The following is a 288358-nucleotide window of genomic DNA, read 5'->3' on the forward strand; positions in this document are numbered from 1 at the left end:
AAGCAAGCTTCGTTTGCTGCTTGGAACTTCAGAGACAAGTCACTTTCTCTTTTTCTCTCTCTGGATTTTGAGACTGTGTTCTGCTAGGAAATGAGTCTCTATCTTTGAGATTCTAATGTTTTGGGTGGATCTTCATCTGGAGGTTGCTGTATGAGAGGCAGAAGCCAGGTGTCTCTCTGTATCTGTCCAGACAGGACAAAAGGCTGGAAATGTAGCACCCATGTGAGCATATCTTTTTTGTGCTGATTCTGAAGAGGGAATTATGTAAGAATACTGCTTACAATGGAACTGTAAAGATGGATAGCTATTAATAATTATACTTTGTCATGTTTAAGTATTTCCAATTGTTAAAAGGTATAATAATTCTTTTTAACTATTTTACTTCTATTTTAACTGTGTTGTTAAAAATAAGGTTTATATTAATAGAAGCATCTGTGGGGGGGTCAGTTGAATCATAACTGGAGTGAAACACCTTATGCTCACCTAATGCCAAATTTAAAAAAAAAATTGGTTAACTTCATATCTTCTGATTCGATCCCTAACAAGTGTAACATTGCCAGGCAATGAAAAAAGGCCAATAAGACACAGTCCCTTAATTTCACACTTGCAGTCATTACAATAGTCCCCCAATCTTTGTCATGTTATGGTAGTGACCACAATTTTCAATGTAATGCACTAGGAGCCTAGTCTTTTCTGTACTGCAGTAGATTTTTGATGTATTGTGGTAAAAGCACTCCCCCCGCAATCTTCCATCAGTCTCCAGTATGTTATGGGGGCTTCTGATGTATTATGGTAGATATTTCCAGTGTCTTATGGTAGAAATCCCCCTCCACAGACTCCAGTATATTATGGGAGAGTCATAGAGGTTTACACCATGGAAACAGGCCCTTCGGCCCAACTTGTCCATGCCACCTTTTTTAAAGCCCTAAGCTAATCCCAATTGCCCATATTTGGCCCATATCCCTCTATACCCATCTTGTTCATGTAGCTATCTGAATGTTTTTTTAAAAGACAAAATTGTATCCGCCTTCACTACTACCTCTGACAGCTTGTTCCAGACACTCACCACCCTTAAAAAAAAAATTGCCCTTCTGGACACTTTTGTATCTCTCCCCTCTCATTCAAACTATGCCCTCTAGTTTTAGACTTCCCTACCTTTGGGAAAAGATATTGACTATTTAACTGATCTGTGCCCCTCATTGTTTTATAGACCTCTAAGATCACCCCTCAGCCTCCTATGTTCCAGAGAACAAAGTCCCAGTCTATCCAGCTTCTTCTTATAACTCAAACCATCAATTCCCATAACATCCTAGTAAATCTTTTCTGCACTCTTTCTTTAATAGGGTATCCAGAACTGCACACAGTATTCCAAGTGTGGCCTTACCAATGTCTTGTACAACTTTAACAAGACGTCTCAACTCCTGTATTCAATGTTCTGACCATTGAAACCAAGCATGCTGAATGCCATCTTCACCACTTTGTCCACCTGTGACTCCACTTTCAAGGAGCTATGAACATGTACCCCTAGATCTTTGTTCTGTAACTCTTCCCTACGCCCTACCATGAACTGAGCAAGTCCTGCCCTGGTTCAATCTACTAAAATGCATCACCTCACGTTTGTCTTAATTGAACTCCAACTGTCATTCGTTCGACAACTGGCCCATTGATCAAGATCCTGTTGCAATCGGAGATAACGTTCTTCACTGTCCACTGTGCCAATTGTTGTGCTTGCTGCACAATCTGTTTTAATCCTCATACAGTGGACAAATAACTGCAAGTAGATGATGGTTAGTTCAATCAATATTTATTGAACTAATAAATATTAATAAGACGTACAGTAAATAATCATCCACCCAAAAAGTTATCTTTACAGAAAATACGAGAGTTCAAGTCCAGTACAAGGCTTGACTTAACTTTGGTGACTAGCAAGTATCCAAGCAGATATTGGCCTTTATCTGTGCTCTGGTCTCGGTTGTCCTCTGCATAGTCTGGTTCTTTGGTCTGGTCTGGCACTCTGGCTCTGGTCTTCCTTCCTTCTCAGATGTGGTGGCTCTCCTCGGGCTGGTTGTCACTGGTGCTGTAGCTCATTGATGGGGTCAGAGAGAAAACATCTGTTGTGCAGCAGCTTTTTATCCCTCCTTTGTTTTGTGTCCTTTTTGGGCAGTCTCCTGATTCTTGTCAATCAATCAATCAGGGCTTGATTACCCTGATTGATAAGAGCCAATCAGGAGCTACCACACCAATCTCTGGGTGTGTACCCACCGGCCATGCCTGTAGGCACACAGGTCACGCACCTCCCTCCCAAATAAGGGGTGAAGGTAAACAAGTGCGTTTAACCAGAAAGTGTCCATTGTCTTTGAGATGGCCTATTTCCTATGTATTCAGTTGTCTCAGTTGCAGCTTGTTAATCTGAGTTTTAAGCTGCAGTCTGCTGTTTCAGTGCTTGTCCAATTATCCCAGGATGATCTGTAAATCCCATTTTAGGTGGCCCATTTGGCCACAGTCCCCCCTTTGATTCTGAATGCGTGATGGATTGCAAGCTCGGGACCAGTATCTTTCAGGAATTCCCCAGTCAATCAACAGTCAAGCAAGGCCCAGGTATTGGCATGCGCAATAGTAATATATTCCTACAACGTATTGACATTCCAGAAGCTACAGACAACAGCACTCTACAAATACAAACACATATTCTAAACACCATTATTACAATAAGCTAATAACAAACCAACATTCAAACAACAAAGCATTACAATAAGTATTCATGAGTCCAAGGCACATTCTGATATTAAGATTTTCAACTGTCCATTATTGTCCATTAGTGTAAAATGCAACCTGGTGGGTTCTCTGTAAGCATTTTGCTAATGAATTAGAGAGGATTGTGATTCGAGGGTGGACACCACGTCTTGTCATTGTGTCAAACCACAAATAGCCGGGATATGAAAAGTTCGTTTTGCTTGGGGTGTCCTGCGTGCTTATCTGATGATGAGTCCGATGAAGTAGATCATAGGTTGCATCTTTGGCATTGTCTGTTGTGCTGAGGAGATCAATGTCATTTCTGCTGTTATCACGTCTAATATTTGATGTATGTACATGTATTTAAACTGTCCATGCCCTCCCCACTTTTTTTTCTGAAGTGCATTATACTCAAATAATCCATTGGCAAAGAGTTGACTCCTAAATGGCAACGTTCTGTTCAAAAGACCATGCCAGCTAGTGAAAGTACAACAAATGACTTTTGATTTTTAAAAATCAGTGCACAGTTTTTAAGAAATGAGTTTCAAAACAAAAGACCAACAGTTTGCCTCCAAAGAATCTTGCAACAAGTTACAGGAAGAGGCTGCTGTGTCACAAGATCTTTCATTACTTTTCAGTGGCAAGGAAAATGACTCAAAAATAACTGGTTACATTGCTGGCAATATTCAACTTGCAGTCTAAATCCATTGACAGACATTCCATGTCAATTTTCCAAAAGAAGACATTTAAATTCATTAAAAGTCACATAGCTTTTATTTAAAGAAATGTTCAATCCTCGTAAAGAGTTAACCAAGTCAACAACTGGATAACAAAATTAATCATGGTGAAAATGTTTTCTAGCGTTTTTCATCCGATAGTGCTTTCTGCAGTTCCAGGAGCCGTTTTAGGAACAAGGTGGTAGGTTGATCCTGAATCTGGCAAAAATGCTTTTGTTGCTTTGATCAGTTATGGTCCCTGTATGAGCGGCCTCCATAAACACCACTATCATCATAGTAGTTTCCACTTTGGCCGTTGTACCCACCCAAATAGTTATCCCAGTGTCCCATATTGTACTGCCTCTGCCGTCATAGCCGCCACTCCTGTCAATATCCCAATGGCCACCTTCTGCTCCTCTCCTGCAGCCACTGTTACTATAGCTGTCACTATAGCTGCCTTGACCATACCCACAGCTGCCTCCAGATCTTTTCTTGGCATGACCCACCTATATGTGGCGCCCATTGAGGGATTTTCCGTTCATCACCTGCAGCATGTCCCTGACGACCTCTGAGTTTTCGAAAGTGATGAAGCTGACACCGCGGACGCCACTGTGTCTTTCACCTCAGAGATCTGCTTATACTTGGAGAAAACCTCTTCCAGGGACTGCTCTTTGTGTTGAAGTTCAGGCTGCCGACAAATAACTTTCCTGCTTCAGTCATGGTGACGCAATTGCTGCACATTTTAAGTGTTTGAAGCTATAGGAGCTGGCCTAACTGGTGGAGTCAGTGTTCTGGGGACTGTGTATGTGGTGGGGGTCTCCTTCAATCTCAGGCAAAGTATCCTGGCTGCCCACAATTAAAACATGTCCCCCTATCTCTCCCCAGGGCTGCTGTGTAAGGTGGAGCTGTACCTCTCTGGTATTAGTGATCTCCTCTACCCTTGTTTCTCCATATTGGACCCTGGCTAGCCCTCATCAGAAGCATTCTAGCCTGCCTTTCTGACCGTGACATTGGGGCTCCCTGAATTTCCTGTTTCCAGGCCCAGAGAAGCATCGGAGAACCCATGCCTCTGTGTGTGGTCTCTGCAGGATCAAAATTAGCGCAGGCTTTCTTGCCTTCCTCTGTGGTGTGCGAGACTAATGTCCTAGCCCATTTGCATGAATCAGCCTCATTTAATCTAGCCCGATCTAATTCCCCTTATACTCCCGTGAAATGGATCCATTAACGACCAGTAAAGGCAGTGGGATGTTCCCCTTTCCTCTGTCTATATTTATTTAACCCATCTACAGGATCCCCTTTATTAAACCCTACCACAGTCAATATTGCTTTCTTGATCTCATTTAATGTCCTTCACCAACATTTTGAGGGGCTGGCAGGGCAGACCGTACAGACTTGCTTAAGCACATGACTATCAACTTCACTTCTTCCCTTTCATCTAGCCCATGCATTATCTTCTGCTGCCTAACATCCTCAAAGAAACTGTGTGGGTCAGCCAATTGCTCAAAGGTTGTGATTTTATCTGCGATTTTGGCCAATTGTGTCACCGTAAACGGGGCTGTATATGTAACAGCTGGGGCCTGAGACTCTCCTACCCAACCTTCAGTTGTCACTGGATGCATTGGTACCGGAGGTGAATCTGGGGTTGCAGTGGGTAGGACTTCCCCTGGGAAAGATGGTGGGGACCCAATCCACAGTTTGTGTAACGTACAGCTTAGCGTTCACCTTTAACTCTCCCCAATCCGTATCCTGTATCTCCTCTTCTTCTACTGTCCCAAAGGTACACATAAATCTGTTCTGAACCGATAATAGGGATTCCAGCCATGAAATTTCTCGCTGGCATTTGGAGTGGTCAGCAGTTGCCTGTCTGTTCTTTACTGGCTTGATGCAGGCGGCTTTTATTGCTGTCTGCAGATCAGTGCACTTAGATTCCAATTGTGCTACTGCCTGTTTGGCTTCACCATTGGCCAAGACAGTACGTTGGATGTCTTGGTACAGTCTCTCATACTGGGTTTGAAAATTGTCCAGATGTAATAAATTTGCCAGGTTGGTTCTCCTTAATTCATCCACCTCTATCCTTTCCCACTCTTATCTGCTCTATCCTCTCCTGCTGCTGTTCCCTTAGTTTCTTAATCTTCTCCTCCTTTTCCTCCTGTGCTCCCTTCAATTCCTCCCGTTCCTTATGAATTGTGTTTAACTCCTTTTCTATTCCCAGCAGCTGTCCTAAGCAGCTCACAATGGCAATTTCTTTCTCACTTTTGCCTGCCCATTTTTCCTGAATTTTCCTTAGGTCATCCCAATACTTCTGTCCTAGGGATCCCGGTCCCATCTCAGTATTGGCACAAGATTCTGCCCATAGGGGCTACTCTTTCTTCTTAATAAATTCCCTGATTTTTGTTTTCTCTGTCTCTGTGCTGTTTCCTGCCATTCTATATTCAATGACAAGGGGTAGGGAGTTGATCAGTCTGTGGGTATGGCTTCGGGCTATGTTCCGCTCCTAATCCCTCCAAATGCTACTGTAAATCAACAGAGTTTACCCTATACTCCTTGGTAGTAACAATGCATGTACAATAAACAATTTCCCGAAAGCAGTTATTTGTCCAATAAGGAGTTTACACCTGTTGGCTCTGAGTTTTAAATAATCATTTAATATAGATTCTGCAGGAGTCAATTTCAGAGCAACAAAGTTACTTCTTGTCGATGTCCCGGCAGAGTCACCAATTGTTGTGCCTGCCACACAGTCTGTTTTAATCCTTATACGGTGGACAAAATAACTGCGAGTAGATGTCTGGTTAGTTCAATCAATATTTATTGAAGACACACAATAAATAATCACCCACCCAACAACAAGTTATCTTTACAGAAAATACGAGAGTTCAAGTCCAGTACAAGACCTTGACTTAACTTTGCGTGACTGGCAAGTACCCAAGCAGATATTGGCCTTTATCTGTGCGCTGGTCTCAGTCGTCCTCTGTGTAGTCTGGTCCTTTGGTCTAGTCTGGCACTCTGGCTCTGGTCTTCCTTCCTTCTCGAGTGTGGTGGTTCTCCTTGTGCTGGTTGTCACTGGCGATGATCACCGATGTTGTAGCTCATTTGTGGGGTCAGAGAGAGAGAGAACCTCTGTTATGTAGCAGCTTTTTATCCCTCCTTGGTTTTGTCCTTTTGGGCGGTCTCCTGATTCTTGTCAATCAATCGATCAGGGCTTGATCACCTTGATCAATAAGACTCCAATCAGGTGCTGCCACACCAACCTCTGGGTGTGTACCCAATGGCCATGCCTGTAGGTGCTGGTGGCACATAGGTCACATACCTCCCTCCCAAATAAGGGGTTAAGCTAAACAAGTATGTTTGAACAGAAGGTGTCCATTGTCTGGAGAGTCTGCAGAAGGATCTAGATAGGCTGGGCGAATGGGCCAGGAAATGGCAAATGGAATTTAATGTTGGCAAGTGTGAGGTGGTCCACTTTGGTAGGAAGAATGGTAGGAAGGACTATTACTTACGGGGCGAAAAACTGCAGCAGGCGACGGTGCAGAGGGACCTCGGGGTCCTTGTGCATGAGTCGCAAAAACCCAGCCTGCAGGTGCAGCAGGTGGTCAGGAAGGCGAATGGGATGCTGGCCTTCATAGCGAGGGGGATTGAATATAAAAGTAGGGAGGTCTTGCTGCAGCTGTATAGGGCATTGGTGAGGCTGCAGCTGGAGTACTGTGTGCAGTTTTGGGCGCCGCACCTGCGCAAGGATATTTTGGCCTTGGAGGGAGTGCAGAGGAGGTTTACTAGGCTGATACCGGAGTTGAGGGGGTTGAGCTATGAGGAGAGGCTGAATAAACTAGGCTTGTACTCGTTAGAGTTTAGAAGAATGAGGGGAGATCTCATTGAGACGTATAAGATGATGAATGGGATGGATAGGATAGAGGTGGAAAGACTCTTCCCGCTCAAAAAAGACAGTAGGACTAGGGGGCACAGCCTCAAGATAAAGGGGGGGCGGTTCAGAACGGAGTTGAGGAGGAACTTCTTCACTCAAAGGGTGGTGAATCTCTGGAATTCTCTGCCCGTTGAAGTGGTGGAGGCTGCCTCGCTAAATATTTTTAAGAAGCGGGTTGATGGGTTTTTGATGAGAGCGGATTAAGGGTTATGGGGAGAGGGCGGGAAAGTGGAACTGAGCCACGACAGATCAGCCATGATCTTATTGAATGGCGGGGCAGGCTCGAAGGGCCAGATGGCCTACTCCTGCTCCTATTTCTTATGTTCTTATGTTCTTATGTCTTTGGGATGGCCTATTTCTTGTGCATTCAGTCATCTGAGCTGCAGCCTGTTTATCTCTGAGTTTTAAACTGCACTCTGCTGTTTCAGTGCTTGTCCAATTATCACAACATGCCCTGTAAATCACCATTTTAGGTAGCTCATTTGGCCACTCCACTGTGCCACCAATCTTGGTGTCATCTGCAAACTTACTAACCATGCCCCCTATGTTCTCATCCAAATCATTAATATAAATGACAAATAACAGTGGTTCCTGAGGCACACTGCTGGTCACAGGCCTCTAGTTTGAAAAACAACCCTCTACAACCAGCCTCTGGCTCCTGTCTCCTATATATGGTAAAGGCCCCAGCCTCCAGTGTATTATGATAGATTTCTTCTGTAGAAGCTCCAGTCTCTGCTATATTATGATAGAGGCCCGAGTCTCTGCTGTATTACAGGAGAGGCCTCAGTATCTCATATTACAGTAGAGGCTCCAGTATCTGGTGTACTACGATACAGGCCCCAGTATGTGTATTATGGTAGAGGCCCCAGTCTCCAGTATATTACGGTAGAGGCCCCAGTCTCCAACATATTACGGTAGAGGCTCCAGTCTCCGGTATATTACGGTGGTAGTCGCAGTCTCTGGTATATTACGGTAGAGGCTCCAGTCTCCGGTATATTACGGTGGTAGTCGCAGTCTCTGGTATATTACGGTAGAGGCTCCAGTCTCCGGTATATTACGGTGGTAGTCTCAGTCTCTGGTATATTACGGTAGAGGCTCCAGTCACTGGTATATTACGGTAGCGGCTCCAGTCTCTGGTATATTACGGCTGGGGGCTCTGATTTCTATCGCCGCCGCCCTGTTCACTCCTTTTTTTCCTCCCGGTGCAAATGGCCGAGCGCCGCGCCTTCGCACAGAAAATCAGCAGGTAAAAGATCTTCCTCCGGCCCGCTCGGCAGAGGTGTGGTTCTTTCATGCAGAGCCAGTGGTCGGTGGTGGAGGCCTGAGCGCCCCCCCGGCTGCCCAGCTCCATCCGAGCCCGCTTTGTGCTTCTATAGGAGCGAATAAAAACCCTGCAATGGGCATCGCAGTGCAGGCGGAATATGAATATACTGCAACTAATAAAAGTATACCTATAATGTAGAATATAGCAACAAATGACTGAACATAAAACCTCGCAGAAGGCAATAAATCAAGACAGCTTTAAATAGTATCTAATACAACAGTAACATTTACAATACAAATATGAGGAGATATCTTGTAATAAATATAGCGATGGAGAGCACAGCGCTGGATGCAATGACGGGATGTAATCCTGTGTATTTATTTAATGCCACAATGCCAAATGTAATCTGCTACCGCAGTGCAATATGGTATAATGGGAGAGAAAGTACCATGATGGATACAGTGTAACTGCCTGGGATACAATCATCTCTATTGTATGCTAAGTACGATCACATTCAATGTGACATCTTTAAATAAACGTGATGTTAAAAAAAACGATACCAAAGTATTCGGGACGGTTGAAGCACTAAGCTGCAGTCACTCCCGGTTCTGCTTTATACCATTTGTGCATTTAGTGCTATTTCAGGGAAACTCGTACAACTAACGTTTAAGGGTAAAAATGCAGTTAAACTATCAACATTTGTGATCTTATATTCTCACAGTGAGATAACTTAAGAGTCACTTTGAGCAGTTTTCAAACCACTTTAAGATGTTTGAAGTGCAGAACGGAATCTTTACACATTAAATCTCAAGCAGATTTAAAAAAAGGACTGTCCATCAGCCAGTATTTTTAACCCCACCGCAGTCTATAATATGTTCTTTGACTGCAATAAAACTTTTCTGTACTGATTATAATCCATGCTATTTTTGTGCATGGATATAAATATTTTTAAAAGATTTGCTATCTAGCTTTGAAAGGTGCTATGGGTACCTGCATTACAGATGGATTGTGCGGCTGGTGGATTTCCTTTGTGGTATCATCAGGAAACCCCCAAACCCAAAGAGGTGTTAGTCAAGACTTGAATAGTCCTGTTGGGTTGTAGTTTGTGCCTGATACATCCTGGTTCTCATCTTGCTGATTTAAACGTTCCCCTAATTCTGACAGGTGATGCAAGTCTGATATTGGATTACAATATATTTAACAGCTTAATACATTTATGCTACATTTAACAGCTTTTTTAACATCAAAGTTCTGAAATTGCCTTAAGAAAAGTTTTGTTTGATAATTCTAACAATGACTAAATGCCAGGAGAAGGATTTTGTCCATATCAAGCATTAGAAATGAGATGGGTATAGGGCAGCAAAATATCCCCTTAATGTTACACCTTTCCCATACGTCCATTGAAATAAAATTCAAACATCTTCTACTCAGCACACTTTTGATATCCAGCCTAAGATCAGTTAACTTGCGGCAGAGCAGAAACAAACCTACAGTGTGTTTGATTGGCATGACTCATCGCCACGTTGGGTAATGCATTTATCCCAAAGTTATCAAAGGGTTTTCACCATGGAAGTAAGGACATCACAACTGCTTTCCTGTACGTTAATTAAACTTTTTTTCTGTAAACATTTTTGCATTAGCTCACATGCTAATGATTTATTTGTTTGGAATTCCAAGTCATCTTGCTACTATGGTCAGTATTTTATTTACAAACCTTCACTGTATATGCTTGGGCATGAAGTTGATAAACATTGTAAATGGGCTTACATAGTGCCCTTGCTTTGTACACATGGGCCTGAGTACTCCACAGGTCAAATTTCATAGCACAAGTTCTAATGTTACCCTAGCATAGTATCGTAAAACTCCAGCAGGAGTGTTGATGTGTTCTTAATTAAACCTGGACACAGTGCAGCGTGCTTGAGATTCCTGATACAATAGTCTGAAGTAAAATACTTTTTTTTCTCTCTAGGACTGTGGCAGCTGAAGTAAGGAAGCAAATCTCTGGCCAATATGGCAGTTCGCCACAGCTGCTCAAAAACCTCAATGTTGGAGCAAATATTTCTCACCATTCAGTAAGCTCATTTTTAAATATAATGTCTTAGAATGTTCTTTACTTGTGCTTGATAAAGAAGTCTTTTTGTTAAACCTGATGTTTCCCGGATGGCCCAGTTATTAGCTATACTACTAAAAGTGGAGCTGAGCCACACAGATTAGAACAACCTTAAATTCGATCTTGATCGTGTACCAGGTTAATTGATCCTTCATCAAGTCACCAGCCAGATTTTGACAACCATCTTCAGCATTCCTCACCTCCTAATTTGCTTTATAGTCATCCTTGCTGTAAGGCACCGGTGTGTGGAGGTCAGAGGACGGGATTGAGCTGAGCTGTAATGATATATACCGTCAAATAGTCTGTTGATAATCACTGTCAAGATTTCAAAATAGAAGAGGGCACTTAAGTGAGGCACCAGTGGGTGCCAAATCCATGTCATCCCACCAAATATGAAATAAAGTTTGCAGAGAAGGAAGAGAAACTTGACTGCATTGAATACAGTGCGACCTTTTATGCTTTTGATCGTGTAGGTCTCTAGATGACCATTTCTCTTTGTGGGAGAAAACAAAAAGAATGATGAGTGGACATTGGCCTGTTCCTTATGAAAGCTGGTTTTCTTTTATTCAGTTTCTTAAAATCGTTGGTTGATATTTGATACTGGTTTGTGGAGAGGTGACAATGAAATTGAAAATAATGCGCTCAAAATTCCCACAACCAATTAGTAAAATGAAAAAATGTAAAACTTAAAATTAGAAATCACAACAAAGGTGGAAACAAAGGTAGGTCAGTCAGCAACTGAAAAGAGAAGGTAATGCTTTAAATTTAAAATGGTAACTCTCTGTTGGTATTAGAAGATAAATAATGTTATATGTTGCCTCTGCTGTTGAACCACACTAGGAGACCAAACGAAATTTGGATGCCTATCTTGCCAAATATTTATCTCTGTTTGATATAGAAACAAAAAAAATTGAATTTCTTTTCCTAAGATGGATATAAAATCCTGTCTTTTTTCCTCTACCCATGCTACACTCTGTTTCCATCCTTTTCTATATTTTTGTTAAATGATATAGCTCACTGCCATGTTGAAGCTATCTGTTTTGTTTGTTCTACATGTTTCAGTTATTCGTCTTAATGGCCCGGATTCTGTGGTCAGCGGCGAAGCGATGGCGCGCGCCAATGACTTTGAAGAAAGCTGCCCGCAAAGATCTAGCGATCTCTGTGGCGTGGATCTACCTTTCTTGATGTTAATTTGAATCTGGCACCAAGTCAAAGGGATCTCCAGGTGTGCAGCAACAGTGATGTCAACAAGCAGGGTAAGCAGCCAATCAAATTGAAGAATTCTCTCAGACAGCAAACCAGAAGGTTAAAAACTTCATTCATGCTTCACTTTTTAATATACTTTCACAGAGAACAAAAAGATTTTGTTATACGTATGAGATTAAGGTGGAAGCTGAAATACCACCATTTAATAAACATCATTTTAAAATATGTAAATTTCTTTATCATAAAGGAAAATTTGGCAATTCCATAAATTAGATTTTTAGGGCTAGAAGAGTTATTCTGCAGTAATTATGAACTTAATGCTGGTTAAATTATATCTCAAAATTATAGCTTATTCAGCCAGGTATAATGTTTTTACAACAAGACTAATAATATAAAAGTCAACATAATTGCTTGCAGTACACCAACAGCATACCCTATGGAGAAGCAAAGAATCACTGACAGCAACTTCGAGGTTTCTGTGTTTAATTGCTCATGTGTGGATTCCATAATTTACTGTCTTTTTTCAGAGAAGTGATGGTGATGAAAGCTGATAGCTTTGTTGTTGTTACTATTACAAAATCTGGGCCAGTGATGATTGCTTTGATGTTGGAAAGTGGGAATGGTCATTATATGTTGGGCTTGGAAAGATGAATATTGGAGGATGTATCAGTGCTCTTGTGGTTTTTTTTGTCAAGGGAATTTTGCCTTCGTATAACCAGTAAAACTTGGGAGTGCTCCACACTGAGAGTGTATGACCAGAGTAAACTGTTAAATTCCCTAGCTATGCTTTCCTCAATATTATCATCAAAGTTTTAAATCAAGGACTAGATCTTCAGGACTTGTTTTCCTATGAATTTAATTACTTCACCCTTTTAGAAATCTGCTTTTAAAAGGTGAAATAAACAGTAGAAGCAGATTCTAAATTAAACAATGAAAAAACACAGGTTGAAGATCATGAATGTAAAGAGAATTGTAGATATGGAGTCAGGAAGGAGGTGAGAAGTAACTTAATGTGGTACGTGATCAAAAGATGACCATTGATAGTACACCCCATGCTTCTGAATGTGGATTTTTGATTTGGCTTCCTTTAAATTACTTTTGGTTATAGGGTGCTAAAGCAAAAATCCACTTGCAGGTTGAGATTTGTAGTTAAGAAATTGTCAATGAACACTCCTTGTTGATAAGCAACACCACGGCAGTCACATCAATGTAAAAGTGATCGACATGTGAAAACTGTTGCATAGCATTTTTTTAAAAAAATGTTGTGCAAGAAAATTGCTACCTACATATGAGGCTAATTACTCATTTAAGGCTGTGAAATGTTTTGCTTTTATGTGCTAACCAAGAGGATAGTTTGGCCAGCTTCTCCCCTTTTGCTGTTGAGCAATTAACAGACATGTTGTTTTCTTGTTGAACCTTCTGCTCAATACCTTGTTACAGTCGTGATACTGAAATGGGAGCATTGAAAGGAACCAACACATCTTGCAAGTATTGGAACCCCAATACATTCAGTAACTGCACACATCTGCATTTGTTTCATGCTCAACAGCGGGCATAGTTGTAATTTCATGCATAAAGCAAAGGTGATTAAATTATATTTTGAGATTGAACTGAAAGTACTTCACCGTGCTGTCATGGCTGAATGGACACTGTGGTACATATTAGTTTGCTGCTTAATATGCTGTCATATTTGCTGTGCCGGAATCAGTTGACCTGCCTGCTCCCTAGACACATTAATCTGTGATGTTAGTTACTCCTAGAACTTGTTGCCCAAAGTCTGTTGGAGTTCTTTTCTTCTTATCCCAAAGATAACCGCTGACTTGTCTTGAAGTATGGTTCCACAGGCACTTATACTTTAGCCAATTGGCTATCTCAGAATATTTTGGGGTTTTTTTGGCCATTCTTCATGTTGAGCTGAGACAATGAGCTGGCATTTTCCCGCACTGTGTAGATAGAGGGATTGGTGGGAATTGGAAAAATAGCAGGGACCTGGCTAACAATGTCTTCCCACTCTGGGATATTTTTCTAGGAGTTGATTGGGAATGAAGGCTTAATCAAGGTGGTCTCTGGTCAACAGGTCAGTGAATAGCCTGCAGAAAAGTTTCTCCTCCATTCTAATGACTGCACTGGTTTTGAGAGACTTCACTACAGCATTCTTATTTGGCCATTATGCAATGGTACCTTCATGTATCCCATCTGATTCAACAGTGGGGCTGCTGAGGCTGCAGAACTGCTGGCTCTCTGATTGTTGAGCCTTTGACATCAGAACCCAGATAACAATGGTGAAGCAACCAATTTGGAGGCTGTCTTTCCAAAAGATTTCACGGCTGGCCTCAGGACCCAGTTTGGCTCCGACGTTGATGTTCTGAAACCCACAGGAAAATGCAGCCCAATAACTGCTCAGTATTAACCAAGGATAATCTTTCCCTAACTGGAGCGCAGGAAAAATCATTGGATAATGGGTCACAGGAGACCAGGAACCCTAGTGGATCTACTGACATGCGGGTTTGGTTGATTGGCCATGCTAAATTGACCCTAGTGTTAGGGGATTAGCAAGGTAAATATGTGGGGGTTATGCGAATGGGGCTTGTGTGGGATTGTGGTTGATGCAGACTCGATATGCCAAATGGCCTCTTTCTGCACTGTAGGGAGTCTATGATTCTACTTTCCTGTCTAACCCAAGAATGTGTGGTGAATTGTGGTGCCTCTATTAACATTCCAACTGAGATCAGTTAATTTAACATAGAACCAGGTTTGATTCTATGTCTTTCCTGGTCGGTTATGTCTCAGTATCACATTTGGCAATACTGATTCATCAAGGCAGTTTTTCCATATTGTAAGAACAGAAATTTGTCAGTTATGCAACTGCTCTTTGAATTTGAAATGTAAATAATCCTTCATTCTGGCTTGATACACTCTTCCAATAGTGCACCTCTAGTAGACTATTAATATGATAGTACTGTAAGGGTTTGAAAATGTGTAAGTACTATTGAAGTAGCTAATTATGTTGAAAGTAATTAACAACTCAAGTCTCAGGAGTACACATTTGTATCAACTGTAGACTGTAGTACAGTATAATTTAGAATCCAGCTGCAATCAACCACTAAAGAACTCCCATAAGAAACATTTTTAATGGAATGACTTCTGTTCTTTACAGGCATGATGGTATAAGCAGAACATTTATGGTTTTCATGTGCACTACACAATCAAAAGCTACGCTAAACCACAGATCCTTAGAGACTTATTAATAAACAGGAGACCTTAATTCACCTATGAAAGCAGCTCCTGCAGGCACAGACATGATAATGAACTAACTATTCATTGTACTTAAAAGAATGCATCATCTGTGATCTCATGGTACAAAAATATATAATTTAATCTTAACGTATTTTGATCCATTTTTAAAAAATCTCTTCCTCCAACTCACTATTCTCCTGAAGACACTGACTCCTTACAGTTTCAAAGGCACTGGCCACACTCCAGTGCTTTACTTAAATGACAGTTTTTTATATTGAACTGTTCAGTAAGTTTCAATTTATTGAGTCCACAAGTATGCACTTTTGAGCATACAAACATGAATTTGGAGCAGGAGTAGGCCATGTGGTCCCTCTAGTCTGTTCTGCCATTTGATAAGATCATGGCTGATCTGATTGTAGCCTCTGTTTCCTCTCCATTACCTTTCATTCCATTGTCAGTGACGAACCGATCTAACGCAGCCTAAAAAAAATTGAATGGCCTTGTCTTTACTGCTCCCTGTGGAAGAAAATTCGAAAGTCCAATGACTGAGAGAAATAAATTCTCCTAATTTTAGCCTTAAATGGGAAACCTCTTACTTTTTTAAACTGTGTCCTCCTTGTTCTAGTCTCTCCCATAAGGGGAAATATCCTTTCAGCATCCACCCTATCAAGTGCCCTCAGGATCTTTTTATTTGTTTTGATAAGATCATGCCATTCTTCTAAACGACAATAAACTGCAGCATGCAATGGTGCAGAGGGACCTCGGGGTCCTTGTGCATGAGTCGCAAAAACCCAGCCTGCAGGTGCAGCAGGTGGTCAGGAAGGTGAATGGGATGCTGGCCTTCATAGTGAGGGGGATTGAATATAAAAGTAGGGAGGTCTTGCTGCAACTGTACAGGGCGCTGGTGAGGCCGCAGCTAGAGTACTGTGTGCAGTTTTGGTCGCCGCACTTACGCAAGGATATTTTGGCCTTGGAGGGAGTGCAGAGGAGGTTTACTAGGCTGACACCGGAGTTGAGGGGGTTGAACTATGAGGAGAGGCTGAATAAACTAGGCTTGTACTCGTTAGAGTTTAGAAGAATGAGGGGAGATCTCATTGAGACATATAAGATGATGAATGGGATGGATAGGATAGAGGTGGAGAGGTTCTTCCTGCTCAGAAAGGACAGTAGGACTAGAGGGCACAGCCTCAAGATAAAGGGGGGGAGGGGCGCAGTTTAGAACGGAGTTGAGGAGGAACTTCTTCACTCAAAGGGTGGTGAATCTCTGGAATTCTCTGCCCGTTGAAGTGGTGGAGGCTGCCTCGCTAAATATTTTTAAGACGCGGGTTGATAGGTTTTTGATAAGCGAGGGGATTAAGGGTTATGGGGAGAGGGCTGGAAAGTGGAACTGAGCCATGATCTTATTGAATGGCGGGGCAGGCTCGAAGGGCTAGATGGCCTACTCCTGCTCCTATTTCTTATGTTCTTATGTAAATACAGCTCCAACTTGTAAAACCTTTCCTCGTATGATGACCCATACACGGGCAACACGACAGCTCAGTGACTATCACTGTTTGCTGTGCAGATACGTGGACCTGGGTTGGATCTCTAACTTGGGTCGGAGTCTGTGGGAGTTTGCACATTCTCCCCGTGCTTGTGTGGGTTTTCCCCGGGTGCTCCGGTTTCCTCCCACATCCCAAAAACATGCTTTTAGGCTGACTGGTGTTAACAAATTGTCTCTAAATTAGACCTCCCCAAATCTGGCGTAGAGAAAAGTCATAGATAGAAGAAGGTAGATGAGGCATTCACTGAATGTTAAAATGGCGGCGTGGGCTTGTTGGGCCAAAGGGCCTCTTTCCTGTGCTGTGTTGTTCTTTGTTCTATTCATCCAACAGACAAATGAGCCTTCTATGACTGCTTCCAATGCAAGTATATCCTTCCTTAAATAAAGGGACCAAATCAGTATACAGCATTCCAGATGTATTCCCATCAAACATCCTGAGTAACTGTGACAAAACATCCCTACTTTTACGTTCTGTTTCCTTCACAGTACTCTAGATATGGTCTCACCAATGCCCTGTACAACCAGCAAAACGTCCCTCCATTTATATTCCATTCCCTTTACAATAAATGACATTTCATTTGCTGTGAATACTAAGCTTTTGCAATTCATTTACCCAGACAGTCCAATCACTTTGTAAATCAGAGCTCTGCAATCTCTCTCCATTTAAATAATATGCTGCTTTTCTATTCTTACTGCAAAAGCCAACACTTGTACATGTTTTTCCACATTATACTCCATCTGCCATTTTTTGCCCACTCACTTAACGTACCTGTATCCCTTTGCAGACTTCTTGTGAGACTCCTCACAAATTAATCTCCTATTTATCTTTGTGTCATCAGCAAATTTAGCGACCATACATTTGATCTTTCATCCCAGTCATCCCAGATTGTAAATAGTAGAGTCTCCATCATAGGTCCATGTGGCACTTCACAGGTTACATCTTGAGAACCTATTTATCCCTATTGCTTTCTTCCAGTTAACTAACCAATCTTTTATGTTGCTAATATGATGCTCCCTACAAATGAACGCTTATTTTGTGTGGTAACTTTTGATATGACACCTTGTCAAATGATTTCTGGAAATCCAAGTATCCACGTTTATAGATCCCCCTTCTTCATTTCCATGTTACTTCCTCAAAGAGCTTTAATAAATTAGTCAAATATGATTTCCCTACCACAAAACTATATTGACTTTGTCTGATAACATTAAGATTTTCTACTTGTCCAGCTATGACCTTAGTAATAGTTTTCTAGCATTTCCCTTTGACAGATGTTAAGCTAACTGGCCTGTAGTTTTCTTCCTGTCTCCTTCTTTTCTTGAACAGAAGTGTTACATTTTGCTATTTTCCAATTTGATGGACCTTTTCTGCATCTAGAATTGTAGAAAATTAAAACGAATCCACCAAATACAGATTAAAATCACCCATGATTATCACTGTACCTTTCTCATAAGTCCCAATATTTCTTCTGTGTACCTGAACTGTAAACTACTCCCACAAGTGACGTCTTACCAGTGCTATTTCTATCTTATCTTTACCCAATTTATATGACACCTTGATCTTCAGAACTAAGGTCATCTCTCACCATCGTATTAACACCATCTGTAGCAGAACTATTCTGCTCCTTTTCCTAGTTTCCTGTCCTTCTGAAATGTTATGCACCCTTGAATATTTAGATACCAGCCTTGGCCTTAACAGAGATATGACTGTGTGTGTGATGACAATCAGAATTAGTTGTATATGAGCCAACAACTCATCCATTTTGTTATGGATGCTACATGCATTTCAGATACAGAGCCTTTAGATCTGTCTTTTTAATTTTTTTGTGAACTTTGGCCATTCATGCTGGCACACTCTTAGGTCTGTACTCTCTATCCTTTCCTGCCACTCTGTTGATTATTACCCTTCTTGATACTTGCTGACTTGTCTTTTCCCTTCTCTATAATTCAGCACATTTTCCCTCACTTGATCCTTTGCCCGCACTGTTTAATTTAAAGCCATCTGTCTCTACTGCCCTAGTTATGTAAAAATGTAAAGTTGCCATAGCCCCAGATGATCAGGGAGAACTGACTGGTATTGATTTAACCTGAGGATCACCACACCTCAAGCGAGGGGCAAGGTTGAGAAGGCTGGGTCTTCATGGATTATCTTGGGGTCGGTTAGCTCAGTTGGCCAGACAGTTGGTTTGTGATGCAGAGTGACGCCAATATAGAATCATCAAATCCCTACAGTCCAGAAGGAGGCCATTGGGCTCATTGAGCCTGCACCGACAACAATTCCATCCAGGCCCTATCCTCATAATCCCACATCTTTACCCTGCTATTCCCCTTGACACTATGGGGCAATTTACTACGATCAGTCCACTTAATCTGCACATCTAAGGTCTGTGGGAGGAAAATGGAGCACCCGGAGGAAATCCAAGCAGTCACGGGGAGAATGAGCAAATTCCATACAAACAGTCACTTGAGGCTGGAATTGAACCCGTGTCCATGGCGCTGTGAGGCAACAGTGCTAACCACCGTGCTGCTCTCATCGTGAGTTCAATTCGTGTACTGGCAACTGTTATCCATGCCTTACTTATATGACTTGCCAGAATACTGGTTGCACCACGATTTAGATGAAGACTGTCCCAACAATATAATTCCTACATTCCCCAGGAATCAAAGCCCATTTCTCCCACACCTATCTTTGAACCATGCATTCGGCTCTCTAATCGGGTGGCGCAGTGGTTAGCACTGCTGCCTCACAGCACCAGAGACCCAGGTTCAATCCCAGATTCAGACGACTGTGTGGAGTTTTCACATTCTGCCCAAGTTTGCGTGGATTTCCTCCGGGTGCTCAGATTTCCTCCCACAGTCCAAAGATGTGCAGGTTAGGTTGATTGGCCGTGCTGAATTCCCCCTTAGTGTCCCAAGTTGAGTAGGTTAGGTGGATTAGTAGGGTAAATATGTGGGATTACGAGTATAGGGACTGGGTGGGATTGTTGTTGGCGCAGGCTCGATAGACCAAATGGCCTCCTTCTGCACAGTAGGGATTCTATAATTTATCCATGAGTTGGAGAATTCTGGCTTTGGAATAGGAGGAATTGCTAATTTTTTATCTCATCCTTTAATCCTCATCATTATTCAAGGATACAGTCTGCTTACAGCACCTTTCCACTTAGCACTGCCTTGGCTGACAACTAATTCCTTGCAAATCAGAGGACACATCTTAAACATGGCTGACAGGTGTGACTCAATTTTGTCTGCTAAAACTGTTGATGTGGAGATGCCGGCGTTGGACTGGAATAAACACTGTAAGAAGTCTGACAACACCAGGTTTAAGTCCAACCGATTTACTTGATAGTAAACTCACAAGCTTTTGGGGTTTGCCCCTTCATCAGGTGAATGGAGAGTTCTGGCCTCAGACAGCACATATAACAGCACATATATGCTCTGTCTGAGGCCAGAACTCTCCATTCACCTGATGAAGGGGCAAACCCCGAAAGCTTGTGAATTTACTATCAAATAAATCGGTTGGACTTAAACCTGGTGTTGTCAGACTTCTTACTGTGTAAAACTGTTGAGCCATCAGCAGAGCTCAGTATCACGTCCTTAATTTCCTCAAGGGAGGATTTGCTTTGTAGAAGTATTATTTCCTGTTTGAACATAATGAACTCAGTCATTTCAGGATCTTACTCAAGCTGGACCAGTAAATCCCATTCATTTAACCTTGGAAGCCTTTGAACTTTGCTGTGCCTTGACCTACATGCCTGTAAATTTTCTGAGATGAGTCATTCCCTCAGTAACCTCCAAGCATTTGGTAAAAGTTTCACCAACCCCGAGATGGATTTTTTTTCTCCGCTCGCATCCTCAGGGCTTTTTGACAACTGTGAAGCTGTTTAGAGTTTGGTTAAGTAAATAAGCTTGACTCCATAAGACTATGAGACATAGAAGCAGAATTAGGCCCATCAAGTCTGCTCCGCCATTCGATCATTGCTGATATTTTTCTCATCCCCATTCTTCTGCCCTTTCTCCATAACTCCTAATCCCCTTATTAATCAAGAGCCTATCTACCTCTGTCGCACTCAGTGACCTGGCCTCCACAGCCTTCTGCGACAAAGAGTTCCCCAGTTTCACCATTCTCTGGCTGAAGAAATTCCTCCTTATCTCTGTTTTAAAGGATCGTCCCTTCAGCCTGAGGTTGTACCCTCTAGTTCTTGTTTTTCCTATTAGTGGAAACACCCACTCCATGTCCAATCTATCCAGCTTTGCAGTATCTTGTAAGTTTCAATAAGATGCCCCCTCATCCTTCTAAACTCCAATGAGTACAAACCCAGAGTCCACATATGACAAACTCTTCATTTCAGGGATTATTCTTGTGAACTTCCTCTGGACCTTTTCCAAGTCTAGCACGTCCTTAGATATGGGGCTCAAAACTGGTCACAGTACCCCAAATGGGGTCTGACCAGGGCCTCATACAGCCTCAGAAGTACGTCCCTGCTCTTGAATTTTAGCCCTCTCGACATGAATGCTAACTTTGCATTTACCTTCCTAACTGCCAACTGAACCTGCACAATAACCTTAAGAGTATCTTGAACAATGGCTCCCATTAGGAAGGCCAATGCAATGTTAGCATTCACGTTGAGAGGGCGAGAATACAAGAGCAGGGATGTACTTCTGAGGTTGTATAAGACTCTGGTCAGACCCTACTCGAAGTATTGCAAGCAGTTTTGACACAGTTCCTGAAACTGAGAACAGAATATGATGCAGAATTGTGAATTTGAATGAAAGTGTATTTACAGATCTCTACTGGTGATTTTCCCATAAAGTGCTGGATTTGACTCAATCCTTAGATCACTCCCTCACTGGATCAAGTTGCTGAGGTCACATACTGTGAGCTGAAGCAAATAGTAGTATTGTAATAATAAAGATAATTCCTGATAATGTTGACTTTGGATGTTCATTTCTTAATATTTTAACTTGTATTATAATTAAGCAATCCTTCATGTATATCAAAAATCCAGATGTGGCATTTGGATTAATATGTATCTGTAAGAGTGAAAAAATCATATATCACACGATTCCATTTGACTAAAGTAATAGCTGTTCTGTGAAACATGCTCATTTATTCAAATGTTTGACAGGTTTACGAAAATGCTACTAAGAGGGGGGTCACGAATGAGTATGCTCTTGGAACTAAACAAGTCAGTTCTTTTCCAAAGCGATCTTGAAATACCAGCTAATACCAAATGAACCAATTGTATCACTGAAATTATTAGTTTCACATGCTTTCTTTTGATTTTTGATCCAGTTGCTATGGTGTATGTTTGAAGAACGTAGAAGAATAAACACATTTAAAAATTATATAGTTTGCTTATTTAAAACATCTATAGAATTGGATGCATTGTGCCTGAAATTTCTACAATAAAGCTTGTTTTGAGAAACTTTTGTGTTCTTAACGTTGGATTTCTTCTTCTCCTTTGAAGGTTGGACTCTTTCTCCTTTGTAGCTTTTCTTCATCTTGGCTTTATTAACTCGCACCAAGTTCTGTTCATCATCACTCTTGAGCTCACTGATTACATTGGCTCCCAGTCCATCAGTGTCTTGATTTTAAAGGCTCATCCATGTTTTCAAATCTCATTTGTGGTCTCTCTCCTTCTGCAGTTCCATAACCTCGTGAGTTCTCTGTACTTCTCCCATTTTGATCTTCTGTGCATCCCCAATTTTAACCATTCCACTATTGGCAGCAGTACCTTCAGCTGTCTAGACTATTCTGCTTTACTATTTTCTTCTGTTTGAATACGCTTCTTAAAACCTTCTTTGACCAAGCTTTGGGTCACCTGAAAGTCTTCTGGTGTGGCTCAGCTCCAATTTTATTTGATAACTTTCCTGTGACGTACGTTGGGAGGATGTATTAAAGATGCCATCTCACTGGAAGTTATTTTTGTTGTCACAGATATTACCAAATCAGCTATTTTAAAAACCAGTTTCCCGCACTCCCCTGCTGAAGGTGTTAGCTCATGCAAGGGCATGATTCTGTGGCTGTTTTACAGAAGTGACTATTCTTCATGTGAGAATGGACAGTGAAATTGAGCAACTGAATGGACTATGAAAAGCATTGCATCTGATCATATCCTCATTTTTGTTAAGCGAGGGAATCAAGAAATATGGAGCAAAAGTTAGTAAATGGACATGACATACTGATCAGCCATAGTCTAATTGAATGATAGACACGGTTCAAAGGACTGAATGGTTAATTCCTATTATGACCAGTGCTTTTGCCATCCCAGTTCTGAGCATTATGAAAGTTTATCAAATGTTGTGCATTGAGTGATGGAGTGAAAGCTTTTGACCTCAGTGAAAGAAATGGTAAAACAAATTAATTCAATTTAAGGTGAGTAGATTTTGTGCAATAAATTCTGAAAATGTGTGATTTCTAGATCCCACTAACTGAGGCGGTGGATCCAGTGGACTTTGAGGATTATGTGTTAATGCACCCTCCTATAATTGATCCAGGCCCCTTAAGGGACTTGCTGGAATTCCCTCCAGATGACATTGAAGTTATTTACAGTCCCAGAGAATGCCGAACATTGGTGCAAGCTGTCCCTGAAGAAAGGTAAGAAGGTAATTCCTAACTATGCAAATCAAAGTAGTTTGATCAGGTGTAATCTTAAAAACAAAAGGGTCATATATACACTGCAGATTAGCAAACTAATGGAAGACTAAGGTTGGTTATATGAATGGTTCCAGTTGAAGCAATAAATAGTGTTAATGCTGATGGATTTGTTCCATTTTTATTTCAACATTTCTGTTTTATCCTTCTACCATTTAAAATCTCCAGCTGACTTTCTGTTGCTCCAGCACAAAAAGACATTCTAAAATCCAGGGAGAAGGTTCCTCCACCGTCACATCAATTCATTCAGTGGCGTCAATGGGTTCAGCTGAAGACTGAGATGTCACAGTCCAGCCAGCGCAATGCCTCCAGCGCTCAAGAATGAAGAAGGATGGATGGTTCCCATGATATGTGCCTCTGCTTGCAGGCAGCCTCTTAAGCGTCCTACCATTAGAGACCCTAATATGCAATGCTACTTTAAGAGATGGCCTCTCTGCATATCAGTTGTGTGCTGCCTCTTCAGATTTTGGACCCAGCACTCCAGGGTTCCGAATTGCCTGTCTGATGCTCTTGTGTACACATCAATTTTTAACAGAGAAAATATCTCCAACATCAGTTCAGTGCCCTGTGACTCAGTTTCTTGGAAGTCCAAAGGACTCTCAAAACCGAACCTAGGGAACCATATAAGTCACCACTTTTCACTGGGTGGGTTATTGAAGGCACGAGAGACATGTGTGAATTTAGTGCAAGTTTCATTAAGTTGGGGAGGCAGGAGTAAATCACATGGAATTGCATTTAAATTTTATACAAGTGGGAAATTAAGCATATTAATGAGCCTCCCACTACTGAAAGGTGAGTTCCCTGTTTTGTTACCCTTAACCTTTTGCTGATTTAATCTTTTGCTGTTTTTCTACTGCCAGGAGTCTGTCTTGCAACTTCCCATTCAATTCTCTACATCCACCCACCATCTTGCCCTTATCAGCGGACTTCACAAAATACAGCCCACAGACTTAATTTTCACGTGCATGATGATGACATCCAGCTCTACCAAACCACCATTGTTCCCAACTCATACACTGTTGTTAAATTATAAGACTGCTTGTGTGCATCCAGTACGAAATGAACAAACGTTTTATCCATTTAAAATGTTGAGAAAATAAAAGCCATTGCCTTTGTTCCTACCCCAAACTCTGTCCCCTAGTTACGAAGTTCATCCCTCTCTCTGGCAAGTGTATATGGCTGATCTAAACTGTTAGAAACCTCTGTGACATCCATAATCGCAAAAGGAGCTGTGACCATATTACCCCGCCATCACTAAAGCCACCTGGATCAGACAACGCCACCCACCTCAGCTCATTTGCTACCAACATCCTCATCCATACCTTTGTTATGACCAAGCTTAACTATTCCTCACACTCCTAGTTGTCATCTCACAATGCACTTGAACAAGCCTGATGACGTCCACAACCCTGTGCCCTGACCCACATCAAATCCTTCATTATCAACCTTGTACTTCGATCTTGTGCGATGGTGAAGGAGTCTTTGGACTTTGGAGCATCTGTTTGTGCAGGAGCATTAGAAATTCAGATGTTGGGGATTTAAACTATGGAGCTTTCTTACGAAGCCTGCAAGAGGATTTCCTGCTCTAACACAAGGTTGATTGTCTTTGAAATATGGTACCAGATCCTGTGTGGCAATTGGATTTCATGATGTTGGTGCCACTCCCCTAAACCACATGATCAAGTGGCAAACCCATATCACCCACCTTCATGCCTGCTGCTCAGCTGACTATTGCAGACCTACACCAGATCCCGACGACTTCAGGGCCCACTGGCGAATACCGTGACAACAGGCTTAAATCAAGCCTTGTGCTTTTGGATGATAACACTGAAGGGCAGCATGTTGGTGAAGAATAGAAGAAGGCTAAGAACTGGCACAGTGGTTAGCACTGCTGCCTCACAGCTCCAAGGCCCAGGTTCAATTCCAGCCTCAGGTGACAGCCTGCTTGGAGTTTGCATGTTTTCCCCTTGTCTGCTTGGGTTTCCTCCAGGTGGTCCGGTTTCCTCAAGTCTCCAGAGATGTGCAGGTTAGGTCAATTGGCCATGCTAAACTGCCCCTTAGTTTCCCAAGATGTGAACGTTAGATAGATTAACCATGAGATAGGACAGGGTGGTGGGCCTAGCTAAGATACGCCCGTCAGAGAGTCAGTGCAGAGCTGATGGGCTGAATGGCCTCCTTCTGCACTGTGAGTGCATCTTGGACAGGAATCTTTGGGTATTTGCATATTTTCATGCTTTTGCCTCAGCTTGAATTTACTGCACCAGTTATACATAAATAACTGAGTGCCATTAGCTTTACTAATATTTTCACAGCAAATTCTGACCCATTAATTTAGTGGATAAAACTACAAGCGAGTGACATTCAATGTGAAGAAATGTGAGAACATTTATTTTGGATCTGAAAAAGAGAATTAGAATAATGGTGCAAAAATAGGATCTGTGAAGAAGCAGTGTGGTTTAGTTGTCCATACACACACAATCGCTAAAAGCAAGTGGATAAAGACAAAACATAATCAAAAAGGCTGATGGAATATTGGCCTTCATCTCAGACATTGGAATTCAGAAGTGAAGAGGTGTTATTTCAGTTGTACAGAACCTTGGTCAGAGTCCATCAAATTTGATTTATTGCCTTGAAGGAGTAAAAGACCAAAGAACAGATGTTAAAAATTAGGAGTAAGGACAGGGAAGTCAGATGAAACTTTATTTACATGAAAAGTTGTTGGTTTCTCTTCTTAATTCAAAATTACATAATTTAAATTGTCTGATCAGGTAATTTTATTAGCATTAAATCTTTGCTTTGTTGTTTGTATTTTGCGTGGCTTAATTCAAATTCTTTGGTTCCAAAAATAACCTTGAATTATCAGTAGCAGGCCGTTAAGTTGTTGAATAGGTTATTATGCAAGGGCCATTGTTGCAGCCAAAATATGTGGATGCAAGAGGCAGTTGGAAGCATTTAGGGAGACAAAAAAATGATTGAGATGGCAAGAAGGATGGTTTATCTATTGAAATGGGATGGACTTGCTAGGCTAACTGGCAATTTTCTCCAAATATTACTGAAATAAGTGAGGGAACGTGATAAGTACAGAATTAGTTTTGCTTCATATTTAAATTCTTGAAATTTTATTGCATGCTTTTAGGGTTCAGGGTAAGCATTCTGAATATTAATTAGTGGGAAGGGACAAATTTTTATTTGGTTTAGAGTCTGTATTCATGGATTGTGTTACCTACAAGAAACGGCAAATATTTTCTAAAACAGCAACTCATACAATGCCTTGACATTTTTAACTTCTGAGGTACTTCACAATTGGGGGTCAGAGCAGGAGGAAATTTAGGGAATTAGCCCAAAACACTGTTAAAGAGAGATTTTTGAATGTGGAAGAAGATGTAGCAAAGTCCAAGAGGCTTAGACAGAGATTCATAATGTAGATGCAAGATGACTTATCGCCATGCCACAAAATACACATGAAATAGATTTGTAAGTTGCTAGAAATGTGAGGGTCTTTTGGTGTAGTAGGTTCACGCAGTAGGACTGGGGTTTGAGCAAAGCCAATGAGATGGAAGTCAATCCTGTGATTGCTGAATATACGGTAAGTCCCCATTTAATGTTGTCCCATTTTACATTGTTTTGGTTTAATGTTGGTGAGTTAATGGGGCCTGTGTTCTCAATTAATACTGTGAGATTTGTGTTAATGTTGTTTCCCACCAGCCTGATTCCACACACATACACACACCATCCACCACCACCACCACCACCACCACCACCACCACCACCACCCAACTTATGGCCTCTTCCATTCCCTTATTGTCTACATTGTGGCTTCTACTGACCCTGACTGTCACTCTCACTGACCCTTGCTTTCGCCGAACGCCCCACCGCCCAATTGTCCCACTCGCCTTTTCCCTCTCCTGAACCTGTGATCCTGTTCAAGTTCTGAAGCTCCAGGGTTGTGAGTGCAGGTTCTGATGGTGCAGACTGCCAGGCTGCAGCTGTTCTAATTATGTTTTCTTAAATGACCTGAAGCTGCTACTCCCTCCTTGTCACATTTCTCCAGAGCACCCCTCGTAGCAAAAGTTCAGGGCGGGGAAACAGCAAATGACAGCATTTTAAAAAGACATAAATTATAGCGGCCTAGCTCAGCATTTCAGCATCATCGGAACCTGTATTTTCATAAATCTAAAACTCCAGCGACAGAACCAAGCTGGAGCAAACAGGAATGTCAGGGAAGTGTGGCAAATGGGCAGTTCAGGAAACAGGATTGTGGTACTGCAAATAGGAAGTTACCATATCTCTTTAAAATTTTTAAAGTTAAATTTGTTTTAAGTTATTTTATTTACCAATGACAGATATTTAGCAATGTCCTACAGAACATACCACGTTTAACCATTGGTTTTAATATGATTCCCTTAAAGGCTCACTTAAGGTCACAATTATCAGGAATGCAGCTACAACTTTTAAGTGAGGACTTATTGTGCAATGATTTTGGTGTATTAGCCCAGTCCTTAATGTATGGGTTAACAGCATCAAAATACGCAACAGTTTGACGTGGAGATCATGGGATCATAGAATCCCTACAGTGCAGAAGGAGGCCATTCAGCCCATCGAGTCTGCATCAGCTCTCTGACAAGGGTATCTTACCTAGACCCACCATCCCACCCTATACCTGTAACCCCACGTGTTTATTGTAGCTAATCCATCCAACCTACGCACCTTGGGAAACTGGAGGATAATTTAGCATGGTCAATCCACCTAACCTGCACATTCTTTGAATTGTGGAAGGAAACTGGAGCACCTGTAGGAAACCCATGCAGGAAAACATAGCAGAGTCACCCAAGGAGGAAATTGAACCTGGTCACTGGTCTGAGGCAGCTGTGCTAACTGTTGCGCCAGTGTGCCTCCCTAGATTCCTGAGGGGGTGTCTTTGGTTGGAAAGGAACATTACATTGGGTTTATTAGGCAGTGCTGACATGAGATTGAATGTAAGGCAGATTTGTTGGGTCTATTGCGCTATTAATGTTACAAAAGGCAAAATACTGTGGAAACTGGAATGCACTCTCATTGTGTAGTAAGGAACTCACTGCAGTAAAGCACTCACTGTGCAGTAAGGAACAGCTGAGAAAAGCCAATTTGTATACATATAGCTGGCAACAAAAGCAAATTGTTGAAGTTTACTTCATAAAGGTCATTTGGCCATTGTATTTATGACATCGCTTTTCAAGCGTTATCCATTTAGCTGCATTGCCCTATCCTGTTGCCATAGCCTTTTACATTTTTCTTCAAGTATTTATCCAAATTTTCATTTTACATTAAAAAGTAATCTCCTAATTTTTCCCTTCACACTTTTTGTGGTTATCTTAAATTTGTGTTCTGGCTCATCAATCAGTGTAATTATTTCTTCTCAAAGAAACCTTTATATTCTGAACACCTCTACCACGTTCCCTTTGTTGTCATAAAAAGATTTCAGTTTCTCTGTTTTGTCCTTAACACTAGAGCCTCTAATCCCTGGCACAATTCAATTTTTCCCTCTTTCTTTCATGGGATGTGAGTCTTGATGGCAAAGCCAGTAATTATTATCCATACTTAATTATCCTTGAACTGAGGGGCGCCATGGTGGCACAGTGGTTAGCACTGCTGCCTCACTGCGCCAGAGACCCGGATTTGATTCCTGACTTGGGTCACTGTCTGCGTGGAGTTTGCACATTCTCCCCATGTCTGTGTGGCTTTCCTCTGGGTAGTCTGGTTTTCTCCCACAGTCCAAAGATATGCGGGTTAGGTTGATTGGCCAGGGTAAATTGCCCCTTAGTGTCTACAGTCCCATGTCAGCAAGACTGGTTAAGGATGGCAGATTTATAGTTGTCATGGTCACCATTACTGGGACTTGCTTTATATTCCAAATTTATTGATTGATTTCAAATTCTACCAGCTGCTTTGGTGCCATTTGGATCCATGTCCCCAGAGCATTAGTCAGGGCTTCTGGATTACGGATTGCTTGATAGAGCAGACGCAGCATGGTTTCGTTAAGGGGAAGTCGTGTCTGACAAATTTATTGGAGTTCTATGAGGATGTGTCTAGGGCAGTGGATAGAGGAGAGCCGGTGGATGTGGTCTTTCTTGATTTTCAGAATGCGTTTGACAAGGTACCTCACAAGAGGTTATTGCAGAAGGTAAGGGGGCATGGAGTTGGGGGTAGGGTGTTAGCGTGGATAGAGGATTGGTTGTCAAATAGGAGGCAGAGAGTGGGGGTTAATGGGTGCTATTCGGATTGGCGGTTGGTAACTAATGGAGTGCCCCAGGGGTCGGTGCTGGGGCCTCAGCTATTTACCATTTATATAGATGATCTGGAGGAGGGAACCGAGTGTATGGTGTCGAAATTTGCTGATGACACCAAGATTGGTGGAACGGCAAATTGCACGGAGGGTGTGGAGAGTCTACAGAAGGATCTAGATAGGCTGGGCGAATGGGCGAGGAACTGGCAAATGGAATTTAATGTTGGCAAGTGCGAGATGGTCCACTTTTGTAGGAATAATGGTAGGAAGGACTATTACTTACGTGGCGAAAAACTGCAGCAGGCGACGGTGCAGAGGGACCTCGCGGTCCTTGTGCATGAGTCGCAAAAACCCAGCCTGCAGGTGCAGCAGGTGGTCAGGAAGGCTAATGGGATGCTGGCCTTCATAGCGAGGGGGATTGAATGTAAAAGTAGGGAGGCCTTGCTGCAGCTGTATAGGGCATTGGTGAGGCCGCAGCTGGAGTACTGTGTGCAGTTTTGGTCGCCGCACTTACGCAAGGATATTTTGGCCTTGGAGGGAGTGCAGAGGAGGTTTACTAGGCTGATACCGGAGTTGAGGGGGTTGAGCTATGAGGAGAGGCTGAATAAACTAGGCTTGTACTCGTTAGAGTTTAGAAGAATGAGGGGAGATCTCATTGAGACGTATAAGATGATGAATGGGATGGACAGGATAGAGGTGGAGAGACTCTTCCCGCTCAGAAAGGACAGTAGGACTAGAGGGCACAGCCTCAAGATAAAGGGGAGGCGGTTTAGAACGGAGTTGAGGAGGAATTTCTTCACTCAAAGGGTGGTGAATCTCTGGAATTCTCTGCCCGTTGAAGTGGTGGAGGCTGCCTCGCTAAATATTTTTAAGACGCGGGTTGATGGGTTTTTGTTAAGCGAGGGGATTAAGGGTTATGGGGAGAGGGCGGGAATGTGGAACTGAGCCACAACAGATCAGCCATGATCTTATTGAATGGCGGGGCAGGCTCGAAGGGCTAGATGGCCTACTCCTGCTCCTATTTCTTATGTTCTTATGTTCTTATTATATCACTGTCTTCCCAGTGTGTGTTTCTTATCCCATTCTGTCCATGTCTTTAACATCCCCAAAACTGAGCGCAGTATCTTTAAAAATTATGGTGGGGTGTGAGGATATTCTTTCCACTTTAATACACAGTGGTAGCCCTTTTAGGGAACTAGTTGAATTGCAATTACATTATTTCATCAATGAAATGTTTTAAAATGGTATGTATTTTGTGAAAGCCACTTTGTCCCCCTATCATTATTTATAATGGCATTTTTATAATTAATGATATTTAAATTATTTTCAGTGATGTAGACCCTCATGTTAGGGACTGCGTAAAAACCTACACTGAAGACTGGGCTATCGTAAATCGAAAGTAAGTGTTAAGTTGTATGTTTCTTTTACTAAAGTTCAGTCTGTGTCCTGAGTGAATTTTACTTATATTGCACTTCTTGAAAAATTCTGTAACCAGATACCACAAACTCAGCACAGGATTTAATCCCAACACACTTGACAAACAGAAGGAAAGACAAAAGGGTTTACCAAAACAGATCTTTGAATCGGATGAAATCCCAGACACCAGCAGTTACCAGGATGATCAGGTGAAGTACTTCATTGATAACGTTTATGTAACAGAACTTAAATTTAATGCCTGAAATGAGCCACAGGCTGGTATCAGCATCACAAAAGACAGACTACCTGGTCATTATCATGTTGCATTTCGTGAGAGCTTGCTGTGTGCTAGCTGGCTGCAATCTGATGACACAAAGATTGGTGGAGCGGCAAATTGTGCGGAGGGTGTGGAAAGTCTGCAGAGGAATCTAGATAGGCTGAGCGAATGGGCAAGGAACTGGCAAATAGAATTTAATGTTGGCAAGTGTGAGGTTGTCCACTTTGGTAGGAATAATGGTAGGTAGGACTACTACTTACATGGCAAAAAGCTGCAGCATGCTACGGTGCAGAGGGACCTGGGGGTCCTTGTGCATGAGTCGCAAAAACCCAGCGTACAGGTGCAGCAGGTGGTCAGGAAGGTGAATGGGATGCTGGCCTTCATAGCGAGGGGGATTGAATGTAAAAGTAGGGAGGTCTTGCTGCAACTGTACAGGGCACTGGTGAGGCCGCAGCTGGAGTACTGTGTGCAGTTTTGGTCACCGCACTTGCGCAAGGATATTTTGGTCTTGGAGGGAGCGCAGAGGAGGTTCATTAGGCTGATACCAGAGTTGAGGGGGTTGAGCTATGAGGAGAGGCTGAATAAACTAGGCTTGTACTCGTTGGAGTTTAGAAGGATGAGGGGAGATCTCATTGAGACGTACAAGATGATGAATGGGATGGACAGAGTAGAGGTGGAGAGGTTCTTCCCACTCAGAAAGGACAGGAGGACTAGAGGGCACAGCCTCAAGATAAGCGGGGGGGGGCAGTTTAGAACGGAGTTGAGGAGGAACTTCTTCACTCAAAGGGTGGTGAATCTCTGGAATTCTCTGCCCGTTGAAGTGGTGGAGGCTGCCTCGCTAAATATATTTAAGACGTGGGTGGATAGGTTTTTGGTAGGCAAGGGGATTAAGGGTTATGGGGAGAAGGCGGGTAAGTGGAACTGAGCCACTTCAGATCAGCCATGATCTTATTGAATGGCAGGGCAGGCTCGAAGGGCTAGATGGCCTACTTCTGATCCTATTTCTTATGTTCTTATGTAATCTTTCATCACAACTGTACATTGCATTTCAAAAGTACTTAGTTGGTTGTAAATATTTTGGGACCTCTTGAGGCTGTGAAACGTACCAGATGAATGCAGGTCTTTCTATCTAATCAAGAGGCTGCTTTGTTTATTTGAATAGAATAATCAACACTCAGGATTATCTCAGGAGGCAGACTAACCTACTTAAATAAGATGACATCGCAAATTAAGAACTTTAAATAAAAAAGTTATGCAGTGCCTCATGTGTTTGAAATTTCTCAAAGTCATGGATAGTAAATTTACAGAAACAAAAGAGGTATCCACTCCATGGAGGCCCAGCAAACAACATTGATATGAATATCCAGTTGACTTATTTATTTTGTAACAAGTGGTGGATTGGTAATAATATTAAAATGTCCTGCAGAGAACCCTAATGAGAGAGCTAACTGAGCAAACTCTAGAAAATTCACTCTCTTGGATCTCAACTATTCAACTTTCACCTGTTTTGTTAAAAGAGAAATTGCCTTCTCATTATTTCCAACGGCAATGATTGTGGAATCTGGAAATTTAGACATTTTGCAAACAATGGTCTTCCCCAAATTTAGATTTAAAAACTTAAGGTTTGTATGCAGCTTCATTTTAGAAAAACAGTGCACGTTAGGAAAATCAGGTACTGTCCTTTCACCTCAAGGCCTCCATCCAAATGAGGCTCATATTATTCAGATGAAAGTTTGTTTTGACTGCTGTAGTGACCTTACAGTAAATGACTTTGAGTCAATCTCGGTTGTGGTCTTACTGGGCCGAAAGCACAACACAGTCCTTTAACTAGACAGTCATTGTTTATTTGGCAACCTTTGTTAAGAACTTGCAAGACATCTAGGAAACAGAAAAATTCACACTGCTCCATTAGGAGCTGTCTTTCTGAAATTATACTGAAAAGTATTGCTGGGATAGATCAGACTAAACATTGAAACACGTAGAGTACTGTTCATGCAGTCTTTGTGGCACAACAGTAACTGACTAGAAACAATCAATGCTAAGGCATTGCACTTTTGTTGCAGGGACATCACTCAGCCATTTTCACACCTCATTGGGGGTGATATTTAGAGTCATAGAGGTATATAGCACAGAAAAGGGCCCTTCGGCCCATCACATTTGCACCATTTAAAGACAAACCACCTAATCATTCTAATCCCATTTTCCAGCACTGGGTTCATAGCCTTGTATGCCATGGCATTGCAAGGACACATTTAAATACTTCTTAAATTTTTGAGAGTCTCTGCCTGCACCACCCTTTCAGACAGAGTTTGAGATTCCCACCATCCTCTGGGTAAGAAGGTTTTTCCTCATATCCCCTCTAAACTTCCTACCCGTTACCTTTAAACCTATGCTCCCTCGTCATTGATCCCTCCACCTGCTCTACCTGTGCCCCTCATAATCTCAACCTCTGCTCCAGGAAAAATGACCCCAATCTGTCCAATCTCTCTTCATAATTAAAACTCTTCAGCCCAGGCAATGCCTTGGTAAATCCAGTGCTGTCATATCCCTCCTATAATGTTAATTCTAGAACTGCACACAATACTCTAACCAACGTTTTATATAGTTCCAACAAAACCCCCCTGCTCTTAAGCTCCATGCTACGGCTAAATAAAGGTAAGTATATCATATGCCTTCATAACCACTTTGTCCTGCTAACTTAAGGAGCCGGTACACATGCACACTAAGGTCCCTTTGATCCTTGGTGTTTCTGAGGGTCCTGCCAGTATTCTCTTGCCTTGCCTGTCCAGCTCAATTGCATCACCTCACACTTATCCGGATTGAATTTCATTTGCCACTGTTCAGCCAATCTAACCAACCATCTATATCCCCCTGTAATCTAAGTTTATCCTCCTCACTGTTTATTACACCACCAATTTTCGTATCATCCACAAACTTACTGATTAACCTTCCTACATTCAAGTCTAAATGATATATATAAACCACAAACAACAAGGGCCTCAGAACTGATTCCTGTGGGACCCCACTGTACACAGTTTTCCCATTAGAAAAATATCCTTCAATCATCAATCCTGTGCTTCCTGTCACTCAGCCAATTCTGGATCCAGTTTGTCACATTCCCATGGGTCCTATGGGCTCTTATCTTCGCTATCAGTCTTCCATGTGGGACTTATCAAAAGCTTTGCCAAAGTCCAAGTAGACTATGTCAAATGCCCTCATCTCCATACCTGGTCACCTCTTTGAAAAATTCAATCAAGTTGGTCAGACACAACCTCTGCTTAACAAAACCACACTGACTGTTCTTGATTGATCCCTGTGTCTCCAAATGCAATGTAATTCTGCTTCCAATAGTTTTCTCACCACTGAGTCATTGGGCGGAATTTTACCAATACGTCTGCCCAAGTTTCGCACGATCCCGCCCAAGGTCAACAGAGAATGCCGTTCTCCGAGTCGAGCCCACCCCCAGAATCGGGGCTGGAATGCCGGTAAAATTCCAGCCATTAAGTCACTCCTATCTTAAGTTGTTGATTTTAAATGTGATTTTTCCTTTAATATAAAAATGAAGCATTCATTGCATAAATACTCAAAGGCACGGACTACAGATTTAAATTGCCTGACACAGTTCATTTGTGGATTTGTTGCCTGTGATTGTATATTTCCTGAGCAGAAAGAACATTTTTCTGTGCTATGCTACAGATCATATGTTTCTTATAGTTTGGTAGTATGTATTTGAGATTATAGAGTGTCTCTGAGATAATGGGCCAGATCTTCTGATCAGATGCATGCTGGAGGCATAAGTGTTGACTGCAAAGATCATTGCGCACTTACATAGGAACAGAAATAGGCCATTCAGCCAGGGTGCCATAATGGGTAACACTGCTGCCTCACAGCGCCAGGGACCCAGGTTAGATTCCAGGCTTGGCGCACTGTCTGTGCAGAGTCTGCATGTTCGCCCCATGTCTGCATGGATTTCTTCCAGGTGCTCCGGTTTCCTGTCATAGTCTGAAAGACATGCTGGTTGGGTGCATTGACCATGGTAAGTTCTCCCTCAGGGTACCCGAACAGGCGCCGGAGTGTGTTGACCGAGGGATTTTCAGAGTAACTTCATTGCAGTGTCAATGTAAGCTTACTTGTGACACTAAGAAATAAACTTAAACTTCAGCCTGTCAGGCCTGCTCCACTGTTTAATAAAATCATTACTGATTGGAGAATTCAATGCCTGTTGCCCCTGCTGTTTCCAAAACCATTACCTTCTAAAACAGTTTCAGCTGTTTTTCTGATCCCAGCTGCCGCAGCATTCCCAAGGCACAGCCATCTATGGAGAAGTCCAGGAAAGAGGAGCAGGTCAGGGAAATTGCCCCCTTTTTTCAATATTGACTGCTGTACAAGGTAGTTTTTAAAGGTCTTGAGCCTTTCAGTGAGGTTAATGAGTAGCTGGGTGAGTGAAAGTTGTGGGTGAGTTGGTAATTGATTCAGGGGCTCGTGTAGGCAGATTGTGGATAGACTGGTTGTGGGATCAGGTAGTCATGTCAGAGTGGGGTAGTCAGGTTGAGTTGGGTTAGTTGGATTGGGCTGGGAGGGTTGATAGATGGGTCGAAGACTAGTTAGGTTGAGAGATGTGGACAGGAGCATCAGGGAGCTGGGTGAGGGTGTATGTGTGGGAAGTGGTGGGTTGATTTTCATTGTTAATCTCTGAGTTAGACCAGAGATTAAACAATGTAACAGTTCTAGGGTATCCGGTTAAATTGTGTATATCTATCTAGTCCAAGTCGCTGACACGGAGATCAGTCTAAGGTACGTTCGTAGGGGGTCCCGGGCAGTGCAAACAACCTGTCAGAAGGTTAAATTTCCTGGGCAATCAGAGACAATATTTGCTCAAGGTTCTGACATGCATCGTCAAATTAAGTCCAGTTCATCGCTGCCTCGGATGCTAGAAGATCTGGTCCAATGCGTTCTGTAATGGTAGTTTACTAAATGAACTTAAATTATTTGGCACTCCTGATATTGCCTCAGCTGATTTGCATCATGTGCCTTCTAAGATTCCATTCATTGCAGTCTTTTGTTCTCCCTTCAATCTTTCCAGCAGAAAAAGTTAATGAAATGATATGAGAAGGGTTGTTCCAGCATTCAGAGTGTGAAATATTCCTATTTGAATAATATTAGCTTTTTATTCCCTCTTCCAGAGGGGAAATATTATGTTTCATTCAGTACCTGCCCTTTCGTAGTATAATTATAATTAGGAGTTCACTGTGGGACTGCAGGCCTGGATCTGTACGCTGCCATTACATTGCGCGTGAATGGGGAGGCGACGGCCTAGTGGTGTCATTGCTAGAACATTAATCCAAAACTCAGCTAATATTCTGGGGACCCGGGTTTGAATCCTGCCATGGCAGATGGTGGAATTTGATTTCAATAAAAAAAAATTTGAATTAAGAATCTACTAATGACCATGAAACAATTGTTGATTGTCGGAAAAACCCATCTGGTTCACTAAAGTCCTTTAGAGAATATAATCTGCCATCCTTACCTGGTCTGACCTACATGTGACTCCAGAGCCACAGCTATGTGGTTGACTCTCAATTGCCCTCGGGCAACTAGGAATGGGCAGTAAATGCTGGCCAGGCAGCGATGCCTATGTCCCATGAATGAATAAATTTTTAAAAATGTTAATATCCTTGAGGGTGTCCTTGAGTAAACATTGGTTTTCAAACATAAGTTAGACCAGGGAACTAAACAAATGACTCTGGTTGCAGGATGATTTGAAACGTCGCTCTGTATCAATAGATGATACTCCTAGAGGTAGCTGGGCCTGCAGTATTTTTGATCTTAAAAATTCGCTTCCTGATGCGGTTCTTCCAAATCTACTTGATCGATCTCCAATCGAAGAAATAGACCAACAGAACGAAGAACAAAGGAAGGGAAATCGACACAAGGAGCTGTTTGCACTTTATCCAGCACCAGATGAGGTTGGAAAATTTATCATATGTTTATTGGAGATCTCAACCATACAATTTCATATTGTGATCTTTGCCATGTGTGGTTTTATATAACTATAAACAGCATTATTTAGCACGAATTAATGTTAATTGACAACTTAATACAGAAACCATCAGATGGCAGGTGTGGAAAATAAGAAATATTATACTGATGCTGGAGGAAGTATTGTTCTGAGAGTAGAGGGAGCTTTGTTCTACATCTGTCCTGTTCTATGCCTGTCCTGGGAGTATTTGATGTAGACAGTGGATAACCTGAAATAGGAAATGTTTTAACGTATTGTAAGGAATGTTGGCACTCTAAAAATTACATTTTGAGGATGCATGACATATATTACGACATAAACACGAACAATAATCTACGTAGTCATATGCATTGATACGAGCTAATCTTTTTCCCACTTTCGATTAAACTATTTCTGTACAGTTGTTGCATTAGTACGTTGTCACACTTCTTCTTTTTATATGAGGGAATTTTCACCCCTGCTCCTCAGCTTATCACAATCATCCAAACGGCTCTTCTGGGCAGTTTGCTGTTCCACACCGAGCATGTGGATTGGGTGCTACTTTTCAGCTATTTGTGTAGCCAGTTTCTTTGAAACAAGCCCATTTGTGGAAGTTGGTTTGGGAGTGACTCTGCCTTGCTTCCTTCGGCAGCACCCCAGGCAACTTCTGTTCTTGTCAGTAGGTCTTTCGCTTTCATTTGGTATTTTTCATTTCCCAATTCCAAGACATATACTTTGGAACTTTGCAAGAAACAAACCCTGGGTGGCACAATGGTTAGCACTGCTGCCTCACAGTGCCAGAAACCTGGGTTCAGTTTCCGCCTAGGATCACTGTCTGTGTGAAGTTTGCATGTTCTCCCTGTGTCTGCGTGGGTTTCCTCCCACAGTCCGAAAGATGTGCTGGTTAGGTGCATTGGCCATGCTAAATCCTCCCTCGACGTATCTGAACAGGTGCAAGAGTATGGCGACTAGGGGATTTTCACAATAACTTCATTGCAGTGCTAATTTAAGCCTACTTGTGATACTAATAATAAACTTATAACTTTAAAACTGTCACAATCAACCGACCCGTTCACTTGCATTTGGCTGGAAATTCTTTTAAAATATATTGATGGTTCTCCCTCCCCCCACCCATGCAATTCTCTTTGCCACTCTTTGAAAAAGATCCAATCCTGGAATATAGAAGTGAATTTTATGGCCCCATGCCAGCATATTTGACGGTGGGGAGGAGCACATAAAATGATTGCCAACCCATCACGTTCCTGCCCATCTCTAATCTTTCCCGATAGAATGGAGGTGAATAAGGTGCTGGCAGCTTGCCTGCCCTTAAAGATATTGAGACTCTTCAGTGGACAATTAATTGCCACATAAAGCCTCATTATGGTTCTGACACAATTTTGTGATATGGCAAACAGCCTGGCAACTTGCACTGTATGCATTGCTGCTGGGCAGGAAGGAGCTGTGTCTCCTTTGGGAGTGGGTCGCACCCTCTATGGCCATGGGGACACACATCACTTCTCAACATGGTACCCCTTTATTCCTCTCCCATCCCCCAATTTCTCTAACTGGATCCCTATAGTCCCCTTTTCCCACCTTGCATGCTTGAATCTCCAGACACCACCACCACGGTGACACAGTGGTTAGCACTGCTGCCTCACAGCACCAGTGACCTGGGTTCAATTCTGGCCTTGGGTCACTGTCTGTGCTTTGCACATGAGTTTGCACATTCTTCTCATGTCTGTGTGGGTTTCTTCCAGGTTTCCTCCCACAGCCCAAAGATGTGCTGGTTAGGTTGATTGGCATACTAAAATTGACCCTAGTGTCAGGGGGAATAGCAGGGTAAAAATGTGAGAATAGGGCCTGGGTGGGATTGTTGTCAGTGCAGACTCAATGGGCTGAATAGTCTCTTCTGAACTGTAGGGATTCTATGAACCCCCCACCCCCCACCACCATCCGGCACATCCATCTCACCAGCCGTAACACCCAAAATCCCAGGCTTAACTGAAATTAGTTCCCACACTTACAGCTTCCTCAGGACTGCTTGTAGTCTTAGCAGTGGCTGCCACTCTCTTCTAGGGCTGCTGGGACTAATGAACCGTTTGCCAATCAGATTAGCTGCCAGCTCTCTCTAGGGTGGTACTTCCTATCTCCGAGGGCCAGAACTCCCACTCCCATTTAAGACCGCTCCTTGGGTATTATCACTGTAGGGCAGCCATATTTAACATCGGTGAAGGGAACGGGTGATCTGCCCCCCCCCCCCTCCGTAAAACCCACCTCATAGTTCATAGACTTCAATAACTCACTGTCCAAGTTGATCTTTGACAAAGCTTTTGGTCACTTGTTCTAATAGCTCCTTACATGCCTTGGTCACCAAGTTAATATGGCACAGAAGATGGCCACCAGCAAATTGAGTCCATGCCAATTCTCTACAGAGCAATCCTATCAGTCGGCATTACCCCATTCTATTCCTATAGCCGTGTAAGTTTATTTCTCCGCCATCATCACCCTCATAGGTGGTGAGTTCTGGTTCTATTTCAGGTTTGGGACCAAATTCTGTTGACTTACATTTCTGTGAAGCATGTTAGGATGTGTTATTGTGTTCAAGGCAATTCCTAAATGCAAGAGCTTATTGTGTAAGCCCAATCCTGTGCTGATGCACTTTGTAGTGAAGCTCACTGAGCTGATTTCCGTAGTTATTTTAGCAATGCCAAGACTAATTGCCATAACTCAATTGCTGCCCAAGCTAGAAATGAGCTAACATTGAGCGGACAAAGAATTAAATCTTGAACCCTCTGACCTGCAAGATTCAATGCCACACACATATTCTGTCAGAGCTATTGGAGGGGTCTCTAAAATGGACAGATGAAGAGGGAAATACTTAGCAGATATTTTGTGTCATCTTTCTCAGGAGATTATGCCAAACAGTAAATGTTTATTGATAGGCCCTATACGAACGATGAACTAACTTTTGTGTTTCAAATCAATTGTAGGATGAGCCAATAGAAAGGCACAGTATTCCTGAAGTTCCCAGAGAGCACTTTGGTCAAAGACTGCTTGTAAAATGCTTATCATTAAAGTACGTGCACTTTTTTCATGAAGAGTTGTAAATTTTCAAGTTGTGCATCATTTAAAAAGCATTCTCTTGCAACTTAAAAAACAAATTCTTGTCTTCATAGATTTGAAATTGAAATTGAGCCAATTTTTGCAAGCTTGGCTTTATATGATGTCAGAGAGAAGAAAAAGGTTAGTTTTGTAATTATTTTTTGCCATTCTAGTTCCTCTTTTCCCTCCTGTTCTGAAGACAGTGTGAATTCTGTTAGGATGTGATTCCATTAGCAATACCTCACCCAAGGAATCTTTCCAATGTGTGGTCAACATGGAATGTGACAACAAGTTGATGGATTATGTTGTTCAGTTACTCCTGATTCTGTCCCTACATTTACATTTATAATTGTGTAGGACTTGAGAGCAGAATCTGTTGCAGATTTTTTTTTTAACCAAGCCCACAGACATTGCAAATTCAGTAACTGGCTTCATTGAGATCAATCGGTTCAGCTGTGGGACCTTTCTGTTTTGGCTCAGCCCCAGATAAACAGCATCTTTACAAGAAGCTTAAAAGGGATTATTTGAGTAATGTTGTTGTGTTTAATACATGTTCTGTGAATATACTCAGAACAGTGTTCTCTCTCAGGGCAGTTAACATGTAGAGTCTGTCTTAATGCTATTTGTTTTTGTCCCACAGCAAACTGCAGAGACTTGCAACTCTGATTTATAGTCGCTGACCTAATGTCAATCAAAATTCTTGGAAATGACGTGTGAATAATACAGCATTCGGGCATTATGTTAGTTGTAGATTCATCACAGCCAGTGTTTGGATTTGAGCTTTCTTTGAGTTCTTCTCTTTGAGTTCTCCCTACTGATATAAGGCAGATTCTATTTTCACATTCACATTGCCTACGAACAGACATTTAAAATTTAAAGCCTGAGGTGAATATGCCTCAGGTTAATAAGCAATATCCCTGGAGTTGTAGTGCTGGGATTGGTACAGTTCATCATACAGACAGCTTACATTACACTTCAAAACCTTTGATAAGCATAAACCATATAGATTAAAGCTATAGAAATGGAAATAAGTTTACACAGCAGAATAAATAAGTTAGCAGATAAAAACAATACATTGATAAGGCCACAAGTTTCTAAAAGCAAAGTGTTTGAATTCTCAGGATTAAAACACACTCTGGGGACTGCTTGTGGGACTGATGATGATGGGTGAAGGAAATAGCTAGCATGGCAAAAATGGCTGAGCCATTTGGCTGAATTGGGTTGGTGGGGGTGGGGTTAAGGTATAGTTTTCATCTGAAATGTGAAATCTCTATTGTTCGCCTTCAAATAGTGATAGACGTGTTGTACAATTCCTGTACTTTCTGATGGAATGAAAATTCCGCCCCCCCCACCTTTTCCATTTCTGTCTCTTTTGAACTGAATCTTAACATTGATGTTATGTGGCAAGGGCTCATAGCACAAAATTATATCCAACTCATTAATTCCAACTCCAACTTATACACTTATTGGCAATTAGACTCAGCCGGCCAAATGGTGGCAATTTTAGGATTGAAAAAGGTTTTACTGTTGCGATAGGAATTTTCTGTGGGTTATGAACAATATGGCAGATGCACTATAATCTAATTTGTTGTACATCTAACCTGGGAATGTCTGATAGTTATGCAGCACCTTTTTTTGAGATTGCAAGAGTTCCCATTATTTTCAAATAAATTGTTTCCCATTTCCTAGCAGAATTGCTGTATAGGGTGTGGAGAGTCTGCAGAAGGATCTAGATAGGCTGGGCGAATGGGCGAGGAACTGGCAAATGGAATTTAATGTTGGCAAGTGCGAGATGGTCCACTTTGGTAGGAATAATGGTAGGAAGGACTATTACTTACATGGCGAAAAACTGCAGCAGGCGACGGTGCAGAGGGACCTCGGGGTCCTTGTGCATGAGTCGCAAAAACCCAGCCTGCAGGTGCAGCAGGTGGTCAGGAAGGCGAATGGGATGCTGGCCTTCATAGCGAGGGGGATTGAATGTAAAAGCAGGGAGGTCTTGCTGCAGCTGTATAGGGCATTGGTGAGGCCGCAGCTGGAGTACTGTGTGCAGTTTTGGTCGCCACACTTACGCAAGGATATTTTGGCCTTGGAGGGAGTGCAGAGGAGGTTTACTAGGCTGATACCGGAGTTGAGGGGGTTGAGCTACGAGGAGAGGCTGAATAAACTAGGCTTGTACTCGTTAGAGTTTAGAAGAATGAGGGGAGATCTCATTGAGACATATAAAATGATGAATGGGACGGATAGGATAGAGGTGGAGAGACTCTTCCTGCTCAGAAAGGACAGTAGGACTAGGGGGCACAGCCTCAAGATAAAGGCGGGGCGGTTTAGAACAGAGTTGAGGAGGAACTTCTTCACTCAAAGGGTGGTGAATCTCTGCTCGTTGAAGTGGTGGAGGCTGCCTCGCTAAATATTTTTAAGACGCGGGTTGATGGGTTTTTGACAAGCGAGGGGATTAAGGGTTATGGGGAGAGGGCGGGAGTGTGGAGCTGAGCCACGACAGATCAGCCATGATCTTGTTGAGTGGCGGGGCAGGCTCGAGGGCTAGATGGCCTGCTCCTGCTCCTATTTCTTATGTTCTTATTACTTACCTCTAAAAGTGTTTAAAAAAATGGTTTATCAGTCTTGTCTACTTTGTGCTATGAAATTCCAGGTGTACAAGTGCTGCTGCCTATTTCTGTCCCGTGATTGTAATTTTTTGCAACTATTTACAAAATTCGGAAATGTAAAACTATCACTTTCTAATTTCTAACATACTTCTTTAAAAAACAGATTTCAGAAAATTTTTTCTTCGATTTGAATTCTGAGCAAATCAAAGGCATGCTGCGACCTCATGTTCCTCCTGCAGCCATTTCAACACTGGCTCGATCAGCAATCTTCTCAATCACATATCCCTGTCAGGATGTCTTTTTAGTTATAAAGGTAAGAAATTATTTCATTTTGCATTACTTACTCTTTGCCCTGGAAGGTACAGACTGATGCTGATAAATAGTACCACAATTTTTTTGTGTGGGAGTCGAGATGGTGAATTCTTTTTGATTTTGTGGTGAGTGATGGGTTTTGTAACCTATGTTTTGTAGCAGAAGTTACTAGAACATAACAAGAAGAACAGCAGCAACTTACACTTCCCCTTTAACTTAGTAAAATGCCCTGCTCCGGCTGATTACTTGTGCTTCCCCCAACACTCCCATCCTCATATTCAGCCCCTCATAGCTCCCATTTTTCAAGGGCGTTCAAGCCAGTTGGAGATTTCTGGATTGAAATAATTTTTTTTACAGGAAGAGGACCTTTCTGCTCTGAGTAAATGTGTTCAAATTCCTCCTCTCCCTCTCTAAATGCTATCCCTTTGTAATATTACATTCACACAAGAAATGAGCACCCACACATGCTCAGTTTATCTCTATCTCTCTCCATTGCTGCTGTATTGGTGGACTGTTGTTTGAATCCGGTCTTGGATGAGTCTTATTGCCTGCCAGTTAATGTTGGAAAGATTTAGGCCATTCAGTCATTGCCATAAATTCCATACTATTACTATTGGCTATCCTTCTCCCTGGTCCATGGAATCAAACTGTTCAGAACATTGCTGTCCTTTTCCTTTATTCATGATGTGGACATATCTGACCAGGCTGGCCTTTATTACTCCAACCATCAGCTGCCCTAAAACAGTGGCAGTAATTGGTGGACTTCTTGAACAGCTGGGAGGTGTCTTTTTAACAACTGAGTGGCCTGCAGGGTAATATTGAAAGACAACCACATTGGTTTGCAACAGGAGTAATAAAAAGGCAACACTGGGTAAGGCATTTGGGTTTCTTCCCATAAAGGATATTCATCAACCAGATGAGTTTATACTGCAATTGGGCGGCTTTGTGTTTACTCTTACTGCTTTCTAGATTTGAACAAAAACAACCTCAATCCAGATTCTCAGACTGTCATGGTGGGATTTGAACTTGTGTTCTTTCAGTTATTAGTTCTAGTTCTGTAATATAACCACTAAACTACTAATCCCAAGTTGAACTTGTATATCCTTATCTTCTGTAATCACAATGCTACCTACGTCCAAACCTGTAACATTGCCAGCCTCTTTTCCTTTATCTGTGGCTTTTCCTTTATCCATGCCTTTTGTTACCTTCAGGCTTGATTGTTCCATTGCTCTCTTGTGCGGCCTCCAATTCTTCACTGTTTGTAAACTTCAACTTTTCCAAAACTCTTGTTTTCCTAGCCTGCATCATATCCAATCTGCCCATTGCTCTTTATAAAGTCCATCAAGCCTCAAATTTACAGTTTTACAGTTGGCATTTAAATCTCTTTATGGTATTGCCCCTCCTTCTGTAATCTCCTGCCCAGCACTGCTACTTCATATTTTGTTCCCATAACCCTGCAGTCTTCCTTTTCAGGGAATTGGATTATTATCTGTAAAGGAAGATTGCAGGGTACAGGGTGAAGGAGGGTGAATAATTGTTCATTCGGAGAGCTGGTACAGGCATGACTCAGTTCCACGTGGCTCAGTGGAACTGAGCCATGACAGATCAGCCATGATCTTATTGAATGGCGGGGCAGGCTCGAAGGGCTAGATGGCCTACTCCTGCTCCTATTTCTTATGTTCTTATGACGTGCCTCCTTCAGTGCTGTAATAATTCTGTGACTTCATCTCCTGGTTTGGGGTGCGTGCTGTCAGTCATCCACGTTCCACTCTGAAATTATTTTCTTCAACCCCTCCACCTACTGCTCCTGCCTCAACAACCAACTTTAACCTTACCTCTTGAGTCAGCCTTCTTTGATCATCACTCCTAATGAACCAAACACCACATTGAAGTTGTAACTTAGATGCAAGTTGTTGATGATGATATTGAATACTGAGCTGATTTCACTAAATCGTCAGTGATCTCTTAACAGTATAATGTAAATTATGAAACTTTTAAGCACAACGATAAGCTGCAACTGAGAAGGACATGTACCTGGTTGTTACAAAAGTTTCTTTCCTGTATTTTCTTTCAGCTGGAGAAAGTCCTGCAGCAAGGAGATATTGGTGAATGTGCAGAACCATACATGATCTTCAAAGAATCTGACACAACCAAAGTAAGAACCTTTCAGAGGTATTTTGGAAATGTTATGAATTAATGTTTAGCAGTGATTACAAAGGAAAATTTAATTTGTGTTGCTAAATGCAATTGATCAATGATAGCTTTGTTCCATTTTTAACAAATTCAAGTGTTTTTTTTTGTGTGCTGGATGGAAGAAGGTAGGCCATGTTAGATGGCTGACTTGCAAGATTGAATTTACCTTTTAAGAATAGTATAGGGCTACTGTAGGAGTAGGAGTTTTGTTTCAGTTTGGATTGTAGAGAATTTCCTCTTAATTATGTCAACTTTTTTTTGTTACAGAACAAGGAAAAGTTGGAGAAGCTAAAGAGCCAGGCAGAGCAGTTTTGCCACAGACTGGGGAAGTATCGCATGCCTTTTGCTTGGACTGCCATACATCTAATGAATATTGTTAACAGTGCAGGAAGCCTGGAGCGAGACAGTACAGACTCAGAGATAGGAGCAGGAGGTGAAGACCTTGTCCAGAATATTTTTTGTTACAAACTGTAACAACAATGCTTCTGTCCGTATTTGTATATTTATCATTTGGTAGTCTTTCCTTGCTCTTTAAATTGAGGGATGCCTTAGCTTTGAATGTAATAATTTTTGATACTCAATATCAACAACAAGGTCTGACATAGCACAACTTTGACACCAAGCTAGGCTCCCTCTAATAAGCCCCAAGATCAAAAGAGTACTTAAAATGCACCAGTGTATATTTTTCTATTTCCCACATTAACCATGTTGGCCTCCAAGTCAGAATTTCAAATGGGAAACAGTCCCATCAGCTTGGATTAAATTTGAACCCAGCACACCACACCACACCTATGCACATCTAAGCACACCACAGCTACGGATTCCCCTTTATCCACCTTCCATGCTGCTTCATCAAAAAAGCATGATTTCCTTTTCACAAATTGTGATTATCTATGTATCCTGCTATAACCCTGTTATTAAAGGATTCAAGCATTTACCCTGTGATAGATGTTAGGCTAACTGGCCTATAGTTTCCTGCCTCCCTCCTTTCTTAAATAAACGTATTAAATTAGCTATTTTCCAATCTGCTGGAACTTTTCCAGAATATAAGGAATTTTGGAAGATTATGATCAATGCATCTGTCTTTGCTGCCACTTATGTTATGACCCAAGGATGCAGGCCATCTGTTCGTGGGGATGAGTCAGCCTTTAAGTTTAATAGTTTTCCTGGCGATGGTGTTTGCTTTAAGTTCATCCCTCTCTATCACCTCTTGATTTTCAAGAATCTTTGGGAAATTTTTTAAGTCTTTAGTACCTTCATTTATTTAAATAATTTTCATAAAATTATTTAATAATTTAATAAGTTAATAATTATTACTAACACTCAGTCAGCACTTTAGTAAGGCAACTGATCAGGTTTTGACATGTATCATTATGGCTGCTTTTGCATGACAGATGCAATTTAGGCATGAATATCTATGACTTAGAGTATTGTGAAATGGCCACATCAGATTTCATACTGACTTGCACTGGCCCATATTCTGACAAAGCAGAGCTTCCTGCACAAGCATTTGAACATAGGGCTATGTTCCTACAAAGAGCTAACTGACTTGATAGCCCTTAATTAACTTTAATAATATAGAAGGAGCTTCATTCTTAATCAGGTTTGTAAAGATGGCTTTGGGGCAGTATCACGACAATCAGTGTAGAGCTTTATGCACAGATTGGCAGTCAATGTAAGATGGCAGTCAAGAAAATGGAATAAGTTACGAGTAATGTTACTAAATCATTTGAATTCAAAAGTTCCAGATGACATGATAAAGCTGTCGGTAGGCTTGAATGCAACTTTGGTTTCCAGGTTAAGGTTTATAAGTTGTGCAGAGAGGAATAAAGATGATTTCTGGTGTTGGAGGGATGAAATATTTATGAAAAAAGATCTGATAATGAACACTGAAGCGAAGTTGTAGACCAACTGAGATACTGTAGAGGGATAATATTTTCAGATATGCCAGAGCAGCAAGACAAAAGAATGAAGACTTAACTTTCATGAACGGTGGGTTTAGTTATTGGGAGTTATTTGGGAAGTGTGTCCTTTGGATAAGATGTTAAACCAGGGTCTTATCTGCTGATTCTGTTGGTTCAATTAGACGTTTAGTTCCTCAGACAGTGTTTTGGAGAAAACAGATGGGATTCTCAAAATTCTCCTGGCCAACAGTTTGCCTCAGAAAAACCCACTGAATGTCCATTACATTGTTTACAGGATATTGCTATATGTAGTTGGTTGCCTTGCTTTGTCTGCAGCAGCCACTGAACAGTTGAGGATATTTCTGAATGATTTGTTAGGAGCATAGGAAAATAGAAAGTAAGAATAGGATTATGCTATTTGGCCCTTCAAGGCACCTTCGCTATTCAATAAAAACATGGCTGGTTAGAAACATAGAAAATAGGAGTGGGAGTAGGCCATTCAGCCCTCCTTGCCTGCTCCACATTCATTAAGATCTTGGCTGATCATCCAACTCCCTATGCCGCCTTCCCCCCATTTCCTTTGATCTTCTTACCCCAAGAGCTGTATCTAACTCTTTCTTGAAAACTTACAATGTTTTGACGTCAACTGCTTTGTGTGATAGAGAATTCCACAGGTATGCCACTATTGGGGTGAAAAAAATTCCTCCTTATCTCAGTCCTAAAAGGTTTACCTCGTATCCTTAGACTGTGACCCCTGGTTCTGTCCATGTCAGCCATTGAGAACGACATCCTTCTTGCTTCCACCCTGTCCAGTCCTGTTAGAATTTTACAGGGTTCTATGATACTCCCTCATTTTTCGAAACCCCAGCTAAGAAAATGTTAACTGACTCAAACTCTCCTCATACATCAGTCCCACCATCCCAAGAATCAGTTTTGTAAACCTGCTCTGTACTCCCTCTATAGCAAAAACATCCTTCCTCAGATAAGGAGACAAAGACTGTGCAGAATATTCCAGGTGTGGTTTCATCAAGATTTTGTATAACTGCATGCAGTCATTCCTGCTCCTGTACTTGAATCCTTTCACTAGGAAGGTCAACATACCATTTGCCTTCTTTACTGCCTGCTGCCTCTTCCTTCAATCTAATACTATCTCCAATTACCCTTGTAAGCCATGGTTTGGCCTTTTTACTCATTTTAATTTTGCACCAGACAGGAGTAAACAGTTGTTGCAGTTCACCCACGTATTTTGAATGTTTGCCTATCCACCACCGTACCTTTAAGTAACATTTCTCAATTCATCATAGCCAATTTGTGCCTCATACCATAATCTCCTTTATTAAGATTCAGATCCCTCATCTCAGAATCAACTTTGTCACACTCCATTCTGATAAAAAATTCAACATATTATGATCATTCATACCAAGGAGCACAACTAGATTGCCAATTATTAATTACTTATTAGACAATACCAGTCTAGAATGGCTTTGTTGTGGGAAATTTACCACTTCAGAGTCAGATTTGGACGTTCAACAAAACAGTTTTATTTTGGACAAAGCTTTGGGAGAAAGCACTGGTACTCTGCAATCCTTGGCAGCTTCCTTCTCAACCACACAACCATAGTTGGGTATCTTTTATACTTTTTAGACAATAGGCAATACGGACATTAGCCATTAACACATCATTACAAGTTGAGTAGACAGATACAGACATTGACAGTTAACGCGTCATTACAAACAGACAGGTACGGACATGGACGGTTAACACATCATCATGTGTAGAATGGCAGTTATGTCCTCTATCAGTGACTGATTTTGATATATGTACATTTATGTATTTCTATCCCCATTAGTGGTTGATCTTGTCACATTTATGTTCCCATCAGTGGCTGACCTTGTTATCAAACCCATTGTTCTAGGTCTGCTCTTTATCTCAAGTCTTAAAGTGTCTCAGGCCTCACCAGTTTCTTGCAGCAATTCAGATACTGCAGGTTTTAACTCGTTGTGTAACTCTCTGTGCCCAAAGTCAGTGCCTCTTAATGTCCCTTCCCAGAGTCCATTTTGTGTGCCAGGTAACTATTTTGCGTCCATCACTTTAATTTCACCATAACAGCCCGTTCTCTAGTTGGTTTCTCAACGCATTGTTCCAGAAAACCATCCAGTATGCACTCCAGGAATTCTTCCTCTATGATATTGTGACTAATTTTATTTGCTCAGTCTTTGTGCAGATTAAAGTAATCCATAATTACAGATGCTCTTTTATCACATACATCTCTAATTTCCTATTTAATGCCATTCCCAGCATCAACAATAGTTTGGAAGTCTATATACAATCACTACTAATGTTTTTTGCCCTTGGTGTTTCTTAGTTCTACCTATATAGATTCCCCATCATCAGAGCTTATATCCTTTTTCATTATTGCGTTCATTTCTTCTTTAACGAACAATGCAATTCCACCGCCTTAATCTTTTTGTTTGTCCTTCCTAAATACTGAATACCCCTGGAAGTTCAATTCCATCCCTGGTCACCCTGCACTCATGTCTCTGTAACCCTAACTATTATCATACTCATTTATATCTATTTGCATGATTAATTCATCCCTTTTTTTGCAGATGCTCTGCTTGTTAAGGCACAAAGCCTTAAGGCTTGTCTTTATAACCTTACCTGTCCCTTTCTCACTATTTTTCACTGTGGCCTTGTTTGATTCTGGCCCTTGATTTCTCTGCTTATCACTCTTCTGTGGTCTCAACTTCACCTTCCTGTCTGCTGCTACCCACCCCCCCACCCAAACCTGGACTCCCTTCTACCAAAAATCTATCTAACTCAGCCATGCATAAATTAATAACCAAGCTTCCACTGCTTTCTGGGGTAGAGAATTCCACAGACTAGCAATGCTTTGAAAGAAAAGTAAATGTCTTCATCTTTGTATTAAAAAGGAGTTTTTTTTAACTGTGTCCCTTTGTTTTAGTCTCCTTCACGAAAGAAAACATCTTTCAGGTATTAACCCGACTAAATCCCCTCAGGATCTTAAATGTTTCAATAAGGTCACCTCTTATTCTTCTGAACTCCAATGGTATAGGCCCAACTAATGCACTATATGAATGGAAGTCTTTCTGAAATTCACATTAACTTATGTGACCTTCAAACCAGTTATAGTGGCTTTTGTGTGTTGTTTCAACATGAATGTGGAATGAATTGATATAGTAACAACTATATAATTGGTTTATAGGGTGCATTCTTAAATGTTAGCAATGTAAAAGCACATCTATTTAAAGCAAATAATTTTAGAAAGTAATGATTGGTGCCTGCACTGATAAGTTATGTTGCAGTAACCATTTACGTACCACTTTGACCTTCAAATGAAATATGAACAGGATGGGAATGGAAGTTTTAATTCAGGCAGGCATTATGATCAGTGTAGGCATGGAGGGCTGAAGGACCTGTTCCTGTGCTGTACTTTTCTTTGTTCTTCGTTATACTTGCTTTTGTGGTACAAAGTTACTTAACACTTGATTATTGCAGCACAAGAGGCAGGTTACCAAATCAAGTGTCATTCTCACATGAACCACCTTAATCTAATCTAATCTGATTTTTCAGATCACTTCCCATCCCCATTTTCATGTTTTTCAGAAGTTTGTCACACACACTGCAGTTTCAAAATAACCTGTGGATACAAGTCTATACTGTCCCATTAAAATTATTTATTATGTGTGCACTTGTCAAGCTTCATTAATCAATGGAAACAATCTAACATTATTTACATTAGCATTGCCCTTGCTAATCTTAGACCTCGAGCAGGTCACCATTATCCTTTTGATATGAGTTGCTGAAATGTTGTAAATTAGTTTTGAAAAGTTAATTACTGCTCACCTGATGAAGGAGCAGAGCTCTGAAAGCTTGTGATTCCAAATGGACCTGTTGGACTTAAATCTGGTGCTGTGAGACTTCTTACAGTGCCCACCACAGTCCAACGCCAGTATCTCCACATCATAATTACAACTAAATATAGAAACTCGTAGGCTGCAAGTTTATTAACACTATAAAACAATATTGCATTGTACGCAACTTAACAATTTACAATTTCTCAGGGTAACAGAAATTTTGGCAGAAACTGAGGGAAAATGGCATATCATTTCTCTGGCTGCTAGCAGTTATGGCAGGAAATCGGGAGAAACTCTGGAAATTTTGGACAATCTAGTATATATTGGTATACTAGTTATTGATTTATGACCTCAGCCTAACTCTAACATGAGGCTCGTGGGACTTTATCCTTCAGGGAATCTTACTCAATTTGCAGGAATGCCTACCTTGAGGAAGTTCTGCTCTTCTCTCCGACAGTATTCCTGATTTTCTCTTGTAGCCTGTCCACCTTCATTGCTTGCCGTTTCCCTCCTGGTGTTCGACAAGTTGTTTACCAAAACTCAACTTTCTTATTTTTATTTTTCCACTTATAAAATCTCGCTTCTCATCTTGTTTTCCAACTCCACCCCACCCCACCGGTCAACTGCCACATTCCTCAGGTTGTCCTTTGGCACTCTATACTTTTATTCAGATGCTGTGAATTCTTAATGGACGCAATTATCACTGTTCGCAACCTTTTTTTATCACCAGTTGCATTCCCTTTGTATTTTTGTCTGTGCCAGTCCTGTTGATTACAGGCCCCCCTCCATCCTTGTAGTATAAGCCTTGCCCAATTTTCCTTGTCTTCAGCTCTGACGAAGGGTCATTCAGTCTCAAAACGTTGGTTCTAATCTGTCTGCACAGATGCTATCAGTCCTGCTGAGATTTTCCATCATTTTCTGTTTTTGTTGCATTTTGTATAAGGTTGGTTTCAGGATTCTGGATACACTTGTATATGTAATGTTGTAACTGTTTTACATTGACATTAGAGTCACAATGTCAACAATGATCCACTGCCACACAACCACAAATATAAAAACATTAGAATGGCTTCTTGAAATTGAAATGTGGGGACTTCCAGTAAGATTTCTGATCCTTCCGGGGTGAAGCTCCCATAAATACAAGTATGCTTGCTCACGCACACACATACATTACAGTCTTTATGTCTCCGTGGTAAATGCACATCTGTTACGCAGTGAATAAAAAGAAATAAAACTTGCCTTTACATATTGTTTACAGATTTTTGAAATCTCTTTTAAAGTCCTTCATGCAGTATATTATCTTTGGATACAGTTTTGATAGCGCTTAGACAAATGCAGTTGCTGTTCTGCAACAACATTGTGTAGCAAACCATGAGATGTTTTTGGTCAAGTGAATAGAAGGAGGAATGTCGCTAGATTAGAAGGAGCGCTCCTGGCTTCACTTAATGCTGTGGGATTTCTAGCATTCATATGAGCTGAAAGAATTGGCTTATAGGATCTCAGTTACAAGATCCCATCGGACAGCCAAAAATCTTAGTACTGTACTGAAGTATCAACTCAGATTATGTTCTGAGTTTGAGACTTAGACTCTCATTTTCAGATCCAGAAAGAGGAGCACTATCACTTCAAGCAAAACAGTCTGGTTTGGGAGGAAATTTGGCCTTGCTGCTGGGAGAAACATATACGTTGATTTTGTGTGATAGGGTGGTCAGGTTTGGCTATGATGTTTTCACTGACAAATAACTTCTGGCACTCATTATTTTCACTCACCAAGAATGGCTGCTGCTTGTGCGGCACTGAGAAGAGAAAATTAGACTTTGCAAACTCATTATAGCGTTGTTCCAGTTTGCAGGAGCAGGGAGCACTGACATGTTTCTTTCACTGGTGTGACATTATTTTCTGATAGAGCGGAAGGGTTCTTGGTCAGAAAGGAGGAATTCTGGTCTTGTCGGAAGGCGGTCTCTTGAACGAACGACTAGCGGAGATGAATCGTGTAACCTTTCGAGCTTCAGACCAGCCACGCTGACCGTCACAAACTTCTTCAAACAGGTAACTGAAATAAATGCATATTGCATAGGATTCAAACCACCTGTAATATCAATGTATGACATATGAAATAGAACTTGCGTACCTTACATCCCTTCTTTGTCACCCCACCTCCACCTCACGGCAATGTCTAGGAGGGAGATCGCCTGAGTGATGAAGATTTGTATAAATTTCTTGCTGATATGAGAAGGCCTTCATCTGTTTTACGGAGACTGCGACCAATCACAGGCAAGTTATTTTTTTTAAAGTGTTCGCTTTCTTGTCTGGCATCTCCCTCAATGTTTTAAATGGGGGTGAAAGCACTGCTGGGTGTGGAGTTGAACTGTCCAGTTATTCTCAGCAAAGGAAGTGATTGTAGCAGTTTGATTGGCTTCATTTTGTCTTGATGAGGTTGAAGTAAATGAGCCTGGCTCCTTGCTCTTGATCAGAAACCATTGATCAGACAAAGCCCCCTTCCGGAAAATAGGCTGCTGACTTACTTTGGCCATTCAGGTGAAGTGCAAAATGAGAAAAACAGGATTCTGAATTTGCGGAAATGAGAAAAAGGTGGGGGAAGGAAAGGGACACTTGCCTGTGATAGTGGAAATATCGAAGGCTGAGTGATCTTGGCAAACTATTCCTGACTGAACCATAGAAGCCATACAGTATGGAAGGAGGCCATTCAGCCCATCTTGTCTCCACCAACTCTCTGAAAGAGCATCTTACCCAGGCCTACCCTTGTGCCCTATATCCATAACCCCATGCATTCACCATGGCCAGTTCATGTAACCTGTGCATCTTTGGATTGTGGGAGGAAACCGGAGCGCCTGAAGGAAACCCACGCTGACATGGTGAGAATATGTTAACTCCACACAGTCAACTGAGACTGGAATTGAATCTGGGCCCCTGGCACTGTGAGGCAGCAGTGCTAACCACAGTTGACAGAAATGTAGATAATATATGAGTGAATCTTAAGATTGAGAAGGATAATGTAGCTAACTAAAGGAGCTGGACCTAACTCTGAATAATGCAGAAGCAATTGAGATGACTCAGTCACAAAGCTTCCATTGACTGGTCCTTGTGTGGTTCAGGTAGAGGCCAATGAGCAAGTTGCTATTCTGTTTTCGCTCGTGGGAAATATTCAGCAACTAAAATTAAAACAAAAAATGCTGGAACGGCAAAGCCAAGGTCTATCCACATCTGGAAGGGAAAGATTACATTTTCGAATGGAACCCTTCATCATAAATATTATTCACAATGTTAATTGTTTAATTTCTGAGAACATCTTCCCCCTCTCCCACTGCATTTGAATCTCATTTGCACCATTCTCCTTATCACCAGTATTCACAAACATGGCTGACTATGCAAAACCACTGTTTCAGTTTGTTCCTACCCCAACAAACTAATCTTCTCTTGGACTGTCCTCTTTCTGCTCAGCGATGTTCAAGATTTCTGTGATGTTCTGTGTTTGGCTCTGATGAATGAAAAACTGAGAAAAGTACAGCACAGGAACAGGCCCTTCAGCCCTTCAAACCTTTGCCAATTCTGATGCCCTAACTAAATTTAAAAAAACTGCCCTTTCCTGGTCCATATCCCTCTGTTCTCTCCCTATTAATGTGCCCATCCAGATGCCTCTTAAATGTTGCTATTCTGCCTGCTTCCACCAATGCCACCTTTTTCAAGTGCTGATTGAAAAGTTCACCAGTTCAAGAATTTTTCTGCTTTTAGCTCAGAATTATGGCACTTAGTTTTATTTGTGCCTTATAGTACCAGACAGTTTTAAAAAGGAAAATGTCGGAAAAAATAAATTAAAATCTTATCACAGTTTATTTTTTCCTTTAGAACTTTTTATCATTTCGTTAACATTTGATTTTTTTTTTGTGTTGCTATCTAAATGCAGCTCAGCTGAAAATAGATATCTCTCCGGCTCCGGAAAATCCCCATTATTGCCTGACTCCCGAGTTACTGCAAGTTAAACCTTACCCCGATACTAGAGTCAGACCAACAAAGGATATCCTGGAATTTCCATCAAGGGATGTATATGTGCCATATACCACATACAGGTCAGAAAAATAGTGATATTGTTTAATTAGTATTATGTACAGTTAATTCTCATGGTTTAAAAAAAAGGAACAGTGAGGTGAGGGCAGCACTGTACAATTACATTCTCTCATTTTCCCAATGTTAATTGTACACAAAATGTTTGGTCATGTGCTGCTTGTGACAGTGAAGAATCTGAAACATTTGAGATGACATTTGTAGTTCAGGGCACTGGATCCTTCTTTGTTACAGTTAATCTTATTGAACAACAGGGGGCAGTAATCCTTTTTTTCTCTTTGCACCAGCAATGATTTAATGAATGAAGTCAGTGTAAAATTAGAAGTGTAATAAAATCAAATGTGCAATGAAATTGGTATCCAAGTTAACCTCGTCGGCTTTAATCCCAATTTATGTGAACCCACCTTTCAGTGCAGCGTGACCAATTCCATGGGCTGCATGGTCTGTGCAGTTTTGGTTAAAGCTGTTAAAGTAAGCTTGGATATTGCTTTTATACTCGGACTTTGAGATTGTATTTACATCATTATGAGAATTTGTCAGTAATGACATTTTTGTGAAATTGTGGTTCTTGCCAGGATGGCTATCCTTGATTTTGATTTGATTTGATTTATTATTGTCACATGTATCTGTATACAGTGAAAAGTATTTTTCTTGCACGCTATACTGACAAACCATACCGTTCATAGAGAAGAAAAGGAGAGCGTGCAGAAGGTAGTGTTAGAATTATAGCTAGAGTGTAGAGAAAGATCAACTTAATGTGAGGTAAGTCAAAATTGTTATTTGGGAAGAAATTCTAAATAGACAAGCGTAAATTGTAGAATGGCAAGATTGGAATCAGTGTGTCTTGATGATCTTGATGGTGATTATTATCAGGTTATAACCCATAGAGGTATGATTCCAGTCCTTATCTGACAATCCAATGGGATCACTGGATGGCTATCTGAAGTAGAAACCTTCATGTTTCAAACTCACCTTTTCCTTTTTACCCCTTTTCACCTCCCTATAAGTGTACAAGTATCTCTTTCCTCCATGAGGAATGCTATAACTTCTGAATTGTTATTTGGGAAGAAATTTGAAGTAGACAAGTGTGAATTGTAGGATGACGATTAGAATCAGTCTGTCTACGTGCTTGATGATCTGATGAAGAATTCTATTTGAAATGTTACACTTTTTCCGTTGCTGCGCACATCTACTTTTATTATTGGCATTCAAAGTTTTTCTTTTTTTTAATCTCATAAGGGTTGTTTATTGCCCAATGAGAGTTTAAACTAAGTCACAGTGCTATTTCTCTCTTAATGATCAATCTTTTTGTGAATTTTCATTTTTACAAAAAGGAGGAACTTATTACACTGTAATGTCACTGTATAAGGATGCCTTATAAAAGGGCTTAATCAGATCAGGAAAGTCAAGTTTTTACTTTTTTGTTTCTATTCCAATTCAATTAAATCAAGTCCAATTCAGAGTCTCAACAAGTTGAGACATTCCCAATCCAAGCTGACAAGACAGGGCTCTCATTTCCTGTCTTGGGCTTGATCTACATGTTCCAAACTAATTGTAGTAGGCATTGCTTCTCCTCTAAAGCTTAATCTCATTTGCGTTTTAGCCAAAAGGCCGAGATGCCACTTTTAAACATTGCTTCAAATGAAGCTAAAATGTAACCTAATGACTTCAACCAAGCACAGCACGTCAATACGACACTTGATCTTAGCCAAAACCTAAATACAGTTGACCACAATTAGATAACAGGATCGAAAAAATGTGAAATAAATTTAAACAAATGTTTGTGGCATTATTAATAAATTGAAATTAATAATTTTCTAATTAATTTCTCAAATGTGGGCTGTAATTAGTTAGAATTGATACTGAAGCAGAAGTAGAGATTTTTTTAAATGTTTAAAATGTTCACAGACCACAAAAATAATTTTCAAAGATTTTTTAATCACCGTACCTTTGATAAACTTTATAAAAGGTAAAGGTTCATTAATATGTTGCAATCATAATACTTAAACTGGTAAGTTGACTTGGTAAGTATTTCAGTAATCATTAAACAGATGTAATTTTAGAACATAAAACATTGGCAAGAACAGAAAAAGCCAAAGGCATTATGTCAGGCTCCACAAGAAGACTGGTGACACAGAACTCTACTCACTGCCATCCCTCTCAACCCCTTCACTGTCTTCATGTCGTGAGACTGCTTGTCTGACGTGCGGTCTCTCACAAACTCAATTTCCTTTGCTCGTCATTCCATTCCCTCCTTGGCCAATGTCTTCTGCTGAAGACTGTTCTCAATGTTGGCATCTAGTTTGACCCTGAACTGAACTACCTATGTTGTATGCCCTCCATGTCTAAGATTGCCAACTTTGCAATACCACCTGCCTCTGCCTCAACTATCATCCTGCCTTTATTACCTCCAGACATAACTGTTCGAATGCTCTCCTTTCTGCTACCCACCTTGAACTTGTGCACATCCAAAACTTGGCTGCTGTTATCCTAATCTGCATCAATTTCCAAATATCCATCTTCCCAACGCTTGCTGATTTCCATTGGCTCCCTGTCCATCAATGGCTCAATTTTAAAACTACCTTCCTTGTATTCAAATCCCTCCATCCCCCATGCTGTTCCCTGTCATTGTAACTTCCAGGACAAAACCTTCCAACAAATCTATGTTTAAACTGTTTCAGATGTAAGGAGGGTAATTTTTTTTAAACTCCATTTGCCTGGACTAGATTTTAACCCAGGGACAAAAGCCAGATGGTTACCGTCTAACCCTCTGCAGCTCCCAGTAACTAAGCTTTACTTTCTGAATGTCTGTTCACAGTCTAAATTTCTGGTTCCCAGAATCATCATCCTCCATTATTTGCTTCTGTGCTTTCTAAGGCAAGAATAAATGAATACAATATAAAGTTTAAACCTGTGAAACCATCCATTTGCTTAAATATATTGTTACACAAATCATGTGAAATAAAAATGTGTGTTTTAAATCAATCTGAAGCATTCCTGATGTTTTTGCTAATGTATCAAAATGTATGTTATGGTTTGTAGAGAAAATTGACTGGAAGTCAATGTGACTCAGTACTTATCGAATATAATGATAAGCTAGTAACTTGATGGTTAACAGTAAATTTCTTTGAGACTAAAACTTATTTTCTGTTATTTAACTTAGTAACTTGTCTCTGTCCACAATGGTTTGATTGCTGTGGTCAGAGGAAAAGGACAATTGGCCTTTGTGGCTGAAGTAATTTAGTTTATTATTTTTTCAGACCATGAGTCGGATTGTTTGTTTCATTTTAACTCAGGTACAAGGTTATGGGGTACTAGATATTGCACACTTTATAAGCATCATTTTGGAAAACTCAGAGTGAGGGATTTCTTTGCAAATATACTTATTGTCTTGCTCAGGACAATGGAAAATTTGTGTATGTTGCACACCATGGGAACTGTTGTGTATATTGATCTGTGCTGCACAGAATTGTCACATAATATTACTTAAAAATGTTACGCATGTACTAAACCTATGTGTCAGCATTGCATGATTGGAAGTGAGTAACAGCATCAGTACCCAAGTTTTGTTGAAATAGTTGAATATACACTTGTTGAATATACAAATAGTTGAAAATACACTTCATTTAAATCCTTCTGAATTGAGAGGACAGATCATCATTTTTGTTGATTTCAGGAAAAGTGATTTTCCCTTCCAAGTGTTCCAAAATATTCCTTTCCTTCGGTCCAGTTTTCCTTTTGATCTTATTTTGGTGTATTTTCCATTCAAGTTGGCTTCTCCACATGCATTAAACCACCATCCTCCTTTTTAGACAAAGAAATAAAGAATTTCAAGCTTGCTGTAAAATACAATGAACATGTGTTGACATATCCATGCCGATTTTGAATTTGCTGGGATGGGTTATTGGGGCCAGTAATGACCAGAAATCCAGAAGAAAGTACAGTATGTGTTGGCCAGTGGCTTTTTAACTCGCCTACTGCATTACTATATTGTTCCCAGGTTTCCCAACCAATCAGCTTGAGCAGCAGTTGTCACAGCACAACCAGAATGAGTCAATTCCAACTTTATAGGGACACTCCAAGCACGTGAACTTTGAAGTTGGAGGCAGAGCAGAATGAACTGATGGAATTGAATGCACCCAACCTTGTCTTAATGACCCATGTATGATGTGTTGCTGAGGCTTTAAGGGCGATACTGTTCCTCAATCTTGAGCGGAACATGCCAGTGTAGTAATGGTGATACTTTTGGAGGATGCCCATGAGGTCATATTTGGGGCACAATGCCATGCTTGTGGATTCAACACCAGGAATGATTTAACAACCCAAGCAGGGCGGACAGGGTAAATACAATGGCACAATCAACTACATCTTAATGTGAGTGTCATGCTGATCTCCTCATTCTGCCCATTCAAGCCAATTCCTGAACTTCAGTTCTCACACCAGCCTAACTTTGCTGGTGAACATACCCTCTCTAACTATGCACTTCCTCAAATCCTGCCTGACCATCTACCACTGGCACTCACATACATCTTTATTCATCTTCAATCCTCAGAGGAGGTCACTCATTTTGTGCACTGTTACAGAACGATGCAAGCCACCCACCAGCTCAGATTCTCATGCTTCAGAGGGACTGGTAAGGCAGATAGTTAGGTTTTCACCCAACTCTCACATCAAAAGTGGGCAAGAGTAGATGCTGGAGACAAAGTCAGCAGTGGAGAATCCACAGTAGGTTGCAGGATTCTTCAGGTTCTGCTCAGCCTATACAGTTGGCGTATCTTTCAAACTATCAACAAAGTGGATATTCTTGAGCAACAGCAAAGAATGTGAGATATGGCAGGTTTTCCACCTGCATGCACATTACTGAAGAGAGATTGCAGGAGTCTGTACCAAGCATGAGTGATGTATTGTCACAGGCCTTTATGAGGATGCCTTTGTCCATGGAAAGTGTGACCACCTATATGGAGCATCAAACAATTAAACAAGTGGATGCTATCCCCCACCAGTGGCTTGCACACTATCAAAGTCACCTTAAATGGGATTCATGATACCCTAGCTTAGACTGTTTCATCGCCTCATTGGTCTGCAGCAAAGTGCTTTCCAGCTCATAGCTCAGAGAGTTGTGGAAAGGCTATGATAGGGATGATGGCAAAAGGGGAAATGAAAGGGGCTTGAAGTGCTTGCATTTTGCAATGGTTGCCATCCTGCGTCCTCCTCAACTGTACACACATGTGATTTGTGACCCAAGGGCTGAGTCTGCCCTGGCACAGATACAGGTGGAGCAGTCTTTACTGGGACCCTCGGGTCCCATCAGCCAAAAGCATGTCAGCATCCAGGGCAGAGATCAGAGCATCCTGTCTCTGCCTCAGCTGAAATCACAGGGATTGCACCATGTAGAAATGGAAGAGGAAGAATAAAGATTTGTAATTGCACAAGGTCTGCACGTTGATGTATTATTACACAATGTTACATTAAGTTTCTGTTCTACTTTTGAACCACGTAAATATTAATACATTTCATTACATTCCTATCTTGTGTATATCTAGTTTCTGCCTGGAAAGTGGCCGCTTGTGGTAAATGGTAAGAGAGACTATAAAAAGAGTGGTTGGTTGTTTGCAGGACTGAACTGTGCAGGATAAAGGTGGTAAAAGTGAATGACTCTTAAATTTGCCTGTCAGAATGGTGGAACCTTACAATAATGAGAGTATCCCAGACAGCTACGTGTGTCACCAATGTTGTCTTGGTCACATCATATTCTGTCACCAGCATCTCCTCCACACATTGTTCCTTCTTTAGGCTCCAACCCTGCTGCTGTACAATGTTGTGCAGGCCCAGCAGACCATAATCATTTCCTGGCTGCTTTGCATGAAAGGGTCCAACTGTATCTGTCCAGGCATCTGAAGCCTCTCTTCAGCATGCCAGTGGCTCAGTAAATAACACATCTGTTTGTCACATAGCTTTCATTGTATCTCTCCAAGCCTCATTAGCTCAGTTCCTCATGGATTTTATCAGTGGGTAACCCTTGTTTCTGAACAGCTAACATAGTTACTATGTTTCGAGATACAGAGAGCTCAGAGAGGGTGGTCTTTCTTACTGCACGATGAAAATACAATGAAGCTGCCTGGGAATCTTGCTCACACCTGCATAAACTTCTTTTTCTGATTGTACAATGGCTACAGATTGATGGAGTCAAAGGCCTTGTGATTAATGAATCTTTCTGGTATCTTAATTGCCACATGCAATCAGTGAATTATGCTCAGCATCTTTGGGAAGCCAGCCAAAGCTGCAAACTTGAGTGCTTGCTCCTCTGACTAGCATCATTAGTGGCAATGTTGACATAATTGCCCTGGCAAGCAAGTCACTAGTTACCTGCCTAATGGATTTATAGGCTACTGACTGCAAAGTCCTGGATGTGGTTCTGACAGCTTGGGGAGGAGGCAGAGGCAAAAGAGGCTGAGGGTGATGATGACTTCACAAGCCACTGGTAATGTCTGGTCACCAGGTCCAGTTGGCAACAGATTTTGTTCCAGAAGGCTGGAAGTGTCTGACACCACCTCATGCAAGAGGTTGAGCCTCCTAAGCACTAGTATTCTGACAAATTGAGGAAGCTTTTCCTTTGCCTGTACACCTTTTGTGGTGGATTTGGCCTCCCGCAAGTTGCATCTCTTATCTTCTGCTGTGGAGTTGCCCATTGTAAACGTGTAGTCTGGTGCTGCTCATCTGAGATCCAAACTAAAACAGCATAATGGGCACCTGTTCTGATAAGCCAACTCAGAACATCGAAATGAAAATCAGATGTAGAAACCTCCAAGTTGCCGAGGTAACCTCAATTTGTTAAAATAACCTCAGCACAAGTACTGTGAACGAAGTCTTTCACACAAGAAAGCAGATGCGAGGTTTTAGTACTTATTGGTATATTTCCTTGTCTTCAACCTCCTCAATCACCTTGCTTTCACTTGTGAGTTCCAGGAAACCCGTGGATTCACAGTTAAATTGCAAAAATAATGTTAAGATCATTGTAATTGAGTGATTAACATGTTAAAAATGATACCTTGCCCTTTTCAGGGGATGCTTGCATTGCAGCCTAATGCCCTGCAGTTAAATAGTGGATTGGAGCCTGTTTCCTAATGTCATGTCAATTTGTTTGCTTTCCATCCCTTCCAAACTCTCACACATCTGCAAGTTATAATTCAGCCCATAAAGTGTCATTTCCGTTGTTAAGTAATTCTTTAATTTTTTTAAATCAAACATGTTAAGTTTAAGTTTATAGTGACGACTAGGCTTTTAGTCCCACTGCAGTGAAGTTACTGTGAAAATCCCCTAGTTGCCACACTCTGGTGCCTGTTCAGGCATACTGAGGGAGAACTTAGCGTGGCCAATGCACCTAACCAGTGCATCTTTCAGACTGTGGAGGAAACTGGAGCACCTGGAGAAAACCCATGCAGACACAGGGAGAACATGCAGCCTTTGCACAGACAGTGACCCAAGATTGGAATCGAACCCGGGTCTCTGGCAGAAGGAGATTGTGTGGAGTATTTCTTTCCCTTCCTTGAAAGCACTGACAGATTGTATTTCTATCAGCCGTGGGTGCGTCTGGTACTTGGACCAAGTGACCATTTTTTGCGTCAGCTGAGACAATGAGTGTTGACAGGTGATTTAATTAAGACAATATCACATTTCCATCCTTGCACAATATGCAGAAAAACTGCTTTTCAAGGAGGCATATTGATCAGATACAAGAACTTTCCTCACTGAGAAAAATCCAATGATTATAATACTGATTCCTTTCCCAGCTGAAATCATCAAACTCAATTCATATTTGGTATTTGAGTGTGGGACCTCCTTGGACTATATGATTTAATTCAAAAGTAGGTGGCTGTTTCCTAACACTGGCGCGATATTTCCGAGTTATAACTATAAGAGAAGGTCAGTAAGGCTAACATTACTTACAGAGAATGATCTTCACTGAATGAAAAAATGCTTCACTTGTTAAACTGTAGCATCACTGATACTGTCCACAGCAAGTCTTTTGGTGGAAAACATTGGTTGAGGGGGGAGGTGGTGGGGTGATTATATGCCGAGTATAAAAGTGAAACACTGGCATAGGTGTTGCTGGTAGTCACTATGTTGAAATGTTATTTGTTTTGAGTGATTGTGTCTTAAACATCTGCACACCTTTGCAGCACAGTCCCTATCACTGCGTGATCACTAACGCTCAGTTATAAGGTAGCAGTAGTCAAACGTGTTTGTGAAGAGAACAGTTGAGGCTGAGTGCTAATGTGGGCATAGTATGCGATGGCTGAAAAGCTGGACCAGGGCATGGGTCAACTTATATGTGAGCATATGCAAAAGCATGACTTCTCAGGCTGGAAAATTGGGGTGGTCTTATACATCGTGTTGACTTGTATAATTTTTGGTATAAGTGTGGTACTACTATTCTTCCTAATCCTACAATTCTTATTCCAGAATTCTAAATGCAAGCTTGTATTCTGAGGTCATCTTAGAGATCCTTCAATGCATCTGAGTAAACAAACGAGAGCCTGAGAATTTTTTGGAGCAGGATAAATACCCTTGGGACCAACTGCTCTGCCCCATTTTGTAATCTTATTTTTTCACCTTCTTTTATTGCACTCAACCTTTGGAAATGTGTCTAGGTTCTCCTTGAACTGAACATACTGTCTGCCTTTCCTGTTACCATTTTCCACAACTTGATTACCTTTTTGGTGGAAAGATCCACCTCACTTCCCTTCCAGCGTCTAGATTTTTATTTATTAACTGAATTCTTTTCATAGTGAACAATAGATATCAAATGTTTTTTATAATTGGAGTTACCTGAATAACTTTCAGCACAGTTAGTGTCGTTTCGCATGTCGTTGTCCCTGTCCTTGGTGGAGAATTTCATTCCTGCCTGTTCAGTCATTGCATTGTGGAGATTTCCCAGGAGGGTATCGGAGAGTTGTATAGTGTAATCCGTCTCTTTTTCTCCCAGGCTGAAGGTATATTTTATGAAACGCTTGTCACCTTTCCACTCATCCAATTCAATATGCAGCATGTAAGCTCTCTGTCGTGTAATATGGTGCACCTTTTCCAGTCCTAGCCAGAACTCACCTACGCAAAAGATAGATAAAAATGTTGTGAAGGATTGAGTTTAAAAGTCAGGAGCATAGCTACACCTTTGTAAATGTTGTGCTTGACTTTTGCGTGTTGGTAGGCCAGGGCTGAGGTTCTCTAACCAAAGTGATGGGAGAAAAGGTCTCACTGAGGTTATTGGGGCTCCAAGGAAGACAGGTCAGTTGATTTTTTTCCCCCTTTGCTTGGATACATTATTGCAGTCACCTTCTTTCATTCAAATGGAATTCATCGCCTGAGCCATCTGATTCTAGATTAAAATACTAACAATGGTATTTTGTTCAAGCTAAAAGCTGAATTGCAGCATGACTTAAATTGAAAAATGCATATATAGACTAATTAAGTTTAAAACATGCAAACATGTGACATTCATATAGTAACAAAAATAGATAAATACAATTAGTAGTTAAGTAGTTAACTAGGAAGTGATGGACAGGATATTAAAGGAAAGGTAATGTTCAATTCAAATTATATTAAAATCACAAACCATTACATCATTCCTACATTATGGGCACTGAAATGCAAATACATTCTATCATTTAGCTACTTCACTGGAACCTGAGCCAAGTAAGGAATAAGGCTGCAGTGTTAACTTTCTGTCCCATGCCTATGGAGTTGAATTTGGTCACACTTTTGAGATGCCTTGATTGCTTTGTGTGTGGTGAGGGTAACCGGTTTTGAATGTCCTAGATTGTGAGGGTTGGCAGTTTATTCATTCGGGTGCATCACAACCAAGTCCAGTATCTGGACTTGATTAAGTGCAGTGCCCAATGTGATATGAGTCATACATCCCAGGACGACTGTTGGCTTCATCCTTTGCCTTGCTGAATTAGTTGCTTTCATCCTGGCTGGAATTTGAAACAATATAATTGGCCTCTATGACCCTTCCAGGAGAGAAGGTATCAATGAATATTTCTGTTTCAGATTGGTAAGCAGTGACTGTATTCAGTAGTACGCATCAGAAGAGTTTGGTCTTGTCTGAGATGCTGTTTCTGTTAAATAGTCTTTTGGCAATTTATTCTTGGTTCACAGTTCAAACATGGTGTCAGGGAGAGGACAGAGAGGACAGAGTACCCCAAACAGAATTTTCCACTCTAACCTGAGTGGTATAGGGCCTCCCTGACACTACAGCAATGGCACAGTGTGCAAAAAAAATGCAGAATCAGAATATTTTGAAGTTTGTGCAAGAGGACTTAATATTTGCTTGACTGATCGGTACTGAACACTGTAGGATTAAATATTAACTGTAGGTGGATGTACAGGTCAGATAGAGCTAACGTGGTCAGATGCAGCTTTTTACGAAGTGCTTGACCTAAAGTTCAAGGATCTGGTTTGAATTTTGAATACTTTTATCTGTCTGATATTCATTCAGTGATACAGTATTGTTCATGGAAGCACAAATTATTAAGTTCAGAGATCTGTGGTGTGTTAGCTCATCTTGCTGGGGTGTCCTGAGAAGTATTGCTTTTGGTCAATTCACTGTGCAAAACTGTATCCCAATATGATTCACGGTCCTGTGAATCCATATCCCAACATGATTCTTCACTCTGTGAAACTGTACTCCAATATCATCCACCATCCTGTGAAACCATACCTATCCTAAAGTATATTACTGTTCTGTGAAACTGCATCCCAACATGATTCACCATCCTGTACCACCATACTCCTGATGGTGAAGTTACAAATTGTATAATGCAATTACGCTGCTCCTGATGGCTTGCAGCACTTTGTGGATGACAAGTTTTGAGTTGTAAGATCCATTTAGCATGATGGCAGTGCCACACAACACAATGGTGTGTCCTCACTGCAAAAACTGAATTTTGTCTCCACAGGAATCATGTGGTGGTCAGTCTCACTAATACTGTCATGGATGGATGCATTTGTGAAAAGTAAATTTGTCAAATAAGATTTTTCTTTTTTTTAAGATCTTTGACCACTTGTAGGGTTTGGCAGATATGTCCTTCAGGATTTTACCAGCTCGGTTAACGGTGGTGCCCTTGGTGGTGTGCATTGTAGTTCGCAAGCATAATACATTCTGTGCCACTGCCACCTTCAGTACATCTTCTGAATGATGTTCAACATGGAAAAATTCATCAGCTGTTGAAGGGCAGTAGGTAGCAGTCAGCAGGAAGTTTCCTTGCCCATATTTGACCTGATGTCATGAAACTTCATGGAGTCACATGTCAATGCTGGGGACTCCCAGGGCCATTCCCTCCCAACTGTATATCATTGTGCTGCAAACTTAGTGGATCTGTCCTGCTGCTGGAACAGCATATATCCTGGGACATTGAGGGAGGAGCCTAACATTTATTGTCAGTGAGTATGATTATGTCAGGCTGATGCTTGACTCGTTTTTGGGTCAGCTCTCCCAATTTTAGCACAAATCACCAGATGTTAGAAGAACTTTAGATGGTCAACTGTATAGGATGTGTCAGTTTTGTTTCTGATGCCGAGGTTGATGACAGATGATCTGTCATATAATGGTTCAGCCAATGCTGTAAAGGTTGCTCTGTGTCAACGTGAGGAAGAAAGAATGATTGGTGAGGCAGTGTTTTCTTAATGATCTCTTTCTTGTTGTGGCCATGTTGACAGTGTTAGTGGATTTCTTGGTCATGTCTTGTCTTTCTAATTTTTTTCACTTACTATATTCTTAAACCATATTTGTTTCTCTTGACTTCTTATTTTGAATATAATTATTTATTAAGGTCAAGAGTAGTTTTATTTCAAATTTGTCAACATTTTTCCTTCAAGCTTGCTTGTAGAATAAAACATTTCCTTCCCCTGCATCCACATTGACACCGATTCTTTGATATACCAACATGCCTACAAAAAAATTGCACCTCTTTTTGTCTTCAGTGGTGGATTTTGCTTGTGTAGTTCCATTAATGCGATCCCATGCCTTGGTTACATTATGCTGTCTGCTTTTCATTTTTGTCTAATGATTGAGGAGAATGAAATTCTGCATAAGAGAATGAATGCCTCATACTTTCATTTGACCTCAGCAGGAGAGAGTGTCACATAGCTCAAGTTGAGAATTCCTGGGTACTTTCCGTTTCTGAAAATATTATTAAGTTACATGGGGCAAAACTACTTCATCCAATCAACTTCCAAAGTCTGAAGGAATGTTTCAGGATTAAGGCTTAACTGTCCTGTATTCACCTAACACTAAGGTCCTTCCAATTTAATAAGATTTGCTTAAGTGTGATTTTTTTTTTGTCTCAATCAGCCATGTTGGAATTAGACTAATTCCTACTTGGCTGCATGAGACAAAAAAAGTTTTACTCTTTTGTTTTCCCTTAACTGGATGTTGGGAGCTAAAATGTTTTCTTTGATGAATGTGCTTAATGGGTGGTTTTTTTTGGATCCAAGACTAGGTGAACAACGTTTCATATTTAGGCACTGATGTGTCTCAGTGACATTGACAAATAACAAGTATATTGATCTTTTAAAAAAAAACATTTTTTCTCCTGATGATGATATTTTATTGTGGGCTGCAGTTCCATAAGTGCTGAAAGCTCTTTGATCCCTTGCCCATGTTCTCATTTTCAGGTGTGAGTCTAGACTGTGTTATTCGATTCTTCAGCAATGATTCTGCCTCATTCTGAAATGCCCCATTCATACCTGTGCGCATGTTTTCAAGTGGGAGTCACCAGATGTTGGAAGTGGAAACCCAAGCTATGTCTCCCACCTCCTCCACACTTCTTGTCATATTACTTAAAGCTATTTAAATTGCATGCAGTTTTATGATTTTTTAAGTGTTTTAAACTATCCTCTTACCTTCCAATGTACCAAAACCATTTTCATAGTGTTGCCAAGGCTGGTCAAAATCCACTGACCCATCAAATCTTCGCTGTATGACAGTCCAACTGCCCACTGAAAATAAGAGCCAAATGTAAAGTATGGTTTCACTAGAGAATTCCACGTATTTACCCAGTTAGTGACATGAATTAGGCTGTAAGCAATTGCATTCAGAACTCTGAACTAGTTAGCTTTCTTTCCTACCTTCATGGCAGTAAATCTTCTTCCTTCCCAAGATTTCATATTCCTTGATCACATATCTGATTTCAGCAAATTGTTCACTATGATGAAGAATTTTGATGACGAGTACGTAAATAAGTACTTGGGTTGAGCATAGGCAAAATGTTTTGTTTTTCTGGAAGTAATCTCGTAGGCAGATTGGAGTTGTGGACCTTGGAACTGATTGTGCATAACAGAGCCCCATGGTTTTGATGTTGGGGTGGGAAGAAGTCAATTGTTGACCTTAAGGATGTGAAGAGAGAGAATAGGGGAGAACCAGCAAGTGCAAAGCCAGCTGAGGATAGCAGGTAGTGAACAAAGGAGTAAGCAGGGAAGCTGCAACATTTTAATTTCAGGTCGAGGGGAGGGGCGATAATTGGTGAAGGGGAGCAATTGGTGTGGTGAGGTGTCGTGTAGGTTGAAAGTAATAGGTGTAAAACAGGAATTGCAAAGTGCTAACTTTGCAGAAAGCAAAATCAAAAAGGAGAAAATCTGCAGAATCTGCTGCTTCATGTAGACCCTGAATAGACAGAGGGGAGTGACACATTTGGGGGGGGGCGGGGGTAATGCCGTTCTCTCAACCCACTGTGCTGTTCAAGATATCCCATCAGAGGACACCTTGACAATTCTTCTTTCGTTCAGTGAGTATTCTTGGTAGGGAAATGGGTTAAATTCTCCAGCTGATGGCGGGGCTTGAGCAGCATTTCCAGTATGGCTGGAGATAAGCGAGGCTTATTTTGTGATGAGCCCAGCAAAAAAATCCAAGGACACCAGCTGGAATTCCTTTGGGCGTGCATGATCATCAGTTACTCTGTTGTAAAGTGAGTGATCGTCAGGCGGCAACAACAGGACTGATCTTCACATGTCAAGTGCCCCACTGTCATCATCTAGCTTTATGTAACAACTGGAGAAGCTCACACCATCCATTACAAAATAGTTGGCTTGCCTGTGCAGCAGTGTGTACTGTACAGGATGTATTGCAACAATTACATGGAAAACGATTGCCTCCCAGTTTCTCTCCAAGTTGCTCTCCATCCTGACTTGAACATGTATTATTGTTCCTTCATCATCATCATATGAAAAATCCTGCTTAGCAACTCCATTGGTGTGCTTATACCACACAACCTGCAGCAGTCCAAGAAGTTTCAAGGGCAACTCAGGTGGACAGTAAGTTCTCGCCCCTGCCGGCAATGTCCATGTGCCACAAATAAATGTTAACAAAGTCACTGTTCTGACCTATTGACAGCCTTGGAACCATACACCTGTGTGAACCAGCAATTTATAAGTGGGAAAGGGAAAAATAAACGCTATGGCAATTTCAGTTTAGTATAAATGTTCATATCCTGCTTTGCTGGGATGAATTTTACCAAAAATAATAGTGACCATTACCTGCTGTGAAGTGGCAGGACACATTGAATGCTTTGTATCCATTAGGTTTAATAATGTACACTCCATTACTGTCCATTCCCTCATTGTAAATGTCATTGCAGTCAGTGGGAAAATCTGCAAAAGTTAAAAGAGCTTGCAGTCAGATATCTGAAACACCATCTACCACATTTATAATGCTTTACCCTTTTGGGTCTACCTGAGCTCGGCAAAGACATTGACTCACTAAATTTCTGTTGAGTGAAGGGTGGCATCAGGTGGAACCGTCTTCTGCAAATAACAGTTGATGCTGAGTCAATTAATTTTAATTCTGAGATTGATAAGTTTCTGTGAACAAAAGATATTAAGGGATATAGGGAAAAGTTGGGGAAAATATGTGGATTTGGGTAACGTGTGTCAGGATGGCATTGGTAGAAAAGACTCGTGGAGGGTAAATTTTCATGTTCCCATGTTCTCTAAGTTTAAAAAAAAATTATTATTGAAGATGTCTTTCCCATTTTTACAAATAGTACAATAAACCCTCAAGGTTTGGTCAGTACAGCATAATCCCATTTTTCCATATATGCAGGAAAAACTGGCAAATACGATCACAGTTGGTTTGAAATATCAATAATCAATAATGTAATTGATGCCTCCTTTTGTACAGATAATGACCGGATATTACACAGAGTAAAATATGTCAGCATAAAGACATGAGCACATGGCACAATGTTGCACACCCTTGCCCACAGGATAACAAGGAGCAAGATCACAGCATGATTGAGTCCCTTTGGCGTCAAATACAATCAGTTGGCACCTAAAACAGTGCTGTAAAACCTCTGAACAATGAAAGAGGAAAACATCAGGCTACAAACCCAAGATGTGGTGTGACAGTATACACACTCAAACACAGTATAACAGGAGCAGAGCTAAGCAGCCTCATGGGAAGAGTGCAGAGTCTAGTTATAAACTTAACCCCCGCCCGCAACCTCTTGAATAACAGGACATCTTCCACTAGGGAGTCTTAAACCGGTAATGTAATCTCTACACCTTCTAAGTATGAATTTTCAAATAGCTGCTATCCTTGCCTGCACAGCCAGGGAAAGTAAGGGATGTTGACATAGATAAGAGAAGAGCCAATAAGCCAAAGGTTCTCATTCACACTTGGGCTCATCACAAAATAAGCTTCACTCATCTCCGGCTCCGGAAATGCCACTTGAGCCCCACCATCAGCTGGAAAATTTAACCCATTTCCCTATCAAGGATTCCCAGCAAATGGAAGAAGAAGAATTGTCAGTACACCCTCAGATGGGCTATCTCTGGGAAAGATACAATCCTGCCCATCCTGAGAAGATGTGGAATCAAATATAATAAATCAGAGCTTATATCAACATCCCACTGACCCAGATAACAACCAGAAACCTTAGAGAGGAACACAAGGATAAGCCCATAGACATGGTTTGTCGGTGTGGACTCTCACATGCAGGATATCAGGAACAGAGCTATGTAACCTCATAGGAGATCTCCCCCCCAAAAGAAAATCATTGAACAATGACATAGTTAAAAGGAGGGCCGACTTGTCAGGAGTACTTATGCCCCCCTAGGTTTCAAACAAAACAAACTTCCCCTATGTTGAATCATACCTGAGACCCTATTCAGTATTCCATCCATTTTCCTCCCATTAAGGAAATCCTAGCTACAGGAGGAATTGTCGTCCAAACATGCACAGTCAGGATATTTGGAGGATGCTAAGAATCTTCTCCCAATGGGATGGTGGTTTGGCTCCATTCCAGGGGCCAGACCACCAAGTAACCACTTTCACAACCCGCACAGCCAAGGGAAATATAGGAAACCAACCCAAAAATGCCTAGACAACCAAGGACCCTAACAATGCTGGGGCATGGAACAATAAGTATTTCCCCCAACTCTAGCTACACCAGAAGCACCAACAACAATAAAACGCAGTCTTTTTCAGAATATATGATCTGTCTGTATGCTCACAGACAAACAACAAGGATTCTATAAACCGCAAAATAACAAAAAGACAAAAGAAAAGCACAACATCATTAGTTCTAAAAGGGGATTTCCTCACCCATTGTGAGAGATTATAAGTCCATACCCACCACCTCTATATCAAAACGCTTACCCGACATCCTTTTGTGGCGCTACTCATGTTATTCATCCTTAAAGGATGCCATATCATATAAACGTCTGTTATATACGTCAGGATTACAATACAAAAAATGGATAAATATTGCATAACCCTGCTACCATGCAACCAACTCAGAATAAAGGGGACCCATTATCAGTCCACAAGCAAAGAAAATATCTCTATATAGCAGGAGTTTGGATTTGACATTGGACTAGGAGCAGGCTCGGCAAACCTCCTTACCCACCTTGCACCCTGGGTGCCACGTGGAAAGACCAAGATTGAATGTAAACGGTAACGCACTTTAAGCTAAGGTCTCCCTTCTTCCACAACCAGAACTGTGAATGAATTCCAGTATAAATATATGGATATCTCTGGCTTTCAAAAATTAAGAGAATAACAGGCAACATATGCCTTAGTGCGCATATATCAACCGCTCTTGTCAGGATAAAAAACAACATCAGGGTTATAATCACAAGCGGAGTAGTTCAGGATTAATGACAACCTGCAGGATAATGTACCCATCCATGGAGCTTGAAAAGGCTAAAGACTTGACAGGATTGTTGAGCAGCATCAAGGATCCATCTGTAATTTCACCATGGCCTCTGCACCTCTTTTGTGTCATCGCCCAGAGACCCTAGAAAAGACCATGGTAGGTGACAAGATCCAGCTGTGCCTGGTCAATTCCAGTCCTCCTCGATAAACACCAAGGTGAAGACAATGTAAAACACCGATTGGGGTCTATAACTGACACCAAATCTTGAAGATCAGATATTATGGGTCTGATTTTACCTTGTGCGTTGTGCCTGTTTTTGGGCGTGAAAACTTGATAAAGTTGGGCGTGAGGCGAATAGCGTGATCTGCGCTTGCCTCCACGCTGGCTCCCCCTTTATCAAGGCCCAAAAATGGCTGCAATCAGGACCGCGCCTGAATTGGGCGTGATGGCCATTTAAATACATTTGCATGCATTTAAATTAACTTAATGGGCTGCGCGCCCAACTTTACCGGCACTTCACTCTTTACCACTGGGTTCGCCCATCCAGAATTGGCGTGAAACAGACATGCTCCCTATAAGTCCGATTCAGGCACTCCGGTAGGTGAGGAGGTAAGTGTGGAGCATCTGACAGCTGTGTGCTTGAGATTGACTTGGGGGGAGTCTGTTGCCTCACTGCCAGATTTCAGTGGAGGTAAAAAGGGGTCGACTGCCACTCTGCCTGAGATCAGTGGGGGGAAGGGGGTCCACTGCCATCTACCTGAGATCAGTGGGTGGGAAGGGGGCCGCGATTGACGTGGGTGGTGGTGGACAGGGTATAAGGGGGTCAGTAATGTTGTGGGGTGGGGCAGTGTCTGGGGGCCATGGGGAGGCATTATCTGGCCAAGGAGGGATGTGGCAGGGAGCAGCATTCTATCATATATTTTTCTGTGCGTGCATGGTTGGAGGCTGATTGGAGGTGCAGCTGATTGGAGGTGCAGGGTTTCAGGTGGTTAAGCCCCACCCACAGGCTTGTGCAACGCAATTCGGAGTTACTGATATTTTTTCAGGCAAAATGCGTACTTGGGCACCAGGGAACAGGTTTAAAAGTCAGATCTGAAACATTCCCAGTTTCAAGTCCACTCAGCACTTAGAATCAAAATGGTAAAATAGGGCCCAGTGTGTCTCTTTGAACTTGAAATGCCCAGCTTTCAAATCGAGATTACAAAAACATGGCAGACAGCATTCAAATTCAGCTGGGAATTTATCCTCTGCTCATCTCAGGATCAGGTGGACGGACATTACTTCTCTGGGCCCAGTTAGCCAGGGCACGTGGCATACCATGCAACAGGATTTCCAAGGACTGAAAGCGAGCCCCCATCGATGAAACTGCCCTCTCGACTGACAGGATTCTTTCCTCCGCTTCATCCATTTTCTTTTGGATATCTTGCAATTCATCAACATGAACACCAGTGATTTGTGTCAGGGAGCCGAGACAGTCATCTACAACTTTATTCTCAATGGTGGCCATCATCTCAATACCTATAACATCGCCAGAATGTGAGCACACTCACCAGCTAAACTGGCACCGCGAACAAGGCCCCACCCGGTTCTCTTCAACCATCTTTATCAAACAAGGATTTTCTTGACTTTGTTTGGCTCCCCTTCACCTAAACTGAACCAGAATCTTCCAGGAGCATAGCAAGAGTAGACATTCCAGGATTAGATAATTATCAGGATAAATAAAATTATTAGAGGATAAGCGGCACCAGAACTTGTGAAAACGCAGCCCCACTTACCGTTCTCCTTAAGTTAATTGGTTGGGTAGAGGGTCTGGATTTATTTCCAAGATTAATATAAATTCTTTTTCCAGTTCGTGTGATGAATTGCGCTACATTCACAACCTTTTGTAATTTCTGGCGGTCTTGGATTGAGCAGGAGCCATACCGAGCTGTGCTACAACCAGAAATAATGCTTTCTATAGTGGATCTATAAAAATTGGCGGGAGTTGTAGCGGACATGCCAAATTTGTCTTCTGAGGAACTAGAGGCATTGGTGGGCTTTCTTAACTAGTGTCGCATGGGGGGACCACGACAGTTTGTTGGTGACCTGGACATCTAAAAATTTGAAGCTCTCGACTATTTCTACTTTGTCCCCATTGATGTAGATGGGGGCATGTTCTCCACTACGCTTCCTGAAGTCAGTGACTGACTATCTCTTTCGTTTTATTGACATCGAGGGAGAGATTATTGCCGTCGCACCAGGTTAACAAATGTAATTGTGTATTTGAAAAGAGTTCTGTTAAAGTATAGAAATATCAGCTCAAATTTTAGCATTATCACTCATCATATTTAGACTTTAAATGGTAGGATTTCCACAGGAAAAAATAATTTTGTATTATTATGCTTTCATGTTATGCAATATTTTGTTAACCCTCATCAATTTAAATTGTTCCCAGCAGCAGGAGAGATCTGTAATCACTTGTACTTCACGCTACTGGCGTATATCTCATTTGTCCATGTATTCATCTATTTCTAGATACACAAGAAATTTGGAAGGATGAGTGTATAGTTATATTGCTGGATAGCTTTCACTTGCGCTGTACAAAGGTTTTGTACATCCACCTTTATAATTAACAGAATTCCAAATGACAATGCCAATACAGTATTCTTTGGCGAAATAGCAAATTATTGGCGCATGTGTATATTTTTTAATTTACAAAATCGTAGTAATTTTTTAAACATTTTTCTTCCTACATTTACAAGTGATCTTTGTAGATATTTCTTACCATTGTCATCAGACGATAGTTGTGTGTTGTTACTGGGGAAGTAGTGAACATATTTGGAAGCAGTGGGCTTCTGAGGCAGTTGAGTATCACTTTGATTATCTGGTAAGAAGGTGACTCTAAGCTGTAAAATATATATAGCTTACTGTATTTTTAAGAAAACATTTTAAGATATTGTCATATTCTTAAATATATTTGCTGAAATGAAATATATATGTTATATAAGTATGTAACATTTTCTGGTGCGTACTACAATCAGCTTAGAAATGGTTAATTGTCCTTCCCCTTTCAATCTATTCCCTGCTGAGTTTTGCTCTTTCCATTCTTTTTTGAAGGAATGTTATGATATCTGGTACAGTGTCTGTTGTCTTAAACGAGTGGACATTCTTCTCTATGTGCCTGGCATGGTACTATCAGCAGGCAATTTTAATTTCTGATCTTGATTCTATTCTCAAATGACATCCATATATGGTGATAATGGTTGTGTAATCCCACTACTATCTAAATCAGAAGACACGGCATAGATTGGGATTTGAACATTGGGGCTTGCTGGTCTGAATGGTTCTATTTGGGTTTTCCATAGAATCCATGCAGTACAGAAAAGGCCATCCTTACATCAAGTTTGCACCGACTCTCCAAAAGAACAACTGACTTAGGCCCTCCCCTCCACCATATCCCTGTAACCCTATGCATTTACCATGGTTACTCCACCTAACATGCACATCTTTGGAAACTAAGGGCCAATTTAGCATGGCCAATCCACCTAACCTGCAAATCTTTGGTCTGTGGGAGGAAACCGGAGTTCCCAGAGGAAACCCACTCAGACACAGAGCGAACACATGAACTCCACACAGAGAATCACTCAGGGCCGGAATTGAACCTCAGTCCCTGGCACAGTGAGGCAGCAGTATTTAACCATTGTGCTGCAGTGCCATATTTGGGAGAGCATTTCTTGTGGAAACTTGAGAGAGAGTTCTGATCATTTCTCAATGGTTTGATAGTTTTGCCCTGTTAAAAAGGCTCCCACTTGGTCAGGAGTAATGCAACAATTTTAGAATTATACTCGACTGTGCGTCTTGGAATATAAAGTGAATTGTGACATACCTTTTGTTCCAGTTGCTCTATTTGATGATTCTGTTTGTCTAGTTGACTGTTTTGTTCATGTAGAGTACTGATCAACCGTTTAATACTTTCATTCTGTTCTTCAATAAGAGCCTGTTTGAACAAAATATATTAGAATGATTAAGCAGCAAAAGATTGTTCTGCCTGAATTCCTACTGCGCATTTTGCCATTTTTAAATTATTACTGGATTTATTCAAATTTAAAATCATGATTTTAATCTCAGAAAAGCTCTGCACAGAGATGAACTACTGTCTTCAGACATACTCCTGTGCTTGTTTTATTTTTAACTGGAATTGCAAACATAGTATTGAAGAATGTTACACACTACTCTAGTCAAATATTACAAATCCCCAAGTGATGGCTTGTTTCAGAGATGTTCTCAAGTATGCTGCACATAAGCTGTATGTGTGTTTGTTCTATGTGTTTTACACCTTTCACTTTCAGTGGCTTTAAGAGAACTGATCTCATTCTGCATCATAACATTTTTAATATTTTGTTAATGTACAAAAAAAGTACATAATTGTACTGAAGCTTGATCAATATCCCACAATAAGGTAGAATCTAATTTGGCTGTTCTCTTTAGTAGGCTTGCCATTCTTCTTCCAATTGCTGTGATGCCATGATATTGCAAAGTAACTGCTTTCCAGCACATTGTACAAGTTGCTGCTTTTCAGACCTGCGTTTAGACAGTGAGTGCTCATAAGCTATTTGCCAAAGTCAGTGACAGCCAGACAATTTCTGTCCTCATTTAATATCCACAAGTGAACTATTCAGCCAGGGTCATAGGATAGGAATGTGGAAACTGATTTTGTTGCCTTCTTCCTTCGCTCAAGGGCACTGGGCACAATTGCATTCACTCTTACAAAGATCAGTAGCTTCATAGCGCAGGGATAATACCTCGGCTCTTCCAAAGTTTATGGAACAACATATCACTTTTTACATTAAAATGCACTTACTTTTAGAGATGGGAACTCCTTTATCTCTGATATTTCTGTCTTGATTTCAGTCAGTTCAGATAATTTGTCTTCAAGACCATCCACTTTTGTTTCTAGAGCAGTTCGGTTTTCTACAATGCCGTTTAATTTTTTCCTGATGTCTAGTGACATGTTTTTCAACTCCTCATTGTTAGCCTGTAGAATTATTGTCCTGTTCTTTAACTCTTGCTCGTTAAGCTTGATTTCATCTGTTTCCTTTGAGAGTTCAAAGAAGGATCTGTCAAATATGTTAATCTTGTCCAATATTTTATTGACTTGGTTCTTGGTCTTCTGAGCAAAATCTTTCAGTCCGCGTCCCAATTGTAGGAGGCCGTTGGCTAAAATCCTCACATCATCTATCATTGCAAATCTGGATTCTTCCAGCGAATCATCAGCTTGTAATTGGATAGTGTAACTGGACAGAGCCAAAATAAGGAATGGTGTTAAGAACATCATCGTTTTGTCCCAATTTTTTGTTAGACTGCTGGCTAACAAGATGTGTCTATATATATCTGATCTGAATTGCTGCTTGGTCTCTGCAGTTGATCATTAAACAGTTTCATCTTGAACTAATATAACCTCCAAAGCAAGGAGGAGCCATGAGTAAAGTCAACATAAATCTGTGCAAATAGAGCAGAACTAGCAAAACCAGATGACCATTATGTCACAAAAAATTGTTCAAATAAGTTTAAGATATACTGATCCGAGCACTGATGATTTCCCCCCCAGTTTTCATAATTCTTCTCATGAAGGCATGATATTTTCTGGCATACAGTTCTGTGACTGCTTGCTGCCCCACTGCACCTTACCCAAGTGACCTTTCTATATGTGTACTCTAAGGAGTACCAGCAGACTTATTTCATAATGGTGATGATCAGTGATAACTGATCTCAGCTGATGTGGGCATGTGTGTTTGCATGCATGCACATTCTCTATATTTCAAAGCTTTTGCAAGTGGAAGCCCAGAATAATTACTTACTTTTGCCTCCCTATTCTAAGTTGTAGTGCTCATACTACTGTTGCTAATCTTCTAACTTAGTGCAGACCTGGATCAAACCTAGAGCCTCAAAGGCACCTATTACACTGTATAATACACTTATCAATTAATCCAGCATGATGTATGCTTTCTCACTTTGTGTTGTAAGGAGTTTTTTCTGATGTAAAGATAGTTGCTATATCTTTCATTCATTAACATTTGTTCAAGGCTTATGCAAATGTTTCATCGGTGAACCTGTGGCTGGGTGAAAAGATGATATAACTTTTACAAATATCAGGCATCTGATTAACTCTTGCTGTCATTTTAGCTATTCAGGAAGAATCCGGCAGTTGGCCATGTTTGTAGGCATAACGGAACTTTAGAAGTCACCCCATTTGAAATGTAGGAGTTGCTGTTTACTTTTGGAAATTTTAGGCCTTGCCATTTAGAAAACTTTTACTTCAGAGTACCTTTTGCCTTAAGCTTTTATCAAACCATGGTGGTACTGTGGTTAGCACTGTTGCCTCACAGTACCAGGGGCCTGGGTTCGATTCTTGGCTTGGGTAGCTGTCTGTGTGGAATCTGCAAGTTCTCGTCATGTCTGAGTGGGTTTCCTCCTGGTGCTCCAGTTTCCTCCCACAGTCCGAAAGATGTGCTGGTTAGGTGCATTGGTCATGCTAAATTCTTCTTTGGTGTATCCGAACAGATGTTGAAGCATGACAAATAGGGGGTTTTCTCAGTAACTGCATTGCAGTGTTAACGTAAGCCTACTTGTGACACTAATAAATAAACTTAACTTAAACTTCAACCAATCATACAGCATTTTTGTGTATTTAGATCATGATGTACTCATTGGCTGGAATGTTACCATTGTTCATGCCAGCGGGAATTTTCCATCCCGTCACTGAACTGAGATTTGGTTGGCTGGTAAATTCTCTGACCTTGCTGTAGCATGAGTGTGGCATGAAAGGCAAGTAAGATCATGTCCGTTATTTTTTCCTGAAGTTTTTCATAAGAGTCAATTTTCTGATTGCAATTACATTGTCTTTAAACACTATGACGATATTCTGTGTAAATTCCTGTGTTGCAAGACCTGTTTGTTTCTTTGGAGCAAGAGTTTTGGCATTGGCTGCCGATTTGTTTTTGCATATCAAGTAATGTCAAAAGTGACTACGTGGTTTCAGGGATGCTCACAGCCCTTTATCACCTTGTCTTTTTGTTCTCTGTGAATCTGTACAGTGAGACTGTTTTCATCTGTGAAAGGAATTACAGTTAAGCCAAATTTGATTCTCATTTAATGTCGAAACATCAACTTTCCAGCAAGCAGCATTGAATTCCGGCTGATTTTTCACTTTCTGAGTTGAGTAGCACTGGGGTCAAACATATCACCACTGCTGTCATCTTGGCCAAGGTGACCTAAAGCAATACAGACCAGGGATGAAACCCAGGACTTTGCTCGTCTGGTTGGAAAAGTTTCACATTGGCGCTAAGAAAAATATTTAGCCCAACTTCATCATTGTTGAGCTTTGCAAAGATCAATCAAGAAGTCAGTGTTTGTGAAATATAACCACATTAAATCCATTCCATGCTCAAGCTTGCTTCTTTCATTGCTTAACATGAATCATGTTTTTTTTAAAGCAGTGTGAGCAAATTCCCAAATCAACAAGTAATTTTGACAAAATTGTACATCAACGTTTGCAGGTTAGTTTAGCTCAGTAGGTTAAGAACGTAAGAAATAGGAGCAGGAGTAGGCCATCTAGCCCTTCGAGCCTGCCCCGCCACTCAATAAGATCATGACTGATCTGAAGTGTATCAGTTCCACTTTTCCGCATTCTCCCCATAACCCTTAATTCCCCTGTCTATCAGAAACCTATCTACCTGTGACTTCAACAAGGTAGCCTCCACCACTTCAATGGGCAGAGAATTCCAGAGATTCACTACCCTTTGAGTGAAGAAGTTCCTCCTCAACTCTGATCTAAACTCCCCCCCCCTTATCTTGAGGCTGTGTCCTCTAGTCCTATTCTTTCTAAGCGGGAAGAATCTCTCTACCTCTACCCTATCCATCCCCTTCACTATCTTATACGTATCTATAAGATCCCCCCTCATCCTTCTAAACTCCAATGTGTACAGACCCAATCTATTTAGTCTCTCTTCATAGGCCAATTGGACGGCTGGTTAGTGATGCAGAGTGACGCCAACAGCATGGCTTCAATTCTCGTACTGGCTGAAGTTATCCATGCGGGGTAGAGGCGAAATGCTGCGGATACTGGAATTTGAAGCAAAAACAGAAAATGCTGGAAAATTTCAGCAGGTCAGACTGTCTCTGTGGGGAGAGAATAGAACCACCTTTTCAAGTCTGGATGACCCTGAGCTCTTAGCTCTGACGAAGGGTCATCGAGACTCAAAGTTGGCTCAATTCTCTCTCCAAAGATGCTGTCAGACCTGCTGAGATTTTCCAGCATTTTCTGTTTTTTGGTATCCTCACTTCTCAACCTTGCCCCTCACCTGAGGTATGGTGATCCTCAGGTTAGATCACTAAAAGTCAGCGCTCTCCCTGAAAAGGAGAGAGCAGCCTATGGTCATCTGTGACCTGACATCAACATTTACTGTCGTAACAATTGCAGGCCTCTTGCCTATGTGTGATGCTGCGTTGGCCAAGACACTTCTGTTACATAAACCAATTTGTAAAGCTGGAAACAATAATATGTCGGATAATTCAGTTGATTTATTCTTGACAAAACACTCACATGGAGCAGCATGTAACATTCCCACATCTAATAATTAGGAGGAATTGCAAAGCTGGCATCACCAAACCTGTTCACAACACTGTGTCTTGATAGTAGCAAAAGGTCTCTTTCTAACTAAGTAAAAACACTACATCACTTCCTTATATTCTTTTCTCTATGGCCTGATTTGTGCTGAATGCAATACTGAATGATGTTTGATGCTCACTCATTGTTTGAACAGATTGCCAAATAAATGAGAAATATGTGTATATAATATAAATGAGCATGAGGGAAGAGAAACAAAGTGACTGCTCCACTGATTTATACATCTGTTGTAGTCTTTGATTATGATTTTATATGTTCTATTAATTCTTAAATTTAAAATACATCTGTCCATAGTGTTGATTTTGAAAGTGATTTTAATGCAAACTTTAATGAATTCAAGCAAATTTTTACTTAAGCTTTTAATTAAAGGCTGTCTATTCTTAGAAACACAATGTATTCAAATTGAGCTAAGGAACAACCATCCCAATTTGAGTTTTTTTCCTTTTAGTATTTGATTTGAATTTTGAAAACTTCTCAGGCTCATCATCATCGTCTGCATTTTGGTAGTACTTGGAAACGCTTCTCAGTAGTGACAGCCATCCAAGAAACACACAAGCACGTGTGCGTGTATGTACTGATCCAATTGCAGCACATTGTGTTTACAGAGAGTGCTAAGTAACCAATGCCATGTGATATAATCTCCCTGGCATCTATCAACAGCTTCATTTTCCAACTTTATTGCCAGAAAAGGATTTGTGCAGATTAACTTCAATCAGCCACTTTTGTAATCCTGAAAACATCAAAGAACTGACTTTGAAGAGTACAAACACAACTTCCTGAACCTTTCTGGCTAGATTCTGAGATCTGTAATCATCTTGGCTTGTTTCTGAACCATATCAAAGCAATAAAATTTATTCTGTGATGAGGAGACATGCCTCTTAACTGAGTAACCCTTAAGCCTATTCGTGGAAAGATTGTTACGTTAATTGGATTTGCGATCCAGAGGCCTGCACTAAATTAATAGTCTCGGTGGCAAGTGGTGAGCACTGTTGCCTCACAGCTCCAGCAGGGTTCTATTCCCAACTTGGGTCAGTGTCTCTGTGGAGTTTGCACGTTCTCCCCGTGGATTTCCTCCGGGTGCTCCGGTTTCCTCCCACACTCCAAAGATGTGCTGGTTATGTGCATTGGCTATGCTAAATTGCCCCTTAGTGTCCTGGGATTAGAGGAGGAAAAAATGTGGGGTTACGGGGATAGGGCCAAGGTGAGATTGTTCTCAGTGCAGAATTGATAAGCCAAATGACCTCCTTCGACACTGTAGGGTTTCTATGATTTCTATGAGAAATGAGTTCAAATCCCAACCCAGCAGTTCAGGAATTTAAAATAATGAAATTAAAAACAAAATCTGGAATAAAAATCAAGTATCGGTAGTGGTGACAATGTGATTATCAGATTGTTATTAACATTCTATCTGGTGCATTGGTATCCTTTAGGGAAGGAAGTCTGCTCTTTGTACCCCCTCTGGCTGATATGTGACTCCAGATCTGCTGCAATTTGGTTGACTCTTAACTTCCCTCTGAAATGGCTGAGAAAGCCACTCAGTTGCCCAGAAGGTGACTCAACATCACCTTGAAGGGCAATTGGAGATGGCAATATCCTTGTGAATGAATAGTGGCAAAAAATAGGCTTGTGAGCAAAACCATCAACTCTCTTTTGCTTCAATATTTCTATAATATACATTTTCCACGTTGAACTGGACCTTGCAACTAACAACTGCTTACTTGAAACATTCAAAAATATTTGTATACCTTCTTATACATTTGAATTTCCTGATCACATTGTGGTGTTACAGATATAAGAAACTGTCACTATGTTCAATTTTTACACAAAACTTTACATCTCATCAACTCTGTTGTTTACTTCCACAGGAATTTACTTTATGTGTATCCTCAGAGCCTCAATTTTGCAAATCGTCAAGGTTCTGCCAGAAACATTACTGTGAAAGTGCAATTTATGTCTGGAGAAGATCAGAACAATGCAATGCAGGTAAATCAAATTGTCTCAGACTTTTGTATCATGTTCTTTAAAGTTGTGGAATTGTGAAATTTCGGTTAATTTCTAAGGTCTATGTGCACACCAAACTTGAACTATGAACACCATCAAACTTGGAAAGTTGAAGAGACAAGAACAATCAAGTGGAGTGAATGGGTGACGCCAGGTTTGAATGTTGTAGGAGGAAGGGAAGGCTCAAAGAAAGTAAGAACTTACAGTGAGGTGCTGGAAGAGAATTGAATTGCGTTCAGAGTTACCATCCACAAGGTACTTGCTGTTGTGGTGGCTTAGCACACTACTTTTTATGATTTGAAACCAATCCAGATTGCTGACTTTGAGAATTCTGACATTATGTTCTGTAGTCTTAATAAAGTTCCTAATGAGCATGGCTCACTAAAACACCAGTAAAAATCAGGGAGACCACAGGATAGTTGATTTGGGAATAATAGGTGTTGTACTCACTGTCAGCAAACATAAGCTGGATACACTGTTTCACTGCCTCCCATCTACACCAAGCAACTCTTAGTATCTTTGACATCACCCAGGGAGGAGTTTGGAGAAATGAAGTGCCGACTTTCAGAGCACATCCTGCATTGTGCTATTTGTCAGGTTTTCAAAGATTTATGGGTGTCACAAATTGCAAACAGTTCCCATTTCTTGGATTTTCCTGAAAATTGATACCGTCACACTGATATTGTCTTTCTTCATATTGTCAAAACGTCATTGGGGCCAATACTTAACCAGTCTCCAAGGCATGGACCAATCTCTATAACTCATTCTGTGTAAAAGATGATGAAAGTGAGGTTACAGAATGAACCATTTACTGTGGATTGTCCCACAGAAGAGAGATATCTCCTTTACTACAGTGCATTCATGGTATTTTGAGATATGATCTCACTAGGGCTCTATACAATTGCAGTCAAACATCTTCACTCTTATATTCTGATTCCTTTTTATAAAGGCTAACAAATCATTTTCTTTCCTAGTTGCGTGCTGTACTTGTATGTTAACTCCCTAAAGTAAGGTAAAATTTAAGTTTATATATTAGTCGCAAGTAGGCTTACATTAATACTGCAGTGAAGTTACTGTGAAAATCTCTTAGTCGCCACACTCCAGCGCTTGTTCGGATACACCGAGGGAAAATTTAGCGTGGCCAATGAATCTAAACAGCACAACTTTCAGAGTGTGGGAGGAAACCGGAGCAATCAGAGGAAACCCATGCAGACACGGGGAGAATGTTTGTGTGGAGTTTGAATAGTGACCCAAACTGGGAATTGAACCTCGGTCCCTGGTGTTGTGAGGCAGCATGCCGCCCCTGTGACTCAACCGTCAGCACACCGACGTTCTTCTGAACACCAGAATTTCACAGCCTCTGTTTAAATTTACAAAATATTCAGCTTCTCAGTTTTACTTTCTGAAGTAGATAACTAACTTCATCATATTATATTCCAACTCCCATATCCTTGTCCACACACTTAACTGGCTTAGATCCCTTTGAATCCTCCTCACGTTTTCCCACTTAATCTTTGTATCGTGAGCAATCTTGGATACCTTTAATTTGGCCCCCTCATCTATGACATTGATATAGCTTGTAAATAGCAGTAGGTTGTAACAATCAATTTTACACTGTTACAACCTACAACCTGAAAAAGACCTGTTAATTTCTATTCTCTCTTCTGCTCATCAACCAATCACAAATCCATGCTAATGTGTTACCCCAATCGCACGAGTCCTAATTTTGTACTATAAGCTATTTTTGACATCCTTACAAAAAGCTTTTTGAGAATCCAAATCCACTGGTCCTTTCTCATCTGGCCTACTACTTACAACTTAAAAACGCCGATGAGGGAGATCACAATGCAATTTAGCATCGTATTCCACCATATAATAGAAGAAATCTTTCACAGAAGATAGGAGCAGAAGGAGGCCATTCAGCCCTTCGAGCCTGCTCCACCATTCGTCATGATCATGGCTGATCATCCAACTCAGTAGCATAATTCTGTTTTCTCCCCATAACCTTTAATCCATTCGCCCCTTTCGCTTGTCTCGCACCGTTTACAAGCGCAGCATGTCCCAAATCATTTCACTGCCTACTTTTGAAGTATATTCATTGTTGTAAGGAAACATAACAATCAGGTCCCACAAACAGTGATGAAATAAATAACGAGACGGTTGGCCAAGGTATAAAGAAAACATTCTTGCTGCTCTTTAGCATTGCACTGAAGTGTTTGCCTGGATTATGTGCTTGTCTTTGGAATGAGGCTCAAACCCATGACCGTCTGACTCAGAGGTGAACCTTGGCTAATGGTTAAGTAATAAACTTTCATTGATTTTTTTTTTCCTCAAGCAATTGCTTTTATTCCTTTTTAGGTCATCTTTGGAAAGTCAAGTTGTGCAGAGTTTACGAAAGAATCATATACTGCAGTAATTTACCACAACAGGTAAAAAAAAATTTTTAAATGTTTCTATCTTAGTTTCACTCAAAATTCAAATACACCGGGGCACGATACCAGTATTATAGCAACATGTATAGAAAACTCTCAGCTTTGAATTATATAGATGAGAGGTGATAAGTGAAGATGGAGATTAATTTACAGTAATTTGCTATGACTGGGATGAGAGGAGTGTGCAGTTTGACCGGCCCTATTACACTTAATTTAAAAGTTTGATTCACTCACCAAAATGGCCAGTTATTTAGGTTAATAGTCAAAACTTCAAGGGAGAAGGAAAGGAGGCCCTTAAAATTTTATCAAAATGATCAAAACTCGCTAGACTCCGGGGAAGTGCCGGAAGATTGGAAAATGGCTAATGTTACGCCACTGTTTAAAAAAGGTAGCAGACAAAAGGCAGGGAATTTTAGGCTGGTTAGTTTAACGTCTGTAGTTGGAAAAATGCTAGAATCCGTCATCAAAGAAGAAATAGCGAAGCACCTAGATAAGAATGGTTTGATCGAGCAGACGCAGCACAGATTCGTTAAGGGGAAGTCGTGTTTGACGAATTTATTGGATTTTTATGAGGATGTGACTAGTGCAGTAGACAGAGGGGAACCGGTGGATGTGGTGTTTTTAGATTTCCAAAAGGCATTTGATAAGGTGCCTCATAAGAGGTTGCTATAGAAGGTTAGGGTGCACGGAATTGGGGGTAAGGTGTTAGTGTGGATAGAGGATTGGCTGTCTAATAGGAAGCTGAGATTATGTATCAGTGGGTGCTATTCTGGTTGGTGGTTGGTGACTAGTGGAGTACCGCAGGGATCGGTGCTAGGGCCTCAACTGTTTACCATTTATATAGATGATCTGGAGGAGGGGGCTGAGTGTAGGGTGACGAAATTTGCTGAAGACACGAAGATGAGTGGAAAAGCAAATTGCGTGGAGGGTGTGGAAAGTCTGCAGAAAGATGTGGATAGGCTGAGAGAGTGGGCGAGGACCTGGCAGATGGTGTATAATGTTAGCAAGTGTGAGGTTATCCACTTTGGCAGAAATAATAGCAGGAGGGATTATTATTTGAAAGGCGAAAAGCTGCAGCACGCTACAATGCAGAGGGACCTGGGGGTCCTTGTGCACGAGTCGCAAAAACCCAGTCTGCAGGTGCAGCAGGTGATCAAGAAGGCGAATGGAATGTTGGCCTTTATAGTGAGGGGGATAGAATATAAAAGTAGGGAGGTCTTGCTACAACTGTACAGGGTACTGGTGAGGCTGCAGCTGGAGTACTGTGTGCAGCTTTGGTTGCCGCACTTGCGGAAGGATATATTGGCCTTGAAGGGAGTGCAGAAGAGGTTCACTAGGCTGATATCGGAGATGAGGGGGTTGGACTATGAAGAGAGACTAAATAGACTGGGTCTGTACTCGTTGGAGTTTAGAAGGATGAGGGGGGACCTTATAGAGACGTATAAGATAATGAAGGGGATGGATAACATAAGAACATAAGAAATAGGAGCAGGAGTAGGCCATCTAGCCCTTCGAGCCTGCCCCGCCATTCAATAAGATCATGGCTGATCTGTCGTGGCTCAGTTCTACATTCCCGCCCTCTCCCCATAACCCTTAATCCCCTCGCTTATCAAAAACCCATCAACCCGCGTCTTAAAAATATTTAGCGAGGCAGCCTCCACCACTTCAACGGGCAGAGATTCACCACCCTTTGAGTGAAGAAGTTCCTCCTCAACTCCGTTCTAAACCGCCCCCCCTTTATCTTGAGGCTGTGCCCCTCGTCCTACTGTCCTTTCTGAGCGGGAAGAGTCTCGCCACCTCTATCCTATCCATCCCATTCATCATCTTATATGTCTCAATGGGACCTCCCCTCATTCTTCTAAACTCTAACGAGTACAAGCCTAGTTTATTCAGCCTCTCCTCATAGCTCAACCCCCTCAACTCCGGTATCAGCCTAGTAAACCTCCTCTGCACTCCCTCCAAGGGCAAAATATCCTTGCGTAAGTGCAGCGACCCAAACTGCACACAGTACTCCAGTTGCGGCCTCACCAATGCCCTATACAGCTGCAGCAAGACCTCCCTACTTTTATATTCAATCCCCCTCGCTATGAAGGCCAGCATCCCATTCGCCTTCCTGACCACCTGCTGCACCTGCAGGCTGGGTTTTTGCGACTCATGCACAAGGACCCCGAGGTCCCTCTGCGCTGTCGCCTGCTGCAGTTTTTCGCCACGTAAGTAATAGCCCTTCCTACCATTATTCCTACCAAAGTGGACCACCTTGCACTTGCCAACATTAAATTCCATTTGCCAGTTCCTGGCCCATTCGCCCAGCCTATCTAGATCCTTCTGCAGACTCTCCACGCAATTTGTTGTTCCACCAATCTTGGTGTCATCAGCAAATTTCGCCACCATACACTCGGTTCCCTCCTCCAGATCATCTATATAAACGGTAAATAGCTGAGGCCCCAGCACCGACCCCTGGGGCACTCCACTAGTCACCAACTGCCAATCCGAATAGCACCCATTAACCCCCACTCTCTGCCTACTATTAGACAACCAATCCTCTATCCGTGCTAACACCCTACCCCCAACTCCATGTCCCCTGACCTTCTGCAATAACCTCTTGTGAGGTACCTTGTCAAACGCCTTCTGAAAATCAAGAAAGACCACATCCACCGGCTCTCCTCTATCCACTGCCCTTGACACATCCTCATAGAACTCCAATAAATTTGTCAGACATGACCTCCCCTTAACGAAACCGTGCTGCATCTGCTCTATCAAGCAATTCCCCTCAAGATGCCTCGCTATTTCCTCTTTGATGACGGATTCTAACATTTTACCTACAACAGACGTTAAACTAACCGGTCTATAATTCCCTGCCTTTTGCCTGCTACCCTTCTTAAACAACGGCATAACATTAGTCATTTTCCAATCTTCCGGCACTTCCCCGGAATCCAGCGACGTTTGGAAAATAACCACCAAGGCATCCACTATCACCTCCGCCATTTCTTTCAGAACCCTCGGATGCATTCCATCCGGTCCTGGGGACTTGTCCACAATCAGTCCCTCCAGTCTGTTGAGCACCGCCTCTCTAGTAACAATAATGTCATTGAGACCCTCCAGTCCTACCACCTTTCTATCTCTAACACCCGGCAAATTATTCACGTCCTCCTCCGTGAAGACCGAAACAAAAAAGTTATTCAAGACCTCAGCCATTTCCCCATCCCCTACCACTAAGTCCCCCCTCTCATCCTCTAAGGGTCCAACGTTCACCCTAGCCAGCCTCTTCCTTTTTATATATTTATAAAAACTCTTGCTATCCTTTTTTATATTAAGCGCTAGCCCAGCTTCATAGGTTCTCCTACCCTTCTGAGGTAGAGAGATTCTTCCTGCTTAGAAAGGATAGCAGCACTAGAGGACACAGCCTCAAGATAAGGGGGGCGCAGTTTAGATCGGAGTTGAGGAGGAACTTCTTCACTCAAAGGTTGGTGAATCTCTGGAATTCTCTGCCCGTTGAAGTGGTGGAGGCTACCTCGCTAAATATATTTAAGTCACAGGTAGGTAGGTTTTTGATTGACAGGGGAATTAAGGGTTATGGGGAGAAAGCGGGAAAGTGGAACTGATCCACTTCAGATCAGCCATGATCTTATTGAATGGAGGGGCAGGCTCGAAGGGCTAGATGGCCTACTCCTGCTCCTATTTCTTATGTTCTTAAAATGTGTCTAAGTTAGACTGGACAGACTGGAGGGGCTGATTGTGGACAAGTCCCCAGGACTGGATGGAATGCATCCGAGGGTTCTGAAAGAAATGGCGGAGGTGATAGTGGATGCCTTGGTGGTTATTTTCCAAACGTCGCTGGATTCCGGGGAAGTGCCGGATGATTGGAAAACGGCTAATGTTACGCCATTGTTTAAGAAGGGTGCCAGGCAAAAGGCGGGGAATTATAGGCCGGTTAGTTTAACGTCTGTGGTAGGTAAAATGTTAGAATCTGTCATTAAGGAGGAAATTGCAAAGCATCTTGAAGGGAATTGCTTGATAGAGCAGACGCAGCACGGTTTCATTAAAGGGAAGTTGTGTCTGACAAATTTACTGAAGTTCTATGAGGATGTGTCTAGGGCGGTGGATAGAGGAGAGCCGGTGGATGTGGTCTTTCTAGATTTTCAGAAGGCGTTTGACAAAGTACCTCACAAGAGGTTATTGCAGAAGGTCGAGGGACATGGAGTTGGGGGTAGGGTGTTAGCGTGGATAGAGGATTGGTTGTCAAATAGGAGGCAGAGAGTGGGGGTCAACGGGTGCTATTCGGATTGGCGGATGGTGACTAGTGGAGTGCCCCAGGGGTCGGTGCTGGGGCCTCAACTTTTTACCATTTATATAGATGATCTGGAGGAGGGAACCGAGTGTAGAGCGTCGAAATTTGCTGATGACACCAAGATTGGGGGAACGGCAAATTGTGCGGAGGGAGTTGAGAGTCTGCAGAAGGATCTAGATAGGCTGGGCGAATGGGCCAGGAAATGGCAAATGGAATTTAATGTTGGCAAGTGTGAGGTGGTCCACTTTGGTAGGAAAAATGGTAGGAAGGACTATTACTTACGAGGCGAAAAACTGCAGCAGGCGACGGTGCAGAGGGACCTCGGGGTCCTTGTGCATGAGTCGCAAAAACCCAGCTTGCAAGTGCAGCAGGTGGTCAGGAAGGCGAATGGGATGCTGGCCTTCATAGCGAGGGGGATTCAATATAAAAGTAGGGAGGTCTTGCTGCAGCTGTATAGGGCATTGGTGAGGCCGCAACTGGAGTACTGTGTGCATTTTTGGGCGCCGCACCTGCGCAAAGATATTTTGGCCTTGGAGGGAGTGCAGAGGAGGTTTACTAAGCTGATACCGGAGTTGAGGGGGTTGAGCTATGAGGAGAGGCTGAATAAACTGGGCTTGTACTCGTTAGAGTTTAGAAGAATGAGAGGAGATCTCATTGAGACGTATAAGATGATGAATGGGATGGATAGGATAGAGGTGGAAAGACTCTTCCCGCTCAAAAAAGACAATAGGACTAGGGGACACAGCCTCAAGATAAAAGGGGGGCGGTTTAGAACGGAGTTGAGGAGGAACTTCTTCACTCAAAGGGTGGTGAATCTCTGGAATTCTCTGCCCGTTGAAGTGGTGGAGGCTGCCTCGCTAAATATTTTTAAGACGCGGGTTGATGGGTTTTTGATAGGAGAGGGGATTAAGGGTTATGGGGAGAGGGCGGGAAAGTGGAACTGAGCAGCGACAGATCAGCCATGATCTTATTGAATGGCGGGGCAGGCTCGAAGGGCTGGATGGCCTACTCCTGCTCCTATTTCTTATGTTCTTATGTTCTTATGTTCTTACGTGATTGTGTCCTCAGTGCTGATCTGCAAAACAATTGACAACTCTTGCACTGCTTTTCAGACAGGCTTGATGAATACGTACAGTTACTATAATCCACTGTAGAGCAATTTAGGAGGAGCTTATATACACTTGCAGCTCTTTCTTCTCAAAACACAGTTTTCCACACAAGTGCTTTTCCAGAGCCATAAAGTACTGTATCATTTTTCTTGTACACAATCCACCAGGTCAAGAAATTTCCAGCTTCTTTAAAACTGCTTAATTACCTTTTCTTGTAAATTGATTCCAAAACTCACCCCTCCCCCAGGAATACCAATCAGGCTCCTGCATTAACATTTTAAAGGACAGTATCTTTTAAAGTACAACATTTTTCAGAATTTTCTTAGAGGTTGAAGTTGAACCAATTTCTATGATTAAAGTGTTCATAACAAATATAAAAATTTAGCAAACAGAACAGGTTCATTAAATAAAATTTACTATTTTCCCAGGCCCCATATTTTCTGTTCGTCCTTTACCTATCTGTTTTGTCACTTACCAAAAACAGTGCTTTTTTAAGTTAAATGAATGTCACATTTCCAGAGTTTTGGCAATGCTGCCACTTAAGGATCTTGATGTCATTTAACTTAATGAAAGCATTTTTAACATAAATGTAGCTGTTAGGGGATTAGATTCATAGAATGTTTGAGAGTTAAGAATTGTAGCTTAAGAATCAGGTGAAGAAAGCAACCAGAGGCCTTTGGGAAAAATAATTCCAGTGAACTTTTATTTTAAACTGTTCCTATGGGTTTCACTGGCAAAATTGGCATTCATTGTTAAACTTTTCAGGAGGTCACAAGGATGGCTGATGTGGAAAATAAAAATGTTTGCTGCTGCATTGGGAAGGCTTTTTTGACTTTGAGGTTAAGGCATGTTGGGGCAATATAGAGGGACCTTTCATTTATCTTCTAAACTGTGCTCTACCTAATCTGCAGTAATCAGAGTGCAATAGGAATAAAATTCCAACTTCTCATAAACACATAACAGTGATGTCAGTGAAGTAAATTCACAACACTTAAAATTTTGTGGGAAAGAATTTTAAAATATGATTTTTATTTTGTTTGTTGACCGTCCAGTCTCGTCAGGATGAGGAGTGTCAGTGTTAGGAATGGGACACTGAATATGTCTGCATTCCATGGAGAAATAATTTGTGACCTTTCTAATTTGTTCAGCAATTGCTGGTTCAGTGTTGTGAGCTATCTGTCCTTGTTAAACTTCTGTGCTGTGTTCAAGTTTGTGCCATGTTGTTAAACCCAACAAAAGTATTAGACATTCAGAATTTGCTAAACACGATGGACAATACTGTAAACAAGTGTTCCATCGTGTTTACAGTATTGTCTAATGTCTACTAAAATCTGAGCGTGTTAAACAAATTAATTACTTTTTTTTAATCCTCTGTTTATATCTAAGTAACACTACAATAATTTTTTCATATAGTTTTAGATTATGGTTTGATGTTACTGCTGAAGATCTCAATACAGGAGGCAGTAGAAAGATTCGAATTGGTCTTGATGCTGTGGTCTAGGTGGGAAGATAAAAAAGGTTGTTGATCATGATCACTTGACTGCCAGAAGATGCAAGTGTCTTGATGTAGGCAAGGACCAGATCAGACTTGGTTATTGCGCCTTTCATAATTGAGTTACCTGGTGACATTTACTAGTTGGGCTCATATAAAAGATAATTAGGTGAGATAATATTGGTCGCAGGTAACATTATACCTTAGCACTGGTCATCATGTTGAAGACTGGAGAAGCATGCGTAAAATACAGTAGTGGAACCCTGTCATTAAAAAAAACACTCCTTTACATTTTACTAAAATATTCTTAAATTATTTAATCTCAAAGTATGTTTTTAAGTACTGTTCATTGAGTAAACATGACCATGGAATTGCTGACTCTTGAAGTGACAGGCTCCAGATTTCATCATCTGCAATATAGTGCAGCAGTAAGAGAGTTCAGTGTAACAGTGATCACTAACAAGCTCTTGAGTACACATTGTGTTGCAATTACTTGCAGTCACTTTCTAATTAAGATACATGCCTGTTTCATTCAACTTGGATTTTAATATTGAATCAGAATGCAAGTAGACTGACCGCTACTTTCCTTTTTTGAAAAGTAGAGGATCAATTTCTGAATATGGTGCTTCCACAAGGAGCTTCATTGTTGGGAGTACATGTTGATAAAGTATAAGTGTGATGCCTATAATTCTCTATCTATTAATGGATGGAAAAACATGGCATATGCTTGCAGTTTTCGAATGCGTGATTCTTGCAGGCAGGGTATGCCTTCGACATCCTACAGTACAGAAAGAGGCCATTTGACCCATCGAGTCTGCACCGACCACAATCCCACCCAAGCCCAACCCCACATCCCTATACATTTACCCACTAGCCCCTCAAACCTACACATCTCAGGACACTAGCATGGCCAATCAGCCTAACCCGCACACCTTTGGACTGTGGGAAGAAACTGGAGCACCCAGAGAAAACTCACGCAGACACAAGGAGAATGTGCAAATTCCACACAGACAGTGACCCAAGCCGGGAATTGAACCAGGTCCCTGGAGCTGTGAAGCAACAGTGCTAACCACTGTGCTACCGTGCCGCCCACTTGGTACTGCTTGGGGCAGGCGGATTAACTAAACAAATAGGGGAACCATCTGAGGCTTTCAAGACCCTTGTTTTTGCTTTTGGATAATACAGCTGCAACATGTTGCAGTTGAGGCAGGATATAATGGCAAAAAAAAATTTTGTGTGAAATGAAGGGCTACATGGTAGCATAGTTGTTAGCTCTGTTGCTTCACAGCTCCAGGGACCTGGGTTTGATTCCCGGCTTGGGTCACTGTCTGTGGAGTTTGCACATTCTCCCTGTGTCTGCGTGGGTTTCCTCCGGGTGCTCAGATTCCCTCCCAAAGATGTGCGGGTTAGGTGTACTGGCCAAGCTAAATTGCCCTTAGTGTTCCGATTAGCGGGTAAATATGTAGGGATATGGGGATAGGGCCAGGGTGGGTTTGTTGTCGCTGCAGACTTGATGGGTGGAATGGCCTCTTTCTGCACTGTAGGGTTTCTATGTTTTCTTTCCATGGTTTCTAAAATGCACATTTTTTTGATAGATCACCTGACTTTCATGAAGAAATTAAAGTCAAACTTCCTGCTTATCTGACTGACCACCATCATTTGCTGTTCACCTTCTACCATGTCAGTTGCCAGCAGAAGCAGAACACACCCTTGGAAACCCCAGTTGGATACACGGTACCAGACACTTTTATGATTTTACACAATACTGGTGTAGTAGTAGTGCTCATGTGACATTCAGAAATAGTTTTTTTAAACCAGAAAGCAGTTCCTGTAAAAATACCTTTTACTTCACATCCCCACATCTTCCGCCTCTTCTATCAACCTCTGCCTTAAAGGTACTCAATGTTCTCACATCTACCATCTTCAGTACCATATCTGAATGTACATGACCTTGATGAATGAGTGTAAATTGTCTATTTGATTGCCAAGAGTTGGTGTGTGGTCATCATGATCAAGCCAATCAATCAGGAGTGTGAACACTTTCGTTTCTGTAAATTTGAGTATGCTGAGACCCTATATAAAGAACCTACTGCTGCCTTGGCTGAGATCAGAATTTGCTGGAGGCGTTGTGTGTATGAAAACTGGACACGTCTCTGCACTTTTGGCTTACATAGTGCAAAACTTCAAGCTATTTTAATAAACTTGTTTCTGATGAACTTAGCACATTGCAGGAATGAACTTGCTAAAATTGCACAAAACACATCCGATGTTTGTTGCTTTGAATAAGCTCCTCTGGGTATGGTAGGACACACCATGCTGGAAGAATGTTATTATTATCATTATTATTATTATCCTTCTGGCTGCTGAATTTCCTGATGTTGGTCATTTCAATGTTGGGAGCCTCAGAAGGTGAACAGCAATTGTGTTTGTAACAGTTCCAAAATAATATCCTTCAATAAAGGAAGTAGTTGAATCTTCTTCACAGGGAACACACATGCACACGCATGCATACACACACACACACACACACACACACACACACACACACACACACACACACACAGTTTCAGTTAATGCTTAGTTTTTAATCCTTCCATTACAGTGGATCCCAATGCTGCAGAATGGACGCCTGAAGACTGGTCAGTTCTGCCTTCCTGTGTCTCTTGAGAAGCCTCCGCAATCTTATTCAGTTTTATCTCCAGAAGTAAGTAACTGAAAATAATTCTGAGTTTGGATCACCTTCCCTGGCATATATTACACAGCTTTCTGAGTAAGGAGTTCAGGGTGGCAGGGTGATGCAGTACTTCAGTAGATTGTTATTTCAGCTCTGGCACCTGTGTTTGAATTCTACTCCTTCTGCTGATTATAATGATGTCTTTTTCTTGTTCTATCACACCTTTTTTTCCTTTTGGGGAAAAGTGGGAAAAGTATTAAGCAGGGTTAGCGGACTGATTATCAACCTGTTTGAACCACATCATGAACATTCTTTCCATGATTAACAAGCCCTGGAGTGGGACTTGAATCTGAAACTTCTGGCTCAGAGGCAGGGATGCTGCTGAATGAACCACAAGACCTCAGAAAGGGTGTGTGAAAAGGAATATCCTGGTTTCTCTTAAAGAATATAATAGATGGGTAATTGTGACAGTACAGGAATGGTACAGAAAGATTCATAACCATTATATGGTTTACAACAATATCAAATCAACCCCCTGGTGACAATTTCTGCTTCGTGAATGGATAATTGGAGACATAATGTTCATGAAATGTTTCTTCAGTATCAACGAGAATTCTTTTGAAAAGAAGTTTCTGGATGCTTGATACTGAATTTGTTGGCCAATTACATCTGCAATTCCTCCCGAACGAATTATTATAATATGTTTCCTACAGATTGTATTTCAAAATAAAGCAAGCTGTGCACTTTAAACCTTACTGCAGTAATCAGTCTACTACTTCTTAAAAAAGCATGTTGCAATCAAATAAAGCAATTAATAATAAAAGTGCTTAGCCTATAACAGGTGAAGTCACAGACTAGAGTTAAATGTTCAGCATGGAGTGTCCAACAAAACAGGATATTGTGGCTCAACGCATGCTCTTACTGGCCTACGCAGTACATAATCTCTTCCATTCAATAAGGGTCAGCACATCTTCAGCATCTGCAGAAGGCTTTAAGTGTTATCTCTATTCAAGATCAGAAGGTTTTCCAGTTCAGTTACAAAGACTCTGAATTAATAATTCAGCCTCTCTGAAAAACAACCACGTTTTTCACAAATATCCTGTGTGTGGTTGTAATACATCTCAGTAAACAATTGACTGGATTTTTGTCTGGGTCCAGAGGTGTGTTTCAGTGTGTGAATGGACACTTCTTCGGAGAAAAGCACATTTTTGATTCCGCGCCTTTTTTGTGGCTGGGAATATATCCCTACAATGCAGAAAAAATCTGCACCAACTCTTTGACAGAGCATACCTACACAGGCCCTATCCTGTAACTGCACCTATTTACCCCGCTAATCCTCCTCCTGGGACACTGAGGAGCAATTTAGTGCGGCCAATCCACCTAACCTGCACATCTTTGGACTGAGAGAGGAAACTGGAGCACCTAGAGGAAACCCAGTCAGACATGGGGAGAAGTTGCAAACTCCACAGTCCACCCAAGGCTAGAATCAAACCTGGGTCCCTGGAGCTGAGAGGCAGCAGTGCTAACCACTGTGCCACCCTATATGGTGTCTGGTGTGCAAATGGAAAACCCACCCCAGCTGAAGTTGGGTTCCCCTTTTCAAATGGAAGATGGAATCAGATTTCCTTCCACCTGTTTTTTTGTGTGGCACAGTGGGGTATTGGAAGCCCATTAAAACTTGCCAGCTTTGACAGCTGGTGAAGAAAATGGAAAGCCTGCTGGAAAACTCTGAAAGGTAAGTGAAAAGTGTTTTCACACTGTAGGTACTGTAGTGTAATGTTTTTAGTGCTGTAATTCATTATGGTAATCTGTTCTTTAAAGGTAAGTTGAATGTTATATCCTTTAAGTAAGGAGACCAAAACTATGCACTGTACTCTAGATGTTATTCACCAATGCCCTGTACAACTGCAGCAAAACTTCCTTACTTTTATGTTCTACTCTATTTATAATAAGTGCAACATTTCATTTGCCACTGTGTTGGAGAACTGAGGAAGGCCTCCTAACCAGTCTGCCTCTGCAACCACGCTCTCCAGCACTGGTTCATGGCTTGCAAACTGCGCAACGAAGTTGACCTTGAAGTGCAAAGTCAACACATCATGCAAAGTCACGCATGGATTGATTGTGCAATCTGTGAGCTGCGAAAATGTGAGGATCGAGTTTTTTCAAGCCCAGAGGAAGTTTCACCCTGATATGTCCATTTATGTTAATATTTAGGTGAGTTATGCATAAGAGCCCTTTGTCCCAAGTTTGCCCGCTTAGCTGTGAGATGAATGCTGAATGTAATCCAAGTGCTTGAACTGCTGGTTAATTGAGAGAAGTTATAGTTGCAACACTGAGACCAGAAATAATTAGGGACATTGATATGGGCAGTCCAATAAATTTTTCGGTTTTGCTTTTTCGAGTATGTAGCTCTTTTAGATGATGAGTGCCAAAAAACATTTTAAGTTTTTGTAGTTCCCAATACTAAATCTTTATGCCACTAATTTAGACTATCCAGCTGTAGACTGACAAGCTTAATATTAAACTACAGTTTAAGTATTCTTTCCCTGACAAGTTCTCTGTTTTAGCATTGATAGCTTTCTAATTGAAGCCTCGGTTTGACAGGGATATGAATACTATATTTACTGAGTTAATCATCAAGGAGACATATTATATCACTTAATATACAAGATCTTGTTACTGTGCAGGTACCTTTGCCTGGCATGAAGTGGGTGGACAACCATAAGGGAGTGTTTAATGTGGAAGTGATTGCTGTATCCTCCATTCACACCCAGGTGAGAACAAATCTGTGCCTGATTTGCATTTAATTATGAAATGAGTCTGCTTCTTTTTCTGTAGTAAGCTCTAAGGGTTGAATTTTGCTTCATTTTTTTGATAGGGTCACTCCTTAAACAGAGTCATTAAGTGTGATATCTTCAAAGTACATTCATTGAATTTTGATGTTTTCTGTTATCCACTTGTGGCTAGGAGGGTGGTTGTACAGTGAAGGCGAGAGGTAGAGGAGATGTTGTTTCAGCATACTTTGAAGAGCTGGTTTTTATTGATTCCTGAATTATCTGAGTCTCTCGGTTTTTGCTTCTGCCAAGCATGGAGATCAAGGGGCAAGTCCAAAAAGAAATGAAGTGAATGTATGTGGGCCTGGTGGCCTTTTCTGTTCCTGAGATATAAAATTATTAAAATGTGCTAAATTGAAAATTAGCAAAAGAGACCAAAATATTAAAGATACTCTGGATGGGCTTATAGATACAAAATAAATTAAAAATGAGTACAGAAAGAGGGATCTAAGAATGAGCAAATAGTAAGAGAATTAAAAACTATACATTATAAATAGGAATACAAAGTACAAGAATAAAGAAGTAAAGGTTACTTTATATAATGCATTGGTCAAGCCACTGTTGGAGAACTGTGCAGTTTTGACTACCCCATTATAAAGAAGGATCATTAAGCTATTGAAAACAGGAGTAATTCACCAGAATGATGTCAGGGTTGGGAAACACTGGGATTTGTTCATTCATTTTTGAGATATGTGTGTTACTGGCAGGACTTATCCCTCATCCCTAATTATCTTTAGGAAGCTGTTAGTGAGCTGCCATCTTGAACTGATGCAGTCCATGTGTAAAGGTTCTCTGTCAATGTGTTACGTTGTGAGTTCCAGGATTTCAATCCAACTACAATGAAGGAATGGTGCTATACTCTAATCAAGTCAAGATAGTTTGTGACAGGAAACTTGGAGGTTTTGGTGTTCTCATGTATCTGTTGCCTTTCACCTTTGAGAGGTACTACTGAAGAAGACTTGGTAGTTTGTTCCAGTGCATGCTGCAGAGAGTGCCCACTTGTAGCCATGGTGCACGAGTGGACAAGATGCCAATGAAATGGACTATACATTATAAATAGGAATACAACGTACAAGGATGAAGTAGTAAAGGTTACTTTATATAATGCATTGGTCAAGCCACTGTTGGAGAACTGTGCAATTTTGACAACCCCATTATAAAGAAGGATTAGTAAGTCATTGAGAGCAGCAGTAATTCACCAGGATGATGTCAGGGATGGGGAACACTGGGATTTATTCTTTCATTTTCCTTGATGGTGTTGAGTTTCTTAAATAATGTTGCAACTGCACTCATCCAAGCAAGTGACGAGTATTCCTGACCTATTCCTTTTACGTGGTGAAACAGGTTTGTAGAGTCAGAAAGTAAGTCATTCTGTACAGAATTCCCAGCCTCTGACATGCTCTAGTAACCACAGCATGTATAAAGCTCCACTTGAGCTTCAGGCCAAAGGTCATGTTCCAAGATATAGAAGATGGGCAGTTTGTCAATGGCAACGTCATGGAGTGTGATGGGCATTTGGTTAATCTTCTCGGTGATGGTCATTGTCGAGCACCTGTCCAGCATGAGTGTTACTACCACTTACCAATCCAAGTTTAGATGTTGTCCAGGTCTTGCTGTATATGGACAAAACTACCTTGTTTTTGGAACGTTTGTGAATGGAACTGAAACATGTGCAATTATTTGCAAATAATCCCATTTCTGACGTAAAGAAGGTAATTGATGAAGCAGCTGAAGATACTTGGCCCTAGTACACTGTCCTGAAGAATTCCTGCAATGATTTCTGAGGCTGAGATGATTGGCCTCCAACAATCACAGCCATTGTCCTTTGTGTCAGTTTAATACCATCCATTGGGCAATCCTCTCCTTAAAAACCTATCAACTAAAGTGTTACATAAGAACATAAGAAGTAGGAGCAGAAGTAGGCCATCTGGCCCTTCGAGCCTGCCCCGCCATTCAATAAGATCATGGCTGATCTGAAGTGGCTCAGTTCCACTTTCCCGCTTTCTCCCCATAACCCTTAATTCCCTTGTCTACCAAAAACCTATCTACCCTTGTCTTAAATATATTTAGCGAGGTAGCCTCCACCACTTCAATGGGCAGAGAATTCCAGAGATCCACCACCCTTTGAGTGAAGAAGTTCCTCCTCAACTCCGTTCTAAACTGCCCCCCACCTTATCTTGAGGCTGTGCCCTCTGGTCCTGCTGTCCTTTCTGAGCGGGAAGAATCTCTCTACCTCTACCCTATCCATCCCCTTCATTATCTTATACGTCTCTATAAGATCCCCCCTCAACCTTCTAAACTCCAATGAGTACAGACCCAGTCTATTTAGTCTCTCTTCATAGTCTAACCTCCTCATCTCTGGTGTCAGCCTAGTGAACCTCCTCTGCACTCCCTCCAAGGCCAAAATATCCTTGCGCAAGTCTGGCGACCAAAACTGCGCACAGTACTCCAGCTGCGGCCTCACCAATGCCTTTTACAGTTGCAGCAAGACCTCCCTGCTTTTATATTCTATCCCCCTCGCTATAAAGGCCAGCATCCCATTCGCCTTCTTGATCACCTGCAGACTGGGTTTTTGGGCTCATTGGTTCTAAAGTTGGTCACATGCCACCTTGATATCAAGGGTGGTCACTCTCGCCTCACCTGTAGAATTCATCCCTGGTGTCCATGTTGGGATCAAGGCTGCAATGAAGTACAGCAGCAACAAGAACCCAAACTGAATATCAATGAGCACTGATAAAAGCTTCACCTATTACTTTACTGATGATTAAAAGTAGGCTGATGAGGCATTAATTTGATGGGTTAAATTTGTCTTGCTTTTTCTGTGGAAAGAATACACCTCACTAATTGACCAGAGAGCCACTGGGATTAATTTCACTGGCACAGAGATAGCCACAGGGAAATAGCCACAGGTTTTAAAATATTTAATGAGAATAGATGGGCAAAAGAGAAAATCTTATTTTATGTGGCTGGGGAGCAACCATCAACTAAACATTATCAAGAATGTGATGAGAGAGGGATTAAGAGAAAAAATTCTTACCACAGTGGGTTATTGGTGCAGTGAATGCAAGAGAAATGTGTTTGAGTTGCAGCAAATATCAGCTAATATCCCTCATTCGGATGTACACATAGATTGCCAAAAATAATAAAAAAATAATGTGATAAATAATCTGTGAAAATAAATTTATATGCCACAAGTTTATAACTTAGCCCTCATACTTCTAAACTTTGGAAAATAGAGATTAGTTAGACCTGATCTTTGTTTTAATGTTACACGTTGAATATTTAACACAGGACCCATACCTTGACAAGTTTTTTGCTCTGGTGCACGCCCTGGAGGAGCATGCATTTCCTGTGCGAATTGGAGATCTGAGGATTCTGGAGAATGATCTGGAGAATGAGCTGAAAAACAGTATATCAGCCTTGAGCTCAGCCCAACTAGAGCCTGTGGTTCGATTCCTCCACCAGCTTCTGGATAAACTTGTCTTGTTGGTTGTGAGGCCACCTGTGATCGCTGGGCAGATAGGTATGTCAAATGTATCCTTTCTCATTTTTAGTCCAGCTCTTTTTCTGAGGATTTGTCAATCAACTATGAGCTTAGCATCTTAGTTCAACACGAACTGCACTTTTACAGAACAATCACATGCCCAAGTTTAACTGAGAATGTTGATAAATGCATTGTGGGGTTAAACCGTCTGTATGATCTTTGCTCCAGTCATTCACTGGACTAAGCAGGTGTGAAATGTAGCCTGGGCCTCCACTCCTGATCATCACACATTGATCACTAAGTTATGCATGTGCAGATGTGCATACAAATGTCAGTGAACTGACTCATCAATACCAATTATCTAGACTTGTGCACGAGTAAAGATGTCGTGTGTAAGGCTTTGAAAGGTGCATTGTAACACAACATGAGTCAGAAAATCATGAAATTGGAAGATGGGAAATTTATGTGGAATTTAAATAATTAGATTTTGCATTTCTGGCAATATTACCTTCAATTTACCTTTCGGTGTTTAAAGTTTGCTTAATGTCTAAAGAGTGGCTCATTTCAATGATCAAATTAGCAGTCATCTATATCAAGAGAAAAATTACATGGGAATGTTGCACATCACAAAGTAGCTAAATCTCTGTCTTGTGCCAGAGCTAAATAGGGCAGTCACAGACATCCAGGACGTAACATTGTTTATTAACACATCTAAGAACTGGATTAATATAATTGCTTTTCTTTATATAGCTCCTTTAACTTGGCAAATCATCTCCGTGTGTTTCATAGGAACAGAGTCAGACAAAGAAGGGGATAATTAGGAGATGTGACCTGAAGCTTGTAGAGATGTGGACACTCCAGAAGTTTAAGGAGGGAATACCAAAGCTTAAGACAGAGGTGGCTGAAGCTGCAGACATCAGTGGTGTGGCAAAATGAGTGAGGAATGCATCAGACAACAGAATTAGGGGAACACAGATTTCTTGGAGTGCTGGAATTGAACCAGAGTCCCTGGTGCTGTAAGGCAGCAGTGCTAACTGTTGTGCCACCGTGGCGTCAGTGAGCATAGCAATGTGGGGCTTGGTGCATGTTAGCATATGGACATCAGACTTTTGGATAGGCTCAAGTTTCCTGGAATGAAGGATAGGATGCTAGCTTGGAGGGTATTGGAATAGTCAAGTATGTAGGTGACAAAAGCATGGTTGAGCATTTCAGCAACAGGTGGATTGAGATAGGGCATTGTTGGACAATATTATTGAGGTGGAAATAGGTATTGTTTGTGATGCATCACATAATGCACAATAAAGGGTTTATTTTACAATTCTTGGGTCATGCTTTTGTTAAAACTAGGCATTGGGCAATAATGGTTTAGAATCAAGTAGCTATCAAGAGTGGGTGCGTGTTTCTTGCTGACTTTTTTGGTGGTGGAGCAGAAAACGGCAGCACAATGGCTCAGTGGTTAGCACTGCTACCTCACAGTGCCAGGGACCCGAGTTCAATTCCAGCCTCGGGTCACTGTCTGTGTGGAGTTTGCGCATTCTCCCTGTGTCTGCATGGGTTTCCTCCAGATGTTCCAGTTTCCTCCCTTGTACCAAGGATGTGCACATTAGACGAATTGGCCTTGGGAAATTGATCTTTAATGATGGGGGGATCAGCAGTGAGATAGAGCTTGGGTGGGATTGTTGTTGGTGCAGACTCAGTGGGCCGAATGGCCTCCTTTTGTACTGCAGGAATTCTATGAACCCCTTCCATCTGAAAATTCTTCCCCAGGAGGATAAGATAGGAAGTAAAAGTTTCTGAAGATGAACGGTGAAAATTTTCAAAAAGATTACACTTCCAGAAAAAGATATTAAGTTTTTCAAGAAAATTCACATTAAAAGATGGTAAAAATGGAGAAGGAAAGAAGGACAACAATAAATGTTTATCTTTTTAACTTGTAATCAAGTATTGAATGCCTATTTGTGTAATTCAGCATTGCAGATATTTGTGAGATAAATGTGCAATATTATTGTCTGCTTCATTTTTCAGCTAATGAAACCTGACACTTAAAACCATTCAACCTGGAACTCAGGACTCTGCCTCACAGGCTGAGATTAAATAGTAGCTTCGCTTTCTGGAGATTGTAACTTCTTATTCACAATTTCTTTCCTTTAGTAAATATGGGACAGCCATCTTTTGAGGCAATGACATCCATTGTAAACAGACTTCACAAAAATTTGGAAACAAACCAGGATCAGCATGGCAGAAACAATTTGTTGGCATCCTATATTTACTACGTTTTCCGTCTTCCGAGCACAGAGTCAAACCCCTCATCGCCAGGTGAGAGCAAAATTTGAGTACCATGCATGACTTGAGTGTTCATAAAAGTACTAGCTACGGTCAAGTGCCATATCAAACGATGTCTCCATAGTCGCATATTGGGTTAAAACTCCCTCATGCAACAGCGCATCCCTTGTTATGTCTCACAGTGGCTGGAACTTTCTGGCCATTCATGCCAGTGGGAGCTTCCTGTCCTGTGATAGCGTGCTCCCCACCGTGGGTCCCCCAGCGGCGAAGGGTTCATTCAGTGGGAAAACCAGAAGATCCCACAGCCAGCCTAATGCATGAAAAATCCCCACCCAATGGGCAGAGGGCTGCGCAGCTTTCCACTTGACTTCAGGCTCTATTTAATGGTTTCCATTGTGTTTTTTAAATTTTTCACCCTTTCCCTCATACAATTGCTTAGCTAATATATGCCCAGCCCTCTTTCCCCATTTCCAGACTCACTGCCCATGGTCAGCGTAGACAGGGAGCCTATTTTAATTATTTTTGTGACTGCACCTTGAGTGGGTGATGTGAGAGAATTGGAAAAAGTCAAAACAGTGAGACTTGGAGCATTACTGACAAACTGGAATCAAAGAGTGGAGTCTAGCTGATCCAAATGCTAATGTACGAGTTCAGTTTTAGCGTCTTCAGACTGATGGGCTATGACGTATTTCATTCTGCACCCCCACCTCCCATTTCAAACCACGTTCCTCAAACTGATAACTTCGGACCTATCTCATTATTTATCCAACCATTATCTTGCAATTGTGTCTTCACCTATATATACCATGTTTGTAAAACCTACCTCTCTACTCACCTGATAAAGGAGCAGTGCTCCAAAAGCTCGTGACTCCAAGTAAACTTGTTGGACTTTAACCTGAAGTTGTGAAACTTCTTACTGTGCTCACCGCAGTCCAATACCGGCATCTCCACATTATTATTTATCTGCCTGACCAATAGTTTGAGTCCTGTTTTGCATTGTATTTTCCAGACAGATAGCTCATGTCCTGTCTTGCAAGAGATCTCCTGAATTTACATAAGATTTGAAACTTTACCCATTGATCATGTTTGAATCCTTGCCACAGGCCCCGGTAGCTGTATGTTGGGTGGATCAATGCATTATGCGACAATGGCGCGCACAGCAGCAAGGCTGGCCAGTCTGAGCCTTAGTCGGTCCAGGAGTCTCAGCAATAGCAACCCCGACATCTCAGGTACACCAACCTCACCAGATGATGAAGTAAGGACAATTATTGGCAGCAAGGTAAACAGCCTCCATCTACTTGTAGGCGCTGATATGTATACTAAGAATTTAAGCCACATGTAGTATTCAATCCCAATTTGTGTATTTTTTTCAATTGCAAAGCTTTTTACAATGAAGTAAGACATAATTGTATATAACAGAAAGTTTGTTGAGGTTAAAGTTTCCCTTTTTAATGCTCTCCTTTTCTAATTAACACACTTTTCTGTCCTATCCTTCATCTCCAGCCCCAGACTCGGATTATGTAAATAACTTTATGTATTTGCAGCCCTCTGAACCTTGTGATTGGAAACAATTCTAGGTTTGAGATTACAATGTGTATTATTAATCTGTTTGCTAAATTTTAACAAAGGCATTTAAATAGTTATTACCTTTGCGTAAAATTCGCTATTTTTCAATACTAGTATTTCATTTTGTATTTTCAATTGCTTTGCCTAATATCCTTCTTGTTCCGTTTTAATAACTGATCTATTCTACAGGTAACCCCAGTGGCTCAGATTGTAAATGAACTGCCTAGTTCTAAGTCATATAGATTAGGAACATTTAATTCATATTCTGTACTGAGTTAACATATTGGAGCTCATGACCCCCTGATCAGCAGTGGACCAAAATCAGTGTGCTTTTTGCTCATGATCACCACCCAGTGGCTCCGACTGGAAAGTATATGTGGATGGACATCAGACGAGGGTTAGTTAATGTCTGGGTTTACTTTGTGGGCATCTCCCTGTACCTGTTCAACTGCCATGACCAAAATGAAGAATGGATACTTTCAGCATGCTAACAGAGTGTTCCCCAATTAAGTGGAATCAAAGTTCAGAAAGAGTTGGCATCTTCAAGCGAGGTTGAGGGAAAAATGCATTTTGTTATTGCAATCTGAGGGGGACTCTTTAAATACGCTTGCCTTATAGATTGTGTGTTTTTGGAGAAATTAAGGCGACATCCAGCTAAATGTTTTTAAATGCCATCTCCCATTTGCTTCATTCACCTGTTCAGGGACTAGATCGTTCCAATTCCTGGGTTAATGCTGGTGGCCCAACTGTCCCATGGAGAAGTCCCCCCAGATCAAGCACTGAAGTAATGCAGGTGGTTTCAGATGCTAGTACATTTTTTTCGGGACATTCCTTTGCAACTGAATTTTTACTTTCATCCATTTCCCATTATTCTGATTATTTGAATGTTTTGTATTTCAGTCCTTTTTAAGTTTTACTAGCAGTTGCTTGTGGTTAATAGTTTTTTTTGTGAAGTAAATTGTCATCAACTTGTTTTTTAAGACCATTTTCCACAGCTTTATGCTCGAGTGCTTGTGCATGCTACTTTATAGAAATGCATGGATTGCACAGTGTATCAGCACGTGACTGCACTATTGTAAATTGTATGTATTTTCACAGCTATGAATTTGTAAGTCATGCTTAAAAATTTAATAGTCCTAAAAGAATTCAGGAGTGAGATGTGTTTCACTCTTCATGTAGTAAAATAATTAATTTATTTCTCACTATTCAATTGTTGTATCGTCCCCAGGAATGCTGAAGGTCCTCTGAATTGGCTGTTGATTCCAGGCAGCTTTAGTGTATTTGTATGAATACATTCTAGGAAGATGGAATTTAAAAGCAATACTATTTAGTTATGTGCAGTACCTGGTGTGTAAGGCTTAATTCATCACTTCAAATTGCTGTCACCACTAATAGCCCATCTAATACTGCACATATCAAAGTTCAATCACATGACAAAGCACAAGTTTGAAAGAGTAGAATTAGTCATTGTATTGTTGTTTTTGCGGAGTTTATCGGGATATAGTTTGAAAATATTCTACGTTCACTTTTAAGCTTTACTCAAATCCTATATACAATATTGCAACTAAAGAGAAGTATATTAACCTGTGCCTCATACACCATACTCATTAGTCATCACTCACCTCCATTTTATTGACAAAGTTACAAATTGCCATGAGTTCTTTTATTATCACATGGCATCCAGATCTGTGTGTGTTTGGAAATGTATTACTTAGTGTAAACCCATTTGCCAATTTAGAAAATACAAATCAATCTAATACAGATGATTTCAGAAAGGCTTCTGCTGTTCACCTTGGTCAAATTCTTATCTGTAAGTGGTCTGCTTTTTGTTCAACCAGAGGGAAATATATGTTAGGGCTAAAGAGAAGCTGGACTTAAACGTCAGAATGAGAGTGTGTATATATCTGATCGCAATTCCTGCTGTGGTGGGCCCTAGACTAGTTACTGCTGCAAGAGGGTCAGACACTACTTCTACAGAGAGAAGATGAAAATTGACAGCCAGAGGCTTGCAGACGTAAAATGATAACTGAACTTTCTAATTCAGTTATTTTACATGAACATTTCACCATTAATTTATGCAGCCCAGAGTTGAATTGTTGTGTGTGTTACATGTTCATCAAGATCTACTTTCTTCACAATGAGACCCATGTTCTTGGGAGTTGTGTTGCAGATTATTTAAGAACTGAATGACGCCAAAGATTTATGCGTAAGCTTTTTAAAACTGGTTGCACTGTAATTTCACATTTATAACTGATACCATGTGGGAAAAAAAGAAAAGTTGTATACAGTTCTCTTGGCCAAATTACAGAAATATGCTGAACTGAGTATCAATGGGCAAGAAAAGTCAGAGGAGAAATCAGAAGATTGCCAAAAATTCAAAAAAGTAATATAGAAAATTAGATAAATCTGAAAGTACTGATTAGCTGACAGTAAGTTTGGGTTTTAAAAGCATGAAGATTGTAAGACATTAGAACGTAAGAAATAGGGGCTATCAAAGGCCAAATGGCCCCTTGAGTGTATTCCACTGTTTGACATGAGTATGGCTAATCTTCTACCTCCTCTCACCTGTCCCTTACCCTTTGATTCAGTTGGTTTACAAAACTCTCTTAATCTCAGTCTTGTTTATACTCAGTGATGAACAGGGGAAAGAAATTAAAGTTTATGATTGCCTGAGTAAAGAAATTTCTTCTCATCTCAGTCCTAAATGGCTTATCCTACTACTATTATCCCTAGTTCTACATTTTCTAGCCAGGGAAAACAGTCTCTGGTCATCCACCTTGACAAGCCCTCTTAGCAATTTGACATTTCAATGTCACTGTTCTAAACTCCAGAGAATATAGGCTCAATCTACTCAATCTCTCCTCATAGGCATACCCACACATCCCAGAATTCGTTGTACCTCCTCTAAGATAAGTTTATCATTGGCTAAGGATACCAAAACTGTATTCAGTACACCAGGTATCATCTCACCAATGTTGCTTTTAATGGCAGCAAAGCTTCCTTACTCCTATGCCTCAACTCCCTTGCAATGAAGTCTTACATACTTTCACACGTACTTGCTTTCCTATTTGCCTTTATGTATTTGCAGGTTAACTTCCTAAATCCCTCTGCATACCAACATGTATTAAGTTCTTGCCTATTAAAAAATATCCTACTGTTCTACTCTTCCAACTAAAGTGAATCATTCCACATTTCCCCATGTTATGCTTCATTTGCCACATTCATACCCAATCACTTGCCTGTATTCCTTTGTAGCCCCTTTGTATTCTCCTCACAGCTCACTTTTCCATTTGGTTTGTATCATCATTAAACTTGGATACATGAAAACCAGCCTGCTTCATCTAAGTCATTGGTATAATTTGTAAATAGTTCAGGCCCAAGTACTTGTAGCAATATGCTAATTACAGTCTGCCGATCTGAAAATGATTAGTTTATTCTTGCTCTTTCAGTATTACATCATTGATTCTCCCTTATCCATCCTACTAGTTACATCCTCAAAAAACTCACAGATTTGTGAAACACAACTTCACTGTCATAAAGCATTGCTGACTCCAAGGTCCCTGTTACCTTGCTTTATAGAACTATAAAATCCCTACAGTGTAGAAAGTGGCCACCCGGTCCATTAGGTCTGCACCAACTCTGAGAAAGAGAAATCCATCCATGTTCTCTCCTCCGCCCTATCCCGTCAGGACCACACATTCCCCATGGCCAGTCCATCTAACCTGCACATCTTTGGACTGTGGAAGGAAACGGAGCACCCAGAGGAAACCCACACAGACAAGAGAAGAATGTGCAGACTCCCACATAGACTGTCACTCAAGGCCGGAATCAAATCTAGGTCCCCGGCGCTGTGAGGAAGCAGTGCTAACCACTATGCAACCATGTAGAAAAGGACAAAGAGCTTTCCAGTCCTGATGTTCTGCATAAAAATAGGAAATTTAGGAGGAAGCTAAAAGGACAAATAGGATTTCAATAACCATAGTAGAATTGATTAAAATAGAGATAAGGGCATTTGCTTGAGAGAGTGACTCAGAAAGAAGGAAAGATTATCGACTTCTGGAAAATATACATACTGCTTATTTGATCCACTTCAGTCTAAGGAATGAAAAAAATTAACTGGCTTGGGCACACATGTAAGAGACGTGATGCAGACATGCAAGAAATGCAAAATTTTGTTTAACAAAGACTTTAATGGAACAGTTTAAACAAGAAGTATTCTGCCATAATGTTCCATCTCTTTTTAAGACAAATAACATTTTCAGTAGCAAACCAAACATCAGAACTTAATAGCTGATTTACATCCTTGTTGTGCTTTCAGATCAGTTTTAGTCATAGGTAAAGTGATAACCCCTATTATAAATGTGAAATAACAGACATATTGTTTGAAATATAATTTGATTGAAATTCTGTGCTTCCAACTCCTGCGTGTTTAAATTAATAGTCATTTCTGCCATATCTGACTTCACCAATCTGTTACCAACATTCATTCCACTCCATAGGCGATGGACCGAAGTAATCGCATGTCATCGCATACCGAGAGCACAAGTTTCTTACAAACGTTAACGGGACGCTTGCCAACTAAGAAGGTAGTGCACAGTACTATTGTGTGAGGCAAGTGAGGAAGGTGGGATAAATCTACTCCAGGAATTCTTGAATGCTATCTCTAACTCTGCTCAAACCTAGGAGGTTACAGTCCAAACCAAGTTGAGCTTTGTCATAGAATTTGTTGCAAAATTTGTAGCCTGCACCATACTAACCCAGTTTATGTATTGCATTGTGTCTAATGACAGCGCTAGAGTGTCACAAATAGTCAGACTGCTTTCAGTGGTCTGATTTGAATCACACAGAATTGCAGCTCGCTTTAAGCAGAATGTTTTGAAACTTTTTCTTTCAGCTAATATCAGATTGGATGATTCCCTGCTGTTGGTGCAGTTTGTTACTGAGGGCATATTTTCAACAGATTGAAATTTGTGACATATTTCAGGCAGCTGTGCTTAATCATAATCTGTGACCAAAAGTGGTCCATCATACATTTGAGCTTTGTTTTTACAATTGCAGGAGTAGCAGATGTTTTGATGCACACATAAATTTTAATTTTGTTATGGGGATGATTAAATTAAATTAAATTTACCAGTGGAGACAATTGTTACGTCTCACAGCCTCGGATAGAGCAATTCCCAAAATCTAAGCTTCCTTTATTCAATGTGTAAATGTACCACTTAAGTGGTGCACTAAGTCACATCAGTACTGAATGTCCCAGCTTATTTCTGGTCTATGCTATGTTAACTGTTCTTTATCAAAGCAACATTCGGGGGTGATGCAATTTGCCTCAGCCTCTGTCCCACAGTTCCTGTTCTTGATTATTCTTCAATGACCCTGCTGCAAAGTATTCTTGTGTAGATGATGAGTAAGAGTAGGATTGAACGTGAATACTATAACTTCATGGTCAGATTGTTTTCCTACACTGCTCTGAGCTCAGGCATGAAGAAGCATTGTCCTAGAGAGCTGTTTATATGAAATATTGGCACAGCGTGCGACAGAAAAACATTTTAGATTTTTATCTGTTGGAGTGAATAAATCCCAACTGTATGGGATCAAACACTGAAAGCTGCAAGAGATCTAGAAAATTAGATTTTCAGATGGAAAATAAACTTTTATTTGGCTCAGATTACAAACCCATCTCGCAAATCTGTTACTCAGTAAACTTCATCAGGTCAAGTGGAGGTCCTCATTTTTTTCCCAGCCCTGGATTCCTGGGTGCCAGGCATGTCAATTTAATAGAATGAAATCCAATGTCAGCCAGGGTTAAACTTCCAAAATGACTTCTTCCCTTTATCTCCCCCAGCTATCAAGTCTAGATAAAGTGCATTTCATGGAATCCATAGTTCCTATATAAAAGTACACATCAACACTCAGTATTTTACAAACAGAGTCTGGATGTTGTACATGAACTGGAGCTAAACAAATTCCAAGATTAGAAAGATTAAATCTACAGTCTAGTTGTGATTGTAGAACTCAGGCAGAATAACTATGTCCTTATTCTGGAATATTATTTTGTAAGTGTTTATAATTTCTGTTGTGTTGTGTGACTCAGCTATTGCATGAGGAGCTGGCCCTGCAGTGGGTTGTCAGCAGTGGGAGTGTGCGTGAATCTGCTTTGCACCAGGCCTGGTTCTTCTTTGAATTAATGGTAAGTACAATAAACAAGATCTGAGCCTTTGAATATTTTTAAAGTGGAGCTAGATCGATTCCTGATTAAGAAGGGGGTGAAAGATGATTGGGAGTAGTCAGGAATGGAGGGTTCAGGTTATAGTCAGGTCAACCATGATCTTATTAAATGGTGGAGCAGCCTCAAAGACCAAGTGGCTCGCTCCTGCTCTTAATTCGTATGTTGACCACTGTACGGTTAACTCTTAAGTTTTAAAGTTCAACATTGTACCAGTGATTGCTAAATTCATGTTTAGTTCGATAAGGTGTAGTTCAGAGAGAAGCTTGTTCTTTGTTTTGTTGATTTAAATTTTGAGTTATCCTATGAGCAAGTCCCACACCCCCAAACAGGGTACAGGATTTGCCCAATCCCAAGCCACCTTCATATTCCGCTCCACACTGTGGAAGTAATCGCACAACATGAACCATATACCTTTGTTTACAATGTGAATTTGCAGTTGTCCTAAAGTCCAGTCCCACAGCCATCCTGGCAGACAATCTTTGTAGTTGATAGAGAGGCCCATTCAGCTCATACATAATGAAATTAGCTTCATTTGATTCATACAATAATCTGAAAGTTCAAGGAGCAGAACTATTTTAGGCTAGTTTACTTTGTTTTCTAAAGTATGTACACTACTTAGTTTGTATTGAATAGGATCACCTCTGAAGGCAATGCTGTCATCTAAATGGAGTATTAGGGCTTCTGTGATGTGCATGGTGGCTCAAATGATGTCCGTCTCTCATTTTGCTCAGTTTCCCTTTTGGATCCCATTGGGCTCCATTTGTCTTGTTCAACAACCATTTTTTAAAAAATGGATGAGTATGTGTGATTCTAGCTGTTAAAAATCTGAATTTTGAATGAGATTTCTGGAAATTGTGTTTGAATTCTTGCAAAACAGAAGACATCAAGATGATCCAATTGATATTTGTGTAATTCTGTTGGAAATTGTTTAACTCCCAGGTTACTGTAGGAGACAAAGGAAAGGAGGTGGATGTTCCCCCCACAAAAATATAGTTTGGAATGAGCTACTGGGGGAAGAGTATGGAAGTAAACAGTATCAGTACATCCAAAAAAAAATTAAATTATTTTTGCAGAGCGAAATAATTGAGAGAAGTAACCTGGTGAGGGAGGGGGCGATGGTTAGGTGCAATTAAAGAGATGGGGTTTTTTGGTTCAGATAGTTTTATCCATTTTCCAGAATGTCATGTATTGATTCTGTCTCCATATCTGTCTTGTGAATTGTGTTGGCAGTCATTTCAGAGAAACCAAAACATGCTGCAAGTTCTTAATTTAAAACTTAAACATATATCTAGAACTAATGCTTTATGTAATGTGTTATTGATTGATCAGGTGAAAAGCATGGTGCATCATTTATACTTTTCTGACAAACTTGACACCTTGAGAAAAGCTCGATTCCCAGAAAGATTCATGGATGACATTGCTGCGCTGGTTAGCATGATTGCAGGGGATATAGTTACAAGATTTCAGAAGGTAACAATGGAATTCATTCTTCTCTTCATTTTCGCAGATGTGGTCATATAGACAGATGGAACCACATTAGATCCCTGGCTTGTGCTGTGTTCTCTAATCTTATGTTAGGGCGCCAATTAAGAACATAAGGAATAGGAGCAAGAGTAGGCCCTTTGAGCCTACCCTGCCACTCACTGTGACCATGTCTGATCTTTTACATCAATGTTACCTAACCACACCATTCCCATGAACTTTAATTCTCTTGCTATCCTACAATGCACTGATCTCTGTCTTACATATAGGAATAGAAGTAATTGGGGTTCTTGTGTGTTAAGGAGCAGAAAGATCAGCCAGAGTTTGTGCCCTTGCCTGTTGTTATATAAGGGAGCAACACGTTTTGGGTTTGTTAGTGATTCAACTTGGCAGGATGTTGCCTCTCATTGTCTGGATTGAAGAATGATTATATTGAACAAGGTACTGGATGGTGGGTAGCAGCCTTGGGCCTACTCCAAATGTAAGTCAGTGCCTTCAGGGAAAATTGGGAGAATAGTAAGTGAAGGGTGGAAATGATAGTCAACCTATCCAGCAAACCAGTTCTTGCCAGTAGTAGGAAGCCTTGTGGCTCAGTGGTAGCGCCCATACTGCTGGACCAGGCACTCCAGGTATGAGTCTAACACCAGGACTTGTAGGTCACAGAAGGAGTGTTCAGTGTGCTTCAACGTGCTGATAATCAGTTTGTAAGTCCTTCCTCCACATCCCCCGAAGGGCGAAAAAAACAGTATGGGTGTGAAGATACACATGTGCGAGAGAGAGCATTGGATGAAACATAGCCAAGCAAGTGCTGGACTCAGTCAAAACCAGTGAAAAATTTTCAGTATGCATTTCAGCATGCGTCTTGTATAAGTATTGTTCGCTAAATTAAGAGTTACACAAGAATGCTGATGGTGAAAATGATGAATTTTTTATATTTTTAGGATATAGAACTGATAGAGAGACTAAACGTTAGTCTTGCGTTTTTCCTCAACGATCTGTTTTCAGTGATGGATCGTGGCTTTGTCTTTTCCCTCACCAAAACCTACTGGAAGCAGGTAATAAACACAGAATCTATCTCTTCAGGGTGTGAAGAACATCACACAGATTATGGTGTTTTGAAAAAATACTACGAAAGGTTTTTCATAGCATCCTGGTAGTCCAGAAAATGAAATAGCTGTTAAGTGTAATACTGCATCGCGAATATGAATAAGATCCCCAGCTTCAGACCTTGGTTGGTGCTGAACTGGCTGTCATGAGTTGGGATAAGTGTATTGGGCTTGAGAGAGCTTGATAATGCTGCTAGATGCATTGAAATGGAAAATGTCCTACTTGTACCCACGTTTCCAAACTAAACAATTTTTTTTTCAATCAGAAAATCAAATTGTACAGGCAACAAATTGGTTCCAGATGATCAGGTTATGTGTACCATGAACAAAGTTTTAAAAAATAATTTACAACTGACATTAAAATGATTTAGTTAGGATCTTAGAATTTTCAGTTGCACAAATCCTTCTTGCATAGGTTCTCAGGATATCCCAAATTGGTTTACATCCATATTATTTTTTCAAATATGGCCGCTGTTAATGAAACGGTAACACAGTTTATAATTTGGCCACAACTCTGTCCTGCAAACAGAAAAATGCATTTGAAGTTCCATTGATAATAGCCTAAGCAATTTTTAAATTTTGATTGAACTGTGGGTGCGTGCACTTTTAAGTTTATTTAATTTTTATAGAATTTTATTGTTTTCTAGGTTTCTTCAAAGCTTTATGCATTACAGACTCCAAGTATGCTTGTGTCATTGAGGTTGGACTTCCTGCGAATCATCTGCAGCCATGAGCATTATGTTACACTGAACTTACCATGCAGTCTCCTTACACCTCCATCCTCTCCATCTCCCTCTGTGTCTTCTGCAACCAGTCAGGTACAATTGCTCATTGGCATGCGGTATTGAAGTTCTTTCTCATAAAACCTGTGACAAAGTCCCAGGCAGGAGATTATTTGAAAAGGTTAAGGAACATTTGAGGTAGGGAAGTAAATTGCAGTATATACACTGATTAGAAGAGAGAATATAGAATTGGAACTAAGTGCAGTTTCTCAGAATGGTTATAAGTGTGTAGTGGTGTCCCACAGAGTTCTGTTGTGAGTCTATTTCTATTTAATTATATCTATCAATAATTTAGATGTAAGGTGAGAGGGAGTAGAATTCAAACTTGCAGATGGTACTAAAATATGAAACGTAATGAATAATATTGATGACCGAAGGAAGTTGCAAAGAGATACTGACAAAATGGTGGGATTCAGTATTGAAATGATAGTGGATGCAATTCAATGTCAATAATTATGAGTTGTTAATTGGAGAATAATATAGAGGAGCAGAGGGGTTGGGGCACAGGTTCACAAAACATTAAAAGGAGCAATTCAAGTGATTAGGACCTTAAAAAACTAATAGAGCAATGCAGTTCATGGAAAAATATAATGAATATTAAAGTGAGGTATTTTTAAATATTGGAAAGATCAATGTCATATTTGATGACAGCTACAAACTCCATTTCTTAGCTACCAGCTTCATCCCTCTCCATTAGCAACTGTGTACGGTTGACCCAAACTGTTCACAACTTTAGTGTTGCTTTAGACCCCAAGATGAGCTTCTGATCATATGTCCACATTTCCACCCTTATAACATCACCTGACTCCACCTTTGTCTCAGCTCATCATCTGCGCAAACCCTCACCCAACCTTTCTCAAAATTTTGCTATGCTAACATATGCTATGTGAAGCACACTTGGCCTACTTCCCGTATGCTACACTATGTAAACTTGAGGTCATCCAAAACTCTGTTGCCCATGTCCTTACTTGCACCAAGTCCTGTTCACCTGTTGCCCTTATGCTCACTGGACTACATTGGTTTCTGGTTAAGTAATGCCTAAATTGTAAAATTCTCATTCTTGATTTCAAATCCCTCCACGGCCCCACCCTTCCCATCTCCTTCAGCCCCATAAACATTTTTTTAATTCATTCGTGGGACATGGATGTTGCTGGCTGGCCAGCATTTATTGCCCATCCCTAGTTGCCCTTGAGAAGGTGCTGGTGAGCTGCCTTCTTGAATTTCTGCAGTCCATGTTCTGTGGGTTGATCCACAATGCTGTTAGGGAGGAAATTCCAGGATTTTGATCGAAGGAACGGCGGTATATTTCCAAGTCAGAATGGTGAGTGGCTTGGAGGTGTTCCCATTTATCTGTTGCCCTTGTCCTTCTAGGTGAAAGTGGTCATGGCTTTGGAAGGTGCTGCCTAAGGATCTTTGGTGAATTGCTGCAGTGTATCTTGTAGATAGTACACACTGCTGCTGCTGAGCGTCGGTGGTGGAGGGATTGAATGTTTGTAGATGTGGTGCCAATCAAGTGGACTGCTTTGTGCTGGATGGTGTCAAGCTTCTTGAATGTTATTGTAGCTGCACCCATCCAGGCAAATGGTAAACATTCCATCACACTCCTGAGTTGTGCCTTGTCGATGGTGGATAGGCTTTGGAGATTCAGGAGGTGAGTTACTCGCTACAGTATTCCTAGCCTCTGATCTGCTCTTGTAGCCACTGTGTTTATGTGGTGTCCAGTTGAATTCCTGGTCAATGGTAACCCAAAGGGTGTTGACAGTGGGGGAATTCAGTTACACCATTGAATGTCAAGGGCGGTGGTTAGAGTGTCTCTTATTGATGGTCATTGCCTGGCATTTGTGTGGCGCGAATGTTACTTGCCACTTGTCAGCCCAAGCCTGGATATTGTCCAAATCTTGTTGGATTTGAATGTGGACTGCTTCAGTATGTGAGGAGTCACGAATGGTGCTGAACATTGAATCATCGGCGAACATCCCCACTTCTGACCTTATGAAGGATGAAGCAGCTGAAGAATGTTGGGCCTAGGACACAACCCTGACGGACTCCTGCAGAGATGCGCTGGAGCCAAAATGACTGACCCTCCACAACCACAACCATTTCCCTGTGTACCAGGTATGACTCCAACCAGTGGAGTGGTGCCCCCTGATACCCGTTGATTCCAATTTTGCCACAGCTCCTTAATGCCACATTCAGTCGAATGCAGCTTTGATGTCAAGAGCTGTCACTTGCATCTCACCTCTGGAATTCAGCTCTTATGTCAATGTTGAACCAAGGCTGTAATGAGGTAAGGAGCTGAGTTACCGTGGCGAAACTCAAACTGGGCATCACTGAGCAGGTTATTTCTGAGCAGGTGCTGCTTGAGAAGGGTGCCAGGCAAAAGGCAGGGAATTATAGGCCGGTTAGTTTAACGTCTGTTGTAGGTAAAATGTTAGAATCCATCATCAAGGAGGAAATAGCGAGGCGTCTTGAGGGGAATTGCTTGATAGAGCAGACGCAGCACGGTTTCGTTAAGGGGAAGTCGTGTCTGACAAATTTATTGGAGTTCTATGAGGATGTGTCTAGGGCGGTGGATAGAGGAGAGCCGGTGGATATGGTCTTTCTTGATTTTCAGAAGGCGTTTGAAAAGGTACCTCAGAAGAGGTTATTGCAGAAGGTAAGGGGGCATGGAGTTGGGGGTAGGGTGTTAGCGCGGATAGAGGATTGGTTGTCAAATAGGAGGCAGAGAGTGGGGGTTAATGGGTGCTATTCGGATTGGCGGTTGGTGACTAGTGGAGTGCCCCAGGGGTCGGTGCTGGGGCCTCAGCTATGTACCATTTATATAGATGATCTGGAGGAGGGAACCGAGTGTATGGTGTTGAAATTTGCTGATGACACCAAGATTGGTGGAACGGCAAATTGCGCGGAGGGTGTGGAGAGTCTGCAGAAGGACCTAGATAGGCTGGGCGAATGGGCCAGGAACTGGCAAATGGAATTTAATGTTGGAAAGTGCGAGGTGGTCCACTTTGGTAGGAATAATGGTAGGAAGGACTATTACTTACGTGGCGAAAAACTGCAGCAGGCGACGGTGCAGAGGGACCTCGGGGTCCTTGTGCATGAGTCGCAAAAACCCAGCCTGCAGGTGCAGCAGGTGGTCAGGAAGGCGAATGGGATGCTGGCCTTCATAGCGAGGGGGATTGAATATAAAAGTAGGGAGGTCTTGCTGCGGCTGTATAGGGCATTGGTAAGGCCGCAGCTGGAGTACTGTGTGCAGTTTTGGTTGCCGTACTTACGCAAGGATATTTTGGCCTTGGAAGGAGTGCAGAGGAGGTTTACTAGGCTGATACCGGAGTTGAGGGGGTTGAGCTATGAGGAGAGGCTGAATAAACTAGGCTTGTACTCGTTAGAGTTTAGAAGAATGAGGGGAGATCTCATTGAGACATATAAGATGATGAATGGGATGGATAGGATAGAGGTGGAGAGACTCTTCCTGCTCAGAAAGGACAGTAGAACTAGGGGGCACAGCCTCAAGATAAAGGGGGGGCGGTTTAGAACGGAATTGAGGAGGAACTTCTTCACTCAAAGGGTGGTGAATCTCTGGAATTCTCTGCCCGTTGAGGTGGTGGAGGCTACCTCGCTAAATATTTTTAAGACGCGGGTTGATGGGTTTTTGATAAGCAAGGAGATTAAGGGTTATGGGGAGAGGGCGGGAATGTGGAACTGAGCCATGACAGATCAGCCATGATCTTATTGAATGGCGGGGCAGGCTCGAAGGGCTAGATGGCCTACTCCTGCTCCTATTTCTTATGTTTTATGTTCTTATGTTTATGTTGATCACACTGTTGATGACCCCTTCCATCAATTTACTGATGATCGAGAGTAGACTGATTGGGCAATAATTGGCCGGATTGGATTTGTCCTTCTTTTTGTGTACAGGACATACCTGGGCAATTTTCCACATTGTTGGGTATAGCCAGTTTTGTAACTTTACTGGAAGAGCTTGGCTAGGGGAGCAGCAAGGTCTGGAGCATAAGTCTTCAATACTATTGCCAGAATGTTATCAGGGCTATTTCCTTTGTAGCATCCAGTGCCTCCAACTGTTCTTTGATATCACCTGGAATGAATTGAATTGGTTGGAGACTGGCATCTGAGATGTTGGGGGCCACTGGAGGAGGCGAGATAGATCATCCACTTGGCACTTCTGGCTGAAGATTGTTACGAATACTTCAGCCTTATCTTTTGCACTGATCTGCTGGGCTCCTCCGTCATTTAGGATGGGGATATGTGTGGAACTTCCTCCTCCAGTGAGTTGTTTAATTGACCACCACCATTCTCAACTGGATATGGCAGGACTGCGGAGCTTAGATCTGATCCATTGGTTGTGGGATCTCTTAGCTCTGTCTGTCACTTGCTTTTTTGCCATTTGGCATGCAAGTAGCTTCTGTTTTGTAACTTCACCAGGTTGACACTTCATTTTTAAGTATGCCTGGTGCTGCTCCTGACATGTCTTCCTGCACTCTCCATTTAATCAGGCTTGATGGTAATGGTTGAGTGGGGAATATGCCAGGCCATGAGGTTGCAGATTGTGCTGGAGTACAGTTCCACTGCTGTTGATGGCCCACAGTGCCTCATGGATGCCCAAACTTGAATTGCTAGATTGGTTTGAACTCTCTCCCATTTAGGACAGTGATAGTGCCACACAACACGATGGAGGTTGTTCTCAATGTGAAGGAGGAACTTTGTCTCCACAAGATGAATCAGCATTCCTCCATATTGAACAATAATTGGAGGAAGCACTGAGGGTGGCAAGGGCGCAAAATGTATTCTGGGTGGGGTATTTCAATGTCTACCACCAAGAGGGGCTCGGCAGCAGCACTACTGATCAAGCTGGTCGGGTCCTAAAAGGATACAACTGCTAGGCTGGGTCTGCAGCAGGTGGTGAAGGAACCAACCAGAGGAAATAACATTCTTGACCTCATCCTTACCAATCTGCCGGCTGCAGATGCAAGCAAGAGGTTTTCTTGCCAATGTTTAATCTGAAGCCATGAGACTTCATGGAGTCTGGAGTGATGTTAAGGACTCCCAGGGCAACTCCCTCCCAGTTGTATACCTCCGTGCCACCACCTGTCCTGTCGATGGGACGGGACATATTCAGGGATGGTAATCGTGGTGTCTGGAGTGTTATCTGTAAGGCATGATTCCATGAAAATGGCTATGTCAGGCTGTTGCTTGAGTAGTCTGTGAGATAGCTCTCCCAGTTTTGGCACTAGCCCCCAGATGTTAGTAAGGAGGACTTTGCAGAGTCGACAGGGCTGTTTGTTTTGCCATTGTCTTTTCCGGTGCCTAAATTGATGCCAGGTGGTCCATCCAGTTTCCTTTTTTTGTTGAGACTTGGTAGCAGTTGTTACAACTGAGTAGCTTGCTAGTTATATGGGAGGGCATATGGGAGTCAACCACATTGCTGTGGTGCTGGAGTCATGTGTAGACCAGACCAGCTAAAGATGGTAGATTTCCTTCCCTAAAGGACATTGGTGAACCAGATGGGTTTTTTCAACAATGGTTTCATGGTCATCAGTAGACTCTAAATTCCAGATATTTTTTAATGAATTCAAATTCCACCATCTGCCGTGGTGGGATTTGAACCCAGGTCCCCAGAGCATTATCTGGGTTTCTGGATTAATATTCGGCCATAATGTCACTAGGCCATCGCTTCCCCACATATTTACTGAATTAACACTTATCCCAGACCCAGAGGTAAAAGGCCTCTTTGAGCACCCCTGATTTTAATTACTTCTTCATTGTGGCTATATCTTTCACTGTCTTGGCCGAGGCTCTGGAATTCGCTCCCTTAACCTCACCCATCGCCTCTTACCTCGCTTTTGAAGTTGAAGTAAGAACATAAGAAATAGGAGCAGGAGTAGGCCATCTAGCCCTTCGAGCCTGCCCCGCCATTCAATAAGATCATGGCTGATCTGTCATGGCTCAGTTCCACATTCCCGCCCTCTCCCCATAACCCTTAATCCCCTCGCTTATCAAAAACCCATCAACTCGCGTCTTAAAAAGTAGTGTGTGTCATTTTGGGCTCCACAATACAAGAGAGTTTGAGGAAGTGAAAAGTGCACTCTGATATGAAAAAATACAAAGAAATACGTAAAAAAAAAAATTTTCTTGCAACAGAGTATAATACGGGGTAATTTAACAGACATATTTTGAATTATGAAAGGATGAGGAAAATTAATTTGCAAATGAAAAGTCTAGCATGAAAGAATTGGGATACAAAATTAAATGTGGGAGATTTGGAACAGAAAACAAGAGAAATTTCTTTCTACACAGGTTGTGGAGCTTGCAATAGACTGCCAGAATTAGAGATTAAGTAGTTGACAGGTTAACCTTTGAAGGATAACCAGTACATGATTAAAGAAAAGGAATAAGGAGATATGACAAGGCAACAAGGGAATATGGTAATGTGACTATGGCTTGTGTGAAGGATAAATGCAAGTTAGTTAAGCAGAATGGGCCTGTTTGCATGTTATTATTAATTCCAGTCTATTTTATTTTCCAGAGCTCTGGGTTTTCTACAATTGTTCAAGACCAAAAGATTGCAAATATGTTTGAATTGTCAGTCCCATTCCGCCAGCAGCACTACCTAGCTGGACTCGTACTCACTGAGTTAGCACTTATTCTAGACCCAGAGGCAGAGGGGTGAGTTGGATAAGATGCATGTTCGTAGTGTCTTTATTGATTTTGATTTAATTTATTATTGTCACATGTATTGGTATGCAATGAAAAGTATTGTTTCTTGCGCGCTATACAGACAAAGCATATTGTACATAAAAAATAGAAAGGAGAGGATGCAGAATGTCATATTACATTCATAGCTAGGGCGTAGAGAAAGATCAACTTAATGCGAGGTAGTTCCGATCAAAGGTCTGATGGCAGCAGGGAAGAAGCTGTTCTTGTGTCGATTGGTACGGATCCTCAGACTTTTTCCCAATGGAGAAAGGTGGAAGAGAGTATGTCCGGGGTGCATAGGGTCCTTGATTATGTTGGTTGCTTTTCTGAGGCAGCAGGAAGTGTAGACAGAGTCAGTGGATGGGAGGCTGGTTTGTGTGATGGACTGGGCTTTGTTCACGACCCCTTGTACTTTCTTGTGGTCTTGGACTGAACAGGAGCCATACCAAGCTGTGATACAGTCAGAAAGATTGTTCATTATTGCTCATGTCAAAAATGAATTTTCCTTCTCTGAGGCAGGGCAGTGGATGGAATTAATGTTTCTTTTACTTTAATTTCAATAAAAATATACAGTTATGTCTCATGGTTTTAGAGTAATAAATTGATTGAAGATTGGCTAACAGACAAAAAGCAGACTATATGAAAGAATAGGCCATTTTCCCGGTTGATCATCTATAGCCAATTGAGTGCTGGAAGTGCCACTGCTTGGGCCTCAGATGTTTACAATCTATGTCATTGACTTGGATAAGAAAATTGAGTTTAAATTTGCGGATAATACAAAATTTACAATGGGAAATTGGGCTGTGAAGAGGACAAATAGAGCCTGTGAACAGATTTAGACAGATTAAGAGAGTGGGCAAGGAAGTGGCAGATGGAATATAAAGTGAAGAAATATGAAATTATTTACTTTGGGAGGAAAAGTAGAAAAGCAGAATATTTTTAAATAGTGACAAACTGGGAAATGTTGGTGTTCGGATCCTGGTGTCTATTTGCATCAATCACAGGAAATTAACATGCAGATACACCAAGTAATTAGAAAATCAAATGTACGTGAACCTTTATTACAAATGTAACAATGAAAATACTTTACAGCAGTTAAATGGAGCCTTGGTGAAACCACAACTTAGGTAGTATGTACAGCATTGACCTTATCTAAGGAAGGAAATGCTTCCTTTAGCGGGACTGCAACAAAGGCTCACAAGACCAATTCCTGAGTTGAATGGATTGTCAAATGAGGAAAGATTGAGTAGACTTGGCCTATATTTCCTAGGAACGTTGTTGAGTATAAGAAATAGAGAGAGATGTACAATATTCTCATTGTTCTCCGGAGCATTGAACCTGGTGGCTGTGGCTGTGGTGAGTGCCTGATTTAAATTGAAAACCGCTTTTTTTCTGTACTTCCGGTTCTCGGGGCTTGTTAGAGTGTAGTTTACTTCCGTAACGGAAGTTAGGCGAGGGGATAGTCGTTAAGGGGGAGCGGGGGGGTATAAATCAGATACTCACCAGGGATCCACCTCATTGCTCTCCGGAGCATTGAACCTGGTGGCTGTGGCTGACACTATTCTCCCCTGAATCTGGCTAAGTTAGGGGTTCCATTCGTAGACACGCAGGGTAGAATAGGTGTAGGGTGATGCGGCGGCGCGGGCTCGTTGGGCCGAAGGGCCTGTTTCCCGTGCTGGGTTGTTCTTTGTTCTTTGTTTGTTTGTTCTAATATTGGGGTTTTCTTAAAACAAGGTACAATATAGGGGTAAGTTAATAGTGGCAGTTAACATTGTGAAAGGATGGGAAAAAGTAGTTTGCACGTGAAACGTCTAGGTGAAGAAGAATGAATGTAAAGTTAAATGTAAGAAATTTAGGACAGAAAATGGGGGAAATTAGAAAAATGGCAGGTGATTTCATGGATAGAAGATTGGCTGGCTGGCAGAAAGTGAGAGATTATGAATAAATGAGTCTTTGTCTGATTGGTAGGATGTGACAATTAGGGTCTTGCAGGGGCCTGTGCTGGGGTCTTAACTTCTTACAATTTATATCAATGACATGAAAGAGGAGAGTGAAGGCATCATAGCTCATTTGCAGATGACCCAAAGATAGGTAGGGAAGTATCTTGTGAAGAGGATATAAGAAGATTGCAGATGGATACAGACAGATTGAATGACTGAGTAAAAATCTGACAGATGCAGTATAATGTGGGAAAATGTGAAGTTGTTCATTTTGGCAAGAAGACTAAAAAATCAGAATATTACTTAAACGAAGAACAGCTGCAGAATCCCGAGTTGCAGAGGGATCTAGGTGTTCATGTGCATGATTCGCAGAAAATATGTATGCAGGTACAGCAAGCAGTTAAGAAAGTTCATGGAGTGCATCTTTTATTACGAGAAGATGTTATGCTTCAGTTATTTGGTATTGGTGAGACCATGCCTCTGATACTGTGTGTAGTTTTGGTCTCTTTACCTAAGGAAGGATGTAAATGAATTGGAAGTAGTTCAGAGGAGGTTTACTGGATTGAAACCTGGAATGAGCAAGTTGTCTGATGAGAAAAGGTTAGACTAACTAGGCTGATTTCCACTGAAGTTTTGAAGAGTGAGGGGGTGACTTGATTGAAGTATATAAGACTCTTAATGGTATCGAAAAGATGGATGTGGAAAGTATGATGTTTCTTGTGGGTGAGCTTTGAACTGGGGGCAGTACTTTAAAATTATGAGTTGCTCTTTTTGGACAGAGATGAGAATTTTTCTCTCTGAGGGTTGTGTGACTTTGGAACTGTCTGCTTCAAAAGGCAGTGGAAGTCGCATCACTGAATGCCTTTAAGGTGGAGGTAGTAAGATCCTTGCTAGACTAGGGAATCAAAGGTTAGCAGGGGTAGATGGGGATGTGAATTCAAAACACAAACAGATCAGCCATGATCTTATTGAATGGTGAAGCAGGCTCAAGGGGCCAAATGGCCTACTTCTGCTTCTATTTAATGTGTTTATATGATTTCATTGAAATTTTAAGAGGCATGGCAGGGTAGTTGCTGGGAGGATATTTCCTCCGGTTGGGAATCTAGAACTAGGGACACAGTCTCAAAATTCAGTCTGAAATGATAACTTCCTTCACTTAAAACATTGCATACCTTTAAAATTCTCACCTTACACAGTTGTAGGCACTCAATCGTTGAGTTTATTCAAGTTAGAGGTCAACTGATTTTTGGGTACATTAAGAAATATGGGAACAGTATGACATGGTGTTGCTGATAATTTCCATGTCTCATGGGTATCCTGGTGCTGGCAGGCTTCTTTACCAAAATAGAAATGGCCAATTGTCAGAATTTAAGCTGCTGAATATGAGCATTATGCTGGTGTTTTTGATGATCTTGTGGAATGATTTAACCTTTTACAGCTTGTTTGGACTGCACAAGAAGGTTGTCAACGTTGTTCATAACTTGCTGTCGAGTCATGACTCAGATCCTCGGTATGCTGACCTAGATGTGAAAGCTCGTGTGGCCATGTTGTATTTACCAATGATTGGCATCATTATGGAAGCCGTACCACAGCTATATGATTTCACAGGTAACTCAGCCTTTTGTTGGGTCTCCTCAAAACTCTAGACAAGTTGTAAAGGGTATTGAGATAGGTAAGGATATAGAAAGTAGTTAATTAGCATTCCATTGTTACCCTTGAGAAGCCATCAAAGTATGACCAGCAGCAAGTTTCACTTCTGCAGCGCATTTAAAATTGAAATACATTGGTGATTCTCATTACTATAGGAAAAAAATAGATGAGTTGCTAAAGGAAATAATAGGAGAGTTGATCAAAAGCTTTGGTCATACAGATTAATTTTAAGAAGGACCTTGAAGAAAAGGATTGAAGGGAAGAGATGGACAGGTTTAGGGAGGGAATTCAAGAACATGGATAATGAAGCACAATCACCACTGGTATAAAGAAGGATGAATAAGAGGAAAGAAGCAGAGGAATAGACATTGTGGGGGATGGAGGTGGTTGTAAAGTTGAAAGAAGTAAGAGAGGTAGAGCAAGACTGAAGTAAGAGGAACTCAATTATGAGAATTTAAAAATTGAAATGTTGGGGGACTGGAGCTGATGTAGAGTAGCAAAGATGAGGGTGATAATCATGTAAGATTTAGATTAGAATTAGGATTAGAAACAAGTGATAGAGATTTTGCTGACCCTAGGGTTGAGTAGGAATCCATATTTGGAAACAGTCTGTAGAACTGGGCACAAGTCTGAGAGCTGAAGTCAGGTCAAAGGACTTGGGAGCAGATTTGGAAATTAGAGCATTACTGTGCAAGGACAGACTGATGAAAGGTCATCTAGATTTGAAACATTGGCTCTACCCTCTCCCCACAGATGATGTCAGACTTGCTGAGATTTTCCATCATTTTCTGTTTTTGCTTCAGATTTCAGCATCTGCAGTACTTTGCTTTTATATTATTATAATAATGTAAAAGATTTAGAATGTGAAATTGTTAAAAAGGCAAAAATTGAGATCAAGCAGACAAGCAATACTGAACTGTTGACATGTTTACGTTTCTAATTAAAATTGCATTTCCATTAATTTAATTAGCTGAATCAATATTACAGCAAGTAATCACTTTATTACAGTAATTATTCATATTTATATCAAAACTTAGTGCCAATTTGCCTTTTAAATTTTCATCATTTGGGGTGGGCTACGAACTCTTCCAGGACCACCTATTTCAGTGATGAGTGGAGTTGAGCTGGAATAAATTGCCATTAGGTTTCCACTTCATGCCAATAGAGAATTCTCTTGTTGGATGATTATTTGCATTGATAAGATCAAAATAAGCTATATTACTTCACCATTATTCATGCTACATGTGCAGAGCTTTGATCTAAGTATGTTGCTTTTGGTATTGCTTGCTCCGTCACTTGCATACTGTTTTCATTGTTTGGTATGCGATGTTTGAACCAGGGTTGATCCCTTAGCTTGATGGTAATAGTCAATAGTCGGGGATATGATTGAGGTTGTATACAATTCCACTGCTGCTGCTGCCGATGGCCCACAGCGCCTCCTGTATGCCAAATTTTAGGTGTTACATCTGTTCTGAGTCTATCCCATTTAATATGTGGTGCCAGACAACACAAGGAATGGTATGCACAATGTGAAGATGGGACATTTTCTTCACAAGGACTGTGCAGTTGTCACTGCTGCCTATAAGCAACTGCAGCAGGTAAATTGGTGAGGACAAGTCCTGAGCAGTTTTCCCTCCTGTTGGCTCCCTTGCAACCTGCCACTGACTTAGTCTGACAGATATTTTTTGATTTGATTTGATTTATTATTGTCACATGTATTAACATACAGTGAAAGTATTGTTTCTTGTGCGCTATACATACAAAACATACCGTTCACAGAGAAGGAAACGAGAGAGTGCAGAATGTAGAGTTACAGTCATAGCTAGGATGTAGAAAAAGATCAACTTAATGCAAGGTAAGTCCATTCAAAAGTCTGACAGCAGCAGAGAAGAAGCTGTTCTTGAGTAGGTTGGTACATGACCTCAGCCTTTTGTATCTTTTTCCCTGCCGGAAGAAGGTGGAAGAGAGAATGTACGGGGTATGTGGGGTCCTTAATTATGCTGGCTGCTTTGCTGAGGCGGCAGGAAGTGTAGACAGAGTCAGTGGATGGGAGGCTGGTTTGGGCTACATTCACGACCTCTTGTAGTTTCTTGTGGTCTTGGGCAGAACAGGAGCAATACCAACCTGTGATAGAACCAGAAAGAATGCTTTTTATGGTGCGTCTGTCCTTCAGCACTCAGTAAAGGTGGTATCAAATCACTCTTGGTGATGGACATTGAAATCTCCCATTCTGCATTCTTGCTACCTCAGTGCTTCTTCCAAGTGGTGTTCAACAGGAGCAATACTTATTTATCAGCTGAAGGTGGTAATCAGTGGGAGGTTTCCTTGCCCATATTCGACCTGATGCCATGATGCTTAATCATAGAATCCCTACAGTGCAGAAGGAAGCCATTCAGCTCATCGAGCCTGCACTGACGACAATCCCACCCAGGCCCAATCCTCATAACCCCACGTATTTACCCTGCTAATCCCACTGACACTGTGTTGAAGACTCCCAGAGCAACTCTCTCCCAATAGTATACCCACTATGCTGCAGCCTCTACTGAGCTTGTCCAACTGATGGCCAGGGCATACCTAAGTTGGTGATGGTGGTGTCCAGGATGTTGGCTGTAAGATATGTTTCTGTGAGAATGACCATGCCAAGCTGTTACTTGACCAGTCTGTGGGATAATTCTCCCAGTTTTTGCACAAGCTGCCAAATGTTAGTTGAGAGGGCTTTGCAGGGTTGCGTATGCCTTTGTCATTTCTAGTGCCTCTGTCCAATTGGTAGTTTGTCCAATTTTATTCCATTTTGATTTTCTTCTGGTGGTTTAGTACAACCAAGTGGTTTCCTAGGCCATTTTAGAGGCAGTTAAGAGTCAACTATATTGCTATGGCTCTGAAATCACATACAAGCCAAAGTAGGTGAGGATGGAGGATTTCCTTCACTAAAGGATATTAGTGAGCTTACATAGAAATGTAGAAAATAAGTGCAGGAGTAGGCCATTCAGTCCTTTGAGCCTGCGCCACCAATCAATATGATCGTGGCTGATCATGCACTTTCAATATCCCACTCCCATTTTTTCTCCATACTCCTTGATCCCTTTGGCTGCAAAGACTCCCTGTTTAACATCTCTAGTGAACTGGCCCCAACAGCATTCTGTGATAGAGAATTCCACAGGCTCACAACTCTAGGTGAAGAAGTTCTTCTTCGTATGAGTCCTGAATGGCTTACCCCTTATTCTTAGATTGTGATCCATAGTTCTGGACTTCTCCAACATCAGGAACATTCTTCCTGCCTCTAGCCAGTTCAATCCCACCAAGATTTTATGTTTCTATGAGATCCCCTCTCATTGTTCTAAATTCCAGTAAGCATAAGCCCAGTTGATCAAATCTCTCTTCATATGTCAGCCCTGCCATTCAGGAATCAGTCTGGTAAACCTTCATTGGACTCCCTCAACAGCAAGAATGTCCTTCCTCAGGAGACCAAAACTGCACACAATACTCAAGGTGTGGCCTCACCAAGACCTTGTATAACTTCAGCAAAACATCCTTACTCCTATACGCAAATCCTCTTGCTATGAAGGCCAGCCTGCCATTAGCTTTCCTCACCGCCTGCTATACTTGCATGTCAAGAGAGTTTGTATGACATTGGATGATAATTTCATTGGCACAATTACTGAAACTAGCTTTCAATTCCCGGTTTTTATTAAAAAATGAAATTCATGAATTAAATTGAAATTCCTGTTGCTGCCATGATGGGATTTGAACCTGAACCCCCAGGGCATTAGTTAAGGTCTCTGCATTACCATTCCAGTGACATTGCCAGTAAACCACAATCTCCACCCAGTTGGTGAAGCTGAGTAATTTGAAGTGGGGGTGGGGAGGGAATCGATGGGAAGTAATTTTTGGGTTCTGAAATGTAAGCTTTCACTACTACTAAACCAAAAACACAAACAAAGATTTTGAGGAACAGGTAAACCTATTTGGGACATGAAGTGTCTGCCGTTTTGATGCATTTCGTAAAATTAGTTTTCAGAATAAGTTTTATAAAGTTATTTTTTAAGTTTGAGCATGCATGAAAGCTGCTCCAGCCTCTCTCTCTCTCTGTCACACACACTCTCACCCTCTTGGCAAAAATAAGTGTGCTAAGAACATCAGGGAACATCATTATCCCAAAGGATGCCTATTAAAATAGAAGTGGAAATCAATTGAAAGAGAAGCAACAGGTTATGGAATAAACTGTGCAGTCAGAGATCAGAAGATAGATGTGGATGAGAGAACTCATTTTCTATCTGAGCTAATCTGTCCCATCACAGTGTCCACTGCTGCCAGCTAACCTATCTAAAAGTTTTAGCATAAATTAACTAGATTGTGCTGATATAATGAATATAATCATGTCTTAATGAAAAAATGGTTCTATCATTTGTTGGTTCAGAAGCGATTTGATGTTCTTGGTGAGTTGGAGGATGCATTCCTTAAACTAAAGGAATTACTTAGCATGTAACAGAAAAAGGGTTGCATATTTTGTATTTCCTGTGGTGATGTCTGTAAGTAAAACGAAAGTACAACTCTTTCTCTTTCTATGGTTTCTACATTGAATTCTTTTTGTCTCTCTATCTGTTTGTTTTCCACTTTATTTTAATGAAAATGAAATAAAGGGGCATGTATTTACACCTCCTGCAATTGCATGGGCAGAGGATGAGATGTTGGGGATGATAGAGAAGTAGGGAACAGTGTCGAGGAAGGAACGGTCCCTTTGAAATGCTGATGGGCAGGTGAGGGGAAGATGTGTTTGGTGGTTGCATTGTACTGGAGATGGCGGAAGATAATTCTTTGAATGTGAAGGCTGGTTCAGTGGAAAGTGAGCAAAAGGGGGAACAATATTTTGGTTCTGGGAGGGAGGGGACGGGGTTAGGTCAGGAGTGTGGAAAAATGGCTCAAGCCAGGTTGGGGACCCTGTAAACCACAGTGAGGGGGAATCCTTGGCTGAGGAAAAAGGAACGGAACCTGGGTGATCAGCATTTATTCAACATAGGCTCGAAGGAGCTGGAGCTGAATCTCAGACAACATGGGCTCAGAGACAGCATAAAGGGAGATGGAAGAGAAAAATAGAGGAAGCTTTGAGTTTCGAATCACGGTATGGGGGATTTTTGGAGGAGGTTTGACCTGTTGAGTGAGGGAAAGAGAGAGAAGCGGCCAAGGCAGTTGATTGGATTGTCTCATTGTTAGTGACAAAAAAGTCCATCGGCTCTTTGCACTTGTTAAAGATGAGGATGGAGAAGATAGTTGAGTGGGTCTAAAGTACAGAAAATAAGCCTAGGGTTATCTTTGCATTCTCTGAATATTGAGCATTCCTGACACTCAAAAACAGGACCTTGATAGTGTTTAGTGTTTCCAAGCAAATCTGGCAATGAATGGCAAAAACCCTGTCCATTCATATCACCATAATGTTCATTAGGATCCCTGATGTTTGATTTGAAAAACTGTGATCCCTCTCCTTAAGCCCATAAGCCAGCCTGAAATGTTCAATTGTGTGTCAGCCAGCACACAGTACACCTTGAATTGAATTAGGCGAAAGGAGGCTCGCTTTCTTTCTCTCACTCTTTGTCTCTCCCTGTCACTCTTTGTCTCTCTCTCTCCCTCTGTCTCTCTCTCTCTCCCTCTGTCTCTCTCTCTCCCCCTCTGTCTCTCTCTCTCCCCCTCTGTCTCTCTCTCTCCCCCTCTGTCTCTCTCTCTCCCCCTCTGTCTCTCTCTCTCCCCCTCTGTCTTTCTCTCTCCCCCTCTGTCTTTCTCTCTCCCCCTCTGTCTTTCTCTCTCCCCCTCTGTCTCTCTCTCCCCCTCTGTCTCTCTCTCCCCCTCTGTCTCTCTCTCTCCCTCTTTGTCTCTCTCTCTCTTTGTCTCTCTCTGCCACTCTTTGTCTCTCTCTCCCTCCCTCTGTGTCTCTCTCTCCCTCCCTCTGTGTCTCTCCCTCCCTCTGTGTCTCTCCCTCCCTCTGTGTCTCTCCCTCCCTCTGTGTCTCTCTCTCCCTCTTTGTCTCTCTCTCTCTCTTTGTCTCTCTCTCTCTGTCCTTGTCTCTCTCTGTCTTTGTCTCTCTCTGTCTTTGTCTCTCTCTCTCTTTGTCTCTCTCTCTCTCTTTGTGTGTCTCTCTCTCTCTTTGTGTGTGTCTCTCTCTCTCTTTGTGTGTGTCTCTCTCTCTCTTTGTGTGTGTCTCTCTCTCTCTTTGTGTGTGTGTCTCTCTCTCTTTGTGTGTGTCTCTCTCTCTCTCTCTGTGTCTCTCTCTCTCTTTGTTTGTGTCTCTGTCTCTCTTTGTGTGTGTCTCTCTCTCTTTGTGTCTCTCTCTCTCTGTGTGTGTCTCTCTCTCTTTGTCTCTCTCTCTCTCTCTTTATCTCTCTCTCATATGTACATATTAGTCTTAAAAAACTTTCTGGGCATAAAACTATTACAGGTATTTTTGCTTCAAAACATGTAATAGTGACCTTTGAATTAGTATTGCCAACAAATGAGTTATTCCAGAATGTTTGTTTGGAGGTGACTATTCAAGATTAGATGTCACATTTTTTTTCCTTTCTTCTGCCCCCTCCTTTCCTGCAAGAATCCCTCAATCAGCGAGGACGTCCCAGTATTGTAACTGCAGATGAATACGAGAGTGAAAGCAGCAGCATGATCAATCAAACCGTTGCCATGGCAATCGCAGGAGCCTCAGTTCCACAGCTTTCCCGACCAAGTAGTTTCCTGCTGACATCTGGGGTAACGCAAACCTCTTTTTATTACGAGGAAGCCTAGTTGGCAGCCTCAGGCTCAAAATGCAAGACATTATCCAGTTAAAAGTCTAGGAGAGAAACTTGCGAAAAACCAAGAGTTATTGGTTAGCTGAGTTTTAATAGTTATCAGAGTGCAAGGATTTAAAATGATAGAGTTCCATAATTTTACCCTAGGAGATATAGTGAGCCATTATTTTAATGTAGTGAGGAAGGAAGAATTTGCAGGACAATATTTTTGCAACAGCAGAAAGAAAGAAATAACTTGCATTTAGGATCTTTTAATGGCCATCTTAACTTGCACAACTTCAAAGACCCCACTCCATCCTCCATGTCTCTTTGTTTCTGTGCCCTCTTTGTGCCATTTAGTTTATTTTGCCTCTCCCCAATCTTCCTACTAAAATTAATAACTTCACAGGCTTCTGAGTTGGCCTTCTTCTGTGTCAACTGCCTGCTGAGTTACACACAGGTGCGAGGGGGTTAACGTAAACGCTGACATAAATTGATTAGGCCGAATGCTCTGTTTCTGTGCTGTAAATTCTTCGTAACTCTATGTACCATCTTTCCTGGCCTTAGGATATCCCACTTTTTGCCACTGTTTTAATGTAATGCTGACTTACAGGATACGACAGACAACAGTAAATGATCAGGTAATCTGTTTGTGATGTTGGTGGAAGTATGGATTTTGGCCAGCATGCCTGGAGCACTCACCTATTTTTTGTCAACTAGAATCTTCGTAACAACTTAAGAGGGCAGACAGAACCTTATTTTAGCTTCCAGTTTGAAATACTGCCCCTCCACTAGTGCAACTTGGTACTGCATCGACAGATCAGCTTAGAATAATTCACTTTCTGGATTGGGGTTGACCTTTGACTCAGAGGTAGATGTAAGTGCTGCTACCACTGAACAAAGCTGAGACCTCCCAGGGGGATAACTAACTGAAGCAGTTACAGAGTTAAGGTGCTAAAGTTAATAGAAGAATCTTCTTTGAAGCAAGTGAGTGTTACTACATAAGAACATAAGAAATAGGAGCAGGAGTAGGCCATCTTGCCCTTTGAGCCTGCCCCAGAAAGTAAGTAAGAGAATTGTACTGGTTCCTCTAGTCAGTGTGACAAGTCTTTCTTTTAATTTGTTTTAGACTGGACGCCAGTATACAAACTTCTCGGCTGAATCAAGCCGGAGCTTGTTGATTTGCCTCCTCTGGGTTTTAAAAAATGCAGACAATACGGTTCTGCAAAAATGGTTTGCAGATCTCGCCATTCTTCAACTGAACCGCTTGTTGGACTTGATGTATCTGTGTGTCTCCTGCTTCGAATACAAGGTACAGTTATATCAAAATCACTAACTTTTCTGTCTCTTTTGGAGTCTGTTTAAAAATATTGATAGATGTATGTATGCTCATGCTTATCAAACTTTTAGTTAGCTATGAATGATGGAGGCAGTAGAGATGATACAATTTGACTTCAGTAAGATAGAGGGTTTAAAAAAAATCAGTCTACGTTCTTGCTTTTATATCCTATCGTGTGTTGCCTGCTGCAAAGTTCATGGGCATGATTCTCCCAGCCTGCTGTGCTGCTTGAGTAGTGCAGGGGCTGGGAAATGTCAGCCTGTAGCGGGAGTCACAATCAGCTGGACTTTCCCAAGCCATTTTTTAACAACAACCAGCTTTGCACCGGAAATTAGTGTAAGGCTGATTACTATATGGAAACTTCCATCTCATTAGCCAGAGATTGTATCATTCGGGCTAGCTGATGGTTCCCAGAAGCAGGGCTTAAAGCAGGGCCCCATAAAAGGGTACCATGTGTCATCAACTCGCTGGTGGGTGCAGAGGCCATTGATATGGCATTTACTATCAAATAAACCTGTTGGACTTTAACCTGGTGTTGTGAGACTTCTTACTGTGTTGCCAGGGTGGTGCCAAGGCAGTGGGGCTGATTGGTGGTGCTTATGGGGGACCCACTGCCACTCTGCATTTGAGATCAGTGGATGAGAGGAGGGGATGTTTGGGGCTGGCCATGGGAGGGGTCAGGAGACCTGCGATAGGGGAGCTAGTGCACATGTGCTGATCTCCCTACTGACAGATCGGCGCATGTGCAGTGGCCCGCTCTGCAAGCTGATGCCAGCTTCTCGGGCAGGGTTAGGACCCCCAGAGGCACAAATCCCCCCGCAGACTCTGTGAAGCACAGAGTGCTGCAAATTCATCTCACTAAGTACACCCAAAAAACAGGCTGGAAAATCTCCTGTTTTCCCACCTGTTGGACACTTAATTTTTTTTCTGGGAAAATCGGCCCCCCCCCCATCCCTCCCATTTACTTATGGTTATCAGATGAGGTTAGAATTGAAATTCTTGTCAGACCTTCTGTAGTCGTATGCCCTACTGACACCCCCCTGCCCTACAGTACTGGAGAAATACAGAATCAGCATCAGGATGACATAAAAAAAACATAAAATTTGCACACTAGAGTTTTTAAAAAGATGAGGTAATTATGAAACATGTATTAACCTCGTGTTAAATCGTTGCAGGGCAAGAAAGCTTTTGAACGAATGAATAGCCTGACGTTCAAAAAATCAAAGGACATGAAAGCAAAACTTGAAGAAGCAATTCTTGGAAGCATTGGAGCTCGGCAGGAGATGGTTCGTCGTAGCAGAGGGCAGCTAGGTACATTCATCCTGTTCGCTCTCATCGTTCTCCCTTTAACTTCCTTGTTTTGTCAGAACTCATTCTCCCAGCTATGCCTCTACTCATATCATCTTTCTCCAGCCACAACTTATTTCACATGCATTCCACTTGAACTTCCCTGAAATGTTCATCATATTTAATGCTTCTCCAACTGTAGCTCTCCTCATTAAATGAAATCTGCCTTCTCTAACATGTGCTGCTGCATGAATGTTGTCAACTTCTCTAACACTCGTGCTTCAATCTATATTGTAACTGTTCTCATCCTCAGTTCCACATCGTTCTGCAGCTGCATTAATGGAGACTGAAGTTGCATGCCAGCCAATCCCAGAAATGTTATTCATCTTACTGTCTTCTAACCTTATCTGTCCTTCTAACCCATTTCTGGATTTTCAGCATCATCTTTTATTTTCATGCCTTTGAACAATCTGCTTTCAGAAAGCCTTACAGCTTCATCCTGAAATGATTTTCTTCCATATTTGTTTAACTCTCTCTTCCTTACACATGTAAATTATTTCTAAATTGTAGTCATTTGGTAGTACAACCGTAAACTGTTGCTGAAAAAAGAAACAGTCAGTCGAAGCCTTTTGTCCTGCATTCATCAGGACAATTCACAAGAATGGCAAATTTCAAAAGGAGCAGCAATTTATACAGCATGAGAAAAGGGATGCTGATTGGTAGGCAAATTGTCTTTAATTGGTCAAGACATTGCCATGGCAAATGCACCAGGAAACTATTGTTCCCCAGGTATTTGTTTCATTCAAAAAAGGTACAATTCGCGGACACATTCAATTTGTTGTAGAGGACTGGACCCTTTGCTTGAATATATGTAGCTTCTAGCCAACATATTATGAGCCTGACTAATAATTTTAATTGCTTGTTGGTGCTGTCCTTAGCACACTCAGGATTGTTCACCAAGTGCCACTGAAGGTAATCACTGTGTTCCAAGCATAAAGCTGCCCCCAATATGAGGATCACCTTTGTAGATATGTAATATCAATAATGTTTGTCTGCCTCTCAATAATGTGTCTGCATCACGGTGCCCAGACTCAAGCACTAAGTTTTATAAGAACTCAGGACCCACTTAACCTGGCTACACATGGTTAAGTCAACTAACCTTTTAGTCTACTAACCTCATGAGTGACACAGGGTTTCTTAAGCAGCAGATCAATTTCAAAATGCAATTTTGGGTGGGATTTTCCACCCCCACCTCACTGCGACAAGTTGAACAATCCCCAGTGTGCTAAGAATTATGTTAACAATTGTCAATTCAGCTTGCAATGTGGCTCACTGTGCTTGCTAGAAGCTACATATTTTCATAAATCTGTGGCAGGTCAAAGGTAATCTGCCCAGATATTGACCCTTTTTTGAATTAAAAGTCTGGAGGATGATATATCCTTGATGCATTCGCCATGCCAATATCTTGGTCAGAGCTGACTTGCCAACAACTTAGCCCCCTTTCCTCGTGTGTATAAATTGTTGTTCCCTGTGAAATTTGGAATTCTTGCATCTGTCCTGATGAGTGCCAGGCAAAAACTTTGACAGGCGTGTGCCTTTTTCAGCAATTTCTAACTTAGTAAGAAAATCTAACTTAACTGCTCCTTATGTGGAAGTGGCATTTCTATTATTCATCACATAGCCTTTAGGGAAGTGTGTTGAACAGTAGACATAGTCCTTTTAAGGATCGATTACTGTGAGCTCATTTTAATGTTTCTTCTTTGTCCTTGATGTGCAGAACGAAGTCCATCTGGAAGTGCATTTGGAAGCCAAGAAAATCTGAGGTGGAGGAAAGATATGACCCACTGGCGCCAAAACAGTGAAAAGCTTGACAAGTGCGTTAAGTATTAGATATAGTACACATAAAGGCAAAGGGACCAAAGTACATGTTAATGAATGTTAACTCTCTAAGAGTTTCTAAAAGTGGAATATCAGTATGAAATCATTGTACAACACCAGCAAATCCATTTGTTGCATCTAAATTGCCTGCATCTTAATATGTGTCCTGATGTTGGGCAGGTGTAAAGCCTTCTACATGGAACCTGGAGCCAGCACAGTGCTCCAAAAAACAGATTGCATTAGGCAGGATTTTTCGGTCTCGCCAATGGCGACCGCCCTCCCACCTCCCCCCCAGACAACCGGTTATTCAGTGGTGGAAGGCAATAAGCAATGGGAAGTTCCATTGACAGCGGCGGAACTGGAAGATCACACCGCTATCCAATGGCGGGCCGACTTCATCACCACAAAACACGTCACAGTGGGGCTGGGGCAGAAATTCCCATCCATATTGCACTTCAAAATTGATCTGTTGCTTCAGAAACCCTGTGCCATTCATGACGTCCGTAGCCTAAAAGGTCAAGACAAAATATTGCAGATGCTGGAATCTGAAACAAAAACAGAAAATGCTGGAGAAACTCAGCAGGTCTGACAGTATCTAACTAAATGGTCAATTGACTTAACTATGTGTAGCCAACTTAAGTGACCTGGAGTTCTTGTGAACCTTGAAGCTTGAGTTTGGGCACAGTGATGCAGACATATTATTGAGAGGCAGACACACATTATTGACATTGCTCATTTACAGTGGTACTCATCATATTGCAGGTAACCTTATGCTAGAAACACTGTGACTATCTTCAGTGGCCTAGGCTAGGGAAGGGTTTTTTTTTAATTGTCAGGGTTCTTGCTCCTTGTCATTCTCTGGTCAACTGTGTTGGAAAAAGGACATTTAGAAATGTCAGATCATGAACAGATTAGACTCAGACAAGGTAGACTGAATCTTTGTGGTCCCGCTGAGACAGCTTTAACTGTAGGACCAGGAGGGAGATTGAACACAAGGTTATTAAACTAGCTCTGGCAATTCCATTAAATTTGACATGAAACTGGCAATTGCCATCATCCTGGTTGTGTGAGGTAGCTAATCTGCATATATAAACACCCTCTTTGGAGCTGATTGGATTTGCAGTTGGGACCTTCCTGATGGCATATGAAGCTGACACAAACAGATTAGTTATTTGATAATGGAATCAAAAGAACCTATCATCCATAGAATCATATATTGGATGCAAAGCAACTCTTTGTTTTCATAAATAGTAGTTATCACATTTCAGTGATGAAGTGTTTGGGATATTTTAGGGGAGGTTTTTCGTTTTAATTGTGTTGAAAAAAACTATGAATCTGTAAGTGCCTGCACCCCTCCCATACCTTATCCATGTGGCCTTTTTATTTATGTGTCAGTAGGCTGTTTCGCCACTGAAGCAATAATTGCTGAGCTTGATCCTTTCTTCATCTGACACTCATATATATTTTCTATCCACCAAATTTTATTGAATAGCGATGTGCTAGACCCTTTAGCTAAATTTGTTAATTTCATCTGTGTTACATGATTTTTTTTGTCTGTCTGAGGAGATGGTGTGGAGATTGGTGGGGGTGAATTATGATGTGTGCTGGGAGAGAAAAGCCCAAGTGGACTGAATGCACATCTGTCCTTTTTTCTCATCTATTTCTGCTCGTGCTAAGGTCAACTGTAGTGCTCCTATCCACAGACATTCACATATTTGTTAGCTCAGTACAGAGTGAGGACAGAACCCAGTATTGTTCCTAGTCTGTATGGTTCAGTACCATACAGGGAGGTGGCTTTAATTAGCTGATCCATTTCAGATTACCAAGAGTGATCCTACTTTAGAATTATTGGGTATTAAGACTTGCTCTTGTTCTGTCTCACTATCTTTATCCTAACTCACAGCTGTAATTATTTCTTCACATGTGCTGTTTTGTTAAAGAAGCCAGAAATCTGTCAGGTACGGTAACACTGGCTGCTGCTTTCATCTCTGCTTCTGCCTAATATGGGTGAAAAATACTAAAACTTTTGTCATTTCATCCCTAGGTTGCACCTAGGATGAGATTGCATTCTATGTGGTGTGTTAATCTGCTAGGTGTATGTGTGTGTGTGCTTATGATAATTATTGTGTAGTGAGATCAGCAAAATGACCATTTTAAGTCTAAAATGCAAAAATTTTAAAAGATTACATGAATGTTAGAACATTTTCGGAAGTAGCTTTGATCTTTTAAAAATCTTAGTTTTAATTACAGATGCTAGAGTTGGTTTTCAGTTTTATCAAGAGAAGTCACTTGTGTGCATATTTTGACCTGAAGATGTTGTTTTTGCTCCTTTATCAAATCCCAACATATTTAAGCTCTATAATAAAACCATAAGAATTAAGAACAGGAATAGGCTGTTCGTCTCCTTGAGCCTGCTCCACCATTCAATAGGTTCATGGCTGATCCAATATCCTTCATGTCCACCTGTCCTTTTCCTATAACCCTTCATTCCCTTACTGATCATTAATCTGTCTACCTCTGCCTTAACTATACACAGGTACTCTGCCTTCATAGCTCTCTGTGGCAAGGAGTCCAAAGACTTTCAGCCCTTTGAAAGAAGAAATTTCTCCTCATCTCAATCTTAAATTGGCTCCTCTTTATTCTGGGAATATGTCCTCTGGTCCTAGACTCTTCCATGAAAGAAAACATCCTCTCAGCATTTATCCTGTCAAACCCTTTAAGAATCCTTCATGTTTCAATATGATCACCTCTCGTTCTTCTCAATTCCCACGAATAGAATCCCAAACTGTTTAGTCTTTCCTCATAAGGCAACCCTTCCATACCGGGGATCATCTAATGAACCTTCTCTGAACTGCCTCCAATAAAATAATCTTTTCTTAAATAAGAGAATGAAAACTGTTCCAGATATGGTCTCACCAGTACCTTGTACAGTTGCAACAAGACTTCCCTACTCTTATACTCCAACTCCATTGAAATAAGGACCAGTATTCCATTTGCCTTCCTAATTTACCTTTTGCATCTGTGTGCTAGATTTCTGTGTTTTGTGCACAAGTACTCCCAAGTCCCTTCATGTTGCAGCTTTCTGCAGTTTTTTCACCATTTCCCCATTCTTTTGTTCTCCCTTCCAAAATTAATAATTTAATATTTTTCCACATTATACTCCATTTGCCAACTTTTTACTCATTTACTTAACTATCAATATCTCTTTGTGAACTGTTTGTATCCCTCTCCCAACTTGTGTTGTCTGCCTTCCTCCAAGTCATTAGTATATATTGTAAACAGTTGTAATCCCAGCAGTGATGCTCGTGGAACCCCACCTGGTCCCCAACCTGGAAAAAAAAACACATCCCTACTTGCTGTTTCCTGCCCATTAGTCAATTCTCTCTCCATTCGAATACACATCTCCAACACCATGGGCTATTTACTTATGACTTAATGTTTTGCAAGGTACTTTTCCAAACACCTTGCGGAAGTCCAAACACAACACATCAGCTGGTTCCCCTCTATCCACTCTGGCTGAAACTTCCTCAAAAAACTCAAATAAATTAGACATGATTTCCCTTTCATAAAGCCATTCTGAGTCTACTTTATTGAATTATGATTTTCCAAATATGCTGCCATTACTTCCTGTGCTAATGGCTCTTGCCAATAGTTGGGTACTTTACATGATATGGCACTGAACCATTTCAATTGGAGGAACATTTCATATAAGCACTGTGAATAACAAAATCATAAATTTCAAAATCAAGAAGAAGAAAGAGCCACATGACATGCATAGGCAGCTGGGATCAGGTGAATCACTTGAAGAGTATAGGAGGTGTAGGAGTAGAGTTAAGATAGAAATCAGGAGGGCAAAAAGGGACACGAGATTTGTTTTGGCAGATAAGGCAAAGGAGAATCCAAAGAGCTTCTACAAATGTATAAAGGGCAAAAGAGTAACAAGGGACAGAATAGGGCCTTTTAAGGATCAACAAGGTCACCTATGTGCAGATCCATAAAGAATTGGTGAGATCCTAAATGAATATTTCTCATCAGTATTTACTGTTGAAAAAAGCACATATGTTAGGGAACTTAGGGAAACAAATAGCGATGTCTTAAGTAGTGCACATATTACAGAGAAAGAGGTCTGGAAGTCTTAAAGCGTATCAAGGTAGATAAACCCCCGGGATCTGATGAAGTGTATCCCCAGATGTTGTGGGAGGCTGGGGAGAAAATTGTGGGCCCCCTAGCCGAAATATTTGAATCATCAATAGTCACAGGTGAAGTGCCTGAAGATTGGAAAGTGGCAAATGTTGAGCCTTTGTTTAAAAAGGGCTACAGGGAAAAGAGCAAAAGAGTAACAAGGGAGAGAGTAGGGCCTCTTAAGGATCAACAAGGTCATCTATGTCATCTATGGGAACTACAGGCCAGTGAGCCTTATATCTGCGATGGAAGGTATTTTGAGAGAGAGGATCTATAGGCATTTAGTGATGCAAGAACTGATTAGGCAGAGTCAGCATGGCTTTGTGAATGGAAAATCATGTCTCACAAATTTGATTGAGTTTTTTGAAGGGGTAAGCAAGAGGATAGATGAGGGCACTGGAGTTGATGTTGTCTACATGGTCTTTAGCAAGGCCTTTGACAAGGTACCGCATGGTAGGTTGTTGCATAAGGTTAAATCTCATGGGATCCAGGGTGAGATATCTAAATGGATACAAAATTGGCTTCTTGACAGAAGCCAGAGAATGGTTATAGAAGGTTGTTTTTCAAACTGGAGGCCTGTGACCAGTGGTGTGCCTCAGAGATCAGTGCTGGGTCCACTGTTATTTGTCATTTATATACATGATTTGGATGAGAATATAGGAGGCATGGTTAGTAAGTTTGCAGATGACATCTAAATTAGTGGCATAGTAGACAGTGAAAAAAGTTATCGCCGATTGCAATGGAATCTTGATCAATAGGGCCAGTAGACTGACGAGTGGTAGATGGAGTTTAATTTAGACAAATGCCACGTGATGCATTTTGGTAGATTGAACCAGGACAGGACTTGCTCAGTTAATGGTAGGGCACTGGGGAGAGTTACAGAACAAAGGGATCTCGGGGTACATGTTCATAGCTCCTTGAAAGTGGGGTCACAGGTGGACAGAGTGGTGAAGAAGGCATTCAGCATACTGGGTTTCATCGGTTATAACATTGAATAAAGGAGTTGGAATGTCTTGTTGAAGTTATACAAGACATTGATAAGGCCACACTTGGAATACTGTGTACAGCTCTGGTCATCTTGTTATAGAAAGGATAAATGTTATAGAAAGACTGCAGAAAAGATTTACTAGAATGCTACCAGGAGAGCTTATTTGGAGAGGCTGGATAGACTGGGACTTTTTTCCAGGACTTTAAACCAGGAGTTATTTGGAGAGGCTGGATAGACTGGGACTTTTTTCTCTGGAAAGTAGAAAGCTGAGGGGTAATCTTATAGAGGTCTATAAAATAATGAGGGGCACAGATCAGCCAGATAGTTAATATCTTTTCCCAAAGGTAGGGGATTCGAAAACTAGAGGGCACAGGTTTAAGGTGAGAGGGGAGAAATACAGAAGTGTCCAGAGGGGCAATTTTTTCCACACAGTGGGTGGTGAGTGTCTGGAACAAGCTGCCAAAGATAGTAGATGCAAGTACAATTTTCTGTTTTATAAAAAAATTTAGACAGTTACATGGGTAAGATGAGTATAGAGGGATATGGGCCAAATGTGGGCAATTGGGATTAGTTTAGAGGTTTAATAAAAAAAGGGCAGCATGGACAAGTTGGGCCGAGAGCCTGTTTCCATGCTGTAAACATCCATGACTCTATGAATCGACTTTCTATAAATGGACTCTCAGCACCCCATCTCTTTTCTCAAATTTGGTTGATCTCAGCCAAAGGAATGATAGGGAAGTTGCAGTTAACCGTAGCACATCCAAAAATTGACAACTGACTGTTGTTCAGTGACAATGCAGTGAATTTTTTATGAGCAAAGATCTCAGCTGCGATGGGCTCCAAAGTCAAATAGTCTTCAAACACTCATTGAGATTCACAATTGACAAATGTCTTCTTGGATAAAATACTGAAGGGAAGTACCAACGCTTGTACGTTGTACTGCAGCATGAGCCAAAAGGCACAGATGAGGAAATTCAAAAGATGCAGGGTGTACATTACCAAATAATGATTTGTTCTGCACCTAGTCTTTATTTCCTACATTACAATAATGATTATACTTCAGATGTACTTTATGGGTTTGAAGTGCTTTGAGAAGACCAGTGATCATGCAAACCACTATATAAATGTAAGTCTTTCCTTTTCTGTTAGAACCAATAGATCCCTACAGTGCAGAGGAGGCCATTTGGCCCATTTAGTCTGCACTGATAACAATGCCACCAAGGCCCTATTCTTGTAACCCCAGGTATTTATCCTGCTAATCCTCTGACACTAAGGGGCAATTTAGAACAAACAAAGAACAACCCAGCATGGGAAACAGGCCCTTCGGCCCAACGAGCCCGCACCGCCGCATCCTCCTACACCTACCCCGCCCTGTGTGTATGTGAGTGGAACCCCTAATGTAGCCAGATTCAGGGGAGAATAATGTCAATTTGGTACACCAATCAGCCTAAGAGCACATCTTTGGGGTGTGGGAGGAAACCGGAGCGCCCGGAGGAATCCCACGCAACCAGACGGAGAATGCGCAAACTCCCACAGACACAGGCCCAAATCCATGTATCTGCACAGCTAGCAGTGATAGTCACTGAGCTGTTGCGGCGCCCGTCTACTGGTCCAGGATTAAGCACACACACCAACACGAAGTACTAGGCCACTCCCGGAACCTCCAAGAGCAGCCCACGCACGACCCACTGTGTGCATGCCCCTCGTTTGACAACAAGGTGGACCGACACCTGCGGAATAAAAAGACAAAAACGTTAACATGTAATTCTACATTTCCGGTGTCGTCCCGAGGCTCTGACCTTATCTAATACCCTCTACTATAACCCTCCATCCTTGTTTCGCTCATGTGTCTATCTAAGTAAACCCTAAACAAGTCCAACGTGCCTGCCTCCACCACCCTACTCAGTAGCGCGTTCCATACCCCCACGACACTCTGCGTGAAGAACCTTCCTCTCACATCCAAATTATACTTCTCCCCCCTCACCCTTAGAACGTGACCTCTCGTAATTGTCCCCAATCTAGGGAATAGCCTACCACTATTGACTCTATCTATTCCCTTCAGTATTTTACATACCTCTATCATGTCCCCCCTTAATCTCCGTCTTTCCAAGGAGAAGAGTCCCAGTTTCTCCAATGTTTCCTCGTAACTCAGTCCTTCCATGCCAGGCAACATCCTGGTAAACCTCCTCTGCACTCTCTCCAGAGTCTCCACGTCCTTCCGGTAGTAAGGTGACCAGAACTGGACGCAGTACTCCAAATGCGGTCTAACCAACGTTCTGTACAACTGAAGCATTAGACGGCAGCTCCAATACTCTATACCCCTTCCTATAAAGGCCAGCATTCCATAAGCTTTCCTCTCAACCTCCTCTACTTGTGTCGCCACCTTCATAGACTTGTGAACCTGCACTCCCAGGTCCCTCTGTATTTCTACACTCCTAATCGGTCTACCTTTTATCACATAGCTCCTCCCTGCATTATTCCTTCCAAAATGCATCACCTCGCGTTTGTCAGGATTAAATTCCATCTGCCACCTATCTGCCCAATATACCAACCTATCTATATCCTGCTGTGTCACCTGACATTCCTCCTCGGTATCTGCCAATCTTGCCATCTTGGTGTCATCCGCAAACTTGCTGATCACACCACGTACGCTCTCTTCCAAGTTGTTTATGTATGCTACAAAGAGGAGAGGTCCCAGTACTGAGCCCTGCGGCACGCCACTGGTGACTGGCCTCCAGCCCAAAAAGGTCCCCTCGACAACTACTCTCTGTCTCCTATTACCCAGCCAGTTTTCAATCCACCTAGCTACCTGTCCTTGTATCCCATGTGCCTTAACCTTTTCTACCAGCCTACCATGAGGGACTTTGTCAAACGCCTTACTGAAATCCATATAGATGACATCAACGGCTCTCCCATCGTCAACCGTTTTTGTCACCTCCTCAAAGAATTCTACCAGATTCGTAAGGCAAGACCTCCCCCTAACAAAGCCATGTTGCGTATCCCTAATCAGATCGCAACGCTCCAAATGCTCATACATCCTACCCCTAAGAATTTTTTCCAATAATTTTCCTACCACCGATGTCAAACTCACTGGTCTATAATTACCAGGGTTATCCCTACTACCTTTTTTAAACAGCGGTACAACATTTGCTACCCTCCAGTCTTCTGGGACCTCACCTGTGTCCAAAGAAGAGACAAAAATTTGCGTCAGAGGCCCAGCAATTTCATCTTTCACCTCCCTAAGCAGCCTGGGATAAATACCATCAGGCCCCGGAGCTTTATCCGTTTTTATGCTACCTAAAAGCCTTAGCACTTCCTCCCTTGTAATGGATATTTCCTCCCACTGATCTACAGCTTCCTCCAAGACACTGCATGACACCGATCCCCTCTCCTTCGTGAATACCGACGCAAAGTATTCATTCAGGATCTCCCCAATTCCCTCCGACTCGATACATAGCTCCCCTCCTTTGTCCCTAAGAGGACCAATTTTCCCTCTAACCACTGTCTTGCTCCTAATATAGGAATAAAATGCTTTTGGATTTTCCTTAATCCTATCAGCCAAAGCCATTTCATGCCCTCTCTTCACCCTTCTAACTCCCCTTTTTAGCTCCCTCCTACTCTCTCTATTTTCCTCCAGCACACTGTCCGTACCCAGTCGTTTTGACCTAACATATGCCTCCCTCTTCTTCCTAAACAAGTCTTCGATACCCCCTGTAATCCACGGCTCTCTAATCCTACCTTTCCCATCCTTCCGCTTAACCGGCACATGCCTTTCCTGCAACATTTTCAGTTTGCCCTTAAAAGCCTCCCACTTGCTAACCGTGGACTTGCCAGCTAACAGTCCCTCCCAATCAGTGTCCTTCAGCTCCCTCCTAATCTGGCTATAGCTCGCCTTCCCCCAGTTCAGCACCCTCCCCTTCGGACGGCACTCATCCCTTTCCATTTTTATCCTAAAGTAGACGGACTTGTGGTCACTGTTAGCCACATGTTCGCCTACCTCAACCTCAACCACCTGCCCCGGCTCATTACCCAACACTAAATCCAGTATAGCCCCCTCCCTAGTCGGGCTAGTTACGTACTGCTCTAGGGACCCTTCCAACACACATTTTACAAACTCCTCTCCCTCCGTACCCCCAGCTCTAGGCCCCCTCCAATCCACTCCAGGAAGATTAAAGTCACCCACTACAACCACCTTATTCTTTCTGCACCTATCCAAAATGCCCCTGCAAATACCTTCCTCCACTGACCTTGGGCTGTTGGGTGGCCTATAGTATACCCCTAGCATCGTAATCTCTCCCTTTTTATTCCTCAACTCAGCCCACAGCGACTCAATCCCTAACTCCTCCATATTGTCCTCCCTCTGCACTGCTGTGATGTGCTCCTTTACTAACAGTGCCACCCCTCCACCTCTCTTCAACCCTCCTCTGTCACACCTAAAACACTTATACCCAGGAACATTCAGCTGCCAGTCCTGACCTTCACGTAACCACGTCTCCGTTACTGCCACCACATCTAACTTCCTCACAAACATCAAGGCCCTAAGCTCATCCGTTTTTCCTGTCACACTCCTCACATTGAAACAGACACAGTGCAACCCACCAGTGTCCCTCGGAACCTCCTCCTCCCTGATAATTTTCCTTTCACCCAACTCTCTCCCAGCCCCAGTGTCTAATGAGCCATCAGTCACATCCCCATCCCCCCTCCCTATTAGTTTAAACCATTCCTAAACCAGCTAATCTCCCTGCTAAGACACTTGTCCCCCTCCCATTCAAATTCTCCCCATCCCTCCTATACAGTTGCCCTTCTCTCATAAATACCTCCCAGTGGTCTACAGAAGTAAAGCCCTCTACCCTGCACTAATCCCTCAACCATGCATTCAGCTGCATGATCTCGTTATTCCTAGCCCTGCTGGTACTAGGCAGCAACCCAGAGAATGCCACCCTGGAGGTCCTGCTCCTCAGTTTGGACCCCAACTCCCCAAATTGCCAACGTACATCTACCCTATCCCTCCTTCTTACGTCCCTCTCCCCTACGTGTATTATTACCTCTGCCTGGGTCCCCTCCCCTTTCAAAATTCCCTCTACCCTTTCCGTTATGTCCTGTACCCCTGCTCCAGGGAGGCAGGCCACCATCCTGGAGTCACGCCTCTGCCCACAGAACCTCCTGTCAACGCCTTGGACCTTCCCATCCCCTACCACTATCACATTGCCAGCCCCCTTCTGTCCCTCTAAGTCATTCTGGCCCTCCTGCCTATCCTTTTGTGCCCCTGTCGATGAATCTTGGGGGGCCACTGGGGACGTCTGAGGACCATGACTATTCTTCTTCTTCCTCTTTTTCCGCCTAACAGTCGTCCACCCATCCTGCTCTTCAGCCCCTGGGACCTCTTCCTGCTCATGGTTCCTAGCCATTATCTCCTCGTTTTCCCTGACCAGAAACGCATCCTCTAAACGCCCCTCGAGTTGCCTGACCAGGGCCCTCAAGCGCTGCAACTCTAAATATTTAACACAGATGTGGACCTTCGGGAGACGTGATGCCACCAAGAACTCCCACATGCGGCACCTAACACAGCTTATGTTCCTCCCCATAGCCCCTGCCATGCCCCAACCTCCCTTGGGTTTGTATGTGTCAAAAGTTGAAAACTGCAACTCACCTTCTCTAAGCCTGCTCTCGCCTAAGCCCAGCGAGCCAAAGCCCTTATAACTCTCACTCAGCTCCCACTCACTCCGCTGCCCGCTCCCGACGCTGCCCGCTGTATGCCGCTACCTCCTTTTTATACCCCCCGCTCCCCCTTCCCGACTATCCTCTCGCCTAACTTCCGGTATGGAAGTAAAATACACACACAAACCCCACAAACTGGAAGTGCAGTCAGAAAGTGATTCAGAGTAAATCCAGTACTCACCAAAGCCACAGCCACCAGGTACACTGCTCCGGAGAACAATTTAGCTTGGCCAATCAACCTAACCCACACATCTTTGGGTCCTGGAAGGAAACCATGCAAACATGGGGAGGGCATTCAAACTCCACACACAGTGACCCAAGCTGGGAATTGAATCTGGATCCCTGGTACTGTGAGGCAGCAGCACTGCTAACCACTGTGCCACCATGCCACCCAAAATATCAACTGACTCATTAATGAGACTAATTCACACCTCATCCCCAGTAGCTGGGGATTCTATGTCAGCCCTTCCTCCCCTCTGTTGGGTTGAAGCTTTGTGTTTTGGAGATGCTTCTAATAATTCTTTATTATACATTTGCAATACACATCCCAACACTAAAGGATGTAACTGCTCCCTTATGACCTCCAATGATACAATACTATCCTAAAAATGGCCACTAAGACATTGTATCTCATGTTCTTAAACGTCCTCATGTCATATGGCAAGTCTGATGAAGGATAGTAGGCGCAATCTACATATATATTTCAATGGAAGCACATTGAGGCTCCAACATGCTTACAGACCCAAGCCATTGGAACAAAAGGAAGTAATTACCTTATCGATAGCAAACTACTTGCCATAGAATTTGTTCTATCGAATGACACATTTTTCTGAATTAATCCCCAGTATAATATTGCAGAGTGGATTTGGCAACACTGGGACAGATGTACAAATATTCAAAGATGGTGAACTCATGATCTGGCTATTTTGTATTGCGAGCCTGCACATACAAACTAAGAGGTTATTTTGCCTGTTACCTGAATAATGTGATAGTTGTTCATGTTTGCTGTCAGTGGCACTTGGCCTCTGGAGGCTCGGGCAAAACTATTAACCAAAAAAAAGACTTCTTTGCCTCCAAAGCAATGTATACTACCTCATTTATATTTCAGGATATTATAGACATAATGGGATCAGTATCATCATAACAGTGTGTACATTTCCAATCTACTTTCTCTGCACCTGAGAAAGAAAACACAGTAATAGGACTACAGCCCTGGACAACATATTAGTCTCATACAGTTTGAATTTAGCTTAGTGTTGAAAGAGTGGCAGAGGGGCTGGTGATATTGCTCAAACAAATGTTGGAGCACTGAGAAATTATATATTGATTCTGACTAGAATGTAGTAACACACAATAATCCACTGCTTATAAACAGGTTTTGAGTGTATGCACGTAGGATAATATATATTGTGACTTAGATAACCTTTTGTCAGTCTGTTTTGGCTAAGTGCTATCATGGCCACTAATGTGTTTGCACTTTTCTGGGGCCCAAATAATACGTCAAAATTAATTTTATAGATAGAAGACCAGTAGTATAATTAACAAACTATGCTGGTCAGTGACTACTGTGTAAAAGTCAATTTATCTTTATCTAATCTGTTTGACTTAACTCAATCTTTTAGTACAGTTGCTGTCTGTGTGCTTCTGTTTCAATGCTTGAAATACATGCTTGCAGAATGCCTCCTCAGCACATCAGCCTGGACGTTGACAAGTCTGGGGGAGCTCTGCTTACGCTGGTTTGTTTGCTGATCTGCATGCAGCTTGAACATAAAACACTGAAACTGCACTTACAGAAAAATTGTAGCGCAAATAATGAAACATAAAATATGGCATTTAATTATTTGATGCTTTATTCTGAAGAGGTTTGTTATAAACAATGTTTTTCATTTAAGAATGTGTCTATTTTAATGTTATTTTTCTATCATCGTTCTCTAGGTAATTGTTAAGGATATTTCCTGTGCATAATTAAAATAACAATTTCACTTGAATTATATTCTGGTTTTTCTTCTGCCAATAATCTTACATTTGTTAGTGAAGAGCTTGAGAATTCACAGTGTAACTTCCATTGTGCAAAACAGAGTTTGCAGTTAGCTAACAGTTGTTTATACTCATACGTTCTTTGTTTCTTGGTCAGATTTTGCAAATAAATATTTCCTTCTCTTTCAATTATTTTCCCTCTCTCTTTCTCTCCACCCCTTTCTTCCTCAATCCATCTGTTCTCCCCCTGCTGGCACATGTTCATCTACCCCTCTATACCTGCTGTCTGAACCTGTCATTCTGGAATGAACTGCTGCCAGCTATCAATAGTGGCATTATGAATTATACTCATAAGCACATACTTATAATTTTACTGCATATTGTGACTAGAGCAATTATTTTCTTCCCTCTCTTTTCTCTTTTCACAGTATTCCCACTAATTAAACTAGCATTAGTAAGTTATGAGCAGTTGAAGATTGTTGTTTTACCTTATTTAGGTGAAAGACTTGTGAGCGCATTAAATGCAACCTGTAAACCCTGCCTTTTGAATCATCAAGAGGACTCAAAACTGTCTCATACTTTGTTAACTTTGTGCTTGTAAAGTGAATTTTGGGGTTTGTATTGCTTTCTCAAGTGTTTTCCCTCACTAATGTAATCTTGTCCATTTGCACTTGCATAATAAGTATCACACATATTTCACTTGAAGATTGAGAATAGGTGGCCATCTGTTTTAATCTTCAGGAAGAACAGGATTCCTGATATATGAACATTACTGCTTGAACCATTATCTTATTTTGCCTGGTCCTTCTACATGTTGCCAATGTTGCTGCATTTCAGTGCAAAAATCATGGGGAAGCTGCTAATTTCCAGAGATGCTCAAGTCGCAGACTACTTAACGCCTTAAAAATCATGTATTTTATATTTTCAGACAGACTTTCTTGTCCCTCTTCCCCCTACCAGCCCTTCTTCTCCTACTTTCTCTTCTCCTTTTCTCAACCGGTATCTCTCTTATTATATGACAGTAATTACCTCAAATTCTTCCGTGGAATGGAAATGCACTACTTTATACCATTCCTGTTAAAATGATTTAATCCTGGTCTTCATTTTTTTTTCATCATTTTATTCTTTCCCATAACCACTACATTGTGAAATATTTTATGCCCCTCAGTCTTGCCCATCCGTTCTTTAATCCAGTCTTTAAAACCTGAATTTGTCGTCACTTAATGGCAACTTGCTTGAATCTTATCTTTTTTCCCCATCTTTTTCAACCATGGTGGTGCCTTCACCATGGGTATTCCACAGTTTGGAAATGCTGGAAGAAACTGAGATAGTATAGAATAAATGTTTATCAGTGCATCACTCAGAAATATCCCAAAAGATTGACTTTGTAACAATACAGTTTAGGATAAGTAGAGAATGGAACTTCCCCTGATGCAGCATCAGCATAAAGACGCAATCAGTCTGTTGTGATTTGAGATTCTACCAATCCATGGCTTTGCAGAGAATTATGTTGAATTGTTTGTATTTAAACTAAAGTGAACGCAGAAGGAATTAAGTCCATCTTACTATTGAAGCTAAAAAGAGGCATGTAGTCAAGCCAAAGTTACCATCCTTTGAGTATTTAATATCAACTGAAGATGGTAGAAACGTTTTGCAAAAGATGGATGCCAGGTGTTGAGCAATATATTTGTAATATTGCAACAAAAGGTTTATCGTTCAAAAATACAACTACTGTAGTTTGATCATTGAAGGCACTGTAAACATTTTATTTACTGAATGATTCAGAATTGGAACTCCTATTATAGGAAAACATAATTTGCTTTCTTGCCTGCAGATTATTGTTCTGATTTTAACATGATGTTGGCAGAACCTCTGTTTTATTGCATAATTAAGCTGCATACTTTTTAGCTGTCCTGGTGGCTCAGTGTGCAAGTGTGCTGGAATGTGTGGAAACAGGTAGTATAGATCAGTAAATTCCTGGGTTTAAACCCAGAGTTGGTTAACACATCTCAACCAAGGAGATACTAGGAGCATATTTTGAAAATGCACAACTTAATGCTCTTATAGATGAAACTAATCTGCATTCTTAATCATAAATCTTAAATTAAATCATAATGTTTATACATCTAAAGCAAGATCTGAACCTTTTCTGACAGGATATTTGTGTGTGACAGATCAAGGGCTGAGTTGGAACATGAGGCACTGATTGATGGTAACCTCGCAACAGAGGCAAATCTTATAATTTTGGATACTTTGGAAATAATTGTTCAGGTAAGAGAACAAGAAATCAAGGAAAACTGTGATGGTGGAGAAATACCTATGGGCTTGTCTAGAAATTTTCCACTGATGGCATGCTACCATATTTACTCAACTTTTCAGACATCTGAATTGCCAAACTAACCTAGATTGAATTGAATTGGGTTGACATGATGTAAATAGGTAAATGTAGACTATTGTGCCTTCATCTTTGGAAACCATGTTCAAATCCTGCCCTGATTGATAAGTTGAAGGTCTGGGTCCCATGTGAAGTGGAATTGGAACAACCTCAACCCATTTCTCACCATGCACAGACGTGAGGTATTAAACTCGTCTCTACTGGGATCAAAATGGCAATCTCTGAAAGACCATAAATGATCTATAAGAAATGGAAAATGTCAAATTGGTGCCATGAAGAATGCTGCTGGAGAGTTGTAACTTTGGAACAAAGTAGAGAGATCTGTACCTACTCAGTGCTGTCCGTTTCCTCAGAGTGATCATTGGGATAGTGTTGGGACTTTACACCTAACCCATTCTAAAGCTGACAACTAAGCACTTAATGATGTATTTCAATTTCCTGCACGAACATTTTTACATTAATTAGCACAATTATTGCTTTTTGTAAAGGATTTACAAAATTGTAATAGCAGGATAACGAAAGATACTGTAAAGCATTTTATTTAAAACATGTCAAATATTTAACAATTGTTTATTTTTAATCTTTGCCTTCTATATGTTCAGACTGTTTCAGTGACAGAATCCAAAGAGAGTGTGCTCGGAGGGGTCCTGAAAGTTCTTCTACATACTATGGCCTGTAATCAGAGTGCGCTTTACTTGCAACATTGTTTTGCCACCCAGAGAGCCTTGGTCTCTAAAGTAGGTGTAACAATTCATGTTATTGACTTTCTATTGAAGATCACAATCCAAACAATATTTTTCTCAAAGCTACTCTCCAGGATGTTACAACACACCACACCAACTAAAGGTTGAACACTGATTTGTTGCCTGTTGAACTGGTTCATGTTGAACTGGCTTTTCTATGCTACTTTAGGGTATTACTAAACGAGCATCATACCATTCTTCACAAGAAGAATTAAAAACCATTGGACTGATAGGTTATTTGGCTTTATTGAAACTGTTTGACTCGTGCTACCAAAATGGAGATAATCCAAAGTCAGTCTCTTGCTTTCTCTCATTTGAGAACATAAAATAGAGAGGTAATAGGACTGGACCCCAGACCTGACAACATCCAGCTGCCAGGAGTCTTGGAATTGGAGTCCTGAGACATATGGAACAACAGTTCTGGTGAAATATGGATGGACCCTCGTTCATATAAAATGGATGTAACAGCTGTTAAATGCTCTGTAAACAGACAGGATGTGTTTGACATTCAATGTGCAATCAAATCAAAATAACCCATCAGTCCAAGCGTAAAATCACTTGACTTTTAATACATTTTAAGATTTTGCTGCGCTCAAATAAAATAGCATCCTAAATTTGACCAAACATTTGTCAAATTGGCACAGTTGTTTTATTTTATGCTTGGAATTGTTTGAATGTCAATATCAATGTAGGAATCAACTGGAATAATAAAAGGGCTTATGTTCCATATGTCCATCTCATTTCAATATTTCCTCATGTCCCTTTTTCCAGTTCCAATATATTTAAGTTTTGAATGTAGCCAGCATAACCAGGCTTTCTTGAATTAAAATGAGAGCGATTTTATTTGCTACTAAATGTGAGGGATATAATAAAACACATGCACATATATTCACATATTAGAAATGAGAAGCGAGACCAACAATAAATAGTAAACAAAAGGAATCGGTCTTTGACTTGCCCCTGAGGAGTAGATGGTGAAACATTGTGGCTGTTTGAGATTTGTGATTCCACTAGCACTAACTTCAGCAGGATCCTAAACTTTGGCTGAGAAGTTGTCCTGCTTTCTTTTCAGCTGTGGATTTGCTGACTTGGTTTGCTTCAGCAATCAGAGAGAGAGCAAGGCTTGAAATTTTTACCTGCCAGAGCAGGTCTTTTTGTTTCTGCACCACACACTCCGATACACCCAGCATTTGTCAAAACTGACGCAGTTTTGCACCTGGTTTTTACCGGCCTCTTGTATTTTCCTGGAAGATGAAAATCTACAAGCCGGTCTGGGACATAACTTACAGATATAATTCCTGCAGATATAGTAATCAGCTTCCACTATCTCCATAGGAGATGGCAGTTCATGTTTGCATGAGTTGTTCCTTTCTGAGACGGGATATGGCATTCCATTGCCTCTCTCTTAGTATCACCCACATAGGAGCAATTCAGAGAGTGACTGAATCTACATCTTCAGAATTTACACCTTCGGTGATCTTTGGCTTGTAAGTCCATTTTTAGAAACACATAATTTAAAAGTTCAAAATGTCTGTACAATTCAGGGTTTTTCTCCATCATTGTGAAAATGTAATTAGGAATGGGATGAAATAAATTTGACTATCATCAACACCTATGGCACCCATGCTAGTCCTCAGATTTTGGGGTCATGTAAAAGGAGGCAGCTAGTGAAGGCTGTAAGTTATAGATTAGATAGACATTTTGGGAGATTTGCTTTGATATGCCTTAGGGACAGGGTAGGCAGAAAATTTGCAAGATCTTTCTTCAGAGGAATGAATGATGAGGTGGAATTGTTGGTAGAATTGATAGCATATTGTCTGTGGAGGAGATTTCTTCTGAACCATGTTTCCCATGTAATTCTAACTGCTTTTTAGCTGTGCAGGTGTAATCGAGACATCCAAGAAAGGGAATGGGGAATTCAGAAGTTGATTTCCCTTTTTCTTCCTCTTTTGGGGTTGGAGAAATTTGTTATCTTGTTCAGTTTAGGGTTGTAGGAGTTATTTATTGCCAATAAATTAGATGTTGTCACTAAAAACTTTATTGAGGGAATTATGTTGATCCATATAATGGATCATCTTTTATCATTATCATCTTTATCAGTTGTAAAGAAATGCTTGTGACACTTTATCCGTGTCTTAAATGTGCTTGTACTCTTTTTAACAAATTCCTGAAAAGAAAGGTAAAATCATACATTGGCTCAATTGAAGTGTAGCAGTAAGGTGCTTGTAATTGCTATCCCATGACTTCTAGCAAATGCATATGTTGATAGTGAGTAAAGTTTTAAACATTTTATCTTCAAGAACAGAAGGGTGGAAAAGATTTAAATTTTTCTCCTGTTCTTACAGTTTCCTGAACTCCTTTTTGAAGAAGAAACAGAACTGTGTGCTGATCTGTGCCTGAGGCTTTTACGACATTGCAGCAGCAGTATTGGCACAATCCGAGCACACGCCAGTGCCTCACTCTACCTCCTCATGAGGCAAAACTTTGAGATTGGCAATGTAAGCAATGTTTGAACTGCGTTTTACCTCTTTAGACATTGCAATTTTTTTGTTCTTTGAAAACTGTGGCATTAAAATGTTGAGATAATTATAGTTTTATTATTTACAGAATTTTGCAAGGGTGAAGATGCAAGTAACCATGTCCCTTTCTTCGCTGGTTGGAACATCCCAGAATTTTAATGAAGAGTTTCTTAGACGCTCTTTAAAGACAATTTTGACATATGCTGAAGAAGACTTGGAACTGAGAGAAACTACCTTTCCAGACCAGGTATGTATATATTTATGTAGTGTGTATATTTATATAGTATATAGTGTCTATCACGGTGGCACTCCACCTGCCTGGTCCTAAAGCAATTTATACTTGTGTGGAATTTACGTGTTCTCCCCGTGTCTGCTTGCGTTTTCTCTGAGTGCTCTGGTTTTCGCCCACAGTCAAAAGGTGTGCAGTTTAGGTTGATTGGCCATGCTAAATTCATCCTAGTTTCAGAGGGATTAACAGGCTAAATATGTGGCGTTGCAGGGATAGGGTGGTATTGTTGTCGGTGTAAGTTCAATGGGGGAAGTGGCATCCTTCTGTACTGTAGGGATCCTGTGACCCTATGATTCTATGATAGGTTGGTTCACTTAATGCTGATCTGTTGACTATCTGCTATTGTACTGGTTGCAGGCAAATAAATCTGGTCTTCACAAGTATAGAATGCTTTCATAATTGAGTGAGATATTTGCAATGATTTTCACTTTAAAATCAAGACATATAAATTGATTGATGAAGTGGAAAAGTCACGTAAAGTTTTTTCAACATTTCATAAATGTTATTTACAAAGAAAACAAACCTTCAGTCAGCAATATATTTGACAAACTTTTGGTTGAAACAGTTATTTGCATGTTCTCTTTGTTGTGATTGGACTACCTCAACTAATACCTGAAAATGGTTCTATCAAACCTGTTTGGGTATGTTTAGGTATGGGGTGAATTTGTTAACTCTTAGCCTTTCATTATTACTTTGTTATAGGTCCAGGATCTGGTTTTCAATCTCCACATGATCCTTTCAGACACTGTGAAAATGAAGGAACATCAGGAAGATCCGGAGATGCTCATTGATCTGATGTACAGGTATAACTCAAAGATGTTCAGTTCTCAAATAGACAGTATGGAGTCATTCCTCCAAATTTAGCCACTTATCCCAGCTTTTCTTAAGCCTCTAATTCATACAGTTGTGCAGTTCAGTGAGCACCAGCACTGCTCCGGTATCTCATTTGAGTGACCAAATATAGGCATGGCCATGATTGTCAATGGGCAATGTAATTCTGATTTATGGATCATCATTCTGCCCTCCCCCAACATCCACAAATGCACTTTAGAACAGGAATCACTGGACAGGAATCTGGAACAGTAAACCCAGGCTGATGTGTTTCAGCTATCACCATCACATCATGCCTGAGATTGAAGAAGATTTCAATCTCGGTATGTTTTATGTTCTGACATTTTCCTTTTCTTTCACTGCTTATAACCACCTGAGTTTGCACCTGTTTGCATGAAGGAGAATAACCTTCTATCTACTCCCCAACAGTGAAGTTAGTGGTTAGGATGTGCATGGGAGTGACTTCCTCGAAGAATGTCAGCTTAGCTTCTCATCCTGATATATTTGAGAGTATCAACTCAGGAAAATAGAAGAAATTAGTCTCTGAGGGTGTTTATACAAAAAGTTTTTATCTAATAAAGAATTTCAACAAATCTAAGAAATTTCCAACTGAACCTTGAAAAACATCTCGCAGTACACTTACAGATTCTGTCAATCTTGAGTTATGTCAGGACAAGTCATTTGGATGAAGTACTTGTACATTACCAGTGGTGGTAAGAACAGTGAAGCATTATTTAAGAAAGATGTCCTTCATCTTACCAGAATATGGCTAAAGCCAAAACCTACCAGACATTGACTATGGGCAAATATAACAGGATGTCCTCATTCCAACTCCATCACCTACTCAAACCAAGTATCAAGATTATGCTTGCCACCATTCATGGATAATGATGTGTTATATATCCAAGAAAAAATCAAACAGCATACCGGGAGCTTGGGACTAGATGAAAGTAGGCATTTAACTACTTTACAATTATTAAAAAGCTGATCATTTGGCCAACAAATAACTGCACACTTAATAGTCTGATGTCAATAATGGGTAAAATAATTTAATCTAACCATGAGGCTGAAGAGGCCTAATACAGCATAACATAATGTACCATCTGGCATGTAAATGAGTCATATAATCAGAAGGGCTGCAATCCTTGCACTGATCTCAGTAAGAAAAGCCACTGAGTTTCTGTGATTGGCCTCTAGCTCTGGGTGAAATAAACAAAAAGTAAAGTAATTTGCTGATTACTACCAGATGACACACAATAGAAATTCCACATATATGGATATCAAACAAGAATTAGATTGTAATGCCCTCCATGATTGAACAGTGTGCTAGAGGCTTCCTAACTAGTACCCAAGGTGAAGTATAACACTTGTGGGTGGATAGCATCTGTTGAGCCATGTTGAAATGAATCAATATCTTCATGACAGGAAAGAAGAATATTTGGTAGTGGGGAGTACGAGAAGAAGACAAATGAAATACTAGTGATAACTTAATTTTAGGCTGGATGTTTATCAGTGATAATTTTGTTTTTCACTTGCTCCTCGAAGAATCGCTAAAGGATACCAGACGTCACCGGATCTGCGGCTAACGTGGCTCCAAAACATGGCTGGAAAACACTCGGAGAGGAGCAATCGTGCTGAAGCAGCACAATGTCTGGTCCATTCAGCAGCATTAGTAGCTGAGTACTTAAGCATGTTGGAAGATCGCAAGTATCTTCCAGTAGGATGTGTAACCTTTCAGGTAGGAGATTCAGTTGTTAAATACTGATGTTGGAGGATTGTTGCCATGTCAGCATCAGAGTAATAACATGATTCTGTTTGCTTTACTAAGAAAATAGTTGCATCCTTCAGTGCAGTATAAATGTAGCGGCTTGTGATATATTTGTTCCTTTCTATTCTTCTCTTTCCCTCTCACCTTCTGTCCATTTTGCTGCTGCATATATTTCTCTTGCCCATTTTCTTGTCTGTGAGTTTTAGTAATAAATAAATATAACACTAGAGGCATCCTTCTATTGGAACTTTATTTTGGATGGAGGGCTCTCACTACGGCTGTAATTTCGGGAGTAGCCTCACAACAGTAACGTCTATTCAGCAAAATAAAGGATAAACTACAAAGCCAAGGTTTACCAATACAGTGGAAACAATTGATTGTGACCCTCAGCTGGGAGGATAGGAACTTCAAGATTCCCACTGATTAAGGCTGGGTAGATAATTCTATATTGATTGCATTTGTAATCTTTGACAAGAAAATAGTTCAGGTTTTTTTTTGGATGTCTGTATCTGTGAGATTTTGTTCAAGGACAAATTGCTTAGGCTCAACTAATAATTAAAAGATTTCTGTTCATAAATGTTGATTGTAGCCTCTATATCTTTCTTTGGGTTCTCTCTAGAATATTTCTTTTAATGTTTTGGAAGAGTCTGCTGTTTCTGATGATGTGCTTTCACCAGATGAGGAAGGAATTTGCTCTGGGAAGTATTTTACAGAGGCTGGTCTTGTGGGATTGCTGGAGCAAGCTGCAGATCTGTTTTCAATGGTAAGTGTTATTCCAGTTTGCCAGCTTTCTTATACTGTTGCTGCCATGGCTGGATGGAATGGGATCCATGACGACAAGCAGGCAATGTTAAATGGTGGCAATGTGAAAACGAATGAAAGTACAGGGATAAAAACAAAAAGTGCTGGAAAAACCCACAACATTTGTGAAGAGAGAAACAGAGTTAATGGGGGCAATTCTCCAGCCTTGCATGCTGGCACAGATAACACCGATCCTGGAGAAATATGGCTGGGCCTAAAAATTGATTTTGCGACCGGCGCCAAACAGTTTGGGACCCTCCTATGCCCTTCCTAATGATGTGAACCAGATCACACCCAGAAAGGGTGCGAGTCTAATTAGCATATTTAAATATGCACAGCCCATTCAAATCCCAGCGCACACACCATCTGCGTGGTGGAATAATGGTGAGATTCACCACTGTCTCTATTAGCAAAAGCTCCTGGGTGATCAGAGGCAAGGCTGGGCAATACCCATCGGCAGGGCCCACCTGGAACACTGGCACCATGGCAGTGCCAGTTGGGCACGGCCAGTGTGGCAAAGGCAGTGTCAAGGTGCGAGGGTGCTATACAGTGGGGTAATGATGGGGAGGGGAGCAGTGCAAGGGTGGATCATATCAGGGGTCATAATGGAGGAGCATGTAGGAGGACCCATCGGAAGGGTCCTGATGCAGGCAAGCCATGGCAGGGAAAGATGTGGGGGAACATGCCACCACTGAGAGGTGGGGGAAATGATGACCATGGGATGGGGCGCGGGATGTATCTTCTAATGCACTGTGAGATCGGGGTGCCCTTGTGAAACGGTGCCTGAGTACTCTGAAACCGGGATGTTTAGGCCCACCCCCATCAAGCTCACCAAAAAAGTGTCTGAATGTGTGAGTATTGCAGTGTGGAGCGTGCTTGACAGGCCAGCACAGATCACTCCATTATTCTCACCATTATGACACTTAGTTTTATTTTTGAGAGAATTCCGTCCAATCTCTTGAGTCCAATATGACTTCTTTAGAACTGAGGAGAGGAAGATTTTTTTTCTTTGGTGGTCAGGGCATATTAGTCGAAAGTTATGACATTAAAAGACTGAAGTAACGTCTGTAATTGGGGGAATTATACATAATCTGTCAAAGGATTTGATGAGTTGAATGTTTTTCTCATTCCACATTTTCCTTTTAATATTTTACTGAATATCTTTTTTTGTATTTTTTATTTTTCCATTTATCCGTTTGTAATCTACTTCAGCTAAGACTTGTGAATGGACTTGCCTAGCACCAGTGACAAATCCAGTCCACGATATGCAGTTAGGGCAAATAGGTAAAATGTATGCATGAAATTCAAAAGTGAATGATAGTGATAAAGAGCATAGAATAGGTTAATGTGTATCCTTCCTAGCCCAAAGCTAATTGCTGACAGACTCAAATCAGCAAATTCAACACTTGCGCTGCGTCAGGGGCTTCCTCACATTTCTAACATCTTTGTACACTTTAAGTACTTCCTCAAACTGCCAACATTGCTGTGGTCTAGTACACAAAAAACCGCACCGATCTCCTCAGAAGACAAACACGGGACACAGTGGACAGAGTACCCTTTGTCGTCCAGTACTTCCCCAGAGCGGAGAAGCGACGACATCTTCTCCGGAATCTTCAACATATCATTGATGAAGACGAACATCTCACCAGGGCCATCCCCACACCCCTACTTCTTGCTTTCAGACAACCACGCAACCTCAAACAGACCATTGTTCGCAGCAAACTACCCAGCCTTCAGGAGAACAGTGACCACAATACCACACAACCCTGCCACAGCAACCTCTGCAAGACATGCTGGATCATTGACACAGATGACATCATCACACGTGAGAATACCATCCACCAGGTACACGGTACATACTCTTGCAACTCGGCCAATGTTGTCTACCTGATACGTTGCAAGAAAGGTTGTCCCGAAGCATGGTACATTGGGGAGACCATGCAGACGCTACAACAACGGATGAATGAACATCGCTCGACAATCACCAGGCAAGACTGTTCCCTTCCTGTTGGCGAACACTTCAGTGGTCACGGGCATTCAGCCTCTGACCTTCGGGTAAGCATTCTCCAAGGCGGCCTTCACAACACACGACAGCGCAGAGTCGCTGAGCAGAGACTGATAGCCAAGTTCCGCACACGAGGACGGTCTCAGCAAGGATCTTGGGTTCATGTCGCACTATCTGTAACCCCCGTGACTTGCCTGGGTTTGCAAAACCTCACTTACTGTACTGTCTGGAGACAATACACATCTCTTTAACCTGTGATCAGTGCTCCTTCCACTCACATTGTCGGCCACTTTAAGACTTGAACAGCAGGTTAGGTGTAAAGATTCGCAATCTAATCAGTAATCTGTAAACTGTCTGTGCTTTACATGCTCTGTCTGAGGCCAGAACTCTCCATTCACCTGACGAAGGGACTAACCCCGAAAGCTAGTGAGTGTGCTATCAAATAAATCGGTTGGACTGAAACCTGATGTTGTCAGACTTTTTACTAGTACACAAAAGACAGTATTCTTAAGTGTTAACCTTGTGGTGAAATAAGCTGTTGACGTTCACTGTCTCAGATTGGTTATATTAGCAAAAGGTTGTTGGCACCTTTTGCAGCATAACTCAGCAGGAACCTTCTGCCTACTGGCTAATTTTTCAAAGTCTCCCCACCCACATTATAGTTGTGTATTTAACAAAATGCTAATTTTCACTTGCTGCATTCATTATTTTGGATTTTCAAATCACAGGCTGGAATGTATGAGGCAGTAAATGAAGTTTACAAGGTTCTGATTCCAATTCATGAGGCTAATCGTGATGCAAAAAAACTGGCAACTATTCATGGTAAACTCCAAGATGCATTCAGCAAAATAGTCCATCAGGTAATTTATTTCACGTGCTTCATTTAAGTTTAATTTCAAATATATTGTTAAATTGTGGATCGTTGATTTTAAGTCATTTTTCTTAGTTCATTTTTACTGTAAGATTTGAACACATCGTTGGAAAAAATTATCTAAACACGTACATTTAAAATTGTATCTGCATGCTCTTCTTTTTGCACATGATCCAAACTTTACAGGATCTTGTTTGTTGTGTGACTGACTTGATTTGATTCTACTTTCTGTTACACAGAGTACTGGCTGGGAGGTAGGTGTTACTTCAGTTGATGTTGGAGCACTAATGTTTAATGTAAGACTTGTGTGAATGCTTTGCCTGTGTGTGCTGGCTGTGGGTGTTCTGTTGTTGTCTGGCTATGGAGCCATTTCTTTTGACCTCAGAATTGTAGTTTTTTATTCCCTGTTGAGGCCATGTGAAATGCTTTCGGATGAACAGATCTCACAGACGGTGCATGTTACGTAGACAATTTCTCACTAATGAAGAGTCCTGTGAATGAGTCACTTCCATTATCACTAGCTTTTAATCGTGTTTGTTTCACAGACATGTATTTGCCTCTCACTGCTGCTGGCAGGAAGGTTTTCTTTATTTTACTAGTTTTGATTTATACATTTTTTTTCCTCAGTGCAATTATTTGTGTCCATTGTTCACAAGTCACACATTGCAACATTGCATGGTGAAGTACCTCCCTAGCCTGTTTACTTGTCCAGTTGTGGTCTGTGTTAGCTTCTTCTCCTTTCTCAATCATCTATCATGTGGGGGGCTGAATATGCTATCCCTTTTATTATCAGATACTGCATGTTGTGCTGTGCTGTCATGTTCAAGTGGAGTTGATAGCTGCTGTCTTTATAAATTTACTTTTATTGCTGGAATGTGTTGCCTTTTTGTTTCAAAGATCCCTGCCCTTTTAAAATAATTTATGTTTTCTCCTTCTCTCTCTCTCGCCCTGACGCTGATCCCTTCCTCCTGCTTTTATAACTGTCCTTATTGTGGTAAGTTTTCTACTTTGTTGATCTATTGCGATACCTGATGCATTCTTTGTTGGGGGAAAGAAATTACATTTTATGTGAATCACATAACTTTTATTTTCTCCTTTGGGTGCTTGCTTTTATCATGCATCCCATGTACCAATATTCATTGTGTTGGCATCAAGGTGGTTGTCTTGTGTGACTAAATATTTTTAATAATTCTGCAACATTCACTCCCATGAGCTATTATTTCAGCTAGCAGACTTTCTATTAGATGCTTGTCTCCCTTTAATTCTCTGATCAGAAAGAAGCTGGTGCCAAGCCTGGTGCCCACTTTCCTTAAAACACTCCTGAAAATGGGTGGGCCAGTGACGAGAAGGAATTGAAGTGAGAAGAGCGAGAATATCTGTTTGTTTCATGACAGTGTTTTGCCTGTTGTAGAAACATGTCACAGGAGTGTGGCAAATCTTGCAAATCCCGAGGCAGTATAAAGGGGGCATAGGCCCTTGGTCACTTTACTTTGCTCTGGAAGACTAAGCATTCCTTGTTGGAAACTCATATGAAAATTGGAATCCAAAATATGAATTATATGAGGAGGGCTGTTCGACAACAAAGATCCCATGGCGTTCTTAAAAGAGAAGCAGACCTTTTTGTTTCCCATTACCCTGCTAATATTTGTCTTAGGAGCACAGATATGGGCAGCACAGTGGTTAGCACTGCTGCCTCATAGCTCCAGGGACCCGGGTTCAATTCTGGCCTTGTGTGACTGTGGAATTTGCATGTTCTCCCTGTGTCTATGTGGGTTTCCTCAGGGGCTCCTGTTTCCTCTCTCAGTCCAAAGATGAGCAAGTTAGGTATTCCAGCCCATTTGAAATAGGCCAACATTTCATTAACCTTTTTAATTGCTTTATACCTTTATTTTAATTTTAATGCTTCATGGATGGGACCACCTGCGCCCCCCCATCCTTCCCCCAAAATCTCTCTGCTCATTTATAGGTCCTTCTTTCTCATCATTTAGAAAGTAATCCAGTTTATCTGTATGGAAGCCAAAGTGGATGACCTTACACATTTGCCTAACTTAAACTCTCATTGTCTGAATTTTGTCCACTCTCTTAATCTGTCTATGTCCTTTTGCAAAATCTAAACTAGATACTGTAACTTCTAACTGAGTCACCTGTCTTTATTCCAACATCAGTCATCAATAAATATGGTGGAAAGTTGAGGCATAGAACATACGTCAAAGGAAGAGAAGGTTGAGAAGAGATTGATAAAAGAGTTCAAAATTAAAAAGGATCTAGACAAGTGGATAAAGAAAAACTAATTGAACAGCTGAGAACCCAGAGAACATCGATTTAAGATGATTAGCAAAAGAAGCAATGTTGACATGAAGGAAATTCTTGTAATGAAGTGTGAGGCTACGATCTGTAAGAATGCACTGCCTGGAAGTATGGCAGAGGCAGATTTAATTGCGGCTTTCAAAGGGAGTTGGGTAAGAAAAATTACAGGCCCGCAAGGTTAAGGAGTAGGACTAACTGGGTTGCTTTGCAGACAGAAAGCATGGACATTGCCTGGATGGCTTCCTATGTTCTAATAATTCTGTGGTTAGTCAGAAATGACAAAACCCAAACAAAGCTATGTGGCATGGTGGTACACGTTCCAAATGTTGCTTTTTCCACTATTATCTGCCATGCCTGTTATTTGCTTGGATATTCTGTGTTGCAAATACGTAGGCAGTATTTCAATATGATTGAACCACATACAGCAGCAAAACACACCAAAAAATACTTGCCGCAACAATGCATATGTAGCATTGCTGCCTCAATTGAACCAGGGGCCCGGGTTCAATTCCTGGCGTGGGTGACTGTGTGGAGTTTGCATGTTCTCCCCGTGGCTGTGTGGGTTTCCTCCAGGTGCTCGAGTTTCCTCCCACAGTCTAAAGATGTGTGAGTTAGGTTGATTTAGGCTATGCTAAATTGCCTCTTAGTGTCAGGAGATCAGTAGGGTAAATAAATGGGGTTATGGGAATAAGGTGGGACTGTGATTGGTGCAGATTCGATAGGCCAAATGGCCTTTCCTGCACTGTAGAGATTCATTGATTTTAAGCATGAGGACTTATATAAAAGCGGGTCTTTCAAATACACTTGTGAAAAAGGTAGATATTTGTACTTGATGCCATGCTAATTACGAGTAGAAATCAGGAGTGAATATTGCACAACTAAATTGTTAAATTGTTTGTCTCTCATTCTGCTTTTTGCAATTTCTATTTTCTTTAATTAATTTGCCGTTAAATTTTGTATATATTCCTACGTTGCTTTGCGGCTGTTCCTTGTGTTGCTTTTTCCTCTATTATCTGCTTGGATATTCTGTGTTGCAAACACATAGGCAGTATTTCAATATGAATGAACTACATACAGCAGCAAAACACACCAAAAAATACATGCCACAACAATACATATGTAGCATGATAGACTGGGAAGATGCAAGTTTGATTTCCATGCTCCAAGTAAACCACGTCAAAAAGGCGCTGATTCCCTGCAGGCAAAAAATTGAGAAGAATTACATAATTTTGTAAGAGCTGCCAAAGAGGGCAATATCAAAGGAGGGCAACAGGCTACCCATTTCCGTCCTCAATGGCAGAAGGGCTGCACTGTTAATTAACAACAGCTCCTCTTGTTTCCTTAGAGTACTACTGCTACGGTTATAACCCTGGTGAGTATCAAAACTGATCGGTGCTAGTGATAAAAGGAAGGAAGGGCCAAGGAGAGTATGTCTCAGGAAAGTGCACCCTTTTGCTTTCCAGGAAAAGAATAGGGTTATGCAGAGAGTACACAGTTTTTCCTGGTGCCAGGTAGCTGCAGGGTGGCCCGGAATGGCATCTCCCATTGAAATAAACAGAGTTTGAGATCTAGCTGAGAATTTAATTACGTTTTGAAAGCTGCATTGTTCCAAGGGCTGGGGGAGTACTTCAGATGGAAAATAGTCTTCATAGATTTTTCATCCTCTTTAAGCTTACAGCCATCCAATGTATGCAGTTAAAAATGGAGTCAACATAAGAATTTGCAAAATAGATTAACAAGATATAAGTCTGTGATTGCAGTATGTGCATTTGTACATGCATTTTAATTTACGTTCTCGCCCAAAATGCATGACATGCAATCATTTTTAAGTGATGTTCTAATTATCTAACCTTTATTAACATTCTAAAGGTTTTATGTTTGCTGTTGATTAACTGTGTTTGTATTTTTCTATCTCAATGCATATATTGGCATGGATTGTTTTGATTTTTTAAAATTGAAACCCACCCAAAGCTCTCTGTGAATTGTATTTTGGTTTTACAGTGGGTAATTGTTATGCATGATTGTTGATGTGCATTATATACAGAGGATTGACTTGCCTCATCCTGTAGCACTTTTCTGATTGCTGTTGCCTACATTGGGAAATCTGAGACTTGCACAGTGGTCTCTGACACAATATAGCCAAGTATTTTAGTAGTCCCAACAACCACCCGGATCAAATTCTTGAGATATTTGTCTTATTACAGTTAGATCTGGATACTCCCAGTACTGACACAAAATAAACAAACAAAATAATGATTTTAATCTTATGAAACTTGCATCTTTTAAATACTGGCATTTAAGCTTTTGTAGAGGGAGATGTTTGTTTCAGTTATTTAATGTATAAAACCAATATGGAAGCTAAATTGTGCCTCAGCTGCTGAATCCATTAGTCAGTTTGGATCTAATCTATACCAAGGAGGTCATAGATCCAACCTGTAATCTGAATTAAGCAATTTTAGCTCAACCAAGGCAGCAACTGGGCCATCTTCATGTTAGCATCCCTTGTCCTGAAAGGGAAAACAATCACTCTTCTTTAGGTATGGACAGGATTGGAATCAGCTGTGATGTAGCCACAAGAACACAAAAAATAGAAGCAGGAGTAGGCTACCAGGCCCTTTAAACCTCCCCCACCATTCAATACAATCACGGCTGGCCTATGCTGGCCTCAAAATCTTTTCTGTGCCACTTTGCCTCCACTTTGAATACTCCTAATAATCCAGCCTCCATCACCCTTTGGGGCAGAGAATTCCAGAGATTCACCACACTCTGCAAGAAGAAATTTCTATGCACATCAGTTTTAAATGATTGGCCCTTTAACTCGTAGCTAGTAACTCTCTGGCTGGTGAAAACATCTCACCATCAACTTCTCAGGATGTTTGAATAAGGTCACCCCTCATTCTTCGGTCAAATATTTTATTGACATTTTCTAAATCTACTTGTGAAAATGGCCCCACTTAGAGATAGGATACTGGATAGTATCTAGTACTCATGGAACTAAGTCCAAGGGTTGGGTCAATGTCTCCACAACAGCAGCGGGAGAATGTTAAAAGTACAATGCAGAATATTATTTCCCTAAATGTTGCATTAGCAACAGTGTTAATTTGGTATTGAAAGGATTTTGATTTGTAATGATGTGAAACATAATGTTTCAGCAGTAAGAATTTACACTATTCTACTAGTTAATCCTTGATATGAAGTAGTGTGTGTAGGAAACCATTGAAGTGCAAGATGTGGATGGCAGAAAGTAAATCTTGTTTATCATTGTCCCATCATGGGTGTCTCAGAGAGAATCATAGAATTCTACAATGCAGAAGGAGACCATTCGACCCATTGAGTCTACATCGACCACAATCCCACCGAGGCCCTATCCCCAAAACCTCATACATCTATCCTAGCTAGTCCCCCGGACACTTAGGGACAATTTAGCGTAGCCAATCCACCTAACCCACACATCTTTGAACTGTGAAAGGAAACCAGAGCACCCGGAAGAAAACCACACAGACACAGAGAGAATGTGCAAATTCCATACAGACAGTGACCCAAACCGAGAATTGAACCTGGGTCCCTGGTGCTGTGAGGCAGCAGTGCTAACCACGGTGCCACCCTTGCCAAGTTGAGGCCAAGTAGTTGCCAGCGAGAGGGGGAACTCATTGTTTGGGAGAGGAGTTGGAAAGGAATTTGCAACATGCTTTGAAAGATATAAAATGTATTGTAATTTTTTTTTTGCAAATGCTGTGGCAGGTGTGTGCAAAATAGATTGGACATTTTGCATTTGATGCTTTCTTTTTTCCTTTGTCCACATATGGTTTTCAAAAATATCTTGGAAATAACACTGGCAGAGACAGTTTAGCCTACCACACTACTCTAAACTTTCCCTGAATGGATGAAAGGAAACACCTTAAAATAAAGTGACAGTTCTTTTCCCTTTTTAGACCATTGAGGTTAAAAGCTAATACTTGATTAAAATATTTGACATGTTGAATATGAAGGGGAACTTACTAAGGAGGTAAAGGTGAACAACAAAGACGTGAAGGTGTTTGAGCAGATCTTGAAAGATGGCTTACCTGAAGCTTCCTTGCTTCAAAACAACATGACATTCCAGTAAAATGCAAAGGGACAGTTAAGAATCTGCTTTATAATAACATCCAGTAGCCATTATCTGTGGCTGCAGACAGACTTGAAATATTATTTTAAACTAAATACACTCACTACAAAATAATTGGACTGTCTTTGTAACATTAGTTCACCAACAGCATGGTGGCACAGTGGTTAGTACTGCTGTCTCACAGCACAGGGACCTGGGTTCGATTCCTGGCTTGGGTCATTGTCTGCATGTTCCCCCTGTGTCTGCGTGGGTTTCCTCCAAGTGCTGCGGTTTCCTCCCGCGATCTGAAAGATGTGCTGATTAGATGCATTGGCTATGCTAAATTATCCCTGAATGTACTCGAACAGGCATCGGAGTGTGGCAACTAGAGAATCATAGTAACTTCATTGTAGTGTTAATGTAAACCTACTTCTGACACTAATAAATAAATATTTAAACATTAGAGAACTTATTTTGTTGGAAAGTCATTTGATTTGTGGCTTTTGGGATCAAAGAATATTTAGACTTAAGTTTAAATGACTCAGGTAACATATGTATATATAGCCTGAGGAGAGAGTGGGCATCACAGACTGAATGGGGTTTTCTAACTGCATGTTTGACATTTGAAAATTATGAACAGGATCAGTGCTGCAGTTGGTTTGTGTGTGGTTGATCCAAGATAACCATAAAAATTCCCGTTTGTAGGATGGAAAGAGGATGTTTGGTACCTATTTCCGTGTTGGCTTCTATGGGTCCAAGTTTGGTGACCTGGATGAACAAGAGTTTGTTTACAAAGAGCCAGCCATAACAAAACTGGCTGAAATCTCTCATCGTCTTGAGGTGAGCTGCAATGAGCATGACATAATTCTGTTAGTTGCCTATTTCCAAAAAAAATCAAGGGTTGTTTTATTCAAAAATCTAGACAATTAACCATGGAATTACACATGGAGAGACGAGAACAAGTGAATTCCCCAGGTCCAACAATGTTAGAGTGGAAGATAATTGGATTGAGGCAGACAGGAATGTGACAGTGGTAGACTGAAGATGCAAGAGTAGAGTGGTCTGGTGGATTGGGAAAGGAGGAAGGTGCAGCAGAATAGGCAAGAGGGTGAGTAGCGCAGGGTATAAAAGAGGGGTAAGTAGAACAATGTTATGAGTGTGGAAGTGAATGCTGAGCAGAGTTTGATGCTAGAGAAAGGGAAGGTAGAATGGGTTAGGAGCTAGGAAGAGGAGTTAAAGGAAAGCAAGGGAATAGGGAGATGGGAAAAGATGGAGTGTAGTGGGTAGTAGTGGAGAGAACTGTTGGATGAGAGTAGGGTTGTATCCCAAAGGAAGCAGCTGCGCTGCCTGGATCTATGACACAGCGTAGTAAATTCAGATAGGGATGGGGTCAGGGGAGAGGTGAATGGAGAAGAGAGATGGCACTGTCCTGGAAGAAAATAAGATTTTGCAGGCAGCCGTTTTTAGTTCTTGGCAGCTTGAAATAAAATGGCTTAACATTACAGGAGAAGAATCAGCTGACAAAGCAGACCGCTGAGCAAAAGCAGAAAAGACTAATAACAACAATGAAAAAAGGAGGGAATTCCTTATTTTTGTTGAAGGATGGCTTGAGTGCTTTCCTGGTGAGGTGTAGGATGGATTGGTATTTGCAAAGTTATGGAGTTGGTAACAAGTATGATGTATGCAGAAAACAATCACAAGTAAAGGCAAGAAAATCAACTGCCTGATAGCCAGATATATTCATCCAGCAGGATTTTGCTGAGTTGAGAGGATTAAAAATCTGACAGGAGCAAGACATTTAAACTCAACAGGCAGAATGGGGTTGTTGAAGCAAATCTTGAAAAATGACATCCTGTAGCTTATTTGCCTCGAAACAACATGGCGTTCCAGTAGAGTACAAAGAGACAGTTCAAAATCTGCTTTAGAATAATATCCAGTAGCCATTATCTGTGACTGTAGGCAGACTCAAAATATATTTTTAAATTAAAGATACTCACTATAGAATAGTTAGACTGTCTTTGTAACATTAGTTCACTAGTGGAGCATTGAATTACATTGGAAAACCCTGTAACAATGCCACCTACAGTCATAATTGGTGCTGCAAATGTCTTTTTAAGATGGATTTTGCCACTGACGTGACTTTTATACATTTCAAAATACTATAGACTACTTTATTACTTATCAGTGTTTAATATTGAATGAATGCATTTCTTTTGGATTAGGCATTTTATGGTGAACGCTTCGGTGAGGACGTTGTGGAAGTTATCAAAGATTCCAATCCAGTGGACAAATGCAAACTGGATCCTAATAAGGTGAAAAATATGTTATTGTAACAGCTGTTCATTAAATATTCCCTTTTCTCCCCTCCTCTTCTGAATGTGCCATCCCTTATTGGGGTTTAATTACACAAGTCCTCTATCTCAATTGATCATTTCTTTGCGAATGAGAGTGGCTGGTGAGTACTGCTAGACTCTATGGCCATGAAAGGCATTACGGTTGATCCTGATTCTCACAGAACATCCACTCACACAAACTTTGCAACCAAACTGCTTTATTTTTCATCAGGTGTTGAAGTCAGATGCAGTCCCCCGGTTGATGTTAGTATTGTGATGACCACAGGCAGATTTATGTTATTGATTCTAGCACTCATAAGTATCATGAAGATTAAACCTTTGGAGGTGAAATACCTTAGTCCCATAATTTTCCAAAGTACTTGCTTACGCTTTACTCAAGTGGTTGCACACAACTGTAGAAATGTGGTGCCGCACCCTACAAATTCCAGTGAAATTTGGGAGTCGGACAAATGAGGAAGAAGTAGAAGGAAATAGCAGGTCATCAGTGCACTGTGATATGATTCACTAGAGCAGAAATTCACTGAATCAGGGCATAAGCATTATTTTAATCCTTTCACAGGATATGGGAATTGTTGGCAAGGCCAGCATTTTTTACCCTTCCTAAATCTCTTGGTGGTGCACTGCAGCAGTCCATGAAGTATAGGCTGTACTGTACTGGGAGATGGATAGTGCTGAAATTGGCCCCATGAACTCCCAGAATTCTTCACCATGTTAGCCAAGAAGTGTAAAGATCCAGGTGAGGAGGAAATCCAAGAAGCCCATTCATGATCTGTATGGTAAAGCAGTTGAAATAAGATTTTCATGTGAATTGTGAGATTCAGCGGGTTTTCAAAATATTTTTACAGGCCTACATTCAGATAACTTACGTGGAACCATATTTTGACACCTATGAAATGAAGGACAGGATCACGTATTTTGACAAAAATTATAACCTGAGACGTTTCATGTATTGCACGCCATTCACACTAGATGGCCGAGCTCACGGTGATCTTCATGAACAGTTCAAACGCAAGACAATCCTGACTGTCTCACACACATTCCCCTACATTAAAACCAGGATCAATGTCACCCAGAAAGAAGAGGTAAGAAAATAAATTAATGTTTCATCATCAACTGTAAATGTTCATCACAGGAACACTACCATGTTCTGTTTCCAATTCATTTCCAGTTGTAGCATTGTATAACTCCCTTTGCAAGGCAATAGACATGTTTGTTGGAAGGACCACTTCCTTAGTACTTCTGTAGAGTTGGGAAAATCTACTTTGACTCATCAATAGTTAATCCAGTTGAAATTCACTCCTAGTCTTGTGTTCCAATTAATAGTCCTGTATTTGAATTTACTGTTTCCTCTTAAAAGCATACATCTACTTGTTATATAGGTTTTGTAGGACATGCAGCTGTTTCTTTTTACCAAGGGATTGCTCTTTTCCTTTGTAGATCAGGAACTAATTGCAGCCAAGTGGTGTGATGGTTGTGTAGCTTCCAGGCTGCTGCCAATGTTGCTCTGAAATGGCTGATACATGACAGCAGGTCTCATGACGGCCCACCAATCCTTTATTTTCCTCCCTCCTCCCCCTTCCTCCCCCTCTGTGATAAAGGTCTGAGAGGAAGGGATTTAGGAGAAAAATGAAACCAGTGCTATTGCGAAGGCAAAAACAATAAATACACAGCCTAGCTAGCTATTAAAGTTGACACTAATTCACTATGCTTGCGTCCCACCATCATGCACAAATAAGAGGCAATGATTTAATTACATTGAGAAATGTAACCTGTTATGCTTGAAAGCACAGCTGAAAATGATACCGGATAAATCTCAATACCGGCTTTGTTATCGACAGGTCATCTTAACACCCATTGAAGTGGCAATAGAAGACATGCAGAAGAAAACTCAAGAGCTAGCCTTTGCAACACATCAAGAGCCAGCTGATCCCAAGATGCTTCAAATGGTGTTGCAGGGCTCAGTGGGAACAACAGTTAACCAAGTATGGATTAATGCCTACCAGAAACAAAATCTGTTGGCACATTTGGTCAATTACTGTACTCACTGGCAAGGAATCTAACACAGTAAGAAGTCTCACAACACCAGGTTAAAGTACAACAGGTTTATTTGGTAGCAAAAGCTACTAGCTTTCAGAGCACTGCTCCTTCGTTAGGTAAGTGGGAGTTCTGTTCATAAACAGGGCATATAAAGACACAAACTCAGTTTACAAAATAATGGTTGGAATGCAAGTCTTTATAGGTAATCAAGTCTTAAAGGTACAGACGATGTGAATGAAGAGAGGGTTAAGCACAGGTTAGAGAGATGTGTATTGTCTCCAGCCAGGATAGTTAGTGATGTTTTGCAAGCTCAGGCAAGTTATGGGGGTTACAGATAGTGTGACATGAACCCAAGATCCTGGTTGAGGCCGTCCTCATGTGTGCAGGACTTGGCTATCAGTCTCTGCTCAGCGATTCTGTGTTGTCATGTGTTGTGAGGGCCACCTTGGAGAATGCTTACCCAAAGATCAGAGGCCGAATGCCAGTGACCATTGAAGTGTTCCCCAACAGGAAGAAAACACTGTTGCCTGGTGATTGTCGTGCGGTGTTTATTCATCCGTTGTCGTAGCGTCTGCATGGTCTCCTCAATGTAACATGCCTCAGGACATCCTTTCCTGCAGCATATCAGATAGACAACATTGGTCGAGTTGCAAGAGTATGTACCATGTACCTGGTGGATGGTGTTCTCACGTGAGATGATAGCATCTGTGTTAATGATCCGGCACGTCTTGCAGAGGTTGCTGTAGCAGGGTTGTGTGGTGTCGTGGTCACTGTTCTCCTGAAGGCTGGGTAGTTTGCTGCAGATAATGGTCTGTTTGAGATTGTGTGCGATTTGAAGGCAAGAAGTGGAGGTCTGGGGATGGCCTTGGCGAGATGTTCGTCTTCATCAATGACATGTTGAAGGCTCCGGAGAAGGTGTCGTAGTTTCTCTGCTCCAGGGAAGTAGTAGGCGACAAAGGGCACTCTGTCCGCCGTGTCCCATGTTTGTCTTCTGAGGAGGTCGGTACGGTTTTTCACTGTGGCACGTCAGAACTGTCGATCGATGAGTCAAGCACTATATCCTGTTCTTATGAGGCATCTTTCAGCATCTCGAGGTGTCTGTTGCGATCCTCCTCATCTGAGCAGATCCTCTGTATACAGAGGGCTTGTTCGTAGGGGATGGCTTCTTTAATGTGTTTAGGGTGGAAGCTGGTGAAGTAGAGCATTGTGACGTTATTCGCGGGCTTGTGGTACAGTGAAGTGCGGAAGTGACCGTCCTTGATGGAGATGCATGTGTCCAAGAATGCAGTTGATTCCAGAGAGTAGTCCATAGTGAGTCTGATGGTGGGATGGAACTTGTTGATGTCATCATACAGTTGTTTCAGTGATTGCTCATCATGAGTCCAAAGAAGAAAATGTCATCAATGTATCGAGTGTATAGGATCAGTTGAAGATCCTGTGCGGTGAAGAGGTCTTGTTCAAACCTGTGCATGAAGATGTTGGCATATTGAGGTGTGAATTTGGTCCCCATAGCTGCTCCATGTATCTGGATGAAGAACTGGTCGTTGAAGGTAAAGACATTGTGGTTCAGGATGAAATGGATGAGTTGTAAAATTGCATCTGGAGACTGGCAGTTGTTGGCGTTGAGTACTGAGGCAGTTGCAGCAATGCATTGTTGTAGGGGATGCTGGTGTAGAGTGCCAAGATATCCATTGTGATGAGGAGTGTCCCTTGTTCAACTGCTCCACGTGTGCTGAGTTTCTGTAGCAAGTCTTTAGTGTCGCAACAAAAGTTGGGTGTTCTTTGTACAATGGGTTTCAGGCTGCCCTCAACGTAGCCGGAGAGGTTCTCGCACAGAGTCCCATTGCCCGATACACTGGGATGGCCGGGTGTGTTTGGCTCGTGTATCTTCGGAGGGAGTAGAGATCTCCAACGCAGAGAGCACGGAGGGTGCTCTAAAGGTCTGGATCAAAGATCTTGATCAGTCTGTTGAGTTGACGAGTGTGTTCTTTGGTCGGATCTGCGGGTAACTATAGTGTTCCTCGTTGTTCAGTTGTCGGTGTACTTCTTTGCAGTAATCCGTTCTGTTCAGAATGACGATGGCCCCACTTTTGCTGGTTTGATGACAATATTGCGGTTGGTCTTGAGAGCGTGGATGGTGTTGCATTGCGCATACGAGGACGGCCTCAACCAGGATCTTGGGTTCATGTCACACTGTCTGTAACCCCCTTGATTTGCGTGGGCTTGCAAAATTTCACTGACTGTTGCAGCTGGAGACAATACACATCTGTTTAACCCGTGCTTAACCCTCTCTCCATTCACATTGTCTGCATCTTTAAGAATTGATTATCTGTAAAGACTCGCATTCCAACCATTATTTTGTAAATTGAATTTGTGTCTTTATATGCCCTGTTTACGAACGGAATTCCCATTCACCTAACGAAAGGGCAGCGCTCCGAAAGCTGGAGCTTTTGCTACCAAATAAACCTGTTGGACTTCAACCTGGTGTTGAGACTTATTGCGTTTACCCCAGTCCAACACCGGCATCTCCATGTCATTACAGAACGTAGATAGGGTTGACTGTAATAATTCTTTCATAAGAACATAAGAAATAGGGCCATCTAGCCCTTCGAGCCTGCCCCGCCATTCAATAAGATCATGGCTGATCTGTCATGGCTCAGTTCCACATTCCCGCCCTCTCCCCATAACCCTTAATCCCCTCTCTTATCAAAAACCCATCAACCCGCGTCTTAAAAATATTTAGCGAGGTAGCCTCCACCACTTCAACGGGCAGAGAATTCCAGAGATTCACCACCCTTTGAGTGAAGAAGTTCCTCCTCAACTCCGTTCTAAACCGCCCCCCCTTTATCTTGAGGCTGTGCCCCCTAGTCCTATTATCCTTTCTGAGCGGGAAGAGTCTCTCCACCTCTATCCTATCCATCCCATTCATCATCTTATACGTCTCAATGAGATCTCCCCTCATTCTTCTAAACTCTAACGAGTACAAGCCTAGTTTATTCAGCCTCTCCTCATAGCTCAACCCCCTCAACTCCAGCATCAGCCTAGTAAACCTCCTCTGCACTCCCTCCAAGGCCAAAATATCCTTGCGTAAGTACGGCGCCCAAAACTGCACACAGTACTCCAGCTGCGGCCTCACCAATGCCCTATACAGCCGCAGCAAGACCTCCCTACTTTTATATTCAACCTCCCTACTTTTATATTCAATTTTATATTTTATATTACTTTCCCGCTCTCCCAAGTCAAATAACTAATCACTGGGCTCAAGATTGAATAATGACCACTTGGGTAATTTAGTATCCATGTCACAGCTCAATCTCATGAAATGAGGGAAGGGAATGTATCAAGCTTATGTTTGAGGTACATCTATTCTAAAATTAGAAAAAGCAGATCAGCTGAATCTTGGGGATTAAGATCAGCTTAATGAATTTACATAATTAGTCTTCATTTGATTTGGTTCCGTATTATAATGGAGTAGATGTTAGATTTAATTTTATTGCTTGTGTGTTATTGGGATCAGCATCCAATGTCTGTCCTGTATGCGTAATGATCAGGACAAAAGGCTGCAGTGACCAATGCTAAGTATCACCACAAAATTCTAACATAATTTTGGCATCAAAAATCTACCTAGTAATTGATGAAACCTTAAAGAAATTATCACCTTTAAATTGAATAATGGAAACAGAGATTTTAGAAAATAATAAAGGGAAGTGAAACAATTAAAACTTGAGGAGGAAAATGGCTGGGATAAGTAAAAAGGAGACAAGAGGGTGAACAGAGTGGGCAGTGGTTAATTAAGTGTCTAAACTGTTTTTGTACAACTTTTCATTGTTTAGGAGTGATGAAGCTACTTGTGAAATTTGGTTTAGTTTTAGTATCACTGTGAAGGTGTTGAAATCTAATCAGCCAGAGACATGGAGATTTCTCTGGATCTTTGGTCAAGCATGTGTGTAAAATTTTGGTATTGTGCCTGCATTTTGTTATAAATGTTCTTTGATGGTAACAAAAGTTAAAATATAGTCCCTGTTTTGATCATGTTTATTCTTTACATAGGGACCTTTAGAAGTTGCTCAAGTGTTTTTGTCTGAAATACCCAATGATCCCAAACTCTTCCGACATCATAACAAGTTACGTCTATGCTTCAAAGACTTCACCAAGAGGTATGACTTTACACTGTTTTATGCACTGAGATGGTTACTTTTGCTCTAGATTTGCTATCGCATTTACTCCGCACAACAAATCTGGATGGTCAACATCACAAATGTCAACATTCTGTTGTGACTGAGCTTTCGGCTACTCAAAATTGAAAGAGCCACCAATCAAGTGCTACTTTGTTTTGTTAACTGTTCTACATTGTCCATTTGTTTCAGGAAAAATCACCAGGCGGTTGTGTCCTCTGCCTCTAGATATAAGCCAATTCATGTATTTCAAGTCTTATATAAACTGAACTGATTATACATGTTTTTCATAGACAGCAGTGCACTGTTTACTTACCATAATATATAGTGATGTATATTCTTCATAATGACGTATTGTATATGTAGCCTGTAATTGAGTAATTTTATGATATAGCAGATAAATACTATTTTTCAAGTGCTCTCTGCATCAATTCACATTATCCTCCTTTAATTAATCTAGGCACATGACATTGGCCCTGGAGTGGTCAACAGCAATTAAATCCAGACTGAATGCCAGTGTGTCAAAACAAACATCTGATTTTGTGAAATCTAATGAATTTTGAGGATAGTTTTACAAGTAACATTAATAAATTATGGCTATGCCACCCCCCCCCCCCCTCAGATTTACTCCCTCCCACCTTTTTGAGGCTAAATTTACTGCCCTACCATGACAATTCCAACTACCTTGTCAACATTCACTATCTTTCTGAATATGACCATTTAGTCTCAAATTTTGAGCAGCTTTATGTATGCTATGGAAACTACCTCAGTGGAAACTTGCACTGTATTGCTGGAGTCTGGATTCAGATTACGTGATCTGAGACTGGCTGAACATTGAGAAATCAAATGCTTGAATTGTGCATTTTTCTGCTGTATGCTGTCATACTCTACATAGCTATTCGATAGTGGTAGAGTGTACTTGAGCCATGTGGTTAATAGTAGTGTAGGTCAATAGAATCTTTCAGCAAGGATAAGTGTGGGTGTCACCTTGGGCTGTTTTCATACACTTTATAGTTGGAGCAAAAGTAGAATTGTCAGATATCATCTTGGTTGAAGCAGTGCATGAGCCAGATAACTATAGCATGCATGGCGTAGTGACTTCATGATCTCAGTCACAATTGGGAACTATTTGAGATGAATTAGGAGCATCAGTTAAATGCATTGAATAACATTTTAAAAATTGACACATATGATTTCAGTTTTCAAATTGCTGCCAAGGCTACGTCTCACGACAATGCTCAATAGCTAGACATTGTACAAATGAGATGGAGTGTTGTAATTTTCTGATCACAGTTTGTTTAATTAAGATGTGAAGATGCGCTGCGGAAGAACAAGAGCTTGATAGGTCCCGATCAGAAAGAATATCAACGAGAACTCGAAAGGAATTATCACCGCCTCAAGGAGGCTCTTCAGCCTTTGATAAACAGAAAGATTCCCCAGCTTTACAAACCTGTTTTACCAATCAGCTGCCATAGGTAGGTTTAAATTGGTACCAAACAGCAATGAAGTTGTTTTTGTTCATAAGACTGAGATTAAATGTTTGTCATTGTCCACGTTTATGGTACAAATTATTCTACAGTAGATTGCACCTTGGTTTATGTAATAACTGAAAGCACGTCCATCTCGTCAGTTACTCTATAACCGACAAGGATTGATTTGAAAAGCAGTTGACAAGGTGTTGTCAGATCAGTGGATACTACCTGATGAGCTATGAAGCCGTACAGGATACAGAAAGGTCCAAGTTTCAATTCCCAAACTCACCAAATTAGCTGGTTGATTTTGAATGCAATTCCCTTTGAGAGTTTCCTGCTGAGCTGGAAAAATGCACATATATGGATGCAAATTTGAGAACAGGTCTAGTATTGGCTATATAAGTGAACAGCCTGGCAAAATCACCAAGATTCTGTGGAGATGTGCTCAAGCCTGAATCACACTTTTTAGGGAATGAAAAACTGTTTTCTAATATTATTGTCATTGAAACAGAAAATGTAAACTGATTGATTAATTCTTATATGTTGTGTTTACAGAGACTCTTTCAGCAGATTGAGCCTTCGCAAAGTGGACATCTGAAAAGATGGACTAGGCACTTGGCTTGTGCGAGATAAAGGGGTGAAAAGAACTTTATTCATTTAATCAGACAACAAATGTGGACATCTAAACACAAATTCATACCTCAAATTTTGATACACTACATTTTTAAGTGACGTGGAAAGGCTTGCATCATGGTACTAGTAATTGTTCCAACATTCAAGGTTACATTTCCTTGCACAGTCTCAATAGTTAGTGTCGTCACTAGCAGTTACAACTGTTACGATTCACTAATCAGTCATGCCTGCTACTATTTATCTACCATTATGTATTAAAAGTTCTTAATGTTGTTTACTATTAGCTGATGTACTATTTATATCAGAAATTCGCACAAAATTTCTTTGAACATTTTGTCATTGGCATTGATAATTTCATTTTTATTTTTTGAAAAAGGTACTATTAAATATTGAAATTACTTCAATTGTTTTTTTTATTTAAGTCCATACAACCATCTGAGGTTTTATGTAAATATTTACATGAATCACTAATGACCTAGATAAGTTCTCTATCAACAGCTATGATGATCATTATTTTGGTTTAATATATCATAAAATGAGAAAGGAGGAAACCATTGTTTGTGCCTCTCTCCTAAGTGTAATTGCTGGAGATTGCTAATAGTTCTTTTCACTTTCCTGTCCCACTGCAGCTTAGGTTGAAATCAGTTAATTAAACAAAACAAATTAAACCTGTTGTCTATGCAAATTATGCCATAGCTGTTAGTGAAGTGGATGAAGAGTTTCAGTTCTATTGGCTGCTGAGTGTCCCACTTTGAGGAACCACATCACAGCAAAAATGTAAAAGGAAAGATAAAGGACTATTTTATAATAACACATAACAGAGGTGTAGAGTCATGGTTTATTGAAACTTTCCCAATTTACAGTAAAACTGGAAAAAATACAAAGAGCTTGAACTCATTTTGACACCATCCAACATCCATATTGTTATGCCACAATAGGTTGCATACTGCATCTAGTCAAAAACTTAGAACACTGGAATTCTCTCTTATTGAAATCTCACAATTCACAGAAACAATTGAACTATTGAAAGAAAAAATGGCAAATGATGCCATACTGGTATAATAATGCCTTATTTGTTTTTAGTCAAAATAAACAACTGATCAACAACTTGTAGATTACCTTTTACTCTGCAGGAGAACCGTTCTTTGGGTTGTTAATGACACAGTGATCAAGTCTAGCAGTGTGCAGAGGACGTGCCTACTGAAAAATAATGACCCATAGCAAATAATATACATAGCTGCTTTCCACAAATTTCATTTCATTTCTGGTAAAGGTTATTATTGGTCTTATATGTACAACTTTGAGATAATTGCATTTACAAATTAGAGGGGTGAATTTATATGCCAGGTTTCCTAGATTATCTTAGAAATTACATACTAAAAGTTATACAATTAAACTTTTATACAAAATTACTTTATTTTATATTTACATTACTCGTATCTATAATACACTAAGAAAAGAAAACCTGTGACTATCTTCCTAATTTCTTGCACATCTTTGCTGATATTCAAACTTCTAAAATGTCCATTTCAAGACAGGAAGCTTAAGGTTTTGACCTCTAACAGCTAGTATGGGGAATAAACGCATGCTGCTGGTAATGTTCTGTGTCACAGTCGGCTGTCTAGCCAACTGAGCTACCCCAAAAAAAAGGACTACACCTTACTCCCAGGAACCAAAATACTTTAATCTCTCATTGATCGCAAACCACAGCCAAATATGTTAACCATCAGAGGTTTAGAATGATACTTTACTCAATGTACAAATTTTGACTGACCTCTGGAGGGCAGCACCAACAGATACAGGGGATTTTGTCCCTGAATTGGTAAGTGCCTATCAGAAAAGTGGTACGAGGAACGATTGCAAGTTTCTAAAAGGCACGCGATCCCTTACATTTTACTGTTGGTTGTAGGGCAGTTGTCCTGAGGTGCTTTATAGGACTTGCCTATCACCTTTGAAAGTTTAAATATCAAACAATAACAAGCCAGAGATGGACAGTTTTAATATCTAACCTCTGTTGTAGTAGAGGCAAGAAACAAATTTTGCACCCACCATTATTTGATAAAACAAAAATTACATCTAAACGTGCTTTTGAATTTAGAACCTACAACCTGCTTCATATTTAAATACAAAATTGGAAGCTTATGTTATCAGGCTGTTTAAGGAGTGCGTGATTAGTGGTTCAGACAACTTAGACTAGCAAATCACACAAAGGCTTCAAGGTTTTACTGTGCTCTATGTTAAATATACAACAAGCAGTGAAAGAAAATTTCCCATGGAAAAGTTGTCAATTTTTTTTAAGGTGCCCCTTTTATGGATTTGCCATTTTTTTGTAAAACAACAGATACGGTGTTGATGTGCAAGAGGTTGACGGGGAAAGTGAACTGAGAAAATCTTGCTCATCTGTGAGTTTCACCTCAGCATCATCAAACAGCATCCATTTTCCTTCATACTCCAGTAGATTAGAGCAGCTTTGAGAAACCTGGTTTTCTGGGATGTTTCTCCAAGTTTCAGACACTCCCTGGTGGTTGCTGCAAGAACTTTGGTCTTTAATGGAATTAATGTGTTTTTCTTTCAAGTTATCGTCAGATTTCACATTTTCTTTTAATCTAGTTCCAGGTTTCTCAGGATCATTTTTGCTCTTGGGGACATGCAGATCAAAACTGGACATACTTTTCTGTCCACCAAGGAGCCCAACACTTTCTGCATTCTTCTTTGTAGTTTTACCAGTTGTTGGTATTTGGAAGTTTCCTTTCATTTTAACCGATATTTCTCCATCATCATATTCTTGTGGATACATGAAACTTTTTGCCTCTTCCTCACCAATTAATTCCTGTTTCACACCATACGCACCACTCATTGTAGATTCTTCTTTGGGCATCTCTTGACTGACGAAATTTGTCATTTTTACATAGGCTGTGTAATGACCACTACTAATGCTCACCCCATTGTGCATGACTACGGCAAAGAGTTCATAGCAATCGCTGGTCTCTCTTGTGCTCCATTCTTCAAGAGAAAGCTGAAGAGGAGTCAGCAAAGGAGTATTCACTTTTGACAGATTGCCATAGGGCTCCAACCTGAAAAGAAATCCATAATCAGCAAAATAGTTCATGAGCAGCAAGGATAATAAATAAAATTTTAAAAATACAGCTTATTTTTCACTGTTCAGCCACTATGAGATTAATAATCACAATCCAGTAAACTGCAACATTTAAAAAAATGTAAACTTGCATATCATTTATAACAAGAAAGGGATAACTGTTAAGTTAAAATGTTTTACATAAGAACATAAGAAATAGGAGCAGGAGTAGGCCATCTAGCCCTACGAGCCTGCCCCGCCATTCAGTAAGATCATGGCTGATCTGTCGTGGCTCAGTTCCACTTTCCCGCCCTCTCCCCATAACCCTTAATCCCCTCTCTTATCAAAAACCCATCAACCCGCGTCTTAAAAATATTTAGCGAGGCAGCCTCCACCACTTCAACGGGCAGAGAATTCCAGAGATTCACCACCCTTTGAGTGAAGAAGTTCCTCCTCAACTCCGATCTAAACCGCCTCCCCTTTATCTTGAGGCTGTGCCCCCTAGTCCTACTGTCCTTTCTGAGCAGGAAGAGTCTCTCCACCTCTATCCTATCCATCCCATTCATCATCTTATATGTCTCAATGAGATCTCCCCTCATTCTTCTAAACTCTAACGAGTACAAGCCCAGTTTATTCAGCCTCTCCTCATAGCTCAACCCCCTCAACTCCAGCATCAGCCTAGTAAACCTCCTCTGTACTCCCTTCAAGGCCAAAATATCCTTGCGTAAGTGCGGCGACCAAAACTGCACACAGTACTCCAGCTGCGGCCTCACCAGTGTCCTATACAGCTGCAGCAAGACCTCCCTACTTTTATATTCAATCCCCCTCGCTATGAAGGCCAGCCTTCCTGACCACCTGCTGCACCTGCAGGCTGGGTTTTTGCGACTCATGCACAAGGACCCCAAGGTCCCTCTGCACCGTCGCCTGCTGCAGTTTTTCGCCACGTAAGCAATAGTCCTTCCTACCATTATTCCTACCAAAGTGGACCACCTCGCACTTGCCAACATTAAATTCCATTTGCCAGTTCCTGGCCCATTCGCCCAGCCTATCTAGATCCTTCTGCAGACTCTCCACACCCTCCGCGCAATTTGCCGTTCCACCAATCTTGGTGTCATCAGCAAATTCGACACCATACACTCGGTTCCCTCCTCCAGATCATCTGTATAAATGGTAAATAGCTGAGGCCCCAGCACCGACCCCTGAGGCACTCCACTAGTCACCAACCGCCAATCCGAATACCACCCATTGACCCCCACTCTCTGCCTCCTATTTGACAGCCAATCCTCTATCCATGCTAACACCCTACCCCCAACTCCATGCCCCCTAACCTTCTGCAATAATCTCGTGAGGTACCTTGTCAAACGCCTTCTGAAAATCAAGACAGACCACATCCACCGGCTCTCCTCTATCCACCGCCCTAGACACATCCTCATAGAACTCCAATAAATTCGTCAGACACGACTTCCCCTTAACGAAACCGTGCTGCGTCTGCTCTATCAAGCAATTCCCCTCAAGATGCCTCGCTATTTCCTCCTTGATGACGGATTCTAACATTTTACCTACAACAGACGTTAAACTAACCGGCCTATAATTCCCTGCCTTTTGCCTGGCACCCCTCTTAAACAACGGCGTAACATTAGCCGTTTTCCAATCTTCCAGCACTTCCCCGGAATCCAGCGGCGTCTGGAAAATAACCACCAAGGCATCCACTATCACCTCCGCCATTTCTTTCAGAACCCTCGGATGCAATCCATCCGGTCCTGGGGACTTGTCCACAATCAGCCCCTCCAGTCTGTCAAGCACCACCTCTCTAGTAACAGTAATGTCATTGAGACCCTCCAGTCCTACCACCTTTCCATCTCTAACACCCGGCAAATTATTCACGTCCTCCTCCGTGAAGACCGAAACAAAAAAGTTATTCAAGACCTCAGCCATTTCCCCATCCCCTACCACTAAGTCCCCCTTCTCATCCTCTAAGGGTCCAACGTTCACCCTAGCCAGCCTCTTCCTTTTTATATATTTATAAAAACTCTTGCTATCCTTTTTTATGTTAAGCGCTAGCCCAGCTTCATAGTTCATCCTACCCTTCTTTATCAACTTCTTTGTCAATCTTTGTTGACATTTAAACCTCTCCCAATCCTCTTCTCGCCCACTACTCTTAGCTACTCTAAACGCCTCCGCTTTTAATTTAACACTTTCCTTCACCTCCTTCGTTATCCACGGCTTATTACCTCTCCTCCTACGGTCCTTTTTGACCATCGGAATAAATTTCTGCTGAGCACCAAGAAAGATCTCCTTAAAGATCCTCCACTGCTCCTCAGCAGACCTACCTTCCAACGCACTCCCCCAGTCCACATTCGCCAATTCTTCTCTCATCCTACCGTACTCCCCTCTGTTCAAACAAAGGACGCGTGTCTGGGAACCCACTTTCTCCTCCTCCATCTGCACCAGAAACTCCACTGTACAATGATCACTCTCCCCAGGAGGATCCTTCACCGAAAGGTCCCTAATTCTACCCGCCTCATTACGTAACACCAGATCCAAGATAGCTCGCTCCCTCGTCGGCTCCAACACACACTGTTCAAGGAAACTATCCTGGCAGCATTCCAAGAACTCCTCCTCAAGCCCACCGCGTCCAACATGGGTCGACCAATCAATATGCAGATTGAAATCCCCCATAATTACGGCTTTTAACACTTTCCTTCACCTCCTTCGTTATCCACGGCTTATTATTTTAAATAAATTTTGTTCTTAAAACTTCACCATGCAGTTTTGTTTTTCTCCAGTAAATTTACAATTCCACTTTTTTTTGCAGTTTCATATTAATTTTCATACTTACTCTGAGCTACAAGCTGCAAAACATTTCAAGTGAATGGTAACAACTTCTGGCATCTTGTCAAACAACAAGCTGCGCTCAGCCTCTGTATAATGGTGACAGTTTTCACAGAAATATTTGTCTTCACCAACTATTCGTTCCACTGAAGCAAACTGTGATATTGCCCACTTCAGTGTTTTTATTTCCATCTTTGGCTCTGGAGATACTGGAATAAAAGAAACATAAAAGAGTCTGTCCTTATACAGCAAGTCCTTATTCACCCTATTTAAAGTCAATTCGCTCTTAGATCATTTATTCTTTTGGGTCTTTTTATTCTGATTTGCATTGGCATTTTTGGTTTTACAGCACCTTTACTTTGGGCCAGCCACTGCCATCAACCAGAATCCCAGGCTGAGTGGAGGCAGCGCTGTCTGAGATCTGGAAACAGGACTGCAGGGTAGCATGACAAAATGCTGGTCAGTGGATGTAGTAGTATGATTGGGGTGGGAGGAGGAGAATGAGCTCCAACTCCTTCTGCAGACCCCTTGCTTCAACGGTGGCTGTCAGGAAGGCGTCCAGCTCTGGAGAGAGACAAGAATGGGAAAGGAGGGGCAGAAAGAGGGAATGGAAAGCAAGCAAAATGTTGAACTGAGTTCTATGGGCGAGATACAAACTGTGCTACTCAGGGTTTGTTTGGGTGATTTAGTGTTAATCATTAGAAATCAAATAGTTATATTCAGTGATCAATTTTATTTTGCAAGTTATTCCAGCTAGGCATGCAGAATACTGCACGTGCAGTGGAGTATTTCAATCTTGTTTTTTCCCCCTGGACTAGTGATGTCCAAAGGAACCTAACTCCTGCTTTTAACATTCAAGTTCCCATAAGAATCATGATTCACCTACAGTTAGTTCACTTTAAAGTCACAATTTTCAGAAAGACAAACACAACTTTTAAGTGAGAACTTACTGCAGCTCAAGCCTTTAACACTAGGAATTAGGCACATGGTTCACCTCTGTTCTGCTTTGAAAACTTAAATATCTCTCTGGTGACTTGGCGAACAGAACTGGATACAATACTCAAGTGTGTAGTGCTGTGAGCAGAACAATTGTTTGCTGCAGAAGCCATCATTCAAAAAAAAATTTCATGGAGATGGCAAAATAGTTCTTTATAACTGCCTGGTTAAAGGGTCTTCCCTCCCATCCCTACCTAAACACAATTAAAATTACTTGCTCCTCTTCAAAATCCTGCATTACATTTACTGATCCCAAAAAGAATCATCTTTCATTAAATCAGTAAAGACACTAGTAAGAGGTGCATGGTCAGTGAGGGAAGACTTCAGCCTGAATGAGACCAAATGAGTATAACTGGCAATTTGGTTCAAAATGGCAATTCAGTGGATAGGGGGAAAAAGATGTTTTATGTAAGGTTTACTGTAAGTAGTAAAGTGTAGCAAGTGGGGACTTTGATGAAGGGGGAGAAAAGATGTTTTGCTCTTCTACTCTTTTTACAACCTCCATTATTTGTTTTCCACATTGGTATAGCAGAAAAAGCAGGTAAATCAGTAACTGGCATTATGAGAAGCTAAGTTTTACCAGTGCCAGGGAGGTGTAAGCTTTACTAATTATAAATTCACTGATTAGCAACTATTAGTCAACACGTATTTGAGATGGCAGGGCAGGTGACGTGTTGTGATTGCAGGATGACAGCACTTCTGGATATTGGTGTGATCCAGAGCAAACACACCTTCAGGGTTTGTAGCTGCTAGGAACTTTGGCTCCAAATTATTGAGCTAGAGGCTAAACTGCAACCACTGCAGTAAATCAGGTAGAAGGAAAGCTACCTGAATACTTTATTGTAGGAGGCGGTGACATCCCTTAGGATAGCATCTTCTGATTTGAGGTACAGTAGGATGTGACTGCAATTGAGGTAGGTATGGGAACCCAGCAGACTTCATCCAAACAAGCTAAAAGTCCTCATACCTGTTGGACAGTTGAGAGTGGGGGCCGCCGGGTGGATGAGCTAACTTGTTATGGCACTGTTGTACAAGCCATTCAAGGAGTCACATGGAATATAGTGGTGGGGGGGACAGCATAGTCAGAAGGGCTGACACCATTCTCTGCAGCAAAGAGCATGAGTCCCAAATGGCATATTGTCTACCCAGTGCCAGATTCAGGACACGCACTGGAGCTGGAGAGGAACTTGCAGTGGGAAGGGGAGAACCCCGTTGCCATGATCCAAGTAAGTACCACCATCATTTGTAGGGCAAAGAAGGAAGTTCTGCATAGTGGGCATGAAGAGCATGGCACCAAATTAAGCAGCAGAACCTCAAAGGTTATAATCACAAAATTATTACCTCAGCCACTGCAAATTGACATAGGACAAATCAGATTAAAGTCTTGAATACATGACTCAAAGACTGGAATGGGAGAAGTGGATTCCAGCTCATGGGCACAGGCAACAGTACTGAGGAAAGTGGGATCTTTATCACTGGGACGGTCTACAGCTGATCCGTGCTGGGACCAGTTATTGGGAGCCGCATAACTAAGGAAGTAGAGAGAGTTTTAAATAAGTAGTGGAGGTAAGGGATCAAATTTGTGAAAATGTGGCAAATCAAATACAAGGCAAAAGAGAAAGGTATTATTACAGGAAATGAAAAACAGACCATGACAAGAAAGGGATCGAGAATACAACAGTAAATCAACAGCAGTTACATAACAAAAAATAAAACCAAAGGCTCTGTATCTGAATGCACAAAGCACTTAAAACAAAACAGATGAACTGAGAGCGCGCACATGAATAAGTACGATTTGATAGCCATTGCAAAGACATAACCACAGGAGGACACAGATGGGGAACTGAATAAAAGAGAGTCCGGGGCATTTGGGAAGTACAGGATGAAGTAAGTGAGGGGTGGCTCTATTAGTTAATGATGGTATCAGCACAACAGAGGGGTATGACGCAAGTTCAGGAAACTAGGATATGGAAATCATTTGAGTAGGCAGTGGGATTCGTGTACAGATCTCCTAATAATAAACACACAGTAAGGTGGTGAATAAAGGAAGAAATAATGAGAACTTGTCAAAAATACATGACGATAATCATGAGATATTTGAATCTACAAAGGGGCTGGGGAAGTCAACGGGCAAAGGTAGTCTAGATGAGGAGTTCATGGAAAGTTTCCGGGATAGTTTCTTAGAACGGCAGATTCTGGCACCATCTGGAGAGAACTAAACCTGATATTGTGTAATGAGATAGGATTAATTAATGACCCCATAATGAAGGCACCCCTAAGTAGCAGCCTATGATTGAATTTTGCATTCAGTCTGAGCGAGAGAGGAGTGAATCTGAGATTACGTTTTTAAACAAATTAAAGACAATTATGGGGGTGTGAAAGCTAAGCTGGCTATGGTGAATTGACAAATTAGATTTTGGGATGTGGCAAGAGATGTAGTGGCAAACATTTAAGGGAATATTTCAGAATGCATAGAATAGATACATTTCAAAGAGTAAGAAAAAGTCCACAGGATGGACACATCATCTGTGATTAACAGGGAAGGTTAAAAATGGCATCAAACTTGAAAGGCACGCAATTGTTCAAAAATAGGAGGAAGGTCAGAAGATTGGACAGAATATAAGAAATAGTATAGGATGATTAAAAGAAATATTTAGTATGATAGCTAAATTTGCAGATGAGACAAAGATAGAGAGGAAAGTACGCAGTGAAGAAGACAAAGTTTGCAAATGGATATAGGTTTGAGTGGGCAAAGATTTACCAGATAGAGTAAAATGTAGGAAAGTGTGAATGTTCACTCTCAAGAATAAAAAAAGTGAAGTGGTACTTAAATGGAGAACAACTGCAGAATACCAAGGTGCAGAGGGATTTAGGTGTTCTTGTGCGCAAGTCACATAAACTTAGTACATAGGTGCAGCATGTGATCATAGCCAATGGAATCCTTTATTATGAGAGGAATTGAGCATCAGAGTAGGAGGGTCATGTGTCAGTTATATAGAGTATTGTGAGACCACATATGGAGTGTGTGCAGTACTGGTCACCATATTTAAAGGAAGGATGCAAATGCACTGGAAGCAATTCAGAGAAGGTTTACCAAACCAATACCTGGAATGGGTGGGTTATCTTGCAAGTAAAGTTTGGACAGGCTCGGCTTGTACCTGCTGGAGTTTAGAAGAATAAGAGGCAACTCAATTGAAACATACAAGATCTTGAGGAGTCTTGACAAGTTGGAAGTAGAGAGGATGTTTCCTCTTGTGAGAACCTGGAACTAGGAGTCACTGTTTAAAAATATAGGGTTGTCCATTTAAAACAGACATATAGTAAAATTTATTCACTCAGACTCCCTTTCTCAAAAGGTTGTGGAAGCAGAAGCTTTGAATATTTTTAAGGCATCGGTGGAAATATTCTTGGTAAGCAAGGCAGTGAAAGGTTATTGGAGGTAGGCAGGACACAGATTTGAGCTTACTATCAGATCAGCCGCGATCGTATCAATGGTGGAGGAGGCTTGAGGGGCTGAATGGCCTCGTCCTGCTCCTTATTCACATGTATGTTTGTAGTTATTTACTTACTTTCAGAACCATCTCCTTCCTTTGGGTCGTTTTCTTGAACAGGTACACTGATATCCTGGAAATTCTCTCTCCGTTCAGAGTAACACTCACACTCCAAACACCGTGTTCTCAAAACCAACTGTCCTTGGAACATTCCATCCATCAACTCAAACCCAGACAACTCTAAACAAACCAAAAGTAGTTGTTACTGTCAGAATAATGCAAGTGCAAAAAGCCATGAGCATTGCTGCAAAAAAGACACGTCAAAGCTTTTTGTCTTGCAATCAGGATATTGGCAATAGTACCAGTACAAGGGGAAAAAACATCAAGTTATACAAAGAAGAAAATGTGATTGCCTGGCAAGTGGACCCTGGTTGGTAAAGGCATTGCCATGGAGAATACCAGTTGATGGTGATTAACAGATAACTGCCAAGCATTGTTTGAAACTTAAACCAGACAGCTAGACACCAATTGATCAAAGCATTAAAATGGTAATGAATGGATGTCACTTATTTTATTTAGCTGAAACAGGCACAGTGTGTATACATGTTCTTTATGTCTTCAAGAAGCAGGACCCTATATATTAATATATGCAAATGCACCACACTGCAATCCAACTGGCGATCTTAAATTGGCTATCAATGTAATTCTTAGCACACTGAAGGATTATTTAGCAAGTGTTGATCAAGCTTGTTGCTGAAATAGGACCAAAAGGCATTTTGCAGGATAATGGCTACCCATATCAGAACATATTATTTCTCAGACCCATGAATGACCAAAGGCCATCACTTTTGGCCCTGAGAAGTATCCAGTCTACTGAAAGAGCAGGGTACCTCAGGAATTTGAGCAACAGGTGAAGCTAGCTATTTCACACTGTTAGTATGCAGTGCTATTTGCCACTCATTAGATGCTACAGTCAATACAAAAAGATATCCTGTCGCACAAAAGAACAATTTGGTATATGAATTTCAGTGCCATTGTAACATTAGTAAGTCATATGTCCTAAAGACCCAAGGATCATATCAAACAGCAGGTCCCAGCTCCAGTTCTCAACCAGCAAGGTCCAGACCATATTCAACCAGCACATTCTTGTGAAACTCAAAACAGAATACAACATTAGGTGCAATTCCATGATTGGATAGCATTTACTAAATAATCCTCCATATGCTAAGATTATGCTGACAACCAATTTAAGATTGTCAGTTGGGCTGGCAGTATGGCATGTTTGCGTATACTGGAAGCTACATATATTAATACTCAGGGCCCTGTTCTTTGGCAGGCAAAAAGAACATGTGACACTCTCACTGATTTAATGTCCCGCAGCAATGCTTTGATTAATCAGAGTCGAGCTGGCTGGTCTAAATTTCAAATGATGCTTGGCAGTTTCCGGCAACCATCATCAACCGGTACATTCTCCAAGGCAATGCCTCTACCACAGAGAACTTGCCAACCAATAAGCATTCTCTTCTCAAAGAATAAATGGTTTTCCCTTTATACTGGTATTCTTGTGAAGTATCCTGGTAAGTGCAAGGCAAAAAGCTTCGCCATGTCTTTTATTTCAGCAATATTGAAGTTCTGTGATTTGTTGAAAATGCTCCATATTTCTACATGTTACAGAAAAGGGATACTTCACACTTATTGGTTGTCTAAAGTTTCCTTGTTTTAAGATTTGAAATTAAACCTGCAAGCAGAACTTTGTCTGTTGAGGCATCATGAATAATAGGGACAATTAATGACAGAAAATACCCAGAGGTGATGCAACCCCTCCTGGAACTATCAAAAGATTGAAGCTTTGGGTCATTGTTACGGAGGAGAAAAAAAGACTCTAGGTATGTTTAACAGTATGGGTTGGACAGTGAAGCCACAAGGACTCTAGTGCATTTACCTTGTTCTTTGTCTCGGCTTTCCTGCTGGAGTTCGATTTAGAAATCGGAGATGGTCTTCTGGGTATACAGAAAGTGGAGGCAAAGAACAAAATGCAAGGGACTCTTCAGTTGTACTTAAATTAAATGGCTTAGAGTAAAATGGAGGCAGGCAGAGTGGAAAACAGAAAGAAAATATTAAATTATGGAAGTCAAAGAAATAGAAATAATCAGTGAGGGAGCAGGAAAGACAAGGGGAAGACAAACAGACATTAACTTTTTTAGAAAGCAACACAAGAGATAAACCAATTTTAAGTAAGATCCCAACCAACCAGATGGCCTAACATCAGAACATGAAAGCATTTTAACCAGGAGGATCATGCTACACGGTTATGTCAGGTGGCAATAAATCAGCTCCCAAAACTTGGCTGAAGTTTCACTACTCAATGCAATGAATGAAGTTTCTATTGACATATATCTCTCTTCATAATCCGACATGTTACCACATGATTTTAATTTCATGTTGCACGAGCTGAAAGCTATGAATAAAACAATGATAAAAGGATCTTGAAACTCAACATATTATGGGGGAACAAAAGACTAAAATTGCATCTCACTCAACTTGATAACATACTGCACTGGGGAAAAGCAGGCTAAGCTTCTATTGCTAATAAAGTTGAATAAATAATAATTGTTCGGCTAGAAACAGAATAAGAAATAAGTGCTTCTGGGATGAAGGATCATATTAAAATCAGTATTAGTTGAAAATTTAATTAATACAGCAACTCAAGGCAAGACAAACCATTACCATAATAATGCTGAAGAACAAAAATAAACCATCTATTTTAGCTGGGGCATTTTAGACTTAGTTGTCATTTTTTTCCTCAATCGTATTTCTGCAAAAGCCACTCACTTCCCTCTCATGACCCGTACCAGAAGTAGGAGCAACGGCCTTTACAGGCATTACTAATTGGTTAAAAAATAAATCTTTGGACCAAACTGTTAATCAATCTGAATAATTTATAGTATTGTTCTATTGGCATCACAAATGTAACCAAGTCAACCTGACATGTTTTAGGTGTCAAAAAAAAATAGGGTTGTTAACATACATTAGCAAGTCAGGAATGACAAACTCAAATTAAGTGTCTTTGGTGTCTCAAAAGCTTATTTTCTTTGATTTGTTCTAACAATGTTACAGGAAAGTACTGTAATTTATTGATGTAATTTCAGGAAAAAGTACTGCATTGCTATTCTTCCTGTAAGTAAAAGAAAATGGAATCTTCAAGTCAGTTTGAGCTGTGTAGAGGAATAAATGAAAGTTGACCAGACTCAAAACAATGTCATCTTTACAATCATTTCAGTTCAGATAGACATGTTGCATTCGAACATAATCTAACAAAGAAAAGTCAATGTCCACCTATCTTTTTCCAACCCTATCAATTCTAGATAACCGTATACAGAAGTCAATTTAATTGAACTTAGAATTATTTTGTGTAATGTCACCTTTAGCCTAAATAATGTCTTCTGTTTCTCTTTGTGGTTTTAGATATCTCAACATCCACCTCATTGAGTCCCATGATTTTTTTTTAATAAATTAGACCATCATCCTTACCTCTTTGCTTTCCACTTCTTTCTGTTCCCCAGGTTCTTTATTACTTGACCTTTTCTAGCTCCGTAGATGTTAAAACTAGACAGAAACGCTGTGAGCATAATTGCATAGGACTAAGAATATTTAATTGGAAATGTGTTTGCCTGTGTTCTGCTGGAACTTAGACCTTTGTTGAGGCATTGAATAAATCCTACATTACTGCATCAACTTTTGCTCAAAAAAAAACTTGCTGAAACTTTTACGCTCACTAACCTGCTTTCCTCGTGTTCTTGTCTTCAATTTCACACATGCTTCCATTTCTCTCACTGGTGATTTCTGTAGCACAATTGGCCTTGCAGCTTGATGCAGAACAGTAGTGCTCTGTTAAACTTTTCTCATTTGCCACTTCTGCACACCTTGGATGATTTCCATTTGCTTCATCAACATTTCTTGGTTCTTTTATAGCCCGATTTGATGTGAGCTTACCAAGACTACAAAATTTAGAAAGTATACTTGGCTGCTTCACGGTAGGTTTCAGCCACCTTAGGCCAAGCTCTGCTTTCTTATGAGCAACTAAGCGCACAACACCATTTTCAGATACATTCCTAGCGTCAATATCAGGTTCTTGTTCAATAGCATCCCCAGAAGATTTTCTGGTCTGTCTTGTTTGTCGTTTCTCTTCTGATTTTCTCAGATCCTTAGGCAATTTAGATTTTTTCATGGCATTACCAGCTTGTGTATCGCTTTTTCTTTTCCCATTTTTCTTTTTCTTTAGCATTTCCTCTTTCTCCAGATCAGGCATTTCACAGTCGTTTTGCACTACATCATTTCCAATTAGGTTACTGGAGCAAGGCATTTCTGTAGGCCACTTCGTTTGATTCTCTACAGTTGTTTCAGAAGCTGCATTTTCTTCAACAGATGCACTTCTCTTTAACAGCTGACAAGCTTCCAGGATGTATCCCAAAATACACTGCAACACTTCTTGTGCATCATGCTGTAGGTAGCCATCATACATTGGATTCAGCTCTCTAAAATACAGATCAGCAATTTATATATTATTCCATTCAAACGTAATTTCAATTTAATTATACTGCAACATAAATATTTATGTTTCTATTGATATTACTGAAAGACCTTCAAGTACAATTAAAATATGTAGCCCAGCTGCTTGATTGTAATGTCAGTTTTATGATCCAAATGAATAGCATTTCTGAAGGATACTTCATTATATTCAGCCAATGTCAGTGTTTCTGGAAGGATTACAGTTATCAATAAAAAGGTCCAAGAATGAGCATATTTTTAAAACATTGTTCCTATTATACATCCCCTCATTTTTAAGATTTACATTTAAATTTTAAAAATACAAAGTTGTTTTGATTTAGCAGAGTACAAATTTAGGTCTATTCTTTGTACATGTGAGCACCGCAGCTTTTCAATAATCTTTTACCATGCCAGCTTTGTCATTTGGTTTGGTAGATCCCATCTTATTGGATCAGAATTCTTAAATGAATATCCAGCCATTGATATTCTACTTAAAATAAAAGAATTACACAGCAATATGGTTCTGAATCAGCTGAGGAGCAGGCCAGTTTGTAGAAGATTCAAAATGGGAAAGACTTTGGATAATGGAAACAACTTCTTTCCAACTCACCTGACAAGTTTTTCTTGGCTGCTCATATGCTCCCTCACCAACTATTCCTATATTACCATGCTCTTAGTCCCATTTTTCAGCTGTCTCTACTCTTCCTAACCCCAAATCCTTACAGAATCTGGCTCAGCTGGGAACACCCCTAGCCTTGTACTCAGATACTCCTGATTTTGCATTCATCTTCACGTTCTATCTCAACTATCCACACTTTAGCATTTCTTAGTCAATCCCTCCCATTTTCCCTACATACAGTACAGTAGCTTAAAAACGTAAAACATGGATAGTGCATACATCAGTAAAGGGAATACATGTGACAGCTGCAGAAAGAAACATTGGAGATCTACAGATGAGAGGAGGCTTAGAGTGAAGAATTCAAACTGAATCTGATAGAATACTACATAAATTACAGCGATACACGTTTTTGCTGTGAGAAATGTCACAGGAAACTATACCATCATTTACTTGTGTACAGTGTAATGCTATTATAAAATAGTCGATTTGACTCATCAAACCAGATTTTTGTTGTTCTATTTGTAGTATTTGATTTTTTGTTAATTTAAAGTTTCAGCAAACAACAAATATACAAAAGAATAGGAGAAAATTTGGTTGATCTGGTTCAATTTCTGATCTATGGAGATTTAATGATTTCAAATAGGGTGGCAGCAGGATGATTAAAATGGGCTACAGTCTTGCTTGGGTTAGGTGGCAACATCGCATTAAAAGGTCAGAATTGGGTGAGGCTGTGATTGCCAAGTAATTGGGCAGCCTACATGCATTTACAGATAATAGCTACTTGGATAAAGTATCTCAGTAAAGAGTCAAGCTTCAAAACTCTTTCAAGTGTGGGGGGGTTGTTATTGTAGGAAGGCAAATAAAAAGTTAACTTCTCAAATGCTGGCCTCCCTCAAGCCATTTCCAATGTTGGGTGTTGAAACAGCATAGAATGTTCAAATGTGAGATTTCATTGCCAGTGGCTGAAACAAGTGTTTATTACACTTCAGTGTCCAGCCTTGGAAACAACATAAATAAGGCAGCTTCAGTTGGTGTGCAAACATATATGTGTATTAGGGGCAAGCAAAGAGGAGAGTAGAATAAAGAAATTATTTTTTAAAACCAGTTTTCAAAGATAGAAATCTTATTGCTGAATATTCCTTCAACGACATGATTCTGGGTTAATAACATCTTTGCTACTTATATAACACTGTTAAGTTAAACAGGATTTTACAGTGTATCAACATAACCCATAGTTTGGTTCATACAAGCAGGAAAGAGCCAGAGTTCAATTCCTAATCTGGATTGAGTTACTCAATCTCAGTTGCAGCAGCTGTGTACAACAACAGCCCCGACATCACCAGAATGACCAGAGGAGAGACTACAATTCCTATTCATGATTAATATTGAGTATCTTCTGCTTTAGATGCACTTAAAATAACAGAAGAGGGCAAACTGACATTTTATGGTTCAAAGATGAAAAATGGATGCTTTAGCAAGTTATTAAATGGCTGCACTGCCCGAGTAGCCATAATATGAAAAATCTCCTCCAGAAATGACATAAAAGGGGAAATAAAGCAAAATATAAAACCACCTTTAACTCTCCAGAGAATATCTTATTACAATAGTAGACTGCAGCTAAATCTACCTTGCCATAGTTAAGAAAATCTCTGGTTGAATAAATATTCAACAATCTCTAGTTGCCTTGGCTAAGAATCTGATATTAGGACAGTTAATGACTAAGCACTTAAAAACAAACTTGGAGGTGTACCCAGAATTTTACATTCACAATAATCATTCAATACAGGCATTTTGTTCAGAAGTGTCTTAAACAGGATTATTTAACAGCAGACCTAATGTCTATATTTTAACACTTATGTACTGTTTCTAATATGCATTTAAAAACTTACTTCAGCGTACTCATCAATCTCTTAGGCTGAGTAGCAAGTTCGCCCTCAGTATAATTCTCCGCATTCAGAAGATAGCTGGCTTGTATCAGTTCCATCGATACAATCAAGCTTTGCAAGTTGCAGATCAGCTTTAAACAGATTGGCACTCCCTCTTGACCATTTAGTACATCCTATCGCACAGAAGCATTCACAGATCAGTATTATACCTCAAATTTTAGTTAACTAAAGTCTGTCAGAAGCAGTAACCATCAGGATACATTTAATTAGGACTAGGTGTTTTTCACCAGTAATTCTCCGTTTTAAAAGAAGCTTACTTTTCTTCAAAATAAAGTATTTTCAGTACATTTCTTAAGCTTACAAATTAGAAGTAGGCCATTTGAGCTTGCTCCGCCATTCAATTACAACATAATTAATCTGATGGTAACATGAACTTCACATTCCTGCCTACCTTTCACCCCCTTGTTAATCAAGAACCTATCAAGCTCTGACTTTAAAATATTCAGAGATTTTACTTCCACTGCCTGTTGAGGAAGCGTTCCAAAAACTGAGGACCACTGAAAAAATTTTCAGCTCTATCCAAAATGAACTACTACTTATTTTTAAACAATGACCTCTAATTCTAGATGCTCCCACAAGAGAAAAGATTCTCTCCACATCCACCCAGTTGAGAACACTCAGAATCTTAAAGGTTTCAATCAAGTCACCTCTGACTCTTAAACTTCAGCAAATACTTGTCTAAGCCTGCCCTATCTTTCTTCATGAAACAACCTACCCATTCCTGGTATTAGTCTAGTAAACCTTATATCGCATTTATATCTTTCCTTAAATAAGGACCCAATACTATACACAGTACTTCAGATGTGGCCTTTTGTATCCCTCATTCAACTGAAGCATAATCTCTACTTTTGTAATCAATTCCCCTCATAACAAACAATATTCTATTAGCTTCCCCAACAACTTGCTGTACTGTATACTATCCTTTTGTAATTCACACATCATTAAGAAAAGTTTTATTGGCACACGGTGTACTCTTTGCCAAATCACTTAACCTATTTAAGTCCTTTCTAGTCTCCATACATCCTCTTCACATTTTAGTTTCCTATCTACTTTTGTGTCATCACCAAATTTAACAACCATACCTTTGATCGCTTCATCCATTTTATTTACATGAATTCTAGCAAATCACCTATGCATGCCAAAATGGAACCCCCTACACCATGAGTTATTATTTTCCACAATAAACTTTGATTTAGCACCTTATCACATGCCTCTGGAAATCTAAGCTGGATACATCCAACCCTTAAATCCACAGCATGTGATTCATTTAAAAAACTCCAAAAAAAAATTAAACATGATTTCCCCTTCACAAAAATTATGTTGAACTTGCCTGATTGCTTTTCATTTTCCAAGTGCCCTCCTATAATATCCCATATAAGAGCATCTAACATTTTCCTATAACAGATCTTAGGCTAATTGGCCTGTATTCTGCTTTCTGTCTCCCTCCCTTTTCGAATAAAGGAGTTAGATTTGCTATTTTCCAATCTAATGAAATATTCCCCAATTCTGGGGAATTCTGGAAAATTAAAAGCAATGCATCAACTATCTCACTAACCACTTCTTTCAAGACCTTGGGCAAATTCCAACCACATCCCCAACAATTTATTCAGTACCACTTCCCTAGTAATTATAATTTTTCTGAGTTTCTCAATCCCATTTCTTGATTTAGAGTTATTTCTGGAATGTTACTCATGTCCTCTGCAGTGAAGACCAATGAAAAATAACTAATTCCCCTATTTTCCATTTTCAATTATCCAGATGTACTTTCCATAGGGTCAACACTCACTTCGTTAAGCCTTTTCTCATTTAAATATTTAATAATAACATATTTTAATACCTACTCTCCGATCAATTCAAATCCCTTGGCTGCCAGTACCAAGGAACATCCTGCCCCTCACATAAGGCGAGATTGCAGCAAAATAAAAAAAGCTCCTTGAGAAGATTTACATTAACTTTGGTAGGAAAGAGAGAGAATCAATCAAATTTTCTCCTCTTGATCACTATCCAGTATCAGAATGGAAACTCTATGTTGGCAATGGAAGAATTCACCTCAGCTGATGATCAAGTAGCAAGACAACAGATAATCCGCCATTTGAATGAGATACTATCCCATGAAAGTAGAAACACACATCAATAAACTGCTTTCAAAATACCAGAATAATACAAGCGTAGTTACAGAAGCAGTAGAACATTAAAGTACTTGAATAGTTAGGGAAATGCTTAACATAACAAACCTAATCATTTGCAAACGTATTTTAATTCCTGATTACCTGCTCTTTTTTGGTATCCTCCTCACATTTCAGTATCTCTTGTTTCTTGGAGATTATGTCATACATGAATTTCATCCCAGTTTTAAATCCAGGGCAATAGTACAACACCTAGGTCATTAAAAAGTTGCATTTTAACAAAATGTGACCATAATACACACTTACACAGTACCCACAATTCAGCATATATTTGCTGACTGACAGATACTAAATAGAATCATACATGTCAGTACAGAAACAGGATATTTGGTTCATCAAATCTGCTGATGACATCTTTCACCATTAACCACCCTGTCTAAATCCCATAATCTTAAAAGTTATTTGAACTTTCACAATCAAGGTATTCCAACACACCATTACAACCAGTATAGTACAATTTAAAGTATAGTTACTGTTGTCATCTAGGAAAAGCAGCAACGAGTTTGTACACAAAGATTCCACAAACATCAGTGGCCAGATAATTTGGTTCTTTTTAAAAGTGATGTTGTTTGAGGGAGAAATAATGGCTAGAACCTTGTTCTTATTTAAAATAATGCTATAGGATCTTTCACAAGAGGCAAGAATGCAACCAACTGAGCCACAACTGACAAAAACTGTGACAAACTCCAACAACATTCTCTGTAATGATAGTTTCTAGCTGCCCCTCAATTTCCTTTGGAATTAGTTTGAAGAGCTTTCTTCTTTGATATTATCTCATTGTCATATGGGGAAAATCAATCATGATTTAAAAAGGTGATTTTTTTTGCTAGAAGGCAAATGATCAAGAATAGTGAAAATAGAAATAAAGAAACATGTTAATTTTTTAAAAACTTGCGTAGAAGTAATCCAAATATTTGATAAAAGGTTGTGAAGATTACTTATTACCAAAACAGGTACACGAGTTCCTCATACAGCTATTCTTGCTTGCTGAAATGTAATTGTTTCTCTGATTGCATACACACTTACTCCAGGAAGGAAGTAAACAGCAGCATCACCTCTATCTTATTACTTTTCTCAGAAATATCTCAAAGTACTTCAGAAGAATGGTGTGTAGTGATTTATGGAAGTAAATGTGACAGCCATTTTCAGCACAGGATTCCACAAAAAGCAAAGAGATGCACAACCTATGAATTTAGGAAAGACAAAAGCCAGGTACTGTTGCAGAACAGAACCCGACCATTTTCACTTAACCCATACTGTCTTAGTGTCGAGCAGTGATCAGCAAGACAGGCTTGTTAAAATCAAAATGGCATGTGATTTTCGAGGCTTATAAATAAACATACAGTATTTAAGATAAAAGAGAACATTTTCTAAAATTAAAATAAGAATAGTAATTCAAAACAATTGAACTGTAGAAAAAAAATCAAGTGAAACAATATAAACAGAAACTAATACCAAGGTGAAGGAATCAGCAGTAAAACTGACTGTAGGCATGCCTGTGGATTGAAACATCTTGACACTAAAAAGCCTGCATATTATAAATGATTGCAGTCTGAATTGGAACAGGTTTAGTGAACTAGGAGGTTCTTTTCCTGACCTTCCTTGTTAGTATGCTTTAAAAAACCCATCAATCTGGATAAATGGAGAAATTGAAGCAGTGCATATGTCCATGTGTAATTTCATTCATGCATCAGAATGTCTGATGATAAATATTTAAGAGAATGAATTTCCTTGCTTGAGGCTAGTTGATCTAGATAAACAAGCAACTTTAAAAAAAGTAAAGGCAGCAATTGATTAGCATATTTCAGAGTAGATGCTCCCAAAGTCATGTTACAAAATCAGAAAAATACAGAGTATTGTAATATATTAGTGAACACAATTCAAGGCATTAACACCACCTCCAAGATCAGTCTACTTTACCTGAAGTACACTATTGAGGTAACATGTATTTCCCAGGTTATTCAGACCCACAAAAGGTAGAAGCTCCTCCCTCTTTTCATATCCAACTGCAGAAGATATCAAAGGTCCTCCAGAAACAATTTTATCACATCTATTTTAGGGATGGGATTGGGATAAAAGAAAAGCCACATTGCCAGTACAATAATCAGTAACACTGAATAAATAGTTTCAAAAGATCTTGCAATCTTTGAACATAAAAAATCATGGATATGTTAAAATATTTTAAACCACTTTGAAATAAATTACTCTGAACAAAAAAAGGACACCGGCGTGACAACCAGGTATAAGGTGAAATAGAGAGAAGCATTAAGATGTTCTGTACGGAAGGACCGTCATAAGTCAGGTAAATAAACTGATATTTAATACCCACTATGCACTCAGCACAAATCAGAAGTTAGCCCATGAGATTTCCTGACATGGTAGTCCAAAATATTAAAAAATCTTCTACATTGAGGGAAATTATGTAACTTGGATGTAAAAGTGGGGCAGGGGGTTACAACATTCCATCAAGTACGAGCCTGAGCACCAATAATGGCAAACTGTTAACTGTACTTCATTTAACAAAGTAGCAGGAATATGTAATATTAAATAAAAATGACATAGCATTTAAGGAGACAGAAAACATTTTTACAGTTTCATGTTCTGCAATTAATGTACATCAATTGTCCAGAACATTACTGAAAATACATATTGGAACACTTTGATCATCATAGATTCAGAATTCATTGTACTGATTTACTGTGCAACATACTTGTCCAGTTTTTTGGGCTCTGAAGAGCTTTGTTCATTTTCTTGCTTCTCAGTAAAATCCAATGCACGTTTGGCTTCTTTTTTCTGAAAGAACTTAAGGGAAAGTCGTCTCCTTTTGGTAGGGCTCCCCCTTCCATTGCTCTCATTCTGCATAAGACCTGGCATCCTATTTACTAGTGAACAGAAACAGTAACTTTGTGGATTGAAGTAAGACTGTTCTCTGCTCACAGCTGTAACCTAGCAGCTTGTTAAATAAATAAATGGATTTAGCAAATAGTGAGTTGTATTTTTCTCGAAGAACAGTTAGAAATCTCTACTCAGTTGTATTATGAAACGAATGCCAAATTTAAATAACAGAAACATGTTGTCAACTGAATATCATATAATACTGAATTTACACAGGAATCAGAAACCAACCTAGTGCTGTGCACAAACAGACAAGTACAGCCCATTAATAACATGAAAAATCTGAAATGTGATGGCCAGCTGTAATCACAAGTACTTCCAGAGGCAACAAATAATTTGTTCATAGAATGTCAACTGAAAAAATCCAATTGAAGAGTATTTTTTTTAACAAGGAGTCAGTTGAAGGTAGTTTGTGATGTCATTGGCATTATGACAGTATAATTATTTCGCATAGTAGGCCTTGTCATTCCTTCTTAAAATAATCAATTTAATCTATCTTCCATTCAACAGCCTAAAATAGTAATGTAATTAAACTTAATTTGATAATGATACACAATTTCTGCAACCATTTCCCAGCCATCCCTATCTTGTCTGCCACATCCCCCCTCCCCAGTCATCCAGTTTTCTTCACCCCTTGCCCTCGCTCACCCACATCCCCCCACCCAACCCTCAACATCCTTGTCCCAACCGCATATCCTCACCCCCACCCCACCACATTACCCTTGCCCTCCCTACCACCGCCTGCTAAACTCTTCTGCTTCTCTCCCCCTCGAATTCCCCACGCTCTCTCCCTCTCCCCCCTCGAATTCCCCACGCTCTCTCCCTCTCCCCCCTCGAATTCCCCACGCTCTCTCCCTCTCCCCCCTCGAATTCCCCACGCTCTCTCCCTCTCCCCCCTCGAATTCCCCACGCTCTCTCCCTCTCCCCCCTCGAATTCCCCACGCTCTCTCCCTCTCCCCCCTCGAATTCCCCACGCTCTCTCCCTCTCCCCCCTCGAATTCCCCACGCTCTCTCCCTCTCCCCCCTCGAATTCCCCACGCTCTCTCCCTCTCCCCCCTCGAATTCCCCACGCTCTCTCCCTCTCCCCCCTCGAATTCCCCACGCTCTCTCCCTCTCCCCCCTCGAATTCCCCACGCTCTCTCCCTCTCCCCCCTCGAATTCCCCACGCTCTCTCCCTCTCCCCCCTCGAATTCCCCACGCTCTCTCTCCCCCATTCCCCACGCTCTCTCTCCCCCCATTCCCCATGCTCTCTCTCCCCCCCCCCCACATTTCCCACACTCTCTCTCACCCCCCATTCACTAGATCCCCACCCATTCTCTCCCTCTCTCCTCCTCCTCCCCCACTTCTCTCTCATCTCATTCTCTGTTAATCCTGTCCCGAGCTCCTGGCACACACCGCCCTGTGTACCCTTCCCAGGTCACCACTCTCTCCGGTACACTTTCTGCTCTCTTGCCAGGAGGCTCACCTCTCACACTGGGACACTCTCTTTCTTCCCGGTTCTCTCCCCAGGTACTCACTCACTCTCTGGTATACACACACCCTCCTCCCTCCCCCCACCCTGGTACTCACACACACACTCTCCCCCGGTTTTCACTCTAGGTCTCTCTCTCCCACCCCCTGGTTCTTTCTCTCCAGGCTCTCTCCCCCTGATACACCTCCCTCCCCCTCTCCTTCTCTCCCCCCCTCTACACACTCACTCCCTTCCTCCCTCCCCCCGCCTCTGGCACACTCTGTGTCCTCCCCCCCCGTACACTCTGTCTCTCTCTCCCCCCCTCCCCCGTACACTCTGTCTCTCTCTCCCCCCCTCCCCCGTACACTCTGTCTCTCTCTCCCCCCCTCCCCCGTACACTCTGTCTCTCTCTCCCCCCCTCCCCCGTACACTCTGTACGGGGGGGGGGGGGGAGAGAGAGACAGAGTGTACCGGGGGGGGAGAGACACAGAGTGTACGGGGGGGGGGGGAGAGAGAGACAGAGTGTACGGGGGGGGGGGGGGGGGGGAGAGAGAGACACTCTGTCTCTCTCTCCCCCCCCCCCCGGTACACTCTGTGTCTCTCCCCCCCCGGTACACTCTGTCTCTCTCTCCACAGACTGTCCCCCCCCCCCCGTACACTCTGTCTCTCCCCCCCCCGGTACACTCTGTCTCTCCCCCCCCCCCCCCCCCCCCCCGGTACACTCTGTCTCTCCTCCCCCCCCCCCCCCCCCCCCGGTACACTCTGTCTCTTCCCCCCCCCCCCCCCCCCCCGGTACACTCTGTCTCTCCCCCCCCCGGTACACTCTGTCTCTCTCCCCCCCCCCCCCCCCCCGGTACACTCTGTCTCTCCCCCCCCCGGTACACTCTGTCTCTCTCCCCCCCCCCCCCCCCCCCCCCCGGTACACTCTGTCTCTCTCCCCCCCCCCCCCCCCCCGGTACACTCTGTCTCTCTCTCTCCCCCCCCCCCCCCCCCCCCCGGTACACTCTGTCTCTCTCTCCCCCCCCCCCCCCCCCCCCGGTACACTCTGTCTCTCTCTCCCCCCCCCCCCCCCCCCCCGGTACACTCTGTCTTCCCCCCCCCCCCCCCCCCCCCGTACACTCTGTCTCCCCCCCCCCCCCCCCCCGTACACTCTGTCTCCCCCCCCCCCCCCCCCCCCGGTACACTCTGTCTCTCCCCCCCCCCGGTACACTCTGTCTCTCTCCCCCCCCGGTACACTCTGTCTCTCCCCCCCCCCCCCCCCCCCGGTACACTCTGTCTCTCCCCCCCCCCCCCCCCCGGTACACTCTGTCCCCCCCCCCCCCCCCCTCCCCGGTACACTCTGTCTCTCCCCCCCCCCCCCCCCCCCGGTACACTCTGTCTCTCCCCCCCCCCCCCCCGGTACACTCTGTCTCTCCCCCCCCCCCCCCGGTACACTCTGTCTCTTCCCCCCCCCCCCCCCGGTACACTCTGTCTCTCCCCCCCCCGGTACACTCTGTCTCTCCCCCCCCCCCCCCCCGGTACACTCTGTCTCTTCCCCCCCCCCCCCCCGGTACACTCTGTCTCTCCCCCCCCCGGTACACTCTGTCTCTCTCCCCCCCCCCCCCCCCCCCCCCCCCGGTACACTCTGTCTCTCTCCCCCCCCCCCCCCCGGTACACTCTGTCTCTCTCTCCCCCCCCCCCCCCCCCCGGTACACTCTGTCTCTCTCTCCCCCCCCCCCCCCCCGGTACACTCTGTCTTCCCCCCCCCCCCCCCCCCCGGTACACTCTGTCTCTCCCCCCCCCCGGTACACTCTGTCTCTCCCCCCCCCCCCGGTACACTCTGTCTCTCTCCCCCCCCCCCCCCCCGGTACACTCTGTCTCTCCCCCCCCCCCCCCCCCCGGTACACTCTGTCTCTCCCCCCCCCCCCCCCGGTACACTCTGTCTCTCCCCCCCCCGGCACACTCTGTCTCTCTTTCTCCTTCTCACCCTCTTGACAACGGAGCTTGGCGCCCTTTCCACCGCTAGGCCCCGACACCCGTCCGCGGAGAATGCCTGTCCAATCTTTTCATTATTTAAAAAATACTATTTTCTAATACTCAACTGTTTGAACAGTAATAAAATATTTATTGTAATAACTGTATAAATTGATATCCATTGTTTTTGCGAGTCCACTTTTAATTATTACAGGATATACATTAGTGAGCTAAATGGGACTATTTTGGAGAGTGCTCAGCAGCACAGACTAGAACAGAGCAAGAGCAGTGAGTGCGGAACCAGCATTGATCACACACACACACCCAGTGAGAAATAATACCCTATACACCCAGTGACAACACCCAACACAGAACCAGCACTCATCCCACACACCCAGTGAGGTATAATACCCCCCACACCCAGTAACAACACCCTACACAGAACCAGTGCTGATCCCCTATACACAGTGAGGAATAATACCCTACACACCCAGTAACAATCTCTTACACAGAGAGCACAACGATCTCTGGCACTGAGATGGTAACAATACCCCTTACAGAGCCAATACTGATCTACACAGACAATAATGATTCCCCCTATTCCCCTATACAATACTCTACCCATAGCCAGGAGCAATCTCTTACACAGAGCCAATAACAATCCCCAATATAGAACCAGTACTGATCCCCTACACAGACAGTAACAATCCTCTACACAGAGCCAGTAATAATCCCCTGCACATAGATTGTAATAATCCACTATACACAGTGAGGAACAATCCCCCACACACAGCCAGTAACAATCCTCTGCACTGAGATAGTAACAATTCCCTACACAGTGTTAGGAACAATCTCCTGGTCAGAGGCAGTAATAATCCTAAACATATAGCCAGGAACAATCCTCTGTACATGGCCATTAACAATCTACATAGAGTCAGTCGCAATTTCCTACAAAGAGCCAGGAACAATCCCCTGTACATGGCCATTAACAATCTACATAAAGTCAGTCGCAATTTCCTACAAAGAGCCAAGAACAGTCCCCTTTTAACTACCCGTGTCAATACCAGAAAAGTTTGAGATTGCTTAGAGGTTGTCCTCACTTTAAAGAATATTTTTAATCACAAAAGGACTGTTTCACTGGTGGGAAACCAGTCGCCTTTGCACATGTAACAATCTCTGTTCATATAGTGCTTTTAACATCATTAAAGTTTCAAGGTGATTCCCACAGCCATTATAAAAGAAGATTAACCAGCCAGCCATCTAAGATGACATTAAGATAGATGGCCAAAAGCTAGCCAAAGTGTAGGTTTTAAAAAGCACAGTAAAATGCAGTGTAAAACAGTAAAGTGGAGATGGACTTTATCAGAGCCTTTGAAGGTGAAAGACTGGCCACTACTGGTGGAGCGATTAGTATCAGGGATGGTAGAATTAGTGCAGCACGGGTACCTCAGAGGTTGTGAGACAGATAGAGATCAGAGAGAAAGGGAACAGCAAGACCATGGGAGGATTTGAAAATGAGAATTTTTCTATTGAGGAGTTGATCAACTGGGAAATCAGATAGTGTAAAAAAGAGTATGATCTGGCACCTTGCTTTTGCAGTGCTGGGTGTGGAAAATGGACCACTCCAGCTGCATTTTGTAAATAAGTGTCAGGAAATGTGGCCCTAAACAACATCTTCTGGTCCTTTGCCTTCACCTTCCTTATACGATAGTCTTTTTTCACCAGAAATAGGCAAGAAAATTATAAAGTTTTCATTGACTTCAAAATTAATTTTAATTTGCTTTGAAAAAGTAACTAAAACTAGGACAAGAAAAAGCCTTTACTATGCCTTCTGAAAATTATAAAACATAAAAGTTACAACAGGTGCATAAACAAATTTATCTCACAGCCAAACTTTTCTTTTAAAAAGATTCATTATAAACTTGAACTGAACAAAAGCTTTTGAAGTTCTTAGCATTTATTTAAGTAATTTAAAAAACACAGATTTGATTTGAAACTGAGAGTAACATTTTATCATTTGGCTAGTTTAAATACTGCCAATTTATCCAGGGAAATTGTGCAGACTGCATTCTTTTGACTACAAGACCCAGAACCAGCTATCAATATCAAAACTCTGGAAAAAATATTATGTCCTAGTCAAGGATTTTGGGAGAAGAAAAATCCTTTCAGTACTAAATGTAATTAAAGACAGTAAGAAGTATGAAAGAAATCCATGTGTTAAATTTTATAACTGATTGTGATGCTTGTTGTAAAATCTATGTAAGCTGCTGAAAAAATGGTTGGAGGAATGTATAGGGAAGCATCATGTGATTATTTTAGGCACTGCATAATCTAATATCAAGATAATACTAAAACATTTGAAAGTTATATGAGGTCAGATTAGACCTCCTACAAGTTAAAATATGAAAATTTTCATCAGACAAAATAAGTAAAGAGCAATTGAATAAACTAACAGATACCATCAAAAAGAAAAGTAAGATCATATTTCCAAGCGCTGTACTAAGTCTTTGCAGCCAACTTTAATGCACACTCATTTGTGCATCAATCTGCAAGGCTTACCATAAGTCCCTTACTATCTCAAAATTGGTAAATTTTCCATTCAGATTTTTGTTTCAAGAAATTTCCTCATTGTACTTTATAGCTGTTGTTGATGATTTTGTTACAGGCACCAAATAAAATGAAACTTAAATGATATTTCATAATTGTCAAAGACAATTTATTATAAAGAAGGCATTTGTTGTGCTAGGGCTAGTTTTCTGATAAGTGTGCTTTGTAATTTGATTATTTGCAGTAGTTCTAACTTTTTCTTGACCAGGACTGCGTATAATGACAATGCTCCCAAGATGTGAAGAGCACCAATTGTACATATTTGCCAGAAATTATAACTGGATCAGTCAGAGGCACTAGAGTTGAAAACAAAGTAGTCCTTAATGCATGTCCATTTGTGCGTCAATGCCAGATTCATTTGCTGCACTCACAAGCAGCCTCGAACGTCACTCAAGCACAATGCAATGCCATCCGTGCTCTCAAGGCCAACTGCAACATTGTCATCAAATCAGCAGACAAAGGAGGGGCCACCGTCACACTGAACAGAACGTATTACCACAAAGAAGTGTACTGGCAACTGAACAACCAGGGACTTTGGTAGGAATAATGGTAGAAAGGACTATTACTTACATGGCGAAAAACTGCAGCAGGCGACGGTGCAGGGGGACCTCGGGGTCCTTGTGCATGAGTCGCAAAAACCCAGCCTGCAGGTGCAGCAGGTGATCAGGAAGGCTAATGGGATGCTGGCCTTCATAGTGAGGGGGATTAAATATAAAAGTAGGGAGGTCTTGCTGCGGCTGTATAGGGCATTGGTGAGGCCACAGCTGGAGTACTGTGTGCAGTTTTGGTCGCCGTACTTACGCAAGGATATTTTGGCCTTGGAGGGAGTGCAGAGGAGGTTTGCTAGGCTGATACCGGAGTTGAGGGGGTTGAGCTATGAGGAGAGGCTGAATAAACTAGGCTTGTACTCGTTAGAGTTTAGAAGAATGAGGGGAGATCTCATTGAGACGTATAAGATGATGAATGGGATGGATAGGATAGAGGTGGAGAGACTCTTCCCGCTCGGAAAGGACAGTAGGACTAGGGGGCACAGCCTCAAGATAAAGGGGGGGTGCGGTTTAGAACGGAGTTGAGGAGGAACTTCTTCACTCAAAGGGTGGTGAATCTCTGGAATTCTCTGCCCGTTGAGGTGGTGGAGGCTGCCTCGCTAAATATTTTTAAGACGCGGGTTGATGGGTTTTTGATAAGCGAGGGGATTAAGGGTTATGGGGAGAGGGCGGGAATATGGAACTGAGCCATGACAGATCAGCCATGATCTTATTGAATAGCGGGGCAGGCTCGAAGGGCTAGATGGCCTACTCCTGCTCCTATTTCTTATGTTCTTTTATGTTCTTATGTTCTTAACACTACAAGACAGTTACCCACAGATCCGACCAAAGAACACACCTGTCAAATCAACAAACTGATCAAGACCTTTGATTCCCACCTTTAGAGCACCCTCCTCACTCTTATCCCACGCACTGCACACATTGGAGATCTCTACTGCCTCCCGAAGATACACAAGGCCAACACACCAAGCCGTCCCATCGTATCAGGCAATGGGACCCTGTGTGAGAACCTCTCCGGCTACATCCAGGGCATCCTGAAACCCATTGTACAAAGAACCCCCGACGTGACACTATGGACACTATGTACATGGTACATACTCTTGCATCTCGGCCAACGTTTTCTACCTGATATGCTGCAGGAAAGGGTGTCCCGAGACATGGTACATTGGGGAGACCATGCAGACACTACGACAACAAATGAATGAATACTACTCAACAATCACAAGGCAGGAGTGTTTCCTTCCAGTTGGGAAACACTTTAGCAGTCAGGGGCATTCAGCCTCTGATCTTCAGCTAAGCATTCTCCAAGATGGTCTTCACGACACATGACAACGCAGAATCGCTGAGCAGAGACTGATAGCCAAGTTCCGCACACATGAGGATGGCCTCAACTGGGATCTTGGGTTCATGTCACACTATCTGTAACCCCCACAACTTGCCTGGGTTTGCAAATTCTCACTAACTGTCCTGGCTGGAGACAATACACATCTCTTTAACCTGTGCTTAACCCTTTCTCCACTCACATTGTCTGTACCTTTAAGACTTGATTACCTGTAAAGACTCGCATTTCAACCATTATCTTGTAAATTGAGTTTGTGTCTTTATATGCCCTGTTTGTGAACACAAGTCATCATTCACCTGAAGAAGGAGCTTGAGGCTTTGAAAGCTAGTGCTGCCAAATAAACCTGTTGGACTTTAACCTGGTGTTGTGAGACTTCTTACTCCATTTGTGGCTAGGCAGATCCAGGAAAAATGCTGGGAGCAAAGCCAAGAATTGTTCCTTGCCTTCTTCTGTGATCTGATTCTTTAAATTGTCCTCCGATGCTTTGGTCGGCTGTTGAAGCTTGTCACCATCCTGAGACCCCTGCATAATGATATGCCACTGTCCTGAGTATTGGATCTGAAACTGACACACTTCACATCCGGACTGTGGTTAAACAAGGTTGTGTGATTGGCCCCATTTGTTTACCTGATTGTCATTGTCCACCTCATACAAGATGATCTACCATTCTGTGTCAGCATCTAGTATCATCTGGACAGGAAACTTCTCAACCTTAGTCACTTCCAGGCAAAAGCAAAATTGACTGCCAAGGACATCCACAACCTTCAGTTTGCAAATGACTGGCCTTCATAGCGAGGGGGATTGAATATAAAAGTAGGGAAGTCTTGCTGCAGCCGTATAGGGCACTGGTGAGGCCGCAGATGGAGTACTGTGTGCAGTTTTGGTCACCGCACTTACGCAAGGATATTTTGGCCTTGGAGGGAGTGCAGAGGAGGTTTACTAGGCTGATTCCGGAGTTGAGGGGGGTTAAACTATGAGGAGAGGCTGAATAAACTAGGCGTGTACTCATTAGAGTTTAGAAGAATGAGGGGAGATCTCATTGAGATGTATAAGATGTTGAATGGGATGGATAGGATAGAGGTGGAGAGACTCTTCCCGCTCAGAAAGGACAGTAGGACTAGAGGGCACAGCCTCAGGATAAAGGGGGGGCGGTTTAGAACGGAGTTGAGGAGAAACTTCTTCACTCAAAGGGTGGTGAATCTCTGGAATTCTCTGCCCGTTGAAGTGGCGGAGGCTGCCTCGCTCAATATTTTTAAGACGTGGGTTGGTAGGTTTTTGATAGGCAAGGGGATTAAGGGTTATCGGGAGAGGGCGGGAATGTGGAACTGAGCCACAACAGATCAGCCATGATCTTATTGAATGGCGGGGCAGGCTTGAGGGGCTAGATGGCCTACTCCTGCTCCCATTTCTTATGTTCTTATTTCTTATGTTCTTATGACTGCTGTGTGATGGTTCACTCTGTACAGGAAATCACAGCACCAGGGGTTTGAGTTCAATTCCAGCGTAGTGTCACTGTCTGTGTGGAGTTTACACATTCTCCCTGCGTGGATTTCCTCCAGTTTCCTCCCATTGTCCAAAGATGTGGAGGTTAAGTAGATTGGCGCAGCTAAATTGGTCCTTAGTGCTCCAAGACGTATATGTGAGCGATGACCTCTTCAACACCTGTAAAAAGTGTCACCTATCGTTGAAGGGCAAAGGTCTTTCATCAACCTTTCATAGGTCAGATGGTCATGGATGGTCCCCTGCACCATCCATGTAGACAGAGTACACGCAGCACTTTCCATATCTCAGCAGCCACCTCTCCCAAGGGACTAAAATCAGTAAGGAAGTCCAGCACCAACTCAACTATGCCAGTGCTATCTTTTTCAAGCTGTGCAAGTATGTATTTGACAACAGCAGCAGTTATGGTGACAAAGTAGTTAGTACCACTGCTTCACAGCACCAGGGATTTGAGTTCAATTCCAGTGTAGGGTCACTGTCTGTGTGGAGTTTACACATTCTCCCTGCGTGGATTTCCTCCCATAATCCAAAGATGTGGAGGTTAAGTAGATTGGTGCAGCTAAATTGGTCCTTAGTGCTCCAAGCTGTGTACGTGAGCAAAGGCAAAATGTGCAGGGTACAGGGATAGGGCAGGGGGAAAGGGCCTGGGTAAGACACTCTGTTGGTGCAGACTCGATGGTCCGAATGGTCTCCTTCTGCACTGTAGGGATTCTATGATTGTACGAGGGACTTTTAGAAGTAACTGTTCCCAGAGCGGCAGAGCCTCCACAATACAGTCAGGTGCTCCATGTCCATCAGCTGTCTGAACCTGTTCAGGGCTGAATGAGTTTGCACATGCGCGGTGCAAGTGGCCGTGGGCCGGCTGGCAGTCTGCGCGCATGCGCACGCTGTGTTCGGCCGGGAGGGAGGTACAGCCGGAGAGCGGGCATGGGGGAGATCAGTCTGTTTGACTGGATACACAACACCACTCCGACATATTAACATCAACAGGCACCAGGCTGAGTGAAAATAAATCCGGGTCTGTGTCGGATTTGGTGGCAGGCTTACTGGCATCTCTAATAGTGACTGGCGGCCGATGATAAGCCCGTGGTGTCAGCCGCAGCGACCAGGCCTCCCTGTGAATCTCCAACTGTTACTGAAATGCCAGATATTTGCAGAGTTTTATTTCTGACTTATCCCGCCGAAGAGTACCCACTATACTGCCCGGCTTTCCTCCAACCTGGAGTACCTTCAAAGTGACGTAAACCTCTACAATGTCCCGGAATTGTTTATTAGAAGAGGTCTGCCAGTGGAATGAGGAGATGTGCAAGAGGAAGATGGGGCATGTTTTCCCTGAACTTATCATATCCTTTCACTGTCCTATTGGAAGCTGTGTTCCATTGATTTGTTGTTGCCAGTACTAATCAGTAGGAAGTTACCAGTACACATCCTGGCAGAGTTAACACATGACTATTCTTGATTCATTAAAATTAACGTTTAACAAAATATGTGTTAAGTAATGAATTTTGGGATAAAGTTTATAAGTTATGGAAATCTTTCCCAGGACCACCTTTGGGCATGGCATAGGAAGTTCAATTGCAGTTATCTTGTAACTGCAACTAAAGTCCTGAGTTAGAATACAATTTGACAGGAGAGGAAAGAGGATAATATTGTCCCATTTTTGTCTGTTACGGAGTTGAGACTTGAAGCCATTTGTCATTGATACCACTGGTTTCAGACAGGGAATTGCTGATTGTAGTTATACTGTAGTTTGTATCTTGCTTTAAGTGGAAAAAAGTAAGGACTTGTATTTATTTATTTATATAAAGTAGTGCCTTTCCCAACTACCAAATATTTTGTAGTCAATGAAATAGTTTGGAAGTGAAGATACTTGTAGCAAACTTGTAATTAATTTGTGTCAGGGAAATCTTTGCTCTTCAGGATGATCCTCTTAATTTGATATTTAGAAATCGTTGGGGTTGAGCTCTGTTTAACTCGTAAGACCAACGAGTGTGCCTTTCTTTAGAGTTATAACAATGGCACTGGATGGCAAGGAATCAGTATGCACAAGTGCCCTTTTTTAAAAGGATGTAATGAAAGCATAATCTCATTGGGTCTGATCAAACTAATAAGATTGTTATTTAGTTATCTATCACATGACAATCAGCACCCTAACTGGTGTACGTACATAGGTTGTAAAGGCTCTGATTACCATTGGAGACTCTATTCTTCCTCTCAAGGGCGATATGGGTAAGGACAAGACAGTAACAGAGAGGCAGGCAGCCAGAGCCCTTGGGTCACACTCACCTCCAACCTGTTAAAGAGCATGTGATGCTCCCTGAAGCAGTGTGTGTTTTATCCAGTATAGTCTTGGATTAGTTCTTTGAAACCAGCTTAGTGTGTAATGTTGTCCCCTCATAGCTCTTCTATACCCAATTGCTGAAATGGATGGGGTTATTGGAGGGAAGGGGGGAGGGGGAAGAGAAGGTGGCAGGCAGGAAAGTGGTATTAAGGCACAATTTATGGGCAGCACAGTGGTTAGCGCTTCTGCCTCACTGCACCAGGGACTCGGCTTCAATTCAGGCCTCGGGTCACTGTCTGTGTGGAGTTTGCATGTCATTCCTGTGTCTGGGTGGGTTTCCTCCGACAGTCCCAAGGGTGTGCAGGTTAGGTTGATTGGCCATGGTTGATTGGCTGTGGATTAGTAGGGTAAATATGTGAGGTTGTGGGAATAAGTCCTGGGTGGGATTGTTGCTGATGCAGGCGAGATGGGGTGGCACGGTAGCACAGTGGTTAGCACTGTTGCTTCACAGCTCCAGGGCCCTGGGTTCGATTCCTGGCTCGGGTCACTGTCTGTGTGGAGTTTGCATATTCTCCTCATATTTGCATGCGTTTCCTCCGGGTGCTCTGGTTTCCTCCCACAGTCCAAAGATGTGCGTGTTTGGTTGATTGGCCATGCTAAAAAATTGCCCGTTAGTGTCCTGAGGTGTGTAGGTTAGAGGGATTAGTGGGTAAAATATGTGGGGATATGGGAGTAGGGCCTGGGTGGGATTGTGGTCAGTGTGAACTCGATGGGCCAAAGGGCCTCTTTCTGCATTGTAGGGTTCTATGATTCTAGATGGGATGAATGGCCTCATCCTGCACTGTAGGGATTCTGTACAATCAGATCAACATGATCTGATTGAATGGTGAGCCAGGTTTGATGGGCAGAATGACATACTCTTGTTTCTATTCCTTATAACCTTACATTTAACTTGATATATTTTGTTGTTTGTTCCCAGCTATTGTTAATTTTGCATATTTCATATATAATTACTCAGTAATTGATGTTTTATTAGTGAAATTCTCTTTAACACCAGTTACTGTATATATCACTGTAGTGAGAACAGTAATGAACAATTGTGTAAGTACTGACTACACATACTAGCAGTCTTGTATCTTTCTGTAGAGCTCAATAATTAATCATGGAGACGGAATCAAGAGCTGAAATAATGCCTATATATTATTTTCTATTTGCATACCTAACATTTAAAATATTTAGGGAGGACAGCTTTCAGTACTTAAAGTTCTGCTCCTTCCCGTTTATCTAAATGTTAATTTCCTTCTAAAGTTCTTCACAATTCCCTGAGACTAATCCATCCTAGTTGTGAAAATTCGACCAAGTGAGAATACGAGATAGGAGCAGGAGTTGACCATACAGCAAGTCAAGTCACCTTCTCCATTCTATATGACCATGGATGATCTTGGGCTTATACTCCACTTTCCTACTCACCTAAGATTTTTGAACAGGCTTTATGAATAAGCTGTTGTGCAACAGTTCTATAAAGATGGATTTCCTTTTTGATTACAGATGTGGGAATCTGAGATCAGGAAATTAGTAGCAATTGGCTACTGCATTCTATGAATCAGCTATTGAATTATCCAACATCTGGCACACCCCTTCTGCCTGACAAAACCACAATGATCCATAATTAATAATAATCAATAAGCATCAGGATCCCCATGAAACTAGTTCATTGATGGAGACTAGAGTCACTAGTGATGGGCCAGGAGGCCACTTAATTACATAATACTAACTGAGACATAATACAAATCAACATTACTTTTTTGTGTGTGAATAGATAATATATAGTTTAACATGAGCAACATACTTTGTTCATAAGCATCTGGTACTTCTACACAGACTTAGTTTTCCATGTACTTTGTTACTGGAAATAATTAGAAAATCTATCAATTTTACAGTAGAAAGCAAAATTAGTAGATGATACACATCCCATGTCTCTAGAGATCTTCTCTCTTTCCACTGCTGATTTCATATTTCTCAAACTCTGTACAACCTGTTTTCGCTTCCTCCAAAAGATGCGCTAGCATAAATGTCACTGTAGATCAGTTGTTCCAGCCTGCTCCTGTCACATACATGATGCAGATGGAGCTCAAGGTTCTATCATTTCTTATGTACCAACTCATCTTTATCTGATGGCCTCTTAACAATTTATTTGGCCCCATTTTCGTCCTTTTCATTCTGGATGTATTACTCCAGACTCTCCATTCAATTAAATAGCAAATAAGCAGTCCCCCTTCTGCATAACTATCCTTTTTGCCCTGTATGGAATCATTCTTCATGCTGCACAACTTCTTAGTTCCATTCACTTCTTTCAAATAAAAGGCATGGCAGTGGGAACTCAAATAGTTTTATCCACATTTATCTTTTTAGAAATTTTATTCAGGTTTACTCATTCTCACTCTGCTGTCTTCCTATATCCTATGCCATGTTGATGCTCTTGCAGTGATCTTTTAGACTTTAATTAATTGTGGTTCTAATTTTATCCCCTCCCTCCCCATTGTTCCTGCATACTCCAATTCTGACTCTTCCCTTTCCTCCTTGTTCCTTCTTTTCAATCTTTGTTAATAGGATTTCACATGTTTATTATAAATGTACATTACCCCAAATATCTGGATAATACTTCCCGCCCAGCTTTCCATAAAACCTTCAGCTCCATCTGCATCATACCTGCTTTTATTAGTCCGCTTTCATAAGAACATAAGAAATAGATGAGAGAGTAGACCATATGGCCCCTTGAGCCTTCTCCACCATTTGGTGCAATCATGGCCATATGCCTTGATTGCCAAGACCAAAAATCAATTCTATCTCAATCTTAAATATACTTAATGTACAACACAGTAGTGTACAAGATTCCAAGTCTTCACAATCCTGTGAGCGAAGAAATCTTTCCTCATCTCAGTCCAAAATGATTGACCCCTCATCCTGAGACTATGCCTTGTGTTTTAGATTCCCCAGCCAGGGAAAATAACCTCTCCATGTCAAATCTGTTCAAAGTCCTGTATATTTCAGTTATAGCATTGAAGCTCCATGGAGTATTGGCCTAATATCTGTTGATTTATTTTTCAAGGCATGTTGAAGGTTCTTACAGACAAGTTTCTGCCTCACATCAGCCTTGCTGAGAAAGAACAGACGTTTTTTTCTCAAACATTACCCAGGGTATGTAAATTTTCCATTTTGGTTACATGTCTATTTATTGTAATGACTTTTTAAAAAGTTAATTCCAAAAAAGATGTAATCAGTTTTGTTTTATTCCATTAATTTTCTTCACTGATTGTGTTCACTCATTGAACAAAGAAAATTACAGCACAAGAACAAGCCCTTCAGCCCTCCAAGCCTGCACTGACCATGCTGCCCAACTGAACTACTTTGCCCTATTCTTCCAGGAGCCATATCCCTCTATTCCCATCCTATTAATGTATGTGTCAAGGTATTCTTAAAAGTCACTATCTTATCTGCTTCCGCTACCTCCCTACCACCCTCTGTGTAAAAAAAAAACTTGCCTTGTATCTTTCCTTTAAACCTTGCCCTTCGCACTTAAACTTATGCCCCTTAGTAATTGACTCTTCCATCCTGGGAAAAAGCTTCTGATTATCCATTGCTCAAGTACTGTTCCATAGGGACCAAGTGGCCAGCAATTCATTAGTGTTGATATAATATTCCTTCAAAGGTCCTCACCTAACTTTTGCATTTTTCATGGGGTCTGCTGGCTCATAATCTGCAGAGAGAACCCTGACTGTTCTCCTCCCTTCTTAGCAGAAGGACAATGTGACCCCTCTTCACCACCATCCACTGAAATAAGCTGGTTTTATATAGTCCAGGGATTAAACTGCAGCCTTTTCTTTTCACTGTGCCCAAACTACTTATTGGACAGTTATTAAGGAGCTTAAACCATAATGGTTTAGTTTCCTTTGATACGTGGTGTATTATGTTGAAAGTGCAACAGGGCAATCTCTAGGAATTGTGTAATATTGTATCTGGTATCTTATTCACTGTTGTATTATCTGCGTCTTAACTGGCATATGGCGTTTGCTCAAGGTACAAAAATAAACAATGGACAAGAGTTAAAATAGGTAAACAACTGCTTTATACTTCACAAGTCAAAACATTCTTGAAAAATTTGAGCTGTCAGCCATATTTCCTACTTGTACTATTTTTAAAATTATTTCCACTCATTCTTTAGCTTCAGTGATCATGCATCATTTCCCAGCTGAAAGATATACTCCATTATGGTTTTCTTCCTTCTAGGTAATGACTTTGTTTGATGAGCTTGCAAATAAGTTATCCCAGCAGGCAGGAGGATTGTCCAGTCAGAACACTGAACTGCAGGCAGAACTGAGGACAACTATACAGGTAGGGCCCTTTAGCATTCAAATGATTATTATTAATCTTCATTTTATATTTGTAAGTTTATGTAAGTGACATCAGTGATATGAATGAATCACTGAAGGACTGAGTTAAAATACAGGCAATTGCAGAGTCATTAGTTTAACTTCCGTTCCTTGTGAAATAATAAATTTGATTGTCAGGAGTAAACTTGAAGATTACTTGTACAGTAAAAGCTTAGTCGATGTGCATTCAGAAGGAACATTCCTGATTGACCAAGTGTAACAATTTTGATGAAATAACTCAGTTGGACTGTGGCAACTATAATGTTGTGTACCTGTCAGTTTGAAGGCCTTTGAAAAAGTTTCACGCTAAATGCTATCGGTTAAACTCAAACTGTGGGGATTCCGGGTAAACCCTTAGAAAGGAAAGAAAAAAGGCTAGAGGATGGAAAACATGCACTGTTATGCTGGAGTGAGTGGACATATTTAATGGGGTGTCCCCTTGTTCAATGCTGGCATTATTACTATTTCTAATTTACATAAGTTATTTGGAATGAGAAACTCATGCAAAGCAGTCACATTTGAAGATTATATCAAACTAGAAAAGGCAGTGAATTTGCAGGAGGCAGTTCAAATTGCAGAATTAATTGGACAAAATATGTAAAAAAAAAGCAATAATTGCAGTTAAAATTGAATGCAGACAAGTTTAGAAAGTAAAACAAGTAAAAAAAGACTGTCTTTGAAGTAGCTGTCGTCGGTGTTGAAAGAGACTTTGGCTGTCTTGTATTTGAAGCTTAATGTGGAATGGAACCTTTTATGCTATGGCTTGTTGCAATATTAGTTTTATAAACTCTTTTTTAATAGAATTGCCCTCTGTAAAATGGTTTAAAATATTAAGATGTGATTAAGCACAGTCTGGTAAATTATGAAATTGAACTTATTATTGGCTCTTCTAGTATTTTGATGACTGAGAGAAACTGCTTGAAATCAAGAAATGTCAATTTGCCTTTAGTACTTGCAAAATAGAATGTTTTCTGAATGAGATTCATGAACTGCCTGCACACTTGCATCTGTAAGTTGCTAATATAATTCCTGTTGTTTTCTATATGCAGTCTCAGATCCAGCTTTTGGAAGTTCTGATGAATATTGTGCATCATGTATGCACACTTGAAGAGGCTCTGACCTTGACAAACATCCATTCACTATCCTTGGCTGCCTTCCATATCCTGAAGAATACATTTAGTCACTGCAAGGTGAAGTACACAAGAACACTGCAGAAATGTTGTATTTCCCATTTAGGTCATTCACAATTCCTTATGTGTTGGGATTGGTGGGGGGGAGGATATAAATTATGTTTGTTTTACAGAAAGCAACATATTGCAGCAGCTGAAAACTTAAAGACAGAAAAACCCAATAGTATCCATTAAGACTGACTTGAGAAATAATTTGCCTTTATGTAATTATGTCATGACCACTGGATCTCGCAAAATACTCCATGGACAAAAGTTTGAACTTTTATCGGATTTGTGATATAGGGAACTGCATCATTCATTGATCAAGTAACTAAGTCCCATGAACATCGTTGAGATAATTCTGTTTCTGTGGTGATTGGTGAAGAATAAACAAGGGGTGAATCTGCCTAATTACAAATGTATAGACATATAAATTAGGATGAGGTATAGGCCATTCAATCCCATGAACCCTCTCTGCCATTTGATGAAACCATAGTTGATCTGATTATGATCTCACCTCCAATTATCTGTCTATTCTCTTTGATTTCTTTGTCAGTCAAAAATCTATATAACTCAGTCTTAAAAATATTCAATGAACATGCCTCCATTCTCACCCCCTTCATCGCTGTTTCCACTTTTTTTTAAATAGTGCCATGGGATTTTTATATCCATGTGAGAAAGCAGTTGGGACCATAAATTAACTTTTCATCAGAAAGGTGACACTTTGCTGCTGTTCATTCAGTAATGTGCTAAGGTTTCGGTCGAGAATATGTGCTCAAGTTTCTGGAATCTCAAAATTATTTCTCCTACGCACTCAATCTCTCCCCACATTACCCATGCCTGAGCCTTGAATCTGGGTGTTTTGCCCCTTTATTTCCCCTCTGCCCTCTTGGAGCTCTCTTCTTCCACATTACCCACCTCTTGCTCCTTGAATCCATTACCTGCTTAGTCCCATGCTAACTGACAATTTAAGCAGACCTCACTCTCCAGTATTTTATCCCTCCCATTTAAAATCCCTATCTTCGCTCTCTCCTCAAAGAAACGTTGACAATAGTAGAAATTTATTTGCTGTGATTCAGGTGCTTGTTTAGAACATTAGAGGCACTCTGTAAATAGTTTTTTTTTCTCTCTTGCTCTCACTCTATTTTTGCCTTTCTCTTTATCTTGTTCTTTGATTTTCTGTCCTCCCCAGCTGTGAAAGCTGGCATTTGGGTTTATTATTTCTATTGCCAGTCAGCATAGCTTATTTAGCCTAGGAAAGATCAAATTTTAATTAAAACTGAAGGTGGTATTTAATGGAGAAGGCGGGGATTTTTCTAACAGCTGGAGAGCTAGAAAAAACCCTACACACCATAGTTTGGAGAAGGCTCACTGAATTAAGTGCCATTTAGGCACTTAATAGGGCAGAAACAGGACTTTCCTGGCAGCCTAGAAGCAGAAGTCTAGCAGAGATCCGAGAATCAGTGAGCGACCAGCAGCTCTTCATTCTTTGGCAGTGGCTGTTGTCAGTACTACACCCTCCAGTGATGCAGCACTGCCAATGGACCCAGGCACAGTGTATGATTTTCAGAGAGAGAACTTGGGATTTGTGTTTCAGGAGAGGGAAGTTAGCAGGAAACACAGTGGAATGATTCTCGGCGATCTCCCTTTTCCTGATGCTAGATTCCTTGATTAGGCATTCAGTGCTTTTGAATGAGAGACCAGCAGAAACCCACAAGCAACCTCATCAGCGTTTACTGATAGAGCTTTGCCCTGGATGAAAATCAGTGGTGGGATGAAGCCATTAAGTGGCCATTAGTAGTCCACTTAAGCATCTCAGTTCTGGATGGGTAGACTGTCCACTGGCCTTTGCTCTGTGGACTAAGTTGGGACAGAGGCGGCACTTTCCCACCCAATGAAATAGCCTCATTGCCATTGGGAAGGGCAGTAAATTCCATCGTGAGTTTCTAATTCAGGCCAAGGACTCGAGTGTAAAACAAATTATGGAACATTTGTGGTGAATTCTAACCCATTATTCGTTATTATTATTAATAATTTGTCTGTTTTGAACATGGATTGGCCTTTTGCTGATAGCTCTGCTTTTAACCTGTATTTAGGACAGTGAGACTTTGTACAGAGGTCGCTTGCATTTGGTTGCGGACCTGTTACAATCTTTATTTAAGGAGGCATATTCCCTTCAAAAAGGCTTCATGGAACTCCTGGATCGGATAGTTTTGGAATCGACAGATGCTACTGATGATGTTGCATGTATGGTAATAGGTATGTTTGGAATATTCAGTTTTTGAGATTTGTCTTCTTTCTGAAAGTTGCCGTACTCTTTATGCCTATTTATATTAATTTGAATTTCTGAGTGTGGATTCATTAGTATTTAAATACTTTTAGTGTCCATAATGTTTTAAATTCTTTCCTGGCTTTTGGTGACCTCCTCAATTTGCAAAATAAGGATTTTTATTTCTTATAAGTACTTTATTTCACGTTAATTCAGATCACGGTAGACCTGAATGCCAGTGGACCGTATTTTATTGTGAAACTGATGGTGAAGATCACCAATGTTGGATATGTGTCCAATCCATTTCAATGTGATTATAAGTTTCTTTTGTGTTGTCAAATCACATGTCACTTTAGCCAGTGAAGAAAAGTCAACTTCTGTTTAACAGAATACACCAGTAGTAACCACAGCATTTCATTCTACTTCCCACTGTGTTATTGATTCTGAGGACGAAATTGCCTCCTACTCCAATCAGAAGCTATGAAATGAATTAATTCAATTTTAATATGAAGGCTTTGTGCATCCAACCCATTTATAATGAACTGGATGTAATTATTATCAAATAGTGCATTTTCTTCTAATCTGTAGTATTCTGTAATCTTTTACCTCAACCTCTAGTCCCTGCAGTACACATTTTGAGGTGTCAGAACTTAATGACAATGATCTTGAATTGTAAAAGATCATAGAGTTGTAGAATGGCTACACAGAGGCCATTTGGCCCATTGTGTCGATGCCAGTTTTTTGAAAGAGCAACTTAGTTATTTCCAATTGCCTGCCCTTTTCCTATAGCCCTGCAATTCTTCTCTCTTCAGGTGCAAATCCAATTTCCTTTAGAAATCTTAAATTCTACTTGCTCCCTCCACACTCTCAGCATATTCCTGATATTAACCACTTGTTGCGTAAAAACTTTTTTCCTCATGCTGCCATTGGTCCTTTTGTCACTCAGCTTAAATTGGTGTCCTCTGATTCATGACCCCTCTATCTACTTTTGTCTAGATCCCTTTTTATTTTTTGATTTGATTTATTATTGTCACATGTATTAACATCCAATGAAAAATATTGTTTTTTGTGTGCTACACAGACAAAACATATTATTCATAGAGGAAACAAGAGAGTGCAGAATATAGTATTACAGTCATAGCTAGTGTGTAGAGACAGATCAACTTAATGCAAGCTAAGTCCATTCATAAGTTTGACAGCAGCAGGGAAAAAGCCGTTCTTGAATCGGTTGGTACGTGACTTCAGACTTTTGTATCTTTTTCCCGAAGGAAGAAGGTGGAAGAGAGAACGTCAGGGGTGCATGGGGTCCTTAGTTATGTTGCTTTGAACAAAGAACAAAGACCAACACAGCACGGGAAACAGGCCCTTCGGCCCAACGAGCCCACGCTGCCATCTTAACAAAGCATTTTCCTACACACACCTTGACCTGTGTGTATGCGTATGGTATCCCCATTGGAAACCAGATACAGGGGAGAATAATTTAGGGACTATTTGTTACATCAATCAGCCTAAGAGCACCTCTTTGGGGTGCGGGAGGAAACTGGAGCATCCGGAGGAAACCCACGCAACCACAGGGAGAATGCGCAAACTCCCACAGACACTGGCCCAAATCCATGTATCTGCACAGCTAGCAGTGATAGTCACTGAGCTGTTGTGGTGCCCATCTGCTGGTTCAGTTTTAAGCACACACAACGACGCGAAGTACTAGGCCACTCTTGAAACATCCAAGAGCAGCCCGCGCACGACCTACCGTGTGCATGCCCTTTGTTAGACAACAAGGTGGACCGACACACCTGCAGAGTAAAAGAGACAAAACACCAACACATGTAGCATTAGATTTCCAGTAACGTCCTGAGGCGCTGACCCTTATGTAAAACTGTCTCCTATAACCCTCCATCCCTGTTTCACTCATGTGCCTATCTAAGAAAACCTTAAACAAGTCCAGCGTGCCTGCCTCCACCACCTTACTTGGTAGTGTATTCCATATCCCCACGACCCTCTGTGAAAAACCTCCCTCTAGTATCCAAATTATACTTCTCCCCCACTCACCCTTAGCTCGTGACCCCTCATGATATTTGTCTCCAAACTAGGAAAAAGCCTGCCACTGTTTACTCTATCTATACCCTTCATTATTTTATACACCTCTATCAGATCCCCCCTTAATCTCTGTCTTTCTAAGGAAAAAACCCCCAGTTTATCCAATCTTTCCTCATAACCCAGTCCCTCCATTCCAGGCAGCATCATGGTAAACCTCCTCTGCACTCTCTGCAGGGTCTCCACGTCCTTCCGGTGGTAAGGTGACCAGAAGTGGACGCAGTACTCCAAATGCGGTCTAACCAACGTTCTGTACAACTGTAGCATTAGATGCCAGCTCTTATAATCTATACCCCTTCTATAAAGGCTAGATGCCGAGGCATCGGGAAGTGTAGACAGAGTCAATGGATGGGAGGCTGATTTGCGTGATGGATTAGGCTACATTCACAACCTTTTGTAGTTCCTTGCGGACTTCGGCAGAACAGGAGCCATACCAAGCTGTGATACAACCAGAAAGAATGCTTTCTATGATGCATCTGTAAAAGTTGCTGAGAGTAGTAACTGATATTCCAAATTTCCTCCTTCTTCTGAGAAAGTGGAGGCGTTGGTGGGCTTTAAATTGGTGTCCTCTGATTCATGACTCCTCTATCTACTTTTATCTAGATCCCTTTTTATTTTTGATTTGATTTATTATTGTCACATGTATTAACATACAGTGAAAAGTATTGTTTCTTGTGTGCTATGTAGACAAAACATAGTAATCATAGAGAAGGAAACAAAAGAGTGCAGAATATAGTATTACAGTCATACTCAGCATCTACTTTATGCACTCAGAATTGAGAAGTAGAGTTAAGGAGATGTAAGGATTTTATCAGTTGCTGTCTTGAGCAACTGCCAGATACACTAACTCTTATGCTACTGACGTGTCAGCATGGGGGGACCAGGACAAGTAGGTGATCTGGACACCTAAAAACTTGAAGCTCTCGACCCTTTCGACTTTGTCCCCATTGATGTAGACAGGGGCATGTTCTCCTTCATGCTTCCTGAAGTCGATGACAATCTCAGGAGAGGGTGTATTTTGAGCACATCTTTCAGAACTCCCCTTAATCTTCAATTTAAGGAAATCAATGCCAGTTCTTCCAACCTGTCCATATAATTGAATCCCTCCTACCAGAAACCATTCTTGTAAATGCATCCTCTCTGATGTTTTCATATCTTTCCTGAAGTGTGGCACTCAGAATTTGACACGATACTCCAATTGAGGCTGAACTCCTGTTTCTTTATAAACGTTTAGCATAAGTTCTTTGCTTTTGTTCTTTATGCTTCTATTTATAAAGCCCTTTAACAGAGCAGCTTAATCATTGTCAGCTGCCAGAGTATTTCTCACTTGTTGTTTTCTGATGTAGGACAACTGAGCATCTACTTTATGCACTCAGGATTGAGGGTTAAGGATAAGGAGGTGTAAAGAGTTTATCAATTGCTAGCTTGAGCAACTGCATACTTTATCAACCAACCTTGCCACCTCAGCAACTAGTGCACTTATACGCCCCCTCCTGTTTCTCTATTCCTGTCACCTCCTTTAGAATTGAGCCCTTTATTTCATATTGCCTCTCTTTATTCTTCATATCAAAGTGCACCACTTCACAATTTCATCTGCTACAAGTTGTTATGCAATGCTGCTTCTGAGAAATTTCCTTCAGTTCACGTATGCCTGTTAGGATGATAGCAGCAGTTCTTGGATATTGACATCACTGAGATAAATATTTTTCAATATTAATAATATTTTGGCAATTTTTGTACACTTGTGTATTTCTAATTATCTCCCATTTTCCAGTGGTTCACAATGTTTTGAAGATTTGTTCTGTCATTTCCAAAATGGACCATGCCTTACATGCTAACACATGGAAGTTCCTTATTAAGTAAGTATAAATGGCATTGGTAAAATATTTTCTTTGTCTTCTAAATTCCTGTCTTTCCAGAGGATGAGTGCTGTTTTACAAAGATAATTCTTACACTACCCAATTCTATATATATGTTTTCCTGAAACAGATGTTACTTGCAAACTGATACTTGTCCATTAATTGCTGGTGATTTCTGACCATTGATGATGGAGGGGAAAGATGTGCAATCAACTATAGTAAATGAGATAAAAGGCTTTTCCACTCAGTTGGCTAGGGGGAAAAAAACACAGTTACAATGTTTTTTATAATGGCTTAACATTCTATTCCAGAATAAGTGTGAAGCATAGGCTACTGATTGAGACAAAGCTGCCACATGATGAAGTTGTTGCTGGTCTTTGTGAGGATATTCTCAATTCTTTCAGCTCATGCCTGCAGTTAGCCGAACAAATGAACCAACCTGCAGGAATGGTAATTATTCATTAGATACAAAACTTGTTTAATGTGTGACATTTAGCGGACAGTGAAACTTTAACAGAGCAGCTTAATCTTTGTCAGCTGCCAGAGTATTTCTCACTTGTCGTTTTCTGATGTAGGACAACTGAGCATCTACTTTATGCACTCAGGATTGAGGGATAAGGAAGTGTAAAGAGTTTAGTAGTTGCTGTGTTGAGCAACTGCCTGTTTTTCTAACTCTTATGCAACTCATGATGTGGAGATGAACAGAAGGAACAGCCAGTTCCAAAATCTAACTAAACCTGTTAGACTTTAACTTGGTGTTATGAGACTTCTTACTGTCTTATGCTACTGCCAGCCCTGTCTGTGGCAAAATATAAAATAAGGCAAGCCACTGTCTCTGAAAAAAAATGGATACCAATCATTTTAGGAGCAGGTTTCCAAGTTCCATGAGAAACAGTATCACTGCTGGAAAAAAAACTGAAATTCTTGGCACTGTATGCCATTCTTATGATCCAGGGCAGATTGAACACTGCTCTGCAGCCAGGAATACAATTTTTACAAATATAAATAATGAATGCACGCGATACTCATGTTGGAAAAACAAGTAATAATACAAGACATAAGTGTGGCAAATGAGAGGTGCATGTTAGACTTAAAAAGAAAATATATTCATCCTGAAATTGATCTAGTCACATTGGATATTTTGATGAATGGCTTAGCAGAACAAGGAAGTCATTGGAGATTTTATTTTGGGTTAAAAGTGATACTTCACTTTCCACTGACACCATCCACTCCATCCACCCAATCAATATTAGGAAACCTATCCTTGAAAGTCTGGGGTCTGAACACCAGTTAATTTTAGTCAGTTCCTCAGCACTATTTACCATACAACAAGGCTGTGCTTAAAAAAAGAAGGCACTGACTTTTGTTAGGAAAGCACCAAAAAGCTTGTAATAAGTCAATCATATGTGTGCTTAAGTGCTTAAACACTGAGTGACAATGGATTTTTGACTGTTAAGATAACATTACTTCAAAGTTAATCTTGCCTGTACATGCACACTTTACAACATGTATTGTCAAGTGGATAAGCAGCAGGAATCATTTCTCTTTTCTCCCATTCCTTGATTTCTTGCTTTTCAATCAATTTTCCAAAAGCTAACAGACTTGTTAGAAAATTTACTACTTTTACTCCTGAAGCTATCCAACAACCTGAAAAAATGCTTTTTAGACACATGAGCAAGTTCCCTTGTGCTTCCTAAGATGTAGCACATTATCTTTTATGTTCTGCTTGCTCCCTTCATCATTATTTGCTATATTGACCCATTTTACTATATCTTATTACTAACTCATTCCCGATGCGTCTAAACAGAAGTTCTTTGAAATTTTAGACATGCTGTTTAGATAAACTAAGCTGTTTTTGTACGCTGTTACTGAGACTTGCGTTAACTTGAGCCAATGAACTTGAATCCTGACGTTTTGTAAATGTTAGCTTTTCTGCATGAGTTTTCATGGGTCAATGTACAATGATTAAGATTTATATTTTACTAAGCATTTGCAATCCATGCAGGAGAATGCAAACACTACAGATTGCAAACTCTTCCAGAAGACCATGAAGCTGTGCCGTTTTTTTGCCAACACATTGGTGCATTATATAAAGGTAATACAAATTTTATCAGATGCTTATTTTTTAAAAATATGTCAGGACAAAGAGGGTGGTCAGGAGCAGGTAGGTGTAGGAAAGATGGCAGCGCAGGCTCGTTGGGCCGAAGGGCCTGTTTCCCGTGCTGGTTGTTCTTTGAGCAATGTGGGTCCCTTGAAAACTGAATGATGATAGTAAACATGAAAATAAGGAAATGCTGGCCTTGTAGAATAATTCATTAGTCCTCATTATATATATATAGAATGTGATAGTATATCAGACGTCTCAAGGAAACCAATATTAAATTCAGAATTGGAACTCGCTACAATTAATATAAGCAAACTAACCGTAATGAATAAAATCACAACGTTGAAGAGTGACATATCCCCTTGACCAGATGGTTTCCATCCCAGGGTTTTAGTAGAAGTAGGGGAGAACATTGCAGATTCCCTAACTATAATCTTCCAAAGAACTCTCAATTCAGTTACTGTTCCTTTAGATATGAAAATTGTGCATGTCACTCCATTCTTAAAGAAATTTGAGAGAGGGACATGAAAAAATTATAGATCAATTAACCTAACATCCGTTGTTGAGTCTTTACTAGAATCTATAATTAAGGATAGAGTAACACCTTGAAATTTTTCAGCTGATTGAAAAGATCCAGCATGGATTTGTAATGACAAATCTGGTTCATTTTTTTGAAGACATACATGATTGATGTTAATTATATAGATTTCCTGAAGTATTTTATAAAACCCTTCATAAGACAATATTAACTGAAGTTGAAATTTAAGGGATTGAAGGCAGACTATTGATCTGTTCTTAAGTGCTGTAAACTCTTATGGATATACTCCCAAATGAATGCCACTCTTTTGAAGGCCGCCATTTAGTAAAAGTCTTAATGTGCACTGTTATCCTTTTATTTAGAGGATATAATGTTAAGTTTGACTCTTGCATTTAATTTTTCAGTTATCTCAGGTGTACTTTTATTTTAACATTGATTATTTGAAAGTGAGAGATTGGATTTGTTACTTTTCACCGATTAGTCAGTTACACTGTACAGTATTTACTGTTGAGAAAGGCATGGATGTTGGGGAACTTGGGGAAATAAATGGAGTTAAAAAAGTTTATTTATTAGTCACAAGTAGGCTTATATTCATACTGCAATGAAGTTACTGTGAAAATCCTCTAGCTGTCACACTCCAGCACTTGTTCGGGTACACTGAAGAAGAATTTAGCATGGCCAAGTCGCCTGCACATCTTTCGGACTGTGGCAGGGACTCGGAGGAAACCCACACAGACATGGTGAGGACGGGACCACAATCGCATCTTCTCCCCATAGCCCCACTTATTTACCTGGCATGTCCTCCTGACGTTAAGGGTCAATTTAGCATGGCCAATCAACCTTAACCACACATCTTTGGATTGTGGGAGGATACCAGAGCACCTGGAGGAAACCCATGCAGACATGAGAAAAACATGCAAACTCCACACAAAAAGTGACCTGAGGCTGGAGTTGACCCTCCGTCCTGGTGCTGTGAGGCAGCAGTGCTAACCACTATGCCACTGTGCCACCCTTTGGCACCATTAGGAGAAATAGACTGTTATGGTAATATAGTCATACAACATAGTCAGTAAATGATCAGGCATGTTAGTTGAACTGGGTATTGCGAATGTTCTTCCTATTGGCAATTCATGGAATCCATAGAATTCCTACAGTGCAGAAGGAAGCCATTCAGCCCATGTCTGCACTGACCACAATCCCAATCAGGCTCTATTCCCATAACCCCATATACTTACCCTGCTAATCGCACTGACGCTAGGGTCAATTTAGCATGGCAAATCTATCTAACTCACATTTTTGGACTGTGGGAGCAAACCGGAACAGCTGGAGGAAACTCATGCTGACATGGGGAGAACGTGCAGACACTACACAGTTGGTGACCCCAGCCAGGAATTGAACCTGGGTCCCTGGTGCTGTGAAGCAGTAGTGCTAACTACTGTGTCACCTTGCCACCCACAATTGGACAAGTTGCTCCAAAGAAAGCTAATTGATGAGTACGGGGAGATCTCTGCTTAAGGATTCACTGACAGTTGGACTGTCATCATCTTTCTGTTTCTGGAAGCAATTTTTTAGAAGAAGTTAAGAAAAGCAGTGAGTGAAAGGTAAAAGTTAAAAAGAAAAAGTAAATCACATTAGACGCACTGCCGCACTGCAGATGGAAGTTGTAAAAGAAAAAGGTTATGATTCAATCAAATTCAAATAACGTCAGTGTAGAGTTTGCACATTCTCCCCGTGTCTGCGTGGGTTTCCTCCAGGTGCTCCAGTTTCCTCCCACAGGCTGAAAGATGTGCGGGGTTTGGTTGATTGGTCATGCTAAATTCTCCCTACTGTCAGGGGATTAGTGGGGTAAATATGTGGGGTTACAGGAATAGGGCCTGGGTGCAATTGTTGTTGCTGCCGTCTTGATGGGCCGAACAGCCTCCTTCTGCACTGAAGGGATTCTATGATGATCTTTGAACTGTGGGAGGAAACCGGAGCACCCAGAGGAAACCCATGCAGACATGGAGAACGTGCAAACTCCACACAAACAGAGATCCAGGTCAAGAATCGAACCCAGATCTCTGGCACTATGAGGCAGCAGTGCTAACCACTGAGCCATTGTGCAATGTCTTGTGGAGTGTACATATTACAGAGGAGGAGGTTCTGTAAGTCTTAAAGTGCATTAAGGTAAATAAGTCCCCGGGATCTGATGAAGTGTATCCCAGGACATTGTGGGAGGCTAGGGAGGAAATTGCGGGTACCTAGCAGAGATATTTGAACCTTCGACAGCCACAGCTGAGGTTTCTGAAGATTGGAGGGTGGCAAATGTTGGGCCTTTTTTTAAGAAGAGCTGCAGGAAAAAGCCTGGAAACTACAACTGAGTGTGCTGTAGTGGGTAAGTTGTCAGAAGGTATTTCAAGAGACAGGATCTACACACATTTACAAGGGCAAGGACTGACTAGGGATAGCCAGCATAGTTTTGAGTGGAAAATCATGTCTCACAAATTTGATTGAGTTTTTTGAAGGAGTAACCCAAGAAGGCAGGTGAGGGCAGTGCGGTCGACGTTGATTACATGGACTTTAGCAAGACCTTTGACAAGGTATTTCATGGTAGGTTGTTGCATGAGGTTAAATCTCATGGGATTCAGGGTGAGGTAGCCAATTGGATACAAAATTGGCTTGACGACAGAAGACAGAGGGTGGTTGTAGAGAGTTGTTTTTCAAACTGGAGGCCTAAGGTCACTGGTGTGCCTTGGGGATCGATACTGGATCCAATGTTAATTTGTCATTTATATTAATGATTTGGATGAGAATTTAGGAATCATAGTTAGTCGATTTGCAGATGACACCAAGATTGGTGGCTTAGTGGACAGTGCGGAAGAGGATCTTGATCAGTTGATCCCAGTGGGCTAATGAATGGCAGATGGAGTTTAGATAAATGTGAGATGATGCATTTTGATAGATCGAATCAGGGCATAACTGATTTAGTAAATGGGGGCATTAGGGAGAGTTATAGAATAAGGAAATCTAGAGATACAGGTTCATAGCTCCCTGAAAGTGGCATCACAGGTGGACAGGATAGTGAAGAAGGCATTCGGCACGCTTGGTTTCATTGGTCAGAATGTTGAATACAGGAGTTGGTACGTCTTGTTAAAGTTTTCAAGACATTGGTATGGCCACACTTGGAAATACTGTGTACAGTTCTGGTCACCCTGTAATAGAAAGGATATTATTAAACTAGAAGGACTGCAGAAAAAAATTTACTAGCATACTACTGGGACTTGATGGTTTGCGTTATAAGGAGAGACTGGATAGACTCAGAGTTTTTTTCCTCTGGAGCATAGGAAGCTTAGAGGTGACCTTATAGAGATCTATAAAATAATGAGGGGCATAGATAAGGTAGATAGTCAACATCTTTTCCCAAGGGTAGGTGAATCTAAAACTAAAGGACATAGGTTTAAGGTGGGAGGGGAGAAATACAAGAAGGTCCAGAAAGGCAGCTTTTTCACTTAGAGGGTCTGGAATTAGCTGTGAGAGGTTTGATGTTTTTTGATTTATTACCATCACATGTAGTAGTACACAGTAAAACGTACTGTTTCTTGCACGCTATACAGACAAAGCATACCATTCATACAGAAGAATAGAGAGTGCAGAAGTAATGTTACAGTCATAGCTTGGATATAGAGAAAGCAACTTAATGCAAGGCAGGTTCGTTTAAACGATGGCAGCAGGAAAGGAACTGTTCTTGAGTTGGTTGGTACGTGCCCTCAGATTTTTAATAATTAAATAATTTAATTTTAAAAAAAATTAATAATTAAAGGCAAAGTGCTGCTTCTGTTCCACAACTGTGTGGTTCAATACTATATGGCAAAGATGTGCACCTTTATTGGCATGCAAGTATCTTGACAAGTTAGTATGATTGAAAAAAAGTGGTAGCTTTTATCTTCTTGAGAAATTATGCTGGAATGCACCATTATCTATACAAGGAAATGGTATATTTTGAAACTTTTTTTGCCTTTAATTGTCAGTTTCACCAGGAATAAAACAATCTTGTGCTGTAATAATGAGTTTCTGAATAGCAAAGAATGATGAAGTTCATTGTGCATTTAAAAGGTTTTCTGATGACTGCTTTCATTAAATAAAATTTAACTGGTATTTTAATTTCTAACCTGATTATAGCATCAATCTTCTAAATTCTGATATCTGTTTTGCACTGTTAATTTTAGGAATTCATTGATTTCCTTTCAAAGTCTTGTCATCTACTGCATCACCTTTACCTTCAGATGTACAGGTAACGCTACACATCAGCAAGCAGCAGCAATTTTGTATTTGACCGTTAATCTATAGAGTAAACTTAGAAAAATAGGGCTGAAGTATAATCTGACTTTCCCTGAGAGTCACAATTTTGGAACCTAGTGAGTCATCTTCCAATTTTCATTCAATAAAAGAACAGGTTGGTTTGGTTCTATTTCTATCATTTTCTCCCTTTTCCTGAAGTTGCTGATTCTTGCTGGGATATGATTTGATGAATGCTGGTAGCCCATGAGTGAACCTAGGGAGGGAGAATCAAAAGGCTACTTGCCATAGAAGGGAATCACATTGGATCTGAAATCTGTTCACTCTTGACTCTCACACTTTCCAAGCTCACATATTCTTAAATTAAATTGCATTGTCCTCTAGTATTTGAGTTTTGGCCTTCTCTGACACTCTGTTCATTTCTATGATTCCCTTTACACCAAATTGCTGACCTTGCCTTGGCAAGTGAGACAATATGCTGTGTAGATATAAAATGTTTTTCTTTAGAGAGGGATGAACAATTATGGGTAAGTCAACCCAAACCTGTGTACTTCATTGCATTGAGAGTGACCTGAGGGCAAACAGCTTTACAGCCACAACACTTGAAGTACTGCAGATACTGATACTCTGAAATAAAAATAGAAAATGTTGGAAATATTCAGCGGTTTGAGCAGCATCTGGGGAGAGAGAAACAAGAGTTAATGGTCAGAACTTTATAGCCATTCACACAGTGGGATCTTATGGTCCCATTGACAGCATACCCCGTTGCAGGTTTCCCAGTGGCAATGGGTGCATTCAAAAGGAAATCCCATTGATAACGACAGGACCAGAAGATCACTGGTCAGTGACAGGCTGCTGCGGGGAGCAGGTAAATCTGGCCCAGTATTTCAGGGTGATGACTTTTCATCAACTTGCTTGCAGCCACAGGTGCAACAAGAATGTAAGAAAATTACCCCTTTTTAAAGTGGTGGCAAAAATATAAATTTGAATTGTGATAACTTTTGGATGAATTAGATAACAGTAACTTTTATTTTAATTCTTTGTGCAGTAAATTCACTCCTAGTTTGTATGCACCAATTTTGTCTGCTGCATCCTGTGATCAAATTGCTTCAGTTGTCCCTGTTGCTCTGGATGCCCTTGTTTCTCAGCTACTGCCCTTCAGGCCCTTTGTGGAGATGGTGCTACGAGATAACCAGGGTGAGTTCATGGAATAATGTTCGAACATTGATATAATCTCTTTAAAAATAACTAATCTAGATGAGGTTGAATCTTTTCTTCTCTGGGAGGAAATATTTTCTGCTAAAGTTATCCCATAATAACACCAATAAATATCAGACTTGCTCAGTTATTCATTCTCTGATGATAAAATGTCAGAGAAGTAATTTTCACATCAGTGCAATATATTTGGTAAAAGATTGTAAATATGCTTGCAATACACAGCAAATAAAATCCTCTATCACTATCATATTAGCAAACAGATTATGGGACTCATTGCCTTTGCCAGCCAGAGTTAATGGTGCAATAAGTAATTCCAGAGTTAATGGTGCAATAAGTAAAGGAAAAATACATAGTTGTGAAACCTATGTAATAAGTATAGCCATATCTGTGAATAGTGTTGCTTTCAGATACCATATTTTAAGGGATTCAGGGAGAGAAATTCATCTGCATGGCATTGTTTCATGGGGCGCTAAACAGACTTCCACTAGGTACCCTGGAGCAGGAGATGCTGCAGGCTATCATTCAGGTAGCCTAAGTGTCTTTCTTGATTGAAATCAATGAAGAAGACCATGCAGGTAGCACACGTGCTGCCAACTGTGAGGGGAAATAACAATGCAGCACTGTGCAAACCAATTTCTCCATAAATTTGTGAAAGTCCTCATGATAATGAGTACTTTGGGCACTCTAATTCAGAGAATCCTAACTTCTTTGGCTGGTTTCCATATATTAGAACTGAAAAGAGAAAAACACTAACTTTGGTGAACAGTTCATTTGCTATAGAAATGTTGTCCTTTTTGAAATGCTACTGAAGGATTGAGTGCTTAGTTTCAACAATAAAGAATAAGATAGAAACAATCTTCGTATAGATCCTCTCCCCTGAAGCAGGTGTTCATAATCCTAGATTGTTGTGGAATCAGTCGTGCATTCTGACATTTCAAATGCCATTTAATAATATTTAACTAATTTAAAAATAGCAGTGATTTTAAATATGGTAATTTCATTTGTAGATTTAAGTTTCGGTATAACGGCTTTTTAATAAGATTTCAGTGTCACATATATAATCCTTAAATGTTTGATTCAGCCAACTGTGATTTTGTTGGTGGAGTTTTGCTAAATATCTGTTTCCATTCATGTTAAGATTTCAGTTCAGAATTAGCTTTTCCACAATGTTTGCTGCTGATGAATGTCATGGGCAAGCTTCCATCACAGCCTTGGGAGGTGCAAAGTCTTTGGTGTTCTGGCAGCCAGCTTTCAGAGGAAAGGCCAAGGTGAGGACAACAACTGCTTGAATAAAATCAAATAGGATCAAGTTTAGTTAGACTACAAAATACAGGCAGTCACTTACTAAAGCTGAGATAGTCGCATGCCTTTGTATAATATTTTATTTATCTAGCAGCAACTGTGGTGGGGTATTGAGTTATACATGTATTTGATGACCTTACGTACAAAATCTGCTTAGCTCACCAAATTTAATAAGACATAAATTTTAGCCAATGTTGTTGAACAAAATGCATGTTGACTATTAACCCAGACTGATATTTGTTATGCCAGTTGGTAACTTGATCTGAATTTAGGGGACTAGGTTAAAGGAAGGCGACTGGCACTTTATATCCATGGTTGATTTAAAATTAAACTGATGACCATGTACTGAATCCTTTTTTGATGTTTTTAATGGCTGGTTTAATGCAATGAGTAAATATTGCATAAGAATTTTTATTATGCACTTAACCCTTTTTTAATTGTTTAAACTAACCTTGCTTGACCTACTGTTGATATTTTTGAATGAGAATGTTGAAGAATTGCATTTCTGATATTTTTGTAGATAGTAATTACATTACAAGTAGTTATAACTCCTTAAGATACAGAAATAAATACTAATGTAAGCAAATCACAGCAGGAGAAAGGAGCAGTACAACAGAGCAGAACATAGAACACAAATATATAGAACCCATCTACTTCACAAAAGTCCTTATCTAATCTGGCCTACATATGACTCCACATCCACAAATTGTGGTTAGCTCTTTAATGCCCTCAGGGATGGGCAATAAATGCTAGCTCAGCCAGCGACACCCACATCCTGTGAATGAAAAATAATCCTTTCGATATAACTGATTTCGCAAATTTCACAATTTTAACAGACTTTCACGTATGAGCAGTAAGAGAATCAGTGAACAAATCAAGATTGTTTTAAACTGCTTTGATGGTGCCCAACACTGGTGCAAGTGCTGCTGGCTGCTAGTTTATGAGTCTCACAAAAGACTTGCAAAGTTCTCTACTGGCAGGACCCAATTCCACTTCTGTTTTTCAGTCTTGAATTTATTGTAACCTGCTACAGAATAGCAGACATCGTTGAGTAGTTCATTTCTCTGTCTTGGCTTCTGAGGAGGATTAGTGACTGTCTTCCGCAATGGCATCCTCACATGACAATAGTGGGAATAGAAAGGATTACAAATTTTCTCAGCAAGAAGAAAGAGTTTGCACCTAATCTTTATATTTTTGCTTTTCCTCAGGTTATCTTTGTTCAAAGTATTATTTCATAACTTCCAACGTTGTCATGCGGAGCTTTCTTTGCCAGTCCAGTTGCCAAGTGTGATGAATAAAGGACAGGCTCAGCAAAGTATCAGCCTTTATGAATATGTATGTACTCATCTGTGCTCTTTTATCACATCCCTTCCGGCTTCTCTTTTTCCAGTGTTGGTAAGAATGAACTTTAACATTCCATTCTTTGAGATATTTTGAAGAACTTTCTTTCCTTGTATTTCCTGAAATTGCACTAAGAATAACTCTCAAAATGAGTACAAAATGAAGATGAAAAAATGCATATTTCATTACTATATATTTTTGAGATGCTGCTAGCACTATCATTTGAAAAGCATGCCCGGGACCATTAGCACAATTTAATGTATGCTTCAGTAATCACTGTTTGATTTTTGGTTGCAATTTCTTATTGATAGTTTTTCAGATAATTTATGAATCCTGATGAGTTTATATTAACAATTTAAAATAGTTTTTTGTTTTGCTCTTCATCACTACAAAATATGTTATTGGAATGGTAAATTTGCAACTGTACAATAGCATACAAATAGAACTGCATGTTTGAGCCTCTACAGACCAATAGTATGTTAACATAAAAATATAGAAACATAGGAACTAGAAGCAGGAGGAGACCATTCAGCCCTTCAAGCCTGCGCTGCCATTTATTTTGATCATGGCTGATCATCGAATTTAATATCCTGATCACCCCTTTCTCCCCACATATCCCTTGATCCCCTTAGTCCCAAGAGCTATATGTAATTTCTTCTTGAAATCAAACAACATTTTGGCCTCAACTATCTCATTTGGTAGTGAATTCCACACATTTACCACCCTCTGGTTGAAGAAATTTCTCCTCACCTCCGTTCTAAAAGGTTTATCCGTATCTTCATACCATGACCCCTAGTTCTGGATGACTCCTCCATCGGGAACATTCGTTCTGAATCTACCCAGTTTAACCCTGTTAGCATTTTAAAAGTTTTTGTGAGATCCCTTCTCACTCTTCTAAACTCCAGTGAATATAGTCCTAACTGATTTAGTCTCTCTTCATATGACAGACCTGCCATCCCAGAAATCAGCCTAGTAAACCTTAATTGTACTCCCTCTATAGCAAAAATATCCTTCTTCAGATAAGGACACCAAAACTGCACACAATACTCTAGGTGTGGCCTCACCAATGCCCTGCAGCAAAACATCTCTATATTCAAATCCTCATGCTATGAAGGCCAATATACTATTTTCCTTCTTTACAGCCTGCTGTACCTGCACTCTTACTTTCGGCAACCGATGCCCGAGGATTCCAAGGTCTTGTTGAGTATCCACCTCTCTCAATTTGCACCTCTCAAGTAATAATCTATCTTCCCATTATTGCTACTGGGGTGAATAACCTCACATTTATCCACATTATACTACATCTGCCATGCAGATGCCCACACACTCAGCCTGTCCAAATCATGCTGCAGCATCTTTCCATTCTCCTCACAGCTCACCCTCCCACCCAACTCCTGATAGAAGTCTACAAGATTATGAGAGGCAGGTACAGAGTGGATAGTCAGAAGCTTTTTCCCAGGGTGGAAGAGCCATACTAGGAGGCACAGGTTTAAGGTGCGAGGGGTGAAGGTTTAAATGAGATGTATGAGGCAGATTTTTTACACAGAGTACAGTGGGTACCTGGAACTTGCTGAGGGGGAAGATAGTGGAAGCAGATGTGGTAGTGACTTTTAAGGGGCATCTTGACAAATACATGAATAGAATGGGAATAGAGGGATATGGTCCCCGGAAGGGTAGGGGGTTTTAGTTTAGTCGGGCAGCATGTTCAGTGCAGGCTTGGAGGGCCGAAGGGCCTGTTCCTGTGCTGTAATTTTCTTTGTTCTTTGTATCATCTGCAAATTTGGAGATAAAACATTCAGCTCCCTCTTCCAAATCATTAACATAAAATGTGAACAATTGGGGTCCTAGCACAGATCCTGCGGAATCCCACTAGTCACTGCCAATCAGAAAAAGACCCATTTATGCCAACTCTTTGCTTTTTATCTGCTAACCAACTTGCTATTCATCTCAAGACATTACCTGCAATCCCATGTGCTTTAACTTTACAAAGTAGCCTGTCAAAAGCCTTCTGAAAGTCTAAATAAACTGCATCCACTAGTTCTCCTTGGTCAATTTTACTAGTTACATCCTCAAATAATTCCAATAGATTCGTCAAACATCATTTCCCTTTTGTAAATCCATGCTAACTTTGTCTGATTGTACTGCTGCCTTCCAAATGCCGAATTATGAAATCCTTGATAATAGACTGTAGCAACTTCCCCAGTAACGATGTTAGGCTCACTGGTCTATAGTTCCCTGTTTTCTCTCTCCCTTCCTTATTGAATGGCGGGCTTACGTTAACTACCCTCCAATCTGTAGGAACTATTCCAGTGTCCGAAGAATTTTGGAAAATAACCACCAATAGATCTTCTATTTCTGGGGCTGATTCCTTAAGAACTCTGGGATGAAGATTATCAGGATCTGAAGATTTATCCCCCTTCAATCCCTTCAATTTCCACGAAAGCATTTCTCTACTAATGCTGATTTCCTTCAGCTCCTGGTTAAAACATTTCTGACAGCACTCCTGATACATTATTCATATCTTCCTTTGTAAAGACTAAAGCAAAGTATGAACCTGCTTTAAAAAATTGAGAATAGTTTAAAAATAAAAAAAAATTGTTTTCAGTTAAGTATTTCAGTACAACATAATCAGTAAATATTCTCCTGAAATTTGTGATTATGATTACTGATCTGTGTTATTTATTGCAGGAATGCACCTTGTTGGATGCTGTACTCAGTCCTCATATGATAACTTCACTACTAGCTACAGATGCATGGTGTTTCCTTGCACGGTAGGTACTGAGTAGCAAAATGAAATATAATCAAATTTGTAATCTGCATCAATTTAAAGTTTAACTTACTTCTTGTGATGAAGGCTTACACAATGTATTTTAAGAAATTGGCCGTAGATTTGAATCCATAGACCTGAAGCAGATTGTTTATGGTGTTATACAACTCTTTTGGGACCAAAAATTATTTGTTGAAAGCTTAAATGTTTTGGCAGTTTTTTGGTGAAAGCATCCTATTCTGTGTTTGTTACATCATGTATTTTAATTTGCAGATATGGAAGTGCTGAACTTTGTGCTCATCACATCTCTCTCATTGCTCATCTGGTAAGCAACTAATGTTGAAATATTGTGCAGGATGTTGTAGCATTTTCAAAATATTTTTTCACAATTTAGTTTTGGCAACAGAAAACTGGTAGTTTGGTGTTAAAGTGGAATGCCATGATTGGTGGGGAGTAAACAATTGCTACTTTCCCCTGGAAGCTCATTAAAACTGACTTTCATCTGAACCGGGACTGCATTTAGGCCTTTGCAGTTAGCTGCAGTGTCCTTGGGGAAGGGCAGAGAAATTGATCAGGACTGCTGTTGGCTGCAGTCATGTCTAACAGGATTGGATGCAGCTGTATTCTTGCCAAGGTGGAAGAGCTTTCCTAACCTGTAAAGAATAGCCATTTGGGTGAGATGCTAGAGCTTGCCAATGGCACATGAAACCTGTACAACAAAGCATATCAGTGCCAGGGGAGGAGAATATTTGTGGAGAATGGAAAGCTATTTAAAGAGTTTGCCCAAAAATAAATTGATTTGAAGCATCTTCATTCATTCAACTTGCTCTTCATTTAGCTATCATCCATGGGGATTGGTATCTTTTATAATCTGGTTGCCAATTCAGCGCAACACTTGGAAGGCTAAATAACAGAGCCTGCCTGAACTGGAATACAGCTGCTCTCCACAGGCTGTCTTGAACGGAATCATAGAATCCCTACAGTGCAGGAGGAAGCCGTTTGGCCCATTGAGTCTGCATGAACCACAATTCCACCAAGCCCTATCTCCATAATCCGGCTAGTCCCCGTGACACTGAGGGGCAATGTACAATGGCCGATCAACCTAACCCACGCATCTTTGGACTGTGGGAGGAAACCGGAGCACTCGGAGGAAACCTGTGCAGACACAGGGAGAACATGCAAATTCCACACAGGCAGTGATCCAAGTTGGGAATCCAATTGGAATTAAACCGGGGTCTTCGCACAGTGAGGAAGCAGTGCCAATACCGTGCCAGCATGCTGCTCAAAAGTGAAAGTAAACAAGGATATATTCTCTTATATGGGAGATATTGTAAATAGTTATTTAATGTATTTTTTAGGATCTTTACCCTTCCCTCTGGCTGATTCTTTTCACAAATTACTGGAGAACTCAATTAAGCTTTTTCCTGGCCATCATACTGAGGTTCATATCATGTGGTATAAAGCAAAGAGGATAGAGACACGGTGATAAGCTCAAAGTGCCATCACCTTGCACATGATAGTACCACTAAACATATGTCAGATCCTCCAGTTATATGAATTAAGAATTAGTTACGAAGGTTAGAAATCAGAAGAATTACATTGTATTGCATGTTGTATAGAGGAAAATGTAAGTGTTTAAAACAGATTTCTTGTTCGTGACTCTAAGTTTAAAGGGTGTCCTATCATCAAGAAGAAATCCATTTTGCAAACTCATATTTTTCTGTCTACAGCCTGAAATTGTGACACAACTTTTGTTCAAATCATATTACATTCAGTTCTATTTCATTGAATTTGGCTCCTTAAAACTGTTTCCCCAGTCATCTCATAAAAATACATGAGTTACAATTTAGGAACAGGTCATTTAACTCGAGCAGTTCATGCTGGCATTAATCCTCCAAGTATTAAAACCAGAGGACATCCCCATTTTTTTCATCTGTGTCAAGTTTAATGTTGACAGTTTCTGCCTGAAGTACTAACTGTGAAGTGAATTTCGCGACTTGGACATTGTTCTATATAAGGACGTTTTCCCTGCTTTCTGTTCTAAGCAGCTTGCATATAATCATTATTGATCCTTCAATTACTGGAAACAATCTACTTGATGCCATTCTTTCAGAATTTTAAATATTTCTGTTATATTTCCCACAATCTTTGGTGGTTTAATTAAAAAAAAACTTTTTTTCAATTTTTTTGTATTTTTATTTCTTCATGGACACTATCCTAATGAAAGTGCATCAGGTTCTTTATCTAGTGTGAAGCCTAAGATTGTACACTGTTACATGAACTGCGGTCTTTTTAAGATTTAATTATGAAATGATTGTTACTTCTTGGCTTTTATATCTTGTAGCTCTAGAATTCTCTACTTCTTTGAGTACTTTCGTTCAGTATCATGATAGCTGATTTTTTTTATTACAATATCACACAAAAACTTTCAATTCCATTTGCCTCGTTTTTGACAGTTTTCCCCCACATAATCATATTCCTTTGCAACATCCTTTGGTCTTATAAAAAACAATATTGTCTTCTATTTTGGTATAACCTTCAAATGTAGACCACCAAGCCAAAATCCAAATTGGTGATATACACTGAAGTGGATACCACAACTCTCTACCAGCCACTCTGAAAACTGGATTTGGTTTTCTCTCTTTGATTTTAATCAACTTTGTTACTCACTCCCTAGTTTCATAAGAACATAAGAAATAGGAGCAGGAGTAGGCCAACTAGCCCTTCGAGCCTGCCCCGCCATTCAATAAGATCATGGCTGATCTGTTGTGGCTCAGTTCCACATTCCCGCCCTCTCCCCATAACCCATAATCCCCTCTCTCATCAAAAACCCATCAACCCGTGTCTTAAAAATATTTAGCGAGGCAGCCTCCACCACTTCAACGGGCAGAGAATTCCAGAGATTCACCACCCTTTGAGTGAAGAAGTTCCTCCTCAACTCTGTTCTAAACCGCCCCTCCTTTATCTTGAGGCTATGCCCCCTAGTCCTACTGTCCTTTCTGAGCAGGAAGAGTCTCTCCACCTCTATCCTATCCATCCCATTCATCATCTTATACGTCTCAATGAGATCTCCCCTCATTCTTCTAAACTCTAACGAGTACAAGCCTAATCTATTCAGCCTCTCCTCATAGCTCAACCCCCTCAACTCCGGTATCAGCCTAGTAAACCTCCTCTGCACTCCCTCCAAGGCTAAAATATCCTTGCGTAAGTACGGCGCCCAAAACTGCACACAGTACTCCATACCACTTAATATTCTCCAGTCGTCTTGCATGTGAAAGGTTTTCATAAAGTCCACGTGTCATACATTCACCGCATTTCCCCCATCCACTGAGGTTTGTCAATCACAGTCACCCCTTTTTAAATTTATGCTGGTTACTGGTTAATCTAGTTATATGCTAATTATATTCTTTGATTGAAGACTCTTCAATTTTTCCTTTCCATAGATAATAAACTTTCCTTTCTCTTATGGTGGATTAATTCCATATTCCAGCAGATTCATACTGTGAGCACTTAAAAGAGAGCCTGAGGTTGCTATGAAGTTTTAATAACTGCATTAAGGCTATACTTATATTTTGTGGAGAGGGTGCGGTGTTCCATCATGATGAGTATTGTAAATAGGAAGTAAATTATCACTTCAGGAGAACCTTATTCTAGTGTAGTGCATTTTTTTGGTTGACTGATGTATCGGATTTTCATTTTCAGGTAAAATCTTGTTGTGGAGAGTGCTACCAGCTGTCCCATTTATCCTTACTGCTCCGACGTATGCTTTTTCTCATGGCAGCGGACCATCAGGTTAGTCTGTAAAAGGGCAGGGCTGAAAATTATGCTGACTAACCTGTTGCCAAATTCAGGTAACACACCAGAATTTAGGCAATTTGGCAGTAATGACAAACTGCATGTATTTCAATGGATCTTACCAATAAACTGGGATGAGCTTTGAACAGTTATCATGTTGTGTGTAACCATGGAGTACGTGGCTCAGGACAAAACAGTCTAATGAGTCAGGGTTATATAGAAAGTGCTGCTACTTTTACTTTAGAACTAAGGGAACTTTGAGCAAACCATACCATCTTGTAAAGGAATTGCCAGAGTCTGACTGGAATTTTAACCATTACGGTAGATGTGGTTTATATGGACTTCAGCAAAGCGTTCGATAAGGTCCCCCATGCAAGGCTTATTGAGAATGAGAGGGGGCATGGGGTTGCTTTGTGGATCCAGAACTGGCTTGCCCACAGAAGGTAGAGAGTGGTTGTAGATGGGTCTTTTCCTGCATGGAGGTCGGTTATCAGTGAAGTGCCCCAGGGATCTGTTCTGAAACCCTTGCTGTTTGTGATTTTTATAAATGACCTGGATGAGGAAGTGGAGGGATGGGTTGGTAAGTTTGCCGAAGACACGAAGGTTGGAGGTGTTGTGGACAGTTTGGAGGGATGTCAGAAGTTGCAGCGTGACATAGATAGGATGCAAGACTGGGCGGAGAAGTGGCAGATGGACTTCAACCTGGATAAATGTGTAGTGGTACATTTTGGCAGGTCAAATGGGATGAAAGAATATAATATTAAGGGTAAGACTCTTAGCAGCGTGGAAGATCACTTTCTTGGGGTCCGGGTTCATAAGACTCTCAAATCGTTTTGCAGGTAGAGGATGTGGTTAAGAAGGAGTATGGTGTACTGGCCTTCATCAATCAAGGAATTGAGTTTAGGAGTCTGCAGCTTTATAAGACCTTGGTCAGACCCCACTTGGAGTACTGTGCTCAGTTTTGGTCGCCTCATTACAGGAAGGATGTGGAATCCATTAAAAGGATGCAGAGGAGATTTACAAGGATGTTGCCTGGATTGGGTGGCATGCCTTATGAGGATAGGTTGAGAGATCTTGGTCTTTTCTCCTTGGAGAGACAGGGGCTGAGAGGTGACCTGGTAGAGGCGTATAAGATGTTGAGAGGTATTAATTGGGTGGATTCTCAGAGGCTTTTTCCCAGGGCTGAAATGGCTGCCACAAGAAGTCACAGGCTTAGGTTGCTGGGAAGTAGGTATAAAGGAGATGTCAGGGGTAAGTTTTTCACTCAGAGTGGTGGGTGCATGGAATCGGCTGCCGTCGGTGGTGGTGGAGGCAAATTCGATAGGGTCTTTTAAGAGACTTCTGGATGAGTACATGGGACTTAATAGGATTGAGGGTTATAGGTAAGCTTTGTAGGTAGAGATATGATCGGGGCAATTTATGGGCCGAAGGGCCTGTTTGTGTTGTAGTTTTTCTATGTTCTATTGAGGATAATACTATCTCTCTGAACCTGATTACTTAAAATCTGTGAAGTAATTCATAATTGCAGTTCTGCGTTAGTGGCATTAATGAAGGTGAATAGTTTACTTGGTTTATTAGTGGCATCATGTGGCTGAAATAGATATTATGCTAGGATAAAGTAACTGGGAATATAAACTTATGTTATAGGCTGCAAGTCTTGCGTTGGGGAAGGGAATAAATCAGTAATTGCATGTTTGTGGCAATAATTTGTAACACATTTCACAAGTGCTGGGATTCTACTTTGGAAGCACCCCATCTCCATGAATTGTGTTCTGCTTCAGGGCATAGTGAAGAGTTGCACAGCCTTTGGATGGCAGATACATGTAAATGGCAGAGTTGGCACAGGATGGTGTTATCCCTCAAAAATTCTGTATCTTCTGTTTTCCCATCTGCTCTTGAACGTGCAGCAGTATTTCAAAATTATATAGAAACATAGGAGTCAGGAGCTATTTGGCCCTTCGAGCCTGCTCTGCCATTCATTATGATGATGGCCGATCATCCAACTCAATAGCCTAATCCTACTTTCTCTCCATAACCTTTGAACCCATTTGCCATAAGTGCTATATTTAGCTGCCTCTTGAATACATCCAATGTTTTGGCATCAACTACTTCCTGTGGTAATGAATTCCATAGGGTCACCATTCTTTGGGTGAAGAAATGTCTCGTCACCTCTGTCCTAAATGGTCTATCCTGAATTCTCAGACTGTGACCCCTGGTTCTGGAGTCTTCCACCATCGGGGATATCCTCCCTGCATCTACTCTGTCCAGTTCTGTTAGAATTTTATAAGTCTCTATGAGATCCCCCCCCTCCCCTCATTCATCTGAACTCCAGTGAAAACAATCCTTAACCTAGTCAGTCTGTCCTCATATATCAGTCACACCAAACCTGGAATCAGCCTGGTAAACTTTCGCTGCACTCCCTCAAAAGTAAGAATATCTTTTCTCAGAAAAGGAGACCAAAACTGCACACAATACTCTAGATGTGGCCTACCAAGACCCTGTACAATTGCAACAACACGTCCCTACTCCTGTATTCGAAACCTCTTGCAGTGAAGACCAACATACTATTTGCCTTCTTTACTGCTTGCTGAACCTGCACGCTTACAATTTGCAAGGACTACTCATCAAGGTGGAGGTACTTTGGTAAATAACACTGCTGGCTGAAAATGTTTGTGGGAACTTTGTGTATCTTGGGGTTCATTGCAGGTTTAAAAAAAAATTTTCACTTCTGCTCAGAAGCCCTTCTACATTCTGTCTTGCCCATGGAAAACATTGGAATCTGAAAGCAGCACATTGTTATTCTTAGGGGAATTGCTTGATAGAGCAGACGCAGCACGGTTTCGTTAAGGGGAAGTCGTGTCTGACAAACTTACTGGAGTTCTATGAGGATGTGTCTAGGGCGGTGGATAGAGGAGAGCCGGTGGATGTGGTCTGTCTTGATTTTCAGAAGGCGTTTGACAAGATACTTCACAAGAGGTTATTGCAGAAGGTCAGGGGACATGGAGTTGGGGGTAGGGTGTTAGCGTGGATAGAGGACTGGTTGTCAAATAGGAGGCGGAGAGTGGGGGTCAATGGGTGCTATTCGGATTGGCGGTTGGTGACTAGTGGAGTGCCTCAGGGGTCGGTGCTGGGGCCTCAGCTATTTACCATTTATATAGATGATCTGGAGGAGGGAACCGAGTGTATGGTGTCGAAATTTGCTGATGACACCAAGATTGGTGTAATGGCAAATTGTGCGGAGGGTGTGGAGAGTCTGCAGAAGGATCTAGATAGGCTGGGTGAATGGGCCAGGAACTGGCAAATGGAATTTAATGTTGGCAAGTGCGAGGTGGTCCACTTTGGTAGGAATAATGGTAGGAAGGATTATTACTTACGTGGAGAAAAACTGCAGCAGGCGACAGTGCAGAGGGACCTCGGGGTCCTTGTGTATAAGTCGCAAAAACCCAGCTTGCAGGTGCAGCAGGTGGTCAGGAAGGCGAATGGGATGCTGGCCTTCATAGCAAGGGGGATTGAATATAAAAGTAGGGAGGTCTTGCTGCGGCTATATAGGGCATTGGTGAGGCCGCAGCTGGAGTACTGTGTGCAGTTTTGGGTGCCGTACTTACGCAAGGATATTTTGGCCTTGGAGGGAGCGCAGAGGAGGTTTACTAGGCTGATGCCGGAGTTGAGGGGGTTGAGCTATGAGGAGAGGCTGAATAAACTAGGCTTGTACTCGTTAGAGTTTAGAAGAATGAGGGGAGATCTCATTGAGACGTATAAGATGATGAATGGGGTGGATAGGATAGAGGTGGAGAGACTCTTTCCGCTCAGAAAGGACAGTAGGACTAGGGGGCACAGCCTCAAGATAAAGGGGGAGCGGTTTAGAACGGAGTTGAGGAAGAACTTCTTCACTCAAAGGGTGGTGAATCTCTGGAATTCTCTGCCCGTTGAAGTGGTGGAGGCTACCTCACTAAATATTTTTAAGACGCGGGTTGATGGGTTTTTGATAAGAGAGGGGATTAAGGGTTATGGGGAGAGGGCGGGAATGTGGAACTGAGCCACGACAGATCAGCCGTGATCATATTGAATGGCGGGACAGGCTTGAGGGGCCAGATGGCCTACTCCTGCTCCTATTTCTTATGTTCTTATAATGGGAATTCTGTTTTCATTTTATGTATACGTCAGAAGAAATGCTGAGTTGGCAGTAAAGGTAGTCAGATTAATTAGACAACAGTGGAGAAGAGCCACACCATTCCGGCATGACCCATGCTTAAACCCAAGTGCACTTTCTGGGATCTTTGACAAATGTGCCTCAAAGACTACACGTCAGCCATTTGGCTTTGAAGGAGCTCCCTTTTTTCTGCAGCAAGGTTTTAAGCTTGAATACGTCTGACTGTGCCTTGGAGTATGTGCCATATACTGGAGCTTGACCAGTGGACTAATCAGCAGATATTGTTGTGGACCTGTTGTGGTCAAGGTCATGATTTCATTGAATTTTCTTGATACTAAAGAAGGAACAATTCTTCTCTAAATTAGCTGGGTTCCCAAGAGTGACATTGATGACACCCATGTTGCAATCAGGCCTTTCTGCATAAATGAATGTATCATGATTTCATTCCAATTACACTTAAGTGGTTTTGAACCATTGGGATTTGGTTAATGCAGGTAAATGAAATATACCCTGACTACAATGATATTTTCATTTATGAGAACTGATGTTTTAGAAGTATTCATAGATGGTTAGCTGTTGAATGAATAGTGATATTGTTTCCTGCCCTCGCTAGCAATAACAGTACAGAATCCCTGCATGATAACACTGAGCAAAGGCGCACTAAGAGCATGAGATTGAGATGGAATGCTAACAAGGAGGGTGCATGGGAGCTGTTGCTTCTGGGGCAGTGTGCGCAAATTGGCTGCAATATTTCCTATCATTAGAAGAGTAACTACATTTCAAAAGAACATAATTGGCTGCAAAGTGTTTTGGGATGTTCTTTTGTCTGATGAATATATCTGGAATGCACAACAGATTTCCAGCGAAACTCACATTCCATAAATGATTTAGAAAAATCAATGGAAATCACCCTCAAATCCTATATAGGAAAACGAGTAGGTCATTCAGTACCTTGAGTTCTGCATGGAGTTTGCACATTCTCCTTGTGTCTACGTGGGTTTCCTCTAGGTGCTCCAGTTTGCTTCCATAATCCTAACATGTGCAGGTTAGCTGAATTGGACATACTAAATTTGACTCTTAGTGTCTCAAGATGTGTGAGTTAGATGGATTAGCCATGGTAAATGTGTGGGTTACGGGAATAAGGAAGAGAGGCTGGGTAAAATATTTTGTCAGAGAGTGGGTGCAGACTTGATGGACCAAATTGCCTGTCCTGCACTGCAGGGATTCTGTGAGCCGGTTTTGCCATTTAGTTAGAACATAGCTGATCTGTATCTTAACTCTATTTTACAACTCGTTGTTCCATATTCCGTGATATTCTCACTAAACAAAAATCTATTAATCTTATTCTTCAAAATTTCAGTTGCTCTCGCATCCAGAATATTTTGGAGATAGTGCCCAGAATTCTCTGGCCATTCTCTGGCCTCTGCTGGCAAAAAAAGCGCCACCTCTGGCACCCCCTACTATACTCCTTATACACCAATGACTGTGCACCTAAATTCCCCTCCAATTCGATTTTCAAGTTTGCTGACGACGCCACCATAGTGGGTCAGATCTCAAACAATGCCGAGACAGAGTACAACAATGAGATAGAGAATCTGGTAAACTGATGAGACAACAATTATCTCTCTCTCAATGTCAACAAAACGAAGGAGATAGTCACTGAATTCAGGAAGTGTAAAGAAGAACATGCCCCTGTCTACATCAATGGGATGAAGTAGAAAGGGTCGAGAGCTTCAAATTTTTAGGTGTCCAGATCACCAACAACCTGTCCTGGACTCCCCATGCCAACACTATAGTTAAGAAAGCCCACCAATGCCTTTACTTTCTCAGAAGGAGGAGGAAATTTGGCATGTCAGTTATGACTCAGCAACTTCTAGAGATGCACTATAAAAAGTATTCTTTTTGGTTGTATCGCAGCATGGTATGGCTCCTGCTCTGCCCAAGGCTGCAAGAAACTATAGAAGGTCATGAATGTCGCCCAATCCATCACGCAAATCAGCCTCCCATCCATTGACTCTGTCTACATTTCCCGCTGCCTCAGCAAAGCAGCCGGCATAATTAAGGACCTCAAGCATCCCAGACATTCTCTGTTTCACTTTCTTCCTTCGGGATAAAGGTACAAAAGTCTGAGGTCACATACCAACTGACTCAAGAACAGCTGTTAGACTTTTGAATGGACTTGCTTTGCATTAAGTCGATCTTTCTTTACACTCTAGCTACCTCTGTAACACTACATTCTGCACTCTCTCATTTCCTTCTCTACGAACAGTATGTTTTGCCTGTATAGCACGCGAGAAACAATACTTTTCACTGTATGTTAATACATGTGACAATAATAAATCAAATCAAAAACACGTGGCTGGGAGGTTGGAGAATCTCGTCCAGATTGTTTCAGTTTTTCACTGCCCTTTTATGTGCAAAAGTGCTTCCAGATTTCACTCGAACATAGTTCTGATTTTAAAGTTGTGTCCTCCTGTTCTGGATTCCTTCACCATCGATACTGTGACAATTGTCCTTGACCAGAAACTGAACTGAATCAACCATATCTAGGCTACGAGAACAGGTCAGAAGTTAGGAATTCTGCAGTAACTCATCCTGATTCATCAAAACTTGACCATTACCTACAAGGTACATGTAAGGAATTTGATAGAATGCTCTCCACTTGCTTGGATCATGTAGCTCCAAAACACCATCAAGGTCAAAGCAAGCCTGTTTAATTGACATTCTATTCATCACCCAAAAAATTTACTTCCTCTACCACCAGTGCACAGTGATGGCCGTATGCATCATCTACAAATGCAATGTACCAATTTACCAAGATGCCTTCAAAGAAAAGGAAAAGAATGTAACAGGCAAATTAATTTTTTGTGGACTGTGTAGTATTTCCCTGGTCTCCTTTTGGTATTGTAAAAATAAGAATTTGCCTCCTAGGCTGAGGAAACTAAAGTCAATTACTGGTCAGATATATTGATTTATCTGTCAGCTGATCAGTTGTTCAGTAAGATTTGTGAGGACTTGCCTGAAAGCGTGCATTTTTTTTTGAGTCATCATATTCCTTTTGCTATATATACAGGTTGCATTTGTGGAGAAGTTTTCTCCCAAGGAGACGAGCAACTTATTGCTATGGCGACAAGTTAATATTAAAGCTCTACCCCCTGAGCTTCAGAAAACTGTCACTTCTGATGTCACCAGGACAGCAATCGACCAATGTCTGAAATGGCAGAGTAGCAAATATGCCTTGGGAGAACTGGAACAAGTGGTAAGATGTAATGTCCATTTTCATTAGAGGTGAACAAAGAACATATGGATTTTCTTGTCCTGCATTATAGTTGATGGAAAATTGCACCTATGTCTTGAATCCTGTGATGTTAATGTTTTTGGTTAAACTAAGTACACAGTACACTCCTGGAAACATGGATCTCCTGCTGCAGTAGGCAACTTCAGGACTGCTATACGCCCATTCCAGCCTTTGCCCTCCAGGTATCATGGCTCTTGTGCTCCACCATCTCCTTCAGTCCCCTTTCCCCATCCACTACTCAAGACAGAAGAGTCTACTTGCATTCCTGGTGATCTATTTCCAAAATACATGGGGCTGTTTTTGCCCAACTAACTAGTAGTGAGCAGCATATTAAGCTCATGTGGCATTCTGGCACAGTGGTTAGCTCTGCTGCCTCATAGCACCAGCAACCCAGGTTCAATTCCAGCTTCAGGTGACTGTGTGAAATTTGCATGTTCTCCCGTGTCAGTGTGGGTATTCTCCCGGGTGTTCCATTTTCCTCCCACACTCCAAAGATGTGTGGGTTAGGTTGATTGCCCCTTAATGCCAGAGGGATTAGCAGGGTAAATATTAGGGTTACAGAGACAGGGCGTGGGTGGGATTGTTGTCGGTACAGGCTCGATGGACTGTTTGGGCTCCTTTTGCACTATCGAGATTCTATGTTCGCTATTTCTCTTAATATACAATCTCACATTGGCCTGACAAATATGAAGTACTCAGCTTGCCTGACTTATGGTCAGAGTGGAGAGGAGCTCACCATCTAATTGCTAAAGAAAAATATAATAAACTAGAAAAGCCAATACTAACTCTCTTATGGTAGACTTGTGATTATGAATTTGTGCAGCCATTTTGGTCAGTAAACCAGGACTTACCTGAGACACAACCAAAATGCAGATGTTGATTTCAATAATACTTTAGTCCATTGCCCCACACAGCAGCTTAAGATTCATACAGGGTTGTGGAGCCAAAGCCCAGCAGGGTTCCAAATGCGCAAAATGAATGCACCCTCTTTTGACAATTGAGGAACTTTATTGGTGTAGTTCTGGAACCTCTTGAGATGCAACCTTGTCTACCAAGCTCTAGAAATAATTGCCAGTCAATGATCCAGAGGAAATAGGACTCAAATGCCCCTCCCAATGGCTCCACCTCTACCCTGTAGCAACATCCCGCACAAAACAAATAATTATATTTGCAATAATAATTTGATTACAAAAGACATACAACTGTCCAATGTTTTGATAATTTTATCCATGTCAATGGATATTTTTACAGTGTCTAGTCAGTGGTTCCTCAATTAAACATGACAAATGTCCATCCTCAAAATAATTAAATAGCAATTGGTTGAGCAGTGTTTGATTGCGTGATGGTTATATTCCTGCATAATGGATGAACCCTTTTCTTTTTAACGTCTTGAGAAAATAGTCAGTGTTTGCAGAATAGGAAGGCACAATGGTTAACACTGCTGTCTCATAGTGCTAAGGACCCAGATTCACTTCCAGCCTTGTGTGACTGTCTGTGTGGAGTTTGCACGTTCTTCCCGTGTCTGCATGGGTTTCCTCTGTGTGCTCCATTTTCCTCCAGCAGTCCAAAGATGTGCTGGTTAGGTGGATTGGCCATGCTAAATTGCCCATTTGTGTCCCAAGATGTGTAGGTTAGGGGGATTAGCGGGACAAATACATGGGGTTGCAAGTATAGGGCAAGTGATGGGCCTGGGTAAGATGTTCTATCGGAGAGTCGGTGCAAGCTCTTGCTGTTTGCTGTTTGTGCCAAAACTCAAAATTTTAGACAGTACAATCGTGCTGTTTAGATCAAATGTTCAAATACATACAAAATGAATTTCCCCTCATCAGTGTTGCCAACCTCTTTTGAGAGAGCATTTGCTTCAGTTTTCAAACATTTCTTAGAGCTATCAATATTTTGTTTGTTAATCCTGCAATAGGAGGGTGGTCTCTCAACCAATCCAACATATTGCAGTAGATGACATCAAGAAGCTAAACTATAATATTATAGCCAAGAATCCAATATTAATGCTACAACTAGCAAGTCACATCTCTACTCTAGTAATGTTTGTTTCTCATAATGGGCATGCATTTTGTTTTCAGTTTCTTGCATCCCATTTATTAGTCTGTGACTGGAAGTTTTTTTTTTACTTAAACCAAAGATGACAGCCAGATATTTTAACTAATTAATAGTTAATTTGGATACTATAGTGGAATTATGTATCAGAAGCTGTTTTGTCTTTTATCAGAATGTTGCCCTTGCTGCTCTGGTAGCTGTGTGTCGTGCCCATGGGGAAACCTTGAACTTGGAGTTACAATTATCAATCACAGAAACACTCTGCCAGATATGGACAGTCCTCACTGTGGAACAGGTGAGGAGGGTAGACAAAATGCAACTAATGTTCTTATCTGTGAAAATCACTATAATACTATATTTCTTGCATTTTATGATAATCTGACCAGGATAATGCAAGTAGTGAGATGTTCCACAATATTCTACTTACCTGTTGGATATACAAACAAGTCCTGATTCAGTTAGACTGGCTTAATGCTATAATCATGCTGATGGCACATGTACTGTTACACCGTTTAAAATACCAAAAGTAATGCAAATATTGAAACCATAATTTTTTAAAGTTAGGATATGCTGTCCTATAACACAGCATATTCCTTCCACTGCACTAAAATCTCATCAGTAACTTTTCTTCTATTTTATTTCTCCATAGTAAGTTCTTGCTCCTGTTCTCTCACAGGTGAATTTCTGCTCTAATTCTTGTGGTTTTCCCTGAGTATGCTTTAATCGTGTACTATTGGCTTCTTCCAAATGCTTTCATACTTGTATGGGGGAAGAATGCTGTGTACAGGAGTCTTCATCTGCCATTTACCCATTTAACTTCGATAAGTTAATGGGGTCTATAATATTATTGAATGTTGTAGAATTCATTTTAACGTTGTTTCCCACAAAACCAGATTGCTACTGTTTTGGAGTGCTTCTGAACTGATCTGAGTTTTGGCCTCCCCTGCTCCCGACCCACTATTGCAACTCAGAAGTTCGGGGAGGGGGAGAAGCCACAACTTGGAGATCATGGGGGAAGTGAGGTTGCATCTGCAGGGAGCAGGGCATTTGGGAAGCACGATCTGCAGCGAGATAGATGAACGAAAGTAGAAATTTAAATTTTTAATTTATATTTTAAAACTTAATTTGTTTAAAAGTTATTTTGTTTACCAATGCAGGAATTTAGCATTGTAGAATATTTCAACTTGGAGGTTATAATGTTTAATATGTTCTTTTCTCAGACAAGGAAAATCCTACAGAACCTAACTACAGCTTTAATATTGATTTCTATGGGAACCAATGTTCAATGTAAAGTGGTGATTTTCAGGAATTCAGTGGAGACCTATATTTTTGTGTCAGCATGATGAAAGCAAAAACTGTATAGGAGTATTGAACATAAATTAACAAGCACAATTATTTCCTGTTGTACACATTGATGATCAATTTTTTTGTCTCTTTATGAATTAAGCTGTCCTTTCCTTCATACAGGTCCTGAGCCAGCACTGTTTTCAGTCGACAGCCACTCTGCTCCTTTCTCTTGTTGCACTGCTAATTCGAGTAGTAGGTACAACATTGATTGTTCAGGTGAGGTTGGTGTTGGGTGAAGTTGCTTTGATTCTTATGAAAAATGACTAAATATGAGAAGCTTGCTATATGGATTTTAGCTTTTGATTGTGGTAGGTGTAGAATTGATTGGGCCGAATGGCCTCCTCCTGCACTGTAGGGATTCTGTGATGATGACAGCATGATGTAGGAGATAATGGGTGGCACAATGGTTAGCACTGCTCCTTCTCAGCACCAGGGTGTTGGGTTCGATTCCAGCCCCGGACGACAGTCTGTGTGGAGCCTGCACGTTCTCCTAGTGTCTGCATGAGTTTCCTCCCACAGTCCAGAGTTGTGCAGGTTGGGTGTCCAAAAATGTGTAGGTTGGATGGATTAGCCATGGGGTTTCAGAGATAGGGTGGATGGGAGGGCCTGGGTGGGATGTTCTTTCGGCGAATCAATGCAGACTCATTGGATCAAATGAACACTTACTGCACTATAATGATTATATGGTTCTAAACTACTACAGAAAGCTAAAGTAGAACATGGAAAACAAAAGCGAAGACACTTCTTCTCCCACTGCTGTCTGTCCTTCCATCAGAGATGGTTTCTCTCCTGAATTTGCTGCTGCTGGGTTAACTATTGAGCCTATCAACAGCAAGCATGGGCAAAAAACAACCAGTGATTGGAGGAGCAGTTCCTTACAGAATCTTTCATTGAATATACCCTCAGTGCGAAGAACAGGTCCATGGGCTAACTGAGGTAAATACACAATTTGGGACTTTTTTCTCTGTTCCTTAAGTAGGTGTCTGTTCTCCTGGAACCAGTTCAAAATGATTCCTTTATTTTCTTTTTGCTGAACTGGCTTTTACGCCCAAGGTTATCCTGGAAATCCCTCTCTCTAGTTTATTTTTGCCTTTAGCCAAACTAGGCACATCTTCCAGTCTTGTTTAGAATTCCTGCAGCGCAGAAAGAGGCCGTGTGACCCACTGAGCCTGCACTGACCCTGAGCAGCTACCATGGCTAATTCACCAAATCTGCACATCTTTGTATTGTGAGAAGAAACCAGATCTCCTGGAGAAAACCATCGCAGACATGGGGAGAATGTGCAACCTCCACACAGTCACCCAAGGCCAGAATTGAACCCAGGTCCCTAGCACTGTGAGACAGCAGTGCTAGCCACAGTGACACCTCCTCACGAACTCAGTGTCTTAAATCTGAGCACGAGCTCCCACCTGTATCCTTGCATGGTGAACGACAGAGATTTGCTGCCACTAACTTGCTGCTCTCTGATTCTTGCAGACTGACACTGTCAGTGATATTTTTAACAAAACATCCCACAGTCCAGTCCTACAGTGGCTTCTGATGGACTCTCCCCTCTCCAAGCTCACCTCTATTTTAGCTTAAAGAGCCAGTTGCAAAACACAACAATCTCATAAAACTTCACATTCGTAACTATTTGGATGGAGAGGTCTTGAGGCAACATCATGATGAGATGTGAGTGTGAGTCTGCATAGTGTGTATGAATGATATATATTTAATATATATATTTGAATGAGAAATTGTCAAATGCTCAGTAGAATATTAGTTGGCTAATTAACTAGCTGTTGGAAAAAAGTTGGTTACTTAAGACCCACAGCTTTCCATGAACTGTTTTTTTTTTGATGAACAATGGTGCAAAATAGGACATGATTTAGTGGTTAAAGGTATGGACATAAATATTAATCAGAGGCTTGATCCACTAGTTTTCTGGTGTGTCTAGCAAAATGTCACATGTTTGTAATGGAGGTTCTGTGCTCTTGAATTTCCTCACTGTAATGATTGATTATCCTATTTGTGGAATAGGTGGTATTATTTCTCAGTTCTCTCCTTCCCTTGAATCCCCCTGATCATGTTCGTCTTGCTGCGCTGGACTTCTTGGGTTCCCTAGGAAAGATAGTTATACCACCAGATGTTCAGGTACTTCAGAATTTTCTTTTAAAAGTATAATAGAAGAGTGTTTGAATAAAGTAGACATTAAAAATGCTTTCACTTCTGTCAACCTGGGAAATGGACCACTTTTTTTCTGGGTTTTGCACCCAATGCCATTATCAGGCACTCCTGTTATAATTTTGGTGAAAACCCCCTACCATAAAAGTCTATTTTTACACAAGAGAGATTACCAATTAAGTGCAAAACTGTTCTGAGTTATGGACTGGCATGCATTAAAACTTAGGTTGAACCTCTGTCAACTCGCATTTTGTCGTGCTTAAGTGTCAATTTTGAATATTCAAAATTTCCATTCAATCCATCTGAAAAGAAAGACTTGTATTTATATACAAGATTTCACAACCAAAAGACATTATAAGCCAGTGAACAACTTTGAGTGTAAATGCTATTGTAATGTAGGAATTTGAGTTGGAGTTTGAGGTGAAAAGCAACATCCTGTCAAATTACTCCAGGAAACATTTTTGTACTTGTCATGTTCGTTTATAAAGTAAATAAGAATTCATCTTTCAATCCCTTGCAGGGCACTGTCCTTCCGAAGCTGCCTTGCCTCTTTGCATCTCTTCTGACTGACAAGTCCTGGCTAATTCTTCAACATGCACTGCAGGGATTTACACTGTTTGCTGAGGTGACAGTTGAGACTTGTGTAGTTATAGTGTTGAATAGTTTGACTGATTATTAAGGTAATTTACTAAACTTTGGATATAATACATTTCCAGAAGCACTAATGGGTACTCCAGGGACAGTATATGTTCATAGATACAGCATCATCTAAGTCTTGCAACTACATGAATGAAATTCTTCAAATTAAATTTTTTCTATCATTAAATTTGAGAAGTTGTCTAAGATTTGGGAATTGCTTGAGAGAGGAAATTTGATGTCCATCCCCATGTTAACAATTTGTATCCTTTGGCTATGAAAAAGTGACTTCTCTGTAAGCTGTCGCCCTATTCCGAATCAGTTAAATATAAACAACCTTGATTAATTTATAAAGCAAGATATGTGGTTTATTTTCCACACGTTTGTTTCTTGTTTTCAACCCTTTAGTCGCAGTGGACTATGAGTAATAAAACTCCTTGTTTCAGGAGACTTGCCATGAGGAAGTGGTTCCTCACAGCCTGGAGTCAGGAGGGACCAAGAACAGAGTTGTAAGCTTCTTGAACAAGGTACACGTAATTTGAGCTAATTCCAATGAAAGTGGATCTCCCTCCTTAAATTTTACAGTCGTTTCATGATAAAACTTATTCTTGAGATGAGAGTGTTACTTCCCTCTAGCTTATTATTTTTCTCATGGTATTTCCACTAACAAAATAAACTTCTCAAAGGATGAAGGGTTTAATGTTTAAACACATTTGTTGTTTTGGGTTATATGTATATTTAATTAGCTATAAAACAGCCCAATATTTACTTCATAAACAACCTTGGCAGATATTGCCCAAAATGTTTTCCTTGTGGTTTACAGCAATTATATGAAATGAAATTTAATTCTGTAAAATGTCGCTGGATTCCGGGGACGTGCCGGAAGATTGGAAAACGGCTAATGTTACGCCGTTGTTTAAGAAGGGTGGCAGGCAAAAGGCAGGGAATTATAGGCCGGTTAGTTTAACGTCCGTTGTCGGTAAAATGTTAGAATCCGTCATCAAGGAGGAAATAGCGAGGCATCTTGAAGGGAATTGCTTGATAGAGCAGACGCAGCACGGTTTCGTTAAGGGGAAGTCGTGTCTGACAAATTTATTGGAGTTCTATGAGGATGTGTCTAGGGCGGTGGATAGAGGAAAGCCGATGGATGTGGTCTGTCTTGATTTTCAGAAGGCGTTTGACAAGGTACCTCACGACGTTATTGCAGAAGGTAAGGGGGCATGGAGTTGGGGGTAGGGTGTTAGCGTGAATAGAGGATTGGTTGTCAAATAGGAGGCAGAGAGTGGGGGTTAATGGGTGCTATTTGGATTGGCGGTTGGTGACTAGTAGAGTGCCCCAGGGGTCGGTGCTGGGGCCTCAGCTATTTACCATTTATATAGATGATCTGGAGGAGGGAACCGAGTGTATGGTGTCGAAATTTGCTGATGACACCAAGATTGGTGGAATGGCAAATTGCGCAGAGGGTGTGGAGAGTCTGCAGAAGGATCTAGATAGGCTGGGCGAAAGGGCCAGGAACTGGCAAATGGAATTTAATGTTGGCAAGTGCGAGGTGGTCCACTTTGGTAGGAATAATGGTAGGAAGGACTATTACTTACGGGGCGAAAAATTGCAGCAGGCGACGGTGCAGAGGGACCTCGGGGTCCTTGTGCATGAGTCGCAAAAACCCAGCCTGCAGGTGGTCAGGAAGGCGAATGGGATGCTGGCCTTCATAGCGAAGGGGATTGAATATAAAAGTAGGGAGGTCTTGCTGCAGCTATATAGGGCACTGGTGAGGCCGCAGCTGGAGTACTGTGTGCAGTTTTGGTCGCCGCACTTACGCAAGGATATTTTGGCCTTGGAGGGAGTGCAGAGGAGGTTTACTAGGCTGATACCGGAGTTGAGGGGGTTGAGCTATGAGGAGAGGCTGAATAAACTAGCTTGTACTCGTTAGAGTTTAGAAGAATGAGGGGAGATCTCATTGAGACGTATAAGATGATGAATGGGTTGGATAGGATAGAGATGGAGAGACTCTTCCCACTCAGAAAGGACAGTAGGACTAGGGGGCACAGCCTCAAGATAAAGGGGGGGCGGTTTAGAACGGAGTTGAGGAGGAACTTCTTCACTCAAAGGGTGGTGAATTTCTGGAATTCTCTGCCCGTTGAAGTGGTGGAGGCTGCCTCGCTAAATATTTTTAAGACGCGGGTTGATGGGTTTTTGATAAGAGAGGGGATTAAGGGTTATGGGGAGAGGGCGGGAATGTGGAACTGAGCCACAACAGATCAGCCATGATCTTATTGAATGGCGGGGCAGGCTCGAAGGGCTAGATGGCCTACTCCTGCTCCTATTTCTTATGTTCTTAAAAGCCTACGTCCTAGATTCAATGCATGCAACTAGCTACACTGCTTGTAAAATTGGCCTGTTAGGTTGGAGATATAACTGACTTGGATTAAGGCATGGACCAAACATATGCTTACTAAATTTGCTAATGATACAAAGATAGGTAGGAAAATAAATTGTGAGGAGAACATAAATAATCTATATTTATATAGATTAATAGATTCTATATAGATTAAGTAAATGGGCAAAGAATTGATAGATGGGGCATAAGTGGAATAATGTGAACTCATCCTTTTTGGCAGGAATAGAAAAGTAACATATTATTTAAATGGAGAAAGATAGCATACTGTGCAGTTAGTGGGTTCTGGATGCCCTGGTACACAAACCACAAAAAGTTAGTTTGCAACTTGATTAGGTGGGCAAATGGAATGCTGGCATTTATTGCAAGAGTAATGGAATATTAAAGTCTGGAAGTTTTGTCACAGTTGTATAAGAAGTTGGTAAGATCACATCTAGAGTAATTTACAGTTTTGGTTTATTTGACAAAGAATGTAATGAAATCCAATTCAAAGAAAGCTCACCTGATTCCTGGAATGAAGTGGTTATCTTATAAGGAAAGGTTGGACCTGTATCCAGTGGATTTTAGAAAAATGAGATAATCTTTTTGAAACATAGAAGATTCTGAGGGGGACTTGACAGGGTGGATACTGAAAGGATGTTTCCTCTTGTGCGAGAGACTAGAACTAAGAGACGCAGTTTTAAAAATAAGGGGTTTCCAATTTAAAATAGTGATGATGAGAAATCTTAGTGTGGTTCGTCTGTAGAATTTTCTTCCTCAGAGAGCATTGGAGGCAGGTTCATTAAATATTTTTAAGGTTGTGTTTGATGGATTCTTGATGGTTAAGGGAGTCCAGGCTAGACAAATTGGAGAGGAGGCTTGAGGGGCCGTATGATCTACTCCCAATTTGCATGTTCCTATGAAATCAGTTGCTGAGATGTTTTTAAATATGTCTGCCTATAAAATAGGATTATCAGTTTGCATTGTCATGATTACTATACATCTTGTATTATTTCCAAAGTTATGTGGCACCTTAAAAAACATGAAAATATAATGGAATGTAAAATCTGTTAAGATTGGACTTGAAATTTCCTTCCATTTGAACGGTCTAAACCTGTTTGCCACCTTCCACTTCGCCAACTTTGGAAAGTAACGTTTATGGTCAAGGTTGCAAGGTTGTGACTTAATTAGTTGGAAGAATAGATTCTTAGAGTAATAATGTCCCTATTTTAATTAATTTCATCTCGTGTTTGTTAGAAAATATAGCAAGACACCAAGTCAAACCAGAAATTCTGGTGAGTTTGCTATGCATTTCTGGAATTTTAGTTTGATCTTCCACAAATATACATCCATCTAAAATTTCAGATTGTCTGGTGTTTTTTATATTAACTTTCTGTAGAAAATATCTGCTTCCCCCATGTATCTTTGGTAAAGGCCCCCTCCAGGAATATATATTTTGTTTTATTTTTGCAGGTGATCACAACAGTTGAGTGCAAGGAGTTGCAAGTGGAGAAGTTAAAACAAGAAAATACTATACTGGACGCACATTTTACTACCCTAAACCTATGTGTGGCGAATGACCCTGTTGTAATGCAGGTATATATTAAAATAATTTCCTACCCTCCTCCTGACCATATTGACTCCTGGCTCACCACTTAACTACAGGTGGTGGCCATTATTTATATGCAAGTTTTGACAGACTCTTTGACAATGGAAAGCAACACAATTGAGTCCAATCTATCCTAGCACAACTACTACATGCATGTTTCCAAATAAGTTGCAGATGGCTTTTGGGAGCAGATACCTTGACCCACTTCCATTCATTAACTCAAAACTAGTTCTGTCCATGTCACTGCCCTGAATGAGATCACAAACTATTTTAATATTTCCTATTTACAAATATGAAGCTTGTTTCATTCTTGGAAATATTTACAGGTCTGGTGTCAACTTGGGTATTAAATATGCTATTGTAACAAGTGGAGACAGCAGTTAAGGAAAATCAGTCACCTCCAGCAAGTGCCAATGGCTTCTGCTAGGCTGGAGGTAAAAAATGAATGAATAGCTGGAGGGAGGTTGTGGACTCAATTCATGAAAGGCAGAGGGGCTAAATCCTTGAAATGGCCAGTAGCACCCACTGCCTAATTACACCACAGTACAAATGTCAAAAAATAACCATGTGCAGTTCATTCACTTCTCTGCCTTTAAAAAGGCATTAAGAACTGGTGATAGTTGAAGAAATTGTTGCTAGCATGAGTTTTCTACCCATTTTCATTTTTTAGCCTACTGCTAAGCGTGCTCGATTGGAACAGTGTGAAGAGGACTATGAGTCAGCATTGCAAACAGCAGAGAATGCTCTTAAAATACTGCAGACCTTGATGCAACAAAGACCAACACCAGAAACTGTAATGGCCCGTTTACAAACTCTACAGACAACAATCATAGCTTTGAACACTGGACGGTAATATGGCATAAAACTATATGAAGAAATTACATCTTCTTGCAGAGGAGGAATACATGTCATTACTGCTGACTGTTTCCATTATACAGCAATGGCCAGTCAACTTTTTATCTTTGGAATAGATAAGAATTGCATGTAGTTAATGCACTACATGTGCCTAATGTTCTCGGGTTGATTTGCATCAAATTAACCAAATGTAAATAATGTATTTGCTGCTCACCAATATTATTTAAAGGTTCAAATTGTTTCAAGATACAGATTTTAATAGTTTTTTTTTCAAGCGATAACTTTCTGCAACAGTAGTTTTGTGAGAGCTAAAACAGAGTAGCATTATCCACCTTGAACTTGTCAGGTAAATAATCAGGCAGCCAATTGACCTTGAAGTGTGATGCTCAGATTGATCAAGCATGGTAACCAACAACTATGACTGCAGTGCTCAATTCTCAAATCAGTTCAGAGTTTGATAGCTGACAGTTAAGATTACCCAAGTGAGGGTTTTTACATCTGTGCAAGTTGTATTAACATTTCTGACCAAAGGGCCACACTGCCCTGTCTTTTACATCTGCAATTCCACCAATGCAACTGTGACATTTTCCCAAAAGAAGTGGAAGGAGTTCCAGTAGAACACAGTTCTGCTTCGTTATTTGCTCTTACTGGACAGTACTGAATCTCAGTTCAACATTTCACAACTGAGTGGGCTGTTAACAAAAGTCAGTTGACAGATACAGTAACAGATACACAAAGCAGATATGAGCTACATGTACTACTATAGATTCTCATCTTGTGCATCTTCCTTGGTGGGTCAGCCAACAAAGAGCAAGAGGCTGGATCATTAGTATCCTACAACAAAGGATTGATTTTAAAATTGAAAATAAGTATCAAGATTTTGTTCGATGTGCTCTTGATTGTAATTAAGTACAAAACCACTGATTGTTAGAATGTTAAATGTAAGCAGTTGATTTTTCAAATAGATCTTTATTAATTGTATAAAAATTAATACATCTCAACCCAATAAATTTTACAATTCTTTTATAATAGCAGTTTAATTTCTCTGAATCCACTATCAAAATGTTAAATAAATCAGTTGGCTGAATAACCTGAACTTAGTCTCAGTAAATTGCTGTGAAAATAGTAGCGTGCCAAATATACATAAATTACTTCTGTTGAGAAGACCTCTAATTGCATCAAATGCTGCTGTATATAAAATTAAATCAGTTTAAAGGCCCTTTGACCCGATTTACAAGCTCTGCACTGCCTATTGACAAGAACATCCAGATTATCTTGTGTTAGCAATTGAGCCTCATTTGTAAAGTTTAAACGACCAGATCATCTGGGAGAAAAGATACTGCTCAATGTTACAGAGCTGGATCAGGTATGGCTTTTGTGAATAAGCCAGAAATATTTATCTGCTGATTGTATCATCACACGTAGTGCAAAGCTTACTGTAGCATAAACAGGTTCTGCACTAATACAAATCCAATTGAGTTTGGAATTTGTAACTGATGTTTAAATTGTATTTCAACAGAAGTTAGAACTGTCCCTCAGTTCTTTTTATCAATGGACCCAAGGAGTTTCAGTCCCAAGTCTTCAATATTTGGTGGTGGGCTGGTTGAATCCTGCAATTACCAAACCATGGAGAAATCAATAATTTCATGCCTTTCACTTGTGGGGTTTGCATATAGGATTGGGTATTATAAATTGTATATTGTTGTTTGAACTATTTATTGGGAAAGTAAGGTGTATTTTCATTAATTCTGCATAGAATAGTAAATTGTAAAGGCAAAGCTCTAAGTCTAAGCTGCTGAAAGGTTAAGGGATAAAAATCTTAATTTTTGTCCTGTGATAATAGTGCGAAGACAGGAGCAATTCAACCTCAAGCACCCAATAGCAGCATCAAATACAGCACTGCTTGATAATAGAAGCAATGCTCCAGTCTATAATGTGCTTCATTCCCCAGTGTCAAAGGTAATTGTAACCTTTGTTTCTTAAACCAAATATCTTGTCCACAAGTGATTTCATCACTATTGAATTATTTTGCAATATGTACACATTTGCAGTAACTAGTTTGTCTATGAAATTTGTCAGAAAGTAGGGAAAGTCTAATCCAGAATGGAAGATCCATGTTTTAATTTATTGTTCCATTAAAATTTGTGCTGCCATTCCAATAAAATTTTAACACCAAGTTATTCATTCCACATAGTGGATTCCTCTCTCATATGCAGCTAAATGCTTAGAATTTATTTTTGGCTGCTAGATACTAAACTAGCTTGGCTCATGCACCTATAAAAGCAGACCTGTAGTTTAAAATCTCTTGGCAACTAAAAGCAGACGTTTCCATGGGAAAACATTTTTCCTCCACTACTCAAATTCATACATTTGTCTGTTCACCATTCATATTCAGAAAATACAATCAAATATTCATTTAGAACTATTTATTTGCTCAGTGTAGTTCCCAAATCAAAATAATAAATAGTTGCAATTAAGTATAATCACTAAAATTTCCATCAATACTTCAACACCCGGTTATGAAAATTGCAAAATGTATCAGGCTTCCAAATTAAGCTCTTGATTTAAATATTCTATTTGGTATTTTGAATGAAAACATCTACATAGGTCTGAAGCAAGTATTTTAAAATCTTTACTGATCTAGCAATTTCAATAGTGTCATTAAAAGGTTAGAGTTGTGTGTTTAGATGTACATGACACTAAAATAATTACTGGCCATCATGTAGCAGATATTTGCAGGGTAGGACATTTTGGCCTTGCTGCACCTCAAGGATCTAACTGCAACATTTTCCTCCATCTTTCAGTATCCCTATTATATCATGACAAGAGCTGATACTTGTATATGTTGCAGCTCAAAACACCAACTGTTATTTTTATGGGGAAAAGCAATTATTACTCAAACCTCTGATTGCCTCCAATAGGGAGGCACAGCAATCCTTACACTTACCAACTTAAACAGATAATATGGAGTTCCTAAGGTAGGGTCTTGCTCCATGTTAATATAAATGTCTCAGAAACATTTGACATTAAATTTGTAAAGTGAGTGTACCATTGAATGTCTGCATGGTGACTTCAATTTTACATTAACAGTAAAGCTGATGTGGCTCCTAAACAAGTTTAACTCCTCCAGGGAATCTCACTCTACCCTAGTATTGGGTGGGATTGGGCTTAGGTTGTACTTGCGTTGAAGCACAAGCAAATTTGCTGTTATATTTTGTGTAACTGTACACAAATAGTAATAATCCTGAATCTGGAGTACTTAACATTTCATTGGAGAATCTTGCAATGAATTTATCCTACGGATTCAAATGCAAGCGACAGAAGAACCATCACCAGTACACTTTTCCTCCAGATAACATTTAAGATGGTTACAAAAAAGTCAATTTCTAAATAAAGCATTTCTGGTACTCAGTACAGTAAACATCACTCAGATGACTGTTATCACAGTAAACACTAACAAGAAAAAGAACAGCTGTTGGTGCTGTGTAGTTCCTAGCTTATCCCTCTGTGGATACTCTTTAAAAATTGTCCTTTCAGATATTTATAGATATATTAAAATACCACCATCTTTATTATTCTTTATTCCAGCCAGCTATCCTTGATGTCTAGAACAAACCAGTCAGCAATAATCTTGAAAAGATGTAGTCAAAGGATAGTATAGGAGCAGGGTGTTTTGAGGTTTGCATTTGGAACATGCATCTAAATCAAAGACATTGATCTTCATTTATGAAATTGTTTTGGGACAATTTCTTTTACTCTACCAACTATTGTCCTCCCAGTTCAGGTCATTCTCCCAGCCTTCTGTTTCCATCTGAAAAAGACAAAACTTTTAGTAAATGTTTACGATAACCACTTAATACAATCTCTTGTACTGCCTGAAACAACCTGGTTTATAAAGAGGTCAGAAGACTTGAGAAATCAGATGTGCCGGGCAGTGATGCAGTGCTTCCTGCATTCATTATTTTTGCATTTTACATTTGTTGCAAAGCTCAAAGATTGTAAAATAAGTTCCATTATTTTGTATCTGCAGCATTGAAAAAAATTTTGCTGTCGATGTGCTAGCTGCCTGTGGTGCTTCTACCTTTCTTGCCATCAGCAATATTGCATATTCATAAGTCTTGATAAAGCCTTTCCAGAGATGCATGATAGTTATCTTGGTAAAGAGGGAAGTAGGAGTATCCTGTGGGTGCTTCTCCAAAGCACCACCATCTTTACCAAGATAACTTTAATACAAAATAAGATGGATTTGGGTCTTTTTTAAAAGTTAACCTTAAATCCAACTATTTGCAATTTTGGTAGAGGCAACCAACTGAATCTCAGGTATTGGATCAGTCAGCAATACCTTTTAACCCGGCTACAAGTCTTCACTTCAACAAGCTTTCTGTTTATTTCTAATTAGTCCTGGCTGGGTTTCTTCAGCTTCGGGTGACCTGGCAGGTGAAAGGAGTGAGAAGGTCTGGATGCCTAAGTGAGGTGCCTTTACAACACTTTGTCGGCAAGGAACAGAAAGGCTTTCCCCAACCATAGAAGCTTACTTGTGTCCAAATCCACAATTTCCCACAACTTGACTCTCCTGCCCACCTTGTCCTTGCACCACAGGTAGTCCCATCAGACTGGCTGTTGAACAGGAAATTTGCAGAAAAAACTTATAGGATTTGAGAAATCTGTACTTCCAGGTTTCTCCTCCATTACTTTTACTTCTTCAAATGCAAGACGCTAAATATCAGGGCTTGTGTTCCTATCTTCACATTGATTACTTGCCAACCAGGGCACTGGGAAGATGAGGCTGTAACAGTCTCCATGATGTTTCATGCCCCATCACCTGCATTTATTTCAACGCAGTCTTTGTTTTTGCCTCATAAGAAAGCACCACCATCCCACAAGGAGGTCACTAATTATCTTCCCTCCTTATTAACTGTCTGTATCAGCATGAATCTGATGATGAGACTAGCTTTTTGTCCTGGATAAATTGCTGGTTCATCAATACAAGTATGTTTCTCGCAGCTGCAGAAATTCTACACACGGATGTTTTGGGATTTTAAAATGCTTCGTGATCTTGATTACACAAAAATGAAGATATTGCTTCCATTTTAGAAATGCAGTAAAGCACAAAACAATTGTACTTCTCTTATCACATCTATGAAATATAATATTCAGTATGACTAAATTCCCTAATTTTATAATAGATTTTTGAAACAACTGTGTCAATATTAAACAGGATAATCACAGCAGTATTAATAGCTAATGGGTGAGCAAGAGCTAATACTGAAACAACTCATGAAATTTGTTAAACCCTTAAATCAGAATAGACCATATAGATATCAGTTACAAAAACAACTTTCATAATCTATCAGAGGGAGTTAATATAGGAATTTGGCAAGGAATGTATATCCTGCTGCTATTAGGCTGCAAGCATCTCAAACTACAGGTGCCACCTCTTCATGTTATGATTTAGAATTTATCTTTAAGCTCATTGTGCTCAGGTTCACAATATTAACATGACTAACCAATAGGGCCAGTGGAAGTTTAGAGGTATGTATTCCATGAGCTTCAGTACCTTTGTTTTAAATCCATGTAGACCACATTTAACTAATTTTACTCATGGAGTGGGAATACCTATGTTTAAATGTTAACTAGAATTCACTTCATTTAAAAACTTCAGGGAATTGTAAAACCTTTTAAGACAGATTTGCACTCTCTGGTCGCTAACTATTAAATTACAGACTGAAAGCGTACCTTGGACCATTATAACCAACAGTTTAAGATACTCAAGAAATATGGGAACATTTCCCAGTTCTATTAAATACTAGTGGGGGAGGGAGCATATTGATCACAATTTCTGCATAAATGAAATGTCTATTATACAGAATACAAAAGCAAGCATTCATTTTTGCTACCCAAAAACCTCAAGGACAGTGTATCCTATTGTTATGCACCAAAAGCTAGGAATTACTGCCAGTGGATAACTCACCTCAACAATGTCTGTTGCTGCAAACTTTGATGCAAGTGCTAAAGTTTGTGAATTATCTCCAACTGTCAGCATCTTCTCTGTACATTTTGATGCTATTTCAGTCGCTTTGGCAATATCAGCTGGTTCTGTTCTGTGTGTTGGCACTAACAAGCCTGTGGATGACACTTTAATGTCTGGTATCATATCAGCAAAGAGATCCAGTTCAGGGTCTCTCTCTGGCCTTTTCTTGACACTTATGGTGAACTCCTCTCCCAGCCCAAGGTTCAAGGATTTTTTTTGCACTGAAGTTTTCTGCCTGAAGGACGTTTTTCCAATTGAATCTGCTGTTTTGCTTTCCGTTACAGACAAGTTCTGCTGATTCCAGTTATCATTCCTCCAATTCTCACATGAGGTTACAGAATGAGTTTTCTGTGTTAAAGAAAGTTTCATGCCTTTGGACTGGGCCTTACTCCCAGTAGTGGATAAAACAGAAATCTGTGTAATTGGCTGTTTTTGTTTTGTGTTAGAATGATCATCTGCTGCAGGTTCGAAGTCATCCCATGGTTCGTCATCTACAGTAATGTTCTCAGATAGATTTCCTGGATTGATGCAATCTTTTTTAGGTACATTCTGAACTTCTGCACTTCTTTCATTTTCCTCTGACTTGCTCCAGTCTGGCCAATCCTCAGCTGATTCATGGGTCACCACTGTGTTCTGTGTACTGTCAGCACCAGAAAAGCTATTCCCACGAATACCATTCATTGACAGTATGGACGTTGGTGCTTCATATTGGGCTGTGTTCATAAAGAAAATGCTCAAGTTACTAACTGCACCAAAAATATTGGTTCAAGTAGGTTTTATCAATCAGACAATAGAACCACATTAAGCCATCAGAAACAGTTAAGCACATCAGCTGACAAGTATGCATGAATTAGGTAAGTATGGAGACCAAGTGTGTGGGTATGTGTGTGAAAAAGCACATACACATGTGCACGCCTGTAATTCAACCAATGATTAAGCCATTTTCTTTTACTACCCCAACGTTCTAGACTTAGAAAAATGGAAATAAGTTTTTCCTTAAACCAACCATGCCACTTAGTGGGTATACCTTAATTTTATTATACTAAATATATATTTAATGAAACTGCATTTTCTAAGATTTCAGACAATGACCTATAAACCATCCATCTAGAAAGATAACCTTTATGTGCAGCATTTATGCCAATGAACATCTTAAGTGCATTTCACTATTTGTATCTTAATGGCAAAAACCCTTTATGCAGCAGCTAGAACATAATAAAGTTTCATTTTCTAATGCCTCCATTTAATTGAGTGATTACCAAGTCAATGTAAAATAAATATTTAAGACACAGTGAATTAAGATTCCCTCAATCGAGTCATGTTCACATGCATTTCATAAGTTGCAGGCAAGAGACCTAATTTCAATACAGTGCATAATGGTCTAACTTGGTGCTGCCTTTCAAAAGTTTACCTGTTTTTGACAATATCTGAAATGTTGCAGGGCGCAGATTTTGAGTGAGATTTGTTGGCTTTTTCTCCTTCCTATCTGTAGGGTTCTTCTTTGGCTCAGAGATTTTGGAAAACAGTTTGAAAGAATTACTGTTCAAGGCCAGAGAACTGTGACTGTTGCTGACATGTGCAGGGGAACCTTAAGAAAAATGCAAGATTCCAAATCAAAGTTGAGCTCTAGCTATTGTTGTGACTTTACAACAGCAGAATAATAGCACAAGATATCCCAGAATACTTAATAGTGGATGCATCGGTAGTCATCTTCCTAGATTCTAGAGACTCTGGAACAGTTCCTATAGATTGGACGTAGCTAATGTAACCCCACTATTGAAAAAGGTAGAAAGAAAACAATTATAGACCAACCTGACATCAGTAGTGAGGAAAATCCTAGAGTTCATTATCAAAGATTTACCAAGTGCAGGGCACTTGGTAAACGGTGGGAGAATCAGACAGTCAGCATGGATTTACAAAAGGGAAGAAATCTAATGGAATTTTTTGAGGACGTAACTTGTGGACTTGATGAATGCGAGCCAGTGGATGTGGTTTATTTGGACTTTCAGAAGGCTTTTGACAAGTCCCACAAAGGGGATTAGCGTATAAAATTGGAATGTATAGGATTGGGGGCGTGTATTGTGACAGATAGAGAACTAGTTGGCAGGGAGGAAACAGTAGAAATAAATTAGTCTTTTTCTGAATGGCAGGCAGTGACTAATGGGATACTGCAGGAATCGGTGCTAAGACCCAAGCTATTCATTATATATAAATAAAAATGATTTTGATGAGGAAACTAAATGTAATATCTTCAAATTTGAAGGCCACAAAGCTGGCTGGGAGGGTGAGCTATGAGGAGGATGCAAAGATGCTTCAGTGTGAATTGGAAAGTTGAGTGACTTGGCAAATGCAGTGTAATGTGGATAAATGTGGATTATCCATTTTGGTAGCAAAACAGGAACACGTTATTATCTAAATGGCTAGAAACTTTGGGACAGGACTGTGCAACGAAATCTGGGTATCCTCGTACACTAGTCATTGAAGGTAAACATGCAGGTGCAGCAGGCAAATGGTATGTTGGCTGTCACAGTGAGAGGATTTGAATATGGAAGGATGTTTTGCTGCAGTTATACAGGGCCTTGGTGAGGCCACACCTGGAATAGTGTGCGCAGTTTTGGTATCCTTTATCTGAAGGATGTTCTTGCTATGGAGGAAGTGTAGAGAAGGTTTACCAGACTGATTCCTGGGATGGCAGGACTGTAGCACGAGAAGAGATTGAGTCAGGAAGGATTATATTGGTGGAGTTTAGAAGAACGAGAGGGGACATAATAGAAACCTATAAAATTCTAACAGGACTAGGCAGGGTGTCCAGAACCAAGATGCAGTGTAGGACTGATGAGGAAAATTGTCCAGCCAGACAGTATTAAGCTACCACAGAAAGCAACTGAGGTCAAAACTTAATGTTTTCAAGCAGGAGGTGGATATAGCTCTTGTGTGAAGGGGATCAAAAGGATGGTGGAGGTGACAAGCGGGTTCAGGCTATTGAATTGGATAATCAGCCATGATTTTATTGAATGGAAGAGCAGGCTTGAAGGGCCTAATGGCCTCTTATTTTCTATGGTTCTATGACAGATTGCTATTAATTTTAATTCCTCAGTGTACTCCTAAAATCATAACTCCATATTCACTGCTCTCTTAACACAAATACAATCTGAAGTAAACATTTTAATTGAGGTTACAGTAGGCAACAAAAAGGCATTTTGCAAATAATGGGGAACCAAAGGTCTAACGATAGCAAGCAAATTTTTAAAGAGAGGTAGGTAAGTAAAGAAATAATAATGGAGTACTAACTGCCTGGGCCCAGTGACCTGTATCCTCAGGTTTTAAAAAGACCCAACTGCAGTGGATGAATTGGTTTCAATTTTCAAGAATTCCTATAGTTCCCAAGGATAGCAAAGTAGTTTCTTAAAAAAAAAAGGCTCAAGAGAATAAGGAATCAATCAATTAGGACTGAGATGAGAATTTGTTTCATCTCAAGAGTTGTGAATCTTTGAAATTCTAGACCCAGAGGATTTGGATGCTCCATCATTCAGTAAATTCAAGGCTGACATAGGCAGATGTTTGGTCTCTCAAGGATTCAAAAGATAGTTGAAGCAGATGGCCAGCCATAATTGTATTGAATGCTAAAGTAGGCTTCAGGGGCAGTACAGTCTACTAATACTATTTATATTTTGATAAAAAGCAGTAAAGGATACAGAGGGATACATCAAGTTGGCTGACTGCTTGACAACAAAACATTTTGGTAGGAAAATATTTTTAGAATGGTGAGAGACTGCATTTGGAGGGACCTAGGTGTCCTTATATATGAATTACAGAAAGTGAACATACAGATACAGCAAGAAATCAGGAAGACAAATCATGTTTGCTTTTTCTTACAAGGGTATTTAATTACAAGAGTAAAGAAGGTGGACAATTATACAGGGCATTGGTGATGCCACATCTGGAGACAGTATGTTGTTTTCGTCTCGTACCCAAGGAAGAACATACTTACCTAAGAGATAATCAGCAAAGTGCAACAGATTCATTAGACAAGGTCATAGTTATTCTTGTTCAAAACCAAAATCAAGTTATCCCACTCCCCATCATTCTAGTGTGCTCCATGCGCCTATCCAATTACTGCTTGAAAGTTCCTAAAGTGTCTGACTCCACTATCAGAGAGGCAGTCCATTCTACACCCCAACCACTCTGAGTAAAGAACCTACCTCAGACATCCCTCCTATATCTCCCACCACGAACCTTATAGTTATGCCCCCTAGTAACAGCTACAACCATCCAAGGAAATTGTCTCTGAATGTCCACACTATACATCTCCCTCATCATCTTATCAACCTCTATCAAGTTGCCTCTCATCCTCCTCTGCTCCAAAGAGAAAAGCCCCAGCTCCCTCAACTTTTCCTCATAAGACCTACGCTCCAAACTAGGCAGCATCCTGGTAAATCTCCTCTGCACTCTCTCCAATGCTTCCAAATACTTCTTATAGTGAGATGACCAGAACTGCACACAATATTCCAAATGTTGTCTCACCAAGATCACGTACAGTTGCAGCATAACCCCACGGCTCTTAAACTCAAACCCTCTGTTAATAAACACTAACACACTATAGGCCTTCTTCATGGCTCTATCCACTCGAGTGGCAACCTTCAGAGATCCATGGATACGAACCCCAAGATCTCCGTTCCTCAGAACCCTGTAATCCACATTCAAGTTTGTCCTACCAAAATGAATCATCTCGCACTTGAGTTAAACTCCATCGCCACTTTTCAGCCCAGCTCTGCATCCTATCAATGTCTCTGTGACCTACAACAGCCCTCCACTGCATCCACTGCTCCACCAATCTTGGTGTCATCAGCAAATTTACTGACCCCATATGTTCTATCAACTCCATGTTTCCTAAACCATTTTCATATCCCTCAATTCCTTTAATAGCTAAAATCTATTGACCAGTGAGCACCTGATGAAGAGATTGAGTAGACTAAATCTATTTCCTGGAGCTTAGACAAGTAAGAGGTTATCCAATTCCTGGACTTCTCTTGACATCAAGATGTCATTTTCTGCTCTGGACTACACTGGCTGTACTTCAAGACAGAAATTTTGCTGATATTCTGCAAGACTCAAATACTGTATCTTGAGTTATTCCACTCCCTTTCCCTGCCACTACATTGGTGAGACACTACTGTCTCCTACCGAACCCGTGTCTCGCTACTGATCCGACTGATTTTTCAGCCTCAGTCTGCTCTTGGCCAAGCATGCATCTACTGGTTGTGCTGTCACTTCCCTACGAATTACAATTCATGAAAACATGTTAAGTTTGATCATACAATGATTTAAGTACATTAATACTCCCTTAAGGCTTTCCAGTATTTTCCCAACAACTGATGAAAGGTTAATTGGCCTGTAATTCCCTATTTTCTTTCTTGCTTCTTGAATAGTTCTTACATTTGATAACTTCCAATCCCCCAAGGACTTCGAGAATTCACAGGATTTTGGAAAATCATAACCAGTGCATCCACTGTTTAAGCTGTTCACTTTTTTAAAATCCTTGGATAAGGCGGTAGGACCTAGGCAATGCCAGATTTAGTTGGATTTCAAGTTCCTCCAATACTACTTTGCTGTCGTCAGGATCAGTTTCAGAATAAGGGGTCAGACATTTCGGATTAAGATGAGGATAAATTTCTTCATCGAGAATGTATGAATTATTGGAATTCTAATGTCCATGAGAGATGCAAGTGCTCAATTGTTCAGTATATTCAACACTAAATTGACAGAATTTTGAATATGAAGGGATAAAAGGGAAAGTGCAGGAGTTTAAGTGGAAAATTAAGCAGAATCTCAATGACTGAGCAGTTTGTATGGCCAAATGGGCTAGAATTCCTGTTATGCTCTCACGTATTCTCTTACAAATTAAAACTTCAAAACACAGAGGTTGAATTATCATGGAATGTAAAGAAAATGTCAGGAACTTTATGACCTACCTTCAGGGGTGATCTCAGCTGATTTGAAGTTGGGCGTTGTACGTTTGAAGATCTTTGCTCTCTCTCCTCCAACAACTACATCGGCTCCAAGAAGTGGCACCAGAACTGCTAGGCTGCACAGCGTTTCTGATACTAGGGTGTTACTGGTATCTCTTAATCCCAGTAACACCTAAAAAGAAAGACGAGTTCACTAATTTTCCATGGAAATCAAAAGTAAATGCCTTGGTTGAGGGAAAATGCACTTACTGAAATAAAGCACATATACTATACGGCAATGAACTTTGTATTAACTGCATTCCCAGCTGGTAGTATTTCACTGTGTCAGATGCCTGCAATTAAGTTGTCCATTGTCATAGATATGAATTTTCACCTCAATTCAGCATTCAGGCTGTGAAATTTTTTACCTAATAAAATACCATTATTATTAGGAAACATTAGTGAGCAGCAAAAGATCAGAATCAGGAAGTATGAGTCAGGACAGTAAATTCAATGTCAAATCAGCTAGATAAAACAATAAAAAGGATTGGATATGATTGAGAGAGATACAAGAAACAAAGTGAAGAAACATTCAGATAATATATATCAATTAAAATTTGAAGGAGTGAGTTGTCACACTTAAAGTTAACTTTCAATGACAGAGAGACTCAAGTTTCATTAAAAGGATGCTTAGACTAAATGACTTGACTTCACATTTTATGGTGAAGTCCATGTCTACGATGTCAGCGTTCAATACATTTGAACAGGGAACCAGCCGGAGCTTTGTTGCGCAGCTAACAAAGTATGGTGAGTATCGCGCAGCAAATTCTGGATTTTTCATGTAACTGCTTTTCTGCACTCACCAGAAATTGCCGTCCCACTTGCGCATAGGAGTGCTGACAGCTTCCTGTTATTTTCACAACAGGACTCAACCCAGTATATTGTCATTAACAAATTGCTGTTTGTGGGACTGTACTGTGCACAAACTCACTGCCATGTTTCCTATATTACAACAGTGTCCATGCTTCACTGTACAACCAGTTGTTAGCATTGTTGCCTCAACACCAGGGACCTAGGTTCGATTCCAACCTTGGGTGACGGTCTGTGTGGAGTGTACACATTGTGTCTGCATGGGTTTCCTCCCACAGCCCAAAGATGCATAGATTAGGTGGATTGGCAATGCTAAATTACCTCAACGTCCAAAGATGTGTAGGTTAGGTGGATTAGCCATGACAAATGCACAGTGCTACAGGGATAAGGCAGAGGAGAGCACCTGGGTGGGATACACTTTCAAAAGGTTGGTGCAGCCTCAGTAGGCAGATGGCGTGTTTCTGCATCACAGGGGGATATCAAAGTCACAAACACCATTTGCATTTGTATAAAGACAAATCTTTTTCATGCATTGCAATCAATGGAACTGCTGTGGGATGTATCTGTCAGTGACGTCACATGAACAGCTAGGAAGAAGTGAAACCATTCAATAGATTTCCATTTAAAAATGGTCAAGTGGGGGTAATTTGAACAAAACATACCTCTAAACTTTCTTCTCATCCTAAGATGAAAATGTTATGTTCCAAATCTAGCTTGAGCAAGAGTTTTAGACTATGCTCACAAAATTAAAAGAACATTAAAAGCTTTCAGTTGCTTCAGGCTCTCACGAGAAAGATGTAAAAATATAAATCAGTCTCAAAAACCCCATTCACAGACGTGTATAAGCATACATAATTTGTGTGAATATTGCTCAATTTAGAGATGAAATGTGAGTTCAGGTATAACAGCGCATTAAAGAACTATTAAATGAGAATTCCATGAATCATTAAATATTTCATATAAAATCTGTTTATGTAAACCAAAAGGAATAACATCTGTTCTGGTGTATCAGCATTGGCTCAATATCAACACTCTCACCCAAGTCAAGCAGTCACAGGTTCACTCCAGAGATTTGAGCACATATAGACTGGCATATCAGTGCAGTATTGATGAAAGGTTGCAATTTCAGCAGTGAGGTCTTTCAAATGAAAGATTAAATCCTGTTAAATCATTCATGAGGAAAGTGAAAGGCATTTAATAACTGCAAGCAGTTTCACCAAAAGACAGATTGTAAGTCACAACTGTTAAATGATTCACTAAATTTGTCAGTGGGAATTAAATCAATAAACAGGAAAACATGTAACTGATAATCCAAAAGTTACTAGTACAAGACATCTCAACCAATTGATTTGCATTTCACTTGTGCTATAAATTAAAACTTCCAATCTTTCACTAACCTGTGGAAGAATGATTTCCTGTAGGTCTTCCAGTGGAAAAAGATCTGCATAAGTGTCCAGGTGAGATAATAGTACCATTCGCACGTGCTCCTCTCGCACACTATAAAGTTTCAACAGAATCGGGATCACATGTTCACGAAAAACATTGGGTGACAGGAGGCAACTGAATTCATCATCACCAGGTGAGCCTAGAGTAATATAATTCAAACAGCTTAATTGTTGCACATCTATCTTTGCAGCAGTCAACATTTTACAGCATTTAATATATTAGTCCCTCACAGTACATTTATTTTTGATAGATGTCAACGTTTGCTGTGTTCACACAATGTACCATCTACAGGATGTAGTGCAGGAACTTACCAAGGCTCCTTGCACATAGCATTTCAAATTCATGACCACTACCATCTAGAAGGACAAGGGCATGGATAAGTTTCCATGGCATGATGTATCTCTCCTTGCAGGTAGTTACAATTGTCACATTCTTGAAGGGGGGGGTGGGGGGGTGCTGATGATGGCGATGTTGTCCTCCAAACTCTGTAGGGTGAGTGCATGGAATGTTGATGTGAGCATAATTCCAGCAGCTTTTAAGACCGGAGTTGGAATAAAATTGGGCTTGCAGGTTTTGATGTTTCGTACCCGATTGCTCATTATTGATGACGGTTCACCCATGGAATCCTGCGACGAGGACTGGGGATAGCCTGGTGAGTATCAGTGCCACTGGGAATTTGGGGTTAAGAAATTATTCAACACGTTCCTTTCAATGTTGACAGATGGTATTAGCACCCTCAAAGGGAGAAATACCATCCTTTAAGCCAAAGGAGATTCTGCCCATTTGACCTTGGTCTATAGGTTTCCCTAATAGTCAGCATACTGTTGAATCTCTTGGGCTCACTTCTCACCATATGTCCTTCACCTTTTCAGATTTAACTTTTGGTGTTAACCTCAATCTGTTAGAATGCTGTCTTTTTGACTTGCAACTTTGGGTTGTTCTGCTACACAATGAAGGCTGCTTGTTTTTGTTCCAGGTCATCATATATTTCAACATAATTTTCACTGAATTAGTGCTGGTGACAATGGTGCTTAAACTTACTTGTCTAGAATAGCATACTTTATTTTACTCCACTGTTCTGAAATGGAGTTGGACGTCTCAAGATTTTCCAGATGGGACACGAGCTGCAGTTGGAATTCCTCCCAACAGTCAAGCTGCTTTAGGGCTGAAACACTGATCATCTTCTCTTGAACATTTGGGTCCTGTGTCGTTGTTGTGCTAGGTGGAGGTTGATCATCAACTGAACGAGTTGGTGGTCTGTTCAGCAGACATTAATCCCCAACCTGGGTCAAGTTGATACAAACATCACTTAGAATCCAAACAGTGCAGAAGGAAGCCATTCGGCCCCATCTTGTCTGCAGCCACTCTGACAGAGCATTTTACCCACCCCACTGCTCTATCCAAGTAATCCATTTACCTCATGAATCTCCCTAACCTACACACCTTAGGGCAATTTAGCATGGCCAGTGCACCTAACCTGCACATCTTTGGATGGTGGGCGGAAACCAGAAAACCCAGGAGGAAACCCACACAGACATGGGGAGAATGTGCAAACTCCACACAATCACCAGAGGTTGGAATCAAACCCGGGTTCCTGGCGCAGTGAGACAGATGAGGACCAGAGGATACAGCAGGATATAGATCAGTTGGAGACTTGGATAGAGATATGGCAGATGGAGTTTAGTCCAGGCAAATGTGAGGTAATGCATTTGGAAAGTCTAATATAGGTGGGAAGTACACAGTAAATGGCAGAATCCTTAAGAACCCTTAAGGAATAGGCAAAGGGATCTGGGTGTACAGGTACACAGCTCACTGAAAATGGCAATGCAGGTGGAGAAGGTAGTCAAGACAGCATATGGCATGCTTGCCTTCATCGGTCAGGGCATTGAGTTTAAAAATTGGCAAGTCATGTTGCAGCTTTATAGAACGTTAGTTAGGCTGCGCTTGGAATATAGTGTTCAATTCTGGTTGCCACACTACCAGAAGGATGTGGAGGCTTTGGGGAGGTTTCAGAAAAGATTTACCAGGATGTTGCCTGGTAATGGAAGGCATTAGCTACGAGGAGAGGTTGGAGAAACTTGGTTTGTTCTCACTGAAGCAATGGAGGTTGAGGGGAGACCTGATAGAAGTCTAAGATGAGAGGCATGGACAGAGTGGATAGTCAGGAGCTTTTTCCCCAGGGTGGAAGAGTCAATTACTAGCGGGCATAGGTTTAAGGTGCAAGGAGTAAGGTTTAAAAGAGATTTACGAGGCAGATTTTTTTTTTTTAAACACACAGTGGTGGGTGCCTGGAACTCGTTGTTGGGAGAGGTAGTGAAAGCAGATACAATAGTGACTTTTAAGGGACGTCTTGATAAGTACATGAATGAGATGGGAATAGAGGGATATGGTCCCCGGATGGATAGGGGCTTTAGTTAAGTCAGGCAGCATAGTCGGTGCAGGCTTGGAGGGCCGAAGGGCCTGTTCCAGTGCTGTAATTTTCTTTGTTCAGTGCTAACCACTGTGTCACCCTTAAATCTTTGACTTGACTAATGACATAATCCAGAAAGTACCAATGCTTTTATCTCAGATACTCCATGTAGTTTTCTATTTGCCTATCTGGTACAACGTGTTTGTCATATTGAGGCTAAGCTGGCACACTGTCAGCAGGAGGTCACCATCTGCATTGGAATTTTCTCACCTCATTCTTCCCAATGGTTCCTCTCCAGAGATTGGAATAACCACCAATCCTGGCATTAAAGTCCCCCAGAAGGATGATTTTTTCTTCTTTAGGGATGGCAATGAACTCTTCATCAAGTTTGGAGTAGAACTTTTCCTTAACATCTTCTGTGGGATCAAAGGTCGCAGCATGAGCGCTGATGACCGAGGCATTTTGATTATGGTTTAGCTGGAAGTGAAGTATTGTGAGCCTTTTATTTTTACAACTGGGGAGTTCTGGCAGTGCATCCAAAATCATATTCCATGGACATAGGGCTCACTGTCAGACTTGCTTTACTTCTACAAGGTACATATTCCTACTTGTTCCTTCAGCTACCCTTCCCTAAGTAGACAGGTGGAAAACAGTACAATTTTCTAGACAGGAGAAGTTTCAAACTCCAAAAAGATTAATCTATGTTTCTCTTTCACATATCAATCAACCATTTTGTGAAATGTCACACGAGTCCTTCAACATGCAATGCTACTCATTCCCCAACCATATATAGGAACACAGGAACTAGGAGTAGACAAATTCAGCCCTTCAGGTCTGCTCCACCGCCATTCATGGCTGATCTTCCCTGGTCTCAAATCCACGTCCCCACCTGTTTTCCATATCCCTTTTTATTAGAAATATATCCATCTCCTTCTTGAAGCCACTCAATCATTCAGTCTCCACCATGCTACAGGACAGTAAGATCCACAAATTCACCAGCCTCTGCAAGAAATAGTTCCGCCACATCTGTGTTAAATCTATCACTCCTCAACCTATACCTATGACCTCTTATTCTAAATTGAAACCTAATACAAGAGGTTACAATAAGAGATTTTAGCATTGCTGACAAAATGATCTTGCCATTACATCTAAAACTAAAAAATATAGCTGCTCATATCTATGAAGTTCACAAAGGCTGGTCCTCAAATTGATGTATATTAGATTGCAGTATACACGCTATTAGACTTTGAGAACACATGTACTGAACATACCTTTCTTTGGCCTGAGAAGGTGAGGAAGGAAACTTTTAATTGCTACTGGCTCTGCAAACACCAATGGAGTTAACAGCTGTGGCACCAGGCGAGAGGCCATGAGATCTTCAGGTAAGCCTTGAACTCGATCCAACAGGAACCTGTATGAAACAAAAGAGCATCAATCATCACTCCCTACACGCTTAAACTCTACTTTTGCAAAGTATTTACAGGTGGAAGGTGTTACGAAAATGATGGTTTCAAGATTATAATAATGGCAAGATTGTGTGTTGTACAAAAACAGTCTGAAGGAATGAAAATCCACTCTATGCAAGTTTATTTAGAATCACGAGCTTTTGGAGCACTGCTCGTTCATCAGGTGAGTCTAACAGCAGCATCTCCATATCATGCAAGTTTGGGCAGTCTCAAGCCAATTCACAAAATAATAGATCTCTCTGGGCACCTCAAAAAAACTCCTCTCCCATATTCAGCATTAATTTGGAAAACTCAAAGGCCATACAAATGAAAATGTCACATTGGTACAGTACTATTTGCATTTCTGTTTAATGCAAGGAAGTGTATTGTGATGCAAGACCAGACCTCCAAGCTGTAGTAAGATCTGGCTAAGGACAGTACTATTTGTTTACAGTAGACTAAATCTGAGACTCAAGATACTTGCCCAATCCACAAGATTCCACAGGTTTGGAACCAAAAAAACCTTTAAACTAAAAGCAAATTATTGTGGATGCTGGAATCTGGAACAAAAACAGAAAATGCTACAAAATCTCAGCAGCTCTGACAGCATCTGAGGAGAGAGAATAGAACCAACATTTGGAGCCTGGATGACCCTTAATCACAGCTGCTCTGATAAAGGGTAATCCAGACCCAAAACATTGGCTCTATTCTTTCTCCATAGATGTTATCAGACCTGCTGAAATTTTACAAAAAAATTTTACCACATAAGATCAGTTCACAGATTTCTCAACACTCCATCCAGATGCCAGTAACACTAAGTGAACCAATCTCTCTGAAACTCTCTCTCTTGCAAGGGATTCCAGTCTTTATCTTCAAAGGTCTAACCTTGGAATTCTCTCCAAAGGTCACTCCAAATCAGATGGAATCAATAACATCTCATTTCAGTGTTTGAATTTCATCTTCCGTGAATCATTTCCCTGGGTTTGTGAGTAGACACCAACTTACAAACACAATTTAAGATGTTTGGCTGTGTCAAGCAGAAGACTACTGCTTTGAAGGGATAGCTTTGCCCGAACAGCCTGCAGCACAGAGTCCCAATCTTCATTGCCTTCTTGGATCTTCAAAACTTCTGAGCCCTCAATTACCAGGGTTTCCCTCATGTTTACTTCACATAGCCCTTTTACTATTTGGAGCCTTTTATCTCTATTGCTTTTTATTTTCTGAACTGGAATTTCTCCCTGCCTGGGACTCTTTTCGATGATGATCTGCTCCTGGTAATTCAGCTGAATTTCTGTGCTGTTTTTCTTCACACACTTTATTCATAGGAACAACTTAAGAACTATGACAACCTATCCCAGGTTGTGAAGAAACTATATAGCTCGCCATCTCACTGCCCAATAGAAAGCCTACATTTCTAGTGGGTAATTTTAGAGCAACTCTAATTACGCAAGATCTCTTTATCAGAGTACAATTTAAATTTACTTAAAGCATACCTTCCCATCAACATCCATATTAAACCATTCCAATCCAGCAAACTCTCTGAAGAAAGGTTCAAAACCTTTGCTAACAATGATCTCTGAGCCGAACCAGTTATCTCCCTGGGTAACAATTTTTCTAGGCTCTTTCTTAGACAAAAAAAGGAGTGACTTCCCCTTCCAATATAAATTCCTTATAACCCTTTCAATTCTATCTATTCTACTATAAAAGCATTAGTGGCAATAATGTTCTCACAAGTTTCACTTTCCACAGAGAAAGCTACACCAAAAATTCCTGTTACTTGCACCAGTGACACTGTTTTAAGAACATAAGAACATAAGAAATAGGAGCAGGAGTAGTCCATCTAGCCCTTTGAGCCTGCCCCGCCATTCAATAAGATCATGGCTGATCTGTCGTGGCTCAGTTCCACTTTCCCGCCCTCTCCCCATAACCCTTAATCCCCTCTCTTATCAAAAACCCATCAACCCGCGTCTTAAAAATATTTAGCAAGGCAGCCTCCACCACTTCAACAGGCAGAGAATTCCAGAGATTCACCACCCTTTGAGTGAAGAAGTTTCTCCTCAACTCCGTTCTAAACCGCCCCCCCTTTATCTTGAGGCTGTGCCCCCTAGTCCTACTGTCTTTTTTGAGCAGGAAGAGTCTCTCCACCTCTATCCTATCCATCCCATTCATCATCTTATACGTCTCAATGAGATCTCCCCTCATTCTTCTAAACTCTAACGAGTACAAGCCTAGTTTATTCAGCCTCTCCTCATAGCTCAACCCCCTCAACTCCGGTATCAGCCTAGTAAACCTCCTCTGCACTCCCTCCAAGGCCAAAATATCTTTGCGCAGGTGCGGCGCCCAAAACTGCACACAGTACTCCAGCTGCGGCCTCACCAATGCCCTATACAGCCGCTCCGCTCTCTTTATTGTTACTGTCTACCCAGTTGTTCAACATATTTGAAAGATAATAGTTAGGATCTGATCATTTTGTAGCTGTTATATGATTTATTACAAATTAGAATTCAGTAACAAACAGAATACCTACTTGAAAAACTCATTCTTTTCTTCCTCTGTTTTTAGCGTCAAGCTTTTTAAAAAATTGACAACTTCCAAGAACTCGTTCCTGCTATTGAGAGACAGCATTTTATTAACTGACTGTTATAATCACTAGTATCAAAAATCAATTAAATGCTTCAGTCTGTAACATTCATTTGATCAGGGACACGTTTTTCTCATCTACAATCACTAATACTGTGAAGCTACCCAAGGTGCCATGACCCTGGCTCTATCAAATTCATCAGAATAACAAAGCATCACAAATAAACACAAATTTTGAAAATATTGAGAGGGACCCAAGCAGATATCATTCTAGTATTTTACAGAAAGCAATTCAAAACAGGTGTATACTCATTAAAACAATATCCTAAAAGTATTGTTTACAAAGTAGGTGGACCAATTTAAGAGTGTACTATATTAAGGAAATATTGAGCATTAAGCAAATAAATGGTAGATGAATGAGCCCAGTCAAGTTAGTATTTCTTTCTTTTGTTGCCTACACGAAGTTGAATTTGAGTTGCAGATTCACCACTGTGCTGGTCTGCATGCAAGCATTTCATGAAAATCACTTACCTCTTCAAGGTGATAGGAACCAGAAATCTAAACACTGATTAGTATGAACATGTTTACTGAAAACGATATCATTTTACTCTCTCATTTTGCTATTTTACAATTCAGGTAGTTTTTTGGGATTTCAATGCACAAACCTAATACATTTGAGCATATTTAATCTCTGGTTTCTTTGCCATACTGAAGATGAATGTTTGCAATAGTAGATTGAAGGTCTGACAGCATCACTAACCAATCAGGTACACAAAAACCCAGTCTCAGGTATATATATTCTCAGGTTTTGAATTGGATCTCATGAGGCACAAATAGCACACATTGTCTAATTACTTCCTGCTTCATACTGGCAAACAAATTATTTAAAGTAGAAGCAGATCTAAACTTTTATTCACGCCCCTCATACTGCCCTGACGGTCACTGAAGAGGAACTTAAAGATGTCTTCACTTACCTAAAGAACTCATGAGATAGCAAACTCTGTAAAGATGGCCGTTGCATAGGATCTGAGTTTAAGAGGGTAACTTTTAAGGTTTCTTGAAAACTTGTTAACAAATGTTCTGCAACTAGAAGATAGGCACATTAACCTTGAACCTGCACTCACTGCAACAATTTAACATTCAAACATGGGCTTTGCACGTTAATGCACAGAGTTCAGTGTGAATGGCTTCCAAATAATCAAACAGTAGATTTCCACAATGAATGCTTTACACATTACAGTTTATGGAGTCAAACTTTCAGTCAAACTACAATGCAAATATTTTCTTTTTGCAGCTCAGTTTTCTCAATCTTAAAGCCCAAGCACACACAGGTCAATAAATCTGATTTAAAGAGTAATTATACAAAAGATTTGGATGCTTCTTGGATAGTGCATGAGAATAAAATGTCAATTGCTGTCATCTGAGTCTATGTAATGTCAGCGTTTATTACATTGTCATCAGCATTCTGCTCAATATTTATTCCCCCAATCACCAGCACCAAATGAAAGATTAACTGGTCAATATCTCATTACCGTTTGTGGGACCTTGCTTTGTACATATTGATTGTCGTGTTTCCTACATTACAATGGAGAAAACAATTGAAATACGCTAGTTGTCCTTCGCCCAATGCTTCTTACTGCTGCCCACATAACTATACATGAATATTTTTTCCTGCTCAGTTATAGAATCATTGAATGAAACATCACAGAATGTGATTATTTGGCCCACTGTGCCTCTTTGAAAGAGTTATCTACATCAGCCCCACTCCCTTGCTCTATCATAAGAGAAATTTTTTTCAACACGTGCTCAATGAAGAATTTTAAGGTATAGTTTAAATTTTAATCTTGCACTTCTTTACTCCATCGCCAAAACTTCATGAGAATTATCAAATGCTTCCTTTCAATCTTTACTTTAGTTGATCCAGAACTCAACTCAAATTTTCCCCAAGTTCTGCACTTTATTAATCTTGTTATCAAGTTTCAGAAGCTTCAACCAAAAGCACAGACTTACAAAATCTTCATGCAAGTTCTCTACAGCCACGTTTCAGCATGTGTAAAAGGTGATGTTTCTCAGTCTCAAACTCCAGTCCCTTAGCTAATGTTGCTTGATTTTGAATTAGCTCCTAATATCAATTTGCTTCAAAATGCTTTGTCTTGTCAGTTCTCCAGAGGCTTTAATTTCTAGTCTCCTGATTAACATTTCTTTTGTTCTCGTAAATTGATCTCAAGTGCACTGCACTGCACAAATGCAAGGTATAATACAATGAAGACATATGCGTGCAGCCCATTTATTGTCAGCCATTGTCCTGCACATTTTTATATTCCATTGCACTTCATACCATAGCTCCAGTATTCATCCACTTTTATCTATAACATGCATAGTGGATAATAAATTAAAGTCTATTCAAATGATAGGGGAATTTATAGAAATAAGTCAACAATTGAACATTAGCACTCAGAACATGCAACTTTGGTAAAAAAACAAACTGCACAAAGATGACAGGGAAAAAAATAAAGTTTCTATCCATCTTCAACAAGTAATTTGGAAGACAAATGGAAATGTTGGTCTTCATTGCAAAGGGATGGAATACAAAAGTAAGGATGTATTGCTGCAGTTATACAGTGTGTTGATGAGACTGCACCTAGAATACTATGTACGGTTTTGGTCTCCTTTCTTCAAGACCGATAAACATACATTGAAAGCCTATCAGAGAAAGTTTACTGCACTGTTTCTTGAGATGATGGCATTGTCCTACAAGGAAAGGTACAGCAGGTTCAGCCTGTGTTCACTCGTGAAGAATGAGAGGTGATCTTACTGAAACATAAGATTTTGAGGGGACTTGACAGGATAGATCCTGGGAGGTGTTGCCCCTTGTGATGGCAAACTAGTACTGGGGGCACAGAATAATAAGAAGGGACGTCCAATTTAAAATGAAAATCAGGAGGAATTTTCTCTCAGTTCTTGAAATTTTCTTCCCCAGAGGGCAATTGAGTCTGGGTCATTAAATATATTCAAGGCCAGGTGAGACATGTTTTTGATACACAAGAGGATTGAACTTTATGGCCAGAGGGGGAGAGAAAGGAAAGAAAGTGCAGTTAAGACTACAAGCAGATCATTATGATCTTATTGAACGTCAGCACAGATTCAATGGATTGAATGGTCAATTCCTGCTCCTATTTCTCATGATCTTCTGAAAAAACTACATCTAATATAGCAGTAAAAGACCTAAAAAAAATTACCCAAGAAAAATAATTACTTGAATTGACCACTGAATTTCTCTGGTAGTTAGTTGACAACCATCAGCAATATCTAGTGTAAGTATTGTGTATGGTCACTGAAAGGTGCAGAATGGAAACTCTTACCCACATCATTAAGCAATGGAAGGAGTTTCTCAACCATTATCCCAAATGAGTAAGCATCGCGAGCATGTCCATGTGAAGTGGGAAGAATCTGAAAACCTGCAGACTAAATTGGACAAAATAAGTTTGCAAGTCATTTTCTTTTATTACTACCTACTGAAACCCTTAAGTTATATCCTATGCCCAATCTCTGAGCGACACTGAAATCAGGCTGATACTTGAGACAATACTCAAGTACTTTACATGAGCAATATTCAATAATGGTACACCTAACACACACTGGGGATATTCCAGGACCAAAATCTGTAACAAGATCTTGGCATTTATTTTGTGATGTAATGGACAACAATCAACTGCAGAGTTTTGACAAAGGTGTTGCACTCAAACATTAACTTCTATTCTCTCCACAGGTGCTGCTTCACTTGGAGCAATTTCAGAATTGTTTGTATTGGTTTCAGATTTATGCTTTTTATTGTTAGAAAACTGAAACACTAATCAAAAGTAAAGCAACCTTACTATACCACAGATGTCAAAACTCAATGCATGACGTACTTTATATTATCTTGTTTTGGTCACACAATTAGCTTAATCTTAGTCTCAGTTTCATCATTTAATTCATTTAACCTTTCTCCTGTTACTTCAGGCTTTACTTCCATTGAAACTGTACTTAAACAGTCACTTGACTTCTGTTTTCCTAGGACCTCTCTTTGGGAACACGGCCTTGAAGAATGATGGTAGGACTTGTTTAGTTGTAGTGTTTTATTGTCAGTAAAGAAGTGCAATGCCCAGTGTTATACCGAATAGAAGGGAAATCACAAGGCAAATTCTTTATTACTGTCAAGTAAGCTATTTTGACCTGAGGTAGTTGGGAAGATATGCCTGGTGTCAATGCCCTATGATCAGGGGGACAATATGGGAGAATAGGGGCAGGTGCAGAGCACTGCATGGTGAGAAGAAAGGAAGGGATGTGTACGCATTCACGGATGTCCCAGAGTCTGGCTTTGACTGTTGTGATCTTGATTGACACTTGCCATTTAGGCTTATCCATTATGGATCACTATTGGGCAGGATAGGTGGGAATGGGAACTAGTGATTGAAGAGAGCTAATGATACTTGAAACAATGGCCCAGGGAAGCAGAATAAAAGCTGGCAGGGCGTGAAAAGCATTTTTTCTTTTTTCCTCAGTCTTTTCAGGAAAGTACTTACTTAAAAACTAGCTACGTTGAATGTGGTGTTATTTATCCTTGCAAATTCTATGTCAGGATTGTTTAATTATTAAGATGCTAGCAACACAAGAATTAATAGATCTAATAAAATTGTGGTTGTTAGTTAAAACGCTATAATATGTCTCAACCAGTCCTGCAATTCTGTACTGTTAAAAAACAGTCTTAGGTTTGTTTAAAAGTAAATTGAAACAGTGCTTGCATTCATAATTATAGACATACCTGCTCCTCAGGAGCAATACCACTCAAATCTCTCAATGTCATGATGCTGGATAGGAACTGTATGAAAAATAGCACACACAAAAAGATTTTTAAAACATTTTCAAAGAACTTTCAGGAACTGCAGAGTTCAGGTTTTATTCTGTAACATTGAAAAGTTATTTTGGCTAATTGGAAGGGCCCAAACTAAAAGTTTTACCTCAGCTGATGCTTGAGAGAACTGACACATGGACTCCATTCCTCCCAGCTTCCAGTGACCATCCTCGCTCACAAACACAGACGAAATGCATATGTTGTTGTGGCTCAGTTTTCCCTGTGATACAAGAGACCAACTAATGTCCTTTGTAATATTTCAGTTTGGCTAAAAACATAATTGTCTATAATGTTGCTTCTGTGCATAGATCTCTGCTTCTTGCAGAACAATACTACTGATTAAACAGTAAAACATCCACCACTTGACCTTCATTTTTCAGTGCAACTCATGTTCTTCCTCTACCCACTACCAAGCTATCTGGTGCAATATTAGACAAGTGGCAACCCAGGAAACTTTTCAGTACCAACCTACATCATCAATCTTTTGTCTTCTAACAACAGGACTCAGAACAGAGGCCAGTTACAATCAGAGGAATATTACCAAAGAACGAATGTTACTGAAGACTGGAGAATTTAAAATGGTATGGGGAAACTAAATGTTCAGATAAAAAAGATATAAAGTTCTATATTGTGGTTCTAACAAAAGTACTTCCCCACGAAGATTTTGAATCTCATTTTGAAACTCTTTAAAAAAACTGAACCACCTTGCTATAAAGTTAAAAAGTTAACTTGCTACACTAATCACAGATAAAGTAAATGACTCATTTAAAAGAAGCATTTAGTCCCACATTTGCCATTTTCTCTCCTTTATTACTTGACTCAAATGTTATTTCTGCAATGAGGGTGTATTCAGTGCTACAATTTGAGAAAGATGTTGATTTAAACCACGCAAGTCTTTTACTCTAGTAGCCGCTGCTTAAATGATCAGAAGCAGAAATGTTGGCATTTTCCACTCTGGGCTGATGAGACCAGCTGAATTGAGATCAACAAATTAAGCACATTCTGGAGACTAATAGACCTTCTTGGCTTATATAATCTAGCACAACACCAGGGAAGGATCTAGAAACACCTGTATGGGAAAAAACCTTTATCTGACAGATTGTGACAAAAGGGTTTGTTTGCATGAAACTACACTGAACAATATGACAATCACAGTAGGTGTATCATCAAACTAAAATAAAAAATTTTTCAGTGGAATAAAGCACCAAAAACAATGGGAGCCAAAATACTGAAACTGGACAGAACATTTCTGATATAGGACTCATCAGATTCTAAGTTATACAAACATATGAATTATAAGCAGGCTTAGGCCACTCAGCTCCTCAAGCCTACTACATCATTCAATAAGATCATAGGTGATCTGACTGTAACTTCAACATCACAGTTTGGCTTATCCCAATAACCTTTAACCCCTTTATTTATCAATAATCTATCCGCTTCTGCCTTAAAAATATTCAAAGACTCTGCTTCCACGATTCAGGATGCTCAGAAAAAAATTCTCATGAATTAAGTGGGTAACTCATTCTTAAAATGTGACCCCTAGTTTTAGATTCTCCCACAAGAGGAAACATGCTTTTCACATCCATCCTGTCAAGATTCCTCAGGATCTTAAGTGTCTCATTAAAGTCATTTCTTACTCTTCTATAATCCAGCAGATAAAAGCCTAACCTGTCCAATGTTTCTGCATAAGACAACCTGCCAAACCTTCCCTGAACTACTTCCAACAGATTTACATGCTTCCTTAAATAAGGAGACCAATGCTGTGCATGATACTCCAGAAGTGGTCTCACCAGTGCTCTAAGGGAGGACGGTGGTGCAGTGGTATTCTTGCCACTAATCCAGAAACTCAGGGTAATGTTCAAAGCCCACCATGGCAGATGGTGAAATTTGAATTCAGTAAAAAGCTGGAATTAAAATCTAATGATGATCATGAAACTATTGTCAATTGTCGCAAACGCCCATTTGTTTCAGTCCTCACCTTGTCTGACCTACACATGACTCCAGATTCACAGCGATGTGGTTGAATATTAAATACCCTCAGGGATGTGCAAATGCCAGCCAAGTTCCGCACACGAGGACAGCCTCAATCGGGATCTTGGGTTCATGTTACACTATCTGTAAC

General features: G+C 40.9%; 5 protein-coding genes across 29 annotated transcripts in view; 2 read left to right on the plus strand and 3 right to left on the minus strand.

Annotated features, from left to right (window-relative positions):
* Positions 1–8530: 8530 nt before the first annotated feature.
* On the plus strand, positions 8531–179068 carry dock7 (dedicator of cytokinesis 7). Of its 16 annotated transcripts, XM_080195666.1 has the most exons (51): positions 8531–8614; positions 10602–10704; positions 23148–23323; positions 30973–31041; positions 31138–31267; positions 37089–37301; positions 40324–40409; positions 40510–40576; positions 43205–43354; positions 45428–45508; positions 45814–45979; positions 53235–53377; positions 53509–53602; positions 55254–55416; positions 83095–83212; positions 85589–85659; positions 94147–94285; positions 95154–95255; positions 97913–97999; positions 101351–101582; positions 103695–103859; positions 104930–105105; positions 106096–106185; positions 109892–109978; positions 111487–111582; positions 112951–113091; positions 114045–114158; positions 114857–115027; positions 121533–121672; positions 125081–125250; positions 131867–132021; positions 133171–133353; positions 134556–134691; positions 136445–136541; positions 138486–138503; positions 151585–151681; positions 152408–152542; positions 154894–155046; positions 155156–155314; positions 156059–156159; positions 157733–157925; positions 158575–158718; positions 161490–161621; positions 161872–161886; positions 168738–168863; positions 170246–170335; positions 171223–171459; positions 172216–172359; positions 176465–176571; positions 177897–178064; positions 178617–179068. In XM_080195666.1, exons 1-51 carry the CDS (start codon positions 8577–8579, stop codon positions 178657–178659), a joined length of 6411 nt encoding a protein of 2136 aa, XP_080051792.1. In that variant the 5' UTR covers positions 8531–8576; the 3' UTR covers positions 178660–179068. The 16 variants fall into 16 exon arrangements, with proteins under 16 accessions (XP_080051792.1, XP_080051793.1, XP_080051796.1 ...); XM_080195667.1 differs by lacking the exon at positions 138486–138503 and having other exon boundaries at positions 151567–151681; XM_080195670.1 differs by lacking the exon at positions 138486–138503.
* On the minus strand, positions 59034–77875 carry angptl3 (angiopoietin-like 3). The gene is made up of 7 exons (XM_080195683.1): positions 77405–77875; positions 76430–76540; positions 75329–75449; positions 69944–70057; positions 68315–68410; positions 64241–64516; positions 59034–59215 (listed from the first exon to the last, which is right to left on the minus strand). Exons 1-7 carry the CDS (start codon positions 77873–77875, stop codon positions 59034–59036), a joined length of 1371 nt encoding a protein of 456 aa, XP_080051809.1.
* Positions 179069–179520: 452 nt separating the features above from the next.
* On the minus strand, positions 179521–204738 carry usp1 (ubiquitin specific peptidase 1). Of its 4 annotated transcripts, XM_080195639.1 has the most exons (10): positions 202749–202823; positions 201515–201637; positions 201099–201270; positions 200309–200438; positions 198473–198580; positions 196146–196315; positions 192870–193624; positions 189168–189329; positions 184610–184811; positions 179521–181768 (listed from the first exon to the last, which is right to left on the minus strand). In XM_080195639.1, exons 3-10 carry the CDS (start codon positions 201260–201262, stop codon positions 181003–181005), a joined length of 2457 nt encoding a protein of 818 aa, XP_080051765.1. In that variant the 5' UTR covers positions 201263–201270; positions 201515–201637; positions 202749–202823; the 3' UTR covers positions 179521–181002. The 4 variants fall into 4 exon arrangements, with proteins under 4 accessions (XP_080051765.1, XP_080051766.1, XP_080051767.1 ...); XM_080195640.1 differs by lacking the exons at positions 201515–201637; positions 202749–202823 and adding an exon at positions 204700–204738; XM_080195641.1 differs by lacking the exon at positions 201515–201637 and having other exon boundaries at positions 202749–202777.
* A 6848-nt stretch (positions 204739–211586) lies between these two features.
* Positions 211587–261457, plus strand: firrm (fignl1 interacting regulator of recombination and mitosis). Of its 2 annotated transcripts, XM_080195642.1 has the most exons (24): positions 211587–212025; positions 214025–214065; positions 216074–216162; positions 217252–217356; positions 218444–218584; positions 220660–220822; positions 224701–224785; positions 225097–225235; positions 226791–226880; positions 231633–231697; positions 232751–232899; positions 234059–234188; positions 235431–235617; positions 238252–238334; positions 238604–238655; positions 242033–242122; positions 249349–249534; positions 251801–251923; positions 253096–253191; positions 254995–255108; positions 255659–255763; positions 256221–256301; positions 259622–259744; positions 260428–261457. In XM_080195642.1, the coding sequence occupies exons 1-24, from the start codon at positions 211937–211939 to the stop codon at positions 260608–260610; spliced, it is 2709 nt and encodes a 902-aa protein (XP_080051768.1). In that variant the 5' UTR covers positions 211587–211936; the 3' UTR covers positions 260611–261457. The 2 variants fall into 2 exon arrangements, with proteins under 2 accessions (XP_080051768.1, XP_080051769.1); XM_080195643.1 differs by lacking the exons at positions 255659–255763; positions 256221–256301; positions 259622–259744; positions 260428–261457 and having other exon boundaries at positions 254452–255104.
* A 199-nt stretch (positions 261458–261656) lies between these two features.
* The window catches only part of scyl3 (SCY1-like, kinase-like 3), a 29478-nt gene continuing 2776 nt past the window's right edge, over positions 261657–288358 (minus strand). Inside the window, exons 2-12 of one of the 6 annotated variants that reach the window (XM_080195647.1) lie at positions 286343–286456; positions 286147–286203; positions 284705–284807; positions 282317–282368; positions 281290–281367; positions 278589–278728; positions 274859–275046; positions 272616–272784; positions 268055–268231; positions 266584–267356; positions 261657–264423 (exon numbers count right to left, since the gene is read on the minus strand). In XM_080195647.1, the coding sequence (XP_080051773.1) occupies positions 264370–264423; positions 266584–267356; positions 268055–268231; positions 272616–272784; positions 274859–275046; positions 278589–278728; positions 281290–281367; positions 282317–282368; positions 284705–284807; positions 286147–286203; positions 286343–286456 (1905 nt within the window). In that variant the 3' untranslated portion in view covers positions 261657–264369. Of the gene's footprint in view, positions 264424–266583; positions 267357–268054; positions 268232–272615; positions 272785–274858; positions 275047–278588; positions 278729–281289; positions 281371–282316; positions 282429–284704; positions 284810–286146; positions 286204–286342; positions 286457–288358 lie in introns of those variants that run through there. The other 5 variants (XM_080195646.1, XM_080195645.1, XM_080195644.1 and 2 more) reach the window with 5 other exon arrangements.

Source organism: Carcharhinus amblyrhynchos, chromosome 9, assembly GCF_965287045.1.
Source record: "Carcharhinus amblyrhynchos chromosome 9, sCarAmb.v2.hapA, whole genome shotgun sequence".
Classification (NCBI taxonomy): domain Eukaryota; kingdom Metazoa; phylum Chordata; class Chondrichthyes; order Carcharhiniformes; family Carcharhinidae; genus Carcharhinus; species Carcharhinus amblyrhynchos.

Bases quoted from the DNA above. Each gene is read 5' to 3' on its own strand.
- angptl3 (XM_080195683.1), bottom strand. From the start codon at position 77,875: ATGTTCTTAACACCATTCCTTATTTTGGCTCTGTCCAGTTACACTATC. The intron at 64,517-68,314 runs GTAAGAGGATAG...TCTTTTGCGTAG, and splicing joins TGGTTTTGGTACATTGGAAG to GTGAGTTCTGGCTAGGACTG. The intron at 59,216-64,240 runs GTAACTCCAATT...TTGTCTAAAAAG, and splicing joins CTGTGCTGAAAGTTATTCAG to GAGGATGGTGGTTTAATGCA.
- dock7 (XM_080195666.1), top strand. From the start codon at position 8,577: ATGGCCGAGCGCCGCGCCTTCGCACAGAAAATCAGCAG. The intron at 55,417-83,094 runs GTCAGAAAAATA...TTACTTCCACAG, and splicing joins GTGCCATATACCACATACAG to GAATTTACTTTATGTGTATC. The intron at 132,022-133,170 runs GTAACGCAAACC...AATTTGTTTTAG, and splicing joins GTTTCCTGCTGACATCTGGG to ACTGGACGCCAGTATACAAA.
- firrm (XM_080195642.1), top strand. From the start codon at position 211,937: ATGTCCCGGAATTGTTTATTAGAAGAGGTCTGCCAGTGGAATGAGGAG. The intron at 225,236-226,790 runs GTAATTATTCAT...CAATCCATGCAG, and splicing joins TGAACCAACCTGCAGGAATG to GAGAATGCAAACACTACAGA. The intron at 232,900-234,058 runs GTGAGTTCATGG...ATTCATGTTAAG, and splicing joins GGTGCTACGAGATAACCAGG to ATTTCAGTTCAGAATTAGCT.
- usp1 (XM_080195640.1), bottom strand. From the start codon at position 201,262: ATGCCAGGTCTTATGCAGAATGAGAGCAATGGAAGGGGGAGCCCTACC. The intron at 193,625-196,145 runs GTAAGTTTTTAA...TCTGTATTTTAG, and splicing joins AGATTGATGAGTACGCTGAA to AGAGCTGAATCCAATGTATG. The intron at 189,330-192,869 runs GTTAGTGAGCGT...TGGTTTGTTTAG, and splicing joins CAAGAACACGAGGAAAGCAG to AGTTGTCTGGGTTTGAGTTG.